At 42.0% G+C, this 254,604-nt stretch overlaps 2 protein-coding genes across 4 annotated transcripts; one reads left to right on the top strand and one right to left on the bottom strand.

The window, feature by feature from the left end:
* Window positions 1-56,221: 56,221 nt before the first annotated feature.
* On the bottom strand, window positions 56,222-155,468 carry RNF41 (ring finger protein 41). 2 transcript variants are annotated; one of them, XM_089679917.1, is made up of 6 exons: window positions 155,381-155,468; window positions 114,488-114,599; window positions 72,407-72,678; window positions 68,463-68,598; window positions 59,241-59,344; window positions 56,222-58,058 (listed from the first exon to the last, which is right to left on the bottom strand). In XM_089679917.1, the coding sequence occupies exons 2-6, from the start codon at window positions 114,575-114,577 to the stop codon at window positions 57,707-57,709; spliced, it is 954 nt and encodes a 317-aa protein (XP_089536043.1). In that variant the 5' UTR covers window positions 114,578-114,599; window positions 155,381-155,468; the 3' UTR covers window positions 56,222-57,706. The 2 variants fall into 2 exon arrangements, with proteins under 2 accessions (XP_089536043.1, XP_089536041.1); XM_089679915.1 differs by lacking the exon at window positions 155,381-155,468 and adding an exon at window positions 154,964-155,119.
* A 30-nt stretch (window positions 155,469-155,498) lies between these two features.
* NABP2 (nucleic acid binding protein 2) lies at window positions 155,499-197,837 on the top strand. Of its 2 annotated transcripts, XM_089679900.1 has the most exons (8): window positions 155,499-155,570; window positions 161,953-162,058; window positions 168,545-168,656; window positions 169,366-169,504; window positions 186,567-186,638; window positions 189,101-189,182; window positions 192,093-192,156; window positions 192,733-197,837. In XM_089679900.1, exons 3-8 carry the CDS (start codon window positions 168,578-168,580, stop codon window positions 192,909-192,911), a joined length of 615 nt encoding a protein of 204 aa, XP_089536026.1. In that variant the 5' UTR covers window positions 155,499-155,570; window positions 161,953-162,058; window positions 168,545-168,577; the 3' UTR covers window positions 192,912-197,837. The 2 variants fall into 2 exon arrangements, with proteins under 2 accessions (XP_089536026.1, XP_089536033.1); XM_089679907.1 differs by lacking the exon at window positions 161,953-162,058 and having other exon boundaries at window positions 155,512-155,570.
* The last annotated feature ends 56,767 nt before the right edge of the window (window positions 197,838-254,604 follow it).

Genomic DNA, 254,604 nt, shown 5'->3' with positions numbered 1-254,604 from the left:
CAGAACTAGTGTCCCTATTGGAAGATTTCCTCTCTATGTATTTTCTGGGGACAGCCCAAAATTTAGGATTTTCTTATACTTTCAATGATAATGGTAAACAGCACATACAGAGATTATGAATCTCTACACCGGGGACACAGACAGCAATAAAAATTGACAAGCATTCTAATCCCCCTCCATTCTACAAAAAAAACTAAAAAAAAAAAAAAAGTTTTGATGTTAGTTATACTTCAAAATAACAAACATGTTATACTTACCTGCTTTGTTTAATGGTTTTACACAGAGCAGCCTCAATCCTCCTCTTCTTAGGTCCCCCACCAACACTCCTGGCTCCTCCCCCCTTCTGAGTGCCCCAAGAGTAAACTGCTTGCAGGGGCACTCGTGCGTGCTCGCTCCCGAGCCACCTCTGTGTGTCTTTAAGACATACAAAGCGTAGCTCAGAACCCCCCCCCCCAACTCCCGCTTTACTGCTGTGATTGTCAAGATGAAGGGCCTATTCTCCTCGGTCCAGGCAGTAATGGCTTTCCAGTGGTCTGCTTCTGGGATGTGGACAGCTGAGATTGCTGGACAGTGTTCCTCTGTCTATGAGATGATCTGGCTTGCTTCCTTCAAGGCTACCCCTTGGTGACTGATGTAGGTCACAGCTGTGGCAATATCTGGTTACACTGATTGGGTGTTCCTGAAGGAAGAAGGGGAGATGGGAGGTAAAGTGGTGCAGAGCTATTTTGATCCATCTGAGCTCCAAGATGTTGATAGAGAGCTTGGCTTCCTCTGGTGACCATGTTCCCTGAACTGTGAGAGATTAGAACATTCTTCCGCAGACTCAGAGACTGGCATCTCTTGTTTTACTTTCCACTGGTATGGTAGAAAAGAATTACCCATTGCCAAGGGGGAACACCTTGAGAACCAGAATGCTCACAGAGAATCTCACACAGGGATGTTTCTTTGATCTTAAGGCCCGAGCATGAGATCTGTGAGAGACAAGGTTTTTTTCTTTAAGACTTTTGCTGCACCCTTTTGGCCGCAGCCCTCAATCCTGCACTCCATACAAAGCACACCCGTCAACCCTGCAATCCATACGTAGTGCACCCTTTAACTATGCACTCTATAGGTAGCTCAACCCTGCACTCTGTACGTAGCACATTTTTCAGCACTGCATGTAGCGCACTCCTCAGCCCTGTGCTCTGTATGTAGTGCACCCCTGAACTCTACGCCCTGTATATAGTGCACTCTTCAACCCTGTACTCTGTATGTAGTGCTCTCCTGAACACTGCAGCCTGTATACAGTGCATTCTTGAACTCCTGGTATGTAACAATGCTTCATTGTTAGTGCAGTTTGGCACACTCACAATTTGATGTAGAGGACCATCCCCATCCAACCCCCTTCCCCTCAGAGTGGGGGCATATGCAGCTTCCATCCTGGGAGTCTACAGCATCCTTCTCAATCAGCAGCATCCCAATGGTAGATGGACAGAACAAAGGGCCAATGAGAGCGGTGGCCTGGCTCAGATAGAAGGGTAGCCGCAGCCAGTGTTGGCTGGGTTCCGGAGTGCTGCTGTACCTGGCCGGGGCTGCGCTGACTTGTGTGGGTTTAGCTGCCAGTGTGGAAGGAAGGTGATAGCGAAGAAGTGAGAGTTGCTGGCTGCCTCTGGACACCCGACAACGAGCTGCACCAGAAGGACAAACTTCTACAGCAGGGGGCATGACTAGTCATTTATTCCTGGCAGCCCATCCTCGGGGATGCAGCTCACATTGAGCTCTGTTCCTACCTGCACTCAATTAACCTTCATAGCTGTGTGTGCTCTGCTTATTGCTAATAACAAGTTCTAGGAGTTTTCTGTCTATTGGTGGGTCCCCTCGCATTACCAGTCCATGGTGTGCAGGCGCTGAGGAGATTATGTGCTGTAACCTTCAGCAACCAATCAGTAAGCTGTAATGATGTGCTGTAACCTCTAGCAACCAATATGTAAGTGGTAATGATGCACAGTAACTTATAGCAACCAATCAGTGACTGATAAGGATGTGCAGTAACCTCTAGCAAGAAAATCAGTGAGTGGTAAGGATGTATAGTAACCTCTATCAAACAATCTGTTAGCAGCAATGATGTGCAGTAACCTCTAGCAACCAATCAGCGAGCAGTAATGATGTGCAGTAACCTCTAGCAACTAATCAGCAAGCAGAAATTATATGCTATAACCTCTAGCAACTGATCGGTGAGCAGTAATGATATGCTGTAACTGCTAGCAATCAGTCAGTAAGCAGTAATGATATGCTGTAGCTTCTGGCAACCAGTTGCAATTGCTGCCTGATCTACTACAGTAAACTGATTTTGAGTTTGGCTGCTATTTATTGTATGTTTTAGGGCAGGGTGAGGGGCCCAAGAAAACTTTTGTCCAGGGTCCAATCAATAATAAAGATGGCCCTGAGGACAGGCCAGAAGTTCATGTGACAAACTGGATGCGTTTGCCTCCTACTGCAAAGTGGAGAAAGCACTGATGGGGTGGGTATATAGGAATATGCAGATAGGCACATTGGATGTTTACGGATGCCATGTATTCTGTATGTCTCAGCAATAACTGACCCTGGGGATTCCATATGAAACTTTGGAGCTAAGAGGTACTTGTTCATGGATTTTTGGTCCAGGATAGGATGAATACCCTTGATGGGTTTTGGGATCCATGAACAGGTTTCAGTAGAATCCTTTGAACCTGTATTCTAGAGGTACTGGAATGATTAATGCCTGGGACAAGTGATAATTCTGGGACAGCGTTCTGCAAAGCTGATTGTCCTTGAGCAGATTTTGTTTGGTTTGAAAGAAGAAAGCAGTGAAGCATTTGGAACGCTATATTGTACCCCTTTGAAACCACTGATTGAACCCACAGGTCTTGGATGTTTGTGACACAGAAAGAGCCAAACTGTAACAAATGTCCTCCACTCTTGGGAGTGAAGGTACCTCTTTTATTAGGAAGAGGGCTTTGGGGTAGACTTGGTAGATTGTATGCTTGCTCCAAAAAGAAGGGCTGAATTTTGGATTAGCAGTTGAAGCCTGGGTAAGATGTTGAGGTGCTCTGCTTTAGAGGCGATAGAAGACTGTGAAGAAAAGGATTTTGGAACCTTTGTTGTGGAAGAAGGACCTTTTTGTTCTGTGACATCTTTAATGAATTTGTGGAGTGCCTCACAAAAGAGATGTCCTCCTTCACAGAACATACGTGTGAGGTGTCTTTTACTGAAACCTTCAGCTAACATGGCTTTGAGCCACTAGATTATGTGCATGTGAACAGAAAGCAGTTCTAGAGATTTGTGTCAAGGAAGAAGGTAATTACTGTAATTGCTCAATCACGGAACTGTCCTGAAATACAGGTTTGTGTCAGTTGTTCATTGTCCTAGTCCAATTAGCTGCGGTTTGAGGCTCCATGCACACTGGGCTTAAAAAAACACCAGTTCCCTTGGCAGAAAAAAATGCTCATATAGAGCGTTTTTATACAATGTTTAGGAGTGTTCAGTGTTTTTTCTGCCAGAAAACCCCAATCAAAAACGCAAACCAGAAGGGTTTTTTTTTCTGCTTCTAAACGCTGAGCTTAAAATATGTCTCTAAACGTCCTAATGTGCATGGATACATAAGATAACATTGAGCTGCTTCTACAAGCAAAACACAAAACTCCTGTAAAAGCCGAGGTTTTTATGGCCGTGTGCATGGAGCCTTACAAATAAAAATTGCAGAAAAAGCTGGTGGCAGAACTGTGCCAACGAGAATAAAGAGAGCCTTTAGGAGCATCTCAAACTTTCCGATAGTAGTTTTGGTTTTTTTGAATGAAGGAACATCTTCTATAGGTACAGTAAGATGTTTGTTTAAGACTGAAATGGCAGAGTCTCCTACAGAAAAAGACCAATTTTTTGTGAACTGTTTTTCTACTGGATAGAGCTCAGCAATAATTCATGGAGGGGTTAATATTTTTCTTGGATTGACCCAATCCTCAAGGATTGATCATTCTATTTTTTTCTTGAATGGTGAATGTCTTTTTAGACTTAGCAGGTCTCTTAGTACCCAAAGGGGCATGGTAAAATGTAGGAGAATCAAGTGCAGCAATGCGGAGGTATTTGTGCACAGCAGGCGTGAGATTATCTACATTGTCAGGAATCTTGAAGCCATAACATCAGGTGTGTGAGGGGCTGGGGTGAGAAATCTTTTCTGGCCTCCTCTTGCAGTGGGACTACAGTAACAGTCAGAGATGCAGGGTGTCTTACCCGCCCACATCGTTGGTCTCTATACAGTGTCCGGGCTTCACTCTTCAGAGTAAGCATACCGCTGAAGGGGTCTTTAAAGTCTGGGTTCCATAGGGATGAAAAAAATAAACATCCATATGTCCAAGAAATAAATGTAATCCAAAAAGTTTTGCACTGAGCAGCTTCTGACAAAGTTGATTGAACAAAACATGGGTGGAGCTGGGACCTTTTGCTGTCATCGGCCACGAGGGGCAGCTCATGCACATCTATACTAGGAAGCAGTGCAGATCTCTGAATCCAACAAGATGTATTATCCTGGTGCTGATGAAGCACCAGGATTTGAGTGTGTTTTTAGCCAATTTTAAATGAAGGTTTTGGCAATGAATATCTCTATATTTTTTCCCTGTCATGACACTTGGGATTGAGTATTATTTAGGAGATGTTTAGAGTTCAAGGATCTATTCATGGAGGAGGATTTATGTACTTAAAGCGGAGTTCCACCCAAAAGGGGAAGTTCCGCTTTAAAGTCTGGTCCCCCGCTCCCCATTAAGGATTGGCACCTTTGGGGAGCGGGTACCCAAAATTGACAGGTACCCGCTCCCACTTCCACTGCGATCGCCTAGGCGATTGGAAGCAGAAGTTTTCCTCCTACCCTTACGCTTCAGTGTGAGTAGCACTGTGTGCTGCTATGTGCAGAATTTTGAGAAGTGTTAGAAACCATTCCCAAACGCCTGTCTGATGCCTGCTGACAAAGCTAGTGTGAACGTAGCCTTACAATGATAGGTGCTTGCACAGTAAAAACTTGCATTTTACTGTGTGGGACAGTGTGGACAGGCCCTAAAGGGAAGGGGGGGATGATGTGGAGGTCATAGCACAAACATGAGATTCGGACCTGCTGGAAGAAAATTTTACTGACTGGACCCCCATGAATTTTAATCCCTGCTATATTACATGTAATCAATGCTTCTGTGGTAAACTTTCACTTTATGGGTTTAATGTTATATCTATTTATTGACACTGTGAGCACTTTATATTTACAATTTTATATATATATATATATATATATATACAGTTGCAAGAAAAAGTATGTGAACCCCTTGGGATTACGTGGAGTTTTGCATGAATTGGGCATAAAATGTGCTCTGAACGTCATCTAAGTCACAACAATAGAAGAACACTGTCTGCTGAACATAACACTACACAAACATTAGATGTTGCCATGGTTTAATTGCACATAACATGTAAACATTCTCAGTGCAGGGAGGAAAAAGTATGTGAAGCCCTAGCTTAATGACTTCTCCCAGAGCTAATTGGAGCCAGGAGTGAGCCAACCTTGACTCCAATCAGTGTGATGATATTGGATGTGTTGCTGACAGCTGTCCTGCCCTTAAAAAACACACACCTGTTTTGGGTTTACTGGTTTCAAGAAGCACTGTCTGATGTGAACCATGCCTCGCAGAAAAGAGCTCTCAGAAGACCTACAATCAAGAATTGTTGACTTGCATGAAGCTGGAAAGGGTTACAAAAGTATCTCCAAAAGCCTTGATGTTCATCTGTCCATGGTAAGACAGACTGTCTACAAATGGAGAAAGTTTAGCACTGTTGCTACTCTCCCTAGGCGTGGTCGCCCTGTAAAAATGACTGCAAGAGCACAGCACAGAATGCTGCATGAGGTAAAGAAGAATCCCAGAGTGTCAGCTAAAGACCTACAGAAATCTCTGGCACATGCTAACATTTTTGTTGACACATCTACAATAAGAAAAACATTAAACAAGAATGGAGTACATGGGAGGACACCACGGAAGAAGCCATTGCTGTCCAAAAAGCATATTGCAGCACGTATGAAGTTTGCAAAAGAGCACCTGGATGTTCCACAGCACTACTGGCAAAATATACTGTGGACAGATGAAACCAAGATTGAGTTGTTTGGGAAGAACACACAACACTATGTGTGGAGAAAAAAAGGCACAGCACACCAACATCAAAACCTCATCCCCACTGTAAAACATGGCGGAGGGAGCATCATGGTTTGGGGCTGCTTTGCTGCCTCAGGGCCTGGACGGATTGTTGTCATTGATGGGAAAATGAATTCCAGAGTTTATTAAGACATTTTGCAGGAAAACGTACAACCATCTGTCCGCCAACTGAAGCTCCGCAGAGGATGGGTGATGCAACAGGACAATGACCCAAAGCATACAAGTAATTCAACAAAACAATGGCCGCAACAGCACAGAATATGCCTTCTGGAGTGGCCCAGTCAGAGTCCTGACCTCAACCCGATTGAAATGCTGTGGCATGACCTTAAGAGAGTGATTCACACCAGACATCCCAAGAATATTGCTACACTGAAACAGTTTTGTGAAGAGGAGGGGTCCAAAATCACTCCAGATTGTTGTGCAGGTCTGATCTGCAACTACAGGAAACGTTTGGTTGAGGTTATTGCTGCCAAAGGAGGGGCAATCAGTTATTAAGCCCAAAGGTTCACATACTTTTTCCTCCCTGCACTGTGAATGTTTACATGTTATGTGCAATTAAACCATGGCAACATCTAATGTTTGTGTAGTATTATGTTCAGCAGACTGTGTTCTTCTATTGTTGTGACTTAGATGACGTTCAGAACACATTTTATGCCCAATTCATGCAAAACTCCACGTAATCCCAAGGGGTTCACATACTTTTTCTTGCAACTGTATATATTATTTTGGTGTATTTACATTCCAACAGGTATTATGTAATTATTACAGATTTTGATATTACTATAATCACTATTTGATATGAGATGTTTAGGTTACAGTTGGGCTCAAAAGTTTGCATATCCTGGTAGAAATAATGAAAGTTTGGCATTGATAATGGAAATATGACTGATCATGCCAAAAAAATGTATTTAGGGATAGTGATCATATGAAGCCATTTATCATCACATACTTGTATGGCCCCTTTTATAAATCATAATGATAACATAAATCACCTAAATGGCCATGAACAAAAGTTTACATACCCTGGAATGTTTGGCACTGGTACAGACACACATGCACAGGTTAAAATGGCAATTAAAGGTTAATTTCCCACATCTGTGGCTTTTTATATTGCAATTAGTGTTAACTTTTATGTGAATGCACTGATACTGAGCCATGGGGAGCAGAAAAGAACTGTCAAAAGACCTGCATAACAAGGTAATGGAACTTTATAAAGATGGAAAAGGACATATAGTAAAAAGATATCCAAAATCTTGAATATGCCAGCAGTACTGTTCAATTCCTTAAGTGAAAAATTAGGGGATCTCTTGATACCAAGCCAAGGTCTGGTACACCACGAAAGATTCCAGCCACAACTGCCAGAAGTACTGTTCAGAATACAAAGAAAAACCCACAGGTAACCACAGAATTATAGTGGATATAAAAAGTCTACACACCCCTGTTAAAATGTCAGGTTTCTGTGATGTAAAAAATGAGACAAAGATAAATAATTTCAGAACTTTTTCCACCTTTAATGTAGCCTATAATCTGTACAACTCATTTGAACAACAAACTGAAATCGTTTAGGTGGAGGGAAGTAAAAATAAAAAACTAAAATAATATGGTTGCATAAGTGTGCACACCCTTAAATTATTTTATCTGATTTTATTACAGCACTCAGTCTATCAGCATGGCACATCTTGACTTGGCAATATTTGCCCACTCTTCCTTGCAAAAACACTCCAAATCTGTCAGATTGCGAGGGCATCTCCTGTGCACAGCCCTCTTCAGATCACCTCCACAGATTTTTGAACGAATTCAGACCTGGGCTCTGGCTGGGCCATTCCAAAACTTTAATCTTCTGGTGAAGCCATACCTTTGATGATGTGGATGTATGCTTTGGGTCGTTGTCATGCTGAAAGATGAAGTTCCTCTTCAAGTTCAGCTTTCTAGCAGAAGCTTGAAGGTTTTGTTCCAATATTGACTGGTATTTGGAGCTGTTCATAATTCCCTCTACCTTGACTAAGGCCCCAGTTCCAGTTGAAGAAAAACTGCCCCAAAGCATGATGCTGCCACCACCATGCTTCACTATGGGTATGGTGTTCTTTTGGTGATGTACAGTGTTGTTTTTGTGCCAAACATATCTTTTGGAATTATGGCCAAAGAGTTCAACCTTGGTTTCATTAGACCATAACACATTTTCCCTGCTTGCTTTTGGGAGACTTCAGATGTGTTTTTGCAAAATTTAGCCGGGCTTGGAAGTTTTTCTTCATAAGAAAAGTGTTCCTTCTTGCCACTCTACCCCATAGCCCAGACATATGAAGAATACGGGAGATTGTTGTCACATGTACCACACAGTCAGTACTTGCCAGATATTCCTGCAGCTCCTCTAATGTTGCTGTAGGCATCTTGGCAGCCTCCCAGACCAGTTTTCTTCTCGTCTTTTCATCAATTTTAGAGGGACATCCAGTTTTTGGTAATGTCACTGTTGCTCCTTAATTTCTCCACTTGATGATGACTGTCTTCACTGTGTTCCATGATATATCTAATGCCTTGGAAACTCTTTTGTACCCTTCTCCTGACTGATACCTTTTAACAATGAGATCCCTCTGATGCTTTGGATGCTCTCTGCAGAGCATGGCTTTTGCTGTAGGATGCGACTAAGAAAAAGTCAGGAAAGACCTACTAGAACAGCTGAACTTTATTTGGGGTTCTGGTCTACCGTTACACAGGCTATCCCCCCCCTTCAGTCTATTATGAATGCTGCTGCTAGACTCATACATCTTACCAACCGATCAGCGACTGCTGCCCCTCTCTGCCAATCCATTCACTGGCTTCCACTAACCCAACGTATAAAATTCAAAATACTAACCACAGCTTACAAAGCCATCCTCAACACTGCCCCTAGCTGCATCACCGACCTCATCCACAGATATCGGCCAAATCGCCCACTCCGCTCCTCCCAAGATATCTTCCTCTCTAGCTCCCTCATCACCTCCTCCCACGCTCGCCTCCAGGATTTCTCCAGAGCCTCTCCCATCCTCTGGAACTCCCTACCACAGCATGTCCGGTCAGTCCCCACCCTATCTGCCGTTACGCGATCTTTGAAAACTCACTTCTTCAGGGAAGCGTGCCCCACCTCCACCTAAGAACTGTACTTGAATCACCTCCACCAGATCATCCCCCGCAGTTATCACCTTTTGTATCACCTCCCCCTTCCTTTAGATTGTAAGCTCCACAAGCAGGGCCCTCACATTCCTTCTGTACTGAAATGTATTGTAATTGTACTGTCTCCCTTATATTGTAAAGCACTGCGCAAACTGTTGGAGCTATATAAATACTGTATAATAATTTGGGGTCAGTCAGCGGCACATTAAATGATGACAGGTGTGTACTGACTCCTATTTAACATGATCTTGAATGTGATTGCTTAATTCTGAACACGGCTACATCCCCAGTTATAAGAAAGCGTGCACACTTATGCATTATTTTTTTTTTTTATGTTTACTCCCCCCCCCCCTAAAAGATTTCAGTTTGTTTTTCAATTGAGTTGTACAGTTTATAGATCACATTAAAAGTGGAAAAAGTTCTGAAATTATTTACGTTTGTCTCATTTTTTTTACGTCACAGAAACCTGACATTTTAACAGGGGTGTGTAGATTTTATATCCACTCTACAAGCCACTCTGGAAAAAGATGGTGTGGGTGTTTCAAGGAGCATCATACAACGTTTACATAGTTTGTAAGGTTGAATAAAGACAACAGTCCATCCAGTTCAACCCATGTGGGTGTGTGTGCACTTATGTAAAAAAAATCATATCCCTGTATATTGTGTTTGCTAAGATATGATAAGACAATACTTAAACAAAAATTAGTTGCATGGTCGAGTTGCCAGAAAGAAGCCTTTACTGTGCCAATGCCACAAAAAAGTGACAATATGCCCAACAACACCTTGACACGCCTCACAGCTTTTTGCACACCGTAATCTGGAGTGCTGAGACCAAAATAGAGCTTTGTGGTTACAGCCCTAAGCGCTATGTTTGAAAAGGGGTAAACAAGGTCTACAGCTACAAGAATACCTGTGAAGCATGGTGGTGGCTCACTAATGTTTAGGAGGTGTGTGGGCTCTAAAGGCACAGGGAATCTTGTGAAAATTGATGGCAAGATGAATGCAGCATGTTATCAGAAAATACTGGCAGACTATTTGCATTCTTCTGCACAACAGCTGCACATGGGACGCTTTTGGACTTTTGATCTCAACAATGATCTTAAACACAAGGCTAAGTTGACCCTCTAGTGCAGCGGTTCTCAACCTGGGGGTCGCACGACCATTTCCCAGGGGTCGCCTAAGACCATCGGAAAACACATATTTCCGATGGTCTTAGGAACCGAGACACCGCTCCTCTGACTCAGTCGATGTGTGGGCGGGATGACACGCTGCCCTGTCACCTGGCCACACCTCCGGGATCACTCAACAGCTCCGCCTCCTCGCCGCTGATTGGCCACCGGAACTGTAGCTTAGGAGAGGCACACAGGCGGCCCAGGCTGGAGCAGGGGTCAGCAAGGTAAGTATCATTGGTGTCAGTGGGAGGAATAGTGCCCCATCATTTGTGTGACTAATACCAACAATGGGGCACTATTTCTCCCACTGACACCAATGATGGGGCACTATTTCCTCCCCCCCCCGCACTGACACCAACGATGGGGCACTATTCCTCCCCCCCACAGACACCAACGATGGGGCACTATTCCTCCCCCCACTGACACCAAGAATGGGGCACTATTCCTCCCCCCACCGACACCAACGATGGGGCACTATTCCCCCCTCCACCACACTGACATCAATGATGGGGCACTATTCCTCCCACTGACACCAATGATGGGGCACTATTCCTCCCACTGACACCAATGATGGGGCACTATTCCCCCCACTGACACCAATGATGGGGCACTATTCCCCCCACTGACACCAATGATGGGGCACTATTCCCCCCACTGACACCAATGATGGGGCACTATTCCCCCCACTGACACCAATGATGGGGCACTATTCCCCCCACTGACACCAATGATGGGGCACTATTCCCCCCACTGACACCAATGATGGGGCTCTATTCCCCCCACTGACACCAATGATGGGGCACTATTCCCCCCACTGACACCAATGATGGGGCACTATTCCCCCCACTGACACCAATGATGGAGCACTATTCCTCCCACTGACACCAATGATGGGGCACTATTCCCCCCACTGACACCAATGATGGGGCACTATTCCCCCCACTGACACCAATGATGGGGCACTATTCCCCCCACTGACACCAATGATGGGGCACTATTCCCCTCACTGACACCAATGATGGGGCACTATTCCCCCCACTGACACCAATGATGGGGCACTATTCCCCCCACTGACACCAATGATGGGGCACTATTCCTCCCACTGACACCAATGATGGGGCACTATTCCTCCCACTGACACCAATGATGGGGCACTATTCCTCCCACTGACACTAATGATGGGGCACTATTCCTCCCACTGACACCAATGATGGGGCACTATTCCTCCCACTGACACCAATGATGGGGCACTATTCCTCCCACTGACACCAACGATGGGGCACTATTCCCCCACTGACACCAACGATGGGGCACTATTCCCTTACTGACACCAACGATGGGGCACTATTCCCCCCACTGACACCAACGTTGGGGCACTATTCCCCCCACTGACACCAACGATGGGGCACTATTCCCCCCACTGACACCAACGATGGGGCACTATTCCCCCCACTGACACCAACGATGGGGCACTATTCCCCCCACTGACACCAACGATGGGGCACTATTCCCCCCAATGACACCAACGATGGGGCACTATTCCCCCCAATGACACCAACGATGGGGCACTATTCCCCCCAATGACACCAACGATGGGGCACTATTCCTCCCAATGACACCAACGATGGGGCACTATTCCCCCCACTGACACCAACGATGGGGCACTATTCCCCCCACTGACACCAACGATGGGGCACTATTCCCCCCACTGACACCAACGATGGGGCACTATTCCCCCCACTGACACCAACGATGGGGCACTATTCCCCCCACTGACACCAACGATGGGGCACTATTCCCCCCACTGACACCAACGATGGGGCACTATTCCCCCCACTGACACCAACGATGGGGCACTATTCCCCCCACTGACACCAACGATGGGGCACTATTCCCCCCACTGACACCAACGATGGGGCACTATTCCTCCCACTGACACCAACGATGGGGCACTATTCCTCCCACTGACACCAACGATGGGGCACTATTCATCCCACTGACATCAGTGATGGGGCACTACTCCTTCCACTGACACCAATGATGTGGCACTAGTCCTCCCACTGCAAAATTACAGTTATGAAGTAGCAACGAAAATAATTTTATGGTTGGGGGTCACCACAACATGAGGAACTGTATTAAGGGGTCGCGGCATTAGAAAGGTTGAGAACCACTGCACTAGTGGTTACTGCAGAAAAAAGTGAAGGTTCTGGAATGGCCATAACACTCTCTTGACCTAAATATCATCAAGCCACTCTGGGAAGATCTCAACCATGTGGTTCATTCAAGATGTCCAGACTTTGGACAACCTGGAGGAGTTTTGCCAAAACAAATGGGCAGCTATACCACCTGCAAGAATTCGGGGCCTTATAGACATCTATTACAAAAGATTGCACGCTGTCATTGATGCTAAAGAGGGAAATACGCAGTACTAAGTACTAAGAGTATGCAGACTTTTGAACAGGGGTCATTTCATCTGTTTACTTATTGCCATGTTTTGTTTTATGTATATTTTAATATTGGACTGCGCTAATGGACATAGATATCGCTATTTTAAATTCCAAACAAAAAAGAAAAAAAGAATAAAAACAAAGGGGAGCAGCTCTCTAATTTCTTGGAAGCCAAGAAAGGTGGGGCTTTAGATGTGACGTCATTACGTACGAGTAAGCCTCCGGTGTTCGTGGAGCCCAGAACTGATCCGTCTTGTATATACACGCTGTTACTGCTAGTGTCGGCCATGACACTTTGGAAGTGCAGTTTATGCTCTCTTTATGGAATAAAAATTATTTTATGGTTTTACGCTATGAAGCTTCCTCTTCTCTTCCTTTCATATGGTATATATGCATGAGGATTTATCCATAGAGGTGAACAGAGTTCACTTGCCTATGGGAGCAGATCAGGGAACATTCATTATTTCAGGCTAAAAATAAACTCATGAGGGCTTGTAGAGTTTTTTTTTATGAATTTGGTGACAAATGCAGCAGGTTTCTGGCAAACGCCATATGCACCCAGCGCAACTTGTCGTACATTCCAGCTTTGTCCACTCACTCAGACACTACAATTAATTCATCCCTAGAGATAGCTAAGGCCTTTCGTGACTTCTATGCACCACCTTATAACTCACATCCCTCTTCCTCCGCTGCCAATTCTTCTGATAAAGTTATGGCAATCAATTCCTACCTTAGAGCTGCGAGACTGCCCTTCCTTAATGAAGAGGAAATTGAAAAGCTCTCTCGGCCTATCTATTCAAATAAATTTGCATGTGCAGTGGATGGATCTCCATCAGGGAAATTGCCTGGTCCCGATGACTATACAGTCTCCTGTTCTAAAACCTTCCATGAACATTTGATGACCCATTTCACTAATGCCTTTAACACAATATTAGCCATATATTAACCATGCCCCTGGACCTTCTGTATGCAAGTATCCCAGTAATCTCTAAGCCTCAGAAAGATCCACTCCTCTGTGCCAGTTATAGGCTTATCTCTTTAACTGCAACCTTATATAGTTTACAAAAAATTCTGGGGAGACTAGGCTTGGTCTTGAAGTGAATCATCCCCCTCGACCAGGTAGGGTTTATTCAAAACAGATGCCCAAGATAACACAATTAGGACTATTAACGTCAAAGCAAGAGCCAAGCATGTTAATATCCCACTCATCCTTTTGTTGACTGATGCTGAAAAAGCATTCGGCAGGGTGAACTGGACTTTTCTTCTGGCTACCTTGCGACACATTGGGATGCCGGCTCCTATACTATCTTAGATTTCTGCTGTCATTCAACTCCTACCGCTACAGTCAGGGTAAATAGAGTCACCTTTGAATCATTTGCTATTGGCAACAGAACCAGACAGGGCTGCTTCTTTTCATACTTTATCTAGAACTGTTATTGCAACACATTAGGCTCAGTCCTGACATCGGAGGTCTTGAAACTAGTACATATGACCATAAAATTGTTGCTTATGCTAATGATCTTCTGTTTTATGTATCAGATATGCTTATCTCTTTACCAGTCTTATTGTCCAAAATACATACATATGGTGACTTGTCGGACTTTAAAGTTAATCTGCAAAAATCGGAGGAGGCCCTCAATGTTTCTCTTGTGACTATCTCCCTTGCTCACATCAGCAGTAACTTCCCTTTTCACTCATTTTTCCATACAACTTCCAACCTTTAGTAAGCAACTTCTCTGTGGACTTGGAGAAATGTAAAATTCTGGTTATCTCTTGGTCTGGTAGATGCAACGTCCAGGGCCGGTTCTAGACTATTTTGTCCCCTAGGCAAGACCAGCTACTTGGAATTCCCCAGGCAATGGGGGGAGATAAAATGCTGTGACAGCAGGCAGCTGAACTAAGCAATCCCACACAGTGACAGATCCAACACAACACACCACAACCAACACTGACACTGATAAGCAGGCACTAGAAGTGCAGGCTGTGGGATTGTGATGCTGTCATCGCTCACTGACACATTGCACATGTGATGGATGTCCGGCCAGCTGGGTCACACTCACAGACGAGACATTAGAGTCAGACATTACCTTCCTCCACAGGGGCAGCTCTACCTCCGTTGATGAATGGGAAGAGAAGGGCTGGAACTCCACAGTCATCAGCAGGCACCAGCCGGCTTGCAGTTACATCCCAGCATGATCCTCCATATTTATGCAAATGGTAAGAGACCTTAAAACTGTTCTCGGAGAACCAAAAGAACCGGATACTCCTCTTTGCTCACAATTCTTCCCTTTGCAGTAAATACCAAAAGATCACATTAAAAATCTTGACGTGCTGGTATCAGACCCCAGCACTACTAGAGTCACTATTCCTCGGACACAGCCCTGTGTGCTGGCGATGTGGTTTCCTAACTGGCACCATATCTTCTGGGACTGTCTCAAGCTCCCTCCCTTTCTGGCAACAGGTCCTGCAAATCGTTCATAAACATACTAGCATTTATCATTTTGACAACCCAGCTGCAGTGCTCCTTAAATCCTATGTCCAGTAAGAGATATCGTAAGTCATTGATAAAACATCTTCTCATTGCTGGCAGGGCATGCATCCCCAGCATGTGGAGACAACAATCCCCACCTAAGGTGTTGCAGTGATTTGCCAGAGTGAGCGATATTCAACAGATGAAACACCTGACCACTGCCCTTAGGGACAAGATGGGACAACACAACACAAGATGGCTATATTGGGATTAGTTCTGTTTCTACGATTAATATTTTACCGACTCTTAAATTCAGATTACTCCTTTTTGGGAATCAGACTTCTTGGGCGGTCGACACTCCCCACTTTCCCTTCCATTTTTTTCTTCTCCCCCCTCTTCCTAGACACCCAGTGTGTCAACTTTTCTCTCTAAAAATCATGGAAAAGCTATGACTGCTTAGTGTGACTGCTTTGAGGCCTGTACATGGTTGTTAGTAGTAGTTATGTACCTACAAGTTTGTGCCATCTTCTCAGTGTGTACTTTTCCATCATGTTCATCTATATGACTTCAACCACATTGTAGGATATATTTACCATGGATGCCACAGCCATAAATCTTCAGGCATTGTGTGTTATTGTGGAGGAACTTGGTCTATTATTTTAATACTGTCTTTTAACCCCTCGTTTGTACGTTTAAAATATTACGGTTGATGGTTATCATTGAGAACAGACTGTCATGTAATACTGCATGATCTTGTTGGATACCTTAAATAAAGAATTAAAAAAAATATCAAGCTTGTGTCCTGAACTGAATGATTAGGATAGAAAATGTATCCAAATAAATTAGACTGACCGCTGGGAGAAGAAAACCCATCAAGCCTTAAACAACCAAAACAGTTTGCCTAAAAAGCATGGGCAAATTGACAGTTGAGACACATAGAAATCTTGCGGACAGGTGCAGTTCTCACACCTTCCATCAAGTGGTGTTTTGCTGCTGTACAGATAGATGGGAGAGGAATACTGGCCCTCTGCAGCCTTCGTAGGCATCAAAGGGAGAGCAGCTGTCCAAATGGACGCTGCAATCCCTAGTGACCTGCCGTGGTCATCTTGAATGGGACAGCCCTTATAAATAAGGGGCCCTGCTGCTTGCTAGGGAAAGAGATATAGCCTTGGGGAAATGTTCCTGTACAAGGAGGGAAAGTGTAGGGACACTGCTGGACACTCTCTCAAGCCACTGGTCTCCAGAGTTGCTGTCACTACTTCCTCAAAGCTCTCAGAAGCACTATTCAAACCTGGTCATTCCACCAGTCAGCCACCCCTCTAGCAGATCCCACTAAAGTAGGCCTCATCTGTACTGTGTCTTACCGGATCACGTATCTAGTACATGATCCGGCACTTCTGGGTAGGGCGCTCCGGCTCTGCTGTTATTAGTCACAGCAGAAGCTGATCAGCGGTCAATGAATGACCACTAGCACCTGCTGATCGGCGAGGAGGAAGACAGGGCACAGCTCTGTCCTGTCAGTGTGGATGTGCCTTTTTTTGTTTCCATGCAAAGCAGGGAATAAAAACCAGTACATCCCTTTGTAAAAGCACCTCAGAGTACACACATTTAACCCTTTTATCCCCCAAGATCAATGGTCTCCAAACTGCAGCCTGGGGGCCAGATGTGGCTCTTTGCTTGCCTTTATCCAGCCCTTGGGGCACCATTCCTTCTACTGACACCAATAAAGTGGCATAATTCCTGCCACTGATACCAACAACAGGACACAATTCCTCCCACTGACACCAGCAATGGGGCACTATTCCTCCCACTTATACCAATGATGGGGTATTGTTTACTCCCAGTGATGCTGGGGCATTTTCTACTCTCACTGGCCACAGTCTGGCCCCCCTCACAGTTTGAAGGACAGTAAACTGGTCTTTTGTTTAGAAAGTTTGGAGATCCATGTCTTAGATGTTTAACCCCTTCCCAGCCAGTGTCATTAGTACAGTGACAGTGTATATTTTTAGCACTGATCACTGTATTAGTGTCACTGGTTCCCACAACGTGTCATATTGCCCGCCATACTATCACAGTCCAGATATAAGTCGCTTTTTAACCTATCATCTATAATACATATCGTTGAATACTACACTATGAGAATCCATCTTCTTTGCTCCATGCCGAGCAATTAAATCCATCCAGTACCCCAGGTGCACCACCAGGATTAGAGGAGGGAACCACTGACCAGACCCTACCCATTCCAGGGTGTCTAGGAGGGACATCTCCATTACCCATATTTGCAGAGGAGAGGATCCTGCTCCAGGCTGTACCATCAAGGGAACCCCTGCTTCTGTTTATCTGATTCTTGCGCAATAAGATTGTGCTTCTGGTGAGTGGGCAATCTTTCTATATCCACTGTGATCGCACTTCACCGGATTTCCAGATTTATGCACACGGAGAGTTATTTAAGATCAGTCCATCGTTTACCAGTGGATTAACCACCACCATTTGATTGGCTATATTCTGGACACTATATAGTATATGGAAATTTGTAATTTACAGTCACTTATGTATTATATTGGCAATTATTTGTTTAGCACTGCACTACATTTATGAGTTCATTTGAGAAAGTTTGTGGTTACTTTTTTTTTGTGCAACAGCTGCTGCAGTAAGCGCTTGCTTCACAATTTTGGTTCAGATATAAGTCGCTGATCAAAATTACTAGTATAAAAAATAAATAGGGGGTGTGGTCTCGGCGGCATCCAAGATGGACGCTCTGTAGTGAGGCTCTGCAACAGAGAGTCTAGCCCAGGGGTGGGCAAACTTTTTGACTTGAGGGCCGCAATGGGTTCATATATTGGACCCGGGGGCCGGACCAAGAGTAGATGAATGATGTGTATGTGTCATCCATAGTAAGTATAGTAATATTCCCCCATAGTAAGCATAGTAATTAATCCTCCATATAGTAATTCATCCCCCATAGTAATTAATCCCCCATATAGTAATTCATCCCCCATAGTAATTCATCCCCCATATAGTAATTCATCCCCCATAGTAATTCATCCCCCCTATAGTAATTCATCCCCCATAGTAATTTATCCCCCATATAGTAATTAATCCCCCTATAGTAATTCATCCCCCATAGTAATTCATCCCCCCTATAGTAATTCATCCCCCATAGTAATTCATCCCCCATATAGTAATTCATCCCCCATATAGTAATTCATCCCCCATAGTAATTCATCCCCCCTATAGTAATTCATCCCCCATAGTAATTCATCCCCCATATAGTAATTCATCCCCCCTATAGTAATTCATCCCCCATAGTAATTCATCCCCCATAGTAATTCATCCCCCCTATAGTAATTCATCCCCCACATAGTAATTCATCCCCCACATAGTAATTCATCCCCCATATTAATTCATCCCCCATATAGTAATTCATCCCCCATAGTAATTCATCCCCCATATAATAATTCATCCCCCATAGTAATTCATCCCCCCTATAGTAATTCATCCCCCATAGTAATTCATCCCCCATATAGTAATTCATCCCCCCATAGTAATTCATCCCCCATAGTAATTCATCCCCCCTATAGTAATTCATCCCCCACATAGTAATTCATCCCCCACATAGTAATTCATCCCCCATATAGTAATTCATCCCCCCTATAGTAATTCATCCCCCCTATAGTAATTCATTCCCCATATTAAGTCCCCCCTGTGTCAATTCACTTACCTTTGCTCCTCGCGTTCCTCTAGCCGTGTTCCCGCGCCGTTCAGGTGTAGCATGAACATCTGTCTCCTATGAGGATCTGTCCCCCTCGACGTATCTGCGCATGTGCCAGTTTCAGGCATTAGCAGCCGATTGGCGATCTCCGGCACATGCGCAGATACGTCGAGGGGGACAGATCCTCATAGGAGACAGATTTTCATGCTACACGGCGGACTGTAAGAGGAGCCTAGCGGGAGCCTAGCTCCGCGGGCTAGATTAAAAGGTCCGCCGGGCCGTAGTTTGCCCATTGATGGTCTAGCCACTCTGCCAAGCTTATTGAGCACAGTCGACCATGGGAAAGATTGGGAGAGCTCCGTCACCATCCTGGTCCCCGCGCTCGCAACTCGGCCGGCAGCTACCACCTATGTTCCGGTCCCAGCACGGAGATACCCACACACGGAGCTCTCCGCTGCCTCTGGCTGCAAGGGCACAGGCCTCCGCACAGGCCGCGGCCACGAGTGCTAGAACAGGGGACTCACTGACATCCATCTCAGAAATCCTGCAACAGTTGCCGTGGATGAGTAACCTACAGAATTACGCGGCTGACATCAAAACAACTTTAACATCAGCCATCACTGAACTGAGGATCTCAAGTCAGTCACGGCCAGACTCATGGATACTGAACACACGGTAACACACCATGACATGGAAATCGCTGACTTACAATCCACAGTGGCACATCACAACCTTCAGCTAACAGAAATGCAATGCCACATGAAGGATTTGGATAATCGGGGCTGGAGAAGGAATTTGAGAGTAAGAGGCATACCAGAATCAGTAGCAGTTGACAGATACCCCAGGCCCTACACACTTTATTCAATGACCTGCTAGAATGACCTTCAGATTCACCGGTCACATTTGAAAGAGCTCACAGAGCCTTAAGGCCTAGGGGAAGAGACACTGACCCACCTTGAGACATTGTGTGCTGCTTTACTGACTTTCACCTTAAGGAAGAAGTGATCCGTGCAGCACGTGATCAAGAGAAATTTACATTCAACTGGTCTGAAGTCCAGGTCTTCCAGAACTTATCCCAAATTACCGTCTGTAATCGCAGAGCACTTGGACCCCTCCTAGAGGCACTTAGAGAAAGCAAGATACCATACAGATGGCGGTTCCCGTTTTGTATGACAGCCTCGCACGCAGACCACACGGCAAGCCTTAGATATTCAGCAGATCTCCAACAATCTTGCGATACCCTGCATATCCCACTCACAGAAGTGCCGGATTGGTACCATGAGTTCTGTTCTCCTATCGCAGGGCAGAGTAGTGATCCGAATGCTCCCAGCACATCATCCCGAAACCGCCACAGATCTCACTCTTCTCGTTGGGGCTCTTGAGGGCGGACGGTGGAGAACCCAGAGGATCCCTCGGAAACCTCCACAGCCTTAGAGGGACATTAAGCTGCATTATTGTTACATATTTGTATTGAAATATCTGTAAGAATGCCTTTGATTTAGGGGACAATGAACCAAGGAAGCTGTAAGAATTTGATTTTCTAATTTCTTATTTGTATGTATAATATTGTATAACCTTGGCTCTGAATATCTTTATTTGAGGGGGATGAGGACGGGTGGCCAGGGACCCTGTGACTTCCTCTTATTATAGCTGGAGGAACATTTATATTTGGTTTTCGGCCGCATTGTGGCCTATGGGGCTGTCTGCCTCCTTTCCCTCACATTTTTTACCTGCGTTGTTATATGGCTTATGCTTACCTACACCCATTACTAACTCCTATGCTGACTACTATAATTAGCTCACTTTAAAATGGGTATCGGGGGCAATTTTTTGTTTGCCTAAAATGGAATCCTATTATTGAATGGTGACTAGGAATGGGGATGGTTAGCTCCATACACTATGCAATGTCAGGGATAGGCATGCCCTAATCTGGTGGCACTTTTGATCTGGGATACTTTCCTACGACATGGGATTCTTTGAGATAGGCCGTCCCCCATGGCTTAGCTTATATATTATATCCTTGTAATGCGATACTGTCACAATCCGCCTGGCGGCGTCTCTATCGGTCCACAGTACGGAGTTCCTCAGGGCGCGAGGTCTAAGTCCCAATCTGCTTATTCACCAGGGCCCCTGATGGTGGGGATGGACTTGGAGCAGACTGAGACCAGGTCGCGACCCCTGAGTATGTCCGACAATGGTAGAGAGCACCGTCAGAGGAGTGCGGGGTAAGGAGTCTGATGTGAAGAGGCTGGCAGACCTGGTAACCAGGAACGATCCCTGCGGGATGGATGGATGGATCGTCTGGGTGGCTGGAAGCGTAGTCAGGCAGGCCAGGTCAGCAACGTGCGGGCAGCGAGGTACCGGAGGAGAAGGCAGAGAATGGCCGGGGTCACAAGCCGGGTTCAGTAACTAGCGGACAGCGCGGTACAGAGGGTCAGGCAGAAGGATGGTCAGGTAAGCCAAGGGTTAAGCAGGATACAATCAGCAGGGTCAGGTACAATGCAGAGGTCAGCAATGGAGTAACACAGGATCAGGTATCAGGAACAGAGCACAAAGACCAAACGGCAATTTGACATACCTCTAGTCCTGTTTAAATAGCCCGCCCTGCACTGTCATTGGTGCCAGGCACGTGTCCGTGATCACGAGTGCCCATGAGCAGCCATCATGATCGCCCAGGTCCCGCTGCTCGCTGGTTAGGATGCATCGGTGTACTGCGCATGCGCCGCCCGGCGCATCGCGGCAGGGACACCGATCCCTGACAGATACTACCTACTTGGGCTGACTAATAATAAAACTACTGTATCTTGCAGCAGTTACCCCATTATGCCAAACATACTGTAGTTAAAATGTTCCTAATGTTATGGTTGATGTTCTAGCTGTGTGGCAGGGCCACTTACATGCTCTATCTCTCTCTGTATATTTTGTGCTTCTGCGACTGTGCAATTTGAACTTGCTGCTCTGTATTTCGGTTCTTCTCTTGTGGTTGCCTCCGATTTTCACCACCCCCCCACAACATGGTGAGATCCTCTTCGAGCAATTCTTCCCCTCAGGGGTCTTGCCAACGTTGACTGTCTCTGGAAATAACTTTTCTCCTTTTTAAGACCACTGGGAGATTTTTATTTTTCCCTAGGGTCTTGCTGGAGTAACAACCCCTACCCCCCGCCTTTTTTATTTCTTTCTCCCTTTCCTTTCTCTTTCTTATTTTTGTCACATGAACGGGGTTGGATTTTGGGAGCAAGGATGGCCCACGGTAGCTCCAGGGTGTTTGACTTGGAATATAAATTCTTCTCCTTCAACGTCAAGGGCCTTAACACACCTGCAAAGAGAACCATGGTCTTACAGGATTTACACAAGAGATGTCAGATAGCCTTTTTGCAGGAACCCACTTCCGTTCTGATAATAATTCCCGGCTTTCTGATCATCGCTTTCCTATGGTCTACCACGCCACAAACCCCCTCGCTAAATCAAAGGGTGTTGCCACTTTGTTCTCCCAGCACACATTATTCTAATTAGAGGACTTTTGAAAGGTATGTTGTCCGGTAAGCCAATTACCTTAGCTAATATATATTGCCCAAACTCTAATCAGGTCACTTTCTTTAGACATGTCTGTACTCTCCTTAACTTTAGGAAAGGCATTTTACTTTTAGGGGGGGACTTTAATGTCTCTTTAACCCCGATGTTGGATACTTCCAATGGCGCTTCAGTGTTACCTTACAGAGCTTTACAGACCATTAAGAATTCCCTGATCGAGCTAAATCTTCATGACACATGGAGAACGCTATATCCTACAGCGAAAGAATTTACATTCTCCCCCCCCCCCCACACACACACAACAAATACTCTAGGATAAACTCTAGGATAGACTATTGGTTCTTGTCACAATCTGAAGGACGTGTCTGTAGATCCCACAGTCATTTCTGACCACAACTTTGACACTGACTTTTCCATCCAAGGAATGGCGTACAGAAATCTGGCGCTTAGATGCCTCTCTTCTGAAAGACCCAATCGACTTTAGTGAGCTTCAAAAATCTTTGCAGGAGTACTTCCAACTTAACAACTTTGATGAAGTCCCTCTCATGACTCAATGGGAAGCACATAAATGTGTCATTAGGGGAAAATTTCTGACCTTAGCAGCGAGACGTAAGAGGGTGTCACAACTTCATATGGAGGATCTCTCGAACCACATTCGCATATTGGAACAGGCAAACAAGCACTCACAACTTCAAACTACACTTGCGGAGCTCACGTAACTTAGTGAAGAACTGCGAGAAGCTTTGGATATTAAAGCCCGACACAGTATTATCCTAGGCCAGAAATCCTTTTATGAACATAGTAACAAAAGTGGCCGTCTTTTGGCACTTATGCTGGTGCCTAAACGGTCCACAATAGCTGTAGACAGAATCCGTAATGCTTCGGGATCAGTATTTGAGGCTACTAAGGAGATAACGAACCAATTTCAAACATACTATGAACATCTTTACCACACTAAGGCTGACGCCACCACATGCCCCTCATCCGAGCAAAGAATGCAGAAAATACATGCTTTTCTTAAACAATATTCACCCTCGACCCTATCCACCGTAGATGCTCAGACATTGAAAGCACCCCTATCCGAAACGGAATTTCAGGCAGCATTGAAACAAATGAAATTGGGTAAAAGTACGAATGGTCTTTCCACTCAATATTATAAACATTTTCTAGGGATCCTAGCCCCGCATTTTGCGAAAGCCTTTAACTCGCTTAAAGACCACTCCCCTCCTAAGAGTCTCCTGGCCACGCACATTACAGTTTTGCCAAAACCAGGAAAAGATTCAAGTATAGTTTTGAACTATAGGTCGATTTCACTTTTAAATGTAGATACCAAACTTTATTCCAAAATCCTGGTCAACCGCCTTCTGCCCTTTGTAATGACCTGGATATCCAGAGCACAGGTGGGCTTCGTACCTGGTCGAGAGGCTAGGGATAACACCTTGAAAGCGATTAGTATTCAGGCTTGGATCAGACAGATGCAACACAGGGGCCTTCTCTTGTTCATGGACGTAGATAAGGCTTTTGACTGCATTGCGTGGGACTATATGGCAGAAGTACTAAAGGCGATCGGCTTGCACTCTATTATGTATAGCAGGATCATGGCTCTATATTCTAATCCCTTGGCCAGAGTTAAGGTCAATGGCTTTCTTTCTGACTCTTTTGACATACATAATGGGAAGCGGCAGGGATGCCCACTGTCGCCTCTAATCTTTATCCTGTCCTTAGGAGTTTACAAGCTGACAATAACATTAAGGGCTTTCAAATAGCAAATAAGGAATACAAACATGGGGCTTACGCAGATGATATTCTTTTATTTCTTCGAGAACCGTGTACGACCTTACCAAATCTCCTCGATGCGTTTAATCAGTTTTCTTTCCTATCCAACTTTAAAATTAACTACTTGAAGTCCCATGCATTGGGCATTAACTTATCAGCTGAGGAAAGCTCCTTTTCCAAAGAGAAATTTCCTTTTGTGTGGAACATGGAGGGAATCACATACTTGGGAATAATACTTCCAGAGGAGCTTAGTGATTTATATGAGAAAAATTACGCCCAATTGATCAAAAATATTGCTAACAACCTTTTACGGTGGCAATCCCAACCCCTCTCCTGGTTTGGACAGGCAGTGGTGATTAAAATGAACGTTTTAGCCCACTTACTGTATGTAATGCAGACCATTCCGATTTCTTTACCCAAACTATTTTTTACACAGCTCCACATAAAATTTAGTAGATTTATTTGGAACAAAAAAGCTCCTCGTATAGCATTGGATTACTTATCTTTGCCAAAATCCAGGGGAGGGATCGATTTACCTAACATTCAAAAATAGTTTTGGGCCATCCAGCTGGCCAGTTGATTGGTCAGTCCAATCAACTATTGGAACAAACTTTCTCCAATACGCCTCTTGCTTCTCTCCTTTGGACACCAATGCGCCATTGGAAAATTATCATACAGGATCATCCTTTTGTTTTGTCTACATTGAAATGTTTGTCCGCAGCAGTTTCCACCTGCCAAATTTCTTCAAACGCAGGCACCCTCACCCCTATTCAGTGGAATCCAGACCTTCCCCCAGGTGAATCTAACGCATTCCCTCATCCTAATTGGCCTATGTCTTTGTTAACAGCACACAGCTTTTTTCATAAAGGTGCGTTTGTGGACAGAACATATCTGTTGACACAGCATAAAGACTCTCCAATACCTTTTTGGGCATATTTCCAAATTTGACACTTCCTAAAGACCTCAAATCATTCTGGAGAGTTTGGGTGGCCGCTTCTCCCCTTTGAATCTATCTGCGCACACAACTCTCCCTAGCGTCATATGATTTCAACTATTTACGCTCTTTTTCATGATCACATTTTGCCAGACACGGGCCTTGCTTGCAAGGCATGGGAGAGAGACCTGAACTGTTCTTTTAGTGAGGAAGAATGGGGACACATTCATTTGTTGGCTTATAAAAACTCCCTCAATGTCTCACTACAAGAAAACGGTTATAAACTGAGATATAGATGGTATAGTACGGTACCCCAAATTATACATACATTTTCCCAGTCAACAACGGATAGGTGTTGGAGGTGTCAATCTATGGTGGGTTAATTTCTGCACATCTGGTGGTCCTGCCCCCTCCTTTCCAATTACTGGCACAAGGTACATGATATTATTGCACAAGTGACAGGAGACGTAATAACATTCTCTCCCGCTCAATACCTCCTTCATGTGACTAGCCAGCCATTTGAGAGCTACAAGAGATCGCTAACATCACACATGATCAATGCTGCTTGAATGTGCATCCCTATATTTTGGAAAACCAAGAGCGTTCCAAGCCTGAGGGATTGGCTCGGTAGACTGAATAGGATAGTCGAAATGGAGGAATTGATTTATATTTCTCAAAACCAAATAGCTTCTTTTTATTCCACCTGGGCTTGTTGGATCCACTTTCTGACCACAGATACATACAAATTATAACCTGAATGTCTTAATGAGGACCTCCTGTGCTACCTTACAATACCCAAAAATAAGATGAAGAAAAGCTGCTGGCACCTGACCATGTACCAAAAATGGATAATAAGCTAAAATGAAAATGAAATGGTGCTGCGCTAATCCAATTTCACAATATCACATAGTCAAAATGTGGTAAATACTAATAATACCCACCCGCAATGACTGAAACAAATAGTTAAACCAACTAGTAAAAAAATAAAAAAAAAAGGTAAAATATATATATAGAATAGACAAGAAAACCATAAACCAGTGAAATGTGGTCTTGTGAAAAGGTGATCTATCCCCACAAAACAAAGAGGGCATTCATTCAGTGACAATAGTGAATACGTAATCACATATAGCAAATCTATAGAATAGAATAGACAAGAAAACACACAAAGACAGTCAAAGCGTAGTCTTGTGGATAGTGACTTTCTAGGTACACATAAAAGAGGCGTCACTAATGTAGGCTCCAGTGAGAATTAATAGTGAAAACAAAATATGACCATACATGGTCTATAATAGTGAAAATAAAGTGACCTAATCCACTAATTGGGATCAAAACACATAAGTGACATCACGACTAAGCCCAAAAACCATCATAAAGAAACAAATAAAAGTAAATACATAAGTGAAACCCAGAAAAAATTTCCAATTTGAAATGCACTAAAGTGACACTTGTGAAAGTGAATGAATCCAATATGTAAATCCCAGAATTTGGGATATTGTAAATCAGATCCAATATTGTGTTACGTGCAATAAAAAAGGTTATTTATGAAAAAACTATAGTGTCATAATACAATAATGACATATAAAAATGTCCAAAAACTGTGGAGTCCAAAGAATATCCGTTGGATTCAAAAAGTGCAAGTGATAGTGTTGAGATTGTATACAAAAACAGGGAAACAAATCAGTAATCGGCTGAAATAGCTGCTCACCTCCTTGGAGTGACCCCAAGGGGCCAAAACGCCTTATTTGTAAAATGAAATAGGTATCCACAGCCCTAGACCTCCATCATAGGTAATATGGTTCAGCACCGTTGATATCCCCCTCATGGGTGGGTAGAGACACAGATGGGTCCCCCTCAGGGCGGGCGGTTGGCAAGTAGTTAAAAAAAAAAAGAAAAAGAAAAAAAAAAGAACCTATAAGGCGGTGTTCTCTTTGCTGAGTATAGAGCAGGTTCCGGTTAATCGTGAATGAATGCTCTCTTTGTTTTGTGGGGATAGATCACCATTTCACAAGACCATATTTCGTTGGTTTATGGTTTTCTTGTCTATTCTATATATATTTTAAATTTTTTACTAGTTGGTTTAACTATTTGTTTCAATCATTGGGGGTTGGTATTATTAGTATTTACCACATTTTGACTATGTGATATTGTGAAATTGGATTAGCACAGCACCATTTCATTTTCATTATGACCTGAATGTGTTGACCGGGTTCTCTTTCCTTTGTTTGTTACTTGCTGGCTACCATGAGGGGATCCTACTGTTGGACTTTGCATTGAAGAGAGTATTGACATTGCGGAAAAATACCACGCTTAAGATATTCAGGAGACCTCAAGCAACCGGAGCAAAATTTTATTTCCTTTACTACTCGGCTGTCTCCAATCCGTTTTTGGATAGCTGATATTTACACGGTTACCTGGAGCTCGAGTTTATGGGGAGCTGCCTATCCTGAGCTGACAGGATCTCCTCCCCCCCGTGCAACTGGGAAATCTTTCTTCCTCGACCCCGCTTTCTCCTTTTCCCCTATATCTCCTCTCCCACTTTTTCCCCTTCTCCTTTTTTCCATCCCCTTAGTGGGGAGGAGTGTGTTTTTGTTTTTTTGTTCCTTTTCCTTTTCTCCCCTTCCCTCCCATTTTTTTTCCTTTTTGTCTGGTTTATTGTTTACTGTTTCATTGAGCATATTTTGTATTGCTGTGTGACTTTATTGTACGCTGCTACACTGCTGTTATATTGTTATTGACTGTAAAACATAACAAAAATCTTATGGGCAAAAAAAAATAAATAAAAAATAAAAATTCCAGTATATATATACACCATAGTTTGTAGACGCTACAACATTCCCGCAAACCAATTAATATATGCTTATTGTGATGTTATTTTTTTTTTTTTTTTTTTATTCAAATATTTATTAAATTTTCACATTTATAATTACATATAAAAAGAGAAAGGAAAAAAGAAAAAAAAGAAAAAAAAACAGGGGAACATGAAAGAAGAGCATAATGCATTTCATCTACATTCTCATATAATATTTTTACTCTTATTTTCTTTCTGTTACCTCCTTTTTCTTCCTTTCCCTTCCCTCTACCCTTATGCCCTACCCCATCCCTCCTCCCTCCCACTCTGCATTTTTCTCTTACTTCCATCTATATAAAATTAAGAATCTTCTCCTGGCATTTCTTCATATATATTCCTATGGTGTACAAAATCTTCCCATTTTTCCCATCTCCTGTTATATATCTCCATCTTATCTTCCTGGGTATAGTATAGTTTCTCCATCCTACTAATCTGATTTACTCTTTCTACCCAATCCTTCTCTTTCGGAACTTCCAAGCTATGCCAGAATTTGGGTATCAACCCCTTCGCTGCGTTCACAAAGTACCATATACCCGAGTTTTTATATTTATTCACTGGTAAATCTGTTTTATGTAGTAAACACACTTGTGGGTCTAATCCTATCTTTATTCCTGAGATTTTCTCAATTAAGTTGACTGTTATCTTCCAAAAATTTTGTATCCTTGGGCACTCCCACCAGATGTGAAACCATGTACCAATCTTTCCACAACCACGCCAACACTCTTGTGTTTTCTCTATATCTATTTTGTGCTCTAGAATTGGTGTAATGTGCCATCTTACTAAACTTTTATAGTTTACCTCCACCTCTCTCATACTAGTGTTCTCGTGCGTGAGTCTATATATCTTCCTCTGTTTATCCTCATCTATCTCCACTCCTAAATCCCTTTCCCATTTTTCTATATAGCTTGGTTTTAATTCCGTAGCTAACTCGGTAAGAATTTTATAAATTTTTGCCGTGCCCCGTTTTCCGTCTCCCCGTGATTCCAGTAACCTCTCAAACATGTTCCACTCCTTTCTCCCTCTTATGGGTTTCGGAAGACTCTCAACAAAGTGATTTAATTGGTGATATTTCCACTCATCAATCTTAATAAAAAGTTCCCTTCCACTCTTTTTTAAGTCTTTCAATGTTTTCAACTTCTTTCCGTCCATAATATCTCTTAGTTGAATGTCTTCCTTTTTAATCCATTTTCCCATACTCCCTTCAATACCTGGTGGGAAGTATTCTATATTCCTTAGTGACATTAATTGTGAATTAAAATCCCAGTGCATATACTTGTGTAGATTATCCCAAACCCTTAAAACGTTCAATGTAAACACGCTCGTGGTTTCTTTTAAACCTCTATATTGTGTTGGTGCCCATATGTTTCTACTCAGGTCAACTCCGCTCAAGTCATTCTCTATCTTTACCCATCTTTTCCCCCTTTTATTGTGTGTCCAATCATAAATTCTTGCTAAAACTACAGCATTATAGTATCTCCCAAAGTCTGGCACTCCCAGTCCCCCTCTCTCTTTTCGTCTACTTATCAAATCATACGATATTCTAGGTTTTTTATTTTTCCATATAAATTTTGTTATCATCCTTTTAATTTCTTTAAAAAATGCTTCTGGGAGTTTTATTGGGATCATTTGATATTTATACAAAACTTTGGGTACAATTATCATTTTTATCAGATTTATTCGTCCTAACCAGGAGGGGATTCCTCCTCCCAATTTCTTCAATTCCTCCTTAATCTCGTTTAAAAGGGAAATATAATTTAATTTATACAATTTTGAATATGAAGCAGAAAGTTTGACTCCTAAATATTTTATCTCTCTATCTCTCCATGTAAAAGGGAATTCTTTTTTTATCTTTTCTTTCTCACCATTCGGGAGATTTATATTCAAGATCTCAGTTTTTGTCAGGTTGATTTTTAGGTTTGATATTTCTCCATATTCCTTTAAGCTTTTCATTAAATTCGGGAGTGTTATCCTAGGATTACCCACATAGAACAAGAGATCGTCTGCAAAAGCTGCCACCTTATGTTCCGTTTCCCCTATTTGTATTCCCTTTATATCTGCATTCCTCCTAATTGTTTCTAGTAAGGGTTCCAATGTTAACACATACAACAAAGGGGACAGTGGACATCCCTGTCTAGTGCCATTTGACATCCTTATAGGTGCCGATTTTTCACCATTGACCAAAATAACCGCGGATGGCATTTTATACAATTTTCCTATCCATTCCCTCATTCTACTACCTACCCCCATGATCTCTAGAGTGTCCATCATAAAGCTCCAGTTTACTCTATCAAAAGCTTTTTCAGCGTCGATCGAGAGAATCACTGCCGGGGTTTTCCCTTTCTTAGCTTTCTGGATCAACAACAGAGTTCTAATTCCGTTATCTCTACCCTCCCTCCCTGACACAAAGCCAACCTGATCTCCCTGGATCCATTCTGGCATTAAGTCTTTGATCCTATTTGCTAAGACCTTCGCATATAACTTTGTATCTACATTTAGGAGTGCAATTGGCCTATAACTTGAACATTGAGTAGGATCCTTCCCTTCCTTGTGTATAAGTGTTACATGAGCTTGTAGGGATTCCTGTCTAATCTCCATTTCTCCCCCCAGGGCATTCATATATTCCTTCAACTTTGGTATCAATAGTTCACTATATTTTTTATAGTACCTCACGGTGTATCCGTCCGGGCCAGGACTTTTCCCCACCTTAGTGTCTTTTAGTGCTATTTTTATTTCCTCCTGTGTGATTTCTAATTCCAGGGATTTCAATAGATCTTTATCTATCCTTGGTAGTTCTGCATTTTTTAGATATGCCTTTCTTTTTTCTCTATTCTCATTTTCACTATTATTTACTAAGTTTTGAGACTTAATATTATACAACTTATTGTAATACTCCTCAAACACCTTCCCAATCTCTTTAGTAGAGTGAGCCATTTCTCCCTTGGGGTTTCTTATTTTTTCTATGTAATTTCTAGTTTTCTTTTTTCTCAGGGCCTTCGTTATATATTTTCCTGGACGATCTCCCCATCTGTACCTCTCCACTGCAACTTTATTAAGTACTCTCCTCATCTCTTCTTCCATTAATATCTCCAATTCTTTCTTCTTTCCTATTATCTTCTGTCTTATCTCACATGTTATTCTGTTTTTATGGATCTGTTCCAGGTCATTTATATCTTTTAAGAGCCCTGTCATTTTCTTACTCCTTTCTCTTTTCTTTTTTGCTCCTAACGCAATCAATATACCCCTAATATATACCTTATGGGACTCCCAGACAGTGGCCATTGAGACATCTCCTGTTTCATTCTCCTGAAAATATCTTTCCATTTCTCGTCTGATCTGCTGATCGATCTCTTGATCTAATAGAAGGGCCTCGTTTAATCTCCATCCCACCCCCCTTGTCAGTTGTCTCCCCCATCTCACCTTCATTATAACTGGGGCATGGTCTGAGAGAGTCATTGTCTCTATTTCTACTTTGGCCACCCTCTCGATAAGTTGATGTTCTACCATTATATAGTCCAGTCTTGAATAAATCTCGTGTGCATTAGAGAAGAAAGTATAGTCTTTTTCCTTTCCATGCATTATCCTCCATATATCCACTAGTTGCCCTTCATATATCTCCTTCTTCAAAGTCTTCATAGACCTACCTCCCTCTCGTTGCACACGAGATGTTGTATCCATCTGTGGATCTAGACATAAATTCAAGTCTCCCGCCATTATCAGTCTTCCCTTTTTAAAGTCCCTCAATTTTCTTAATATCCCTTTCAGGTATACCTCCGGTCTCTTATTTGGGCAATAAATATTCGCCACTGTACACTCTATTTCCTGTAATCTGCCCCTCAGAAACAAGAATCTCCCCTCAGGATCTGTCTCTCTCTCTTCCACCTCCCACCTTACGTTTTTAGCGAACCCAATTGCCACCCCTTTGGCTCTCTTAATTGGGGAGTCTGCATAAAACCATGTTGGATAGTTTCTAGTATTTAATTTGATATTTGACTTAATCTCAAAATGCGTCTCCTGTAAAAAAACTACCGAGGCTTCTCTGTGTTGTAACTCCTTAAATAGCTTAAATCTCTTCCCAGGACTATTCAACCCTTTTACATTATATGTTATAAATTTTATATCTTCCATAATTCTTGAGTACATCTCGTCCCTATGCAGAGTATTTTTAAAACCTTCCCCCTATACCATCTTTTACCTCCTCCCCCCCCCTTACCCTCCCTCTTCACCTCCCCCCTCCCCTGGCCCTCCCTCCTCCCTCCCCCCTCGAACCCCCCCCTCCCATCAGGCCTATTTTTTACCATCTAATCCTTTGTGAGCTTACTGTCACATTTGGATCTTGGCCCTGAGGTTGAACTCTAACCTTGTACGGTTCACCGTCCCTCCATTTCCCTCAATGTTCCCCTTTCTATCCCTTCTTTATTCTTTCTTCTAATTTGCTGCCATTGCTCTTTTCCCTCGACGTTTTCCCCTCCCTCAACCTCCCAGCCTGGAACCTCTACTTTTTGAATGTTAAGTTTGTCAAAAAAGTCTCTCAAATCCTCAGGAAATCTCAGGTATGCAGTAACTCCATTCTTCCATCCGATTAGACACATTGAGCCGCTCCATCTATACTGTATGTTTTGTTTTTTCATCTGTTCTATTAAGGGTCTCAGTGATCTCTTTCTCCATAATGTCTCAGGTGTCAAGTCTGCAAAGATGTTATTTTATTTTTAACAAACATATGTATCGGAATGCATATTGGCCTAAATGTATGTGAAGAAATGTGATTTTTAAAATGTTTTTATTAGATATGCTTTAAAGCCAAAAGAAAATTTTATATATATATATATATATATATATATATATATATATATATATACAGTTGTGTTCAAAATAATAGCAGTGTGTTGAAAAAGAGTGAATAAAGCTCAAAATCCTTCTAATAGCTTTTATTTCCATACACACAAATGCATTGGGAACACTACACATTCTATTCCAAATCAAAACATGAAGAAAAATGTATCAAATTTGTGTTGTTCCTCTAAAAAAATTGAAGAAAAGTTAATATATGACTGTTCAAAAAAATAGCAGTGTTTGTATTCTTCTTTACAATCTCAAACATTCACTATATAAACTGAAAAATGTTTGAAGATTTTGCTTTCCTTTGAATCACTTAATGAATATTTAGTTGTATAAGCACTGTTTCTGAGAACTGCTGTACATCTGTGTTGCATGGAGTCAACCAACGTCTGGCACCTGTGAACAGGTATTCCAGCCCAGGATGATTGGACTACATTCCACAGTTCTTCTCTATTTCTTATATAGATAAATATCGTGCTGCGCCTCTATTATTATAATCAAAGACACATTGATTACGTGTAAAAAATAAACTAAAATAAAATCTAATATAAATAAAGTGTGAAAAAAACAAAACGTGAAAAAAACGAATGTCCACTGTGCTTATACAATCCCTTTATACTATGGAAATAAATGTATCATTGTATATCCAGAGACTCATACATAAGAGTCCTCTTTCTTTTTGAGAAATCTGTGCTAATTAGATGAATACACTCCAGGTTCCAAAAACTTTTGCAGCATAAATACAGCTCTATCATGCGCTCACCTCCGTCTCCAGCCTCAACAGGCTAAATCACGCAATTTATCCTATAAAAGGATGAAGTATGCTTGGCTGCTTATCACCTTCAAACAATCTCTCCAAACCGCAGTTTTCCTTGTTAACCTGGTGTCACTCCTCTCCTCATTATCTTGTATGGATCTATGGGTGTGTGGATGGTTGGATGAATCTTCCCTCCTTCTCCCCTCCAGGGGAACAATCCTCCAGAATTACTCCAGCAAACTCCACATATATAATTGCAAAGAAAAACAGAAGATAGTGCTTTATCCTTATAAAACTCCTTTTATTGCCAAACTCTGTCTGTCACACTCACATTTTCATTAAAATAAACAAGCCTTTAAGAAGAAAAGGTAGCAGTGTGTTAACACACACTGTGTCTGTACTCACCAGAAAAGCCGACTGCACGCGGTGACGTCAGAGCCCCTCCCCTACGCGTTATGCCACCGGTCACGTGGCTTTATCAGGGGGAAATGTATTTATGCTGCAAAAGTTTTTGGAACCTGGAGTGTATTCATCTAATTAGCACAGATTTCTCAAAAAGAAAGAGGACTCTTATGTATCAGTCTCTGGATATACAATGATACATTTATTTCCATAGTATAAAGGGATTGTATAAGCACAGTGGACATTTGTTTTTTTCACGTTTTGTTTTGTTTTTTTCACACTTTATTTATATTAGATTTTATTTTAGTTTATTTTTTACACGTAATCAATGTGTCTTTAATGATAATAATAGAGGAGCGCAGCACGATATTTATCTATATATTGGTTGACACTATTGTATGAGTTGGTGTGATGTGTTTGCGAACCTAAAAATTTTTTTTTTGATTTAATATATGTTTATTGAATATTTTTGGGTTGTGTTTGCAGAGAATTCACTGTATCGGCTCACAGGTGGACAGTTGGTTTTGGATTCTTCTCTATTTCTTGGTTTTGCCTCAGGAACTGCATTTTTGATGTCACCCAAGTTTTCTATTGGATTAAGATCCGGGGATTGGGCTGGCCACTGCATAACGTCAATCTTGTTGGTCTGGAACCAAGATGTTGCATGTTTACTGGTGTGTTTGGGGTCGTTGTCTTGTTGGAACACCCATTTCAAGGGCATTTCCTCTTCAGCATAAGGCAGCATGACCTCTTCAAGTATTCTGATGTATTCAAACTGATCCATGATCCCTGGTATGCGATAAATAGGCCCAACACCGTAGTATGAGAAACATCCCCATATCATGATGCTTGTGCAACCATGCTTCACTGTCTTCACAGTGTACTGTGGCTTGAATTCAGTGTTTGGGGGTCGTCTGACAAACTGTCTCCGGCCAAAAGACCCAAAAAGAACAATCTTACTTTCATCAGTCCACAAAATGTTGCGCCATTTCTCTTTAGGCCAGTCAATGTGCTCTTTGGCAAATTGTAACCTCTTCAGCACATGTCTTTTTTTCAACAGTGGGACTTTGTGGGGGCTTCTTGCAGATAGCTTGGCTTCACATAGGTGTCTTCTAATTGTAACAGTACTCACAGGTAACTTTAGACCGTGTTTGATCTTCCTGGAGCTGATTGTTGGCTGAGTCCTTGCCATTTTGGCTATTCTTCTATCCATTTTAATGGTAGTTTTTCACTTTCTTCCACGTCTTTCAGGTTTTGTTTGCCATTTGAAAGCATATGCGATCATTTTAGCTGTGCAGCCTATCATTTTCTGCACTTCCGCACTTCTTTATATGTTTTCCCCTCTCCAATCAACTTTTTAATCAGGGTACGCTGTTCTTTTGAACAAGTGGGAGGCACATATGCAAACTATTGTAATTCCTACACCGTTCACCTGATTTGGATGTAAATGCCCTCAAATTAAAGCTGACAGTCTGCAGTTAAAGCACATCTTGTTCTTTTCATTTCAAATCCATTGTGGTGGTGTATAGAGCCAAAAATGTTAGAATTGTGTCAATGTCCCAATATTTATGGACCTGACTGTATAGAGCAGCAATGGGCAAACTACGGCCCGGCAGACCTTTTAATCTGGCCCGTGGAGCGTGATACTGTCAGGATGGCTGTCAGGATGTGTGTAGGCAGGGCAGCGTGACGAACGTGAGGGGAGCTAGGCTCCTCTCACAGTCCGCCCTGAAGACCGGAACGGCGCAGGAACACGGCGAGAGGAACGTGCGGAGCAAAGGTAAGTGAATGAATTACTATGGGGGATGAATTACTATATGGGGGATGAATTACTATGGGGGATGAATTACTATATGGGGGATTAATTACTATGCTTACTATGGGGGAATATTACTATACTTACTATGGATGACACATACACATCATTCATCTACTCTTGGTCCGGCCCCCGGGTCCAATATATGAACCCATTGCGGCCCTCAAGTCAAAAAGTTTGCCCACCCCTGGTATAGAGTGTGTGTGTGTGTGTGTGTGTGTATATATATATATATATATATATATATATATATATATATATATATATATATTATGTTTGAATTTTCAGTCTTTTTTTCAGTTATAGCTCAAAAAAATAAAAAAACTCTGTGGTGATCAAATACCATAAAGCAAGCTCTGTTTGTGTGGAAAATTATATAAATTTAATTTGTGTACAGGATTGCATGACCGAGCAATAGTCAAGGTAATGCAGTGCCAAGAAGCAAGAAGCAAAAAAATTCCCTGGTTATGAAGGGGAGTAAATCTTCCGGAGGTCAAGTGGTGAGATGTCTTATTTAGAGCTACAGAAAGTACATAATTACACTTCTCAAAAGGGTTTACTATGAAAAAATAGGCTAAGGATGCCAATAATTATGTCTGTTATATTTTAATTTGTTTTATGATTTAACAACTTGACAACCGGGCTATAGCAAAATGCCGGCTACAGCACGGTTGTCCAGTTCTGGGAGAGCGTCATATGACGTCCTCCCAGAACGCATTCTCCCGCGTGCCCTATGGACACAGCTGATCACGCGATGTGGTAAAAGGCCAATCACAGCAGCCTTTTACCCCGTGTCCAATGACACAGCAGATCACCGGTAAACACAGTTGCCGGTTATTGGCTGCACTTACCTCACACTGTCACAGGGTGAGGACAGTACTGCCGATAACCGGCAATTGTCAGAGGACAGATCGCACTGATTATCAGGGCACTGATGATCAGTGCCCAGCAGTACCACCCACCAGTGCCGCCCACCTGTGCCCATCAGTGCCCCCTATGAGTGCCCATCATTGTTGCATATCAGTGCTGCCTAATCAACGCACATCAGTGAAGGAGAAAAATTACCCGTTTGCTAAATTTTATAATAGAGACAAAGAAAAACTTTTTTTTAAAAAATTTTTTGCTCACAGTGCAAAAAATAAAGCACCCAGTGGTGAGTAAATACCACCAAAAGAAAGCTCTATTTGTGTGAAAAAAATGATAAAAATGTCATATGGGTATAGTGTTGCATGACCACACAATTGTCATTCAAAGTACGACAACGCTGAAAGCTGAAAATTGTCCTGAGCAGGAAGGGGGTATAAGTGCCCGGTAGGCAAGTGGTTAAATAATGTTATGTCATAAAACAAGAGCGTCTTCTCTATGACTTATGCAATAAAGAATGGTGGATGTGATTTACTTATGTCAGTTTCAACATGATTAATAGAAAATTGGAATTCTTTGGTAACAAGTGGAGGGTAGCTAGACCTTGGCTGCAACTGCTCTCCCAGATTCTAAATCAGTAAGGACAAATGTAAACCACTAATTGACTATGTATTTGATATGCAATGTAGCCTCAGGAGAGGGTAGACAGCAGTGTTATCAGGTCAGACAAAACAACTGTCAGAACCTACAGGATGTCTCAGCTTTAAAGCCTTGTACACACAGGCTGAAAATCGCTGGCAATTGGTCAGTTAAGTAGGAACTGATGGACTTTCGGCCCGTGTGTACAGCTGTCTGTTCTACAGAAGCTGGTCTCATGACTGGCTTCTGTCGAACAAGCACGCTAGAAAACCAATATCTGACCCACAGCAAATTGCTGCCAGCACTCATCAGTGTGTTCTTGTAGAGAATTGCAGAGTCCCCCTCTCAGAATATAGTAAAACAGCCATGTAGATTGATGCACTAACATCGCCTGTGTTAGTATGGCGATCTCAGGTTTTTTTTTTCTTCTTTTATTCAGTCCGTCAAATTGAATGAAAAAAAACTTCTAGAGTGTACCCAGCTTAACTCTTGAATCCTCAGTCTTCATTAAATGCAAATGGACAAATATCAAATTTAATAAGTCAGCCCACACAATAACAATTTAAGTTTGAGGGGTTTTCTTTACTATTGCATGGTGTCAAAACATTCTAAATGCAATTTTCATCAACTGCTGTTTAGACATAAAAAGCTCACAGTTGTCAATACATAACCACACTTGTGTTCATTGTTTTTATATTATGACAATACCAAAGAGCTGTCCATTGTCAATACAATTTAATTTTTCCCTGACACACACACACCTCAGCTAATCAGCCAGTAGGCTTTTGAGTTGTGGAAAGACACCAAATATTCCAAAGAAAACCCACAATAAAATAAGAGACTTTAAAGCTGAACTCCACCAAAAATGTTTTTTTAGCCTTTTGCACTGTAAAAATAAATGAACACTAATGACATGTATAGGGATCTTCTGCCCTCTACTCTCTTAATTTGTAAATGCCTGTAAATACGTATGCACTTTCTGCCCATGAATTGTTGGCTTTGAAACCCTGAAAAGAGGAAGTGGAGGGAGAGAGAAATTCCCAGCCACAGGTCCCATCTAATAGTTTAAAGGATAAGTTCCCCTTTTTACCAAAAATAATAAATGCACATTTTTTGGCAGGTAAAAAATGTGCATTTATTATTTTTGGTTGCAGAAGCCTGGAAGCCTTTGCACCAGCGATCAGCAGATTGCTGGTGCCATACAGGTCTCCTGCAGATCTGTCACTATATTTGCTTTCCCGTACGGGATGTACAAGTAAGTAGACATACTTGCAGGAAGAATCAATGAACTACAACAACGCTCCACAGTGCCGTGGTAGTTCATTGAAAACCATAAGCCAGCAGCTGCTAAGGAGGATTGTGAGTGACGTGGCCGGGCAGCCACATTTTTTAAAAATCTGACAGCTAGAGTAGGATCTTCTCTCCCCTCACTAGCTGTCAAAGCGGGGCCGGTGTATTCATAACATTGCCTCCTGAATATGAATGTAACATGTTATGAAAGGTCAACTTCTTTCTTCTACTTTAACTGCAGCTGCTGCATGTTTATCTAAATCCTTGTGCCAGAGTATCTCTGCCCTGTCTTTGTTATTATTTCACATGCACAGTGCCAGATAGCTAGGTCTGTGCTACTGTATGTATGTAGTGGTCACCTTACTGTAGGTTAGTAAGGGAACCTGTTTATTGCAATAGACTTTATATCCTGCACTTGTTATTTTAGGCATTACTAAGGAGGGACTAACGCACAGGTTGATTAGTAGGTTGCGTACCAGTACCATTACAAGACAATCTTTTTCCAACCACCAAGTCCCCTTTATCCCTGCACCCAGGACTCCTTCCAAGCTAAATACCCAGGCATCGTCATGGGAAACATCCACATTTTGAAGGAAAGGGCTTCCCTGACTCTAGTTTTGGAAAGCCACCATGTCAGGGAGAGTCTCGCCTAGTAGATCAGAAGCATGGGACCCAAGGTCCAAGTCTGTTTGCTTCCCACTGCCAGAATATTGTGTTGCAACAGTCTGGCATAAAATTGTGCTTATGGTACAGCCTTAAAAAGGAGGCAACAATTAGGCCCAAAACACTTATGCAGGCATGAAGGGTTTGCCCCTAGGCCCTCAGTTCTGGGCACAAGATCAGAGAAACGTACATTTGTCCTGGAGAAGAAAGATCTTGGACTGGGCTATGTAACATCAGGCCCAGGTGCTCTGCAGTCTGCACATTTGCTGACAGGGATAGGGGGTGACTGACCCTTCAGCAGGAGATTGTTCCGGTTCCCTACCGCCTAAATTGCTTGAGAAAAGAGCACGGCAAGCACCTTTTTGAAAACCTGGGGGGCCATGGGAAGGGAAAAGGAAGGGTGGTGACAAATTTCTAATGCTAATCTCCTACTGCAAAATTAAGATAGCTTTGGATGGGGAGGAAATATGAGTATGTGCAAGACATCCCAAATATCTACTGAACCCAGAAAGTCTTCCAAAAGGTGTGAGGCAATGACAGACCTGGAAATTTACATAAAAAACTTGTGAAGCTGCAGGCAAAGTGGAGAGTTTTTGCAACCAGAATGGGCCATACTTCTCTACTTAGTTTGGGAATTATAAAGAGGTTTAAGTAGAAGTCTTGAAAGTGTTCCTCTTTTGGTACAGGCGTAATGACCCCCTGAGGCAGAACTTGCTGAATGGTATAAAGAAGATCAACCCATCTTAGCAGGGAGAGACAAGTTTGAAAGCATGAAATAGGGAGGAGGTAGAATTAGAAGCACCAATCTGTAGCCCCTGGAAATGACACTCTGGACCCAGCTATCTGAGATTCCTGGGACCAGAAGATTGACAGACATCTCCCCACTCTGATAAGTGGAGGTTCCCTATCGTTGGGAAGAGGGCTACAAAAAAAAGTTCCTGGCTTAGATTTGGAACTGTAGGTCTAAGAAGGATTAAAGGAACCAACCTCAGGAGCAGAATGATACTTCCTTTTCTGGGGGATGCGAGTGCTCTTGCCACCAGTGATATCCTTATTTATTTCAGGTACTTATATAGCGCCATCAATTTACACAGCGCTTTACATACAGATGTGTTCAAAGTAATAGCAGTCAGACATCACTAACCTGATCAATCACTGTTTCTGGTAGAAATGATATTTCTACATGGCAAATCATTTACTAGCAGGTGTAGTAGAGTAATAGAAATCCAACAGACACAACAGTCATGACATGCATGCTGCTGATTCTGTGTAATTGAATTACTAATTGAAAGGGGCATGTTCAAAATAATAGCAGTGTGGAGTTCTATTAGTGAGGTCATTCATTCTTTGAAAAACAGGTGGCAATTATTGCCCTTATTTAAGGAAGGAAGGCAGCAAATGTTGTACATGCTGGTTACAGTGCATTTCTCTCTGAAAGCCTGAGGAAAATGGGTCGTTCCAGACATTGTTCAGAAGAACAGCGTACCCTGATTAAAAAGTTGATTGGAGAGGGGAAAACATATAAAGAAGTGCAGAAAATGATAGGCTGCTCAGCTAAAATGATCGCAAATGCTTTAAAATGGCAACCAAAACCTGAAAGACGTGGAAGAAAGTGAAAAACTACCATTCGAATGGATAGGAGAATAACCAAAATGGCAAGTACTCAGCCAACAATCCGCTCCAGGAAGATCAAAGAAGGTCTAAAGTTACCTGTGAGTACTGTTACAATTAGAAGACGCCTATGTGAAGCCAAGCTATCTGCAAGAAGCCCCCGCAAAGTCCTACTGTTGAAAAAAAGACACGCTGAAGAGGTTACAATTTGCCAAAGAGCACATTGACTGGCCTAAAGGAAATGGCGCAACATTTTGTGGACTGATGAAAGTAAGATTGTTCTTTTTGGGTCTAGTGGCCGGAGACAGTTTGTCACACGACCCCCAAACACTGAATTCAAGCCACAGTACACGGTGAAGACAGTGAAGCATGGTTGTGCAAGCATCATGATATGGGGATGTTTCTCATACTACGGTGTTGGGCCTATTTATCGCATACCAGGGATCATGGATCAGTTTGAATACATCAGAATACTTGAAGAGGTCATGCTGCCTTATGCTGAAGAGGAAATGCCCTTAAAATGGGTGTTGTTCCAAAAAGACAACGACCCCAAACACACTAGTAAATGTGCAACATCTTGGTTTCAGACCAACAAGATTGACGTTATGCAGTGGCCAGCCCAATTCCCTGGATCTTAATCCAATAGAAAACTTGTGGGGTGACATCAAAAATGCAGTTTCTGAGGCAAAAGCAAGAAATAGAGAAGAACTGTAGAATGTAGTCCAATCATCCTGGGCTGGAATACCTGTTCACAGGTGCCAGAAGTTGGTTGACTCCATGCAACACAGATGTACAGCAGTTCTCAGAAACAGTGCTTATACAACTAAATATTAAGTGATTCAAAGGAAAGCAAAATCTTCAAACATTTTTCAGTTTATATAGTGAATGTTTGAGTTTGTAAAGAACAATACAAACACTGCTATTTTTTTTGAACAGTCTAATATTCACTTTTCTTCAATTTTTTTTTAGAGGTACAACACAAATTTGATATATTTTTCTTCATGTTTTGATTTGGAATAGAATGTGTAGTGTTCCCAATGCATTTGTGTGTATGGAAATAAAAGCTATTAGAAGGATTTTGAGCTTTATTCACTTTTTTCAACACACTGCTATTATTTTGAACACAACTGTATATATTGTACATTCACATCAGTCCCTAACCCTCAAGGGGTGTACAATCTAAGGTCCCTGAATTACATTCATACATACTAGGGCTGATTTAACCTATTAATCCAGTTAACCTACCAGCATGTCTTTGGAGTGTGGGAAGAAAGCGGAGTACCCAGAGAAAACCCACACAGGCACAGGGAGAACATGCAAACTCCAGGCAGGTCGTGCCCTGGTTGGGATTTGAACCAACAACCCTAATACTGCCCAGCATTTCAGCCAAAGAATCCTGTGCAAGAGACTGGAAAGAAAACCCATCCTGTAGATGTGACCCCTGATGCAAATGGTGTCTATTAGGCCTGAAATTCCACCTGTGAAATCAGACATTGTGGCATAAAATTCCTTTCTAGATAAAAAGGAGGAAGGTTGTGTGGCCAAAGGGTCAGCAGAGTGCCCAGAGGAAGGTAGGGAGTCAGACTAGGGATAACGGTCAGAACAGAGGGTACTAGGGACTGATTAACTGCCACCCCCCTTGGAGCCCTGGGCAGAATTTGAGCTAGGCAAGGCCATCTGACTAGTTTCTCTCGCAATCTGCCAAGTGCTGTGCAAAGGGTGTCCCCCCCAAAGGGACACTTATGACCTCCGCTGGTGTGGAGAGGGGGGGGGGGGGGGGCCTCTTGTGCCAAGGACTAGATCACTGATTACCCAGGTAGATAGGTTGCTTTGTTGTACCAAAGGATCATGGACTAAGAAGGTATTCCCTAGCTAGAGGTGCACTCAGAAAGTAAGAGTCAGCGTGCAAAGCCTTAGTAGGCTGTGCAGGTGCCATACAAGCACTTTTGAGAGCCCACACAAATGCAGTAGCGTCAATAGACCCACACCTCGAGAAGGAAAATTGGCACCAATTTCAAATTTTTTTTTTTTACTGGAGCTCCTGGCCATAAACACCATGTATTTGCAGCAAGCACCACCCACACCATCATCACAGAGCACTGGCACCCTGGGATAAAAATATTTGGCTCTGCTGCTGGCCCTGCTTTCCACCATGAGACCTCAGGTGGCCAGACCATTTTTGCAATTTTACTCTTTTAGAGTGTTTAAATGTCTCTCCCAATCATTAATTTTGTAAAAACACAGGACAGGTAGAATAAAAAGATGGTGCTACTACTTTTGTAGGTGCAGTGATAGTTATGCAAAATGTTTATCAAAACAATATTTTCTATAAAAATTAAATTTACAAAACTCCTAAATCTAAAATATAAAACTATCAAGTTAATCAAATAACAAATATTTGTAAAGTTTATATTGTGCCTCTTTCCAAAAGAAATCAAAGCTATGCAAACCTGTAAATAGCAACTTATGCTAAAAGTCTAGAGTTTGTCTTCACCCCTATGCCTTCGGGTAACACCCAATTCTCCAGTGCCTTGTGTACGCTGCGTTGTTGTACTTTGCAATAAAATCATCCAAACACACATTTTATTGCAACACTACTGAACACAGAGTCTAATGAATGTAATTTTAAAGAACTGAAATGCATTGCAACATGGCACACCAGTGCATAACGTATGTGCACTGTGACGTGCAACTGCTGGTGTGAACCGGTCACTGTACAGCCCACCCCTGTGAAGGGAAAAAAAAAAAAATAGCCAGATCATGGATTGATCCAGGTCAGGCTCTGGGTTAGAGTTAGGGTCAAAAGCCATGATCAGAGTCAGGGTCAGTGTAAAAAAAAAAAAAAAATGTGCATGAGGACTTTTTTTTTTTTTTAATATTACTTACATTACTGTGAGGGGAGGAAGGCCTTGTGGAAATATCAGATCTGAACCCCTAATATTCTACTTTCAAAAGAGAAAGATTGAATACACAGCTGCAATTTCCAGGAGTGCTTCTTATTCATTCCCCAAAGCAAGACATAGCAACCATGAATGGCCTGTTTACTACCTTTTCCTTTATGGATGAACCAGCGTTCTCAGCACTGATGCTCTCTAGGGTTTATTCAGGTGAGGAAGGTTCACTAAATTTAAACATTTATTGATCATATGCTCCCCTCTCGTGTCCTCTCCACAACCCCTCTCTCTGCTGTTATAGGTAGGGGGAAATCAGAAGGTATAGTAGAGGCAGCAGGCTTTGCAGTGGACAGGAGCAGCATGACACAGAGCAGGGAGGATAGTGACAGGCCTGGCTCAGTGGGAGCAGTGGTGCAGGCACTATTTTTCCTGAATTGCTACATTAGTGAGAAGGGTTGCTTCTGTTATAAGTTCATGGTTGCTGAAGCAGCCAAGAGTTTACAGCAGAAAGAAATGCCAAAAACTGAAGGTATACTGTGCCAGCCACCTGCAAGCAGTTTAAATAGAACATTAGTCTTTATGTCCTTGGCAGTGAATAGATGAAAGGGCTTCCACCCTGCACTTACTGCTGGCAAATGTTTTCTTGTAGGCATGAATAAAAGGGAATCAAACCACATTCTGGGATTTCCCCTCCAACAGTTTGCATAGCCACAAAACAGTCTTCCAAGGACAGGGCTCTCCTGCTGGCAGACCACAGATCTGGATGTGTATAGTATTCTACAGCTAAGCCAGCAACATGCAATATGGGTCAAGATGAGCACCCAATCAGATCTTATGCTCCCAAGAAGCCAAATGATCTGGAAGCTATAGTAGGAGACACAGTGGCGATGGTTCAGCCAAGAATCTTGACAAGAGAATCAGCTTAGTAAAGGAATCAGAGGGAAAATTTTATAGGAAGAAGGCAAGCTTATTTCAGTAGAGAGAAGAGGTCGATCACTAGCAAAAGGACACTACCAAAAAAAAAAAAAGTGGGAGGGTTTATTGTAGGGAATATCCCAGCAGCTTTCTTTTTTTTGCCAGTCTAAACTCCTACATATAATCCATGGTAAAGACTTAACAATCCCACATGCATTACCATACAACCAAGACAAAAACTTAAATTTGGATCGGCACAATGATCAGAAAAGGAAAACACTGACAACTCAGAAACCCTTTAGGATAGCAACAGCCCACAGCCCAAATAGATTTGAAAAATGGAATTTTTGGTTTACCTGTTAAATTCTGTTCTTGGGAATCATCACAGGTTATCTTCGTATCTCCATTATGATAGGGTTATGCTGCCACCTTCAGGTGACTGGACACTGGCAGAAGACAGAAAATTCCAGTCCAGGCAAAACCCCCTCCCCAGCTACGCATAGCTTCATTTTTGTATGAAGCCATGAAACAGGTGAAACAGTATGCATGACACCTTGTACAAAGGCACACCGTGCGTGGAATGTGAAGCGGTTGGTCTCTGAAAGAGGACTGCCAAGGCTGAAATCTGACCCTTGATTGTACTCCGGACCAGTCCCTGATCGACTTCAGATTAGAGCAGCACCAAGGTGCGGCCCATGACATACTAAATGATGAAGGCTCCGAGCCTCACATCAGGCACAATACACTATATTGCCTCCAAATCATTGTATTCAGGTGTTCCAATCACCTCCAGGGCCACAGGTATATAAAATTAAGCACCCAGGCATGCAGACTGCATCTACAAACATTTGTGAAAGAATGGGTCACTCTCAGGTTCTCAGTGAATTCAAGTGTGGTACCGTGATAGGTTGCCACCTGCGCAATAAGTCCATCCGTGAAACTGCCTTGCTACTAAATATTTCATGATCAACTGTTAGTGGTATAACAACAGTGCTCTGAAGAAGGGAGTACGTCTCCCAAAATGCATTAGCCTACCTCACCAAGAGTCTAACGTCACTTTGGACCGTCATTACAGACTCTTCTTCTGTTTTTATCCCCCCTTTGGTTTGTAAGTGTGCAATTTTATGCTTTTAAATAAATTTGTGTTTCACCACGGTAATGCACAAAGAAGGAGGTCAAGGAATCCTGGGCTGTAACGCTAGGGGACTTCTGAAAAAAAATCATGAATCTGACGATAACGCCAAAAATCCATAGGGAACGAAACAAAAGACTTGCGCAGACCATCTAGGAGTGGAAGAAACCCGGAGGGGGCCAAAGTCTGACAACGAACAATCCTTGCACCACCCCATACGCCAAAAAAGGATGCGTCTTCTCCGGGCAAAAACCAAGGAAACCCACCCAATGGTGCGAGGGGTGAGGTCGGAGGGGAGAGACTGCCCATTCGATTGACCTGATCCCAGACTCTCAATGTATTAAGCGTAGTCAGACTAGTCCAACTGAATAACCCTCTATGCGCATGCGGGACCCGAGGGGCCCCGGCTAAATTTCTACTGGCTATACTCTTTTCTAGAGGGACCCATAACTTATCTGCTGCATGGTGTGTCCAATTTAATATATGAACCAGGGCAATAGCTTTGTAGTAAAGGGAAACATCTGGTACTCCCAATCCCCCATCTGCTTTACATCTGCAGAGAAGCGAAAAATGCCAAGCTAGGCCGCTTTCCTTGCCAAATAAATGTTGTAAATAGCTGACAAAGACAACTAAAAAATATTGATGGAAGATGGATTGGGATTGTCTAAAAGCATATATAAGATTTTTGGCAGGATCGTCATTTTAAGAGTATTAATACAGCCCAACCAGGTAAGAGCTGTGTCATGCCAAGTACCCAAATCCCTCATAACCTCCCGTAAGAGCACCCCAAAATTTTCTGAGTATAACAATTTAGGATCCGGAGAGATCTGGCTACCCAAGTAACTTAACATACAGGGTCGCCATACAAATTGGAAGTTGCATTTTAAGGAGTGGGCAAGGTCTGGGTGAATCGTGACAGGTAGAATTTCTGACTTCCCATAGTTAATACTGAAATTAGAAAGAGAGCCATACCTATGAAATTCGGACAGTAGCACCAGAAGAGTTGTGAGGGGATTAGTGACAAAACAATATGTCATCGGTGTAGGCCAAACGTTTATGTACCCCAGAGCCAATAGGTACTCCAGTAATATCATCATTGCCCCGTAATTTAGTAGTGGCTCTAGTACTAAACCGAACAAGAGGGGGGAGAGGACAGCCTTGTCTGGTACCGTTAAAAATATGTAGCGGTTCAGACAATGTCCCATTGACCTTAACTCTAGCTGCAGGTTCAGCACATAAAGCCATGATCCAGCCCATCATCCCCCCCCAACGCCAGTAAAGTTTCCTCCATGAATTGCCAATCCACCCCATCAAACGCTTTCTCGCCGTCCGTAGACAGAGCCAGAGAAGGAGAACAATGTGGCCCGAAACATGTCCAATGAAGAACAATCAAGGCCCAAATCGTATTGTCACAGGCTTCATGGCCCAAAATAAACCCTGTTTGATCAGGATGGATGACACCTGCAAGGAGTTCCCTCAGTCTGGTTGCTATAAGCTTAGACAAAATCTTAACGTCAGAGTTCAGTAGAGAAATGGGGAGATAATTCTGACAGTACAAAGGGTCCTTTCCTGGTTTAGCAATAACAATATGCGCTAACAAGGCGTCTCTAGATAAAGGGGAGGATGCTGTGAGGGCGTTGACCCATGTGTTTGTAGTAAGCATTGGAGAAGCCATCAGGTCCTGGGCTCTTTCCCTTAGGGAAGTCTGAGATGACCAAGGCTATCTCAAAAGGGAGTAACTGGTCATTCCAAATCTTCAATTACGGCCGCCGATAGGCAGGGAAACGTCACCTCACTAAGGTTTTGGCAAATGAAGGACCTATGAGGAGCAGTCTGGGGCTGGTCAGGAGTCCGCTTAATATTATACAAGGAGCTATAATATTCCCTAAAAGCATTTGCAATACATGAGGAATCAACCACTGGTTTGTCACGAATCATTAGCTTATGTACGTGGGATAAAGCCTGCCAGTTTTTCAAAAAACGGGCCAAATGGCATCCAAACTTATTCCCATGCTCATAACATTTGTGTGCATAATACCTCATTTTATTTTTAGCCTGTCTCTCAAGACAGTCTGAGAGCTAATTCCTAAGATCTGTCAATGTAGACAAGTCTGAAGGGTTGAGTCTACTTTTCGGAGTCTGTGCAAGTGAGCAAATGTTTTGGACTAAGGTCTCAAATTTCCAGATTCCTGGCTTTTTTAATTCTAGAACTGTGAGCAATCAACTCCCCTCTAATTACCGCTTTGTGGCCTTCCCACCATGCCCCAATTGAACCCTCATCAGCAGAGTTGAGTGGAAAATAAGTAGTAATTGAGGATTCAATGGCGGAGCGGACAGCGACGTCATCTAGCAGGGATTCGTTTAGTCGCCAAGTCCAAGCAGGTCTGCGGGGGGAGTGTAGAGTCAGAGTCAGGGAGACCAGGGTGCGGTCATAAATAGTAACAGAACCAATTTCTGTGGCACAAATGTGACCTAAATTCTATTGAACAATATAAAATGAGGTCAATTCTTGAATAGGAGTTATGTACAGGGGGAAAAAAAAAAAAAAAAACTGTAGTCCTCGTCAGCAAGGATGCCATCAACAAGATGAAGATCTTGTAAACACGAAAATGTTTAAGGGCTTTAAAAGAGAAGGTTGATTTCCCAGAAGAGGAATCCAAATGAGTGTCTGGGGAAAGATTAAAATCCCCACCCAGTACCAGGAGGCCCTCTCTAAAGGGCATCAGCCTCTTCAATGTTTTAGAAAGGAAGTCGACAGTCCGTGTATTAGGCGCATATAAATTAGCAAACGTGTAAACCTCCCCATTTATGGTACCTTTAAGGAACAGAAATCTACCCTCCGGGTCCAGCAACTGATCGGAAAGGACAAAAGGACAAAAGGACAAGACCTATGTATTGCAATGAGCACTCCCCATGATTTAGGGAGAGGGAATGGGCAAAAAAAATCATTGGTTAAATATGGATTGATGGGTGTGGAAGTCGCTGTGAAGTGGGTCTCCTGGAGTAAAAGCAGTCGAGCCTATGCGGCGGAATTCTTGCCAAAGCTTCCCACACTTAGAGGGGGAGCAGAGACCCCGGACATTGTAGGATATCACCATCAATGAAGACGCCATTCAAGCAGTTTCAAGGGGGGGACCCAGTCCAGGGAACAGCGGAGAGACCAATCGACTCCTCCCCTAGCTCCGACCTCAAAGAAAAAAAAAAAAAAAAAAGACAACAACAGAGAATAGGAAGAAAGTAAAGACCGTGAACCACAGAGAGGCCTATCTGCCCCAGGTTAAAGGACAAGTTAAAAGTCATGACCGGGCAAGGCAAAGTAGGACAACTACCTGATTCCCCTAATAAAGGAACTGCAATTCACAGTAATGTCCCCAGGGTTGGAGACAATCCTACTGGGGGAAGTGACTAACCACGGAGGAGAACGGACACCAACCCAGGGCCGAGCTGAACAGCAAAAACAAAAGAGAGGGACTTTAAGGGAGAAGCCCGTAAAGTGTTATCAAAAACCTGTCTGTATATGCGCTCCCAGACTGTTAAGCAATAAGAAGGGGCGTGAACAGTCAAGGCAGCACAGATAAAGAGCACCTTAGTGCGACACATAGGAAGGTATTTAAACTGAACAAAATATTTAGTTGTAAATTAACAAACTGCTAATAAACCAGAGAACTGGAGAGCCTCAATGTGAGCGTCCATGGGAGTTTGAGGGAGCTGGTTGCCAACTGTCAAGACCCACAGGAATTTGCACATCACTGGAGTATCTCCAATCTTGAAAGTCCACCTGGGCTAAATCCAGAATTTCCAGGAATGTGGAAAGATCTGTGGTGCGCGGTCTTACCATTCCTACGGGCAGTCAGACGGAAGGGAAAACCCCAGCAATATTGCACCCCTTCCTGTCGTAGCAAGGTCAGAACCGGGCCAGAGCTCTCCTCATAAGGGTACATCTGGATAGGTCAAGGAAGAGCAGCCGGTGGGCCCCATCGAAATCCACGTGTTGTTTGCCCCACATAACAGATATAATTGCCTCCTTAACACCATATTTATGTAGGTGACAAAACATCTCTGGGCTTATTAATATCCTGTGGTGGCAGGAGGAGAGCATGATGTGCTCGATCAATTTCAACCAAGAAGGTAGCAGAATCTCCTAAAATAGACTGAAGATCCCCTGGAGTGTAAACAACAAATCGTGTGCGCGAGTCGCTTCCGGTAAACCACAGATCCGTATATTTTGACACCTCTCCCGGTTCTCATAGTCATCCAGCTGTATTAATAAAGAATCAAGCATATCTTCATGCGTGTTGGAGGCCTCCCCAAGTTTTGTAACCAATTGAGCTAATGTTTCAGGAGTAGATTCTACAGCCTCTACCCTGTGGCCTATAGCTGGGATATGGGACCTCACCGTGTCTATGGCCTCTTTAAACAAAGATTAAACTACGGCAATCAACTGAATCATGTCAGCTTTAGTAGGCAAGGCCCTAATGTGCTTTCTTAAATCCCAGTCTCCCGCTATGTCGTCTAGGACCGAATCCACAGTCGAGGGTAGTGTAGAGGCGTGGGAAGTGGTGGGTCTGTCACTGCAGACCTGTCCTGAGTCGAGTGCCCCAGAGCGGGTCGGGGGGGAGGGGGGTCAAGCAGGGGAAGGACATACCCGCTGCCTCCCTGGCATCTCAGTGTGCTGTGCGGTCTCCGTCTGAGCCCTATGAAGTGGTATTATGCCCCGAGCAAGCAGGAGCTCTCAGGCTAAACGTTCTCTCTCCTCCATAGCAAGGCCATGACCCCCCCACTTTGCTTTCTTCATTGGCAATGGGGTACTTTTGCCTGCAATCATTTTTTGGATATAATCATCCAAAGCATGGCCAAATGAACACTCAACCTGCCTTTTACAAGGCAGTTCTGCTGATCAACACTTTTGCCATGGAATTCTGTGTATATCCATAGACAAGACACCCAAATGAGAAATTTGTTGAAATGTTTTTTTTTTTTTAAATATCACAGAAATGAAGGGCATAAAGAAAATCCTCCAGATATGCACCTGACTGTCATAGTCAGGATCCTTATCACTCAGTAGTTTGTGAGCCCAAACCTTAAGGCTCTGGCACACCTCTAAAGTCACAATCAGAGCCGCCAATAAAGGGGTAAAGCCAGGCCTCCTGCATGGGGCCAATCAATTCAGCAGGGTTGCCCAGGTAGCAGGGGGTGATTGGTGCAGTGGGGTGGGCAATTATATTATACAGCCTTATATATAGCACCAACAGTTTACACAGCGCTTACAATAGAAAAGGAGACCGTACAGTTACAATAAAATAAGAGGGCCCTGCTCATAAGAGCTTACAATCTAAGATTACTAGAAACGATTCCCCTGTGTGGCTCTCCCTGAAGCAGCTGAAAGCCAGCTTTTCATATACTCCCTTTTGCAGGCTTTCAGCTGCTGCAAGGAAAGCCACACAGGGGAATCAGTTTTAGTAATTGCACTCCAGCAGCACCAATCACTCCCTGCTGCCCAGGCCCCTCGTGTGCCTCTTTCCCCTGCGCTTACCTGCACTCCCTACCGCTGACTTTCGGATGGTGCAGGGGGAACTACAGGTGATTGGTTCCTGTATTTGTTCCCCCACTGATCACCCCCTCTTGTCCACATTCTCTTCCCTCAGCTGCCCAGACTGTTCTGTGTGCACCTTTCCCCCAAATATGTGATTATTACTGGCTTCCTTCCTTTCTGAATGAACACACTCACCGTGGTCATTCATAACTGAAAAAAAGTACACAGTGTTTAGTATGCTTCAGTTTATGAATGAACATGAGTCTCCGTAGCTGAATGAACAGGAAGCATTCTGTACAGAGAAGAGATTGTGGATCTAGGTCTTCAAATTTCCTTCTCAATCTCAAACATGAGACATCAAGGATCTGCCTAGGCCCCTGGATATTTCACCAAAGCCGCCCCCCCCCATCAATGGAGGGGGAAGAAAATGTAATACATTAAAAAAAAATTTAAAAAGGAAAGGCTCATTCATATGGGTTCTCTGGCCCATACAGTGTGAATGAGCAGTTAGAGCAGCAGGCAGTTCCAGCTGCATGAACAATGGGGATGCAGCTGTACGAACAGCCGCAGGTCTTAATGACAGGTGTGCCAGTGTGGATGATTGGCCCAAATGTACACTGTCTGTGTTAGGGTCTGAACACAGGCTGTATGGGGGACTCATAATTTCTAACAACAGTCCTGGCTGCAATCTGTGATTTTTAAGGCCACTACCACCATAGTGAAGGTGACTTTGGAAAAGAGGCTGGAAGCCTAATTTTAAAGAAGATTTAATAACAGCATTTCTTGTTGCAATTGAACCATGAGGGTTCTATTGAGGAAAGAAACTGGTGGAACCAACACAGGCATACTCCATTTCTTACCATAGAATATTGTTGTGCAAATAATTTTGGTGGATCGAACATCTTTTCAGAGAGAGCCCAGTCCACATATAAATGGGGATGTACAAGGAACAATTGAGGGATGCTATGGTGGCTGCCAGGATCCAAACTGTAACATTAGGGACAGATGATTCTGGAAGAAGTAATGGACCACTTTTGCAAAAAAAAAAAAAAAAATCCACAAAAAAGGTCTTTAGTCTGAAACAGGACTAGACTCTGGGATCCCTCAGGAGGCGATCCCTCAAAAAGGGGAATGATCCTTGTTCCCATCTTCTGAAAATTTTCTTTCCCCTTCCACCTTCTCTTCTGGCTGCTCCTCCTTCGTCAACAAGGAAAGAGAAAGAGGAACATTGCCGTTTGGACCCTCTGGGTCACAAACCGAAAAGGACTCAGGAGAGCTGTTGCTGTAATCCAGCCAACTGGAGACACATGCCCCAGACACAGTGGAAAGACCAGATAAAAACAGAGGGGACAACAATTACCAGCACTAACCTCCAGTGGAAATATTTCAAGGGAAACTACAACCAGATTACTCTCCGTCTAATAAGTTATCTGGGACCATATTTATTTTTGTGCCAAAATGACCCGATTTGCCCCTAAACATGGCTTCAGCCTAGTCGTGCTCAGGGTGATCAGGACACAAGTACAAGGAGAATCTACTACCAGAGCACTCACCAGTCCATGCAGCAGTATCCCCAGGAGTTTCAAACTTCACATCTCGGAAGGCACACCTTTATGACCTTAAGGGAAACAGCTCCCTAGTCTGGGGATCTCCACCCTTGACCCTGTAAAGTACCCTACCAGTCCACCAGACAATAGAAAATAGAGTCCCACAACACAGGGTCTGGTGTCAATCATATTACAGGCCATACCTGTGTGTACAAAGCAGGGTGTGGGTACCATTCCCCTTGGTAATTTTAGCCATAGGCAACAAATAAAATGTATGTATACGAATCTGCACATGCATGACCATCACCTAAGATGCTAACAAAAAAAACTGAAGCTATGCCTAATTGGGAGGAGGTTATGCCTGGGATTTCCTCTTGAGTCATGCAGGCCATAGATGGGTCGAAAATCGGCCGATTTTTCGGCCGAAAATAAAATCGGCCGATTTTCGGATCGTTAGTGGGCTATTTGTTCGGCCGTTTTTCGGTATTTTGGCCGTTTTTTTTAATCGGGAAAGTTGGAAAAAAATCGGCCGATTTTGCCGATCGGCCGATTTTCGCGGCAATAATGGGTTAATCGTCCGGTTTTTTACCGATAAAAAATCTGCGCATGAGCAGTGACCTGCAAGAGGAAGACAAAAAGAAGAAAAAGAAGAAGAGGATGAAGAAGAGGATGAAGAAGAGGAAGAAGAAGAGGATGAAGAAGAGGATGAAGAAGAGGATGAAGAGGATGAAGAAGAAGAGGATGATGATGATGAAGAGGATGATGATGATGATGATGAAGAAGAAGTAGGAGAAGATGATGATGATGAAGAAGAAGTAGGAGAAGATGATGATGAAGAAGAAGTAGGAGAAGATGATGATGAAGAAGAAGTAGGAGAAGATGATGATGAAGAAGAAGTAGGAGAAGATGATGATGAAGAAGAAGTAGGAGAAGATGATGATGAAGAAGAAGTAGGAGAAGATGATGATGAAGAAGAAGTAGGAGAAGATGATGATGAAGAAGAAGTAGGAGAAGATGATGATGAAGAAGAAGTAGGAGAAGATGATGATGAAGAAGTAGGAGAAGATGATGAAGAAGAAGGAGGAGAAGATGATGAAGAAGAAGTAGGAGAAGATGATGAAGAAGAAGTAGGAGAAGATGATGAAGAAGAAGTAGGAGAAGATGATGAAGAAGAAGTAGGAGAAGATGAAGTAGGAGAAGATGATGAAGAAGTAGGAGAAGATGAAGAAGAAGTAGGAGAAGATGATGTAGGAGAAGATGATGAAGAAGTAGGAGAAGATGAAGATGATGAAGAAGATGAAGGAGAAGAAGAAGTAGGAGAAGAAGAAGAAGAAGTAGCAGAAGAAGTAGGAGAAGAAGTAGGAGAAGGAGAAGGAGAAGGAGAAGATGAAGAAGAGGAAGAAGAAGAAGAAGAAGAGGATGATGAAGATGAAGAAGAGGATGATGATGAAGAAGAGGAAGAAGATGAAGAAGAGGAAGAAGATGAAGAAGAAGATGAAGAAGAGGAAGATGAAGAAGATGAAGAAGATGAAGAAGATGAAGAAGAAGAGGAAGAAGAGGAAGAAGAGGAAGAAGAAGAAGAAGAAGAAGAAGAAGAAGAAGAAGAAGAAGAGGAAGAAGAAGAAGAAGAAGAAGATGATGAAGAAGAGGATGATGAAGAAGAGGATGATGATGAAGAAGGAGAAGAAGGATGAAAATAAGAGGAATTCCAGTCCGGCAAAAAGTGTCTCTGCAGAGAGCTCCGCTATTTCTTTGACAGTTCTTTGACAGTTCCTTGACATTTACAGCGGTTGCAACATTGTATCTATTTGTTTCCGAATAAAAACATCTGTATCCTAAATGGATACAAATAGATACATTGTTGCAACCTCTGTAAATGTCAAGGAACTGTCAAAGAAATAGCAGAGCTCTCTGCAGGGACACTTTTTGCCGGCTGTAGACGGGATGAAAATCGGCCGATTTTGTTTTACCATTGGTGGTAACGTCGGCCACTTGAACGACCGATTTTTTGTTTTTTTAAAAGAAAAATCGGCCGATTTTCGACCCATCTATGGCCTGCATTAGTGTCTCTTAGCTAACTGAATCCTTTGGTCACATTAAAATGTTTCATTCTGAAAACAGACAGCATAGATATAACATTGACCTTTAGTCATAATTTTCCTTCAAACATGACAGATGTTACAATGTGTTGAAAAATTAAAGAACTCCAAGAAAAAGGCTATTTCTGTTAGCTCCATATGTATATTTATTGAAGAAATATTTAGTTTTTTGTTCAATGTGCTATTGGGAATTTTCTGCACCCGTCTATATTAAATCCTCTATCACATGCATGCCAGCTGAGATTAATTATACTGACACCTGGGATAGCAAATACTGGGTGAAGAGGTCAAGAGACACAAATCATACCTCCTGTCACTTTGATGCCATATTACATGCACTGGTGGTAGTGACCATTTTAGCTGCTAGCATTTTTTGGGGGTTTCTTTGGTTGCTGTGTTCAAGGTTTTCACCTGCTGTTTATAATGGCTTTCACACATTATAGCAACCCATTACAATAGTGCAGTAGGTGCTGTGACATTAACTATTGCTTTATATATGTATACATTTTAATATCAGTAAATAAAATAAAATAAAAAAAAAAAAAAGCAGAGTACCCCTCGCATTATACAAAAAGCAGCATAATACACATACCTGCACAGAAACAAGAATTTGTACATATAACTGCTCTTAACTGGTCTTAAAATACATAAAAGAACCCCAAGAAGTGAAAAATTATTAATTTTCAATGTTTATCCGACTTCAAAAGGACACTGCCTAAGAGGATTAAGAGTACAGATTCTCCACAAGGTCTTTGAAGTCTGTCTACCAAGAAACAGCACATATCAGCATGTAGTAAAGCTGCAGTGTATGCTCTGGGCATTTTGTATAAACCATTTCAACACAATATACACATAGTAGGGAGGTCTGTTGAAGGGCATTTTCAGCACACATCACAGGTGAAGCATTTTTTAACCATTTTAATTGTGCACTAACAATTGCTTTAGGTTGATAGTAAAATATAAGGTGACTTAAGGTAACACACAAAAACCGTGTACTTTATGTTTTATGTATATTAAAATAGACAAAAGGAACCATACATACAAAAATCAAAAAAACAAATACAAAAATACTGAAGCACAAATATTGAACATAACTGGGAAACAAAAATACATATAAAGCTATTGCAGGATCAACAAGAAAATAAACAAAGACAGGTGGTACTGGAACACAGAACAAGCAGTGCTCTGCATGACCTTCAAGTTTTTTTTTTTTCTTTACACACAAGAAAAGGCACCGCTGAGGTGTAAATCTCTGGAACAATTTGTTAAAAAAATGACATGCTAAACCTCAAATGTGGTTAGAATGCAGATATGAATTATACTGAAAGTATAACTAAAATACTGAAATCTCTCTTCCACTGTCAAATCGACATTGAAGCCTTTTCATGAATATGAAAAGAATATGACAAATTTAACATGCATGCTTGACAGAAAAGAAAAAAACAAAAAGTGTGAAATGAAAGTTCTGAGAAAAAAAAAAAAAAAAAGGTTACACAAGATAAAAGCTTTGTAGCCAAGAAGAATACTGCACCAAAGTTCAATGCATGAAGAATTCTTGATTGGTGCAAAGATAAAACAAAACAAATTACATTTCTGTACAAGCACCTCAAATAAGTGCATGATCCCTTGCGTAGGAAAAAAAAAAAAAATCAGGTTTATAAAACTCACAACATACTCTAATACATGTCCACAGCTATTTTGTTTGCCATTCATCCAATGAAGACTGAATATAGAGGGTTGGAGTGTTGCACCGGATCACAATGAAGCATGAAAACAGCTTGAACACAACAAAGGTTTGGAGTGGAGTATGACTGCTGCATGGTCTGCTGATTTTTCATATTTTATTGTGACAGTGGCCACACCAGAACAAAAATGAACATCTAACATTAGTGCCAAGTAACTGAGGGATTAATAAAAAAATATGTAATTTTTCTTCTAGCCTGCTTGCACATAAAAATCCCTGCCAGATCAGGTTCTAGTGGGTCTGCACAAGTCCAAATTCAAGTTGTAGATGCCAGTGATTTAAGGAGGGTGCCTCGGCAACCCTAACTTACAAATGCCCATAAATCTTGCACAATGCCCCTTCTTTGTAGTGTCTTCGTTTAGTCTTTTCTCTCTAGTTTTTGCCAAGTTGTTGAAGTCTGCCCCCTCCTCCTGAGGAACTAGTAAAAGCACATCCAGCGAACATGAAGCAGAAGGAAATTAACATGACTTTGGACTGGGTTTGCTTGTGCTGGAAGCTTGGCCATAGTGCACTATGGAGGAAACTAAAAGCCAATAAAGCTTAGAATGAGTCTTTATTTAACAAAGAAAAAAGCACAACAATGGCAAGTCGTCACACAGTACTCAACCAGTAGGCACCAGTGGCAAGAGCAGGATCTGGAGACTTAGCATTTCAGATGTTATCTCAGGTAACATGATGGAGCACACGGAGAAGCAAAACAAGTGTGTATACAGTTGCCGGAGTGCATTTATATTTCCTCCACACCATGAGCAAAGATCATAACCAGGCCAGGCTCCAGCACCATGTCCTCTCCCATATGTTGGTTCTCACAGGCCATCACCACAACAGCCTGCTTTCCTGGAATCCGTTTTGCCACATAGTTCTCGTAATACCTCCGGTTCATCTGTCGTGTCTCAAGTGTGGCCAGGCCCTGTGGCCAGTTGCGCTCATGGGCATTCTCTATGAGCTCATTCACTATAGATGCTGGGCAGCCACTTTCTACTAGTGAGCGTTTGATAACAGCTTGCAACACAGCGTCTGGCGTCGAGATCATTCCACCCCATCGGGTCACACGTGCAGGCTGTAAAGAGTTTACCCACCTGTATGGTAAAATCAAAGGGTAAATGTAATCTTAGATAAGCCAGACAATCATTTCAAATACTTGAATGTGTCGACGACGCATCTATTAGAACATTTAAGTGCTTCTTGCAATGAAACAAATGGAGTTTACTAGAGACAACTATCAAGTACTTCAAAAGAACCACATATACAACATGTTTGGTATGTGGCAGTTTAGAAAAGGATTGGAAGATTCTGAACAGTTGGTTCTGGTTTATAAACTTGCCTATATATGGTCACCATTATGAGCTGTAGTCTGAGGATTCGACCACATTAAAAATAAATCTGCGTTCAAAAATCAGCCCCCGGGGGGGACCCTTTGCGATCTGGTCTGCCTGTCCGTTTTTCAGGTGGACCTGATTGGAAGCTTTATATGGTTCTATGGGCAGGCTGATATAAAAACGGACTTGTGTCCCCTGCGTCCTTTTCAGTTTTTTCTGACCTAAATGTTATGGATTGGAGGAAGCATGATGTAAAAGAACACAAGTCCGTTTCCATCTGGCTGCCATACAGCCATCACGGGTCCACCCGTCTGCTGTGTAAATGCAGACACAAATCAGCACAGATGAAAAAAAAAAACAAAAACAAAAAAAAAAAAAACACGAGACACCTGTCCCATTCAGCTCTGATTCACAGGGGGATCTGCTCATGGATCCCCTGCTGAATGGAGCAGAGGTACACCATGTGAAAGAGCCTTAAAAGATTTGAGATCACAGGAGCCCTATCATACAGCCATTAAACTGATGCACCCTATGTCAAAAAAATAAAATATTCAGCATTATCATCCTAAGTGAAGATAAAGGGTCAAGGCAATTGAACCGAGAATGACTGACTTTAAGACAATGTTGCTAGGAAAGGACCAACTTCTTTTAGATGGCTTGGTGTAGAAAATATTCATTACCTGTATCCTATATCTCTCTCATAGACCCCCCATGTCATTCAAATGTGTTTTATACCTTTAGTAAATGTAACTTACTTTTTAACAGGTCATTATGATTCCTCATTAGGACATCCCTTTACCAATAAATATAGTCATGTTAATGAGCTGGACCCAAAATTGACCAGTCAGTTAACTTCCAATCTATTTTTCAGTGGCAACAGATGCACCCACGATCAAACTTCTCAAGTGAGAATGCGAAATTTCTATGGATACCACTACTTACTCAAGAATTTCATTATACTCTATTGTTTCCTCCAAGTTCTGAAGATTAGGGTTGGCACTGCGGATTGCTCTCATATATGCCTTTAGCAACTGGATGTCACGTTTCTGTTAAAATGTTAAAAAAAAAAAGAAAAAAAAGAAAAAGATAAATACCCTGAATTTAAAGTAAAGTAAGATGTTGTTTACATTCCTATTTACTATGTTGCTTTGCTATTTGGAAAAATGACAAAGTGCAGCACAATATAGCTTATCATCAATTACATTTATACAAACACACTAAGTCTTTGTGAAAACATGAAAATATTCTATGAAATGTAAATAAAAAAAGTTACTAAATATGCGTTTATCCACGTTGATTATCAATACTATGGAGGACATGGCATGCAGAGATGTTTTTTCCACTTGCCTTCCATCTCTTAAATGCTAACCCCAGGCACTATAATATCCATAACATTAGAAGGCTTAGAATGCATTTACTGCTGATGTGTTATAATGTAATGTCAGCAATCTTCAAACAGCTCAACAGTTTTTACCAGATAATACAGATCCCTTTGTATTTGTGGTCCCTGCTGACTTCAGTTCATTTTGTTAATGACCAAGGATAGTTGAGGGAGTAGACATGACACAGTCACCAGTGCCTGTGAGACATGGGGTGCCAATATCGCAGGAAGCAGTACTATCTGGCTAAAGTAAAAACCAAATCAAAACAAAATAAAAACTAGAAAAGCTACAATTTCTGGGGAAATTGTGTGAAGTGTTCTTGCCTCCACCAGTAGTCTACAACTGGAGTGGATGGAGTAACTGGGTGGAGTGGCTTGAGTAACTGTTGTGTGGTTGGAGTGGCTGGAGTAACAAACTGCTCCAACTTGCTCACTTCACTGGCGGTTGCCATCTTCAAATGGTTGTAGTTTAAAAATGATAATTCCTACACTGAAGAGCTTTATATTGTGAGAATCACAAGACCCAGACCTACATTTTGATGCATAGTATTGCTCTGAAATATTAAAAATAAAGGCACAGTCGCAGTTTAGAAATTGCCCTTCAAATTTGAGGTGGCTAGAGTGGAGTTTCAATGAATGTCAATGGGCGGCGTGAGTTGCAAACAAATGGGCATATTGTGAAAACTATCAGGACTATGGCTTAGCCGTGGACATTTTTAGTGGCAGCGGGGATAGCTGAACGTTTTGATACAAGATTTGTGTAGGTGGGCTTGAAAATGAGGGAGTGATGGCAGTTTAGAAATCATGTCCTGATTTTTCAGCTCACACTGAAGCTTTTGTCAGCTCCCACCCTAGTTTTGAACATTCCGCCATTCATTCCTATGGGACCAATTTCACCACAAAAACATCGATATTTCATGAACCATTCGGCGAAATGTTCCACAAAGTAATAGCACACCAATCGGGAACAATCCGCACGTTTCGGTATATTACTTGTCTATGTAGTGTAAAAACTGTGGGAGGAGTTAGGGTTGAAAAATTTGGCTATAATAATAAGAATATATATGTGAGATAACAGTAAGTGGTCTTGCAATGCAAGAACACTTAATAAATAAAATGTTTATAACTGCTTGCCACCACTTGGCAGCCCTTTAACAGGGTCTTAATGTCAGGAGGTAGAGGTAGCGTCCTGATTAAGTGATTGGCTATCACAATACACACACGATTGGTAGCTCCCTATCAAAAACAATGACCAGGGGTGGTCCTTAACCGCCTCCCGCCCGCCATATAAGGTAATGACTGGCACAAGGCGGTTCTCTCGTTCTGGGAGAACGTCATATGACGTCCTCCCATTCTAACCACGCATGCGCGGCTCCGGGAGCGTGCAGCGCGGCGATCGGTGGTGCGCTGTGTCCCTCGGACACAGCGGATCACCGATCAACGGAAAGAGCCAAAGATGTCGGCTCGGCCATTTGATCAGCGGTGTCCAATCACAGCTGATCACATGTAAATAGGGAAATGCCAGTTATCAGCATTTCTCTCCTCACGAGAGGTGAGCCGGTAATCGGCATCCCTCAGAGGGGACATGTGCACTAATCATCAGGGCACTGATGATCAGTGTAGCCCCAGCAGTGCCACCTGTCAGTGTCCAGCAGTGCCAGCGCCCATCAGTGCTACATATCAGTGCCTACCAGTGCACATCAATGCCACATATCAGTGCCCATCTGAGCTGCCTTTTAGTGTCACCTATCAGTGCCGCCCATCAATGTATCCTATCAGTGCCAGTCAGTGCAGCCTATCCGTGCCACCTATCAGTGCCATATATGAGTGCTGCCTTTCAGTGCTCATCAGTGATGCCTGTCAATGCCCATCAGTGCCACCTATCAGTGCCACATTTCAGTGCCCATCACTGCAGCCTAATTAGCGCACATCAGTGAAGGAGAAAAAGCACTTATTTACAAAATTTTATAACAAACTAAAAAAAAACTTTTTTTTTTTTTTTAAATAATATTTTCAGTGTTTTTTAGTTTGTTTAGCAAAAAAAAAAAAAAAAACAAAAAAACCCAGGAGGTGATTAAAATACAAAAACGCTGGATCATTATGGGGCTCAGGTAAGTATTGAGGGGGCTGGGAGCACTGCTGCACACAAGGTTTTTTTTTTTACCTTCATGCATAGAATGCATGAAGGTCAAAAACCTTGAGCCTTTACAACCACTTTAATAAATCACCAGATGTGGGGCAAATGTAGGGACATTTATTGTCAAAACACACATACAATATACACACACAAACTTATTGCCAGAAGTATTGGCACACCTTCCAAATCATTGGATTCAGGTGTTCCAATCACGTCCATGACCACAGGTGTATAAAATCAAGCACCTAGGCATGCAGACTGCTTCTACAATCATTTGTGAAAGAATTAGTCGCTCTCAGGAGCTCAGTGAATTCAAGTGTGGTACCATTAGAGGTTGCCACTTGTGCATTAAGTCCATCTGTGAAATTTCCTTCCTAATAAATATTCCACGGTCAATAGCAAAAAGACCTCCAAACTTCACGTGGCCTTCAGATTAGCACAACTACAGTTAGCACAACATACACTATATTGCCAAAAGTATTGGGACGCCTGGCTTTACATGCACATGAACTTTAATGACATCCAAGTCTTAGTCGGTAGGGTTCAATATTGAGTTGGCCCACTCTTTGCAGCTATAACACCTTCAACTCTGCTGGGAAGGCTGTCCACAAGGTTTAGGAGTGTGTCTATGGAAATGTTTTTCCAAAAGCGCATTTGTGAGTTCAGCCTCTAATGTTGGACGAGAAGACCCGGCACGGAGTCTCCGCTCTAATTCCTCCCAAAGGTGTTCTATTGGGTTGAGGTCAGGACTCTGTGCAGGCCAGTCAAGTTCCCCCACCCCAAACTTGCTCATCCATGTCTTTATGGACCTTGCTTTGTGCACTGGTGCGCAGTCATGTTGAAAGGGACCATCCCAAAACTGTTCCCACAAAGTTTGGAGCACACAATTGTCCAAAAAAAAAAAAACTTGATATGCAGACACCTTAAGAGTTCCCTTCACTGGAACTAAGCAGTTAAGCCCAACCCCTGAAAAACAACCCCACACTATAGTCCCCTATCCGCCAAACTTTACACTTGGCACAATGCAGTCAGGCAAGTACCGTTCTCCTGGCAACCACCAAAACCAGACACGACCATCAGATTGCCAGACAGAGAAGTGGGATTCATCACTCCAGAGAATTTGTTTCCACTGCTGTAGAGTAAAGTGGCGGCATACTTTACACCACTGCATCTGACGCTTTGCATTGCACATGGTGATTTAAGGCTTGGATGCAGCTGCTCAGCCATGGAAACCCATTCCATGCAGCTCTCCAAGCACTGTTGTGCTAATCTGCAAAATCAGTAGTTAAAGACCTCCAAACTTCATGTGGCCTTCAGAGAGTTGGCCATTTCTGAACACTGCGCTTCAGCATGTGCTGACCCCGCTCTGTCATTTTAGATGGCTTACCACTTCGTGGCTGAGTTGTTGCTGTTCCCAGTTGCTTCCACTTTGTTATAATACCACTAACAGTTGACTGTGGAATATTTTGTAGCAAGGAAATTTCACAGATGGAGTTATTGCACTCATATACATACACAGATACAGTATCTCACAGGAGTGAATACACCCTTCACATTTTTGTAAATATTTTATTATATCTTTTCATGTGACAACACTGAAGAAATGACACTTTGCTACAATGTAAAGTAGTGAGTGTACAGCTTGTATAACTGTAAATTTGCTGTCCCCTCAAAATAACTCAACACACAGCCATTAATGTCTAAACCGCTGGCAACAAAAGTGAGTACACCCCTAAGTGAAAATGTCCAAATTGGGCCCAATTAACCATTATCCCTCCTTTGTCATGCGACTCGTTAGTGTTACAAGGTCTCAGATGTGAATGGGGAGCAGGTGTGTTAAATTAGGTGTTATCGCTCTCACTCTCTCATATTGGTCACTGGAAGTTCAACATGGCACCTCATGGCAAAGTACTCTGAGGATCTGAAAAAAAGAATTGTTGCTCTACATAAATATGGCCTAGGCTATAAGAAGATTGCCAAGACCTTGAAACTAAGCTGCAGTACGGTGGCCAAGATCATACAGTGGTTTAACAGGACAGGTTCCACTCAGAACAGGCCTCGCCATGGTCGACCAAAGAAGTTGAGTGCACGTGCTCAGCATCATATCCAGAGGTTGTCTTTGGGAAATAGACGTATGAGTGCTGCCAGCATTGCTGCAGAGGTTGAAGGGGTGGGGGGTCAGCCTGTCAGTGCTCAGACAGTACGCTGCACACTGCATCAAATTGGTCTGCATGGCTGTCATCCCAAAAGGAAGCCTCTTCTAAAGAGGATGCACAAGAAAGCCCGCAAACAGTTTACTGAAGACAAGCAGACCAAGGACATGGATTACTGGAGCCATGTTCTGTGGTCTGATGAGACCAAGATAAACTTGTTTGGTTCAGATGGTGTCAAGTGTGTTTGGTGGCAACCAGGTAAGGAGTACAAAGACAAGTGTGTCTTGCCTACAGTCAAGCATGGTGGTGGGAGTGTTATTGTCTGGGGCTGCATGAATGCTGCCAGCACTGGGGAGCTACATTTCATTGAGGGAACCATGAATGCCAACATGTACTGTGATATACTGAAGCAGAGCATGATTCCCTCCCTTCAGAGACTGGGCTGCAGGGCAGTATTCCAACATAACGACCCCAAACACACCTCCAAGACTACCACTGCCTTTCGAAAGAAGCTGAGGGTAAAGGTGATGGACTGGCCAAGCATGTCTCCAGACCTGAACCCTATTGAGCATCTGTGGGGCATCCTCAAATGGAAGGTGGAGGAGTGCAAGGTCTCTGACATCCGCCAGCTCCGTGATGTCGTCATGGAGGAGTGGAAGAGGACTCCAGTAGCAACCTGTTAACCCTCTTGGGCATGGAGTTCACCAGAGCTTAAGGCAGTGCTGGAAAATAATGGTGGCCACACAAAATATTGACACTTTGAACCCAATTTAGACAATTTCACTTAGGGGTGTACTCACTTTTGTTGCCAGCGATTTAAACATTAATGCCTGTGTGTTGAGTTATTTTGAGGGGACAGAAAATTTACACTTATACAAGCTGTACACTCACTACTTTACATTGTAGCAAAGTATCATTTCTTCAGTGTCACATGAAAAGATAGAATAAAATATTTACAAAAATGTGAGGGGTGTACTCACTTCTGTGAGATACTGTACAGGGGGCAGACAAAAAAAAAAAAAAAAAATGGAAACACACGATTTGCAGGTTTGAAAGTGACGACATGTTTCGTGTTGATAGCGTAAGTGATGTCACATTCTTTTGCTTCCGCTGCATGATGAGACACCTGGCTAACAGGTGAGAAACCTCACCTTCGTCATTCACTGCTAGTAATACAGAGTTGTTTCAGTGATTACTGAGCTTCAAAGAGGGCAAATTGTTAGTGCCTGCGTAGCTGGTGACTCCGACTAAAGTTTCTAATTCATTTGCCACATTGAGAGATACAGTATTAAAAGGAGAATACATATACATATACAAACACACACACACACACTTTCTGGGATACTGATCAGCATGATCAACTGACCAAAATAGACAAAAAAGGAAATTGCGCAGGGTTGTGACCTGGAATAAGAAAATTCTTGCAAAAGTGACTCCCCCCCTTTCTCTTCTGTTATTTTCCCCTCTCTTATTTTCATATGTAAATAACAATTGTACAAAATCCCATATCTTCCCGATCAAAAGAAAAGAAAAAAATAAATTCACCACTTCCCCTTCATACACATGTAAAATCCCCCCCCCCCCCATAGATCATCAGTTTAGAGATATGGAGGTCGTCTGGTGCCGAATTATTGCTCACTCCAGCGTGTACAGCCTGTGGGCTGAATATAAAAAAAGAACAGATTCACATCGATCAATGTGGATGAAGAAATCTCTGCCACAAAAAAAAAAAAAAAAAAAAATGAATAAGCTGAAGCATAGGAGCAAAACCCATTGATGTCAGAATAATCAGATCGGAGCATCGGTGGAGTGTTTTGTTTGCAGAGATGCCAATAGTTAGCAATAAAACAGTAAATCAATAAAACGACTACTATTTTTGATTTTTTACTTTTTTTTCTTTTAAACTGTAAACTCCAGATGTTGGGGTCTCTCAAAATGCAATTTCCTAATATCTTTCGAGACCCTGTGTAAATATGTACCCTAGACTGTGCTGTGCTCTATACGAATACTCCACTAGTGTGTGGTAGCAACAGAAGCAGTCCTTTAGGCAGAAACCAGGTTGGCCAGGGCAGGAGGGACAAAAAAAAAATGCGGGTGTCATGCCTAATTCCGTGTCTGCTACAGACAGATCTTTGGGGTGATTTTTTGTTTGGGGTACCAGGAATGGCATCAGGAAAATGCATCTCATGCAGCCAGGTCACTGCATCAGGCTTGGGAGTTTGGGCCATAGCACCTTCTGGATACAAAAGGGCTGTGTTGATCTCTTCTTGGAAGTTTAGGAAGGATCCACTTTGTCCAGTTGCTTTGTAAAGCACAAAAGCGTTGTACAGAGCCAATTTAGATAAATATACAGACCCTTTTTTGTACTAGCATCTGGCTTTTATTGGAAATAAAGTACAGCTTCATCATCTGGTCATTGAAGATCACCCCTCCCCAATGTTAATGTTATCGTCGTGGACACATAGGGGCTTAACACCAGCTACCGTGGAAATTTGGATAGTCGTGTCTGCTTGAATAGAGGACAGGAAGAAAACATTCCAATTGTCCTTCCACTTCACTGTGGGCAATTCATTTTTCAAGCAGGCTTTCTCCCCTTTTCTAAGACTGGTATTTACAAGCAATTAGGGGAAGCCCTGGCGATTAGGTCGCATGGTGCCACATGCGCCAATTCAAAGATTGTACAAATGTCTAAAGAGTGGCACGCTTGCATAAAAATTGTCCAAGTATAAGTGGTACCCTATATAGAAAGGGTGACACCAAGTCCCAAACAAGCTCCCCATGTAGTCTGGGCATCCGGGGGTCTCCACATGACTATCTTTTCCCTCGTAAAACCCAAATATTACATGTTTAGATTGTAAGCTCCACGAGCAGGGCCCTCCTATTCCTTCTGTACTGAAGTGTATTGTAATTGTACTGTCTCCCTTATATTGTAAAGTGCTGTGCAAACTGTTGGCTCTATATAAATCCTGTATAATAATAATGTATATATTGTATGTTCCCTCTCACAGGTTTTTTACATTTTGACCCCATATCTGGCACACTTGCTGGGGAGAAATTGTTTGAATGCAAAGCGGCCAGAAAAACTAACAAGGGATTCAACACAGATGTTTTGCTGGGAACTATACACATCTACAAATTTTTGGTTAAGGTGATTTACGAGGGGGCCGAATTCTGTAGAGCCTATCATACTCAGGGTCACCCCGAGGATGACAGAGTGTATTGTCATTGAAATGCATAATTCGTATTATATTCTCATATCTATACCTGGCCATGGCAGCAGAGAACACAGGTATATGATGAATCGGGTCTGTGGACCAACACAACCGCACCTCATTCTTTTTAGTAATGACCATGTTGCGGGTTAGGCCCCCAAAAAACTTTAAATTCTAAAGTCTTAATACGTTCCCATGCAAATGGTTGGTAAGATTTGAATCTTGGTTGGCAACGATAAATTGTGGATATAAATTTTTTTGATCCACAAACAATCCATACAGAACTTCAGTGAAAAACTACTCCAAAAAAAAAAAAAAATCAAAAAAAAAAAAAATCAAGGGGAGTAGTTACATTTACGGTTTCCACCTGAATTCCAGGTTGGGCAGTGAATGGGGGGTCTGGGAATACGGGTGCGTAGGGGCTAAACACAGGCTGATCCTGCTAACACTGCGCTTTTGGGGACACTATACTATTGTGAACGTTGGTATGGTTCTGCTCAAAGATATTGATCTGTTCAGACACTATACTAGCAATAGAGTTTTATTGTGTATGTGAGCGTGTTCCTGGCAATCTGACACGATATAGAAAGGACAATAAACGCTATCTGAAGTCGCCCGTGACACTAATACAGTGATCAGATAAAAAATAAAAATCTGTACACTGTACTAAGGACACTGGTGACGGGGTTAACTGGGGGGTGATCAGGGGGTTAAATATGACCTAACTGTGCCTTTACTGTGAACGTGTGCTTTTACTCACGTGGAGCTACTTTCTTCTCTCTCTGCAATGGAATGTGAGAGAAGATTACATAGGCACCGGAAATTATGCAATGTAACCACAGGCACATGAAGAGCTTTGATTCGGTACAGCCAATCAGCAGGTCCAGGCCAGAATCTGGTGAGTGATTGGTGCTGTACAGAATCACAGCACCGCTGGGCACACACACCCCCTGCCCGTGAACATGGCGGGATCACACATACATATACACACACACACACGTGTGTGTAACGATTTTCCATAGAGAGAGTCTGCCCTGTAGCAGTACAACTGCTATTGGATGGAAGGGAACTGGTTGAGAGATCTGGAGGGCATAAGCAATAGGTGGCTGCGCAGCCACTAGAATGCTTCCATCTGACATCCAGAAGTCGGCTTGTTAGATATACACACACTCCCGATGGCTGCATCTATTGACATAAGGACCTGGCAGAGAAAGTGTTAAAGAAATTTCATAGGTGGTTTCATATACAATTCTTGCAAGATATAAGGAATTAAAACAATACCTGTTCAGCCAGCTGATGCTTGTTTTCAGCTGCTGCCTTTTCTAGTTCCCCTATACGCGTTTGTTGCTGCTGAACCACAGAACGGAGGTGTTTTATGCAGTTGTGGTTTGGTAGTTCATCTTTGGGCATTTCTAGGCTGGTGGACAATAAGATACATAATACAAGCTAAAAAAGACTTGTACGAACGATCTAAAAAACTGTACAAAAACATGAACATAATCATGCTAAATAAACACATTACTAATACGCATCTAAAAGTTATCACATTACTGTAGCTTATAAAATTAAAACAGACTGAAAATGGCGCATCCAGCTAACATGCTTATCAAGCCAAATATCTCCCTTTAGCTATGTATTCTGTTTTCCACGACTGTCTGAGATCTCATGGGACAAGGAGTTTGAGTAGCTTAGCTAAAATTTTTATAGCAGATGCCTAGTTCTAGCAATCTGTTAACAGATTATTCAGGGATTATATGATGATTGCAGCATAGTAATAATCTTTTTTTTTTTTTTTTTAAACTGCCAGGAGCCATAAAACAAAAACCACACACCAAAAACACATGTGGTGTGTGTAGTGCTTAATAGCTAAACTGAATAGGCCGCTGTAAAAATGTACCTGCAACGCAAACCCCATTTTCCTGCCTGGGTTAAATGCAGCAAGAATAAGCAGCAGAGAGAGAGAGCGCGAAAGAGAGAGAGAGAGAGAGAGAGCGCGCGCGCGAGAGAGAGAGAGAGCGCGCGCGAAAGAGAGAGAGAGAGCGCGCGCGCGCGAAAGAGAGAGAGAGAGCGCGCGCGCGCGAAAGAGAGAGAGAGAGCGCGCGCGCGAAAGAGAGAGAGAGAGAGAGAGCGCGCGCGCGAAAGAGAGAGAGAGAGAGAGCGCGCGCGCGCGAAAGAGAGAGAGAGAGAGCGCGCGCGAAAGAGAGAGAGAGAGAGAGAGCGCGAAAGAGAGAGAGAGAGCGCGAAAGAGAGAGAGAGAGCGCGAAAGAGAGAGAGAGAGAGCGCGAAAGAGAGAGAGAGAGAGCGCGAAAGAGAGAGAGAGAGAGCGCGAAAGAGAGAGAGAGAGCGCGAAAGAGAGAGAGAGAGCGCGAAAGAGAGAGAGAGAGCGCGAAAGAGAGAGAGAGAGCGCGAAAGAGAGAGAGAGAGAGAGCGCGAAAGAGAGAGAGAGAGAGAGCGCGAAAGAGAGAGAGAGAGAGAGCGCGAAAGAGAGAGAGAGAGAGAGCGCGAAAGAGAGAGAGAGAGAGAGCGCGAAAGAGAGAGAGAGAGAGAGAGAGCGAAAGAGAGAGAGAGAGAGCGCGAAAGAGAGAGAGAGAGAGAGAGCGAAAAAGAGAGAGAGAGAGAGCGAAAAAGAGAGAGAGAGAGAGCGCGAAAGAGAGAGAGAGCGCGAAAGAGAGAGAGAGAGAGAGCGAAAAAGAGAGAGAGAGAGCGAAAGAGAGAGAGAGAGAGAGAGAGAGAGAGAGAGAGCGCGAAAGAGAGAGAGAGAGAGCGCGAAAAAGAGAGAGAGAGAGAGAGAGAGAGAGCGAGCGCGCGAAAGAGAGAGAGAGAGAGCGCGCGCGCGCGAAAGAGAGAGAGCGCGCGCGAAAGAGAGAGAGCGCGCGCGCGAAAGAGAGAGAGAGCGCGCGCGAAAGAGAGAGAGAGAGAGAGCGAGCGAGCGAGAGAGAGAGCGCGAGCGAGAGAGAGAGAGAGAGCGCGCGCGCGAAAGAGAGAGAGAGCGCGCGCGCGCGAAAGAGAGAGAGAGAGAGAGAGAGAGAGAGAGCGCGCGAAAGAGAGAGAGAGCGAGAGAGAGAGAGCGAGCGAAAGAGAGAGAGAGAGAGAGAGCGCGAAAGAGAGAGAGAGAGCGAAAGAGAGAGAGAGAGAGCGAGCGAGCGAAAGAGAGAGCGAGCGAGCGAAAGAGCGAGCGAGCGAAAGAGAGAGCGAGCGAGCGAGCGAGCGAGCGAAAGAGAGAGCGAGCGAGCGAGCGAGCGAGCGAAAGAGAGAGCGAGCGAGCGAGCGAGCGAGCGAAAGAGAGAGAGCGAGCGAGCGAAAGAGAGAGAGCGAGCGCGCGAAAGAGAGAGAGCGAGCGCGCGAAAGAGAGAGAGCGAGCGCGAAAGAGAGAGAGAGCGAGCGCGAAAGAGAGAGAGAGAGCGAGCGCGAAAGAGAGAGAGAGAGCGAGCGCGAAAGAGAGAGAGAGAGCGAGCGCGAAAGAGAGAGAGAGAGCGAGCGCGAAAGAGAGAGAGAGAGCGAGCGCGAAAGAGAGAGAGAGAGCGCGCGAAAGAGAGAGAGAGAGCGCGCGAAAGAGAGAGAGAGAGCGCGCGAAAGAGAGAGAGAGAGCGCGCGAAAGAGAGAGAGAGAGCGCGCGAAAGAGAGAGAGAGAGCGCGCGAAAGAGAGAGAGAGAGCGCGCGAAAGAGAGAGAGCGCGCGAAAGAGAGAGCGCGCGAAAGAGAGAGAGCGCGCGAAAGAGAGAGAGCGCGCGAAAGAGAGAGAGAGCGCGAAAGAGAGAGAGAGAGCGCGAAAGAGAGAGAGAGCGCGAAAGAGAGAGAGAGCGCGAAAGAGAGAGAGAGCGCGAAAGAGCGCGAAAGAGAGAGAGAGCGCGAAAGAGAGAGAGAGCGCGAAAGAGCGCGAAAGAGAGAAAGAGCGCAAAAGAGAGAAAGAGCGCAAAAGAGAGAAAGAGCGCAAAAGAGAGAAAGAGCGCAAAAGAGAGAAAGAGCGCAAAAGAGAGAAAGAGCGCAAAAGAGAGAAAGAGCGCAAAAGAGAGAAAGAGCGCAAAAGAGAGAAAGAGCGCAAAAGAGAGAAAGAGCGCAAAAGAGAGAAAGAGCGCAAAAGAGAGAAAGAGCGCAAAAGAGAGAAAGAGCGCGAAACAGCGAGAGAGAGAGTGAGAGTCTGCAGCACTGAAACTGTCATATTTGAGAAAGAAAATTGTTTGACATGCCTTCAAGGCAGGCATGAGGAGGGAGAAAGGAATTCCCACAAAAGGAAATAGAAAAGCACCAGGAAAACAAGGAATTGCTTCCAGGATATTGTGTTCCAATGCAGCATAAGAAAAATAAATAAATAAGGAAAACCAAGGCAGAACAACACCTGTCAGGGCAATGGAGAGAAGGCAGCTCCATTATTACAAATCAACCTTTTAAAGGGAGTAACCTCTGAGAAAACAAGTGGAGGGCTCTTCGTGGGCATAAGCACTTGAAGGCCCTAGAGGGACACAGAAGGTCGCAACATGTGATGGAGAGTAACTACTCGTAAAAGAATGCACAAGGAATGCGATGGCCAAGGTGTTAGGAAGAAGAAATACAGGGCAAAACCAATATTTGCATGGTAATAGGGGCTAGGTGTTTGGCAAGTTCAAATAGACGTTGCAGGATAAGGAACAGGAAAAAGCTTTAGGATAAAGATCCCCATCATAAAACCGAGAACTACTTCATGTGACAGACTGTGGCTGTATAGGAGAAGTGATCTGTATGCCCCAAGACAGGGGTGCTCAACCTGTGGCCCTCGAAACCCTCTGATGTAGCCCTCCACCTCAAACTGAATGGAGGTGTTTTGGTGAACGTTGAGAAAGCACAGCTAACCGGCAGGTGCAATTTGCTGCACCCTCAGTGCAGCTAAAACCGCAGTGCATCAGTTTAAAAGCAGCCTTATAGGGGGTCTCAGGACAGTAAATTTTCAGCAATGCCAGGACTAAATGGATTGAATGGTGTGAATAATTAGGTGGTATAACGCCAATACAGTGCACCTGCTAATAAAGCTAGGGGGGGAAAAAAAAAACCACAACAGTGGAAGGTCCACAGAATATCATAACGCTCAGACACTGCAGAAATTAGGAGATGTTTATGGTGATGATGAGACTTGTAAGGAGGTGTAGGGAAATGGTCTGCTTTTTTTGTCTGGAGTAGAAGCAAGCATAGTTCGTGTTACAAGCCTTAGTTGTATGTTTTTTACTTCTAACAAGGACATAAACCGCTACTTACCCACATCCCTGCTCACATGTTACTGGTCGCTTTGGATTGTGTTCACAGTCGTTAAGATGAGACATGAGGTTATCAAGTCGCACAATTGTGGTACAGCCAAAAACCGCGTTGTCACAAGTAATCTGTAATTTGGAGAGCATATTCCGCATGATGCGGGGGACTGGACGGAGATGAGCTACCGTTACAACACTGCGATCCACAGGACAGGTCTGCTGCTGGGAGAACCACTGTGTGATGCAGGCATTGCAAAAGGCGTGTTCACAATGAGGAGCCTATTGATTTAAAGTAGAAAAAAAACAAAAAAAATAAAAAAACACAAATATATAGATTGTAACGGATAATAAAAACATTAGCAATTACTAAAATTTTTAACATATTTTAGCCTTTTTTAAATGTAACACATTATAAAATTAAAAGAAATAGGAGGGTAAGCATTTGCCTCTGTAGGTATACAGTATGTCTAACAAAAATATTTTAGAAGATAAAAAGTTGGAAGCAATTTATTAGATTTCAGAGATTGCAAAATTTAAAATAGCCAAACAAATGCAAACCATTGTCTCTCCCAGGCAAGCTTAATTTTGAAAGATGAACTATACATTTTCAATAGTATGCATTCTCCACTTTTGCATTAAAAATAATACAGATTAAGAATACATGGTAATACTGGATAATTTTCTTGAGGTCCTCAGACCATAAGACCTCAAAGGCAAACCAGCAAAAAAATTATAAGCTGGGGTTATGTCACAACACCTTAAAAAGTGATATTAAAGGCAATTTAAAATAAATAAACATGTTATACTTACCTGCTCCATACAGTGGTTTTGCACAGAGCAGCACCCGTCTCAGCTAATGAGCAGAGAGAGTCCCGGGAGAGCCGTGGCTTTTGTGCACATCACTGGATCGCGATGCACACAGAAGGTTTTCTAGTTCGAATGCATGAAGGTTTAAAAAAAAAAAAAAAATTGAGCCTTTCCAATCACTTTAACAGCTTCCCAAATGCCTTATAGCAGATTATGTGTTTTATAGCAAAAAGTCAAAAATATATTTTAAAAAAAATTGTTTTTTTTTTTTTTTTAAGTTTATAGCGTAAAAAATAAAAACCACAGAGGCAATCAAATACTACCAAAAGAAAGCTCCATTTGTGGGGAAAAAAAAAGGACACAAATTTAATTTGGGTGCAGGGTTACATGACCGCGCAATTGTCAAAGTAACATAGCACCTTACAACAAAAATGGCCTGTTTAGGAAGGGGGTAAATCCTCTGGAGGGCAAGTGGTTAAACAGGTTTGATAGCCTCTCTTCTGTCCAGCCCACATACATTTTTGTTATAACCTCTTTCCCCACACCCAATTCCTCCCTCTTCTTTCCTATCCTCCTCTTTATCTTGTCTCCTGATAAACTGCCCTTCTATCATGCTTATTATTATAAACACCACAAGGTACAAGGCTTGCTTGCATTACTGCCTCCCAACACACACACACACACACACACACACACACACACACTATGTGCTCTGTAAACAGCTACTTGTCCTTTATTGCACCTGTTCTCAATCATACTGCTATTGTCTCAATTTTCCTGACAGATTTTGTATAGCATTCTGAAAAATGTCTTTTTATTCCTGGTGCAGAAACCCACAGTATTCAGCCAGCTTTAATATTTCAAAACAACCTCCAAAACTGCCAGCTATTTCCTGCCAGCAAGGAATGGAAAAGTAAACACTTCAAGTGTTACAATTTTCCCTGCAAAATATTTCTAAACATAGCCACATTCTCTAAAAATAGACCAAGTTACAGAAGCCTTGATTTGCTTAGGGTCTACTGCCACTGAAAACTGATGTAAGAAAATATATTTACTTTGAGCAGCATAACATACCCAATCTAATAAAACATTAACCACTTTCCCTCCTGAGGATTTACCCCCCTTAATGACCAGGCCTCTTTTTGCTACTCGGCGCTGCACTAATTCAACTGATAATTGCGCGGTCATGCAATGCTGCACCCAAACAAAATTCTACGTCCTTTTTTTTTTCACACAAATAGAGCTTTCTTTCGGTGGTATTTGATCACCTGTGCGCTTTTTATTTTTCACGCTATAAACAAAAAAGACCAAAAATTTTAAAGAAAAACAATATTTTTTACTTTCAGCTATAAAAAATATATAGTAAACTCAAAGTTAGTTATAAATTTAGGCCAAAATGTATTCTACTACGTTTTTGGTAAAAAAATCCCAATAAGTGTATATTGATTGCTTTGTGTGAAAGTTATAGCGTCTAAAAACTATGGTATAGATCAGCAATGGGCAAACTACGGCCCGCGGAGCTAGGCTCCCGCTAGGCTCCTCTCACAGTCCGCCCTGAAGACCGATGTAGCATGAAAATCTGTCTCCTATGAGGATCTGTCCCCCTCGATCTGTCCCTCCAGATAGGAGACAGATTTTCATGCTACACCGGAACGGCGCGGGAACACGGCGAGAGGAAGGCGCAGAGCAAAGGTAAGTGAATTGACACAGGGGGGACTTGGGGACTTAATATGGGGGATGAATTAATATGAGGAATGAATTACTATATGGGGGATGAATTAATATGAGGGATGAATTACTATAGGGGGGATGAATTACTATAGGGGGGATGAATTACTATATGGGGGATGAATTACTATGCTTACTATGGGGGAATATTACTATACTTACTATGGATGACACATACACATTCATCTACTCTTGGTCCGGCCCCCGGGTCCAATATATGAACCCATTGCGGCCCTCAAGTCAAAAAGTTTGCCCACCCCTGGTATAGATACTGCAATTTACGCCATTTTTTTGCTATACAGCTCTGCACTAGTTTAACGGACAATTGCGCAGTCATGCAATACGGTACGTAAATGAAATTTACATCCTTTTTTCCCCATAAATTGAGCTTTCTTTCGGAGGTATTTGATCGCCTGTGTGTTTATTTTTTGCGCTATAGAAAAAAAAAAAAAAAAAAAAAGGCTGACAATTTAGAGGAAAAAAAAAACAAAAAAAAAAAACAAAAACAATATTTTGGACTTTTTGCTATAAAACATGTCCAGTAAAAAAAAAAAAAATGTAAATATCAAATTTAGGTCATAAATTTCGGCCAAAATGCATTCTGCGACAAAAAAAACGTGTAAATTAATTGGTTTAGATGAAAGTTATAGAGTTTACAAATGGCGGGAAATATACTGGGATTTTTAAAAAAAAATATTATACTAATAAATGGCGGCGATCAGCGACTTATGGCAGGACTGCGGTGGACATTCTGACACTGGGGGGGAACTGACTTGGGGTCACTGACATCCCCAGTGACACCAATACAGTGATCAGTGCAAAAAAAAACAAAACAAAAAAAAAAAAAAAAAACACTGCCACTGTACTAATGGCACTGGGAAGGAAGGGGTTAACTTTATTATTCAGTGAAAGTGTTAACAGTGTGAGGGGAGTGTTTTACTAGGGGGCGGGAGTGTGAACTGCAGGAAACACTGCTGATCGGGAGAGATAAACTCTTCTCTCCCGATTAGCCCGTCAGGAGCTGTCAGGGAACTGACAGAGAGCAGAGCTACTGCAACGCTGCTCTCTGTCAGTGATTGCCGCTAATCGCCGGGACACAGCCGGTAATGATCGGCTGTGACCTGACTGACATCCGCGGCCCCTACCTGTTTTGAAAACACACGTTTTAAACCGTGGTTTTGCCAAGCCATGCTGCCCTGCCAACGTATTTCTACAGTGGCTGGGCGGCATGTGGTTAATATAACCTGGCATTTTAAAAACACTTGATTTTTCTTTTCCATTTAAGTTTCAGAATGAAAAAAATAATTCTTTAAGACTGAAACAGCCACTTTGGTAGGCAGAAAAATGAGACATATGTAGGCAGCCGCTAATGTTTTGAAATTGTTATTTTCCTGACCATACCCAACTTCAATATACTTTGAGTCCCTTACCACAAACATAAATGCAGCAAGTGAAGTCTAAATTAAGTCAAAACCTAAACGGAATATTCCATGGCCAATGAGCGAGGCATCAGTGAGGCTGCTAATTAGGCAACTAATTTGTTTCCAGGAGAGAGAAAAAAAAAAAATCTAAAAAAATTGGGAACGACAGCGAACACAATTATTCTAGCACGTGTCAGCACATGTATTTTAAAATGTAACCTATGAGGATAGGAACATGGGACCTACTGTACTGTTTTCCAGGTTACAGCTTCATGATCCTTGACGAGTCACTGCTTTAGAACAACCAGATGTATATATCATGTGCTGGGATACCTGGTATGTACACATACCAGGAAAACGGTTTAAAATACTGTGGAAGAGCAATTTGAACAGAGTATAAAATGAAAATTCATAAGTAGAATAAAATCCCTAGTCTAATGAGGCTACACACTAAGAAAATTGGATGGAAAATTCCATATTCGAAACAATCATTCAATTTTCTTATAGTGTGAACACAACTTTCAAGAGCTAATTCAGACATGGGAGTAGCAATAGGTGTTGCAGGGGTCACAGTGGCGACCCCACTCATGCTCCAAGGGAGCCCGGGCAACAAAAGGAACAGGGACAGGATGGGCTGATCGAGTCTAGTAAATGCCACTGCCGATAGTCCCTCTTGTTGCCCAGGCATGAGCCCCCCTGTGTTCTCCCCATCTCAGTGGCGTGCAGTGCCACTGCATAGACTTTTCACAGGCACTGTGCCCTTTCACTTTTCCATCTGGCCGCCAACTTCAGGTGTCACGCCTAATACAAGCTGCTAACACCAGCAGACAGCTGCACCGCTCCAACCAGATGATTCCTTCCGAGAGGCTGGCTGCTGCTGGAACGGATGAGATGCTGTAACTCTTCTACATAACATGTGAGTGCAATGGTTGTTACTTTTCTTCTGTAATAAAGATTTTACTGAACTATGGATTGCGCTTCTTTTTGTTCTTTTCCAGTGTTCTCCCCTAAGAGGTTTGGAAAACTGCAGTCCTTGTTCAATTGTGTCTTGATTGGATTAGTCCTATACACTGACAGATGATTGTCTGAATTATCTACCTTAGGTTTCTGCCACTCCATCCCAGAATAATCATGCATATAGTTGGTTTTGTGATTTACCCAGGGTAGATTGGTCCTGCACAATTTCTATATCAAAAGTCCGTTCTGACACTGTCCACTGCCCTACTGACTGATATCAACCACTGCTCTACCAACACTGTCCTCTGCCTTACTGACTGAGATCAACCACTGCTCTACCAACACTGTCCTCTGCCATACTGACACTGTCCACTGCCCTACTGATTGACACTGTATGCCTTTAGGGTGAGCTAATTTCATTATTTTTTTTTACATTTGTTTTATTATATTTTTCAAGGTTTTCTTTACTATTTAGTTAGGCCTTGCTATTTAATTTCTTTAACCGCTTCCCAACTGTCCACAATGTACTGTGACAGGGCGGCAGCTACAGGCATAGCGACGTACCCGTATATCGCTCTGGCTGTACTAACACAGGGGGGTGCGCAGCGCTCCCCCCTCGCGACTTCTGTGTCCAGCCGGAATATGAAGGTCCCAGTGATCATGTGATCGCTATGCAATCACATGATCACAATGCAAGCAAAACGGTTATGAATCAATCTCATTCATAACAGCTCTGCTCCACTTCCCAGTGAGCTGTGATTGGCCCACAGCTGTAACATGACATACATGGGGTCCATCGCAGCACCCTGTAGCATGTGACCAGCTTCAGCCAATCACAGATCACTATCCTGAGCTGTCAAAACTTAACCCATTCATGACAGTTCATGAATGAGTTAGGTTCATGACAGCAAGCTTTGCATTGCAGAAACAAACGATCTTTATTTCTCCTGCAAAGTGTAACCCTCCCAACAAAAACCCCCCAATTACTCCCTCCCCACAGTAGTACAATATTACTATGGTAACATTGTACTATTCTGATAAAAGTATTAAAAAAAATTAAGTAAAATAAAAAACCCATATTGAGATAAAAAAAAAATGTATTTTTTTTTTTTTTTAAACTACTTGCTAACCGCTTACCCGCATTTTGTGGGCGAGCAGCAGCTCTTGGCAAAGCAATGGAATCTTGCGTCGCTTCCTTTTTGGGGGTGTGAACACACCTGCAACCCCCCCCGCCGGTCCAAGGAGAGAAGAGAGAACAAGGCACAGAGTAAAAGCACAAAATTTTACACACACACACGATAGATTAGCACATTGATCACGAACAGAACTATACTAGTGCCTCCTTTGTATAGCGTCCACAAAAAACGCAGTGTTAGCAGGATCAGCCCCGTTCACTGTCAGCCCTTCCGCTGTTTTTCACGGAAGATTTGTATCAATTGATTGTGGGCCAAATGCAATTTATACGCACAATACATCGCCGCCTACCCAAATCCAGCTCTTGCCAGACAATCTGCATGGAAATCTATCGCGGTTTCTGAATTTAAAAAACTCTTTTGGGCCTAACCCTCAATATGGGTATTACAAAAAAGAATGAATTGTGGTCATGTTGGTCCACAGACCAGATTCATCGTATGCTCGTGTTCTCTGCTCCTGCATACATGTCCAACATGGACCAGCAATTTACTGGCACCTCACTGGACTTTGAGTGGTTATACCGGGATGATGCCTACACCTACAGACATCATGTTGGTATCGTTTTTTTCAGCTGGTGGTTGACTTTCATGCAAAAGCAATCCTAGTAGCCAATTAGCTGCTGAATTGTTTTTATGATCAGTGGGAACTGACATTTCCCCCCCCCCCCTCCTCCTCCTCCTGTCTTCCACAGTTTTCTTGGGCTCTCCTGTCCCACAGGGGAATCAGAGAACGTAGCCAGCAGTTCCACTGGCTGACCATAGAGCTGGTCAGAGACCAGAATGGCTCCAATCATCTCTATAGTCCAGTGTTTCTCAACTGCAGTCCTCATGGACCCCCAACAGGTCATGTTTTCAGGATTTCCCTCAGATGAAACAGCTGTGGTAATTACTAAGGCAGTGAAACTGATCAAATCACCTGTGCAAAATAATGGAAATCCTGAAAACATGACCTGTTGGGGGTCCATGAGGACTGGAGTTGAGAAACACTGCTATAGTCTAAGAAATTGGAAGCTACGAGCATTTCATCACTTCAGTTTCACAGGATATGAAAAGCGCCATTTGTAAATTGGGAAAGCATCCGATCACACCGATCTTGGTAATATTAGATAATGTAAGGGCAGAGGAGATATCTAGAGTCTGATAGACCCCAGATTTCTCAAAAAAGATTATATGACAATGCCCATTGAAGTTATAGGGAATATTCACATTCCCTGTGATAGCATTAAAAGTGATAAAAAAAACATGAAAAAAGGGACATTTTAAAAATAATAAAAAAAAATCAAACTAAAAAGCACCCTTGCCCTCCTGCGTGCGCAAGTGTTGACCCTGTGTCGGTATGTAAACAGCGGCTGCACCATGCATGCGCGGTATCGCCGCGAACGTCAAAACGACGTGTAAAGGCTTTTAAAGCATCGCCGATCGATAATAAAAATGTATGTACTTTGTTGCCATTGCATGGGCATGCGCAATTTTAGAAAACGTCATGTTTGGTATATATTAACTCAGCGCAACATCATCTTTTATACTTTATCAAACAATTGGGCAATATGTGTTTTTGGACATTAAAATTCTAAAATTTTTCCCAAAAGATTTGCATTTTAAAAATCGCTGCGCAAATACAGTTTGATGTAAAAAAAGTTAACATCCACCGTTTTATTCTCTAGGGCCTCTGCTTTAAAAAAAATATAATGTTTGTGGGTTCAAAGTAATTTTCTAGCAAAAAAAAAGTTTTTTTTCATGTGAACAAAAAGTGTCAGAAAAGGCTTGGTCTTCAAGAGTGGGTGATGTGTGGCATATGCTTCTAATGTTGGCCCTGAAATGCCAGGAAAGTAGAAGCAACCCCTCCACATGACCCTTTTTTGGAAATTAGACAATCCAAGGTATTTGCTAAGAGGCATGGTGAGTGTTTTGCAGATCTCCTATGTTGCCACATGTTTATGGAGAACAAAAAATTAATTTTTTCTCTTTTTCAAAACCCCTTGACAATTATCATGTCTCTTATCGAATTCCTTGGGGTGTCCACTTTCCAAAAAGGGGTCATTTGGGAGGGGGGGGGGGGGAAGTGTTGTACTATCCTGGCATCTTAGAGCCTCCGAAACTGTGATAGGTAGTGGGGAAGTGATATGAGGAAATATGCCCTTTGAAAGCCTGGAGGTGGTCATTGGATTTTGGGGGACTTGTATGTAGCTAGGCTGCCAAAAAGTCTCTCACACGTGGTATCCCCATACTCGGGAGAAGTAGAAGAATGTGTTTTGGGGTGTTATTCCACATATATCCATGGCATGCATGAGCAATATATCATTAAATATCATAGCAGAGATTTGCATATACTATACGTTTAGCGGCTTTTACCTCTTGGTCTACCGATTGTTGGAAGCCTGTGTGAGAGCGAAAACCAAATTTGAACAGACTAACTGGTCAGACAGACATGGATCGAAATTTGGCTTGTTCAGAAGGAACTGGCAGAAGTTTGATCCGTGTATGACCGTTCCTGTTCATGAAAAGTTGATCTGAGAAAAGCCTGATCTGAGAAAATCCTTGCAGCCACCAACAGAGAACATTCATGTAGATACCAAGTGACTGCAAAAAAGCTGAAGGAAATCAGCAACACCAAGATGCGACAAAAGATTTTTTTAGGGAAAAAAAAAACCCTAAATTTGAATGTGCTGCTGTGCCTGAGTTTCCTACCGAAAAAAGGTTCATACACAATATTGGAAACATATTGGGTGGGAAAAAAATCGCATGGTGCTTTTGTCCCATGTGTTTTCCCTGTGGTTCCTGCATCCACAAATGTGCAGTGGTTAGAGAAGCGTGGGGGTGCCATTAAGAATTTTTGGCAGCCCCACGCATCTCTAAAGAGCAGCACACTTTGGCTGCGTGTGGGAAAAACTGCTACGATTCCCATATCCGCAACCACCCTGCATAGTGTGAACCTGAAAGAACATGAGCCACTAGCATTGAAAGTTGTAAACTGGAAGTGACTGAGGTAAGAATTTTAACAAATAGTTTATTTGGGAATTTTATTGTGCTCAATGTGTTAAGATAAAAAATACTAAGGGTTTAATACTTTAAAGCGATTCTAAAAGGTTCAATGTTTTTTTTTTTGTAAAATAACAAACAGGTCTATAACTACCTACTGTGTGTAGTGGTTTTTCAGAGCAGCCTGGGATCCTCCTCTTCTCGGGTCCCCCGCAGGCTCTCCTGGCTCCTCCTGTCAGGTGACCACATAGCAAGCAGCTTGTTATGGGGGCACCTGCTGCTCTAGAGTCCATTCACACACAGAGCTACGGCTTGGCCCTGCCCCCTCTCTCTCACTGGCTGACTGGCTATGACTGACAGCAGGGGGAGCCAATGGCTCCTGCTTGCTGTCTCAGGCAATGATGAGGCAGAGACCAGAGACAGCCGAAGCCGTTGTGCACATCTCTGGATCGCGATGGGGCTCAGGTAAGTATTGAGGGGGCTGGGGGCACTGCTGCACACATGGTTATTTTATCTTCATGCATATAATGCATAAAAGGTAAAAAACCTTGAGCATTAACGACTGCTTTAAGGTTTACTATACATTAAGATTTTAGCCCCAGTATATTATTTTCCCCTTGATATTAGGAAGGCCTAGAGCGTTATCTGTGGATATACACATGCATTCTTGAAAGATACCATCTTGCAAGTGTACAAGTATATATGGGGAAAGCTTATGTAAGCTTAGGAACATAGCAAGGTCAGTAAATAACCCAGTAGTGACCTAATCAAATAGCACGCCAAATCTCCTTAGACTAGCAAACAGAGGCATTTGTACCTTACATTCCACACTGCAGATACACTAAGCCTCATGGTTGTGCAAGCTCACCTTTAGTAACTGACAAAAGTTCCCCTTCGGAATCTCACATACAGTACATACCAACAGTACTCATTTTAAGATGCTGCTCCTGCTTACATTTACATGTACAGCCTCCCCATTAAAACTTCTGGCTCAGTGAAGAAAAGTGGGAGCAGCATTTTAAAATGAGGACTGTTGGTATGTACTATTTATGGGATCTGGAATTGTGGAGGGGGATTTTTTTTAAAAGGTGAACTCACACTTTAACCACTTAAAGTGTTGCTAAACCCAGGACCCTGCATACCTGGTCTCCCACAGTACACAGAACATGGAAATGCAATTATTTTAGTAAATATAAACTTCTAAATAACTTTTCCGATCAGCAGTATGTAGCAGTCTTGTGACTTCTATCTATATCCAACTGATAGTTAAAGCTTGTAGGAGGAGTTTTCATTAACCTCTGACTGTTCTATGAGGCTGCATAACCCCCTGACCCTCTGTCTGGACAGTACTGATTGGCCCTGTGCTGATCACAGGCACCCTTCCAATGAAAAAAGGAAAAACACACTACCAATACACACTAAACTGAGCATATGCAGAGTGACTCCTAGAGCTCTATACTATCAGCAGATTAATTGGAGACAATAGAAGGGGAGGATCAGAGAAAGGATCAAACAGCCTTTTTACACAGTGTAGAGGATTAACCCCTTAGGTTCCACATTGAGTATAAAGCATGTTTTAAGGCATGTACAGACTGATTTTACTGTTGTGGGTTTAGTAACACTTTAAGCTCCAGAAGATTTTACCCCCTTCATGACCAGGCCATTTCTTTCTATTTGGCACTGCAGTGTAACTGGCAGTTGGTGGGATTTGATCACCACTGTATTTTTTTTTTTATTATAGAAAACATAAAAAAAAAAAAAAACAAAAAAAAAAAAAAAAACAAACAAAAAAAAAAAAACAAAAAACTTCATAAATTAAGTCCAAAATGTATTCTGCTACGTGTCTGGAAAACAAATCCCAAGAAGTGTATATTATTAAGTCTGCAGGAAAGTTAGTGTCCACATAACTATGGAATATATATTTGAAAATTGATCAGCTTTGATGTACTGTTGGATGATCTCATTTCTTGAGGCCCTTTAAATGCCAGGACAGTAACAACCCCTTTTTGGAAAGTAGACAGTCTGAGGTATTTAGTGAGAGCCATGGCGAGTTTTTTTGAAGGTGTAATTTTTTTCAAAAAGGATAACTTGATAAATAAATAGAATTATTACATACTGTCATCAGTGCAGTACAGTGTCATGATATCACTGGTGTGGTGGTGATCAGGGACACTGGTGACAGCATTTTTTTAAATCAATATTGTAAATGTTTTTTTTTTTTTTTTTTAAATACTTTTATCAGTAGCTCAGCAGCTCTATATTACTCTGGAGGGGGGGGGGGGGATTACCATGGATTTTTTTTCTGATTGCAGTTACAATGGACGCTATTGTAACAGCATAAATGGGTTACATTCATGACAACTGATTACTACAGATCTAGCTACAGCTAATCACATGGTTCAGGGTGCTGTGATTGGCCCAGGTACCTTTTGATAGCTGTGGGCTAATCACAGCTTACAGGCAAAAGGAAGCAAAGCTGTTATGAATTACATTCAATATATCTTTGTCGACATTGCGATCATGTGATCGCAAGTCCGAGCTCCAGAAGGTGGCCATAGCATGCTGGCACACAAAAACCAGTCCGACAACATTCAATGAGTGAGCGAACCACCTTATCCTCGTGAAAGACCAAAGAGGGAGACTAACAGGAGAAGACCGGCAGTTCAGACACCCACCGAGCATAATTGATGGCAATCAAAAAGGCAACTCTGAGAAAAAATAAGCATGAAAATACACTGAATATTTCCAATGGAGGCTTTTGGAGGCCCGAAAGAACCAAGTTTGGGTCCCATGGTGGCAACGAGGAACACACAGGAGGCACCAAATGGCGAACCCCTTGAATGAGAGTGCGGATTAAGAAATGCATGGCCAGGGGATGCTGAAAAAGAATGATAGGACAGAAACTTGGCTTAAATGGTACTAATGGGCAAGGTGTGTTGGAGAAAGGCCAAAACCTAAGCCACTGAAAAGGAACATGGATGGACACCCAGAGTATCGCACCAAGGAATATGCTTTTCAGGAGTGACAATATCTTCCAAGAGGTAGACTTGCGTGCCTTCAACATTGCAGGACTCGCCACCACTCAACTGAGAGGGGAGTGCTGTGGGTGCCAACATGTCACCTGTGGATATAGTCCCCTTGGAGAGGGAAGAGAGGGGGCATCTACTTACTGATTTAGCGGTGTGTGCAGCTTAGGCACCCATAAGATTCTCCTCTCCACCGAAGTGGGGAGGGGGCTATTGGCCAAGGCAAAACTAACACAGACCCTGGTGCCTGGTCAAATGTGTCCCCACGAGACATTTACATTTGCTGGCCACCCTGGTCCAGGATGGAGCGGTCGCAGCTAACCCAGAGCATAGATAAAAAGGTCTGTGCACCAGTTGGCCAGACTGGGGTGACCACTGGGTATAGATTATCCAGCCCATCACCCAACCCAGTTGTTGATTGAAGGTCTCCACAGGGAAAAAAAAAAAAAAAAAAAAAAGAGAAAAAGAAAAGGAACCACATATCCCAACAGGGAACTAGGTCCTTGCTCCTGAAATACTAGGCAAAAAAACAAAACAAACAAAAACCTGGCTTGCTCTATAGCGGGGGGGGGGGGGGGGGGGGGGTTTATAACAGCTAAGATTGTCTATAAGCAATGCGGTGTTCTTTTAGGTGGTGCTATAAACTCTATACCTGTTATTTCCAGAAGTGCATTTAAGCAACTGTTGTAAGCGGACGATGTACTTCATACAAAAATCTACCACCATATATGGTCAGCAATTATTTTATTGAACAGTTGTACAAAAAAAATCCATAATAAATCCATAAAAAAACACTCAAATGCTACGTGTGTATGGCCAGTTTTAGTACTTCTGTTGTAGAAAGCTGAGAGTGGAAGAGTCTGAGTAGTTTAGGAAAAAAACACTGGGTGGGATAATACCACTCAGTCCATAAAAATGTGTTTCAGCCTACATGTGTCCTCATGCACACTGGATGTTTTTATAGTGGCTGTTTTTGGCTTTTGACGGTTTTTTCTACAGCCAGTAAACTCCCCAGCATATTATCCTGTGTGTCAATGCACACAGACTGTAATCAACATTTTTTGGCAGGGACGTTTTTTAGCTGGAAAAAAAAATCCAGGACTAGTGGGTTTCTAGGAGGAGTTTTTTAGCTGTAAAAAAGCTCTAACGCTGTAAATAGCGGCAAACCAGTGTTTTTGGACTTTTTTACTATAAAGGAAGAAAAAAAAAAAACAAAAAAAAAAAAAACAAAAAACCACAAAAAACCCCCACTAAAACGCGAATACAAAACCGCTAAAAAAAACCCTCACGTTTTGAACACGACTTTACACAGCCAAACGTTACCAGCGTTAAAATGCCCAGTATGCATGGAGCCTAAGAGGGACAAAAGTCTAGCTTTTGAAAATTGCGAGCAGACAGGCTCTTAACCACTTCCTGTCAGGCCCAAGTATATAAAATGGCCGGACGGGATTAGTGCAGGGGCAGGTGGCCGTTTAAAAAAACGGCCTCCCCGCCCCCTGCTTGTGCGTGCTCCCTGGGAGCGTGCAGCACAACGATCCGGTGCCCGCTGTGTCCTCCGGACACAGTGGAACACCGATTGTTGTACGGCACCTCTGTGCGAGGTCCCGATCATGTGATCACTGATTGGCCAATCAGTAATCACATGCAGAGTAGTAAGCAAGATGTCACTTCTGACATCATTGCTTACTATGTGTGAAATCTGTGAATGATCACAGAGGTCACATGGTACAAGGCTGTTGTGCATAGCCTTGTACCATGTGACAAGCTGTGACCAATCACAGCTCACACAGTATTTCTCAATGGCTGCAAGAATGCAGCCAGAGAGAAGGAGAAATGATTGCTTTCACAGCCTTTATAACCACCCACAAATAGTACAGTGTCACTATGGTGACACTGTACGGCTAGGGTGACAGTATGTAAAAAACAATATAAAAAAATATATAATTATAATTTTTTTTTAAATTATAATTTTTGGTTATGAACCAATTTCGGTTTTCTTTTTTTTGCTAAAAAGATAACTGAATAAATTTTGGCCAAGATTTATGAAGAAAGATTTATTTGCAAAATTTTATAAGAAAAACATTTTTTTCAAAATGTTTGGACTTTCATTTATATAGCAAAAGGCAAAAATCCCAGTGGTAAATAAATTCCACCAAAATAAAGTTTTATCTGTCTCAAAAAAATGCTAAAAAATTCAAATGGGTACAGTGTTGCATGACCGCGCAATTTTCATTCAAAGGCCTGGACAGGAAGGGGGTAAAAGTGTCCGGACTTGCATGGTTTCTTCTGCAAAAAAAAAATGCTGGCGAAGGATGTCGGACCGTTGAACGGAAGTATCGTAAGTTTAGCTCCACTTTAAGAGCTGAGAGCATGGCAAATCTACATGTTTATATGTACTTGCAGGATCTTTAAAAATGCACAACATGGGGAAATGTACATATATTGCAAAGATACGTTGTAATTTTTTTTTTGCCTTGAATACACTTTAACCACTTCAGCTTCCATGACGTACCCGTACATCACAGTTTAGCATTTTGTCACTTAAGTTTTGCCAGGATGTCAACAAGCCATTACTGGTTTGTGAAAGCATCAGATCAAACAGAACCCAGATCTCTCCATAAAGCGGACATGTCACTACTAAAAGAATAAAAATAAAAGTAAAGTGTTCCCGTTCCCCTGTGCTTGCATACATAGGTTGCGCATGCATACGTAAACTGTGTTCACACCAAACATGTGAGGCATCACTGTGAATATTATAGCAAGAGCAATTATTATAGCACCAGACCTCCTGTGTAACTCTTTAACTGGTAACCTGTAAAAGGCGTCTAAAGCATTGCCTATAGATAATTTATTGTACTAGAATGTTGCTGTTCCACGAGCTTGCGCAATTTTAAAGCTTGGTATGTTCGCTATTTACTCGGCGTAACATCTGTTATATCGTAATCAAAAAAAGGGTATTATGTGGTGTTTTTGTGCATTAACAGTCATTAAACTGTATTTTTCCCCAAAAAATTGAATTGCTCTTGAAAACCACTGCGCAAATCCCATGCAGCATAAAATATTGCAACACTCAACATTTCATTCTCCAGGGCCTCTGCTTAAAAATATATAAAATGTTTGGGGGTTCTAAGTAATTTCCTAGCAAAAAATGCAGATTTTTACATGTACGAGAGGAGTGTCACAATTGGCTGGGGACTAAAGTGGTTAAGAAGGGGTGGAGGTGCATGCTCTATAATGTCCTGTCACTGCATGATGCACCGAAGAAAATATGCAATCCTAATGATACCATGCACAGAGATGTGCCACATGCAGCATATAAAGCACATTTAAAACAAAGCAAAAGCTGCTTATCTCAAACAATGAAATTCTACCCATCACATTCAATCACAGAGAGATAAGAGTAAAGGCCTGTACCAATTTTCCTTATAACTCATCTTAACTAAAATATGTATCTATGTTCCAGCACCAACAAAAGCCTTTACATGTACCAAGTGCATTATGCGGATATTACTCAGGGTCAGACAGTCTACCTTTTACGCATTCTGTTCTGTCCATGACAGGTTGTCAAGTTTCTCCGCAGCAGGAACAATATTAACAGCCTTCAGCTCTGCAGGACTGTCATGCACTGCAGGTCAGCTGAATACTATGTATACACTAATAGCATACACTGCAGAACATCAATTGGAGAAATGATCTTGTATAGCTTTTGCTTTATTACCATGGAAAGCAGCAGCAGAGGATGCAAGTGGACTGCGTCACTTGGGACACTGCAACAGACTGCAGCTTCCAGACTGTAAGTTGACTCATGTGACATGTACTTAGGGCTCCCATGGGAAACGTTAATGTGTACTCTAGGCATAAATGCTTTTCACTGGCACAGAGTCTAAATTTATACCAATCTGTTTGAAAGTGAGGTCCTGAAATGTAGAGCTTTCAAAACATCACAAGGAAAAATTGACAAAACAGCTTATATCACAGATTCTAGTCTTGCATAATAGGCATGGTGCTATGCAAGATGACAATGACAGAATACAAGGATTCCAAAGTGTAAACATCAGCCAAAGGGCAACCGATCACACAATTCACTAAATTAAAAATAGTGATTTTTAAAAATTACAATAGAAAAGAAAAAAAAAACAAAAACAAAAAACAAAAAAAAAAAAAAAAAAAAAAACACACAACAACAGGGATTGCACGGCATGAAAATTCTTACCTGTAGATACAGTAAATACCTCGTAAACGTCCAAGATTTAGGAGAGATTTACTTTAGTAACAGAAGGTGATGGACACTGCACTCTCAATGAATGATGCCGTCCATTCACAGCTCTGTGCTATGGCTTTTTTGCGGTTCACGGTCGCTTTAAATAGTTGACATATGAAATGTGACAAATTCTATTTACTAATTTTAACATCTCCCAACATACCTTTTCTTATCTTCATCGAAATGAAAATTATGGTGCCGAAACTGAAAAAATGCAGGATGCACTTGGTCGAAAACCGAAAACGGGAAGTTTTTAAAAATATAAATATATACACATATATACATACACACATATATATATATATATATATATATATATATATATATACACACACACACACACACACACACACACATACATATATATATTTTTTTTTTTTGGAAAAAAAAATACACTTGGATAAAAAAAATAAAATAAAATATATATATCCCAATTTTTTTGTAAAATATGAAAGATGATGTTACGGCACGTAAATAGATACCCAACATGTCACGCTTTAAAATTGCGCACGCTCTTGGAATGGTGTCATACTACGGTACTTAATCTCCATGGGTGATGCTTTAAAATTTCTACAGGTTAGCCATGTTACAGAGGAGGTCTAGTGCTAGAATTATTGCTCAGACATTCGTGGTGATACCTCATGTGTGGTTTAAACACCGTTTACATATGCGAGTGTGGCCTACATATGGGTTCACCACTATGTGCAAGCACAGGGGGACAGGGGCACTTTACATTTTTTAAAGGAACAGGTGTAAAAAAAAAAAAAGAAAAAAAAAAGTTTAATCACTCTTATTCCCATCACAAGAAATGCGTGCATCCCTTGTGATAGAAATAATTAGTGACAGCTCCTGTTTATGGAGAGATATGGGGTCAATAAGACCCCACATCTCTCCTCTACAATGTAAAGCATTAGATCAAAAAAAGGAGGCAATCTTTCCTTCACTCATCTCTATGCCCAGCGCTGGGATCTTTAGGTGGTTTCTCAGGTAAGGCTAAGAACTACCAAGCGGTGGTGGGTGGCGGTAGCGGAGAGGTTTTTTTCAGCACATATATCGGTGCTTTTTTTTCATATCGGCCGATAGAGGTGTTTCCGGCCACCGAAATATTGGTGCACCCCTAATAGAAAGTTATACACTTTGGGGAGGAACAGAGTTTAAGACAGTGGTTTCATATGTATCAGTTTCTCTGCAATTGCAAACGTTAGTTTTGTTTTCAGTGTTTCCACCAGAAAAAACAAAGTTTTGGCAACATTTTTATCATAAGTACAGTTTAAAATGATAGATTAAGAAAATCTGCCAAAAATCCAGAAAAAGCATGATACAAATGTTGTAAATGGAAGTGCAGTTCAGTGAGCAAAATAATTATTTGATCCCCTACCAACCAACAATAATTCTGGCTCCCAGAGGCTATGTGCTCACGTGGTACACAGATTAGTCCCGTCAAGTTAAAAAGGTGCTCCTAATGACAACTTGTGTGTATACAAGACACCTGTTTACAGAATCTCTCTTCCTTTCAAACCTCGCCATCCTGTCAAAGGATGTCATGGACAGGATTGTAGACCTGCACAAGGCTGGAATGGGCTACCAGATCATCAGCAAGTTTGGTGAAAAAGGAGACAACTCTTGGAGCAATTATTCGCAAATGGAAGAAATACAAAAGAACCAAAAAGAATACAAATCACCCTCGGTCTGGAGCTCCATGCAGGTTTGTGCCTTAATGGGGTAAAGATTATCATGAGAAAAGTGCAACCAAAGGAAGGCAAAAAAAAACAAAAAAAAAAAAAACAGCAATGGATAATCCAATTTGCTCATGCAGTGGAAAAAAATTATTTCCTGATCCACCGAGAGGCACATCGGATATTCCCTGGATCAACTTTACCTATAAATGTTGGATACACAGAATATAACTGGTCACTAAGAAAGAATCCAGGCCTTTATTAAAGCAATCCACTGAGCCTGCCAGAACCAACTCTTGAGGGAGTCTATTCCACATTTTCACAGCTCTTACTGTGGAGAAACCTTTCTGTGTTTGGAGATTAAATTTCTTTTCCTCCAGACGTAAAGAGTGCCCCCCTTTGTCTTCTGTGATGACCTCAGGGTGAATAGCTCTACACCGAGTTCACTATATGAACCACTGATGTATTTATACATGTTGATCATATCCTCCCTTAATCTCCTCTTCTCAAGAGAGAATAAATTCAGTTCCTCTAATATCTTTCCTCATAGCTGAGCTCATCAATGCCTTTTTATCAGTTTGGTTGTCCTTCTCTGTACTTTCTCCAGTTCTCCAGTGTTCTTTGTGAATTGGTGTCCAAAATTGTACTGCATATTCCAGATGAGGTCTTACTAATGATTTGTACAGGGGTAATATGATATCTCTCTCTCTGGAGTCTATACCTCTTAATACAAGAGAGGATTTTGCTCGCTTTAGAAACCGCAGCTTGGCATTGCATTTATTAAGCTTATGATCTACCAGAACCCCCAGATCCTTCTCCACCATTGATTCCCCCAGTTGTACCCCCCCCAGTATGTATGATGCATGCATATTCTTACCCCCAAGTGCTTAACCTTACATTTATCAACATTAAACCTAATTTGCCACATAGTTGCCCAATTAAACAGTGCATTGAGGTCAGCTTGTAAGTTGAAGACATCCTATAAGGACGTTGTTCCACATCACTGCTTGGTGTCACCTGCAAATGCTGAAATGGGAATTTTAATCCCAGACCATTTATCGTATATAAATATATTAAAAAGTAAGGGTCCCAACACAACCTTGGGATACACCAGTGACAACCCTAGACCATTCAAAGTATGAATCATTAACCACTACTCTTTGAATACAATCTTTCAGACAGTTTTCTATCCATTTACATACACATTTTTTCCAAGCCTGTAGGCTTTACCTTACACATTAGCCGTGTGTGGGGAACTGTGTCAAACTCTTTTGCAAAATACAAGTATACCACGTCCACCCCTCTTGTCCAAAGGTTTTGCTCACCTCCTCATAAAAAGAAATCAGATTTGTTTGACAACTTCTGTCTTTCATGAATCCATGTTGTCTGTTGCTTAAAATATTTTTTTCCCAGCAAGAACTCATCTATGTGGTCTTTTATTAAACTCTCCAGGATCTTCCCAACTATAGAAGTTAAACTAACAGGTCTATAATTACTTGGTAAAGATTTTGAACCCTTTTTAAATATTGGCACCACATCGGCCTTACGCCAATCCAGTGGTACTATGCCAGTCATTAAAGAGTCCCTAAAAATTAGAAACAATGACCTTGAAATGACAGAGCTCAATTCTTTAAGGACCCGTGGGTGTATGCTGTACGGTCCAGGTGCTTTATTAACCTTTATTCTGTCTAAATAGTTATGAATCATATCAATTGTGAGCCAAGGTGGATCATCTGGAGCTGTGTCAATACCATGCCCATTATGGACAAGAGCTCCCCCATGGTCCTTTGTATACACAGAGCTGAAGAAGGTATTTATTAAACATCTTTGTCCCCAGTCACCCACTCTAGATTATTTTGTAAAGGGCCTACATGCTCGGACTGGACCTTTTTACTATTAATATATTTGTAGGATTTTTGGGGGTTGGTCCTGCTATCTTTTGCAATCTGTTAGTTTTAAATTTTTGCAGCCTTGATTTAGTTTTTGCACACATTCTGTTATATTGCTTGTAATGTTTAAACGATAATAGTGTTCCTTCATTTTTATATATACGAAAATCTCTTCTTATTATCTATAGCTTTTTTAACTTTGACCATAAGGTTTGATTTTTAGACTTTTAAACTTGTTACCCATGGGAATATATTTTGGAGTGTGTTCACATACAGTCTTTGAAGAAGTCCCATTTCTGTGTTGTGTTCATTGATGCCAATATTCCCTCCCAGTCTTCGAGCAGCTCTCAGCCTTGGAAAATTAGCTCACTTAAAATTGAGCATTTTTAATTTTTCCTACATGTGCTTGCTGTTTACAGCCAACAATAAATTAGATCAGGTTATGGTCACTGCTACCCAGATGTTCTTTTATATGGACATTCGTAATAAGCTCTACATGGTTTGAGATTACCAGGACCAGCAGAGCATCATTCCTAGTTGGGGCCTCTATGAACTGTACCATAAAATTGGCCTGTAATAGGTTTAAAAATGTTTGCCCTTTACCTGTCCCTGCAGTACCATTACTCCAGACAATTTCCGGGTAGTTAAAATCCCCCATTATTATCACTGTCCCAGCCCTTTTGATCTGTGCAAGGAGCGGAGTCTCCATCTCCTCATTAACACTGGGAGGCCTATACCAAACTCCAACGATTGCCTTTGTAGTACGCACCCCCATGTGCAGTTCCACTCATAATGCTTCAGCTTCATCACACTCTCCATCAACTAGGTCCTCTTTCACACTCGCTCTGAGACCACTTCTCACATAGCGACAGACACCACCTTTCCTATTTACCCTGTCTCCGAAGAGAACATAGCCAGGAATATTAATGGCCCAGTCATGTGAAGAATGAAGCAAAGATTGAGCAATACCAATTATATCATAGTTCTGTTCATGCACCAAAGCTTACAACTCACCTATTTTGCTTGGCAGACTACTGGCATTGGTGAAGAAACACTTTAATGTATCGACACCTTGTGCACACGTATTTTGCATATTTTTTATTTTCATACAAATGGTACCAATTCCACTTGTTAACATGGGAACCTTCTTATCTGCCATAGCCCTGCCCCATCTTTGCCCATTCCACCCACCAATAAGTACTGACCCCTGTCTGATCTGTCTACCCCATTATAATCGAATTCTCCCTTCCCCCTCGATCCTAGTTTAAATACTCATCCAGCCTTTCCAAAAACCTCTCCCCCAGCACAGCAGACCCCCTTCCATTTAGGTGCAAACCATCTCTAGCATATAGGTTGCACCCCAATGAAAAGTCAGCCCAGTGCTATAGAAACCCAAATCATTCCCTCTTACACCAGTTCTTTAGCCATGCATTGAGTTTGCTAATCTCCCTGTCTTTCCTGAGTTGCGCATGGCACAGGTAATATTTCAGAGAATATCACCTTGGAGGTCCTTCCCTTCAACTTGAAGCCCAAGTTATTTAAATTGATTCTTAAAGAGCCTCCACCTTCCATGTATTCGGTCATTGGTTCCAACATGGACCAAGACAGCTGGGTCATGCCGAGCCCCTCCCAGTAATTTATCAACCCAGTCCACCACATGCCGAACCCTGGCACCAGGGAGACAAAAAACCATTTGGTTGAGGCGATCCTTGTGACAAATTATTCTATCAGTCCCTCTGGTTATAGAATCACCCCCCTACTACCACCACCATCTGTCTGGGCCTTCCTGCACTACCCTCACCACCCCTCCCAGATGGTCTGCCCTCCTGGCTGTTAGGGATAGCAGTGACATCCAGCGTCCCCCCCCCCCCCCCGAGCTTGCCACCCCCACATCTTCACCCAACTTGGCAAATCTGTTTGGGTGCACAAACCCAGGGCCAGCCTTCCTTTTCTGTGAGCCCCTACCACTCCCTCTCGTTAAAATAACCCATCTTGCTGCCTAATAATCCTGATTAGCCCTTCCACATCAATCCCATTAGCTACCTAACTCAGGGAGCAGAAGACCCCTTTCAAGGTTGTTGGTTCTGCCCAGTGCTCCATCTTGCTCCTCCAGATCTCTAACATGAGTTTCCAGAAGGGCAACCCGCTCACAATTGTTGCAACGGTATCCATCCTGGAGCTGTTGCTCCATTGTTGCATACATGTGGCACACTGTGCACTGCACAAAACGTTCCACCCTGCTAGCACTCATTATCCCAGTTACAATATTAATAGGAAATAGCAGTTGTCACTTACAGGTTAGTAGACTCCTATTATAATCTCGTTTTCCATTCCAGTTTTTTTTTTTTTTTTTTTAAACTCCACTTATCAAATGTCCACTTAGTCAGAGGTCCAGCAAGTAAAATACAGGCACGCTCAAGATAGAGCAAGCTCAGAGTGAGATCTACAGCAAGTTATACAGTACCTGTAACACCTGTGACCAATTAACCCCTCCCCTTAATTAGCAGATGGAAAGAAGGCAATCTCAAGGCAGTTGGGACCACAGTCACCAAACAAACCATTGGTAACACAATATGCTGCCATGGATTGAAATCCTGCAGAGTCCACAAGCTTCCCCCTCAAGAAGGCACCTGTACAGGCCCATCTGAAGTTTGCCAATGAACATCTATATGATTCAGAGAAGGATTGGGAGAATGTGCTGTGGTCACATGAGACCAAAATTGAGCTCTTTGGCATTACCTCGACTTGCTGTGTTTGGAGGAAGAAAATTGCTGACTATGACCCTAAGAACACCATCCCTACAGTCAAGCAAGGGGGTGGAAACAATATGCTTTGGGGCAGTTTCTCTGCTAAAAAGTTACAGGCTGACTTTGCCGCATTGTGGGGCAAATTAACAGGGCCACGTATTGTGACATATTGGATGAGAACCTTCTTCCCTCAGCCAGAAAACTGAAGATGGGCCGTGGATGGATCCTTCCAGGATGACAATGACCTAAAACTAAGGCACAGGTGTCAAACTGGCGGCCCTCCAACTGTTGCCAAACTACAAGTCCCATGAAGCATTGCAAGATTGACAGTTACAAGCATGACTCACAAAGATAAACCCATGATGGGACTTTTAGTTTCCGAACAGCTGGAGGGTCACCAGTTTGACACCCCTGCACTAAGGCAACAAAGGAGTGGTTTAAGAATAAACACATTAAAAGGTCAAGAAGTGGCCTAGCCACTCTCCAGACCTTAATCCTATAGAAAAGAGTAGACCAAAATCCCTCCTGAGATGTGTGCAAACCTGGTAACCAACTACAAAAACGGACTCCATATGTGAAAACACCTCCAGATCAATTGCTTGTGAAAACTCTTCCAGAACATCCACAGCACTCCACCACCGTAAAAACATCAAAAGGAAAACTACAATCCCATACCGAGCAAACCGCATCGGGACACTTCCAAGAGCACGGGTCTACGGCACCGCCTGTAGCAATTGTGCACACAGAGATGGACGCAGTCCTCCATCTTAATAAGAATCTTCCATGTTGTACCATCTCTCACTCCCAAAGCAGGCTTCCTCCTCCAATCATCCCCCTTCCTTCTGTTGAGTGACATGTGGTCGGTGTGTGTTTGTAGAGATCACAGGCAACAAACTCAGTGGGAGGGCGTCCTGGCTATAAAACTTCACTAGCTAGGTGCCCCCCCCCCGTCTAAAACGCTTGCCTGGAAAGGGATTGTAAAAGCTTAAACCGAGACATCTGTGGGGCCCCTATATGCAAGTAGGGTGTTATATCCTTATATTCAAAGACATTCCAGAGAAGCCATAAACAAGACACATTCAACATCCATTTTCCCCTATGATTTCATATCTTGGAATATGAGAGACTTACATAAAAACCAGGCATATATTCAATTTTAATACAAGTTTCCAGATATTTTACACCCCCTAGCTGGCGTATATAGGAGAGCAGAAAATTACATCTCCTGAACCATTCAAGTGTAAATGACATGTTTCATCTGTAACCGTTCCTCAGATGCGGCTCAGTATTAATCTACTAGTGGCCAGGCTGCCACATGCCCAGAGAATAAGTTATGAATCATAATAGAAGCTATGAGAGTTTCTGGTCATAACTTAGGGCTCCACCTACACCTCCCTCCCCAAAGGAAACGATTGGTTTACTGCTCCAGGGAGACACCCTGTGGAGATACTAGAAAAGCTAAGCTAAAGAGAAGATTCTTCTGTTTTAACATCGAAACTGACAGTGGGAGATAAATCCTTTGCTCTGAAACCTGATCTGCTTAACCAAGGCTGACTGGCAAGTACTTTAACCCTCTAACTTCTGTTATCTCTTTGCTGTGCTATTGTTCTCTGTATAATATATAGATAGATATATATACACTACATCTTTTTCTGTAAATATTTTTATTGCACCCTTTTGACCTTTTAGTAATAAATCTTACTTTCTGAAAGTGTTGAACTGTTCTAACACTCTTTAATGCAAACTACGAATTCCTGCAGCTGAAGAGTGCTACTGTGTGGGTTTAACCCTCTGTATAACCTGTCTGCGGTGACAGTGGTATACAGACGATTATCCAATCATCAGTGTATTGCTGATATTGCAGAGTTTCCTCTTTCTCTGTACCAAAAGGAGGTGGTAGCAGTGTGAAGGGTTAATTGTGTAATCAACCTGACCCAGCAACAATCGCTCCCAGGCTGCCGCTACATTGATTGTGGTCCAGTGACCTGGAAAATCTTTGTGCAGGGTGCAGCTGGGTGTGGCATTGTTACGCACATGACAACACGGTTTTAGATTGGCTAGTCCTTCGGTCACGAGTTTGGTGAGAAGGGCTGGGGTCTGACGCCGCGATCGTCGCACCGCCCACCTGAGGGAGTGACAGCATCACTCACTAATCTGTTGCTCGATGTGGAATTGTAGTTTTCCTTTGAGGTTTTTATGGTGGTGGAGCAGTACTGTGGATGTTCTGGAGGAGTTTTCACATACAGCGAGGAAAAGAAGTATTTGAACACCCTGCAATTTTGCAAGCTCTCCCACTTAGAAATCATGGAGGGGTCTGAAATTCACATTGTAGGTGCATTCCCACTCAGCGACAGAATTTAAAAAAAAAAAAAAAAAAAATTTCAAATAATCACATTGTATGATTTTTAAAGAATTTGTCTTGCACTGCTGAACATCAGTATTTGAACACCTGAGAAAATCAGTGTTAATATTTGGTACAGAAGCCTTTGTTTGCAATTACAGAGGTCAAACGTTTCCTGTAGTTCTTGACCAGGTTTGCACACACTGCAACAGGGATTTTGGCCCACTCCTCCACACAGAGCTCCTCTAGATCTGTCAGTTTTCAGGGCTGTCGCTGAGCAAAACGGAGTTTCAGCTCCCTCCAAAGATGTTCTATTGGATTTAGGTCTGGACACTGTCTAGGCCACTCCAGAACCTTGATATGCTTCTTACGGAGCCACTCCTTGGTTACCCTGGCTGTGTGCTTCAGGTCGTTGTCATGTTGGAAGACCCAGCAACGACCCATCTTCAATGCTCTGACTGAGGGAAGGAGGTTGTTGCTCAAAATCGCACAATAAATGGCCCCATTCATCCTCTCCTTAATACAGTGCAGTCGTCCTGTCCCCTTCACAGAAAAGCACCCCCAAAGCATGATGTTACCACCCCCATGCTTCACAGTAGGGATGGTGTTCTTGGGATGCAACTCATCCTTTTTCCTCCAAACACGACGAGTGAAGTTTAGACCAAAAAGGTCTACTTTGGTCTCATCTGACCACATGACTTTCTCCCATGCCTCCTCTGGATCATCCAGATGGTCATTGGAAAACTTCAGACGGGCCTGGACATGTGATGACTTGAGCAGGGGAACCTTCCGTACAATGCATGATTTCAAACCATGACGGCGTAGTGTTCTACCGACAGTGACCTTTGAAACTGTGGTCCCAGCTCTCTTCATGTCATTGACCAGCTCTTCTCCCTTGTAGTTCTGGGCTGATTCCTCACCTTTCTTATCAGTGATACCCCACGAGGTGAGATCTTGCATGTAACCTCAGTCCGAGGGAGACCGACAATCGTCTTTAGCCTCTTCCATTTTCTAACAATTGCTCCAACAGTTGATCTATTTTCACCAAGCTGCTTGGCAATTGCCCTGTAGCCCTTTCCAGCCTTGTGGAGGTTCTGTCTTTAAAGAGCTCAGACAGGCGCTACTAAGTTAGATTAATGAGTGGAGTAGAGGTGGACTTTTTAAAAAGGCACAGTAACAGGTCTTTCAAAGCCAGAATTCTTACCGTTTAGGTGTTCAAATACTTATGTTCAGCAGTGCAAGACAAATTCTTTAAAAATCATACAATGTGATTACCTGAATTTTTTTTTTTTTAATTCTGTCTCTCAGAGTGGGAATGCACCTACAATGTGAATTTAAGACCCCTCCATGATTCCTAAGTGGGAGAGCTTGCAAAATCACAGGGTGTTCAAATACTTCTGTTCCTTACTGTATGGAGTCCGTTTTTGTAGTTCGTTACCAGGTTTGCACACATCTCAGGAGGGATTTTGGTCCACTCTTTTCTATAGGATTAATCTGGAGGTGTTTTCACATATGGAGTCTGTTACCAGTGGATAGAGGTATCAAGATTATACAGATGGCAAACTTGCTGCAGGAGAGTACTGCAACATCCAATGAGCTATTTGACCTACCATTTAAGGTGGTCAGTTATTTGTGGTGAGTGGGGCTCTGGAGGGGGAGCACTAAATACAGAGGATTTTCATGGATAAGAAGATTAACCATTGTATCACTTAGTATTCACATTGGATGCAAATTTTTTCACATTGGAACTTTTATATGTTTGCACACTGATTGGGACACACACACACACACACACACACACACACACACACACACACACACATATATAGATATCTCATGCAATACCATCAGACTATATGTACAGTGCACTTGTATGCGCAAAAAAAAATATTACACACTGTACATATAGTCTGATGGTATATTGTTACATTTGCATTTATTGATTTCTTAGCACATTTGTTGTTTGAGCACGCAGAGCATATACAGGTGAAACTCGAAAAACTAGAATATTGTGCAAAAGTTCATTTATTTCAGTAATGCAACTTAAAAGGTGAAACGAATATATGAGATAGACTCATTACATGCAAAACAAGATAGTCCAAGCCGTGATTTGTCATGATTGTGATGATTATGGCTTACAGCTCATGAAAGCCCCAAATCCACAAGCTCATAAAATTAGAATATTGTGAAAAGGTGCAATATTCTAGGCTCAAAGTGTCCCACTCTAATCAGATAATTAAGCCATAACACCTGCAAAGGTTTCCTGAGCCTTTAAATGGTCTCTCAGTTTGGTTCAGTAGGAATCACCATCATGGGAAAGACTGCTGACCTGACAGTTGTGCAGAAAACAATCACTGACACCCTCCATAAGGAGGGAAAGCCTCAAAAGGGAATTGCAAAAGAATTTGGATGTTCCCAAAGTGCTGTATCAAAGCACATTAATAGAAAGTTATGTGGAAGGGAAAAGTGTGGAAGAAAAAGGTGCACAAGCAGCAGGGATGACCGCAGCCTGGAGAGGATTGTCAGGAAAATGCCATTCAAAAGTGTTGGTGACTTTCACAAGGAGTGGACTGAGGCTGGAGTCAGTGCATCAAGAGCCATCACACACAGACGGATCCTGGACATGGGCTTCAAATGTCGTAATCCTCTTGTCAAGCCGCTCCTGAACAACAGACAACATCAGAAGCATCTTACCTGGGCTAAAGAAAAACAGACCTGGTCTGTTGCTCAGTGATCCAAAGTCCTCTTTTCTGATGAGAGCAACTTTTGCATCTCATTTGGAAACCAAGGACCCAGAGTATGGAGGAAGAATGGAGAGGCACACACTGCAAGATGCTTGAAGTCCAGTGTGAAGTTTCCACAGTCTGTGTTGATTTGGGGAGCCATGTCATCTGCTGGTGTTGGTCCACTGTGCTTCATTAAGTCCAGGGTCAACGCAGCCGTCTACCAGGAGATTTTGGAGCACTTCATGCTTCCTTCCGCAGACGAGCTTTATGGGGATGCAGACTTCATTTTCCAGCAGGACTTGGCACCTGCCCACACAAAAGCCAAAAGCACCAAAACCTGGTTCAATGACCGTGGGATTACTGTGCTTGATTGGCCACCAAACTCGCCTGACCTGAACCCCATAGAGAATCAAAGGGGTATTACCAAGAGAAAGATGAGAGACATGAGACCAAACAATGCAGAAGAGCTGAAGGCCGCTATTGAAGCATCCTGGTCTTCCATAACACCTCAGCAGTGCCACAGGCTGATAGCTTCCATGCCACGCCGCATTGAGGCAGTCATTGCTGCAAAAGGGGCCCAAACCAAGTACGGAGAACATGTGCATGCTTATACTTTTCAGAGGTCTGATATTGTTCTATGTACAATCCTTGTTTTATTGATTGCATGTAATATTCTAATTTCCTGAGATTGTGGATTTGGGGTTTTCATGAGCTGTAAGCCATAATCATCACAATTATGACAAATCATGGCTTGCACTATCTTGCTTTGTATGTAATGAGTCTCTCTCATATATTCGTTTCACCTTTTAAGTTGCATTACTGAAATAAATGAACTTTTGCACGATATTCTAATTTTTTGAGTTTCACCTGTATATGGTGGTGTCCCTATTTATGATTAAGTCACTGGGCAGGAGGGAAACATTTTGTTAGCCCATAGGGCATTGAAGTACACAGACATCTGTGGGGCCCCTATATGCAAGTAGGGTGTTGTATCCTTATAGTAGCAACAGAGCAGCAACGTTTATGTTAGAAAACAAAATTAACCTACTAATCTCTTAGGAGCTGACATTCTGGACCAAAATTTAGCAAATACACATTACACCCCTACAGCAGTACAAATTGTCAGTTTGCCAGGAGAAGTTTCAAATTCTAACTGTGGAGTATTTTTAATTCAAGACTCCACTCTGCCTTTTCCACCAGAATTGAAGTGATTCCCACAGATTTATGGGCCTCCAGTAAATATGATGCAGGCCTACTGGATTGTATACCAGTGATTATAAAAACTAAACTAGGAGCCCATCTCTCACAGATTAGACAGTATCCACAGAGCATTGCTCAGACTGAAGGCAGGGGTGTAGAAATCTTTTAAAAAACTACTTGCCCCGATAATTTTTTTTTCCTCTTCTCATTGAGGCCGGCGCCTCATTTACTTACTCAGCAGACACTGAAGATTAAAAAAATGTATCTCCTACTCTCCTCCATGCCGGTCTCCAACACCGCACCTGGCATCTAGCATTAAGAGATCCCGACACTCCCCTTCCTGACAAGCACCCAATTGGTGCTAGTCACACTGCAGGGTCTCTCCCTTCTCTGCTAGTAACTGGGTGCAGTTTTGGAGATGGGCAGGGAGGTAAGTAGGAGACAAACTTTTATCTTTCAATATTTTTTTTACTGAAAAATTGGTATACACAGCAATAGAAACATTGCCCATCTAATTGGTGAGATGGGGTGAATAAACATTCATAAAATATATAGGCATGTGAAAAAAACAGTCGATTATGTTGTAAACAGGAAACACCATCCCCACAGGGTATCAAATGTTCCATCAGTCAGTAAACATAGGCAGTTCCATATAGATATTTACCAACAATAAGAAAATCAAAAAAGAAGAAAAAGGATTAAAAATAGAAAAAAAAAAAAAAAAAAAAAAAATAGAAAGAAAAGATCTAGGATAAGTCAGAAAAGAAGGGGGGAGAAGGGGAGGGGGAAAAAAAAAAAAAAAGGAGAGCGAGGGGTCAGCTGTAGTACTATTAAGTAATAGAGATATCTGATCCATGGTTCCCACATCACCTCAAATTTAGAAGTATCATTACTGACAATGTTTGTATGTTTAAAGTTTATCATTATCCAATTAAGTTTGTTTAACCACGTCTATCGGAATTAATGATGGTCTCCAACATCTAGCTATGGTAATACATGCCGCCAGTAAGAGGTAAAGAATTAATTTAGTTGATTTTTTGGGAATGTCAGCGGGCAGCAAATGAAATAAAGCCACTTCCGGTGATCTACGAATATTAATTCCTGTTACCGAATAAATGAAGTTAAATATTCGGATCCAAAATCTATTCACTAACAGACATTTCCAACAGATATGGAGCACAGTGCCCTCTTGTCTGCAGTGTCCAAAGCAATTAGGTGATACTGATGGATACATTTTAGCAAGGCGTGTAGGAACTAGATACCAACAAAGTAGTGTTTTGTAATTGGATTCGATAAGAGCAGTATTAATCGAAATCTTTGATAGAGTATGGGCCGCATTCCACCAAGTGTCCAGGTCCAGTGAGCTATTCAAATCCCTTTCCCATTGAGTCAGAAGATAATTTAGTGAGTGGATCAACAAGGGAAGCATAGATAATGGACAAACGACCCTTCATCATCCCAGTTGCCCCACAGGAGACCTCTAAAGGAGTGAGTGTGCAAGGTTCTACGAGTAATTGAGTTTACTAGTGACAAAAGATAAAAGTTGATGGTAGCGAAACAATTCACTGGAAGGCATCTGATACTTTGTCAAAAAGCACTGGAGAGAACGAGGACAAAGTCCGTCCAGGAAATCTCCAATACGCAGTAAACCCTTATTCAGCCACCATTGGAATACAGATGGTGATAAGCCAGGAATAAAAACTAGGGATTACAAAAAAACTGGAGCTAATGGGGTATGTGGGGAGCAGAAAGGTTTGTGAGCCCGCCATCTATCCCATACCGTTAACGAATAAGACAATGTAGGACATAGGATAGGAGCACACAATGGACTGGGGAGCCACATGAGAGCACCAATAGCGTAAGGGTGGCAAGATAAGTCCTCGATGCCAACCCACTGGGGACATAACCCCTGGCGGTAGTGCAAGATAACTGTGCTACTTGAGCCTCCTGAAAATAGATCAAGAGATTAGGAAGTCCCAATCCGCCATGTTTTTTTTTTTTTTTTTTTAGCGAAAATAGAGTTGACTTGTTAACCCTAGGACGTTTTCCTTTCCAGATAAATCTAGAGACTGCTGCTTGTAATAGTAACAATTTCCGTTTGGGAACCATGATCGGTAACATCCTAAAGTAGTACAATAGTCTTGGTAAAAAGGTCATCTTAATAGAGCTAATTCTACCAAACCAGGATAGTGGAAGATCCTCCCAGTCTAGGAAGTCAGATTTGACAGGAAGAGAACGAGAAGCCCACTGGAAATCAAAATTGTCCTGGAGGTAATAAACCTCCAAGTCAGGTAGAGAGATATTTAAAGCAAGGGTTTTAGAGGAATTAAGCGTAAGACTAGAGGCCTCAGAAAAACGAGGAAACAGGTGGAGGAGACCAGGTAAAGATGTTCGAGGATTAGATATATACATAAGGACATCAGTAAATAAGTCACACTTATGGTCTCGTTGACCGCAGCGGATGCCCGAGATGGTGGGATCAGAGCAGATGGCAATCGCAAGTGGTTCCATTGCCAAAGCAAATAGTAGTGGAGAAAGAGGGCATCCCTGTCTAGTACCTCGCTCTATCGAAAGGAAGGCTAACTTGTATCTGCGAATGGAGACTTGAGCTGAAGGGTTAGAATATAGGGCCCGCATTAATGTCGTGAAACAAGGGTCAAACCCTAACCTACCCAACATGTCAAATAAGTAGTCCCAAGATAAACTGTCGAATGCTTTATGAATCTCTAGTGATAACAATAAGACTTCCCTCTGTGAGGATTTGTCCCAATTGGATTGTAGAGCTGACAGCAGGGCCGAAGTCCGACGAATTTGGTCTGATGTTTGTCGACCGCTGATGAATCCTGACTGATCATCATGAATATAAAAAGGGCCAAAAATTTGTGGAGTCGTAAAGCCAGGATTTTAGTAAGAATCTTTAGATCACAATTAAGGAGATAGGTCAATAATTAGAGACTATAGTAGCATCCTTGTGGGGTTTGGGAATAACACTTATGAATGCCTTGTTTTCATCAGGAGGCACAAGTCCCCCATCCCATAAATAATTAAAATAATGGGCCATATGTGGAATCAGGATATCGGGGAAAACTTTATAATAGTTATAAGAAAGACCATCTGGTCCTGGGGATTTATGAGGGGCAAGAGTTTTCAAGGCACTCCTTAACTCCTCACACGAGATAGCCCTTTCCATCGACTCCCTATGGGCCTCAAGAAGGGAGGGAAGAGCAACAGAGCTCAAGAAGGTGTCGGGAGATGAAGAAACATCCCCCTCAGGCGAGCAATATAGGTCAGTGTAAAAAGAATGACATTTTTTGGAGAATCTTACTTGGATCTTGAGATAAAAGTGCCGTTATTCAGTCTGCGTTTAGGGAGAGCTGTTTGAGAGTGTGTAGGGGTCAACTTGCGTGCCAATAAAGTGCCTGGTCTATCCCTCCAAGTGAAGAATTTATGGTTAGACCATCGTAGCCCTTTGTCAGCAGTGGTATTAAGACAGATTAAGTTCCAATCGGGCATGATCGAGTTTAATCAGCGGATCCAGACTGGGATTTCGCATATGCTGGGCCACCAGGTCAGTACATATTTGAGTTTTAGTGGAGAGTAGGTCATTTCGGGCTTTTTCTTTTTAAGTCGTGAGGAGAGTTGAATAATAAACCCCCTAACCGAGGCCTTATGGGCTTGCCCAATTAATAGCCAGGTTCCTATCATCTGCTTTGAGTTCAAAGTACGTTTGTAGATGTGAGATGTCCTGACAATATGAGGCGTTACCCAAAATAGATTTGTTAAGGCACCAGTAATAAGCAGTCTTGCCAAGAGTCCAGAATGACAGACAATGTTATAGAAAAATCGAGTTGTGGTCAGACCAAGGCATGGAAAGGATTTTAGCAGTGAGCAGTCTGGGGAGTTGAGTGTGTAACATGGTCGATGCAGGAACAACAATTATGAGCCCTAGAATAATGGGAATAATCCTGAGAAGTTGGGTTAGCTTCTCTCCAAGCATCGAAAAAAGGAGAGGAGTTAAAAAAAAAAAAAAAAAAAAAAAACATTCAGAATATAAAAATCCTCGTGTCGAGTAATGGTAATCTACATAATAACATAATATAAGCAATTCAAACTATATACCGGTAGTATCAGGGCTATAGCCCTGCAAAGGAATGGATCTACCCAGAGATAACTCAGTGAAGAGTCTTCCAATCGAGGAGGGCCCATAGACACTCCCCGGCACCAAAAAGAATAACCCATTATTAACATATCAAATAGCAGTAAAGGAAAAATAACCAAGCCCTCTGATATTGTAATCAGCTGATGGATCTGATGTAACCTTATGGTCCCCCCCCCCTCACCCGAGCAGTTGTGGCCAATATTCCCGAGGAACCACCACGTCAAGAAATCACATAAGAAAACCCACAAAATGACATGTTAACCTCAAGAAGTCTTTCTGGGTGATTTTGGTGAGGTCAAGAAGCCGATCTTGCTGGGGAACGGGATGTAGGACTATGGGAGATAATGTCCAGTTGAAGTAACAGTTCTTCACCATCCTGGAATTTAGAGAATCCGTAAGGTTTTCCACTGAAATTGAATTGCAGGCGAAAAAGGAAAGCGCACCGATACCGGATATTCTTCTGTACTAAGTGGGAAAGTAGTGGCTTAAGAGATCGCCATTTCTGGATAGTGGTCGGAGAGACTTCAGCAAAAATTTGTATCTTAGGTCCCGCAAACTCCAAATCCGGAGTCTCCCTACTATACTTCATAACAGCTTCCTTGACCTGAAAAAAAGTGTGGCTTTACGATGATATCCCTAGGAGGCCCACCTTGTCGGGGGGGGGGGGAGATCAATGCTCTATGTATGCGATCAATTTCTGTATGAAGATCATCGATATGGGGTAATGCAGACCGCATGAGGGTTTGTCCGCAGCTAGTGAGCTCTTTAACTGACTCAGGGAGCCCAGGCTAGGCGGAAATTATAGCGCCTAGCCCGATTTTCCAAATCATCAATTTTCGAATAAGCTTCCTCCAAGCGATCTTGCAAGTCGGTAATCATTAGAATTTTGGGATACACTATGGACTGTCGCATCAACTTTAGACTCGATACTGTCCAGGCGCTGGCCCAATTCCTGAAAATCCTGTTTAAGGTAAGCCGCAAATTTTGTTGTAGCTCTATCTAGTTCACGTTGCAGTAAATCAGCGAACCAAGCTATTAGGGTTGCATCACCTGAGTATTGTGGTGGACTTGGAAGGATTGCTGGTGAATGAGCAGGGCTGTCAGTTTCAGGTTTCGGGACACTATTCTGGCTAAAAAAGATGTCCGCCATCTCACTATCCAATGGGGAAGAGGCATGGGAATCGCAGCCCAGTGAACAGGCCGAAAGCCTGGGACTCAGGCAGTGCAGGGCTGGAAGGTGACTGGAGGGGCCGTGGAGAGTCACTCACCCAAGATGGTGAAGCTGCTGCTGTCCGGTCTTGGCCAGTAATGGGGGTAGGGCCTGATTTCGCCCTCTGAGGGAGAGGTGCTGACTTATTGGAAGCAGAGGAGGTGGCAGGTGCCGTGGACGCCAAGCGCCATCTTGGATCCCCTGCTCCCCACAGGGATCGAGAGCTGCTGCGGCTCCTCCCCGCCATCCGCCCTGGCATGATTCCGGGGCCCGGTTTAGGTTCGAGGAGAGTCCCGGGAGCAGTGGAGGCTCGGTGCCCGTGAATGGGCCGCTGTTGCCGCCGGGGGTGTGCGGAGCTAGTGCCGGGACATGTAAACCGGCCGCCCGCGCATGAGCACTCCGGAGAAACTTTTAATGTTAACATTGTGCCATTTAAGTCACCATAAAGCCCCTTTAGTGTTTAAAAACCCCCAGACATTCCTAAAAGCACCTCAGATTTAAATATGGTTTTGGTTATTTTTTTTCTTTGTTAAACCGTATTTATGGTGACTTAAACTTTTAATATTTTTAACATTGTGCCGTTTTTTTTATCTCCTACTTACTTCCCTGCCAGTCTCCAACACCACACCCAGTTTCTAGCAGGGAGGAGAGAGACCTTGCAGTGTGACTAGCACCAATTGGGTGCTCGTCAGGAAATGGGGCCACCTACCCCCCCATGGCCAAAGGAAAGCCGAAAGACGCGGCGCTGCCGCTACAAGGGGCAGAACTTAGACCTACCTTCGCTCGGCAATATGGAGGCTGCAGCCTAGGGTGCTCTCTCATCTCCAGCCGTGTCTGCCTCATCAGGCCAGTCTCCTGAGCTCGATTCATACCTGGGTGAGTGCAGCCCCACTCCTGAACCCCTCCGACACCTTTCACAGGAGAATATCAGGGAGATGAATCTCCGTTCTGAGGGCTCAGCGATGGACAGGGCAATGGGGGAAGATTCTGATCAGCCAGGGACTCCCATGATACACTGGGCCCCTCCTGCCAAATATTCTGGTAACCCCATCACCCTGGCCCGCTTCCCTGCCTTATTAGAGTAAGGGCTAGAAAAAGCCAGCAATAAGATTACAGTGGAACTGGAGCAAGAATTTAGAGATCTGTGAGATTGCATTAATACGATTGAGTCAAAATTGAACGCAACTGTCCACAGAATGAACCAGAACACAGATTACATTAGTGACCTTCAGATACAACTTGAAAATAGATACTCTAGAGAACAGATTGTGCCGCTACAATTTCTACATAACGGGGCTCCTCGAGTTCCTCCTACCGGACTGGCCCACCCATAAGCTTGAATTTGACAGGGCTCACAGAGCTCTCACCGCCTGGAGTCCTGATAGTCCACCTAGGAACATCATTGGTAAACCTCATTATTACCAAGTAAAGGAGCAAGTTATGAAGAAGGCCCAAGAGCTCGCCTTGATTCAACTACTAGGCCACGACATTCATATTTTTGTGGACATTTCCCCAGCAACAGTGCAGAAGCGCAACTCCATTATATCTCTTCTGCTCCCACTTCAAAATAAGGCGATCAAATACCGCTGGTCATTTCCATTTCAGCCAACGTTCTCATACCAAAGGAAATCTTATTCCTTCTCCATCTTTAATGACGGCAAGGCTCTGCTCAAACGTCTGAGACTCATCTCAACCTCTCCTTTAGCCTCCCAAAGCTCCCAATCGTCCGCATCCTCCAACAACAGGGAACGACCGGAGTCAAACTGTCCTGTGTTTCCGCTCTGGTAACCAGCAAGAAACACAAGGAGCCGGTCTCGCCAACAATCTAGACCTCCATAAATGCTGCCACTGAACTTTCCAGGCCCTCACCATTGTGACGCAAGTCACCCCCTTCTTTCCTATTTTACTGGGTCCCTTGAACAGTTTATCTGTATTGGTTGTATAGCAGTGTTTTTGATTTTGTTATTTTTTGGCTTACCCAGCTGATACCCTGGGTTTATTTTCCTCTCACACGTGAGAGGCGGAGTTCCACTCAATTTTTTTTTTTTATGGGGAACAACAGCATATATCATACCAGCATAGCAACATCGGCAATATCGATCTATTAGTGGATGTTAGTACGTCAAGGAATATATTAGGTACACGGTTTTCTTGTTAGTTTTTTAAGGTTGCATATTGTTTCAAAATAGCCAACTCAGGCCGTTTTGATGAATCTTGCACCCTATCCTGGCTCCACTTCTGCCTTATTTAACCACGGCGGATATGGAGAATAAACAGGTAGCGGACACACCTAGTGCATTATCCAAGGTTTATTGAAAGGTATGAAAAGGTAAAAACCATACTCACAGATGAAGCATGTATCTAAAAAGGATTTGCATAATGATGGCCACAACGGCAAGCAAGGTGTTCCAACTCAGTGCCGTCAAAAGGCTGATGCGTTTCGGGGACAAATCCTTCTCCTCAGGGCTACTGACCAGCCTCTGGTGCAGATGTGTAGTGGATGGATGATGGGAGCCTTGCTGGTGATGCCTGAGAGCTGGCAGTTTGAACACCTTGCTTGCCGTTGTGGCCATCATTATGCAAATGCTTTTTAGATACATGCTTCGTCTGTATGTTTTTACCTTTCATACCTTTCAATAAACCTTGGATAATGCATTAGGTGTGTGCGCCACCTGTTTATTCTCTAGCTAGTGGCTGATCTCCCTGTCTGAGGAGGGCTGCACCCCTGAAGCATTTCCTTTGGTTGTCGCTGTCCTGGTTCCCTTGGCTTCCCTTTTGGCTGTTGCTGTCCTGGTTCCCTTGGCTTCCCTTTTGGCTGTGCATTTCCTGAGGCGCTGGAGAGTACATACGAAACCCATGGTGGATACGGACTCAGATGACTTCGACCCTGTCATGGGTCCATGTTTTTCCTTAAGGCAGCTTACCCGCCCTTATGTGCTAGGTTTATTATCATATTTAACCTATTGTATAATTATATGTATTTTTTTCCTCTATTACAGGATCTATCCCTCTCTGGGCCATCATTTCTATGCATTCCCATTCCTTGTTTTTTTTCTTCTTTCCTTTACTACCCACCTGGGATCTCCTGGCCATCTGCCTGCAGAGTACAGGACACCAGGGTAAGGGACCTCTCTTCCATGATCATGGCTAGTCCAAGTATCATGAGGCCTGTCTCAATCCTAAAACACACTTCGTCTTAATTCTCCAGTTAAGAGATGTAAGGCCTTTAACTACTTTCACTCAATTGGAGTGCAGATAGTATTTATACAAGAAACCCATTTTCCTACCTCATATTATTATAATTATACAGTATTTATAAAGCGCCAATAGTTCGCTAAGCACTGTACATTACAAAGGGGGACAGAACATGTGACAGAACAATAACAATACAACGCAAAACATGAGGGGATTGAGAGCCCTGCTCTTTCGAGCTTACAATCTAGGAGGGAGGGGATAGTGGTACAGGAGGAGATAGCTGTGGGGGATGGAGTGGTAGGAAGAGTGGAGGAGGTCGGCAAGTAAGCAGGGGGTGGGGTAAGCTTCCCTGAAGAGATGGGTTTTCAGAGTGTGCCTAAAGGAGAGGAGAGTAGGTGATAATCTGATGGGTTGGGGCAGGGAGTTCCAGAGGATGGGTGACACCCTGGAGAAGTCCTGGAGGTGGGCATGGGAGGAGGAGACCAGGGAACTAGAGAGAAGGAGGTCTTGTGAGGAGCGGAGTGTGCGTGCTGGGCGGTACTTGGATATTAGGTCAGTGATGTAGTTCGGGGCAGTATGGTGGACGGCTTTGTACGTCAGTGTTATGATTTTGAATTTGATCCGTTGTGCAATCGGAAGCCAGTGGAGGGATTGGCAGAGGGGGGGGGGGGGGTTGCGGAAATGGAGTGGTTGGAAAGGTGAATGAGTCTGGCAGTCGTATTCAGGATCGACTGAAGCGGGGATAGCCAGCGGCGAGGCAGGCCAGTGAGGAGGGAGTTGCAGTAGTCGAGTCGTGATATGATGAGGGAGTGGATGAGCTGTTTAGTGGTTTCTGGGGTTAGGAACGTGCGTATTTTGGCGATGTTGCGGAGGTGGAGTCTGCACGAGTTTGTTAAAGATTGGACTTGGGGCTGGAAGGATAGGTTGGAATCCAGAATGACACCAAGTACTCTGGCCTGTGGGGCAGGTTTGATGGTGGCGTTGTTGGATGTGATAGAGAAGTCAAATGGGGGGTGGTGTCCGGGCTGGGGGGGGGGGGGGGGGGGGGGGGAGACTTAAGGCTCATAAACAGGATCCCCAGGTTGACTTACATAGCCAGATAGACACTGCCTGGTTTGAACTAAATATATATGTCTCACAACCAGAGCTGAAAAGAATCTGCTATGGTCTAAAGCCAGATTCTACTCTCAAGCTGACAAGGCCAACAAATTATGGTAGACTAAATTGTCCCCCCGACGCCCTGCTCTCCATTTCCCGAAGATTAGGAAGGACGATTATAGTTACAGAGATCTTGTCGGCTATCAAACAGGCCCTGGTGAGCAAAGCTCCTGGGCCTGACTGCTTCAATGCATTATACTATAAAAAAAAAAAAAAAAAAAAAAAATCTAATCACTATTGGCCACTCCTTTAATGAACTATTTTAATTCCATTCAAGAGGGGGGGGCCTGTGGATTTTGATGCTAACATAGCAATCATAACGTTTATCCCGAAACCCCATGAAGATCCCAGCGATGTAGCTAATTATAGGCCTTTTTTTTTTTAAATCAACGACTTGAAACTGTTCACCAAAATCTACATTAGTCGATTGTTGACCTTTCTGGACCAATGTATACACTCTGATCAAGTCGATTTCCTACCCCACAGACAGGTGGCGGATCAAGTGTGTCGTGCGGTTGATCTCATCTCTCTTTTGCACAATTCTTGGGATGGGGAGGGTGAATGACATGGATATACGCAAGGCATTCGATTACCTCTCGTGGACCTACCTCTTGACTACTAGAACGATGGAATTTCTGTCCCAAATTCTTGGCCTCTATCCATTCACTATATAGCAATCTGATAGCGCAGGTCTCTTTGTGAGGCCATAAATTGGCACCATTTGCTATCTCCTCAGGAACTTGATAGGGATGTGTGCTTTTGCCCTTATTTTTCATCATAGCGATAGAGACCCTCGCTATTGCGATCCATCAGGACCCGAATATATTAGGAATCACAAGTGGGGATCGACATCACAAATGTGTTCTTTTCGCAGACAATCTGCTAGTATTTGTCACCTCCCCTCATACTAGTCTTCCGCACTTACTCTCCCTATTGGACCGCTTTGGTCAAATCTCGGGTCTCCTGGTCAATCAGACAAAATCCGAAGACATGAATGTCAACTTATCGGAAACAGTCTACAGAAGCCTTCAAGCTCAGTTTCCATTTATGTGGCAAACGGCTTCCCTTTCTTAACTTGGAGTTAAGTAAACCCAATTGTTGGAGTTCATGAGGACCTGGTCAGATGCAGCCTTGTCTTGGATGGGCAGAATCGCATAAGTAAAAATGATGATTCTGCAGAGGATACTGTATTATTTCAGGACCCTACCTATTTAAAGTATCAGTGGAGGCCTGAAACCAGTTCCAAAAAAATTTTCCATTTCATTTGTACGCTCCTAGGGATATTGGAGGACTAGGTGTATCAGATATTCTGAAATACTATATTGCACCTCAACTCATTAAGCTCAGCCAATTTCACCATACCCACGCCAGTTCATAGAGTATCTATAGAAGCCCAAGCTTATTTCCCTGTGCCAATAGACATGGTCCTGTGGCTCCCTTCGAAACATCGAAGGGCCATTATGTGTCCTACGCTTTCCCATTCCATAGCTTTATGGGACTTGACATGTAGACATTAGTCCTCCGTTTCCTCCACACACACACACACACGTGGCGCCTCTCTTTAACAACCTACTGTTTCCACCAGGTATGAAACCAGCTCAGTTCCGCTGGTGGACAAATAAGGGCCTCTATCGAATAGGACAATTTACAGACCACAAGGGGATACGTTTTTCCTCATACTACATACGGGAAATGCAGATGCCCCCCTGGAGAGTTTTCGCTTAAGACAAATACGCCATTTTCTGCAACAGAAGAGCCCGGATCTCTCAGTTTGTACACAGTTTGAAAACAGATGTATACAGTGGACTCTCACGAAGGGCTGCATCTCCATGCTGTATAAAACCTGTGTCTCCTAGTCATCGAAACTTCCCCATCAAATTGCATGTGAGTGGGATTTGTGCATCTCTCTTTATGTGGGATGGTGAACATGGTCCATGCAGGTACATAAGGGCATAATGAATTTGGCTCTTGTAGAAGCAGGATACAAGGTGCTCGTCAGATGGTACTTGGTACCCAAGCGTGTTTCTAAAATGTACCTGGGAAAGTCTCCCTCCTGCTTCAGGGGATGTGGCCAAATAGGCTCAGCTTTACACGTATGGTTGTCTTGCCACAAGGTCAGGCGATTTCGGATACGGGTTAATTCATTAATCTACTCATTAAATATGGTCACTATTCCCAAAGATGCTCGGACCGCATTACTGAATGAACCTGTGGACCTGTCCCGAGATCCATGCAGACCTTGAAACATTTCATGTTCCTAGCCGCCTAGATAGCTATTGCTACTGCTTGAAAAAGCCCTGTGATTGATTTGCCCTTAATGAAATGGAAACTAACCTGGATCATGTTACATGAGAAACTAGTCAGTGTTCTACAGGATAAACAACCTCTATATGGAAAAAATATGGCATCCCTGGCTATCCTACTTGCAGGTACCAGATCGTCATCCGAGTCGATGGTGGGGTGGACTTCTCGGACGGGTGTATACCACTTTTACTATTCTTTTTTTTTTTTTTCTTTCCTTCCTTCACCCGACTTTCTTCTGTGTATTTTTTAAATTTTGTAATACTTACATTGGTACAATACTGGACTGTATTATGGCCCTCTACGCAGGGTTTAAAGAATGCAGTCTAGATTACAAGGGGTGCTCCACCCCCCAGAAGGAAGAGAGGATATTATACTTGGATTGTAGTGTTATTACCTCCTCTCCCCGTTGTCCCTTGTATCCCTCATTTTGAAGCAATTTCATTATGGTGACCTATGTATAAGACTTGTTTCTGTAAATGTCTAATTTTGATCAAATGCGTCGGTGGTTTTGTACTGCTTTGTTATTTCAAACTCAATAAAAAGAACAGAAAATAGGAGTTTACACTGTACTATTGTTTCTGTTTCTCATACTTGTTCGCAATTGTATCTAGGCACAGTCTGATAAAAAGGTACACTATAGCAACAAATGGACCCCCTTCCCCGATGAATCCAATCATTCAGAGAATGCTAAACCAGACACGGTCAATCTGCGCCAATGTAGCAGGAGCTACTAGCAGTCGACAGAATGTAACATGGAAAAGAATGGTGATAAAACATAAAGGTGGGAAATGACAGTTTCACTATATTGTTCATTTAAGCACAAAAGACTCCATTTTGCTTGCAATGTACTTCAAATCCACAAACTGAATTTTCCTAGAATGTTCTCTTTTAATAACATCTCACAGCACCAATTTTCTTATCTTCTGTATAAAATATAACACAATACATTTTGGGAGGGAACAGATTTCAACACAATGTTTGTGTCTTGTGTATCAGTTTCCCTGCAATTGCACTTAGTTTTGTCGTCAACAAGAAAAATCCAAAACGCATATTATGGACCAAAGCGGACCGTTAAAAACAAAGCTACAAATGAAGTAAAACCACCACTTACTTGAACTGGCTCCTCCAAAACCCCACTGCATATGGGGCAGATAAGATCTTCGTCCACATCACCCTGGAAGCGTGTTACATCATACCCCATCGCTCATCACCGACACTGAACACTGCAAAAACAAAAAAACAATAACATTTTACAGAAAATAAAGGATTATGCAGCCCACAGCATCCAGATCCTTAATTTCCCTTTCATACATGCACTGATAATGACTGTTTAATTCTAGTAGTTATCGGTGATACGAACATTACCTCTTTTTGTTCCCAAACTCTTCTTAAACTTTCAACCCTACTTTTAGATGGGTGTGCCTGGTGTATTCCCCATCTGGTACGGACGGCTCCCACCTCCACCTATCACCTCCTGCTTTTGGATTTACTCTGCAACCCTCTTTCGCAATTCCATCTTAAAATTCTTCATTGGTTACCCTTACTTTTTTTTTCATGCATAACCTATTTGCGAATGACCACACCATAAGTTACTACCATCCTTTGTTACCACATGGTTCTATAACATACTGTTTTTTTCCTACAACTACCACTGAATTACTTTCCCAGGCACTATGGGATGGGAGAGACAATGGTTTTATCGGTTTGTCCTTTTTACTCCTTAAGGCCATATCTATGTCTCTTGCTGGCTCCTGTTTCATGTAAGTTTGAAGTAATGCATATCTGCACATTTACAATACATGCTTTGAAACTTTTTCCCTAAAGAATGTATAAAAGGAAAAAAAAAAAAAAAAAAAAACCCGAGAAGTGGCTGTGTCCGTGAAGCCACAGTGTTTTCATATGCTTACATGGGCTGTCTGCATGCAGCACTTGCCAGCTCAAGCCACAAAGAAATGGCCTATTCACGGTGTACAAGACCTAATGCTTATTTATGAAACACACATAGTATTCATATACACAAACCTCTGAATTTGGATTAAAATTTTACAATTTAAGTTTTACATCAATCAACCTTAAAGTGATTGTAAAGGCTCAAGGTTTTTTTTACCTTCATGTATTCTATGCATGAAAGTAAAAACCTTCTGTGTGCAGCAGTGCCCCCAGACCCCTCATTACTTAACTGAGCTCCATCAAGATTCAGCGATGTGCACAACAACCTTGGCTGCCCTGGGTCTCTGTCTCATTGGCCAAGACAGCAAGCAGGAGCCATTGGCTGACCGTCACAGCCAGCCAATGAAGGGAGAGAAGGGGCAGGGCCAAGCCACAGCTGTGTGAGTGAATTCAAGTGTACAATCCAAACGCACACGTTCCTGCGGTAAAAATGGCTGTGTGTATAAGTGGGTGCTGCAGCGACTGTCGGCTGGAACCAATCAGCAAGGGAAAAATGTCACCTGATTAAGGGGTCCTGCGAGACTCCAAAACGTTGCTTTGCTGTAACGATGTGATCGTTCATTAAAACTTTTGGACCTATGTTAGTGATCCTCAGTGTGCTGGTGACATTGTCCCTTGTGTGTGTGAATGGACACACGGACCAGCAGGTGCCCCCATAGCAGGCTGCTTGCTATGGGGGCACCCGATAAAAAGGAGGAGCTAGGAAGGCCTGCGGGGGACCCAAGAAGAGTAGGATCCGGGCTGCTCTGTGCAAAACCCCTGTAGAGAGCAGGTAAGTATAACATGTTTGCTATTTGACAAAAAAAAAAAAAAAAAAGAGCCTTTGGTATTGCTTTAACCATTATATTTCCCCTTACAGTAAAATGACATTTGTGATTTTAGCTTGGTTGCAGTGTTTGCTAGACAACATTAGTAACATTTAACAAGGTGCCTACAACTGCTCCTTAGGAACATCGAACTACTGAAAAAGATTTGACTATGGGTCTTAGAATGTGATTTTCTTCTATTTTGCTTATCATGGATTCTGTAAAGAAATCAGTTATTATAGGATTGTATAGTTTTCACACGGCCTAGTTGACTAGCCCACAGAATTTTTCAACACAGTTCTCAGTCAGTCATACTCCAACTTCTTGACCTTGGAAGGGCTGATATTTTGTATTGCTGGAACAAGGAATTTAACCCAGACTGTTACTGCACAGTTCAGAAAATAATTGTGGTTTAAAAAGGAGGCCACATGTAAGGGCTGCAACGCAGAAAATTATAGATCAAATGAAAATGAGAATTGGCTTCAAGATATACCAAAGTAGCAGGACACCTTATTACTGCTATCACTACAGAGTAAGGTGCATGGTCTTGTCTGTAATTTAGCAATACGAAGGCCAATTCTTTGACCTCAGTCACATTAGCAGCACTTTGTGTCAATGTGTCTGTAAGTAAGAGGTTTCACAGCCACCAGTACATTTAGGAATTCTGAATGCAACTGGTGGTTTATTAAAGTTTGACAGACTTCAGGAAGCTAAACCTATCATATGGTGGGAGCTGTGCAATATCTGGCAATAGTGATCTGCATAAAACTCAAACTAAGGTCAACAGAATCTATTTTTTTTAACTTTAGCTTTTTGGAAAGAGTTCTTGGGAAGAACTGGTGCTGGTCACAAGGCTTTCCAGTAACAGGTTCATGTCATAGCAGTTCATACAATGATAGGCTGCTTTTGGTACATAGGAAAGAAATTTCAGTTGATAATTGTTATAATGGTATATGGAACAAAGTCATAGCATCTCAGTTTTTTCTGGGTCAGAGACACAAGCAGTACCCTTAAAATATCACATGCCTAATAGTTATGTCTACCCAAGTCAAAAAAAAAAAAAAAAAATTTGCAGAGTTGCAGTGACACAGGATGCCCTCAGCCAATGTAAGGCAGGTAAGAAATACCAGTGAATACATAAACAATAGCCAGTTATACAATAAATCCATGGATTTATGCTAGCGTTTTTCATTTGAAAGAGCCAGGTCACATTAGAACACTGTGCGGGAAACCAGAGTTCTGTGCACGTTTCCTGCACCACATTTAGAACGCACTGCGCTTGTGATCTGCAACGGGTTTCAGTGCAATGCCAATGACATTGCAAATGCAGTGCGTTTTCCTGTACCGGCTCACATGGTACAGAAGAACCATGTGATCCGGTTGCTCTGTGTTTAGTGCATGCACTACTTTTGCTGCAGTCCAGCACACTTTCAGCCCATTCAAATGAATAGGCTGAAATCACACTGCACCCGAATCACATGTGAATCACACAGAATGCACAGCGTGTTTCTGTGCAAATTCATGGTGTGAAACACCCCTGAATAAAGTCTTGGGCTTCATGGACACTAGAAAAGCGAAAAACTGCTTTTACAAAAAAAAAAAAAAAAAAAAAAAAAAGCGTTTTTTTGGCTGATATTTAGCAGTGTTTAGCCAAGTACGTTTAGTAGCTTCAGTGTAAGGAGCATGGCCACTGGTGTCAACCACCAGTGAATAGCTGGATAAGGAGTGGGCCAGGAAACCAGCTACCACGTCAACAACAGAGTCATTAGCTGTCAGCAGGGTTCCCCGATGACAGCAGAATGTAAAATAAATAAAAATTGCTGGCAATAATAGCAGTATGAGTCTTGTCTTATGATAGACAGATTATACATGTGAAAGCAAACACCTGGAAGACAGCATGTGTAGCGGACTTCGTGTATTCAGGGTTGGAAGTGCCCAGTTGTTGATTCACTTACTGTTAGCTGTACGGTTTACATCGTTTAGGATAATGTGATCAAGCTCTTACCAACGCAGTGTGTAATATTTATCCCAATGTGTAATATTTGTTTTTATTGTTCATTTGCAGACTGCCCCATTTCTGAAGTGTATAAAAAAAAAACCTATTTCTATTGAATAAAGTGTTCTAGTTTTGCACCTAAGCTAGAGTCGCCTAGTCTTAGGTGCGACGCCCAGCTATAACACCTTGTTCCTGTGTCCCAGTTGCAAGGAAGCAGTTCTCTGGCAGAATTACCCAATCAAGGTGACAGGCAGTCTTTCACAGTGGTGTGATAAAATCTTAGCTTTCCTTCATGAGCTATGGCCACCACTACTATCCAGCACGTCCAATGGTGTAGGATAGCACATCCTATACTGGGATTCCTCCCATCAATCCAGACATCAATACAGCACACATGACTGATGTAGGGATGGCGGGGGACAGGATAACAGACACAGAAATGTGGGAACACTGGTGGTCGTAGCCCACTCATCAGAAAAGGCTATTATGCTGTATTCCTTGGCTTTATAAAGTTATTCAGGTAGAATTTCTGCTACATGAGAAGAATCGCCTAAGAAGGACACAGATACAAGTCAAAATTAGACTGCTTATGTTGGTTCTATGTGAAATTTGCATTTACATTTTTTTAATGAGCAAGTAATGGGGACAAAAATAGTTTTTTTTTTTTGGTTTTCTTTTACCGGCTTGGAGTTTTAGTACTTATGTGCCATCACACAGCAGCTACTCAATGCCAGACAAATTACCTCGAATAAAACACTTTTTGGAAAAGGGCAGGGGGGTGGAAAACCAAAATAAGGACGTTACTTTGCCAGTGCAGAAGAACATATATATAGCAAAATCAGCTGCCTGTAGCATGTTTTACTTACTTTTCGTGACCCGACCGTAAAACCAGAAAATCAAGTTTTTCTGCCAGTTTTGGGATTATAGTTTTCCATTGCTACGAATACATCTGGAAGTAGCTGCTAGACATGGAGGCACCAACTGCTCAGATTCATCTTATATACAGGAAATAACCAGCACACATTGCCAATACCCAGATATACACAGCAGTATGTAAACCATCTCCATATTACAGAATAGACAGAAAAATAAAGTACATTTTAAGAGATTAAGGATGGCAGGAGGTTGTAGGGTAGGTGGTTTGCTGCTTCACTAATTAAACATAACATATCAATATTTTATACTGCATTCTTAATGGAAATGGGACAAAATTTCCTATGGTGTAGAACAAAGCAGGGATGTAGTCACTGGCATACATTGTGCTGCCAGAGGATTCTGTAGCATAGAACAAAAAAAGGGGGAGGAGGGTTAACAGAACTGACTTATTTTTGTATTTTTTTTTAACCCTCAATTCATGCAGCTTTTCCCTCTATCTTGGCAAAGTGCATTTTTTTTCCAGCACACATACGTGCATTTTGGGAATATCACATAAAAGCCATTGTTCATTTGTTCATCAACCAACCTGCATTTTTGAGCTGATAAATTAAATTTAGGAATTTGATTTAAATTACCCATCATTTATACAATCTGTCTATGTCAGAATAGATATGTAATCTATTAATCCAGATAGAAACATTTTGCTGCCAAAAACAATCTGCCTACCAATCAGTTTGGGTAATAAAAAGAGGGGTGACCTTCATTTAAATATCCATTTTAAGCAATGGGCAGGGTTTGCTCAGTTACCTTCCTAAATAAAGCATCTTTAAAAGTAGGGAAAATCTCTGCACAAGTTACACATTTCATAACATTTATACAAATATGACAGAAAGCAGAATTCATAGTTTACAGTAGATCTGGGTTAATAGCATGCAAATGAGATGCACGCAAGTCTGGATTTTGCCCCTGCAGCAGCCTCTGCCTTATAAAGAGGTTACGCTCAGACATGTTAAATTAAACCATACACAAAAAACATAAGAATTTCAACAAAATACATAAGAAATGTATAGAAGAAATGTGATGGTATAGTGGGCACAAAAAAGGACAGAATAATAAAGAATATGTAAACCCTCTCCTTGTAAGACAACCCATTCAGTTTACAATAAAAATGAAAGGCAAAACATTGTACAGTTGTGCTCAAACGTCTGCATACCCTTGAAGAATTGGTAATAGTACATATTTTTAAATAAAACACGAGTGAGCAGGCAAAAGACATTTCTTTTATTTCTTATCCACTTGCCAATCAGCCACAGTAATACAGTGGGCATAGAAAAGAATCACCCCCCTTTAAAAAAAAAACATTTTGTTGCTTTGCAGCCTGAAATGAAGACAGTTTTTGTTTTGTCCAGTTGTATTTACTCCGTGCAACATTCAGGCTCCATGCACACGGGGCATTTTAATAATGTTAATAACGTTAGCTGTGTAAAGTCACGTTAAAAATTTTAGTTTTTCAGCGTTTTTGCATTAGCGTTTAGCTGTGTTTGCAGTTTTTTGCTCAAGAAAACCATCCAAAAACGCCAGTTGGTGCGTTTTATGGCAGAGCGTTTTTACAGCTAAAACACTCCTGTAGAAACCCACTAGTTTTTTTTTTCCAGTCAAAAAAACACTGATTACAGTCTGTGTGTGCATGGACACATAGGATAACATGCAGTGGCGTTTACTGGCTGTAGAAAACAAAACAAAAAAACGTCAAAAGCCAAAAACAGCAGCTGTAAAAACGTCCAGTGTGCATGAGGACTGTCAAAGATAGAACACTAACATGTCAGGGGAGGAAAAAAAAAAAAATAATAATCAAACAATCACTGGAGTTGGAAAAAGGATCACCCCCTTGTGTCAGTATTTTGTTGAACCACCTTTTGCTTTAGTTACAGCCCTTAGTCTGTTGAGATATGCCTGTACTAACTTTGCACATCTAGACTTTGCAATATTTGCCCATTCTAATTTGTAAAACTGCTCAAGTTCAGTTAAGTTTGAAAGTGACCGTTTACAGATTGCAGTCTTCCAGTGTTTCCATAGACTTTCAATGGGGTTTAACTCTGGGCTCTGACTAGGCCATGCAAAGACATTCACTTTTTTCTCCTTCAACCACTGTGTAGTCATTTTTGCTGTTTGAAAAAAAGGTTTGCCTTCCAACATGACAATGCAATTTCTTAATTTTCAAAAAATTGTGACAGAAAGTTTGCTATGCCTCTTACTAAATGCCTCAGACTGTCTAGTTTCCAAAAAGGAGTCATTTGTAATGCCGTTTTAGGGCCTCAAGAAATGAGACAGGCCATCAGTACAACAGAATCTTACACACGCATATACATACATACATTTTATCCGGAGTGGATAGATAGATCACGTCACCATTTTTCTAGGCAATTATATTTCTAAAGGTGCTATTGACATGAAGTGTTCACCACATGTCTAACAACCCATGCAATCCACACATACCAAGAAACAAAAAATAAGTCCAGAAATTAAGTTAGGTGTAATAAAATGGAATGACACAGGGAAAAAAGTATTGAACACATGAAGAAAGAGGTGCAAAAAAAAAGGCATGGAAGTCGAAGACACCAGCTGAAATCTATTAGTAATTAGACAGCAATCCTACCTTGTCAGTGCAAATTAATATCAACTGGTTCAGTCTCAACTGATGGCCTATAAAAAGGGTGTCTCATTACCAAGGTGTCACACAGGAAACATGATGAGTAAAAACAAAGAACTCTCTCAAGACCGTCGCAACTTTATTGTTGCAAAACATACTGATGGCATTGGTTACAGAAGGATTTCTAAACTTCTAAATGTTCCAGTGAGCACTGTTGGGGCCATAACCTGGAAAGAACATAATTTTACCATAAATCAGCCACGACCAGGTGCTCCTCGCAAAATTTCTGACAGAGGAGTGAAAACAATTATCAGAAGAGTTGTCCAAGAGCCAAAGACCATTTGTGGAGAGCTTCAGAAAGACCTGGAATTAGCAGGTATAATTATTTCAAAGAAAACAATAAGTAATGCACTCAACTACCATAGCCTGTATGCACGGTCACCACGCAAGACTCCTTTGAAGAAAAAGCATGCTGATGCTCATTTAAGGTTTGCTGTACACATTTAGACAAGCCTGTGAAATACTGGGAGAATATAGTCTGGTCAGAGGAGACCAAAACTAAAAACGCTTTGGATGCCATAATACACACCATGTTTGGAGGTCAAATGGAACTGCACATCACCCTAAAAACACCATACCAACAGTGAAGTTTGGAAGTGGAAACATCATGGTGTGGGGCTGTTTTTCAGCATATGGTACTGGTAAACTTCATGTCATTGAAGGAAGGATGAATGGAAAAAAAAAATATACCAAGACATTCTTGATAAAAATCTGCTGCCATCTACCAGGATGAAGATTAAACGAGGGTGGACATTTCAGCAAGACAATGATCCCAAAACACAAAGCCAAGGAAACTCTCAATTGGTTTCACAAAAAGAAAATAAAGCTGCTAGAATGGCCCAGCCAATCACCTGACTTGAATCCAATAGAAAATCTATGCAAAGAACAGAGTTCATAGAACCTTTAAGATCTGAAGACTGTGTGGAAGAATGGGCCAAAAAAAAAAAGCCCTGGTCATGAAGGGGTTAAAAACTTCAGGAGCAAGTGGTTATAGGATTCATATTCAACTGCAGGTCATACCAGAATGGAACATTCATAAAACAAATAAGTACATAACAAGTAAACAAATGAAATGACCCCGGTTCAAAAGTCTGCATACCCTTCGTTTTTAAAACTGTATATTATCCCCTTTAGCATCAATAACAGTGTGCAGTCTTTTGTAATAGTTGTTTATCGGGTGGTATAGCTTCCCATTAGTCTTGTAAAAAATGTCTCCAGGTCATTAAAAGTCTTTGGTCATCTTGCATGAATTGAACGTTTGAGATCTCCCCAGGGAGGCTCGATGATATTAAGGTCAGGAGACTGATGGTCATTCCAGAACCTTAACCTTTTTTCTGCTGTAACCACTGGAGAGTCAACTTGGCCTTGTGCTTATGGTCACTGTCATGCTGGAAAGTCCGAGAGCAACCCATGCGCAGCTTTCGTGCAGAGGATTGCAAAAGGATTGCCAGTATTTTTTGATAACATGCTGCATTCATCTGGCCATCAATTTTCACAAGATTCCTTGTGCTTTTAGAGCCTACACCCCCCCCCCCAAACATCATTGAGCCACCACCATGCTTCACATTGGGATGGTATTCTTGTTGCTATAGGCCTTGTTGACTCCTCTCCAAACATAGTGCTTATGGTTGTGACCATAAAGCTCTATTTTGGTCTCATCACTCCAGATTAGTGTGCCAGAAGCTGTGAGACGTGTCAATGTGTTGTTGGCCATATTGTATCTGGGCTTTGCAGTCCATTTTTGTTCAAGAACTATAGAAGTCTGCTCCTTGAAACAATCACCATCTTTTTCCAGAGCAGCCTGCATTTCTCTTGAGGTTACCTGTGGGTTTTAATTTATATCCCAAACAATTCTTCTGGCAGTTGTAGCTTCAATCTTTCTTGGTCTAACTGACCTTGGCTTGGTATCAAGAGATCCCTAAACGTTCCACTGCCTATTAAGTGATTAAACAGTACTGACTGGCATATTTAAGGCTTTGGATAATATATATATATATATATATATATATATATATATATATATATATATATATATATACACACATATATATATACATACACACACACACACACACACAGTGGGGCAAAAAAGTATTTAGTCAGCCACCAATTGTGCAAGTTCTCCCACTTAAAAAGATGAGAGAGGCCTGTAATTGGCATCATAGGTAGACCTCAACTATGAGACAAAATGAGAAAAAAAAAATCCAGACAATCACATTGGCTGATATGGAAAGAATTTATTTGCAAATTATGGTGGAAAATAAGTATTTGGTCAATATGAAAAGTTCATGTCAATACTTTGTTATATATCCTTTGTTGGCAATGACAGAGGTCAAACGTTTCCTGTAAGTCTTCACAAGGTTGGCACACACTGTTGCTGGTGTGTGTGTGTGTGTGTGTGTGTGCGTGTGTGCGTCCTTTTGACAGTTTTCTGCTCCCCATAGTTCAGTATCTTTCTTTCTCAGTGCATCCATGTGAGAGCGGACAAACTCATTGACTATTTATGCACAGACATTAATTGCAATTTAGAAAGCCACAAATGTGAGGAGTTACCCTTTAATCAAAATTTTTACCCGTGTGTGTGCGCCAAGGCCAAACATTACAGGGTATGTAAAGTTTTGATCAGGGCCATTTCAGTTATTAGGATTTAAAAAGGAAGCAAAAACAAGAAAAAAAAAAATTAGATAAGAAATGGCTTCATACGAACACTACCCCTAACCCCTTCACACCTAAAACAAATCAACGCCTAAGCACAATTTTGCAACTTTGACATGTTAGTAAAACCCTACGTATCACCACAACTACTTTGTACATCCAGGTAAATATACCTTGTTTTTTTTCAGGACAAATTGGCATTTCATTTGGTGGTAAACGGTAATTGATATCCCCGATTCATTTATTTTATCATCAAAGGAAAACTGGCCCAAAATAGTAAAAAAAAATAAATTCTATATATATTTTTAAATTTAGCTGCGTGTTTCTTGTTATTACCATAATCTACCACCAAAAAAAAATCCCCAAAATAAATTTTCCAGCTCCTGACAATCGCAGCAATACCATATATGTGTATATGTTATTTGTGCCTGTACTACAGCCCAGAGACAATTTTGGCATTTTTTTTTTTACCTAAAACACATGGATTCTGAGACAAATTTTTTTTTTTTTTTTTTATATAAAATAAGTCCTGACCCAAACACTAACCCTTGCACTGAACTAGATCAAACCTTCATCTAGGTATTTTTTCCTTTATTTTTTAATATTTATGTTCTCTACGCAAGGAGAGAGATACAAATGTATCTCTCTCCTCCATTCAAAGAGGAAGAAAAAAAAACCAAGGGGGCAGGCTGTACAGTGACAGATCAATGTGATAGCCAATCAGAGGCTATCAAAGCGATCGTGTGACCCGGAATAGGGAATCCCGATCGCTAGAACGGGACCCAGGGCTCTCCGTGACACCCTGGTCTTTGTGCTGGGAGCGCGCTGTGCGGTGCACTCCCAGCACAAAGACAGGTATGCAAATATGCAGCCCCACGGAAAAAAGCCCAGTTCTGTGAGGCCACATATTTGTGCTACGTCTGCATCAAGGGTTAAAGCAGATTTCCACCCAAAAGTGGAAGCTCCGCTTGTTTGCCTCCTCCCCACCCGGCACTGCCATATTAGGGGGGGGGAGCGGATACCTGATAGCCGCTGCCACTTCTGGCTCAGTTCGCTGCAGAACTCCAGCCCCCCTCCTTCCTCCCGCAATCTTCTGGGACACTTCACAAGTTCCACAAGACTGCTGGACCAATTAGGACGCACAGCGCAACTCACACATGAGCAGTGGGCACCCAGCTGTGAAGCCGCAAGCTGTCACAGCCTGGTGCCCACAGTTGAGATGCCAACACCAGGGAGAAAAGAGGGAGAGAAGGCATGGTGCGGATGAGCACATTGCTGGACACCTGGATTGTATGTTTATTAAAAGTCTGCAGCTACAGTTTTTATTAAATCACAAAAATGACTGGAACTCCACTTTTAATAAAAGACAGTTTTTTGGCATAATCAGTCATTTTCAATATCAATGCCAAAATTTAATTTCTGCCAGGGTATGTTGTTCGTTATTTGCTGCATAAAGAGCTTAGAGAGATGGGGGAGGAGGAACAGCAGTACACAGATCTTCCCAGTGATTGGCTGTGAGGGGTGTCAGCACAAGCCTGATCACTGGATTAGCTCCTGGCTCTCCCAGCAGAGCCAGAACACAGACTATGTTGTACCTACCTAGTGGGGTCAGTATTTGACAGGAAGGCATGGGGGCTGGCTGGAACAGCAAGGATTTCACACAAAGGAAGCAATACAAAGAGAACAAGATACTTTTTCATATAACTACATGGTACAGCAGGCACATATCAGGAATACGAAATGTTGGGTTTTACATATTCTTTAAAACAATTTTTTTTTGTTTTTTTGCAAAGCAATAAAAATATATGAATTAGAAGCTATATGAAAAAAATAAATAAAAATTATATTATTCCAAGTTCCAGCATGATTGCTTCAGAGTGGTCCCCCACAGCTTCCACTCTAAGACAGCCCATACATGAGTCATTTTTTTCCCGTTCACCCACTCTAATGTTTGTCACTCGATCAGTGCTGCAGGTTATAGCGTGAATATATGCTGTACATATTCACACATTATGTCAAAAGTTCTGTAGAACTGCAGTAAATTCAACATCCTATCCAGTTTTGCAACAGCTACTATTACTCCAGTTGCTCCATCACCACCAATGCCAACTGTCGCCCAGTTTGAGATCTATGGCCATGATGGGCCAGCCGGGGACAATGTGCTCACAATTTATTCAGGCACCATCACGTGTGGCTCAATGCACATTTAGAAGAAATATTGCCAGCAAGCAGGTAAGTTTTTTTATGCAATAAAAACCTGACTGGAACTGACAGCTTCCTTTTAAAACATTATTGGCACATTAAAAGTAAATATAAGCCCACTACTAAAACATAATAAACGGTTTAACATGTAAATGTAATTTGTTGTTGGAGTTGAGACTACAAGTGAATGTGCAGAAACACACTGTGGAGGCGTGATCCCCCTTTGTCGAGGGCAATGATGTGCAGCTGACGCTGGAGCGTAGGCAGATACATCTGAAGGATGCTGCAAGAGATCAGCACTGCCGAGTTAGAAGAAAAAGATGAAAAACTGCAGACAGTGTTTTATAGAAGAAAAACTGGGAATTATTGATGATGATGCTTTAACAAATGGTCATCCAGTTAGCGATTATACCTACTTCAGGGGCACACTCAATTATGCAGTACATTAAAATACCTAAATGCATTTATTACAGTAAATGTAGTTTTTGAAAGGAATAGAAGTGACATTTCTATTAGGGAACCCCATAAAGGAAGTTTTCCCTCATTTTTGTCCTTGTGACACGAGTACAAGAAATGGGAGGTACAGGTGTCACCATAATAGGAAAGTGCAGAAAGTAAAAAACAGTGCCAGATCTTGTAATCCTCTGTCGCTGTAATTTTCCTTTAACTGTACTACAGGAGAGAAATTTCCCATTATTTCCTGTCTTGGCAGCAGCTGAGGCAAAAAAAAATCTGACCAATAGGGGCACAAATGACTAAAACTAGACAGAGGCTCCGATCCTTCCCTGCTCTATCCAACAGAAAAAAAAAAAAAGTTTGGCTGGAGTTGGGCTTCTTGCTGCTTGTAATTACACATTCCAACCTAAAAGGTAGCGTCTGGGTAAATTATATGCCTGTCACTAATGAAAGGTGTGAAAGAATAGTCACTTGTCAATATTATGCAACATACAGCCTATTATTCCACTAAATTCACATACGGAACAAACTCAGCTACTTCAATTCTCACCACTTCACAGTTCTCTGCTATGCCATCACTTTTCTAAAAATACCTAGAACAAGAAGAGGTGCTAGCTTGAACAACACAGCAGCAATACAGTAGACAACGATGAACCTTAGAAACACAACCCTAGGCATAGCTAGAAAGCGCTCTGTGTAACTACATGAGACCAATTGCTAAGGCCCGGATGTGTGTAAGTGTTTAATACAAAGCCATCTGATGTGGTTTGTCATTATCAATGCAAGCAACAGATTGTCTAATGATCATTCTACACGGTATTGTTAAAGCCAGCCATACATGGATCCAAATTTGGCTGGTTAACCACAGACCAGCCAAATTTCAATCCATGTACGGGCAGGCAGGTTGTAAAGAAAACTGATCTACTGCTCGACTTCTGTACAACCAGTCTATTAGAAAAATTCTGCCCGATTAGCGCCGCCAGCTATAGCCCGTAGCACTTACCAGTGTATCCTGAAAGCGGTAACACTTCAAAAGCTCAGTGGAAAAGATTTCCCAATCCACCTTTAAAACGCGTGGATGGGGGAACTTGGTCTTTTTTTTTTTCAACCCACTGGGTACAACCAATGTATAGGCTTGCTGAGTAACGATTAAAAAAACACACACACACACACACACACACACACACACACACACACACACACACACACGTGTATTCACAGCCTTTGCCATGACACTCAAAATTGAGCTCTGGGTGCATCCTGTTCCCACTGATCATCCTGAACAACTTGATTGGAGTCCACCTATGGGAAATTCAGTTGATTAGACATGATTAGGAAAGGCATAAACCTGTCTATATAAGGTCCCACAGTTAACAGTGCATGTCAGAGCACAAACCAAGCCATGAAGTCCAAGGAATTGTCTGTAGACCTCCGAGACAGGATTGTATCAAAGCACAGATTTGGGCAAGGGTACAGAAACATTTCTGCAGCATTGAAGGTCCCAATGGGCACAGTGGCCTCCATGATACATATCAGGGTGGATAAAAATCAATGATTTAAAAAAAAACAAAAAAAAAAAAAAACACCACACGGATTTTTTTTATTTAAAAATCGGATTTTTTTTTAATAAAATGCTTTGAGGAAAATATATTACCGTCCAAAGGTTATTCCATTATGAAATAAAGATTAGTTTTTTAATTATGTAGAATAAGGCTGTATATCTTTAATTTTTTGGTAAATAAATTCCATTAATCCATTCACAATGTCATGCTCTTCCAGAGGTTTTTGTAAGATTATTGGGCAGTTTCTCTGCCTACAAGATATCATCACAGATGCTTGGTTTACTTTTGCAGTTCTCAAAACTGAATTTGACTCAGCGGAGATCACATGCCTCTTCTTCACAGCAAAAATGTTATAACATGAACAGAGTTAAGAAAAAGACCTTAATCCTAACTTCTACAAACCTATGATTACAGAATCAACCCCTTCAGTGCTAAGTTTCAAGAAGTTCAGTGAATAGAATAGAAACAATATTTTTCTGATTGTTTGGAGTGGAATAGATCTGCACAAGAAGAAAGTGAAACGAAGTGTGAGGAGGAAGGGGCTGACAGTCTAAGTTTCTTAGAATATATATATTTTGTTTAGCCAACTTAGTTAACAAACATGGATGTTAAGGAAATAACATATGCTGGAATGTTATTGTTTCAGTTGAATAAATCTATTTAAATTGTTATTAAGGTAATGATTATTTTTCTCCTTCCTAAGTAGAACAGAAAAGTTGTCCAAATATGAATGATTAACCTATTAAACTGGGGATAAAAAAACGAATATGAAAAGTTGTTATTCTAAAAATCTTCAACTACTTGTATATTAAAGTTATACCAGCAAGAATTAGTCTTTATGTAGAAAACTAGGATTTAAATCAAGCCTTACTGACTAGTGATTTAAATTGTGATTTAAATCAGTTTGATTTAAATCAAATCCACCCTGATACATATATGGAAGAAGTTTGGAACCACCAGGAATCTTCTTAGAGCGGGCCACCCAGCCAAAATGAGTGATCGAGGGAGAAGGGCCTTAGCCAGGGAGGTAACCAAGCACCCGATGGTCACTCTGAAAGAGCCCCAGCATTTCTCTGTGGAGAGAGGAGAACTTTCCAGAAGAACAACCATCTCTGCAGCACTCCACCAATCAGGCCTGTATGGTTGAGTGGCCAGACGGAAGCCACTCCTTAATAAAAAGGCAAAAATGGTAGCCTGCTTGGAGTTTGCCAAAAGGCACCTGAGGGACTCTCAGACCATGGAGAAACAAAACTCTCTGGTCAGATGAAACAGATTGAACTCTTTGGCCTGAATGCCAAGCGTCATGTCTGGAGGAAACCAGGCACCGCTCACCACCTGGCCAATACCATCCCTACAGTGAAGCATTGTGGTGGTGCTGTGGGGATGTTTTTCAGCAGCAGAAACTGGCAAACTAGTCAGGGCCAACTCTGTGAAAGTCCTGGAGTGGCCCAGCCAGAACCCATACTTGAACCCAATTGAACATCTCTGGAGAGATCTGAAAATGGCTGTACACCGACGCTCCCCATCCATGCTTGAGAGGTACTGCAAAGAAGAATTGGAGAAATGGACCAAAAAAAAAAAAAAAGGTGTACCAAGCTTGTAGGATCATACTCAAAATGACTTAAGGCTGTAATTGGTGCTAAAGGTGCTTCAACAAAGTATTGAGCAAAGGCTGTGAATACTTATGTACATGTGTTTTTTTTCAGTTTATTTTTAATAAATTGCGCAGATTTCAAAACGAACAGTTTTCGTTTTCATTATGGGGTATTGTTTGTAGAAAAGAAAAAAATGAATCGACTGCATTTTGAAATAAGGCTGTAACAAAATGTGGCAAAAGGTTAAGCGCAGTGAATACCTTTCAGGATGCAGTGTGTGTATGTATATGTATATATATATATATATATATATATATATATATATATATATATATATATATATATATATTTTTTTTTTTTAAATCACATACAGATTACATCAGGCATCCACTTAACATACCCCACATCCTACATCAAATACAGAGATGACAGTCTCATCAACTCTCTTATAAAAACAAAAACACACACCACAATATTAAAAGACGCTTCACCATTACACTTATTAACATAGCTACTCACTGTTGATCATGAAATCAATAAAGCACTACAGATTACTGTGGATGTGTCAAATACTTCTCACCCAGAAGCCAAGTGCAACTCCCACTGTACTACTCCTACTGCATGAATGTCCAAAGCAAAATCTTTACTTATACTGTATGCTGTTAAAAAGCATCACACAGTTATAGAGATGACTAGAAGTATATGAGTACTGAACTAATTTAAGCCTGTACACGTGTGTGGCTAATTCCTCTGGCCAAGTCAAGGAAAGGGCTTGTATAGAGATGGCCTTCAGAAACAGAATTAAAGTGGAACTCCAGTCAAAACCAAATCTAACGCTAAACCTACTGCCAGTCCATTCTAAACCTAATCTAACCCAGTAAAGAAAAGATCGCTATACTTGCCCAATCTGCAGGTTGTCCAGTCCCAGGCTGAGCTGTCAGCGGCGGCTTCTTTGTAGAGCAGAGTCAGCCAACAACGGATGTCCCATAGCAAGTCTATGGGTGACGTCATCTCCTATTAATTTCTTGGCTGTTTCTCTCTCTCTCTCTCTCTGTCTACAGAAGCCACTGCTGGAAATCAGACCTGAGTGGCCTCAGAATAGCCAAGTATAGCAATCTTTTCTTTACAGGGTTGGAAAGATTAGGCTTAGAATAGGCTGGGAATAGGTTTAGCATTAGATTGAAATTCCACTTTAATGCTGTATCTGAAGGCAATCTCCATACAAGCCCTTTCCTTGACTTGGCCAGAGGAATTAGGTTTTAGCTGGAATTCCACTTTAAGTCAAATGCAGTATGCTGTCAGGTGCTTCTGAGATTTGAGCTTTGATTTGCCTTTCAGCTTCTCAACGAGTCGCTTTAAATGTTGCAATGAGAGCAAACAAAAGCCAGTGTACGTTTGTGCAAAATACCTCTCTAGGCTTCAGCAGCTGAGTTATTTGTTCATGAACGATCGAGATGTCTCACTACTCATTTTTTTCATCGAGGCAGCCACCAAGCCAAGTCCAAACTTTCCTGAGCATTGAAAGGCCTCTAATATGTATTTGCAGATGCCTCAAAAGCCAGACTGGTCATTTGTTAATGTATCGCACCACCCAATCATATTCAAGATCTGACACCTCACCTACTCCAAGGCAAAATACACAAGATCCACAGCGGTGCATGCACCTGGCAGCAGCCTAGTTTGTCACAGTGGTGGAGATTTACTAAAACTGATGCACACAGAGGCGGATTGGTTACTAAACACAGCTGCACCAAATTCTAACTTCAGCTTGTTCAATTAAGCTTTGACAACAGAACCTAGAAGATGATTGGTTCTGTGTGCACCAGTTTTATTAAGGCTACATCCACACCAGTGATTATGAATGTAGCCATAATTGTGGAGCTAAGATGCATAACAGCAGTTATGCATCTTAGCTCCACAAATTTACCAGGCCTTTAGGAAGAGTTGTGTAGGCAGTACCTAATAAAACAGCCTTAGAGGTCAGCAAATGGACACTCTGTATGGTAATATGAGGGAGGGATGGGGGATATCACGTATTTATTTCTTAGTGCTCCCTTTCTTAGGCTATTACTACATAAAGAAACAGAATGCAAGATACCTTTACAAATTTTTCAGAGGTTAGTATGTAAACAAAAATGCATCTCTAGGCAAAGCAGTGTTTAGTTTTGATAGAGTAAGGAAGAGTTACATCCTCAAGTTTTTATTGCAATTTGTGCCCCCACTAGGAAGAGATGTTCAATTCATATTGCTCGACGCTCAGGACATGTAGTTCCAGGTGCCGGGCAGGTATTTTTTTTTTTTTACCTTTAGCTCTGCCGCGGGCAAGCAGCAGGGCTCACATACCTGTCAGGTGGAGGCATTCGGGTGGCAGTGCCGCAGCTCGATTGCATCCACACAGCCCGCTATGTTGCCAGCCTCCACCCCCCGCTTGCCCATCTTGTCCTGACCCAGATTGTGAGACCCTTAAATGTCTCAAAACAACAGAACCAGTCACCAAAAATCATCACAAAAGGAGACTTTTTGTTCTCTATGTAATGGAAAAGTTTTTTTTTACTTAACTTTATTTTAAAAAAATTAAAGTTACATCCAATCATATAAACCCCCCCAAAAAAATTTCAAGTCCCTTCATGCACTGGGGCACCTACATATGAATACAACGATTGCGATACACATGTGACATATTGCTGCGCACGCCACAATAAGAGCAATAATTCTAGCACCAGAACTCCTCCGTAACACTAAACTGATGAGCTATAAGGGGCTTTAAAAGCGTCACCTATAGAAAATATAGGGTACTAAATTTGTTGCCATGCAAATTTAAGCTCTGGCAGCGAAAGTGATAAAGTTTAAGCCTGGCACTCCCCCGTTCCTGACGAGCAGCCCCCCCTCCCAAAATCCATACCAGACCATTATCCGAGCATGCAGCCCGGCAGCTCAGGAAAAGGGGGGGGGGGGGAATGAGTGAGCACCCCCCCCTCCTGAACCATATTAGGCCACATGCCCTCAACATGGGGGCACCTTTTTTCGGGTCAGCGGCAGACATTGTGATTGATGCTGGATCTACTGTGGGGGCATTCTTTTATTTTTTTCTTTTAATAAAAGGACTTGTCAAAGATCGTGTTCTGTCTTTTTTCACACTACACTTTTTGTGAATGAGTAGCGGGACCATGTACCCCATACTCATTCACATGGGGGGGGATCTGGGGGCCCAGATTCCAATAAGCCCCCTGCCCGCAGACCCCCACAACCACCAGCCAGGGTTGTGGGGAAGAGGCCCTTGTCCCCTTCAACATGGGGACACGGTGCACCCCCCCACCATGTTGAGGGCATGTGGCCTGGTATGGTTCAGGAGGGGGCGCTTGCTCGTTTCCCCCCGACCTGTCAGGCTGCACGCTTGGATAAGGGTCTGGCATGGATTTTGGAGGGGACCCACCACACCATTTTTTTTTTTTTTTTTTTTTACATTTTGGCACGGGAGTTTTCCTCAAAATCCATACCAGACCCGAAGGGCTTGATATAGACGGGAGGGGGGACCCCATGCCAATTTGTTTATTATGGTGCCGGTCTTTAAATGTAATTACCGCTTTTTTTTTTCCTTCACTATAGCTCAGAGATTCAGCTGTCAGTTTCCCCCCAGCTAAAAGAAAGAAAGATTCCTTTTAGTTTATTTCCCCAAGTTAAAAGAAACAATGTTTCCTTTTAGTTTCTTAAAAGAAACAAAAAAGTTTACTTTAACTCCGGGGAAAGTGACAGCTAATTATGTGAGCTATAGTGAAGAAAAAAAAAAAAAAAGCCAGCAATTGCATTTAAAAATCAGCACAGACATACACTTTGTATTGCGAAAACAAATTCCTAAACAAAATTCATAAACCGAGGCATTATTTTCAATGGATTTTCATTCGTAAACCGAAAATTACATTAACCGAAGCTTTTGTAAACTGAGGTACACCTGTAGTAACAATCCCATGAACTCAAGAAGCAGCAGAGTAGACAGAAAACTGAAACACAATAAGGAGACCCAAAAAGTGCCTGCGTGCTACAGTCTTTACAACCTCATTAACATGACTTTGGCAATTATAGTTTACCAATAAAAAAAGCAGTGACACAATTAGAGGTTTTAAAAAGGGACAATGTCAACTGCCCAGTCAGGGCAACTATGTCATCAGAGCTTACTCAGGGTTGACTCCTGCAGCAGGGAGTTTCTCTAATGATTGGATCACCAGGCTTCAACTTCACTCAATTGGGTTTAAGCTTTTTCTTGCCAATTATCCAGTTTCTTCTTTTTGTAAATGCCAAGTTAAGTATGACTAATTTACAATAGGTGGTGGTTTTGCCAACAAACTGTACAGAGCATAAGAATATCTTGGAAAAAAACAAAAATTAAACTTTAAAATGTCCAATAGCTTCTAAACAACTGATCACAAAGATATGCATGTGGATACATAGTATGCTCAGATTGTAACAGGTTTGGTATGCTTACTCCTGGTAGCAAATCTAGGGGGTTTCCCTGTTCAGGCTGCGCTATCAGTACGTGCTACACTTGCATCCCATTTGTTCTGTATTTGTGGTCATGCTCTCACAGGCAACTGGGATTAACCCATGTGAGTAGTCTGTACAGACCCTGTACAAGCTCTATTCCTCTGCTTACATCGGAGATCCACTCAGAAGCCAAAAAGGGAAGTTCCGCTTTAAGCCTTTGCCCCCTGCTCCCCATTAAGGATTGGCACCTTTGGGGAGTGTGGGGGAGGGGGAGTGGGACTACGGGTCTATTCACAAAGCACTGCGCTTCTCACGCATGCACAGTGGGCACCCGGCTGTGAAGCAGCAAGCTGTCACAGCCGGGTGCCCACACTGAAGATGCTGGAGCCAGGGAGAGAAGACAGCCGGGTGAAGCCAGCGGTAATGAGAACACCGCTGGACCGAGGGACTGGTAAGTGTCTGTATTTTAAAAGCAGCTACAGTTTTTATTTTTCCAGGTGGAACTGCGCTTTAAGCTAGACACTTCTATCTTGCATATCCTCATCGCTCCTGTATTGGATGTGGCCTCTCATCCCATTGGTTTATAGAAGTTTCAGCATCTGATCAAGTCTGTATCAGCTAGTGTTTTGTTGCCCCTGGTTATTATTATTATACAGGATTTATATAGCACCAACAGTTTGCTCAGCGCTTTTATAGCAGGGGGACAATACAGCAACAATACAGTTCAATACAAGAGGGATAGGAGGGCCCTGCTCCTTGGAGCTTACAATCTAGGAGGTTATGACTCTGTTCCAGTCTATCTGGTGTACACTTGCATGGTCCCCATCTATGGTTGTCCAGCTAAGCAAACATGTGGGTTGCATAATCTAATAAAATGCAGGAGCGCCTGATGACAAACATTTACAACCTACTAGCAACATGGTATTTAGCAGTTTGCCTGTATGCACCCAGTGCTTGCTCTCCTTTGTGTCTGATTCTGAACGGTGCTCAGGATTTCTGTTCCTGCTCTGCCCTGATTAATACAGTGCTCCCATCAAATGTTTGTTTGTCCAGGGACATCCAAAACCTTAGAGCCCTGCTACCAATGACACAGATCTGTGTCAGTACTGAGAGAGCTACATCATTTGCATGTCCAACTTTTCACTGTGTCTCGTGGACACCATATTTGTTACTTCTGACCCAATCTTTAATCCTAGTTTTTTTGAACAAAGAAATTATGTAGATTGCCACTTTAAATTTTTCTGAAATCCTTCCTACAAAAAGGCTTTAAAGCTCAATTCCAGTTAAAAAAATTTTTGAGCAAATGGCGAGTTCCAATCCAATAAATTCAGTACAGTCAAAATTGATTTCACTTTTTTTTTCTTTAAAAAGGAGTCTAGTGAATAAGTCACCGACATCTTATTGTGTTAAGGCTCTAAACAAATAGTATCATATCTTTTGTTGGCAATAGGATGAACACCAATAAGTATCATGGATTTAATGGACAAGCAACAGTCATTACTGTTTTACTCACAGTTTGATTTGAGATATCCATATAAGAAAAAAAAAAACCCAGTTCATGTCAGTTGGTGGATTAATACACAAATCCATAACCCAGATTAGAATTAGAATCAAGAGTAATTAAACACCTCACTGCGTTCATTGCTGTAGATTTCCCCAATGACATAAAAGCAGACAAGGAATGCACACTAAAGCTGCCCAATGATGGATCGAAATTCAGCCAGTTCAGCAGAAATCAGCTGAATACCAATCCATGTGAGCGCACCGTGGTTGTACATAAATCAGTCAGTCAATCTACTGATTGCCCTCTGTAGAATCTCCCTGATAAAAAAAAATGTCCTCACGATCAGGAGATGCAGGCTATAGCCTGCAGTGCTAATCAGTGTATTCTGATTTTGGGGAAGTTTCCCTGTCAGGATACAATGACACACAGCAGAGGATTCCCCCTATCCACCTCAAATGTGTGAATCGGGGAATGCGGTCATTTTTTTTCATTCAACCTGCTGGTTGATTGAAAACACTGACTAATGTATGGGCACCTTTTGTGCAGCTGGCCTCCAAGATTCCACTCTTTCCTGGTTCTCCTCCTATCAACAGCGCTCCTTTAGATTTACTTATAACTCTGTCTCCTGCTCTCTACATCCTTTCTGTAGCGGTCCCTCAAGGCTCTGTTCTTGGGCCCTCTCTCTTCTTCATTTAAACCTCCTTTGTCACTTTCCATGGCTTCCAATACCATCTCTACACTGATGACACCCAAATCTCTTACTTCTCACCTCACCCCTTCAGTCTCCTCTCGCATTACTAACTGATATACTGTATCAACATGGATGTCACACTACCTCCGTAAACTAAATCTCTCTAAACTGAGCTGATATTCCCCGCCCGCCTCAACTTTTCCATCAAGATGAATAATACAACTATCAATCACTCTCCTCATGCCTCAGTACGAAGTGTAATCCTAGACTACAACCTGTCCTTTCGGGCTCGCATCCAACACTGTCAGAAGACTGTAGACTTCAATTCAGTAGCATCTCCAAAATTCGCCCTTTTTAACTAGTGAAACCATCAAGCCACTCTTCACTCCCTTGTTATCTCTCGTCTTGACTACTGCAGCTCCATTCAATTATGCCTACATTTCCATAGACTAGCCCCTCTTCAGTCTATCATGAATGCTGCTGGCAGACTCCTCTACATTACAAAGTTCTCAGTGTATGCCACTTCTCTCTGCCAATATCTCATACTCTGAATGGTCTAGGGCTGTCAGTGTGCCCCAAGGTTCAGTGTTGGGACCCTTACTTTTTAATACACGTGTAAACAATATATGGTCTACGTTTATAAATACAATTTCAGTCTTTGCAGATGACACCAAGCTGTGCAGTGGAATAACGTCCTTACAGGATGTCTTCAATTTACAAGCCGACCTCAAGGCACTGTTTAATTGGGCAACTATGTGGCAAATGAGGTTTAATGTTGATAAATGTAATATGTTATGTACTTGGGGGCTAAGAATATGCATGCATCATACATACTAGGGGGGATGCAACTGGGGGAATCAATGGTGGAGAAGGATCTGGGAGTTCTGGTAGATCACAAGCTTAATAATGGCATGCAATGCCAAGCTGCGGTTTCTAAAGAGAGCAAAATCCTCTCTTGTATTAAAAGAGGTATAGACTCCAGAGAGAGATATCATTTTACCCAGGGTGGATAAAAATCGATAAAGAAAAAAAAAAAAAAAATATTGGTTTTTATTTAAATTGGATTTTTTTTTTATTTAAAATCGGATTTTTTTACATAAAATGCTTTTTGGAGGAAAATATATTACCATCCAAAGGTTATTCCATTATGAAATAAAGATTCGTTTTTTAATTATGTAGAATAAGGCTGTATATCTTTAATTTTTTTGGTAAATAAATTCCATGAATCCATTCACAATGTCATGCTCTTCCAGAGGTTTTTGTAAGATTATTGGGCAGTTTCTCTGCCTACAAGATATTATCACAGATGCTTGGTTTACTTTTGCAGTTCTCAAAACTGAATTTGACTCAGCGGAGATCACATGCCTCTTCTTCACAGCAAAATGTTATAACATGAACAGAGTTAAGAAAAAGACCTTAATCCTAACTTCTACAAACCTATGAATACAGAATCAAACCCTTCAGTGCTAAATTCAGTGAATAGAATAGAAACAATATTTTTCTGATTGTTTGGAGTGGAATAGATCTGCACAAGAAGAAAGTGAAACTAAGTGTGAGGAGGAAGGGGCTGACAGTCTAAGTTTCTTAGAATATATATATTTTGTTTAGCCAAATTAGTTAACAAACATGGATGTTTAAGCAAATAACATATGCTGGAATGTTATTGTTTCAGTTGAATAAATCTATTTAAATTGTTATTATTAAGGGAATGATTATTTTTCTCCTTCCTAAGTACAACAGAAAAGTTGTCCAAATATGAATGATTAACCTATTAAACTGGGGAGAAAAAAACTAATATGGAAAGTTGTTATTCTAAAAATCTTCATCTACTTGCATATTAAAGTTATACCAGCAAGAATTAGTCTTTATGTAGAAAACTAGGATTTAAATCAAGCCTTACTGACTAGTGATTTAAATTGTGATTTAAATCAGTTTGATTTAAATCAAATCCACCCCGATTTTACCCCTGTACAAATCATTAGTAAGAGCTCATCTAGAATATGCAGTTCACTTTTGGGCAACAATTCACAAAAAGAACACATTGCGGAACTGGAGAACGTACAGAAAAAAGCAACCAAACTGATAAGAGGCATGGAGGAGCTCAACTATGAGGGAAGATTAGAGGAACTGAATTTATTCTCTTGAGAAGAGATTAAAGGGAAGATATGATAAACAGGTGTCATGGTCTCCCCACGCACTTCCCCCCTCCCTTCCCCCATTACATGTCCCTGCCCCTGCACATAGCCCACACAAAGTGGTGTGCTGGGCGCCAGGGATCTGCCCCCTGCAGTGAGGTTTGCACCTCTCCTGGGCCGGGTGCCAAGGAATCTGCCACCCCGCTGCGCCTGCATGTGGATCCGATGTACTCTCGGGGATCAGGCAGGAATTTTTTTCCCTGCGGGAGCAAATTAAAATCATGCTTTGCTGGGTTTTTTTTGCCTTCCTCTGTATCAACTGTGGGTATAGGATAATTTTTTTTTTTTAATGGTTGAACTAGATGGACTTTTGTGTTTTTTCCAGCCAGACTATGTAATCTCCACTAGCTTCCAACTGTCCAGTGAAATAAATTCAAAATATTAACATTATACAAAGCCATTCACAACTCTGCACCAAGCTACATCACCAATCCTGTCTCTAAATATCACTCAAACCGTCCTTTGCTCCTCCCAAGACCTTCTGCTTTCCAAGTTCTCGTCTCCTCCTTCCATGCTCATCTCCAGAGCTTTCCTATCCTCTGGAACTTTCTGCCTGTCCAGCTATCTCCTACTCTGACCGCTTTTAGGTGATCCCTGAAAACTCATCTCTTCAAGGTAGCCTATCACGCATCCAACCAAACGTTTACCTCTTCCATCAGCTCATCCTCTCCAGTTCTAACCTTTTGGTTTTGCACAGAGAAGCCCCGATCATCCTCTTCTCGGGTCTCCTGTCAGTACCCCTGGCTTTTCCACCCCATAGAGTGCCCCTATAGGAAGCCACTTCTTGTGGCATTCATGCGTGCTTGATCCTGAACTAGGCTGTTTGCATCTATTCAAAGAGTATTAGATAATGTCAGAATTGGCCCAGTTCTGAAGTGGTTAATGTATATGTTTCTGAAACCATTGTATTACAATATGGCATTCATCTTTAATTCCTCATTAAGTCCCTTTGGTGCTAGAGCACCAAAAAAATCTCTCCATTACATAATCTATCAAACCTATCAAAAAATGATCGCCCTTCTTGGTACTGTATCGATAACTGTAAAACATAATAAATCCACAGAAAGTCACAAAGTGTGGGTGCTCCCCTTTTCTATTAACCTGCGGTTGTTGCCAAACCTCCCTAGTGTCCTCATCAAGCAACCTCTATATAAGAAGCCACAGGGACAGGCGAGACATTAGATCATAAATTCAGAGAAGCAATCATAAAACTCTTAAGATAAAGTTTTTGCTTTGTTGTCATATTCTTTGTCTATGTTGAACAAAAGGGATACACCTTACACTGGTAAATCCCTGTGATGCTGAAAAAAAGATTTTAACACTCCACCTGTCAACTTATTCAGGTTATTGTATACCAATTTTACTTAGAGCAATTCCATTTCTGATGCTTGGAGCCCTTCTCTATTCATGCAGTCATGGCCAAAAATATTGGCACCCCTACATTTCTGTCAGATAATGCACCACTTTGCTCAGAAAATTGTTGTAATTACAAATGTTTAAGCTTTCTTAGGTTTCTTTTGTTTGTATTGGTAGGACAGGAAAAGCCACATCCCATGCAAAACCGCAAAAAATGGACTGGACAAACTTATTGGCACCTTCTCAAAATTGTAAAAAATAACTGCATTCCAAGTTTGTGATGCTCCTATAATTTGTAATTGAACTCAACCGTATTAATTAACATGTGCTGACAATATGGAAATCACACCAGCAACCAGTTAAAATGGTGAAAAACTGGTTCAGCCTTTCTGCTGTGTGTGCCACATTCAGCACAGAGAAGAGAAAAGGGCAGTAAAGAATTGTCTGAGGATTTGAGAATAAAAATTGTGGAAAAGCATGGACAATCTCTAGGTTACAAGTCCATCTCCAGAGATCTTAAGGTTCCTGTGTGCACTGTGCGCAACATTGTCACGAAGTTTTGCAGCCCATGGCACTGTAGCTAATCTCCCTGGACGTGGACAAAAGAGAAAAATTGATCAAAGATTGCAACAAAGAATTGTTCGAATGGTAAATAAAAGAACCTCTATCAACTTCCAAGCAAATTCAAGCTGACCTTCAGGCACAGGGTACAACGGTGTCAGCTCTCACTATACATCGCCATCTGAATGAAAACGGAGGCTATGTTAGGAGACCCAGGAGGACCCACTGCTGACAGAAACAAAAAAGCCAGATTGGAGTTTGCCAAAACTTACCTGAGGAAGCTAAAATCCTTTTGGGAGAAAGTGCTGTGGACAGATGAAACAAAAATTACTGCTTTTTGGTAAAGCCCATCATTCTATTTTCAGAAAAGAAATGAGGCCTTTAAAAGCAAAGAATACAGTCCCTACAGTCAAACATGGCAGAAGTTCACTGATGTTTTGGGGTTGCTTTGCTGCTTCAGGCACTGGATGTCTTGACTGTGTGCATGGTATTATGAAATCTGAAGGATTACCAAAGAATTCTAGGGTGCAATGTAGGGCTCAGTCTCAAAGTTGGGTCTCAGTCAGAGATCATGAGTCTTACAGCAGGACAATGATCCAAAGCACACGTCAAAAGGCACCCAGAAATGGTTTCAGACAAAGTGCTGGAGAGTACTGAACTGGCCAGCAATGATTTCAGATCTCAATCCCATAGAGCACCTGTGGAGAGATCTCAAAACAGCAGTTGGGAAAAGGAACCCTTCCAATCGGAGAAACCTGGAGCAGTTGGCAAAAGAAGAGTTGTACAAAATTCCAGTAGAGAGGTGTAAGAAACTCATTGATGGTTACAGGAAGCGACTAATTTCATTTTTTTTTCCCAAGGGGTGTGCTACCAAATATTGAACTGAGGGTGCCAAATTTTTTGTCCAGTCCATTTTTGGAGATTTGCTTATGTGTCAGATTTGGCTTTTTGTCTCTCCACTTTGTGTCTTACCAATATAAACAAAAAGGCATAAATATGAGAAAGTTTTCTGGGCTAAGTGGTGCGTGATCTTACAGAAATGCAGGGGTGCCAATATTTTTGGCCATGACTAACTTGAGCTCAGGTATTACTGGACTCAATATGGGCTCCTGTTTTAGATTATTCCAGTGTTTGATTATATTGTCCATATTACAAAATACCTTTCCTGGAATGTGGTGGGTGATAAATATAACATCAGGATGATTAGCTACCAATACTGGCAGGGGGGGGGGGTGTGTGGGCAAACATTCTTGGAAGGTTTCTTCCAAGTTCATACCCCTTGTCTACAAATGTATAAATCTGTGTCCACATAATCCTCATCTTTGTTAGAATTCTTCCTCAGCCATTGGAATTGGCTTTCCAGTATATTCCCCATTCAGATGTGGCAACTTTTGGCATGGAGGTAAGAATTAGCAGATGAAAATTATATCAAAAACTTGCACACTACCAAAAAATTTGTGAAACCAATTTAAAAAAAAAAAAAAAATATATGAATTGGCTGCAGTTGTCGTCATGTGTTTCCACAAGAAATATATACAAATTAAACTCTGCGCAATCAAATCATATATAACCCTAAAAAACAAAAATCATGCCACTAGATAAAAAAAACAAAAAAAAAAACAAAAAAAACAAAAAACACAAAAACACACCACATCATACAAACGCAATTCATCTGTATAAAAATAAATGACAAAAAAAAAAAAACTCATCTATAAAGTATATCATTAAACATACAGTGCCAAATCCAAAACATCCACTATTGCGCAAAAAATAAGCAGCCATATACATTTTTTACTAGGGGGCCGTGTCAATGTGCTTCACTGTAAGCATGCTGCTTTGGATGGCTGGGCTATGCACAGCCACCCAAAGCACTGTGCCCGAGTTGACAGGGAGAAGAACTGTTCATAAACAAAACAGTCTTCCCGTCGGAGATCCTCGGTAATCTTGGGCACCGGCGAGTAATCACTGGCCGGGCGAATGGCGGCGTGGGTAGGGAGCACACCCCCTACACGGAAAAGCAACATCACGTATATATACACATACATGTGATTTTGCACACCCGTGCCGCCCTGTGGCAGTATTTCTGCAATAGGGCAATCGGGAAGCTATTAAAATACAGCCCTGGCCAAAAGTTTTGAAAATGACACAAATGTTAATTTTCACAAAGGTCTGCTGCTTCAGCATTTTAGGTCTTTTTGTCAGATGTTACTACGGTATACTGAAGTATAACTGCATGCATTTCATAAGTGTCAAAGGCTTTTATTGACAATTACATTAAGTTTATGCAAAGAATCAATATTTGCAGTGTTGACCCTTATTTTTTCAAGACCTCTGCAATTCGCCCTGGCATGCTGCCAATCAACTTCTGGTCTACATCCTGACTGAGTACCCAAGAATGGGCTGCTATCGATGCTTGGAGTTTGTCAGAATTTTTGTGTGGGGGGGGGGGGTGAGGTTTGTTCATTCACCTCTTGAGGATTGACCAGAAGTTCTCAATGGGATTAAGGTCTGGGGAGTTTCCTGGCCATGGACCAAAAATTCCAAGGTTTTGTTCCCAAGCCACTTAGTTATCACTTATGGTAAGGTGCTCCATCATGCTGGAAAAGGCATTGTTTATCACCAAAAATTGTTCTTGGATGGTTGGGAGAGGTTGCTCTCAGAGGATGTTTTTGTACCATTCTTTATACATGGCTGTTCTTAGCCAAGGGAGTAGGGCTCACTCACAATTTTGCCTGATAAGCAACCCCACACATGAATGATCTCAGGATGCTTTATTGTTGGCATGACACAGGACTGGTGGTAGCACTTGCCTTTTCTTCTCCGGACAAGGTTTTTTCCAGATGCCCCAAACAATCAGAAAGGGGATTCATAAGAGAAAATTACTTTACCCCAGTCTGCAGCAGTCCAATCCCTGTCCCTTTTGAAGAATATCAGTCTGTCCCTGATGTTTTTCCTGGAGAGAAGTGGCTTCTTTGCTACCATTCTTGACACCAGGACATCCTCCAAAAGTCTTTGTTTCACTACACTCACACCTGCCTACTGCCATTCCTGAGCAAGCTCCACCCTGGTGGTGCCCAGAACCCGCAGCTGAATAAACTTTAGGAGACGGTCCTGACGCTTGCTGGACTTTGAGCACCCTGAAGCCTTCTTCACATCTGAACCTCTTTCCTTGAAAATCCAATAAATGGTTGATTTAGACGCAATCTTAGTAGCAGCAATATCCTTGCCTGTGAATCCCATTTTGTGCAAAGCAATGATGACAGCACGTGTTTCCTTGCAGGTAACCATGGTTAACAGAGGAAGAACAATGATTTCAAGCACCACCCTCCTTTTAAAGCTTCCAGTCTGTCATTCTAACTCAATCAGCAAGAGAGCGTGATCTCCAACCTTATCCTCATCAACACTGACACTTGTGTTAACGAGAGACTCACTGACCTGACGTCAGCTGGTCCTTTTGTGGCAGGGTTGAAATGCAGTGGAAATTTTTTGGGGGGATTAAGTACATTTTTATGGCAAAAGGGACTTTGCAATTACTTGCAATTCATCCGATCACTCTTCACAACATTCTGCAATATATGCAAACTGCCATTACAAAAACTGAGGTAGCAGACTTTGTTAAAACTAATATTTGTATCAGTCTCAGGACTTTTGGTTAGGGGAGTAATTCCTTGAAATAATTAGGGTATCCAGGTGACTTAAAGCAATACTAAAGCATTTTTTTTTTTTTTTTGCAAAAGCAAGAACATGAATCACGTGCATATTTAACTGACAGACCCATCTGACTGCTGTTGCAGTGAATGACAAAAGACTAAATTTTGAACTTTCTCATATAACGATTATTTTGTCTATATAGCGTCCAAAGTAGGGATGCACCGACACCAATATCGATGCTGATACCGAGTATTTTCACGAGTATTCTTGAAAATGCTCCCGATTCCTGAAATCGATATTTTGTGGTGCGATTTGCATCAATACAAAATGCATAGACGCAAACTGCACCATAAAGAATAGCATGCGATTTGAACAGGAAAGCAATTCCTTTCCTAGTCACATGCAGTTTCTCCACTGCTCCTGTGTGAACCCAGGCTTGTCATAGCCTGAATTCACACAGGAGCGATATGGGAAACCTCCCTGCACCAGACCCAATGCTGTCACAGAAAAAAAAAAAAAGTCAGAAACCGCCTACCCTGTACGGTCATCCCTGCAAGGAGAAGAGAGAAATCTTTGGGGATTTCAAATCCCCAGACCTGTGAAATGGCTCTCTTTTCAAATCCCCAGCTTTTCCATCTGTGACAGCATGGGTCTGGTGCAGGGAGGTTTCCCCGCACAGTTCCTGTGTGAACTCAGGCTAGGCTATCCTTTCTCTGGTGACTATATCACGAGGAACTGAGTGCTTCCAGGATGGTACCCACGATTGCTCTGTCCGTTGAAACATTCATGCTGCTGGGTTCCCTCCATTGCCCCACAGATCCAGTCTCGCAGTCTTACACTGCATAAGCCACTATACTAGATCTGAGACTAGATTTGGTCCTCTCCTGCCATCCCTAACCTAAAGCCCCCCTTTACCTTCCGTCCCTCTTCCCCCAGTCAAACCAGAGTTTGGTAATGCTTTCCATCTGAATATTTCTTTCAACCTCAAAATTCAGTGTCCCGAAGGAGGACTTGTCAATCCAGAGAATACTGAAATCCAGTCTTCTCTTCATCAACCAGACTAATTCAGAACCCTCCCCCCCCAACCAAGTAGTCAACGACTTCAAACTGTATCCCTTAAAAAAAAAAAAAAAGGGACCACAAGCCAAATAGCGGGGAAATATACACTATATTGCCAAAAGTATTGGGACGCCCGCCTTTGCACGCACAGTAACTTTAATTGCATACCAGTCTTAGTCTGTAGGGTTCAATTTGGCCCACCTTTTGCAGCTATAACAGCTTCAACTCTTCTGGGAAGGCTGTCCACAATGTTCAGGAGTGTGTCTATGGGAATGCTTGATTATTCTTCAAGAAGAGCATTTGTGAGGTCAGGCACTGATGTCGGATGAGAAGTCTCTGCCTCATCCCAAAGGTGTTCTGTTTCGTTGAGGTGAGGTCAAGCTCCTCCACCCCAAATTCGCTCATCCATGTCTTTATGGACCTTGCTTTGTGCACTGTGCGCAGTCATGTTGGAACAGGAAGGGGCCATCCCCAAACTGTTCCCACAAAGTAGGGAGAATGAAATTGTCCAAAATGTCTTAATATGCTGACGCCTTAGGAGTTCCCTTCACTGGAACTAAAGGGCCAAAAACTCAACCCCTGAAAAACAACCCCACACCATAATCCCCCCTCCACCAAACTTTACACTTGCACAATGCAGTCAGCCAAGTAATGTTCTCCTGGCAACCACCAAATCCATCAGATTGCCAGCCAGAGAAGCGCGATTCATCACTCCAGAGAACACGTCTCCACTGCTCTAGAGTCCAGTGGTGGCGTGCTTTACACCACTGCATCCGACGCTTTGCAGTGCACTTGGTGATGTAAGGCTTGGCTGCAGCTGTTCGGCCATGGAAACCCATTCCATGAAGCCCTTTACACACTGCTGTGCTAACCTGAAGGCCACACGAGGTTTGGAGGCCTTTAGCTATTGACTCTGCAGACAGTTGGCAACTTCTGCGCACTGTGTGTTTCAGCATTCGCTGTCCCTGCTCTGTCAATTTACGAGTAGCTGTTGTTCCCAGTTGCTTCCACTTTGTTATAATCCCACTAACAATTGACCGTATAATATTTAGTAGCAAGGAAATTTCACGGATGGACTTATTGCACAGGTGGCCACCTTTCATGGTACCACGCTTGAATTCACTGAGCTCCTGAGAGCGACCCATTCTTTCACAAATGTTTGTAGAAGTAGTCTGTATGCCTAGGTGCTTGATTTTATACACCTGTGGCTATGGAGGTAATTGGAACACCTAAATTCAATGATTTGGAGGGGTGTAAATACTTTTGGCAATATATTGTATGGGCCATCCAAGACTCATCCCTGGTATCCTATACAACCCATATTCAGGATGTAACATGTTGCTGAGCCCCCTTTTACCCCCATTCTTCCCTGCTGCAGCTGTCACTTTTGCACGGCTGGGTGGGGCTTCGCATGCACTGCCACACCATTCATTCATAGAAAGCTGTGGAGAAGTTGCATTCTCCAACCGAAAGCCCTAGAGAGACAGGTAAGAAGCTAGAGGAAAAAAAACAAAACAAAAAAAACAGGCTAAGTGAACTTAGCACTTAAGACACAGTGGTATTAATAAGCCATGTGCTGTCGTGTATCTTACACACATTCTTCATTCAGCACAAGAAGTTGATTTCAGCATGAATGAAATGGAGGTATGCTGCCACACACATCTAGGATTGCCTTGCATATCACATCTGAACAAAATGTATTTGCACGTTTTTATAATAATCTGAGCCATCTTCATACCTTTTTCAACAAAACCAAGAAATGTGGAATACAAAAACAGATCTGATTGTTTCCACCACTTTAAAACTTCTTCGAGCAACTCATACATCACATCAGCCTCTTGACTGAATCTGGGTCACAGGGGAAGTATGGCCAAAGGAGCACTGGCCATACTTCTCTTTTAAAGCCTTGAAAATTCTCCTTCGAAAAGGCCGTCCCTGGCTTGAACAGTTTGAGTGACAACTGAGAACAAAAAAAAGTCTTGCTACAGAAAATCTGTCACTACCCATTTGAAGAAAGGCACAGATTCTCTTGTCAGAACAACTCCAGACCCACTAAAACTCACCTTCACCATGCTTCCTGCCAGTCTGATAAAACCCACAATAAATACCTTGTCCTATGTTTGAACAATCATATAACCTTGTGCCGGGATGCAGAAATCAAACATGTGCAGCCAACTGCCAATCCCAAACACTGTAACAGGAGGACGAAGAAGAAATTAACCCTACATAAAGTATGACACTAGCTCACATGGAGCTTACACAGTGATTGGACTTGTGGTTACGGAGGAGCTAAGAAAGATGATATAGGAGTTGCTCTTAAAAAAGAATGCCTTTTTGCTCTGAGTAGGCAGACAGAGCCTCTTTACCATTGAAGGCCAAGATCACCTTTCTGAACATGTTACACCCGTATTTAGGGTGTAACATGTTCAGCATACACCCCCTCGTGACAGCAGGAAGGGGATCTTCTAGCACAAGTGAGGAGAAGTACCAGCAGTCCTGCATTGTATGTGAGGACATTTCTGGGCTGGGGCAGGAGCTGTGAAGAGTGTCAGAGGTAACAAGGTAAGTATTCTGGCATTATATCACCAAGACTACAAGCCTTAGACCTTTACTATATGTGATGGGATAGGTTTTTAATGTAATATGTGATGCGGTTTTAATGCAATTACTGATTATTAACATGGAGATAACCGAGTGCCTTGCATAAACTGCTATGAGACTTGGGGACCATTTACACTATGAGCAGTGACCTGAACTTTTCAGCAGTGGAACAATGTAGGTATACAGGTGAAACTAATATATGAGATAGACTCATTACATGAAAAGCAAGATAGTTCAAGCCTTGATTTGTCATAATTGTGATGATTATGGCTTACAGCTCATGAAAACCCCAAATCCACAATCTCAGAAAATTAGAATATTGTGAAAAGGTGCAATATTCTCGGCTCAAAGTGTCCCACTCTAATCAGCTAATTAAGCCATAACACCTGCAAAGGGTTCCTGAGCCTTTAAATGGTCTCTGGCTGGTTCAGTAGGAATCACAATCATGGAAAAGACTGCTGACTTGACAGTTGTGCAGAAAACCATCACTGACACCCTCCATAAGGAGGGAAAGCCTCAAAAGGTAATTGCAAAAGAAGTTGGATGGTCCCAAAGTTCTGTATCCAAGCACAGTAATAGAAAGTTATGTGGAAGGGAAAAGTGTGGAAGAAAAAAAGGTGCACAAGCAGCAGGGATGACCGCAGCCTGGAGAGGATTGTCAGGAAAAGGCCATTCATAAGTGTTGGGGACTTTTACAAGGAGTGGACTGAGGCTAGAGTCAGTGCATCAAGAGCCACCACACACAAATGGATCCTGGACATGGGCTTCAAATCTAGTATTCCTCTTGTCAAGTCGCTCCTGAAAAACAAACGTCAGAAGCGTCTTACCTGCGCTAAAGAAAAACAGACCTAGTCTGTTGCTCAGTGATCCAAAGTCCTCTTTTCTGATGAGAGCAACTTTTGCATCTCATTTGGAAACCAAGGACCCAGAGTATGGAGGAAGAATGGAGAGGCACACACTGCAAGATGCTTGAAGCCCAGTGTGAAGTTTCCACAGTCTGTGTTGATTTGGAGAGCCATGTCCTCTGCTGGTGTTGGTCCACTGTGCTTCATTAAGTCCAGGGTCAACGCAGCCGTCTACCAGGAGATTTTGGAGCACTTCATGCTTCCTTCCGCAGACTAGCTTTATGGGGATGCTGACTTCATTTTCTAGCAGGACTTGGCACCTGCCCACACTGCCAAAAGCACCAAAACCTGGTTCAATGACCATGGGATTACTGTGCTTGATTGGCCAGCAAACTTGCCAGACTTGAACCCCATAGAGAATCTATGGGGTATTGCCAAGAGAAAGATGAGAGACATGAGACCGAACAATGCAGAAGAGCTGAAGGCCGCCATTGAAGCATCCTGGTCTTCTATAACACCTCAGCAGTGCCACAGGCTGATAGCTTCCATGCCACGCTGCATTGAGGCAGTAATTGCTGCAAAAGGAGCCCAAATTAAGTACTGAGTACATATGCATGCGTATACTTTTCAGAGGTCCGATATTGTTCTATGTACAATCCTTGTTTTATTGATTGCATGTAATATTCTAATTTTCTGAGATTGTGGATTTGGGGTTTTCATGAGTTGTAAGCCATAATCATCACAATTATGACAAATCACGGCTTGAACCATCTTGCTTTGCATGTAATGAATCTCATATATTAGTTTCACCTTTTAAGTTACATTACTGAAATAAATGAACTTTTGCACGATATTCAAATTTTTCAAGTTTCATCTGTAGATTCTTTTCTATATGCCCTGGTCACACCATAACACTGGTGTGATGTGCAGTATGTAGTGCTGCATGCCTGCATTTTTCTACATCACATCACTGCACTGCAGTGAAATGAATAAAGTGTCACTATGTGGCATTTCATATAAATTTGGGGAACATTTTTTTTTTTTTTTTTTAGATATTTGTGATATGCTGAAGTGCACATTGCACAGCTCCCTACCAGAGACATCACCAGCAGGCACTATAAAACTGTGCTGGCTAGTGTGAACCTAGGCTACCAGTTACCACCAGTACTGGGGATGCTCACTGGAAAAGAGAAATCTGAACCAATAGACAGCAACAGCTATGCCAACCATGTCAGTAATAACATCCAATCACTTCCAAGATGGTAGATTACAGGTTCAGTCTGTCAGGTAAACAATCTAGGAAAACCACAGACCTTGGAAGAGTATTAATAGGATATTAAACACTATTACTTTAACATAGTCACAAAAACAAATCAGGACAGCACAGCATTGCTACATGATCAAATAATAATATCCCTGCTGCATCCAATAAATATATATAGCAATAAATGGCTTTCTACAGAAAACACACTTTGAATCCCATGGCTTCATGCGCACTGGACGTTTTTACAGCGGCTTCTAGGGCGTCTGGAATTTTTTCTTACAGCCCCTAAAGTCCCCTTCATGTTAGCCTATGTGTCTGTGCACACACTAAGAGGAGTTTTTTTTTTGGGGGGGGGGGGGGGGGGGGGGGACGACACTGCCAGTGAGTCCAGGAGTAGGAAAGTTCTGGCAGAAAAAACAATTGATGCTTCTAAATGTGCATTAACACTAGGCCCATTTAGGGCTTGAGTGTTATTTCAATGGCCAGAATAAATTATTTATTGTGGCCAATGAATTACCGCCCAAGTACTTGAAGAGGCTAAATGCATCTAAATGCGTTACACACTTTTACAAGTGTTGGGCATGTTTTACTGGCAAAAAGCTGCTGCCAGGAGGAAAGGCTTCAAGGAGAGTTAGGAAAATGTCCTGTGTGCATGAGGCGTAATTTTTTTTTGTTAAACTAGAGCAGAGAGGGAGAAAAGGACAACACATGATTTTCAGGGCTTGTGAGCATGCTTTTCCAGGACAGACATGCATCAAATGTGTGTGGTCACTGGGGATGACTTTTTATGGGCAAGGGTGAAGTTACTCAGTAGAACTCACTCATAAGGGCCAAAGAGGGCTAAAAGAAGCATTATCTACATGTCCAGAAGTCACAGGTGTTTAATCTGTATGGGCTGTTGGCCACGGCTGTACTCAATGACAGAGGCTAAGCCCTGGTTCACATATATGTAGCCGTGCGGGCTGCACTTTGTGTGGGCACAAGAGCCCATTCATTTGAATGGACTCCCGTGACCCGTAGGGAAGACATCCCTACACTTCTTCTGAAAACACAGCCCACATGGGAACCTCGGTTCCCAGTATGGTTGCATTTCCCAGTGCAGGCGGCGTGCCATTAGAACTAATGGCACCTGCCCGCTGGTCCACATTCCTCTGTGCGGGTGATGCAGCTGCACAGATTTTCATGCAGATCTGCAGTGGCACCACCTGCACATATGTGAACCAAGCCTTGATCTGTACGCATTTACCTGCACATCTGAGCAGTTACTGGAGTTTGCAATTTGCATCCAGGACAACTCATCTGTCCCTGTACAAATGTAACCTCTGATGTGCATACAGTGAACTCTGTCAGCCTCTCATTGATTTGTACAGGATGTGCATGAACACCTGTAACTCCTGGGCACAGGGATAATGCCCCTTCATATGGTCTTCTGCAGACGTTGAGTGAGGCCTTTAATTTCTAACTAGACATAGGCACATCACATGGTCACTTTCTTTGAAGATTGAACATCCCTGTGCATGACTTTATAACAAATTAAAGACAATGAAAGCAGAATTAAAGGAGCAAATACTTACCTTAGTACCAAAGATCTGATGGCATCTTCTCCCCAGATTCTTAAGGGTGACCTTCTCCAACAGTTTTTATTGACCGACATGAGAAGACATCACTACCACACATGCATAGAAGTGCACTCTGTGCAGGAATGTAAAATGCGCTGCACATGTCCAGAATACATTGTGCAGGGGATAGAAGGTAGGCAGGTAAGTATTTTATTGCAGAAGAGAACTTGCATGACTCCTCTGCAATACATAGGCCTAGCAATTTGCAATTTTTTGCTCTCAGATCCACTTTGAGACTTGAAATATTTCAGCACGTTATTGCATTCTGTTGCTAAGGAATAGATTTACATGCAAAAAACTGACAAAACTGCATAACTACTAAACTTAGAAATAAAGTCTAACTCCAGGTTTACTACGACTTTAAATAGTTTGGGCCATGTTGGCCCAAACCATTTCCTTTACTGAACGAAATAAAACAATTTTCTCTAATCACACAAACATACCAACTCCTTGCAAACAGGGGCAGTCCCACACAGATCAAAATTCATCCAGTCCCTGATAAACCAGCTGAATTTCGGTCTATGGCCAGCTTAACAGATGTGCCCCATGAGAGAGTTGTAAAAACTGTATGTAGCATTCGCTACATACAGTATACAGCACTGTGCTCCAGCAGCAGGATGAGCACTTTCTACCCCATTCCCATAACAAAAGTAAGTAGGGCTGAGCACTGCTCAGCCATTCATAGGTAGCCTTGTATTCTTATGAATGACATTGTCTGCCTGCCTCTCCACCTCAGCCAATCAGTGGATGCCTTGAATTCATGACTATGAATAGTTGAGTAGCTTGCAACCAGTCTCAATTTTGTTCTGGGAATGGAAAATCCATCTTGCTGCCGGAACACCTTGCTGTATACTGTATGTAGGTAATGCTACAATTTATACTGACCTCCCAACGAGTGTATCGGTTAGGTTACATTCACACAGATGATTTGGTCTTGTGAGACGGACAGCAGCGATTACAGATTCCTGCAGCTGTTTTGCCTCATGTAAGCCTGTACACATTAATGACAGAAATTACCTGTGGTGATCACTGCTTGATGTGCGTCCAGCAGCAATCACAGCAGGTAATCACTAGCTGTGCAAACAGTCACAGATAGCAGCAGCTGCCGCTGACCTGTCATTAAAGTGGATGTAAACCTTTACATACACCCAGTGAAGTGACTGGCATCAGGTGATACACACAGACTAAAATTTTCCTACATAAGTTGTATATGTTAATCTGTGGTCTTCTCTACAACTGTTCAAAGTCCAGAATTTATTAAGCTTGTCTGGGGGTTCAGAGAAAAAAAAAAAAAAAAAAAGGGGGGGGGGCAGAGAGCTGAAGTTACACACTGCAGAGCTTAGTGAGGAGAGCTCAGAGAGAGCTGATTGGAGGAAAGGGACACAACCCCCTTCACATAACTCACAGGATCGGAGGTGAGACTCTCACTCTGCTGGAGGTCCCTCACCATTTTATTGAGAGAGAGAGAGAGCACTTAGGGCTAGTTTACACCAGCTTCAAAACATAGCAATAGACATGCTTTTTTTAAAGCATTCTAAATGCCAATCAAAGCAACGGTCACTAACTTAAATGGATAGCTTACAGCCCTGTTTACACATTGCGTTTGCTTTGCTTCAAAAATTATACCCCATGTCGCTTTAGTGATGCTTCAACCCCTCCACAGGAGTCTATGACAAAGCTCGTTTACAGCACCTGCAGCTTTTGAGAGGCTTTTATTCAGCTTTGTTTTGGAGGTATTGCAGGTATGAGATATCAACACACACACAGCACCTTCATTAAAGCATTATCAAAGCACCACTGTAACATCAAAAAAGCATGTTGAAGCAGTAGGCGCTTGTTGAAGTCGAAGCAAGTGTAAATGAGCCATTGGCTCTATTAATTCCGACAAGCACACACTACAGAGGGATATGCTTTGCTCATATTTCATATCTGAGCTCAGTGGCCTCAGCTACCCTCTTTCAGGTGGCAAAAACAGCTGCAGGAATCATCAAATTCCTGTCACCGTCATTTACCTTGGACCAAATTGCCTGTACAAATGTTGCCTTAGTAAAGGAAATAGTTTGTTTGGGCCAGCTTGGTCCAAACAGGATCTCAGGATCAGAAGCACTTACTAGGCCAAACTTCCAGTCCGGGAGTGCACACTAACAGCAGAGAATTCCCTCCCTCAATTCCCTTTGAATCCAAGCACCACCAGGCATGCCTGCCCGGTCTCGGTCCTCGCTTGTTGCCGGTGATTGCAGTCTCTCTCCCAGATATGAGCATTCAAGGGTGACCCCATAGGGTCTCTGTGGGGCAAAGGAGCACCCCAGCCATAAGCAGAAACCTGCCTCAGGGATCTTTGGACTTGCTTACTGAAGAGAAAAGGTAAACTACAAGAATTGCTCATAAAATGTTAAGCTTTAATATCATTTCAGGATTTCATTACAAACAGTACAGAAATACAGGAAATTGCCTGCACTAGAAAGGACTCCATTCCACTACAGGACTGTCCGGGTCAGAGATGATTTGTCGTTAGTTGTCGGGTCAGAGATGATTTGTCGTTAGTTGTCGGGTCAGAGATGATTTGTCGTTAGTTGTCGGGTCAGAGATGATTTGTCGTTAGTTGTCAACTGCACACAGGTGACATTCCAAGCCAAAGTTCCATACAGAATGATTCTGATGCTAATGGCTCCCTCCAGCCTGAACATTCATCCTATTCGTTCTGTGTCCAGTCGGTTTGATTACACGGAAGCACGAACGGCTCTTTAAACCCGAACAACTCTCAGTGAAACATCCAAGTAACTGCTGTTACCGCCTTCCTCCCCCAGTACAGGCCTGAGGTGCCCACACCGACTGCCCTTCCATACAATACCTCACAACAGAGTTCCCCACACCTGCCTCCAGCGGCCTCCTCTTCACTCACACGTTTCTCTACAGCGCACCGGGGAGGAGCAAAGACACCGAAAAGTACTTACCGCGCCCAACCCCGACCCCAGTGGAGCGGACGCCGCCTCTCCCGGGGCAGGGAGCCTACGGACCCCGGACACTCCGTCTCTCTGCTCCCCCTGACAGGCGCTGACGCCACCACCGGTCTCACAGCTCTGCTGCTACGCAACCCACCGCCAAGCCACGCCCCACATTCCCTAAACGACTGCCCGTCTCAACCAATCGTCGAGATGAGTTACCCAAAGAGCGCGTGGCTACTGCGCTCAACGGCCAATGATAGAAGAGTGGGCGGGGCTTGAGAAGGGGCGGGAGATTAAGGCTGGATGTTTCCTGGGGATAGGGAAAACCTTTAAAGTACAAGTTCACCAAAGCCAGCCCCCTCCCCCTTGCTCCACAGCCCCTTACCAAATGTAAGCTGGCGCACCCACCCCCACGTGCTCACCCACCTCTCCGTGACGGCGGGGGCCTCCTCCGGTGTTTACATCCTCGGTGCAGAACCTCCGGCGCTGGCTGCCCCCTCCTTGGAGTACAGCCCCATTCAATTCTATGGGGAGTTACTGCGCAGGCGCGGCTTGTGCCGGAGATTTCTGTACCGAGGATGTTAACAACGGAGGAGGCCGCTGCAGTGACGGAGAGGTAGATACACTCCGTAATGGGGGGGTCACTGCTCCAGAATAAGTGACAGGATTAGGGAGGAGGGCTGGGGGAGTTTTGTGGCAACAGTGAGGTTGTCCTTTAACTCATTCTCGAGTTGTTGACGCAACACGGCTGTCCGTCCAATCAGGAGGGAGTTGCCAGTCAATGTTTCCTGACGTCACGGGCCTCGATACAGCCAGTAATTACGGCATTCAGTACATGTAGCCGCCATTTTGGCGATTTGTAGGTATGAGGGGGCTTTTAGGACTTCCCAGGAGGTGATGCTTTCACTTCAGAAGTCAGTACTTCCCATAATGACAGGCATAGCCAGGTTCCTTCATGCTTTGGTATGAGGTGGAAATAATCCAGGCAGAAGGAAGTTCTTTTTTTCCCATTCATAAACTATGGAAATGCACGGTGATAGTCCTGTGGGTGAGGGTCACCAGGGGGGTCTGCAAACTCTGTACATACTGCCCCCAAACCGTCATGGGCTACCATGCCTAAGCATTGCGTTTTACCTTGAAAGCCAGTGGGCTTGTATTGACTCACCAGTGCAGGTAAAAATGTGCCAAAAAAGCTCATGTACCAAAATTTTGGCACCGAGCCAAGGTTGTTTAGCAAAGTGTTTTCGTGAATGTCAGACACACTGAAATCGATCTACAAGTGCGTTTTTCCATGTTTCTGAAAATGCAGGCCAAAACGCCTGATTCTACCCTCCTTTTTAAACCAACCAGCTGTGAGCGCAGCCTTATGCAGGGTTGTGGACATTTTTGAAATAACTACTTGACCAGGGACTAAATCGGTGCTGCAATCTACTTGCCCTGATAAAAGTGACAGCCCCGCTAACATCGGGTGCGAAGTGACATGCGATTTGCAAATAGTATGCCAAGTTGCACCCTATTGTCCGCAGTTAGAGCAGTCAAATTAGTGCGGTTCCGACTTGGTCGGAGTTGCACCAATTTCTGAAGTAGTACATGTACTACTTTTGGTGCGATTTGCATAGACATCTGTGTCAGATGTCTTGCAAATCGCACCAGAAATCGGTATCTCACCCGACTTTGAAATCGTGTGACTTACAGTGAAGTCGCATGATTTCAAAGTTGGGTGAGATGCCGATTTCAGGTGCGAATTTCAAGACATCTGACACAGATGTCTATGCAAATCGCACCAAAAATAGTGAATGCAGTACGTTAGAAATGAATTATATATATACGTGATTTTGCGCAGATCTGCTGCCCTGTAGCAGAATATCTGCTATAGGGCGGTAGCCAAGTGGTTAATATTTTTAACATTGCACTGTATATCTTCTCCTCTGCTCCCTTCTTGTCCCCAGAAAGGGGAGTGTTGGGGTTATCCTTTATCTCTTTCGCTGCCAGGGCTGTTTTGTGTTTTTTGCACCCGTTTAAAAAAATCAGTTAAGGCCTGAAGATTACACAAAACTCCAAAACATGATATATTTTCTGAAAGCAGACCCTAGAGAAAAAAATGGTGGTAGTTCCAATTTTTTTTGTTGCCCGATATTATCACACTTAAGTTAATTTTAGAGCACAAAAATCAATAAACTATCCAATTTTTTGTATAATATAAAAAATGAGGTTGCATCGAGTAAATAGATATCCAACATGTCAAACCTTAAATTTGCGTGCACTTGTGAAATGGCGACGAACTTCAGTACCCTATATTTTCTATAGGTGACGCTTTTAAAGCCCCTTATAGGTCATTAGTTTAGTTTATGGAGGAGGTCTGGTTTCTAGAATTATTGCTCTCATTCTGGCGTGTGCAGCAATATGTAAAGTGTATTGCAATCGTTGTGTTCATGCGTAGGCACCCCAGCGCTGGGGTTTATATGTTTTGATGTAACAAAAAGTCCCCTATGTGATGATTTTTGGTGACAGGTTCTCTTTTTTGAGACATCCAGGGTCTAAAAGACCCTGGATGTCTCCCCTGTCCTACACTGAATGTAATGCAGTGCACATCGCACTGCGTTACATTGTTTCCTGGCCTCGATGGCCAGGAATCTGTCAACAGTGACCCGGAAGTGATGTCACATAACTTCCAGGTCATGATGGGGAGGGGAGTGGATGTGTCCGCTCTTCTCCCACCCCTATACCCGTCGGCAGCCACTGACTGGTCCCGGACCCGCAGATGGGCAAGCAGAGCCCGGGAGAGATAGCGGGCGGGGCCAGCGGAGGCTGGCACTATAGTGCGCTGTGTGGACGCAATCAGGTGGCAGTGCTGCTGCCTGACAGGTGAGCCCCGCTGCTTGCTCACAGCAGGGCTAAAGGTAAAAAAATAACTAACTGCCCAGTGCCTGGAACTACACATCCCAGGCGTCGGGCAATATGAATTGAACCTCCTTGTTGTGCCTGGTACACACGATGAGAAAATTGGATCACATTTGTCCAATAATCTGATTGTTAGTACACAGGTTTCGAGAGGTCATGTGGAAATATCCAAAGGGACAAACACGAAAATTTTTCTCATAAGATTGGTATAGTATTTGTACAAACAAATCAAGTGGCCAAGACCGCGCATGCCCAAATTGCTGGCCAAGCAATTCCTTGTTCCTAAACAGCTCAACACACTATATCGCTTTCTAGAAGATCTTTATAAACAAGCATTGGCCATCCCTGTCTCAGTTGTTCCATCTTTTAAGGACCTTACTGACAAAACATTGGAAGCACTTTCTCAATCCATTTGGTGCTTAGTGGGATGGGTGGCTGCTGGTGTTGATGATCCCCACTTTAATGATTGTGTTGATCAGATGACTGTTGCCTCACATTTTTCATGTGATGCAGTGCTAGATTCTTGTCCAGTTTTGTCTTGGGTATACCTCTTGTTTGCATCAGATTTGCAGAGCAAAGTGCTGTTCAGTAGCGCCACAGTGTAAGAAGGAATTGGTACAACTGGCCTTTGTGGGAGAACATGTTTTTTCGGCTTTTTGCTGGATGAAATTATTAAAAAGGCGATAGAGGTAAAAGTACTTTCTTACCACAACTGTGCAAAAAAGGAGCATCACTGCAGGTTGACATCTTTCTATACTGCTTAAAACGTTCCTCTTGCTCCTCCAGATCAACCTATAGTTCCAGGACTAGTACATCTTCCACCTCTTTGGTTTCTGCATACTAAGAGCTCAAAAAGTGCAGATAAATCCCCTTCAGCATGAAGGTCCACCTCTATGAGCTCCAGTTGGGGAATGTCTGATAGTCTTCACAGAGATCTGGGAAGGTCATATCGCAGATGCTTATTCTCCAAAGAGGTAGTCTTCACAGGTTGCAAGATAGGGTTTCCCGTATCTCAGTAAAGTTGGATGGACTGTGTCTTAGCCATTCACTGATTGTTGGATCGGGAAAATGTTTTTCATTCCTTTAATCAAAAAGTTGCAGGGGTTTCACGGAAACTTGTTTACACTTCCAAAACCCAAAAGAAACCTTCGTCCCATCCTAGATTTGAAAGCCCTCAATACACTCCAAAGTGTAGAATGGAATCTGTTCAGGTATTGCCTCCATTCATCTTCCAGGCCACTGACTTTTCTTCGATTTGCCATGGTTGATAACCACTTTCAGTTTGTGACTCTTTCCTTCATCTTTGCCTTGGCCCCAAGAGTATTAACAAAAGTCCTTGTCCTGTTTCTGGGTCTTATTAATCTTGAAGGTATCCTGATTATTGGGAACTTTGATTACGAACAGATCCCTCAGACCTTGGACCAGTGTGTCAGTCACGCTGCAGACCTTGGGGAACTTTGAGTGGATCCTAAATATCAGAAATTCAGCTCTGATTCCAGTAGCTTGGAATACTTTGGCCTTCTCCCGGTTACCATTTAAGGTAAGGTCTTCCTTCTTCAAGAAAGCTGACAAAGCTTCGGGGTCAGGTTCAACAACTTAGATGGTGTTGCTTATCTTCCTTGCAGAGCTGCGTGCGGGTGTTGGAATTGATGGTATCCACACTCAATATTTTTCTCAAAGCATGGGACAAGCCCTTCCCTAGACATGATGGTCAGGTTACATGGTCAAACCAAGATATCTATGTCATGGTGGTTTCCGTCCCCTGCATTGTCAATGGGCAGGTTTTTATTTCTTCACTTACATGGCATGATGAATTCCAACCTTCTGAGTTGAGGATTTCTGGACCATCTGTCTGTTCGGGTTTGTTGGTCTCTAGAGGAATCCAAAGTTCACAAAAAAAAAATCACAGAATACTTACCAACTAACAGATTGATGCTCTATAACAATTCACGCTAAAAATAGAGGATTTAGTTGTATAGTGCCGTCCCAACTTATAATTTTGAGTCTCCAAGTTGGAGCATATATAGCAGTGGATAAATAAAGGGCAGGTATGCCTGGAGGAAGCCAATCCCCCCCCTCCCCATCCCTCTTCATAAAGGTGCGGGAAACATTAGAAGCCCAGCTAGAGCACATTGGCAGCTGTAGGCATCCATTATGTCTCTAAGTCAAAGGTACAGTTAACATCCTGGAGTTGCTACCGATTCGTCCGCTGTAATCAGACCTCCCTTTTGACCAGTCATCCAGTTCTGATTCACTCAAGCAATGTCACAGGTGTGGCCTATTTCAATCTTCAGTGTGTACAAGCATTGAGGCATTAACTTTGAATGTAGAGTCTATCCTGTCCTGGGTGTAAGCAGTCTCAGAGGGGGAGAATTGGCAGGTGGAATTTCTCAACAGAAAACGTCTGAATCCAGGGGAATGGTCTCTCCATAGGAATGTTTTTTTTTGAGACATGTTTCTGCGCTGGGGACACAGAATGTGGATCCTCTAGCACCTCAATGGCAGATGAAGTGAACGCCTTGGGAGCATTGTGTTGGATCATTATGCCCTGATCTATAATTTTTCTTCCTTGGGACACAGAGTATGAGTCCCCTTGCTACGATTTTCTTTTTGGAATACTTCTTGTGTGGGATATACTTACCTTAGGACACCTATCATCTTGAGACTTGTAAGATAAATTCTGCATAGATTCAGTTTTGATGACGCTATATCCTTGGTATTTACATCCCCTGGTCTCTTGTCGGTATGCCCTGGCAGTCCTGGAGACACTTGGCAGTATAATCTTTGTGCACTATCTTCCTTTATATCATTGCCTCATTCACACTCCTGAAGAATTGGAACTTGATTTTGAGAAACGCGTTGAGCTGAGAGCTATTTTCACACCCAGTTGTATACCAGTTAAATTGAATGTTTTTTACCTGAGTATTTTCTGTAATACTATACTTGGATATTATGCATATAAAATAGTATTGGGGATGAGATTATTCTCATGAATGAGGTTATCGTCTTATCCATTCTGCGGTAATGTGAAAAAATCTATTGTTTTAAATTTACATAAAGCACATATATTTTTAAACCAAGATGTAAAAACAATTATGAAATTTTATGTTGTTGGGTACTTTAAAAGTCCCCGTTTTTTTTCCTTTTTTTTACATAGACTATGCTTAGGATGTGGTACCTAATAAAACATTAGCCCTGAATTTTACAATCCTAATGAAGATATTGTATTGCCTTCTCTATGTGTAGTTTTGGTTCATTACAGTGAGATTTCCCTTCACCCATGAGGACCCTCGGGGTTTACCTCCAACCACTCCGCTAAAGTAGTGAGTAGTGAGGCTTTTCATATTCGGGCCCCTTAAGCTCAGATCTCTAATGCTGCAGCATGGTCTTCTGTTAGCTGTTAGCCTGTTTAGTAAGTTTTACAGTGCTGACATATCTGCTTCCACAGGTGCTAGTTCTAGCCGAAAAGTTCTGCAAGTGCAAAGGTTTTGGGGGGGAGGGGGGCTGGTTTGTCTTTGTTGTTTTTGTGTCTTGTTTCTCTGTTTGGACTACTTTTGGAGTTCCCTACATTGCTTAAACCCATGAAGCTGTATCCTTCAATAGACGATGGAGAAAATACAATTTTTGTACTCTCCATAAAATAATTTTCTCCCTCCGTTTTGTGGGTTCTTAAAATCTGTAGTCCACTCATCACAAGGCCAAGAGCTCACTCGTGTGCAGTAACAAAAATATACAGCAGTTTGCTGCTTGGCAAGAGGCTTTAACCTTTGTCTGTCCATGGGTAGGGCAGCATAGAATTTCACAACCACTTACATTTTTTTGGTAAATTCTTATTTATTTAGGGCTTTTATGTAGCAGAAACAAACTCTACCTTTTGTATATTACATTCCTACCTGTTAGATTGATTTATCTCGTACCAATGTCAATGAAGTTTTGTAGATTACGTATCACAATAAGATACTGGAATGAATAGCAGTAGTATTGCAGAGCTAAGTACAGACATAGAAAATTGTTTTCATACTTACCTATTATTTTCCTTTCTATGCTTTCTTCATGTTGACATACCTTTGGGTCATTGTTCCTTCTTAACCCACCAGGACAACCCCTAAGAGTAGCGTACATTTGGCTCTAACTCCTACTCCCCAGTGACACCAGTGAAGGAATTATGCCAAAACGAGGAGAGCCAGGAAAGAAAAATTACAGGTTGGTATGAAAACAATTTTCCATATTCCTGGCTCACCCTATGTCGGCATACCTGTGGGGTTTAAAATAGCAATACTATGGGAAGAAAGAAAACACAGCAGACTTGAAGCTGCTACAAAAATGTAATCAAGGCATAGTATCATATTAACGCGTTAAAAAAACTGGCGCATTACATACCACGTTTTTCAGGACCTTAGCGTAACAAGCCCAAGAACACTCATTGTCAAGTGAGCACTTGAGGCAGGGGGAGGCAAGAAGATGTGTAAGCCATCTGAATGGCCTTGACAATCCAACCACATAGGAGCCTGGAGGAAACTGGCACCCCTTTTTTTGGAACTTTGGAAGAATAAAGAACTTGTCAGACTTCCTGAAAACCTTAGTTCTTTATAGATACTATGAAATTAGAAGCACAAAACCCAGCCATTCAAGAGAAAAAGGAGTCAGACAAAGGAGACTGTGGTGGGAAAGATGGCAGGACTGTCTTCCAGTTGAAGTAAAATTCTGAAATCACCTGGTGGAGGTAGATGCACAGGGCCTAAAGATGACCTTATCTGAAAACTAGTGGTGCACTGAAATGATAATTCTGGTACCAAAACTGAAAATTCAGAATGCACTTGGCCAAAAACCGAAACGGACATTTAAAAAAAAATGTTTTAGAATTCAATTACTGTGGCTGGCGTTTTTGCATTGAAGTCACTAGGGGGCATTTTTTGTGTTGAAGTCTATGGAACGCGATTTTGCATTGAAGTCACTAGGGGGCATTTTTTGTGTTGAAGTCTATGGAACGCGATTGAAGTCTATTGGATGTGATTTTACATTGAAGTCTATAAGACGTGACTTGGCATTAACGTCTATGGGATGCGATTTTGCATTGAAGTCACTAAGGGGCGTTTTTTCTTTTGAAGTCTATGGGGCACAGCAAAATGCCAATAACCCTATTTTCAACCGATAATTTTCGTTGGCCAATATATCAGTGCATCCCTACTGAAAACAGTTGACAGTTTGGCTCTTCACATAAAAAACGTTTATAATTCTAACTCTGCAGGCAAAAGCAATAGCCGTAAGAAAAATTGTGCTAAACTTAGATGCCACAGGAAGTAGGAGAGAAATATGGAAAGAAGGGAGGAGGACCTCTAAGACCAAGGGCACTTCCTCCAGTAATTCTTTGATTTCAAAGATCATTGGAAAGGTGGGTAACTCATTTTTAATAGAAGGATAATACCTCCTCTACTTTAAAGGGGGCTAATAGCCTCCTTGATGGCCATTACAAATGAAAGAATAGGGGGGTTTTCACATGGGAGGCTGGGGGTAAGTGGTGATAAAAAAAGATGGCTGAAATGTGCTTTTACTACTGCCTGGCCACCCACTGGAAATCTAACATTAGTCTGACAGGGCAGTACACATCTTGGGCATGATGAGTTCAAAGCCAAATGAGATTGATGGGGACGACACAACCACTGAAGTTGCAGCATGGTCCCACAATGTAAAATTGGTTTAAGGCAATTAAAAAAAAAAAACAGGCATCAGGAGGCAGCAGTGGCACCTCTGGAACATCTGCCAGCTGCTGCTATACCACCCTCTAAAAATCGATCCACCGTGGATCACTTTTTAGACAGTGGTCTGCATTAGTGCCATTGTGAATGAGCCATAATTGCAAAATCAAAACTGAAAGACTCCAGTTACCCCTCTTCCACGCTTTGATCATGGTCTGAAAAATAGTGACCTTGAAGAAACATCTTCCTGTATGCATTCTTCTTCCTCTTCAGGGACTCCTTGTCCTTGCCCCATACTCTCCTCAGTTGCCTGTTTAAAGTGGTTGTAAACCTTAGTCATGACATATGAACAAAGCATATGCCTCTACACTGTATATTTGTCTCAATTCTGAGCACTCTCATTTTGTGTCTGCTGCTTTGTTCCTCTGCTGTCAACATGAATAATTTCTGACAAGTTTTCCTGATACCAAGGGAAAAGTGGTGACATTGGAGGGACCTCCAGCAGATTGACAGCCTCAGTTCTGTTCCTGTGTGCTGTGTAAAGGGGGTTTGTATCTTCCCTCGAATCATCTCTCAGAGCTCTCCTCATTGATGTACCTTTAGCTCTCCACCCCATGCTTTTCAGAGCTGAGAGATCCTGTGGTAAATTCTGCACTCTGAATGTGTATAGGGGAAAGACTGCTATAGATACACAGGAACAACATATGTAGGAGGATTTGTTTAATCTCTGTGTATCACCTTTGGCCAGTCACTTCACTGAGTATATCTGAGGGTTTACAAGCACTTATGACTCCTGCCAAAAGAGGAATGGTGGTGGCTGGAGTGAGGAGAAGAGGAATGCTTTGAGTGCTGGGACCTGGGCATGGAGTCCATATGCTTGGGTTCTGAGTTCTACCCCTGGAAGAAAAAATTCCATGAGGCCTTCTCTTTTGTATCTGATGCTGAAGCCAGCAACACATCCTACATTCCAGATGGTCTTCATGCTCCCCTCTTAGGGCTGGAAGGATTAATGGTAATCATGCAAGAAAGCAGGGTGTGAGACAATCAGCCAGCAATCGAGAACAAGAGGAGATGTACCAAGCAGATCAGCAGAAAGAAGATGCAGCCAGAGGAGTAAGTCCCCATTCACACTTGAGTGTTTTTCTGCTCATTTCCCTACACCTGAATACGCAGAATCTATACTTGCAATTTGTGCTTGTTCATGCTTGTACGCTCAGTAGTCCTATGCTCTACGCCCTACACTCAGAAAAAAAATCTTTTTTCTAGCATATTTAGATGTTTTTGATCCCTTACACATGTATGCACGCAATATGTGTGTTTTTGTGCTTGTTTTTATGCCTGTAGAATTCCTCTCCTCCTATAGAACTGTTCTCCTCCCCTTGCCAGCCCAGAAAAAAAAACTCATGAAGCTTGATACATGTACAAAAACCACTTCTAACACTGTAAAACACCTGAAAAAAGATTAAAAAACACTTGGAATATGCTCTGTCCAGGAGTGAATGCAGGCTTAGGCAGGTCATAGATGGTGCAAATTTCTTTCGCACCATTCTCCATCAACACAACCAGTGGTGAAAGGGGAATCCCTCCTGCCAAGCTATTGTCTTCTGCTGGTTAGGGAGCGTATAGCAGCCACTAGCAATAATTGCAAATAAATCCTGCAGGCTGGTTGTATCCAAGTTGATCAATCGATCAACTTGGTACATTCAGCCTGCCCGTACACGGTTCAAATCTTGGCCGGTCCCTGCTCAACCGGATGAGATTTGAACCTTCTATGGCCAGCCCTAGGGACCTATCCTAGGAAAAAAGCCAGAGCTAAATATACAATAGTAGCAGGAAGCATGGGAGGAAAACAGCAAAACACTCACACAAATACCCTCTGGAGAATGAGACTGGAGAAGCTATGGCACCACCCTTACCACTGAAATCAGAACTGAAAATGCCAACCCGAAAGCCCAACAAACCATGTCTCCCCTCCGCATCTGACCTGGAAGAAAAAACTCCCTGGAGACCAAGAAGCCCCAGGAGGCCCAAAATGCCATTTGCCTCTTACAGCCAATCTGTGCACCCTCTGTGCTCCAGAGTGGAGCTCATGCCATTAACAGGGCACTTGGGTAGCAAACACAGGGTTAATGGTGATGGGAAACAAAAAACGAGAGAGACAAGGTAAGACACACCTGGCAGATGCTGTAATCACAACAAAGAGGGAATAGATAGAATTAAGAAACTATAGATGAGTCCTCTGCCATACCAACCTCCAGTTATTTAGACCAGTCAATGCTAACCCCAGCACTAAGCACATTCCCATCAAAGGATTTACCTCCAACAAGGAATCTTCTGCCCAAGAGACCATGAATCTAGGCAGGTGCACAGCGGAATAAAACAACAAAAAAAGATGCTGTATTTAACCTAATACAGCATACCTGTATAAATAGTATTCTTAGTGCTGTTTGGGCGGTTGTCCTGGCGGGTCAGGGTGTCACGTTAACTCAGAGGCATGCCGACATGGGGTGAACTCAGAAAGTTTATTTATATTATAAAAAGTGATTGATTTTTCTACAAAGCCCTTGTATGTGAACAATTTGATTGCATTTGGGAGTTGCTTGAGCAAAGCCCTCTCTGAGTATTTGTTCCCGTTTCCATGACTTCTGTTCAAGTGCTTATTCCTGTTAAAGTGTTACTAAAGTGATTCTAATCCCTGATACTATTAAAGGTCACACCAACTGTCAATCATTACATGTAAACTGCTTTATGAATAAGGGAAATATTTACTTTTTTACATCTTTATTCAATTTGGGTCATATGCCTTTTTCCTTTCTTCCTTGTAGCATGGGCCAGGCTAGGGGTACACACTTACTTTTATTAAAGAAACAGAGCATGTGCAGTGTGGGTTCAGAGTTTTTATGTACCTGCAGGTCGTTGCCACCACCAACAAGGAACTATAGGTGACTGCCTAATATTGTCAAGTAGTTTATATATGAATACAGATTTCAGACCTAAACAAAGACCACAGAAAGACTAATTATTAGGAAGGGTTTCCTTTTTTTTTTATTTTAGTGACACTTTAAACCCTTGTGCACATACTGTAGTTTATACAGTATGTAGTGTATGGTATCAATAAAATCAAGGTCAATATATTGGTATATTAGAAGGCTTATAAATTAGTCCTCTCCATTTCTACAGTAAAGCCAACCATAGATGGATCCATCTATGGGCAAGTTGGTTGTACTGAAATAGATTCATTGATAAACTTCTGTACAACAAGCCTGTCAGATTTTTTTGCTTGTGATAACTGCAGGCGGCTATAGCCACTAGCAGTGATCATTGTGTTATGCCAGCAGATTTCAATAGCAGTATGGGAAAGATTCCCCCATCAACACTGACTGTGTTGATGGGGGAATCAATTGATTTTCTTTCCTGCAACCCTTGGTAGAAGGAAAGAAAATTATGTAATCTATAGCTTGCCTAAGTCAATGTGCAATATGTGAGTGGAACTCTAGTGGTCTCTTGATGGAAAAAAAAAACTTTAAAAAAACTATAAATGTAAATAGCATTATGTCATTTCAAACACATGAAATCAATGCATTCATTTATGGACCTGGATGCTCTTTACCGAAAAAACGCCCCATTTTATTAGTCTTCTCTGCTGCCCCACATGACACTCCTGCATGTCAAGTGGGTGATTCAAGGATCGTGATTGCTTTGCATTGCTCCACTGTTCCATTCAGTCTAGGTGGATATTTGGGTGGAGCTGTGGCGGTCACGTGATTACTTAAAAAAAAATCTAAAGTAAAAAACATTATGTGAAACAAGCCCATGGAAGCAAAGCTTGTTTTCCAGTGTTTGGCTTCACGTTTTTTTTCTTACATTTAGATTCTATCATGATCCTTGATCAGTGTATGGGCAGTTTTAGTCTGTGCTAAGAAAATGCTGAAAACTGAACAGACCACATTTGAAAAAACATTTTGTTGCTGTATAAAGCTGAACCATGTTCAAATAAAAGTGGTCTGAATCCTTTGGGAACTCTGTGTTTTGAAGGTGATCCTAACACTTTGTGTACCATATATTCAGACACATAACAAATCTATAACACCTAGCATCTTTGTAGCCTAATTAAAGTGGAACTTCACTCTCAATCAACATTGACTATTTTTAATCCTTATGCTACTAGCATTGGTAAACAAATAGTAAAGTATATCATATTTACTTGTTTTAAACTTTTTTTTTCACATTTCTTCAGTTACTTCCTGGTTTTCATGCCTAGGCAGATTATGTCATTCATCCCTTCATTCATCTTCAGGCGAGGAGTAGGGGATTTCTCAGTTTAGCACCTCCTCCTGCCTGCATTCATGAGCTAAGGGCAGATGGATTCCAGGATGTAAATGCTACATGAATCATCTGCCCTTACTCAAGATCGCCATGGCCAGAAATGCTAGGGGGTGTTATTCAAAGTAATTTCTCAGCAAATTAAAGCATGGAGACATGGTTGGAAGGGTGAGTTTGCTTTAAATATTAAAAATGAATTACATAGCGTTTTTGGTTTGTGGTGCTTAGATGCAGTGTAGTTCTGCTTTAAACAGGGGAGTGTGGAAAATTGGAGTACAAAAGACAGTCTGTCAGAAATACATAGCAATATTTGTGTTTAAGTACCAGTGCTAATAACTTGTTTTATGGTAATGAGGCTGGGGTGCTGAACCATTGATCTTGTTAACACTATAATAAACAAAAAAATGACCACACAAACCTCTATAACCTGCATCAGTATTGTTAGATTCTACACTCTGCTAAATAATGGGGATGATGAACATATATAAAGTTATTACATTACGTCATTCATGATAGTGATGTTAACAATCATAAAGTCACGCAGGTACATTATTATGGAATATGACATTGTGGACACTCCTATAGTGCTGGTTGGCTTATAGTTCTAGGTAGTTAAGTCAGAAGAACTACATCACTGTATGAATAACTGTTGAATTATTTTTTTTTACAGTGATTAAAGCGTCAGCTTTACAGGAGAGCAATTATGACTACTGAAACCTTTGTAAAAGATGTGAAGCCTGGTCTCAAAAATTTAAGTGTGATTTTTATTGTTCTTGAAACAGGTATGTAACATTTTAAGGTACTGTAGTTTTTATTTTTATGCTCTTGAAAGGAAATTTAGAGTATGATAGGTCAATTCACAAAGCCAATATACAAGGATAAAGATCATTATTTTTAAAAAGAGACAGTTTTTTTCAGCTGATTATAGAGAGATTTAAAAATTACAGTCACATGGCTGAAAATAAAAATCCTTATCCTTATGCAAATCTTCATGAATTCAACTGAATGCCTTTAATTTCTTAGTTGGGTGTAATATTTTGCTTTAGTAAACTCACAAGATTGTTAGCTATGTTGGGGGATCTAAAGTCAATATTTGTCATTGTTCACTGCTCACAATAGTTATATTCTCAATCAAGGCTTTAATTTAAAATTTAAATGAACAGGAGTGACTACAGCATTATTATTATTATTATTATACAGGATTTATATAGCGCCAACAGTTTGCGCAACGCTTTACAAAATGAAGGTAGACATAACAGTTACAATATAATTTGGTACAAGAGGAAACAGAGAGCCCTGTTCATTAGAGCTTACAATCTAAGAATCTGAGCTTCATTTATTATATTGTATTAAAGGGAAGCATATTTTTATACCGTACAGTATTTTTTTTTATACAAGTATCAGTTTTCAGTTTCACTAATAATGCATAATAATGTTAAATTGTGGGTAAAACATTTTCTATTAACCACCTTTCACAACTTTAACTGTCAGGCAGAGTCACCAAGACAAAGGATGGACATGAAGTGAGAACTTGTAAAGTGGCTGACAAGACGGGAAGCATCAACATCTCTGTTTGGGATGATGTGGGAAGCTTGATCCAGCCTGGGGATATCATCAGACTTACAAAAGGGTAAATGATTGGTCGAGATGATGATTATACAACACAGATAAACTGAAGACAGTTTTAGATTTGAACATCATCTTGACTATATATTAAGTGTCTCATTATAGCTGTTGTTTTGATCTAAATACTATAGGTATTCATTAACATTTATGGCCCATTCACAGTATGCTGTTTTGATGTTTTGCATCAACCCACATTATGAGGGGAATCTACTAAAACTAGAGTAGATTAAACTTGCCAGATCAACCTTTTAATATTGTATGAGGATGTGAGCTGTAATTTAGATAGAGGAAGGCCTCTGGACATAGTGTACTGTATATGGATCTCGGGAATGCATTTGATACAGTACTCCACAAATTCTTAATTTACAGATTAAGGCCTTTTGGCAATGATGAGCTCATATGTACTTGGGTAGAAATCTGGTACAGAGGGTAGTGATTAATGGCATATTTTTTGAATGGTCTAGAGTTGTGAGTGGAGTGCCCCAGGGCTCTGTCATGGGACCAGTTCTGTTTAACTTTTTCATAAATTATGTAAACATTAGAATAAATAGTTCTATTACACTGTTTGCTGATGATACAAAGATAAGCAGTGCAATAACTTCACAACAGGATATAGAAACTTCATAAGAATACCTCAATAAAATGAGGGGTTGGCAGCTAATTGGCAGATGAGGATCAATGTAGAAAACTGTAAAGTAATGCATTTGGGAGGTAAAAATATGAATGCAAGTTACACACTAAGTGAAGAACCTCTGGGGAAACCATGCTTGCAAAAGGATCTGGAGGTATTTGCTGTTCACAGTCTTAGCAATAGCATGCAATGCCAAGCTGTAGCAAGAAAGACCAGCAGACTATTAGCATGCATTAAAAAGAGCTGTCAGGGACCACCGCGACGCATGAGTCTGCACATGCGTAGGTGTTCGACAAGACATGCAGGCAGGCGGGGACTAGGACCCAGGCACGCCTGTCACCTATGACAGCGCTAGGCAGGCACTAGGATCCAGGCGCGCCTGTCAGCGTCGGGCGGGCTACTTAAACCAGCCCTGCACAGACACAAGTTGCCTGATGGTCTTCTCCCTGTTCCTGTGTTCCTGCTCTTCCTGTATGCTGATTGCCTTGCTGCTGACCCTGCCTGGACCTGATACCGCTGTCTTCTCCTGCCCTGACCTTTGGCTCGCCCTGACCATCCTCTGCCTGCTCCTTTTGTCTGACCTGCTGTTACCGAACCCGGCTTGTGACCCGATTACTCTTTGTCTACCGATCTGTACCGTCTGCCTCGCTGTTACCTACCCGGCTTGCCTGACCATGTCACACCTCTTCACATCTGACTCCTACCCGCTACACGCCATTGGCGGTTGCCTTTACCACAGTTGGTGTCACTCAGGAGTCGCGACCTGGTCCTGGTCTGCTTCAAGTCCATCCCCACCATCAGGGCTCTGGTGAACCAGCAGACCTGGGCTTAGACTCCGTGCCCTGGGGGACTCCGGCCAGTGGGCCACTAGAGGTCTCCATCAGTGTTCGTGACAGAACCATCAGGCCATGACTGAGTCAGGAAGAGGTCCTTCCCCGCTGGACGAAATATGCCAGCATCTGGCGGCACTCACCCAGGCGGTGAAAACCCTGCAAAAGGGATACACGCAGCTGGAGGGGCGGATCCAGACGCTCACCGAACCAACAGCCACGTCCACAACCACGGCAGGTCCATCTGCGACCCAGGAATCCGCGGAAATCCCCGCCAGAGCAATACTCACCATTCCTCCACCTGAACCACAGGTACCTATGCCAGAGCGTTTTAATGGGGATCGGAAGAAGTTCCATGCCTTCCAGAACTCCTGCTTGCTGTACTTAGACCTCCAACCCCGAACCTTTTTCTCAGAATCCGTAAGAGTGGGGTTCATCATCTCGTTATTACAGGAAGAACCCCAAGGCTGGGCCCATCGGTTACTAGAGGATCATCATCCCAGTTTAAATTCTGTGTCATCCTTTTTCAAGGCTATGGAACTCCTCTACGATGATCCACAGCGAGCCGCCTCTGCTGAGGTGACCCTGCATTCCCTGCAACAAGGCCGCTGGGCAGCGGAGGATTATGCAGCTGAATTCAGGCACTGGAGTGGGGACACGCAGTGGACTGATGCAGCACTGCGCCACCAATTCCATCTGGGCCTGTCCGAACCACTCAAAGATGAGCTGGCCAGAGTTGGCATTCCAGACACCCTGGAGGAATTGATCCACACAGCCATCCAAATCGATCGCAGGCTTCGGGAATGCCAACAAGAAAGGGCCAATCAAGTGGCTAGGCCCACATGGGTGTTACCCGGAGTTCCGCTTCACTCTACTTCCCCAATGAGAAATCCAGGTCAGAAAGGGGCTGAAGCTCCAGAACCAATGCAGATCGGTCTAATGCGGCCCTCTCTGTCTTTTGAGGAAAGTCAGAGGCGCCAACTGAACAGGTTATGTCTGTACTGTGGAGCAGCTGGTCATATAGTCCGTACATGCCCTGAAAAGATGAGTAAATGTCCATCTGTTGCATCTGCTGTATCTCCTGCCTGTCTAAACAACTTAACTCATCTAGCTGTGTCTGTCTTGTTCCAACTTCCCGGATGAGTCGTATCAGCGACAGCCATAATTGATTCGGGGGCCTGTAGCTGCTTTGTCGATCTTGGTTTTGCAGCGCAGCAACGGATTCCATTGCAGACCAAGGAGCAAGGCCTGAATATCTTTTTGGCAGATGGGTCTCGGATAAAGTCCGGGTTGGTAAACCAAGAGACCCCTCCAATCCACACTACAATAGCTGGGCACCACCAGGAGTTCATTTGTTTGGACGCCATCGCGTCACCCCTATTTCCAGTAATCTTAGGACTTCCCTGGCTACGAGCCCACGACCCTCACATTGATTGGGAGACTGGTGCAATTCAGTTTAGGTCTTCCTACTGCCAAAAATACTGTTGCCTCAAGACGCCCGGAGTCACCCAGTCCCTAGGCTGTGTGACCATGGACAAAGAATTGATCCAAACAATCCCACCGGATAACCAGTCCTATCTTGATGTGTTCAGTCCTCGAGGAGCAGACATCCTTCCCCCACATCGAGCATATGACTGCCCAATAGACCTCCTCCCAGGATCAGAGATTCCTTTTGGCTGTATTTTCCCTCTGTCGGAACGAGAGTTGGGGGCTCTAAAGGATTACATTGAGGAGAGTTTCAAGAAGGAGTTTATCCGCCCGTCCACGTCACCGGCAGGAGCCGGGATCTTCTTTTGTAGAGAAGAAAGATCACTCACTGAGGCCCTGTGTAGACTACCGGGAATTAAACAAGGTTACTGTGAAGAATCGTTATCCTCTTCCTCTGGTTCCCGAGTTGTTTCAAAGGTTAAAGGCGGCTTCTATTTTTACTAAGTTGGATCTTCGAGGTGCCTACAATTTGGTCTGTATTTGTGAGGGAGATGAGTGGAAGACGGCCTTTCGTACCCGATTTGGGCATTTCGAGTACCTGGTGATGCCTTTCGGATTGTGCAATGCCCCAGCAACTTTCCAACACTTTGTAAATTACATCTTCAAGTACTATTTGGATATCTTCATGATCGTCTACCTTGACGATATCTTAATCTTCTCCCCGTTCTTGGAGACTCATCGAGACCATGTCAAAAATGTGCTGGAGCGGCTTCGGCAGCACGGCCTGTATGCCAAGGCAGAGAAATGCTGCTTCGAGCAAGATAGCATCCAGTTCTTGGGATTGATCATCTCCACCTCAGGGGTTGCCATGCATCCCCAGAAGGTCTCCGCAATCCTGGAGTGGCCAGTTCCCACAGACAAGAAGGGAGTTCAACGGTTCGTGGGATTCGCAAACTTTTACAGAAAATTAATTAAGAATTTCTCGGGCTTGGTCTCCCCCATCACTCAGCTTACTAAATCGGGGTTATGCTTCCATTGGACGCCAGAAGCAGAGATGGCCTTCGAGACCTTGAAAAAATTATTCCCGACAGCCCCCATCTTGAGTCACCCGGACGCATCTCTACCTTACATTCTGGAGGTAGACGCATCAGAATAGACGCATCAGAATGTGCAGTAGGGGCTATCCTGTCACAGAGAAGTGGCATCAAAGACCTCATGCATCCAATAGCCTTCTTCTCCAGGAAACTCTTCCCCGCAGAAAAGAATTATGATATTGGGGATCGAGAACTTCTAGCAATCAAAACCGCAGAAGAATGGAGGTATCTGCTGGAGGGAGCCCGGCATCCAGTTTTGATTTACACTGATCACAAGAACTTGGAGTACCTAAGAACGACCAAGCGCCTCAGACCACAGCAAGCCCGATGGGCGCTGTTTTTCTCAAGGTTCTCCTTACACATAACTTATCGGCCAGGCTCCAAAAACACGAAACCCGATGCGCTGTCACGAATGTTTGAAGACCCAAAAGAAATTCCGAAGCCTGATACTATTTTGCCTGCAGGAAACTTCCTGCTACTACAGTCTGAGCTTCTGTCCAAGCTACAAACCGCATCTATGGGGGCCCCCAACCCATCTGGAATCCCAGTACAAAATTGAGAAGGGTTGTTATGGAAAGGGTAACAGATTGTGATCCCTGAGGGAGCTCAAACTCTGGTCTTGGGCTACTGCCATGGCCATCCACTGGCGGGGCATTTCGGAATCAGCAAGACTTTGGAACTGACCCAGCACATGTTTTGGTGGCCAAGTATGGTCAAAGACTGTGAAACATACGTCAAGACCTGCACCATTTGCAACAGGAGCAAACCTACACGGAGTAAAGCCTGGGGGCTACTCCGACCTTTACCGGTACCTGACAGACCATGGAGGATGGTGTCCATGGACTTCATTGTAGAGCTGCCACCTTAGCAAGGCCACACAGCAATATTTGTGGTGGTTGACCCCTTATCTAAAATGGCCCACTTTCTGCCACTCAGAAATATACCATCAGCTTCTGAGACTGCACAGCTTTTCATCAAAGAAGTGGTAAGATTGCACGGGGTACCTAGAAATATAGTATCTGATTGTGGAGTTCAGTTCATGTCAAAATTCTGGAGAGCCTTGTGTGAAATGCTGGAAATCAAGTTATCATTTTCCTCGGCATATCATCCACAGACGAATGGGCAGACAGCGGACCAATCAGACGTTGGAGCAATACCTCAGGTGTTATACATCCTTCCTCCAAGATGACTGGTTGGCACTCCTACCTCTAGCTGAGTTTGCCTACAATAATGCAAAGTACTCCGCCACGAAACAATCACCATTTTATGCCAGTTATGGGTTGCATCCCACTTTCCTTCCGGATTTAATTCCGGAAAACCCAGTACCAGCAGCGCAAGATATTGTAAAATTCTTTTCCTCTAACAGCAAATTACTACAGGAAGCAGTAACTAAGGTCCAGGAGGATAACAAAAGAGCATTTGATAGGAGGAGAAAGGGAGAATTGGCTATACGCCCGGGAAACCAAGTCTGGTTAGCTACTACCAACTTGAAGATGGCTTGCCCTTCAAAAAAGCTGGCACCTAAATTTATAGGCCCTTTTTCGGTAAAACGGCAAATCAATGAGGTGGCTTTTTAATTAGCTTTGCCTGAGTCCTTTAGAATACATCCAGTATTCTATGTATCCTTGTTGAAACCAGCAATTCCAGATCCCTTCCCAGAACGTAAGTCAAGACCTCCGGTAGCCTTGGACATTAATGGAAAGGAGGAATTTGAAGTGGAGGCAATTTTGGATTGCAGAAGGAGGGGAGGCCAGGTACAATACTTAATTAAATGAAAGGGCTATGGCTTGGAGGAAAATTCGTGGGAACCTGCCCAAAACATCCACGCTGCCAGATTAATCCAGCAGTATCACCGTAACCACCCACAAAGGAGAGGTCAGTTGGGCATCCAGAGGCTGCCCGTAGGGGGGGGCAATGTCAGGGACCACCGCGACGCATGAGTCTGCACATGCGTAGGTGTCTGACAAGACATGCAGGCAGGCGGGGACTAGGACCCAGGCGTGCCTGTCACCTATGACGGCGCTGGGCAGGCACTAGGACCCAGGCGCGCCTGTCAGCGCCGGGCGGGCTACTTAAACCAGCCCTGCACAGGCACAAGTTGCCTGATGGTCTTCTCCCTGTTCCTGTGTTCCTGCTCTTCCTGTATGCTGATTGTCTTGTTGCTGACCCTGCCTGGACCTGATACCGCTGTCTTCTCCTGCCCTGACCTTTGGCTCGCCCTGACCATCCTCTGCCTGCTCCATTTGTCTGACCTGCTGTTACCGAACCCGACTTGTGACCCGATTACTCTTTGTCTACCGATCTGTACCGTCTGCCTCGCTGTTACCTACCCGGCTTGCCTGACCACGTCACACCTCTTTACATCTGGCTCCTACCCGCTACACGCCATTGGCGGTTGCCTTTACCACGGTTGGGTTCACTACGGGGTCGCGACCTGGTCCTGGTCTGCTTCAAGTCCATCCCCACCATCAGGGGCTCTGGTGAACCAGCAGACCTGGGCTTAGACTCCGCGCCCTGGGGGGCTCCGGCCAGTGGGCCACTAGAGGTCGCCATCAGTGTTCGTGACAAGAGCATTTAGTACATAGATAAAACTATAATTCTACCACTATACAAAACTCCGATTTGGCCACATCTTGAGTGTGCCATCCAGTTCTTGTCCTCAGGAAGGATTTGCTGGAACTGGAGAGAGTCCAGAAAAAGGAAACAGTCCTAATAAGGGGGCTGGAGGAACTCAATTATGGGGAACAACTGCAAACATGAAACTTATTCTCCCTGGAAAAGAGACACTTAAGAGTGGATATGATCTCAACATTTTTAAATGGTAGCATTGGGAGGAAACAATTTATTCTTAGGTCACTGGAGAAGACACATGGCCACAAAATGAAGTTGAAAGAGAATCGGTTCAATCTTAAACTGCGTAAGGGGTTCTTTACTGTTAGAGCGGTGACGATGTGGAACAGTTGGTGGTTCCAGTTGTTCTACATCCCATCAATATGCCTTGCATTAGCATGTTTTGAGGGGGCGTGGCCAGCATCGCATGCAGTAGGACGTGTGCCTAGCTAGCTCCACCAAATATCCTGACTTTTCTCCTGTTTGGCACCTCGTTCTCCGTTCGGAGTAGTCTCCTTGGTCCCCGGGGTAAGCTATGTCCTACCTGCTTTCATTTGCTGCCTCTCCTCTCCTGCTATGGGATGGCTAATCGGGGAAAAGGGACTTGGGCCTTACCTGAGTTGGCTGGACAATGTGCAACCAAAGAGAAACAGAGGGAGGCGGCACAAAAGTTTTTTGCCAGGCTGCTCACCAGAAAAACCTCACAAAAACAGCTCCTGGACTTCACCATTGATCCGGACTTAGACTTTGCTGGTAGTGCTCGGACCCCCTCGGCTCTGGCAGACCGGGAGATCCCATCCAGCAGCCCTGGAGTGAGTATCCTATCCTCCATGTCTAATTTGGCACAGGCCGCTGCTCCTGTTGATGATAATCCTGAACACACCCTTAGAGAGATTCTCTTAGCGGTCACTACTTGCACCTCATCTTTTGCGGATCTTACTGGGGAGGTGACGGGGATGAAGGTGGAACTGTCCCTGGTGCATCAAGATATGCAAAAGTTGCAGGACCGCACTACAGTTTTGGAGGGGAGAGTGAGCACTGTGGAGGATGACTGGCAACCATTACACAGGGATGTGTGGTATGTGCAGTCGGTCTCTTTTACCAATGCCTCTAGATTGGAGGATTTAGAAAATTGTTTACGCCACAACAGTGTGAGAGCAGGTGGAATACCGGAGTGTGTAGAGGGTAATAATCCTGTAGCCTTTATTGAAACCTGGCTAACCTCCACCTTTTGGAAGTGATTCTCTTTCCCCCATGTTTGCTGTGGAGCTTGCACATAGAGTCCCGGCACGTCCACCACCGGTTGGTGCTCCTCTTCAGCCCTTTTTGTTTCGACTACTCAACTACCAAGACAGAGATACCATTCTTTCCAAGGCCAGGAGCAAAGGTAACCTGTCGGTTGATAATGTCCAAATATTCTTATTCCCAGATTTCTCAGTGGAAGTTCAAAAGCAACGCTCAAAATTTCTGGATGTTAAAAAACGGCTCCGTGCTTTGGGCCTTTAATATGCCATGTTATATCCTGCTAAGCGTAAGGTGATTTAGGACACATCTCACTTTTTTGATAGTCCTAATACATCGACTGGCGAATTCTCCTGTGACTTGATCTTGAGGACCCTGATGATCCTTGGTGCCCTGAACTCAGCTCAGAAGTACATTGGGGTATTGCTTTCAAATTTTCCCCTTGTTTTTTATCTTTTTTCCCTTAAATTGGTGTTCTTCCCACCTTACGATATCCCTGCACCTAACTGCTGCATGCATGTCCACGGGACATTGTGTGTACCCCAACCTGTTTTTGGTCCCGAGTGGACCTTTTGGCCTCCTGCCTATGTTTCAAGCTTCCAAAATCATGGCACTGTTGGCATATCCACTGGAGGCATTGCTAGTTTTCTCCTTTGATTTGTTAGTGGTTCACCTGGGTTGCCTATATATCATGGAATGTGTGTTAAAATGTCTGTCATTCCTACTTTTTTCAAGCTGTCCACCTGGCCACCTTAGCCCACATGGTCCTGGCTACTGTTTGCTCTTGCTTTTTATTCTGTTTCCAATCCTCCCTAATGCCTCTCTGCTTTCTTTTCTTTTTGCGGGGATGTACTGTATATATGTTTATGCCTGGGATATTCCTCATACCCCTTCAATATTTATTATATCTGTCTCTTTTAAGGAATTGCTATTATTCTCCTGGAATGTAAGAGGCCTAGGGGACAAAACCAAAAATGGGGCTATCTTCCATTTGCTTAAACATTTGAAACCGTCTGTAGTGTGTTTGCAGGAAACCCATTTGAAACCTGACACGGTATGCTCACTCCGCTCTCGCTTATTCCCCATACAATATCATTCTTTCTATTCTACGTTCTCTAGAGGAATGAGTATCCTCACCTCTAATTCTGTTCAATTTGCTCATATGCAGGAGTGGATTGATGGGAAGGGCAGATATGTCTTCTTGCTGTGCACTTTGAATGGGTTTCGTTGCATTTTGGCCGCGTTATACATTCCCCCACCCTACTCTCCTACTCTTATTAAACGCTTAGCGCAATTTATGGCAGTATATCCCGACGTTCCTTTATTGGCATTGGGGGATTATAACAATTGTTTATTGCCTGCTCTGGATAAATTGCCACTGGACAATAGGGATAGACAGCTGTTCTCCTTACCTACCCCATTTGCTAATCTCTTGCTGGAATTGGGCCTCCGGGATGTGTGGCGGGCAAAATATCCGACTGCAGAATGTTATTCCTGTTATTCTGCTACTCATGATGGGATTTCACGTATAGCTATGGGACTTGGTAAGTCTGTTATCATGCCATATGTATTAGATGCCGCCTGCAAGCCCAGAGCTCTGTCTGATCATGCCCCTTTTTGGGTTAAATTGCAGGTGTGATATGCCCACTATCGTCCGCTGTGGAAAATTAACCCATTTTGGCTGACACTGTTCCCAGAGTCTGATTTGATATTGGGGGCGTTGTCAGATTTTCTGCAGCGGAATGAGGGTCTGGCCTCATCCGGTCTGGTTTGGGATGCGTTGAAGGCCTTCCCGAGGGGTTTGATTATACGCGAGATCTCGGCGGTTAAGCGTAGAACAGGGAGTGGGAAGACAAGGTATGCTTAGATGCTCAACAGAGAGAAGTTCAGATGTTCCTAGATCCAAGGCCGCGCAATCGTAATTCTTTGAAGGAAACCCAGGCTCTTTGTGAATCGGCGATTGCCCAAACAGCTGGCAAAAAGAGGTATTTTTAAAAAAAAAATACTTTGAGGAAGGTGAGAGTACAGGACACCTCCTTGCTCTTGTGGCGAAATCACAACAGGAGGTGTCCACTATAGATAGGATAGAGGATGTCCCTGTAGAGGTCTGCACGGGTCATGTGTATATACTAAGAGTTTTCCGACATTTTTACGAAGACCTATATGCTTCTAAAGTTTTCACCAACTGCTCTAAGCTTACGCAGTTTTTGGACTCCTGCCCTTTCCCTACTCTTTCTGAGGCTGACCAGAGGGATCTAGAATCGCCAATTACAAGGAACTCTCAGAAGCTTTGATGGGCACTCCTAATAATAAATCCCCAGGTTCTGACAGTTTGCCGTTTGAGATATATAACAAGTATGGTGAGACGCTCCTCCCTGCCTTGCTAACTGTGCTGAATGCTGCAATGAAAGGGGGCGGTCTACCCCCCTCAATGAATGAAGCCATTATTATAGTGTTAGTGAAGCCAGGAAAAGATTAGCTAAAACCAGACTCTTACCGACTTATTTCCCTCCTGAATACAGGTGCTAAATTGCTGGCCTGGGTTCTGGCCTCTAGATTAGCGAAGGTCATTGGTAAAATTGTGCATAAATATCAGCTGGGGTTTATTCCTTCTAGAGCGATGACCAATAATATTCACAGACTTTTTTTTTAATCTACAAATTCCAGTGGATAACCCGGGGGCGATAGCTATCCTGTTTTTAGATGCTGTCAAGGCTTTTGACAGTGTGGAATGAACGTATTTATGGGAAGTGTTGTCTAGATTTGGCATCGGACCCAAATTTATTCAGTGAGTACACATCCTATATGCGGCCCCTAGTGCCTGCATTCGCATTAATGGGGATCTATCGGACTCCTTTCGGCTTCAGAGGGGGACGAGGCAGGGGTGTCCTCTCTCGCCCCTTCTGCTCGCCTTGGCACTGGAGCCCCTGGCAATCTTAGTGCGGCAATCTCTGGATATTGTAGGTTTCAATAGGGGCATTCTCACTGAAAAGATATCCCTTTATGCAGATGACACATTATTGTATTTGGGTGATACCTCTACATCCTTAGACTCTGTTAAGTCTCTTATAGGTCATTTTTGGCGGTTTTTCAGGATTTAAAATTAATTGGCATAAATCGGTATTAATGTCCTTGGACCGCAGCAAATACAAGTAGTGCCTACATTTAGGTATCTGGGAGTGGTGGTCTCTCCTGATCCAATGCAGGATGTACCTCTCAATCTTTTACCTCTGCTCCAAAAGCATAAATTGAAGTGTAACAGCTGGTGTAAACTTCCTCTCTCTGTCGTGGGCAGGGTTAATTTAATCAAAATGATTTGGGCTCCGCAACGTCTCTATGTATTCCACAATTCTCCTGTATGGATTACTAAAAAATGGTTTTATCGTATAGAAACCCAGTTTAAGTGCCTCATGTGGAAAAAACAGATGGCTCGGATAAACTTATCCACGTTACAATATGGTAAAGATTAAGAGGGGTTGGTGGTTCCTGAGCCCAGACTATATATCCTGGCAGCTCAGGTGCAGCACCTAGCTGGCTGGGATTTACTTGATACTTAATTTCCCTTCCTGATCTCTCGACTCTCTCTCATCTTGAGATGGCTTTGCTGGTCCTTCCATCTCTGGCTCCTACCACGGTTCTTCTAAGGTGAGTGTGGAGTGCGGTGAAAGTATCTTTTCATGTCACTGAGTGTCTTCCTAGTACCCCATTATGGTGTAACAAGAGTTATGCAGAATTAGTAAAGTTGGAGGGTTTTCAGAGTTGGAAGGAGCGGGGCTTGAGATTTATAGCTCAGTTGTATTCTGGGGAGGTCTTAAAGTCCTTTTCACAATTGCAAACTGAATTTGCACTTACCCATAAGCAATTTTACCAGTACCTTCAGAAACGTCACACTGTGTAGGCCCAGTCTCTATTCTCCAATCTCACATTGACAGACTCCACTCTACTTAAAGACGTTTCTCAGGCGGCACATAAGAAGGGCATGATTTCTCAGATCTACTCTCAGTTGTTGGCCACTGTACAGGATCACGCTAGTCTCCGTAGTAGGGCGCAGTGGACCCAGGACATTGGGGAGATTGCCGAAGATGCCTGGGATGCTGTCCTGGAGTCTGTACCAGTGGTCTCTCTTTCTCCCTCTCATAAATTGTCACAATTGTTTATTCTCCATTGGGCAGATAGGACCCCTGTGCAACTATACCGGTGGGATAGGCGAGACTCCCCTGATTGCCCGAGATGAGGGGTGCAGCAGGGCGACTTTATCCACATGCTTTGGCGATGCCCAAAGATGTATAGATATTGGAAGTAGGTCCTTTAGATCTTTTTCTTAGTATGACAGTATACTGTTTCCCAGGATCCCTTACCTTGTCTGCTGGGAGCTTTGGATCAGGAGATGTTACAACCCGGAGTGTATATTATGATATCTAGGCTTCTATATCTGGCTAGAAAATTAATTGCAAGGCAATGCCTGTCTTCGGTCCCACCAACTAAAAAGCAATGGATAGACTATGTCAACTCGCTACTCCTAAGGGAAAAATTCACATATCAACATCGTAATGTTTACTGCAAATTTCAGCTTGTGTGGCAGGGCTGTCTAGATGTACCCGGACTTGCCCCTTCTCAGTTGTTAGTAGATAGGCTCTTGCAAGTGTGACATTTTATTATACAGCAGATAATGCCATATCTCCCTCGGGGTGTTCACGCATACCTTTAGTCCTCTTTATGGTGTCTCAGGTGAACTAATTACTTGGTTTTGGCCTTCGTTTTTTATGTTATATATTGTCAAGGTGGTCATGGATCCTTATATTTCATGTTCTGTTTGGTCAATGCTTCTGGTCTTTAATATGTCACAGGATCTGTGCATCCACGTAGTAGCACGACATATAATTTTGTTTGTATTTTCATGTTTTCAAAGATTCTGCAAGCACTGTTTCTACTTTTCAGTTTCCTTGACAATAAAATTTGTTTGGATTGGAAAAAAAAACATGCATTTACTAAATAAGAAGCAGACAGAATCTGGATCAACTGTGCATGGCAACCAATTATGCTTCAGTATTCCGTTTGTACAGTTAAGCTTTGAAAATGAAAGCTAGAAGCTGATTAGTTGCCATGCACAGTTGCTCCATATTCTGTCTGCTCCAGTTTTTGCTAATTCCTCATTCATGGCCTGCCAATGCACCAGAATCAACAGAAAAATGGGCAGGTAGCATTTTGTCCTATGAAGGTCACCACCAGGCACAGAAGTGCTTTGGGGTATTAAAAAAAAAAGGAATAGCTCTGCAATGTACTACATGGGACAAGTACAGTGGGGATCAAAAGTTTGGGCACCCCAGCTAAAAATTTGTATTAATGTGCATAAAGAAGCCAAGGAAAGATGGAAAAATCTCCAAAAGGCATCAAATTACAGATTAGACATTCTTTTAATATGTCAACAAAAGTTAGATTTTATTTCCATCATTTACAGATTCAAAATAACAGAAAACAAAAAAATGGCGTCTGCAAAAGTTTGGGCACCCTGCAGAGTTAATATCTTGTACTGCCCCCTTTGGCAAGTATCACAGCTTGTAAACGCTTTTTGTAGCCAGCCAAGAGTCTTTCAATTCTTGTTTGAGGTATCTTTGCCCATTCTTCCTTACAAAAGTCTTCCAGTTCTCTGAGATTTCTGGGCTGTCTGTCACGCACTGCTCTTTTAAGGTCAATCCATAGATTTTCAATTATGTTGAGGTCAGGAGATTGTGAAGTACATGGCAAAACCTTCAGTTTACGCCTCTTGATGTAATCCCCTGTGGATTTCGAGGTGTGTTTAGGATCATTATCCATTTGTAGAAGCCATCCTCTCTTTAACTTCAGCTTTTTCACAGATGGCATCAAGTTACCATCCAAAATTTGCTGAAATTTTCTTGAATCCATTTTTCCTTCTACTCGTGAGATGTTCCCTGTGCCACTGGCTGCAACACAACCCCAAAGCATGATTGATCCAACCCCATGCTTAACAGTTGGACAGAGGTTCTTTTCATTAAATTCTGTGCCCCTTCTTCTCCAAACGTACCTTTGCTCATTCCGGCCAAAAAGTTCAATTTTAACCTCATCGGTCCACAGAACTTGTTTCCAAAATGCATCAGGCTTGTCTATATGTTCATTTGTAAAGTTCAAACGATGATTTTTGTGGTGAGGACGTAGAAGAGGTTTTCTTCTGATGACTCTTCCATGAAGACCATATTTGTACAAGTATCTCTTTATAGTGGAATAGTGTACCACAACTCCAGTGTCTGCCAGATCTTTCTGGAGGGTCGTGCAGTCAAACGTGGGTTTTGAATTGTTTTTCTCACAATCCTGCGAGCTGTTCTGTCTGATATTTTTCTTGGTCTTCCAGATCTTGCTTTAACTTCCACTGTTCCTGATGACTGCCATTTCTTAATTACATTCCGAACAGAGGATATTGACATCTGAAAACGCTTTGCTATCTTCTTATAGCCTTCTCCAGTTTTGTGAGCGTCAACTATTTTCAGTTTCAGTTTTCTAGACAACTGCTTAGAAGAACCCATGGTGCTGATTGTTGGGGCAAGGTCAGATGAGTCTGGGCATTTAAAACCTTTGAGATTGAGATCACCTTGTCTTCCCAGACGATGATTGAGAACAATCCATGACACTGGCAGGTCTCTGCTTTGCAAAGGGGGCAGTGCATGCTATAAATTCTTCAGGGTGCCCAAACTTTTGCAGACGCCATTTTTTTGTTTTCTGTTATTTTGAAAGTGTAAATGATGGAAATAAAATCTAACTTTTGTTGACATATTATAAGAATGTCTAATCTGTAATTTGATGCCTTTTGGAGATTTTTCCATCTTTCCTTGGCTTCTTTATGCACATTAATACAAATTTTTAGCTGGGGTGCCCAAACTTTCGATCCCCACTGTATATATATATATATATATATATATATATATATACAGTATATACCGTGTTTAGCAGGATTTCTAAGCATTTGCGCTATATAAGCCATACCCCGAATATAAGACATAGTGATGGACGGGCAGCCCTTCTCATCTCCCCCATTGTGATAGCTGCTATCTTGGAGGTGAATGGAGAGGTTACGGGCAGCCCCATCAACAAGACTGGCTCCCGGTCATTCTGTCATTCTGTGCATGCTGCAAGCTGATTCATAGAGGGAGACAGTGAAGAGGTAGAAAGTGAAAGTAAAAGTCTCCTCAGTGAAGTGAGGAGCAGGACGCTCTGCTTTAGGTACCGTATTGTGTGTCCTCAGGGGTAGGAAGTAAAGCTATGCCTGCTGTTTTACTCAGCACTGTGGGTCTCTCTCCCCCAGCACCAACCAGCAACAGTTTGTGGGTCTCTCTCACCCCCCACAAACACCAATAAAGCTGCTGTTCCCCATACTTAATAAAATAAGACATCCCCTGAAAATAAGCCATAGTATGTCTTCTTGAGGAAAAATAAATATAAGACAGTGTCCTATTTTTGTGGAAACACTGTGTGTGTATATATATATATTTTATATATATATATGTGTGTGTGTCTATGTACATGTGTCTGGGTGTATGTGCATGTGTATGTACATGTGTGGTACATGTGTCTGTGTGTATGTATTTGTGTCTGTATGTATGTACATGTGTGTGCACATGTGTCTGTGTGTACATGTGTCTCTGAGTGTGTACATGTCTCTGTGTGTGTGTTTGTATGTGCATGTGTCTGTGTGTACATGTGTCTGATGTAAACATACATGTATGGGTGGTTTGGACAGGTTCAGGATTATGTGGTTATTATGGGTGGTAGAGTATGGGGCATTTGAGGTATTGCTGGGTTGGATAGTAGGTAGGATATGCTTGGTAGAGTTATGATTTGGTGAGTAAAAGATTATGGGGAGTTATAGTTGTATGCAGTGTTTGGTCTAAGTAGAATTGAGTGTTTAGTGGGACATTGCAGGCCTCGATGTAATATGGGGTGACTCTGGAGACCCTGATGTAATGTGGGTAACATTTAACAGTGTAATTTCATAAAATAAATTACAATGGCTTGTTGCGGGGCAGGGCAGGGTAGGGGTTGGGTGGGGAAACTGGTGGCGAGTAACACTTAAGGCCTGGCTAGTAGCTCAGGACTTTAAATTTTGAGCCCTATGTGTGTGTGTGTGTGTGTGTGTATATATATATATATATATATATATATATATATATATATATATATATATATATATATATATATTTATATTTATTACAGAGGTTGAATTTGGTACATATCAACAGGCTCAGGGACAGGACTGTATTATTATATTGTGATTGACTCCCTTTGTCATAAACAGATAGCTTGATACAAGCTACCTGCACCTTTTGTCATTTAGGTAGCAGCAGCATGCTTGTTGTATCAACTAGCATGATGGGGTTAAAAAACAAAAATTAGCCCTTTGTAGTACAGAACCAAATAAAGCTCAGCTGCAGATAATCACTACTATAAGGGGTTAATATATACTGTGAGACAGTAAAAGTTTTATATATATATATATATATATATAAAAAACATTATGTATAACCTATATAATATATATAATAATAAATATACCCAGACGTTTTTACTGGGGAAAACAATATCCAGAAGTAGGATATACAGGGTGTTTTAATTGGGAGTCAGACATGAAGGGTGGAGGGGTATAAATCTTTTAAATTAAAGTATAACTAAAGGCTAAGGCTTTTTTGGATGGATATAATCATTTTAAAATATAATGTGCACTACTGGTAAACGTTTACAGGTACTTTAAATTTCAGTAATTAAAATTTAATTTCTTTAATGGCCTAATTTACCTCCTGTCTATCAGCCTCCAGGTTCTCTGGGTTCAGTTGCCGCTCTTCCCTGGACAGAGCACTTACATCACTTCCTTTTCTTGCCTAGGACTACATGTCCCATGAGGCATTGCTCCTCTCCCATTCACAAGTTCAGGCACTTACTGACCTGTATTGACGGTGTGCTGAGCTGTATTTGTGCTCCACTGTGTATACTGATATCTAAAGAAATAATGCATTCTGTATACAGGCCAACTAATGACCAACCAATTGATAATGAAAATTGTTGACAAGCATTTTTATTATTGATTATAATCAATTATGTTGATTAATTGTTTTGGTTCTAGTTCGAAGCTCTACTTTATTTTATCTAGAATTAAAAATGTTTTGTGTTGATTTGGTCTCTGATCATTTTGTTTGCTCTCTCTGATCTTTCTCTGTCTATTTGCAGCTATGCTTCTGTCTTCAAAGGTTGCCTGACTCTTTACACAGGACGGGGAGGTGACTTGCAGAAAATCGGAGAGTAAGGCTTTAATATAAATCCTGTATAATAATAATAATAATAATAATAATAACTTTCAGTTCACAGAGCTTTCATTGGTACTTCACCACTGCCAACCTATCTACCTGTCAGGGCTTTAATAAGTATGCATAGTAGGAATCAAGGCATATGCACAAACATTTTGCCTACATTGTTATTTATGCTGTTACAAATCCATTGCCTGCTGTGGATGCTCTTTGTTATTATCTATATAATATACAGCATATAATTTGACCTCCCTGAATCTCCTTTCACAGTCATATGATTAGCAGTTCATATTCTTGTATACAGTTTACAGGTTGTATCAGTATTGAATCTGAATCCATTCTGTTGGCACTTTAACTCTTTACCACTCTTGGCCACTTTATTAGGTACACTTTGCTAGTGCGAAGAAAATATCCCCCACACCATCATACCACCACCACCACCAGCCTGAACCATTGATACAAGGCTAGATGGATCCATGCTTTCATGTTGTTTATGCCAAATTTTGTCCCTACCATCTGAATGTTACAGCAATCAGTCTGCCCATTCTCCTCTGACATCAACAAGGCATTTTTGTCCACACAACTGCTGCTCGCTGGATATTTTCTCTTTTTCGGATCATTATCTGTAAACCCTAGAGATGGTTGTGTGTGAAAAACCCAGTAGATCAGAAGTTTTTGAAATACTCAGACAAGCCCTTTTGGCATCAGCAACCATGCCACGTTCAAAGTCACTTACATCCCCTTTCTTCCCCATTCTGATGCTCGGTTTGAACTTCAAGTCGTCTTCACCATGTCTAGATGCTTAAAGCATTGAGTTGCTGCCATGTGATAGGCTGATTTCGCAATTTGTGTTACCAAGCAATTGAACGAGTGTATCTAATAAAGTGGCCAGTGAATGTATACTAGTCACCCTGTAGAAGAAAGATGTATGTACTCCATTTTCAAGCTGCTTTTCTCCACTCATGTGATTGGCTTCCCTCTGTCAGCTAGCAACAGTTTATTTGGGAGAGGATTGACCACTGACATTGGATGGCCAATAGTCAGACTATGGGTGTTTTCACTGCTCAAGCATTCCAGCTTTTGTCGGAGTGCTCTCTTCTCTTCCATTAAGCCGCTGGCTGACGCAGAGGACACAGAGGACCAGAGCAGCCTGAGAATAGGTAAGTATATGCATTTTTCTTCCTCATAATAGTTAGTATAGGTCAGGGGTGGCGAACAAGTTAGACACAAAGAGCCAAAATTTTAAACTGAAAGTCAGAGAGCCACACCACGCAGTGACCTGCCAAAACAGACAAACACTCACACAAAAACACATAATTAAAACCATATTATTCACCATAACACTTTCTTCCTCTTACAAAACAACAATGTGTTCATTTCAAGGTAAGTGTCCACCCTCAACACACACATCAAATGCAACTTAGCCACAGTTAACACATCAACTACCCTGGAGGTTGCTGTGGCACCTGTCTCTCTCTCACTCTAACACACAAGTATACAAAAAAAATTCTGAACTAATGGACTGCAGACACAGTACAGGAGATGACCAGAGACTGCGGACAGCACAGGGATGACCAGAGACTGCGGACAGCACAAGGATGACCAGAGACTGCGGACAGCACAGGGATGACCAGAGACTGCAGACAGCACAGGGATGACCAGAGACTGCGGACAGCACAGGGATGACCAGAGACTGCGGACAGCACAGGGATGACCAGAGACTGCGGACAGTACAGATGACTGCTGACCTTTGGGGAGGTGGGGAGCGGGTACCTGAATTTGACAGGTACCCGCACTTACTTCCGCAGAGCTTTTGTTTGATCTTACCTGTTCCTCGATCCAGCCGCGCGCTGTCTTCCCGGCTTCTGTAATGGCGCTCGGCATGACAGCCGGGTGCCCAGTGCGCATGAGCGAGAAGCACTTGCGCTTTGTGATTGGTCCGGCGGCTTCTGGGATCTGTCATGTGTCCCAGGTACCGCCTTACCATTCACAAAAAGCACCGCTTCTTGCGCATGCGCACTTGGCACCCGGCTGTCATGCTCAGTGCCCACACTACAGAAGCCGGAAGACAGCGCGCCGCTGGATAGAGGAACAGGTGAAAATAAGAGAAACATGAAACTTGGCAAAGAGCCACAGTATACAAAATATGATAAGAGGCAAAGAGCCGCATTCATTTTGGCCGAAGAGCCGCGTGTTCGCCACCCCTGGTATAGGTGTTAGAAGGGTGTGGGAGCAGTTTTAAGATTAGTTAGATCGGTCCTGGATTCTACAGTAAGCTTGCAGTGATGGATTCTCAGCCATACCTAGAACCATACCAAAGCATTGGTGTATGTGAGTCCTTCACAGTATTTTCTTTGTTCTGTATATCACTTGTTAAAAATCAGCATCTGCTGTCAAATGTTTGATCATTTTCTGATTTTATTGATCCATTTTTGTGTTGTCAATTTTCTTTTTCAGATTTTGCATGGTATATTCTGAAGTGCCTAATTTTAGTGAACCAAACCCTGAGTTACTGACACAGCAATCTCAAAACAAACAGGTAAATGTCTCTTCTGTTAGCAGTAGTAGAAAACTTGTGTATGATCATTTCTAGTGGTGAGGCACCATCTTTTCTCACTTATTAAATCCTATGTAATTAGGGTCAGTTCAGTAAGTGATAAATACTGCTTTATTTTTCAAGTAAAATAACTCATGCTGTATTTATTTAAAAAGTACTCAATGCACTGGTTATTTACCAAATGTGGTAAATATTTTGCGATATTTGGCGCTTAAATGTTGCAGTATCTTAGGCGTTTAACGTTTTTTTTTTGTTTGTTTTTTTTTGCAGTCTAACACTGCACTAGAAGGCACACAGCAATATTGTGAAACTATGAAAACATTCTAGTGTGCTTTCATTCACAAAAGCAGTCTCTCTCTAATGAGATGTTACAATTTGTATCCATTTCTGAGATCAGAGGTAAACATTTTCACACTAATACATTGTATATTTTCATTTCCTGGCCAGTACAGAGTTCCTGTAAGTGCTGGTTCACATATATGCAGATTGGATGTGGTTTGAACATGTGAAATAACATTGATTCCTATGGTGCCTGTTCACATATGTCCGGTGCACCGGCAGTGCAGATTGAGTTCAGTTTGAAAAAGAGAGTCTTGTCCGATTTCTGAGCAGTCGGGTCCAGTTCAGGTGTAGATTACAGGCTATTGACTTATATGGGAACTGTTTCTAAACCGCATATGTGTGAACAGGATAATCTGGAGAGCTAATCCTGTCCTGAACCTGATGTAAACCTGACATGAACCAGTGAACAACTACTGTATCAATTAGCTATGAAACCTGAGCTTCAATCCGCACTGCATAAGTGTGGGTCAGCTCTAATTGTTAATTTGTACATGTCTAAAATACCGGCAGCAAACATCAGGTGACAAATAACGTAAAAGTACATTTTTATAGTATTTACCTCACAATCGATATATTACTTTGATGAATTGACTCTTAATATCTCATGCAATATTTCTGAAAAACGAATCACGTGACCTTTATACTGCATGCGGTAACCTTTAGTGAATTGACCCCATAATGTCTTGTGGCGATAGGCCAAAGATCAGACCACAAAGGGATACCTTCTGGAGAGAGAAGGCAAATGCTTCTAACAGAAGGCTTTGCTATTGGGAACAATTTCAAAGCTAGAAAAATCTCTGTTCAGATAGGAACCAACTGCTCCCTTACCTCTGGAGCAAGGGGAATCTGTCTCTAACTACATCTGTGCTGCATTAACCTGTCAGGTGAAGACGAAAATAGGAGTTTTGCTTGTCCTGATGACATGGTGATCAAAGATGGCACCGTCTTACTACATATTCCCTGGAATTCAGTAAGAGTGTCATCGACAGTCTTTAGAATTCTGTTGTGATTGTCAGAAAGAAGTACATGAATTTGTTGCATGGTGGGGGGTGGCATTATGCACCATACACCTTTCCCTGCATGCCTGTCAAACTTAGATGTACAGCTGTGTCTATACAGCCTCTGCATATCCATTCACTTACGTAAGCCGCTTGTATGCAGCTCTAAGCGGCTCCAGACATGTAAACAAATGACTCATTCATGCCATACAGGCTTTTGTACAAGGAAACAACATGAAACTCTAAGCACAGAAAAAGGACTCTTGTACAAGGACATTCATTAGGGCATACAGGCTTAAAATTAAATATGGCTGTTGTGGTACCTGGGAGCCACATCTGCAGTGTAATTGAATGGTTGAACTGGATGGACTTTTGTCTTTTTTCAGCCAGACTATGTAATTTTGCCCATTGACATGCATTACAGAATACATTGTGCATGGCTATACATGCATTACTGCCTGCACTCACCCATACATGTGCAAGTTGAAATGTGATTGCTGTAATTTTGACATAGAACCCTTCTGAATCCTAATTAAGAGAAGATAGCTCCTGTTGAGATTAATTTCAGTTATATATAACATTTTTGGAGGTGGCAGATCTATCAATCATCCACCCGTCCTCCATTTATAGATCCCGTTTCATTCATAAAAGCTGTAGCACAGCTTCTTTTAATGGAGCAGCTAGACAGAAAGGGCAGGCATAGTTGGGCACTGTAAATGAGAGCCTGTGACACCCCCCACAGTTATATTAACCTCCTCTGCATTAGAAGACTGCGGGTCGGGAGGGGTTTGCATGGGCAAAGGAGGATTTCACCCAAGGCACAAGGGACACATCCTACTGACTGTTAAGTTATGTCCCTTGTGTTGATGTTTGTGTTTTTTATTTTGGCTGCATTTAGGATTTAAAGTGATTGTAAAGGCTTACATTTAATTTTTAAAAATAACAAACATGTTAAACTTACCTGCTCTGTGCACTGGTTTTGCACAGTGTAGCCCTTATCCTCCTCCTTTGGGGTCCCCTGCTGGCACTCTTGGCTCCTCCCCTCTGCCAAATGCCCCGTAGTAAACCGCGTGCTATAGGGGCATTCATTGCTCTGTGTGCCCATCGACACACAAAGTGAGGCTCTGCCCCGCCTCATGCTCCCTCCTCACTGGCTGTGATTGACGGCAGCAGGAGCCAGTGGTTTTTGCTGCTGTCTCTAAGCCAATGAAGAGACAGAGAACCGAGAGAGCTTCTGCTGTCATGCACATCGCTGGATTGAGATCAGGCTCAGGTAAGTATAGGTGGGGCTGAAGGGGACAGTGTGCAGAAAGATTTTTATCTTAATGCATAGATTCTATTAAGGAGAAAAATCTTTCTGCCTTTAGAACCACTTTAATTAGGACTCACAAGGTTTCAATGTCAAAATGATAACAGATCCTAAAACAATTCTTAACTCCCTCTTTTACACTTTTACAAGTTATTAAAGCCTCCAAGGGTTGCAAGGTTTCTCGTGTTTAGCCATGATTGCTTTCTGTGGGCTTATAACTTACATTTGACTCTGTCATCTCAGGCACAAGCAGACAGCCTGCCAGGAACAGCCAATCACAGCTCCTCCAGCAGTGCGGCTCCAGCAGGTAATAATGAAAATAACTCTTTAATTACATGCTCCTTTATTAAATATTCATTTATATATAACTCAGCTGAATAACTACGTTTACTTAATGTAAGAAGAAATGCAAACATTTGTATAGCTTAAAATAAACATATGCTTTGCCCTTAAAGGGAATGCAACAGGTTCACTTTAATGGCAATGCCCTGCAGCTGCTTATACTTCCATTCTGTTTGCTTCTCTGCCATTTTATTTGCCCAGCTAAGAAATGTTATACACTCAGTACTTTCAGATATGGAGGATCATATTACTCACTTTTCTTCCTCCCACATGAGACTGCTGGTGCTTGGTGATTGGCTGCTAAGACACCAAGCCCTGTGGGGGAACAAGTCCTCAGCCCTGCAAAATGTCTAAGTCATGACTTACAGCTCATACTGGGCTCCTTCCATGGGTCAGCACAGTGGTTGGAAACAAAGGGAAGGTAAACATAAGCATTAAATTGAACAATTGTTTTATCTGCATGGGCGAAGCACAGATTAATTTTGTTATAAAGAAAGAGAAGATGCCTGAAAACTTAGAATGTCTCTTCACTCATTTTCAGCTTCTGATTTGCCAAATGGTAATGGAACCAACAACCAAAGCAGTACTGTACATCCACCCCCAGCAACTGCTCATCCATCAAGTGGACGAATTACACGTAGCCAGCCTAACCACTCACTCCCTGGAGCACCAAATTCCATTAGTAATGGCAAAGAGACACGGCGGACTGGGAAGAGATAGCATTTCTGATCTCATTGGCCAATCCTGTATTAAACCCTCCATCTCGTGCACATCCATCTAATTGCTATCCAGAGAAGAGCACATTTTTTTTTTAATCATCTCTGGTCCAGTAAGGCTATCCTCAGACATTAGATAGCAGTTTGAAGAAACAGGTTATTTATATACAAATGTTGCCAAAAAAATTGATGTGTAGAAGTGGCATTTTATGGCAGTTTACCGTAGGATGAACATGTTTTTGCACCTTTAAAGTGTATGTAAACCCTAGCAATGAACTTCTATCTTCTCCCCCTAGGTCTGTTAAGTTTTTCATTGAAAGTATTTTTTATGTCTTTGGAAAAAATACCTATTGATTCTATCAGAAATCCCATGGGTTCCTAACATCCTGTAGTGAGCTAAGAATTAAATTTCAGGCTATATTATCAGCCCTACTGAACTGAATTACAGAACACCTTCCCCAGCTTTCTAGAAATGAAGGGATGGGGAAGTATTCTATAGTCCTAACACACTTCCTGATCTAGCATGACAGTCCTGCTCTTTAAGAGATACAGTGCAGTGAGTGAGCGTTATGACCCTCTAGGGCAAGAAGTATGTTACTAGCAGGACCACAGGTAAAAATAATACAAAAAGTCTTAAACGAAGAATGAATGCAGCTACCACAGCTAAGGACTGGTAATCTGCATTATATTGCATTTTTGTTCTTGGGCTTACATACACTTTAAGTAAACCAGTTCTGAGAAAATTATGGAGGTTGTCAACGACTCCAAGATAATTGAACAAATAAACACAATATGTATTCCTGTGCTACCAAAATACCTTTATATCACCAGAAATACATGCCTGTATTTCAGATGATTGGTTTTTTTAGCAGGTAAGATCCTTGCAGCTTTAGGAAAGGGCTCTGTCTTTTGTGTGTGGGTGGCTTAAGGGAACACCTTGGCCTATGTGTTTAAGCTGTGGAAAAACTAAGGCAGGCCAATCATAATAATAATTCTATAAATACACCCATGCCCATTAAACAGCGTGGATAGATGAATCTCCTGTTTTCGGCTATATTATTCTGACAACTTGTGATTGTCCGAATACACAAACAGTGACTTCAGCTACTTGGCTGCAGTCACTCTAAGGCTGGCCATACCTTACACAATTTTCTTACAATTTTTTTGCACAATTTCTGTACAATTTCCTTCAGATTTACCTTCAGTTATGTAGTGCAAGGACCTGCCTAATTGGATAAAAATGAAAATGTTGTTTAGGTTTGACCTCATATTATATGGTTTTTGGTAAATCGAAGGAAAATTGTACAAGAAAATTGTATAATGTATGGCCAGCTTTAAACCAACGTTTTTCCGCCCGACTCCTTTGATTTTATTACACTGGGTGGTGTCGGCAGGGCCACCTATGGTTCTAATTTCAACCAGTTCACAGGAATTTGGCCAGATTTACCCCTGCAAGAGGCTGCTGAAATAAGATGGCCATAAACACTTATTGCTGCGGAATCAGGGCAGCCTAGAGCCACCCAGATTCCAATGCTGTTTATCCAGTTACTGGACGTAAAGGTTAGGCACACACTCACTCCCATTCCACGATGCAGCCCCTATACCAGGCTAACCTATCAGGAGGCCTGAGCATTGTCATGAGAGATTGTGTGTGTGTTTTGAAAAAAAATGCTCTTTGCATAGCTGCTTTGTGTGACTGTTCTTCACTGCTGCTGAACAACAGGTATCTGCTGACAGATTGTGGTGCCTGATTCTACAAGCTGTTTTTTTTCTTATCTATCCAAACGTCTGCCTGGAATATTAAGAGATGTGTGTTAGAAAATGACCTCTGAAAGATGTAAAAATCTATTTATCATTTTTTTCACCCAGGATTAATGCAAGTGAATTGGCTTCACGTGTTTATCTATGCTTTACTTGTATATGCTAAATGGGTCAATTCATTAAGTGATAAATACGGCTTGAATTTTTAAGTTAAAATAACTCATGCAGTATTTACCTCAAAAGTAGTCAATTCAACAAAACATGCGTTATTTAACAAACGCATTACAAATTTATGTTTTGCAATATTTAGCACTTTAATTTAGCCTTATGTTTGATGTTTTATTATTTGCAATTTTTTTAAATGCTAACACTTTACCAGAGGAAGATAGTTGTTCTGTAAATTCATTCACACATAAATATTGTGAAACTGTGAAAACATTCTAGTGTGCTTTCCTTCACAGAATCATTTCCCTCTGGTGAAATGTTACAATTTCTTCTCATTGCTGAGCTCAGGGTAGAACATTTTCACACTGAATCTTTGGGGGAGATTTACTAAAACCGGAGCACTCAGAGTTTGGTGCAGCTGTGCATGGTAGCCAGTCATCTTCTAACTTCAAACTATTGTAAGGGCTTGCCTTTTATTTTAAAAAAATAACTGACATGTTATACTTACCTGTTCTGTGCAATGGTTTTGCACAGAGCAATCCTGATCCTCTGCTTATCGTGTCCTCAGCTAGCGCTCCTTGCCCCTCCTCCTTGCTGAGAGCCCCATTGCAAACCGATTGATTTGGGGACACTTGTTCATGCTTACTCCTGAGCCGGCTTTCAGTGTCTATAAGACACAGAGCGTGACTCGGCCCCACACCCTGCTCCTTCCTCACTGGCTGTGGTTGACAGCAGTGGGAGCCAATGGCTCATGCTGCTGTGTCAGCCAATGAGGAGAGGGAGACCTGGGAGAGTCTCTGCTCCCATGCACATCACAGGATCAAGATGGGGCTCAGGTAAGTATTCAGGAGGGCTGTGGGGGGAGCTGCTAGCAGAATGTTTTTTTGCCTAAATGCAGAGAATGCATTAAGGTAAAAAACCTAGAGCCTTTACAACCACTTTCAGCTTATTCAATTAAGCTTTGATAATAAAACCTAGAAACTAAATTGGTTTCTATGCAGAGCTGCACCAGATTTTGTATGCTCCAATTTCATTAAATCTTCCCAATTGTATTCTTTTAACTTACCGGCCAGTGCAGAGTTCCCTCATTGTTATTTTGTGCATTACTAACATACTGGCTGCCTACACTAGTTGATAAATAACAAATGTCTGTTTTTTAGTGAATTGATTTATCTCAATTTTTGCAGTATTTATCTCACATTTTTAACAAATGTGCGATATTTATCTCATATTTGATATTTTTCTTTGATGAATTGACTTTATCTCATGCGATATTTACTAAAAATGAGTCACGTGACCTTCATATGGCATGCGGAATCCTTTAGTAAATTGACCTCAAAGTGTCCTTTAAATCAATTAATTGGTTTTAGAGGCTCAGTCCACTCAAAATTGGTATGTCAGTTTCAGGGAACTATGCCAAACCTTTTTCCTGGCTATACTTACAGGGAGTTGAGATCCAGCTGGGTGCTTAATTGACAGCTTGCTACCCCTTTTAACTTGCAGGTAAGAGTCAGAGCCAGCTGCACCCACTCTCTCCCTAGTCTGTGGCTCCAGTGAGAGATGAAGGAAGAGAGTGGGATGAAGGGACTGTTCTCCACTAAAAACAGACTAGAGCTGACAGGTCAGCGGTCCTGTGATCTGTCATCTCTATTGAACAGCTGCACTGTCACATGGATGCTGCAGCATGGAAGTGAGTACATATGTTAGTTATATATATTAACCCCATAATTCTTCTTTAAATTGCCCAGTGATTTCATATTTCTCTCAGGGACTCTTGATGGTAAGATTTTTGTGCATGAGTACTTACCGTATGTCTGCTGTCTTTTGAGGGCATTTTTGAGAGGGTCCCCTGTCCCCATTAAATGTTTATTTAATATTATGAAGAGTTGAGCAGGAGGAACAGAAGCACCTTTGTTGTGGGATGGGAGTGAGATGACCAATTGGGCCACAGCTGAGCTGGGATCTTCAAGGGATAGAAGAAAGCGGCAGATGACTTAGCCCACCAGACTCCACATCACAACTAAATTATCATTCATGAGTGGTATGACCCAGTATTACTGTCGAACTATGCTATTTGAAATGAAAGTGTTACTAAACCCACAACAGTAAAAATCAGTCTGTATATGCAGTAAAGCTTGCTTGTTATACTTACTGTGGAACCAAAGGGGTTAATCATCTGCATTCTGTTAAAATGCTGTTTGATCTTGTCTTCCCTGATCCTCCCCTTCTTCCAGTGTCCCCCTCTTACATCCTGATAAGACATATCATGTAGAGTCACTCTGCATGTGCTCAGTTTGGTGTGTATTGCTAGAGAGGTTTTTTTTTTGCATGTGATCAGTCAAACAGCGCTGTCCAAACAGAGGGTCAAGGGTCCTGTAGCCACACAGGACAGTCATAGCAAAATGAAAACTCTTCCTACAAGCTTTAACTGGTGCTTGGCTGAACAGAAGTCACAAAACTGCTGTGACTGCTGATGAAAAAAAGGTATTTAGCAGTTTATATTTACTAAATTAATTGCATTTTCATGTTGTGTGTACTGTGGGAGACCAGATATAGTGAACGCAGGGTCCTGGGTTTAGTAACACTTTAAAAGCAGAGTGATTTGTTTTTGACCATATGCAGTACACCCCTTAGGGCCTATTCAGATTTATACACTGCATTATGGTCTGTTAACCTGCGTTTCATTGAAATAGGCACAACACACCACAATGCAGCAAAATCTGGACATGCACCATTTTTTCCAGATGCAGGGCATGACAGCACACAATAGTGCATAACCATACGTTGTGGCGTTGTACAATTTGTGATCTACTGAACAGGTTCATCAGATTCAAAAACTGACCTTTTGGGTAGTGCGTGGCTCAGTTAACAGTGCTCTGAGTCCTAGTTGTGTGTCACATGAATATAAAGGCTTAAGTGCATACTTGAAAAGCATTGTCCTCTTCAGATTTCACATTTAAAAATATTTTTTTAATCCCTTTTTAATAAATATTTGACCTGTTGAGTTTCTTTTGTAATTTGTAATTTCCAAGATTCAGTCCATGAAGAAACATTTAATCGTGAATTGGCTGCTTAAAATGATGCTAAAGCTTCGGGGTTTTTTTGTTTTATTTTTTTGCCCTCCAGAGTATTTACCCCCCCCTTCCTAACCAGGCCATTTTTTGCGATATGGCGCTGCGTTACTTTACCTGACAATTGCATGGTCATGCAACGCTGCACCCAAATTAAATTTTTGTTCTTTTTTCCCACAAATAGAGCTTTCTTTTGGTCGTATTTGATTGTCTCTGCGGTTTTTATTTTTTGCGCTATAAACAAAAAAAGACCGACAATTTTGAAAAAACATTTTTTGTCTTTTTGCTATAAAACATATCCAGTAAAAAAATTTTAAAAATCAAATTTCGTCATAAATTTAGGCCAAAATGTATTCTGCTACGTGTGTTTGCTGAAAAAAGTCCCAATACGTGTAAATTAATTGGTTATTGGCGGTATATATACTGGAATTTTTTTTTTTATAATAGTAATGGCGGCGATCAGCGACTTATAGCGGGACTGCGGTGGGCATTCTGACACTGGGGGGAATTGACTAACTGCCACTGACATCCTCAATGACATTAATACAGTGATCAGTGTTAATAAAAAGCACTGACACTGCAGTAATAACACTGGGCAGGAAGGGGTTAACGTGGGCGATCAAAGGGTTAACTGTGTGCTGTTTTACTAACTGTGCTGTGTGTGTTTTACTGTGTAAGCATTCTGCTTTGTATTGTTCTGTATTATGCATGCATGCATGCATACAGAGCAATACAAAGTAGCGTGCTGATGCTGACAGGGGAGAGATCTGTATTGTTTACATACAGGCCTCTCCCCTGTCAGTGTTCCTCAGCGATCGCCGGGTGCTGGCGGGGAATTTCTGTCCAGGACCCGATGATCGACCCGGGAATGCAAACAAAATAACAAACATGTCATACTTAACTGTTCTGTTCATTAGTTTTGCACGCAGCTGCCCCAATCCTATTCTTTTTGGGTCCTCCGCTGGCGCTCTGGCTCCTCCCCCTGGAGCAGTGCTACATGCTCGCTCCTGAGTCGATGCTCTATGTGTCCAAGTGTCTCTGGATTGGAGGGGGCTCAGGTAAGGATTGGGGGGGTGCAGGGGTGCCACTGCACACAGAAGGTTTTTTAACCTTCATGCATAGAATTAATGAAGATAAAAAACCTTGAGCCTTTAGAACCACTTAAAGGGATAACTAAAATATATCATTATTTTAGTGGCTATTGTTTATATTCACTTTCAGCTCATAGTGTTTAAATAGTAATTGTTCATTGAGCTGTTTATATTGTTAATTCTCATAATAAATTAAGGATAAATAGATATTCTAGGTTTGAGATCCTTGTAGTGAATGAAGCAGTTTGTTTGGTTTATGCCAAAAAGAGGTGACAGCGTTAGACATAAATTATTTTTTGCCATTTCATTCATTAATGTTTAAGAAACCTGTTTTCCTTTATGCAGCCCAGTGATCATTCATACAGACTTATAAGTAGGTTCATCTTTTTCTACTTCTGTACTGAAATACACAAATGAAAGTCTGATTCAGCACTATTTCAGTTAAAGAGGTGTGCATATATCAACCTATTAGAGTTCCAGGGATAAAGATGAAAGTAATTTGTTTTAAAGAGTTATAATGTATTAGTAAAGAATTGCACTTAATAAATAGCCATATGCGGGTGCACTTTAACTGAGGGATTGTTAACCCATCTGTAATGGACCATTAATTTTAACATGAATCTTATATGCCAAGCATGATTGGGGTATATCAGGGAGGTAATACAAGCACCCCCTTGCATGGCTCATATGAATGTTGCCTTTAGCAAGATACAGTGTGATATTAGTGGCAGCTTAATGGTAATATGTTTCACACTCCAGAGAAAACTTGATAAGGGACTCATTACTGTGATCCTGGGCCCACTGACATCTTAATACTACCTGGGATGGTGTGTACACTACTGCTATTGATTTTGTATTCTATTTATTGGCCAAATGAAATTGTTGTTGAATATTATTTTACACATCATGAAAAAACATTGTCTGTTAATGTCCCTTTAGTAAACCACTATCTTTTTAATACTAGCATTTCCTTCCATAGAATACATTCTGTATATATACTTTACAGGACAATCCCCCTTTCTGAATTACTCCTGAAAGTCTACATTTATATGGTAAGCCCCAATTTACATCCAGGTACAGGAGCTGTAGAAAAATGAGTGCTGAATATGCTTGTTGGAGTTCTACAAATTGGCAGGACTACTGGTTCACATTGTGTGTGTGTGTGTATACACACTCACTGGCCACCTTATTAAGGTACACCTGTTCAATTGCTTGGTAACACTAATTACTAATCAACCAATCACATGGCAGCAACTCAGTGCATTTTGGCATCTAGACGTGGTGAAGACAACTTGCTAAAGTCAAAACGAGCATCAGAATGGGGAAGAGAGGGGATTTAAGTGACTTTGAACGTGGCATGGTTCTTGGTGCCAGACTGGCTCATCTGAGTATGAGAAAAATGAGAAAATATCCAGTGAATGGCAGTTGTGTCGATGAAAATGCCAGATTGGTGTCAGAGGTCAGAAGACAATGGGCAGACTGTTTTGAGATGATAGAAAGGCATGCTATCATGTCAATATGGACCAAAATCTCTGAGGAATGTTTCCAACACCTTGTTGAATCTATGCCATGAAGAATTAAGGCATTTCTGAAGACAAAAGGGGGTCCAATCCAGTACTAGCAAGGTGTACCTAATAAAGTGGCCGGTGAGTATATATATATATATATATATATATATATATATAGAGGTTTGAAAAAGTATTCATACCCTTTAAAATTGTACACATTTTGTTATATTACAACCAAAAACGTAAATGTATCCTATTGGGACTTTATGTGATAAACCAACACAAAGTGGCACATAATTGTGAAGCTGAAGGAAAATAATAGTTTTCAAAATTTTTTGCAAATATCTGAAAAGTGTGGTGTGCATTTGTATTTAGCCCCCCTGAGTCAATACTTTGTAGAACCACTTTTCACTGCAATTACAGCTGCAAGTCTTTTTGGGTATGTTTCTACAAGCTTTGCACATCTAGAGAGTGAAATTTTTGCCCATTCTGTTGCAAAATAGCTCAAGCTCTGTCAGATTGGATGCAGAACATCTGTGAACAGCAATTTTCAAGTCTTGCCACAGATTCGCAATGGTATTCAGGTCTGGACTTTGGGCCATTTTAACACATGAATATGCTTTGATCTAAACCATTCCATTGTAGCTCTGGCTGTATGTTTAGGGTCGTTGTCCTGCTGGAAGGTGATCCTCCACCCCAGTCTCAAGTCTTTTGCAGACTCTAACAGGTTTTCTTCTAAGATTGCCCTGCATTTGTCTCCATCCAACTTCCCATCATCTCTGACTAGCTTTCCTGTCCCTGCTGAAGAAAAGCATCCCCACAACATGATGCTGCCTCCGACCATGTTTCACAGTGGGGATAGTGTGTGCAGGGTGATGTGCAGTGTTAGTTTTCCGCCACACTTAGCGTTTTGCGTTTAGGCCAAAAAGTTTGATTTTAGTCTCACCTGACCAGAGCACATTCTTGGCTTCTTGAAAACTGCAAATGGGACTTCCTATGGCTTTCTATCAACAATGTCTTTCTTCTTGCCACTCTTCTAAAGGCCAGTTTTGTGGAGTGCATGACTAACAGTTGTCCTGTGGACAGATTCTCCCACCTGAGCTGTGGATCTCTGCAGCTCCTCCAGAGTTACCATGGATCTCTTGGCTGCTTCTCTGCTTAATGCTCTCCTTGCCCAGCCTGTCAGTTTAGGTGGACAGCCATGTCTTGGTACGTTTGCAGTTGTGCCATACTCTTTCCATTTTTGGATGATAGATTGAACAGTGCTCCGTGAGATATTCAAAGCTTGGGATATTTTTTAAGAACCTAACCCTGCTTTAAACTTCTCAACAACTTTATCCCTAACCTGTCTGGTGTGTTCCTTGGCTTTCATGATGCTGTTTGTTCACTAATGTTCTCTAACAGACCTCTGAGGGCTTCACAGAACAGTTGTATTTATACCGAGATTAATTTACACACAGGTGTACTCTATTTACTAATTAGGTGACTTTCTGAAGGCAAATGGTTCCAATAGATTTTAGTTAGGGGTATCAGAATAAAGGGGGCTGAATACAAATGCACACCACACTTTTCAAATATTTATTTGTAAAACATTTTGAAAACCATTCATCATTTTCCTTCCACTTCACAATTATGTGCCACTTTTTGTTGGTCTATCACATAAAATACATTTATGTTTTTGGTTGTAACATGACAAAATGTGGAAAATTTAAAGGGGTATTAAATTTTTTTCCAAGGTACTGTATGTGTGTGTGTGTGTATATACAGTGAGGAACAGAAGTATTTGAACACTCTGCGATTTTGCAAGTTCTCCCACTTAGAAGTCATGGAGGGGTCTGAAATTCACATTGTAGGTGCATTCCCACTCTGAGAGGCAGAATAAAAAAAAAATTCAGGAAATCACATTGTATGATTTTTAAAGAATTTATTTGTCTTGCACTGCTGAACATAAGTATTTGAACACCTAAGAAACAGCAAGAATTCTGGCTCTCAAAGACCTGTTACTGTGCCTTTAAAAAGTCCACCTCTACTCCACTCATTAATCTAACTTAGTAGCACCTGTCTGAGCTCTTTAAAGACACCTGTCCACCCCACAGTCAGTCAGACACCAACTACTACCATGGGCAAGACCAAAGAGCTGTCAAAAGACACCAGAGACAAAATTGTGGACCTCCACAAGGCTGGAAAGGGCTACGGGGCAATTGCCAAGCAGCTTGGTGAAAATAGATCAACTGTTGGAGCAATTGTTAGAAAACAGAAGAGACTAAAGACGACTGTCAGTCTGCCTCGGACTGGGGCTCCATGCAAGATCTCACCTCGTGGGGTATCACTGATGTAAAGAAAGGTGAGGAATCAGCCCAGAACTACAAAGGAGGAGCTGGTCAATGACATGAAGAGAGCTGGGACCACATTTTCAAAGGTCACTGTCGGTAGAACACTACCCCATCATGGTTTCAAATCATGCATTGCACGGAAGGTTCCCCTGCTCAAGTCATCACATGTCCAGGCCCGTCTGAAGTTTGCCAATGACCATCTGGATGATCCAGAGGAGGCATGGGAGAAAGTCATGCGGTCAGATGAGACCAAAGTAGAAATTTTTGGTCTAAACTTGTCGTGTTTGGAGGAAAAAGGATGAGTTGCATCCCAAGAACACCATCCCTACTGTGAAGCATGGGGGTGATAACATCATGCTTTGGGGGTGCTTTTCTGCGAAGGGGACAGGACGACTACACTGTATTAAGGAGAGGATGAATGGGGCCATTTATTGTGAGATTTTGCGCAACAACCTCCTTCCCTCAGTCAGAGCATTGAAGATGGGTCGTGGCTGGGTCTTCCAACATGAAAACGACCCGAAGCACACAGCCAGGATAACCAAGGAGTGGCTCCGTAAGAAGCATATCAAGGATCTGGAGTGGCCTAGCCAGTCTCCAGACCTAAATCCAATAGAACATCTTTGGCGGGAGCTGAAACTCCGTGTTGCTCAGCGACAGCCCCGGAACCTGACAGATCTAGAGGAGATCTGTGTGGAGGAGTGGGCCAAAATCCCTGTTGCAGTGTGTGCAAACCTGGTCAAGAACTACAGGAAACGTTTGACCTCTGTAATTGCAAACAAAGGCTTCTGTACCAAATATTAACACTGATTTTCTCAGGTGTTCAAATACTTATGTTCAGCAGTGCAAGACAAATAAATTCTTTAAAAATCATACAATGTGATTTCCTGAATTTGTTTTTTAAATTCTGTCTCTCAGAGTGGGAATGCACCTACAATGTGAATTTCAGACCCCTCCATGATTTCTAAGTGGGAGAACTTGCAAAATCACAGGGTGTTCAAATACTTCTGTTCCTCGCTGTGTGTATATGTATATATATATATATATATATATATATATATATATATATATATATATAAAATGAGGAAGTACTTTTCCTGAACTTCAGTCGAGCCAGTGAAATACATTTTAGAGATTTTTTTTGTCTGCTCTCAGGCATGAGTAAAGTAAAAAAAAAATAACACGATCCACTTGTAGGGGATTTTCAGCATTCCATTGCCATAACACAAATATCTCCAAGCTCCTGGCACCTGGAATGTGTAGTCCCTTAGCCTGTTTACGCACAGACTCTCTGCTTAATGTCAGTCACTTACCCAGACTTGTGGGTAACAAACTCCCTGTACAGGCTACTGTTTCTCAAAATTCTATCTATGTACATATTACACATATCATTGGGCTTGATTGTATCAGGAAAACAGTATCTATTTTGTTCAACATTTGAAAAATTAATTGGATTGTCCATTAAGCATGAAGCCACTATTGCCTAAGATGTATGTTTTTGTTTCTGATTGGATTATAATCTCATGTCTGTGGGGACAGATAGACAATCACCAGCTGACAGGGAACATCGATCAGGTATCTTAGAAAACCTGTTTCAATATCTATTGTTCCTGGTGGTATACATGGCATCTTTTGTGCTACTTACTACCTCCCCTTTCTGCCTACATGAACATAAGCATACTGGGTCACCTGAGCCAACCTTTTAAGTTTGTGGAATGCTCTGCAGTACCTGGGAGATTAGCGGTCATAAGGGTTGTTAGAGTATGCCCGTACATTTTCATGCCCTGTAAACTCTGGGTGCAGCCTGAGACTTGGTCACACTGAGGTTCCGTAGATATCAAGCAGCAGCTCCCAGGAATTTCATCAGCCAGCAAGGAAACCAATTGCCTTCCCATATTACAAAGTGGGGCTAACTAACTGTTTTACATATTGAAACAAAACAAATGAGAACACAACTGTAATTCTGCTGCAAGTTAGAATTAAATGTGAGCTGGATGATGAGTGGGTGCTGTTGGTGATGAAGATTTATTTAAAGCCTAGGTTTAGCTAAAATTAAGAACAGAAACATCAGCACAAGGGATATAACTTTCAGTTAGTATGATGTATTCCTTGTCTGATTCTTCTGCTTTCTGTAGAAATCTTCATTGCTCCCCCACACACACTCCTTTACCAGTGAATGGAGACGGAGGATTTTTCAATTATCCAACCATCCCACATCCTCCATCCAGAGATCCGTATCATTCATAGAAGCTATGTATGGCTTCTATAAATGGTGCAGGAAAGATGACATAGTAGACTTCTCTTGAAGAGAGCTCCTGACAGCAATTCGCTGTATTAACCCCCACTGCACCGTAAGATTACGGGGCAAAGGGCTTGGGGATGGGTTTGGGCTAGGACAAATGAAAATTTCTACTGAAAGAATAAGAATCAGGACAAGGGACACATCATACTGTTATGTCTTTTAGTTTTAGCTAAATGTATGCTTTAAGCTGGCCAAACACTGTTAGATTTTCAAACAACTGTTCGTAAACAATTGTTTGACAGAGCGTTCGATGTGCCCATCAAAATAAATTTTCATTTGACTGCAGTTTTTTTTATTTAATTATTATAGCAATGTATAGAATTTCAATGTTTACTTTGTCCCAATTAACTGTCACAAAATAGAACAATTATTTTTAAAACTAAAATTTTTCAAGTACATTTTATAGCCAGTTTTGTTTTCTTTAGTTTTCTGAATCAGCAGCACTGTGTTTGAATGTGGTATAAGGTGGCAATATTGTTACAGTTATTACACTAAAGATACTACATGCTGTACTTTATCAGATTATGTGGATGCTAAGGTCAGTGGATTTTACTTGTGCACTGTGCTTGAACTGTTTCTTTGCTTTCAAAACAGGTTATATTGATATACAGATGCTTTGCAATTATTTTCTGCATGAATGATTTGCAGCTTATGAAGAGGTGATTGTTGTACAGATTAATAAAATGACTTTGATATATTGTGCTGTTCTGCTGAGTGATTTTAAATAATAGTGGGGTTGATTTTCTAACAGTGTGCAAAATCTGGTTGAGCTGTGCATAGTAGCCAATTGGCTTCTAACGTCAGCTTGTTCAATTAAGCTTTGACAAAAAACCCTGGAAGCTGATTGGCTTCTCTGCACAGATGCACCAGATTTTGCACTCTTCAGTTTTAGTAAATCAAACCCCAATGTTTACAGTATAATACATATGTTCAAAGAATGTCCCAATCTAACTTTAATTTTTTTTTTTTTACCTTTAAGTAAACTTGTACTGAGGCTGTTATGTTTTTCTTTCTAAACATAGGTGTCAGGTTGTCATACTAGTTCATTGGTTTTGGTGCTTTCTGATGCTTGTTTTTTTCTCAAGTTTGACACCTGCATTTTCTCAGGTCAGTGACTCAAAAGTATTAAGACCAATGACAGCTTGGCAACTAGCATTTTCAGGAAAAGGTCAGCAATGGTACCCTTTATAGTTCGCTTGATGTGGATTTTCTTTTTAAGGACAGGTTCATCTTTATTTAACCCCTTGAGGCCGAAGTCACACAAATATGCGGCCTCACAGAACTGGGCTTTTTTCCGTGGGGCTGCATATTTGCATACCTGTCTTTGTGCTGGGAGCACGCCGCACTGCGCACTCCCAGCACAAAGACCGCTGCGTCACTGAGAGCCCTGGGTCCCGTCCTAACGATCGGGACCCGGGACTCCCGATTCCGGATCACATGATCGCTGTAATAGCCTCTGATTGGCTGTCACAGTGATTAGTCACTGTGCAGCCCGGCCCCCTTGTTTTTTTCTCTCTCTATGAATGGAGAAGAGAAATACATTGCATCTCTCTAACTCCTGGCATAGAGAGAAAAAAAAATGTTTGTAAAAAAAGAAAAAAAAAGAGAAATAAATATTAACAAATAAAATAAAAAATAAAGAAAAATTACCTAGATGAAGGCTTGATCTAGTTCAGTGCCAGGGCTATTGTTTGGGTCAAGGTCAGGATCAAAGGTCAAGAGGTCAGAATTTAAAAAAAAAAAAATGGTATCAGTGTCAGTTAGTGTTAATGTCAGTGTGTTTTAGGAAAAAAAAAAGATAAAAACAAAATGCACACTTTTGTTTCTGGGTTGTACTACAGGTACAAACAACAAATAATATACACATATATGGTATCGCTCTGATCGTCAAGAGCTGGAGAATTTATTTTGGGTTGTTCTTTGGTGGTAGGTTATGGTAATCACAAGAAACACACCACTAAATAAAAAAAAATATTTTTTTTTACTATTTTTAACCAGTTTTCCTTTGATAATAAAAAAAAAAATCAGGAGATATCCATTATCATTTACCACCAAATGAAAGCCCAATTTGTCCTGAAAAAAATGCGGTATAATTCACCTGAATGTACAAAGTAGTTGTGATGATGTACGGTTTTACTAACACATGTCAACGTTGCAAAATTGTGCTTAGGCAATTGGATTTGTTTTACCCTTAGGCGTGAAGGGGTTAAACTACCTCTACCCCACCCCACCTAGTTCTCCTAAAGCGGGGGTCAGCAACCAGTACATTATGATCTACCAGTAGATCTCGGCCAGGTGACTGGTAGATCTTGGTCAGGGCTTGCTGACCTGCCAGAGCATCTAACAGAGTGGAATACAGAGGACTACTTGTAAATTTGAAACTGTAGTAGGGAGCAAGGGCTGCATAAGCCGATGTCTGCTCTGTAGTGCTGGCTCCTAAGCCCTGTCATGGTTGGTGGGTGTAGAACCTGCTAAGCATGACCCATTCAGGTGAATGAGGCTGTTCTGCAAATACCCTGCAGCTTTGTGCAGTACAGCAAACAAGGGGTTAAACAGGCAGCGGTGTGCTGCTTTCTCACCACGTATTTTAACCCTTTAAACCCCACAGAAGCAGTTACAGGGCACTTGCAGAGTGGCCCCATTTACTTGAATGGGTTTCTGTTGACAGGCGGTAGCACCCACCAAAAGCAACTCCTGCTGCAGCATGTGTATAGCTTTGGCTGTTGCCTCAGCAGCTAAATGGGGTAGGGATTGTGGGTGGTTAAACCACCCCCCCCCCAAATTTACATATGAACAAGCCCTAAGAGTGTCACTGCTGGATGCAACTAGGGGCTCACAAGTGCAGCAGGCACTGCTGCTCCTCTACATAGCGATCCGAGTATGTCTGACAGGTGGTGAGGAGGCGATGGGTTACCTCCTCACTACCCGATTTAAACCCATCAGTGCTGTGCAATGCATGCTATTGTGACACGGTAGTAAAACAATTAGGGGTTTAAATCAGCTGTGAGGAGTTGACACTGGGCCCAGTGATCTTTGATGTCTCCCATGTCGTTCAGATAGATCTCCACCTCTTTAAGGTTGCCTACTCCTGTCCTAAAGGAATCTGCACAAATCTTCCCACTCCAAGACTGCATCACACTGAAGAGTGAAAGAGGAAAGATTGTGAACACTGGCTGAGGTTGCTGCTGTGAAGTAAGTCAGGGCCTGGGTCAAAAGGTTTTTGTTCACCTGTATCCTCATACAAATATTCAAGTCTTTGGTTATACAAAAGCTCATCAGCACTGGTCTTAGGCAGGCTATAGATGATGTGATTTTCTTTCATTCAACACAGTGATTATTGCTAGCAACTATAGCCGTTGGCAATAATCGCATGTACATATCCAACATGCTGGTTGTACCCAAGTTGTACAACAAACATCAAATTGGGTACAATCAGCCTGCTCGTAGATGGTTCATATCTTCGCTGGTTCCTGCTGAGCCAGCAAAGATTCTAATCATCTATGGCCGGCTTTAGGCTGTTGTTGGGGGTGGGGGATTAGTGTTAGTTTTAATAAAGGTGAACATGTATCAAAATGTACAAAATATAATATTCACAAAAAGATCATCCAGTGTTCTGAAAAATTAAACCACAGATATTACCAATAACTTTGTATATATCAAACCACCAAAATCACTAATTACTATATATGCATATTACGCCAGCACATGTATAAGTGAAGAAGTCCAATATATAGACTATGAAAGAATCTTCTTTCTTATTTTACATATCTTTTATAGCAGATCCAGTCTCCAGATGGGTGACTCACATGTGTGTCCTTTGCCATTCACACTATATTCTCACCTTTTCTCCTGACTTTTGGATCAGATAGGTCAAAATGTGCCTTCCTTTTTATGGGGTAAATAAGCTTCAAGGTATCGCTTCACCACTTCCCAGTAGAAAACGTCTCTACTTTCTACCTGGTTCCACCTGTCACCTTCAGAAAAGTGAATCCTATGTGGCACCTTTTATTCCTCCATTCATCTGCTCAAAAACAGAAAAATAGTGCTTTCCATTAAAATCATCATATAGTTATTAAAAAAATAACTAAAATCCACTCACAAAGTATTGTGCACAATGCTGGTGCACCACAGAGCATTCATATGAACTTCCCCTTTTGGGTTAACATTTGGTTGTGGCAACCTGAACAAGCTCCCCTTACTTCCTTCTCTGGCTCTGCCCTGCATCTTGTGTCACTGTCACGTGACAGCTTCATCAGGGGGTTATGATTATGAATCATAACCCCCTGATGAAGCCATGTGTCCTATGGCGTAACGCGTAGCGGTGGGGCTACGAAGTCACTCGGTTTCAGAGAGAACAAGCGGCAAGTACATATGCCAACGGCTGATACAGGCATTTATCACTGAAAGCGTTTTTTTGATCTTAACAATGTGAGTGCATTGATTAAGATTTGTGGAATAAAATAAAGTCTGTTTTAAGGATAAAGCACTATGTACCTATTGTCTCCTTTCACACTGAGGAACGTATAAGTAGGATTGTGCTAGTGATTCAAAGCAGCTGAAGGAGGGAGAAATCCTTGCAGAGATATACAGCGTTTAAAGGGGAAAGGTGTTTGCAAGAAGTACCCAACATCCATCATATACTGCAGCAATCCTAGTAGGTTCCAGGATATGTGAACCAAAAGCTTATTAAGCCTGTATAATAGGCTTAGAAGGAGGTGAGCACACATCTATTTTCACTGAAGGATTCATGGAAAGTCACTGTATTATGTTTTAAATCACATTATCACAAATTTGGACTTTTTTGGATAATGGATTTATTTTTTTGTTTTTTATTATGATCACTTTATTGATATATTGAACATTTTTTGTCAGTTTGTATATATAATAGTATATTTCACACACTTTAGATAGTTGGATAATAGGAGCGCAACATTTATAGATATATGGTTTAAATTGCACAGTTGGAGTATGTGTCAATTGTTAGTGATCGCTAAGGTTTTTTTGTTTGGCTTGCAAGTTACACACACCTGCATTTTGTAATTGCTCCCAAACTCACCAACTTCCTGAAGGAGGGAGAAATCCCTGCAGGGATATACAGAGTTTAAAGGGGAAAGGTGTTTGCAAGAAGTTCCCAACATCCATCATATACTGCAGCAATTCTAGTAGGTTCCAGGATATGTGAACCAAAAGTTTATTAAGCCTGTATAATAGGCTTAGAAGGAGGTGAGCACACATTTAATTTCACTGAAGGTTTCACAGAAAGTCACTGTATTATGGTTTAATCACTTTATCACAAATTTGGACTTTTTTTGGATAAACGGATTTATTTTTGTTTTTTATTATGATCACTTTATTGATATATTGAACATTTTTTGTCAGTTTGCATATATAATAGTATATTTCACACACTTTATATAGTTGGATAATAGGAGCGCAACATTTATAGATATATGATTTTATTTATTGTTAGCTGTAAACAGCGAGCACATATAGAAAAAATAAAAATGCTCAATTTCAAGAGAGCTAATTTTCCAAGCTGCTCTCCAAGACTTAGAATGAGAGGGAATATTGGCATCGATGAACACAACACAGAAATGGGAGTTCTTCAAAAAGACTGTATGTGAACACACTGCAAAATATATTCCCATGGGCAACAAGTTTAAAAGGCTAAAAATCAAACCTATGTGGCTTACGGCCAAAGTTAAAAAAGCTATAGATAATAAGAAAAGAGCTTTTATTAAATATAAAAACGAAGGAACGCTATCATCGTTTAAACATTACAAAGAATATAACAGAATATGCAAAAAAGGAAATAAAGGCCACAAAAATTGAAAATGAACGACAGATTGCAAAAGATAGCAGGACAAACCCCCAAAAATTCTTCAAATATATTAATAGTAAAAAGGTCCAGTCCGAGCATGTAGGCCCTTTACAAAATAATCTAGAGTGGGTGACTGGGGACAAAGAGAAGGTAAATTTCTTAAATACCTTCTTCAGCTCTGTGTATACAAAGGACCATGGGGGAGATCTTGTCCAAAATGGGCATCGTATTGACACAGCTCTAGGTGATCCACAATGGCTTACAATTGATATGATCCAAAAATATTTAGACAGTATAAAGGTGAATAAAGCACCTGGACCGGATGGCATACACCCACGGGTCCTTAAAGAATTGAGCTCTGTCATTTCAAAGCCATTGTTTCTAATTTTTAGGGACTCTTTAATGACTGGCATAGTACCACTGAATTGGCGTAAGGCCAATGTGGTGCCAATATTTAAAAAGGGGTCAAAATCTTTACCAAGTAAATATAGACCTGTTAGTTCAACTTCTATAGTTGGGAAGATACTGGAGAGTTTAATAAAAGACCACATACAGTTGCAAGAAAAAGTATGTGAACCCCTTGGGATTACGTGGAGTTTTGCATGAATTGGTCATAAAATGTGCTCTGAACGTCATCTAAATCACAACAATAGAAGAACACAGTCTGCTGAACATAATACTACACAAACATTAGATGTTGCCATGGTTTAATTGCACATAACATGTAAATATTCACAGTGCAGGGAGGAAAAAGTATGTGAACCTTTGGACTTAACTGGTTGACACTCCTTTGGCAGCAATAACCTCAACCAAACGTTTCCTGTAGTTGCAGATCAGACCTGCACAACGATCTGGAGTAAGTTTGGACCACTCCTCTTCACAAAACTGTTTCAGTGTAGCAATATTTTTGGGATGTCTGGTGTGAATCGCTCTCTTAAGGTCATGCCACAGCATTTCAATCGGGTTGAGGTCAGGACTCTGACTGGGCCACTCCAGAAGGCGTATTCTGTGTTGTTGCAGCCATTGTTTTGTTGAATTACTTGTATGCTTTGGGTCATTGTCCTGTTGCATCACCCATCCTCTGCGGAGCTTCAGTTGGCGGACAGATGGTCATACGTTTTCCTGCAAAATGTCTTGATAAACTCTGGAATTCATTTTCCCATCAATGACAATAATCCGTCCAGGCCCTGAGGCAGCAAAGCAGCCCCAAACCATGATGTTCCCTCCGCCATGTTTTACAGTGGGGATGAGGTTTTGATGTTGGTGTGCTGTGCCTTTTTTTCTCCACACATAGTGTTGTGTGTTCTTCCCAAACAACTCAATCTTGGTTTCATCTGTCCACAGTATATTTTGCCAGTAGTGCTGTGGAACATCCAAGTGCTCTTTTGCAAACTTCAAACGTGCTGCAATATTCTTGTTGGACAGCAATGGCTTCCTCCGTGGTGTCCTCCCATGTACTCCATTCTTGTTTAATGTTTTCCTTATTGTAGATGTGTCAACAAAAATGTTAGCATGTGCCAGAGATTTCTGTAGGTCTTTAGCTGACACTCTGGGATTCTTCTTTACCTCATGCAGCATTCTGCGCTGTGCTCTTGCAGTCATTTTTACAGGACGACCACGCCTAGGGAGAGTAGCAACAGTGCTAAACTTTCTCCATTTGTAGACAGTCTGTCTTACCGTGGACACATGAACATCAAGGCTTTTGGAGATACTTTTGTAACCCTTTCCAGCTTCATGCAAGTCAACAATTCTTGATCGTAGGTCTTCTGAGAGCTCTTTTCTGCGAGGCATGGTTCACATCAGACAGTGCTTCTTGAAACCAGTAAACCCAAAACAGGTGTGTGTTTTTTAAGGGCAGGACAGCTGTCAGCAACACATCCAATATCATCACACTGATTGGAGTCAAGGTTGGCTCACTCCTGGCTCCAATTAGCTCTGGGAGAAGTCATTAAGCTAGGGTCTCACATGCTTTTTCCTCCCTCCACTGTGAATGTTTACATGTTATGTGCAATTAAACCATGGCAACATCTAATGTTTGTGTAGTATTATGTTCAGCAGACTGTGTTCTTCTATTGTTGTGACTTAGATGACGTTCAGAGCACATTTTATGCCCAATTCATGCAAAACTCCACGTAATCCCAAGGGGTTCACATACTTTTTCTTGCAACTGTAGATGAGTTCTTGCTGGAAAAAACATATTTTAAGCAACAGACAGCATGGATTCATGAAATACAGAAGTTGGCAAACAAATCTGATTTCTTTTTATGAGGGGTGAGCAAAACCTTGGACAGAGGGGTGGTGGTGGACGTGGTATACTTGGATTTTGCAAAAGTGTTTGACACAGTTCCCCACACACGGCTAATGTGTAAGGTAAAGTCTACAGGCTTGGAAAAATCCGTATGCAAATGGGTAGAAAACTGGCTAAAAGATCGTATTAAAAGAGCAGTGGTTAATGATTCATACTCTGAATGGTCTAGGGTTTGTCAGTGGTGTACCCCAAGATTCAGTGTTGGGACCCTTACTTTTTAATATATGTATAAACGATATAGGGTCTGGGATTAAAAATCCCATTTCAGTCTTTGCAGATGACACCAAGCTGTGCAGTGGAATAACGTCCTTACAGGATGTCTTCAATTTACAAGCCGACCTCAATGCACTGTTTAATTGGGCAACTATGTGGCAAATGAGGTTTAATGTTGCTAAATGTAGGGTTATGCACTTGGGGGTTAAGAATATGCATGCATCATACATACTAGGGGGAGTACAACTGGGGGAATCAATGGTGGAGAAGGATCTGGGAGTTCTGATAAATCACAAGCTTAATAATGGCATGCAATGCTAAGCTGCAGTTTCTAACACGAGCAAACTCCTCTCTTGTATAGAAAGAGGTATAGACTCCAGAGAGAGAGATATCATATTATTCCTGTACAAATGATTAGTAAGACCTCATTTGGAATATGCAGTTCAGTTTTGGGCACCAATTCACAAAAAGAACATTGGGGAACTGGAGAAAGTACAGAGAAGGGCAAGCAAACTGATAAGAGGCATGGAGGAGCTCAGCTATGAGGAAAGATAAGAGGAACTGAATTTATTCTCTCTTGAGAAGAGGAGATTAAGGGGGATATGATCAACATGTATAAATACATTGGTGGTTCCTATAGTGAACTCGGTGTAGAGGACACTTGGGCACTCTAAGTCTGGAGGAAAAGAAACGTAATCTCCAAACACGGAAAGGGGATCTCGGGGGATCAGGAAGAAATTTTTTTCCCCAGCAGGAGCAAATTGGATCATGCTTTGCTGGGGTTTTTTTGCCTTCCTCTGGATCAACTGTGGGTGTAGGATTATAATTTTTTTATTATTTTTTTAGCAGTTGAGCTGGATGGAGTTTTGTCTTTTCTCAGCAAGACTAACTATGTAACTATGTTAATCGTAGTTTGCAATTATGTATGACAATAGTAACTTGAAAAGCAGCCAATGTGTCATAGAGCCAATGAGGAAACTTGCATGAAAATGATGCTTGCCCAAGCTCCTGAATGCATGGAATGCAAAGATAGACCTTTTGATAGGAGGTATCACTGCACTCAAACCACTAAAACCCTGGATCTTTCTGAGCTGTGTAAAGGAAGCGCAAATGTGTCTCTCTGATGCTGTTTTGTTCATCCCCTAGCTGCTAATGTATTACATACAGTGATCACAACTAATGGCAGATAAAGTTCACAAGTTTGGACAGGTCCTCCAAAGCAGATGATTCTCAGGTATCACTGTCCATGTTCCCATCTTCTAGATTTTCTATTATCAGAACTGGAAGTGAAGAAACTCCCCGTAATGGGTAGGCAGACAACAGTAAAAGCCTGACAAACGTTCTAACCATTTCCCATTTAATAAAAAAATAGCTGGAGTTCCATTTTAAAGTGGAATTTACCTTGTCAGATTAGAGGGGAGGACATTCCATAGAAAGCATGGAGTTTTCCATTATAGAAGGCACACTTCCTAGTCTGCCACTCTTTAGCACTGACAGATGCAAACATGCTTTCTCCAACATCCTATCCAATACTTTCTTTGAACCACTGTCTTCTTAGTTCAGCCATTGGATGGCCACTGATGATGTAACTCCTGCACGCATGCATTGGAGTTACATTGTCTCAGCATCCTACAGATTCTGGGAATGGACCAAGTATGTACACTGGACTGATCTTGTGTCACAGGCAATGTACACAATAAAAATAAATGCTAGAAAGAGCAGGCTAGACCAGTGGTTCTTAACCTGGGTTCGATCGAACCCCAGGGGTTCGGTGAGTCAGTCTCGCGGGTTCGGCGGAGGTGAAGACCCACACCCGACTCATATGATTCGTGCAGTAAATATTCATTATTATGTTTTTGTGTGAAAATCATGTTTTAATGGTTTTGTTCTTTGTTCTTAACGGTTTTGTTCATTTTGTGCACCTATGTATAAATATATACCTAAATATATACCTATGTTTTGAATTTTAAAAATCATATTTTATTTTTCCAATTAAGAAGGGTTCGGTGAATGCGCATATGAAACTGGTGGGGTTCAGTACCTCCAACAAGGTTAAGAACCACTGGGCTAGACAAACACAGGCCAGTTTATGATCGTCCTACCACCCTCCTCACCATTATGAAACTGGCTGCTATTTTATATACCACTTCTCTCCTTGTTAACAAGGAAAATTATTTGATAACCTGATAGGGCTTTTTTGCTTTCGTGCCTTCATCATATTCATTTTGAAATATTAATGGCACTGCTGAAATTTTGTGGATGAATAAAAATATGATAAAGATTGCTTCACTCTGTTTTTACTATTAAAAGGCAAAGTATGTTAGATAAATATTATAAATAGTGCATATTGGTAGTACACATATAAAATTCATTAAAATTCATTAAAGTGCTGAGATAATAAATAGTGCATATCGGTAGTACACATATAAAATTCATTAAAAGTTCATTAAAGTGCTGAGTTGATAGAGGTAATAAATCATCTCAATATGGCATGATTATGTGGCTTCCGTGATAAAAATAAAGGAAGGAGACAAACATTGCACTAACCAGATAGCGCAGAGAAATGAGCATGGAGCAATTAAGACTTGCTCCTGGTACTCTGTATATAATACTGGAACAGGATGAGGTCATCTATGAAGTAGCCACTAGATGTCATCCATCTGAGAAGGAGGTATCCAGGATCCAGGAATGTCAGTCACAGCCACTAGGGGTTTTCCAACACTCAGCTCCCAGTCACAGTACAGAATACCTTCAAGACACAGGCTCCCGTGAAAATAAAGAGCCCGCAGAGAAGGCCTCCAATAGTGTAATAACGTTTTTTTATTCAAAAGTATAAACGATTAAAAGTAAATACAACTTACATTAGTGGTTTAGCCATCAAGAGACAGCTGGCCTGGTAGTACATGTACAGCAAGCAGTGTAAAGGCACTTCCCTGACGCGTATCGTGTCTATACACATCATCAGAGAGCCCCTTTGAAATAGCGGACCCTACGGGTCTGTACTTACTGCTACAAGGGTTGGTTATGGCTGTTGACGTGACTATAGTTAACTACTATGCACCTATCGCTTATCAATCTCATTTCTTTTCCCACTTGTTGAGGGTAATGTCACACAAGAAAGGCACCCTGCTCACGATGGGCAACAGCAATTTAGTGTTGGACAGACAACTAGATCTTTTTTCCCTCTCATTGACCCTCACTGAGATTCAACTGAGGCGGCCTCACAAAGAAATTTGCAGAACTTTTATCTGAACACGCCATGGTGGATGTTTGGAGAGAGTTCAATCCTAGAATATGGGATTTCACATACTACTCAGCACCTCATAACTGTCACACTCGCATAGACCCTTTTCTCTTCCCTCAAGCTGTCCTTCCCGATGTTCTTAATGTCAGGATACTGTCCATGTCGTGGTCTGACCACTCACCTCTTTTACTAACTTGTAGGTCACTAGCTTCCTCTCCCCAACACTACTCTTGGCGTCTTAATGACTCCATTCTCTCTTTTGATACGGAGTTAGGATCCATACGTGAATCTATATCCAACTACTTTACAGACAATACTGTATCCGCCTCAACTCCCACTATTTTATGGGAAGCCTACAAAGCCACACTTAGAGGGAAAGTTATACAAATTGCCTCTCGCCAGAAGAGAGACAGAGACTCTAAAGTAACTCTCTTATCTTCCTGTTGCACACAACTAGAAACCCAATTTAAACAATCCAACTCCCCCTCCTTGCGTAAACAGTTAGAGGCCACCATTTTGGAACTAAACCTCCTTCTGGACGACAAAACTGAAAAACAACTCAGATGGTCAAGACACAAATATTATACTTGTACCAACAAACCAGGCCTGATGTTCGCCAACATTCTTAAAGCCCACATCCGTAACACCAATCCAATTAGACTACGCCTCTCAAATAACCACCACAGCCAACCCCTCCAACATCGTGGACACCTTCGCTACAGTCTTGTCCACACTATATCAATCCCCACCTGCTCTCCGCAAGGAGCTGGCAGGCGACTTCTTCCGGAACATTCATCTCCCCAAATTATCTACCCCCATGTTAGACAAACTAAACGCTGATGTAACTGTCCCAGAGGTAGTCGCTGCAATAAAATCACTCCGGACGCACAAAACCCCAGGGCCTGATGGTTTCTCGGCACTATACTATAAAAAATTTGCCGACTCACTGGCTCCCCCTCTGACCAACTTTTTCAATCACTTACGCTCCCATTCAGATCTTCACCCATCATCTACGGCAGCCCAAATAGTGATGATTCCGAAACCAGGAAAAGATCCCCTAGACCCCCCATAACTTTAGACCTATTTCACTATTAAATGTCGATATAAAAATCCTAGTGAAAATTCTCGCCACTCGAATAAACTTGTTTTTACATCATCTTATTCACAAAGATCAAAGGGTCTTTGTACCCCTCCAACAGGCTTCAGATAATACCTGAAAAATTATCCATCTGATACAACAGCACAAATCTCCTGATATGATTTTGAGTCTAGACATACATAAAGCATTCGACTCTCTTTCCTGGGAATAAATGTACTACGTCCTAGAAAAATGTGGGTTTCCAACCACTTTTACATCTTGAGTGAAAGCTCTCTATCACGGTCCCTCTGCGACGGTTCGTTACCTTTCCAGACAATCCTCTACCTTCCATATTCACAGAGGAGCGCACCAGGGATGCCCTTTCTCCCCAATACATTTTGTTCTAGCCCTGGAACTCTAACTACAGCTTATAAGAAATACTCCAGACATCAAAAAGTCACGTTTGCTCATCAGACCTTCAAAGTTAGCGTGTTTGCCGATGATCTTCTTTTGACTCTGACCCAACTACACCTCTTTACCTACCCTTTTTTCCATTCTATCCAAATTCTCCAACATTTCAGGTCTCATAGTTAATGAAGACAAATCCTCAGCCCTTAATGTTCCCCTTCCGATGGCGGAAGTTAATTTAGTAAAACTAAATTATAACTTCACTTGGCCCCACGCACACTTAGAATACCTTGTTATTAACCTTACGAACTCGTACTAAACCCTCTGTGAGGCAAATTATATCCCAACTTTCCAGTCCTCAAAACCCTACTTATAACCTGGTCATGCCAACCTCTCTCGTGGATGGGCAGAATAAATGCTGTTAAAATTACCATCCTCCCCAAGCTCCTGTACCTATTCCGTACTCTCCCTGTCCCAATCCCCTCCTATGCCCTGAAATCTTTCCAAAATCACATGTTACGTATTATTTGGGCCAATAAAAGATCTCAGATCACTAAATTTACTATGCTCACACACAGGAAACAGGGAGGCTTGGGAGTCCCTAATTTTCCCAAATACTATGTGGTGGCTCAAATCGCACCCTTAATTTCAATATATGCAGCACAACAAGCCCCCATTTGGGTAACCATAAAAGCACTCTCTTGCCACCTGATTTCCCTTTCCTCACTTCTATGGCTTCCCCCGAAATCCAGACCCACATCCATCAGCCCTCTAATGACCCACTCACTGCGCATATGGGAAAATGCACTAGTGGCTTGCTCTCCTCACATTTACTGCTCTTTACCGATCTTGGGTAAACCTTTGTTCCCACCTGGCCTCAAATCCCCCACTGCATTTAATTGGTGGACTTCTCGCAATTTCAAATATATTCATTCCTTTCTCACGTGCTGCTCAGTCTACACGTGGGCAGAATTAAGGGAAAAACATCAAGTCCCCTCTACAGAACTTTTCCGATATCTCCAGATTAAACAATGGATCAACTCGGCCCTCATCGACAAAGACCCGACCACACAATTGTCCTTGTTTGAACACATATACCACCGGACGCCTCTTTCCCCTAAACCTATTTCTATTCTATATTCACAATTGACTAATTTACAGAATCCTAATAATCACACTTACGTTTCCAGTTGGGAGAGGGACCTTAAAGGCACTAAAGACCATGCATGTTGGACACAGATATTGTCAACGTTCACCACACGCTCCATTAATATCCTCACTATGGAATCAGCCTTCAAAACGATGACAAGATGGTAAAATGTTCCTTCCTGTTTAGCCTTTCCTCATCCGTTCGCACCTAATACTTGTTTCCAAGGCTGTAATGCACCAGGCGATGTTCTCCACATATGGTGGACATGCCCCATGCTCTCTGAATTTTGGTCTAAGGATCTTAAATAACTCCAATCACTACTCACCTGCCCCTTTCCGAGAGACCCCTGGTATACTTTTTTAATTTTAAAACCCCCAGGCATATCTAAACACCAATTTAAATTGGCCACCCATGTACTACTGGTGGCCAAACAAACCATAGCAAAAGCCTGAAAACAGCAGTTTGTGCCCTTTACAGAAGTCCATCGTTGGCTAGATTTTTTTCTTACTAAATGAGAAACCAGTATCCTCTCAGACCCCCTCGAGTGATTACTGAAAATCTGGACTTCCTGGATCCAGCATGCCCATCCTGAGATTTCAACGAATAGCTTTACCTCCCTTTAACCTCCCTGGCAGTATTCCCGAGTGTAGCTTGGGGTAAAGTTTCAGTACCACAAGCGGTAACCCCGAGCTACACTCGGACTTACCATGCGGCGCTGCTCCGCAATCCCTCGATCACTTACCTTGTCCTGCGCTCCCGCGATGTCACTCCTGCAGTGTCCCCGACAATGTAATCCGGCGGATTCCGGCATCTGTCATCTGGGTTCCGTCCCCTGCGACATCAGGACGTACGAGGGACGGAACGGCGGGAAATTTGAAAATGACAAAAAGTGACATTCGCTAAAATCACATAGTAAAACATTACTGTATCAAAGCATTTCACGTACATTTTGTCCCTAGTGCTTTGTCCTGTGCTCTGCCTGCATTTTTACTGTTCTTTCTGCCTGGAAACTGAGAAACGTCAATGGCGTCCAAAAAGCGTCCCTTTAGGTCGAAAGCGGTTTTAGACCAGCTAGAGAACAGCGATAGTAAATTAGAACTACTTACAGAATTGAGTGATAATGATTCGTGGGGAAATTCGTCATCAGACACTGAAAACGATTTTGCGACTTTGCTCAGTGATGTGCGAACTTGGTGCTATATTTCAAATTTCAGTGTTTTTGGTTTGATTATATTATTGAATTAAATGTATTATTATTTTTCAGGATTATTTATTAAATTATGATTTCGTGTTTCAAGTTTTATCATACCTGGGATGTTTACCAGACTCTTCTTCGGACAGATTTCAGTGAGTTATTCCTAAAAATTACAGGCCTACAATAAAAAAAATACATATTTCCATGCAAAAAAAGTACCGCTTTGAGCACAGAAATATGGACATAATCAGACCGCTAGGGAGGTTAATTTGTTCAACCCATTCGGGAGAATTCAGACATTCTAGATGTCCATTCCCTTTTGTTTGCCTTTACTTTTTTATTTTATTTTTTTTTTTCTCTCTCTTTCCTCTCTTGATTCCTGTTTCTTGGCTCTCCCACAGGGTTGACCTGCTACCTGCTACCCGTCCTGTACGTCCCTTAGTTCGGAAGATATTAGTATTTCTAAAATGTTTTGTTCTTTGACTTGTTTCGGTGGTTGTGTTGCTGCTAGACTTCCTTCTCTGTGTATTGGCCAACCATCCGGCACAACAAGGCACGCTTTATTTTTACTATCTGATAAATTGATTTGAATATTATTTACACTATGTGCCGTTTGCACATGATAGTTATTGACTGTTGCTTGTAGTTACGATCCTATTTATGCATTTTTATGCAGTTGAAACTGTATTTTGTAATTAAACATTTAAAAATAACAAAAATCTAAAAAAACTTGAAAGGAAATTCGAATTTCAGAAGAAGGCTATATTCTTTCTGTTTTATTCTATTCTATTCAAAAGTAAAATTTTGGAAGACGGCTATATTCTTTCTATTTTATTCTAATCTAATATATAAAATTTTTTGTATTCTATTTTATTCTATTCTTTTTCTATTCTATTTTATTTTTATTCTTTTCTATTCTATTCCTTTATGTTCTTTTCAGTTTTATTCTATTCTATTATTTTTGAATTTTGGAAGGCAGCTATATTTTTTCTATTTTATTCTATGCTATTTGAAATTCAAATTTCAAAATTTGAATTTCGGAAGATGGCTATATTTTTTTCTATTATATTTTACACTATTTTTTCTTTCCTATTCTATTTTATTATTTTCAATTCTATTCTTTTCTATTCTAGTCTAGTCTAATCTTTTATTTTATTTTCTATTCAGTTTTAAGCTATTCTTTTCTATTTTATTTTATTTATGGAAAACAAATAAACTCCAAGCAGGTGGTGCCGTGGTTGGGATTTGAACCAACAACCCTTATACTGCCAGGCGGAAGCGCTAATCATTTAGCCACTGTGCTGCCTGTTTATTCTGTTCTTTTTGAATTTCAGGAGACGGCTATATTTTTTATAGTCTGTTCTATTCTATTGGATTTTCCAAAGACGGCTATTATTTTCTTCTATTCTATTCAAAAATGGAATTTTGAAATTGGAAATTTGGAAAACAGCTATATTCTTTCTAGTTTATTATATTTTATTCTTTTTTTTCTATTCTATTCTATATTTTTTCAATTTTATTCCTTTATTTTCTATTCTATTTTATTCAATTCTATTCTTTTTGAAAATCAAATTTTGGAAAACAGCTATGTTCTAAAATTAGTATACATAATCTTTGAAGGAAATCAGCAATAGTCAGTTATATGTTTACATTTCAAATTTGTTTTTGATATTCGATTTTGTTTTCAAAGTTGTTTTTTAATTTAGATAATTTGTTATTTTGGGAAAAATTTAGTTTCGTTATTTCAGATTCATTTAAATTTGTTACTATTGTAATTCAAAAATTTGGATACATCGAAATCTTTGAATAACAAAATTTCATCCAAATTTCAATTCGAAACAAAACACACTGCTCATGTCTACTCGACTCCAAGAACAACCTCAGCCCCACTTACACAACTGGCTAAATGAAAATGACTGCAAGCACTGTATAGATACCTTTACCTCGACTGTGATTCAGCTTCAGGAAATAGACACAAGATCGTTTAGTGGTAAATAAACTTGTTATAGTACAGTGTTCATGTAGTTTGTGCAACAGCTACGTCAGTGCTCAGTAGAGATATATTTCTAAACCAGTAGATAGCAGTGTTTATAGCTTTGTAGTTGCATCTGTGGTACTGGAAACTCTGTCTTTTCTCTAAAATAAAGTTTCCTGTTTCCTTGTTGTAATGAAGCAGAAAAGCACATGTGGACTGTGCACTGTCTGTTCTGTAGGAAAATATACAGAATTTCTAACAAAACTCAATGCATTGGTGCGGGTTAGAATAAATGGTGGTTGGAGCATAAATGAACACACAGAAGGTAGATTCATACACAGTCTGTTAGACAGTGTAATCACTATGCCAAGACAACTTTGAATAGAGTTCTGTACCACTAGACTAAGATTAACTCATGAATCAGCAATAAATAATGCATGTAAGCATTAACTGCAATGTTAATAATGCTATAACTAGTCTAGAGTGCACTCTAGAGGAATGGCTAGGATATAGTGCAATGTTCCCTGAGAGGTGCCTCCTAGCATAATCAATAGGTGGCATAATCAATAGGTAGCAGCTGTAAAGGGACAGTCTTTAGGCTGCTTTTACACTGATCTGTTTTTCTTCTGCTTTTGCATTTAAAAAAGCAAAAGAAAAACGTGTGACCTTGTATTCCTATGGAACACTTCACACTGATCCGTGGTGGGTCAGGTGCATTATTTAAAATCCTGCTGGCTGCATTTTTGTTAAAAAACTGCACCAAAAACGCACCTCCCCATTGAAATCAATGGAAAATGCAGCAAAAACACAAAATGCACCCAAGGTACGTTTTTTGAGTCACATGCCCTGTAAACAAACACAGTAAAAATGCTTATGTGTTTTTGTTTGGATCACTATGAAAGAAGCCTTAGTCCTAACTCTTCAGCCGGCTAGCTTTGGGGCCCAGTCAAGCCTGTAGGCAGCAATAATGCTACTAGATGGCTGTATGGTCAGTTTCTAAAGGGCTCAGTCTCTCTAGCAGCAGAAAATAAATCCCCACAGAAGCAGCTCACCAGTCCCAGTGATATTGCAGCTCACCATCCATTCACACACAGCGATTTGTCCCAGGTGACTCTGGCTATCGGCACCTCTGAACTCTGCATTTCTGGATCCTGCTCTGGCCGCCGATATGCAGCAGTGATGGTGCACCACTGGACAGAGATGTGCACTCTCTGGTCTCCCTCAAAGCAAGAAGAAACCGTATCCTGTGCAGCCTGAGAAAATGCAGCTCTTTCCTCTCCTCCTGACAATCTATCTCTGGGAAATGCAGTTGGAAAGCTCTTGATTACAGTAGAGTATCTCTCCTCTGGACTACAGTTCCCAAAGTGCAATGCTGCTTGACTTAGACTATTGAACTCTTCTTGCTCAGCAGCTCCCTCTTCTTTCTGATATAGCCTGGTTAACCAGCTCATCACCATAAGGCAGCAGCTCTAGAGAGCAACTGCAAGCAGTGTTTCTCTCACTTTCAATTCTAAGGCAAGCCATAGTTGATTCAGTTTTCTTTCCTGTAACCACGTGTTGCAGGAAAGAAAATCACTCAATTCCCCTATCAATGCCCCCATAAATGCAGTCAGTGTTCTCCTATGGAGTTATTGTTTTCTCCCAACAGGCAGGCTTCCCTGTAGGCTTCTGCCTACAGGGAAGCCTGTATTGATTACAATGATTACAGCATGAGGCTATAGCCGCTGGCAGTAATCGCATGCAAAAAAATCGATGGATCGACTTAAGTACAACCAGCTTGCCCATAGATGGATCGAATCTCGGCCGGTCCCTGGTGAACCAGCTGAGATTCGATCCATCTATGGCCGGCTTTAGCCAAGCACCTGGCTACACAACATTTCCCTAAAATAAATACTCAAACAAGTCAATGATTAGAGGTCTTTGGAAAAAGTTTATTTGGTAAGGCTATCAGTGACCTTGGAATCACCTGCTAAGAATTACACTGTTATAATTCAATTCACAGAGCACCTGCTATGTCACATAAATGTATTTCTGTCAAACTGCTCTGTGTTAAATATTCATGCACTTGTTTTTAGTTACAGAACACAGTGGTAATGCAGCATATTTACCTATAATGCATCTCCATCATTCTGGACTGATGCTGTTGGAATCATATGAACTTTTGAGTAATTATGGTCTCAATAAGCAGACTGTTTTAAAATTAAGGACCACTGAGTTTATCGCCTTAAGCCAACTACACTTACCTATGTGCACTAAAACAGCAGATAAAAAGCTATACAGTGCTAACACTCTCATAAACTATGTGAATGTTTATCTTTTATACCATTCTGACTAAGAATGGTATACTATCATGGGAGATGCATTTTTTTTTCTTGTGCACACTAACCCAACTTTACCGTACCGAACACACAACACCTGTTATTCCCTAGTAATCACACTAGATATAAATGAAAGAGGCAATGGTTTACCCACTTCAAGTCTGGACACTTTCATCCCCTTCCAGTCCAGGTAAATTTTCAGCTTTCATGGCTGTCAAACTTTGAATGATAATTACTCAGTCATGCAACACTGTACCCATATGAAATTCTTATTTTTTTAGACAGATAGAGCTTTCTTTTGATGGTATTTTATCACCACTGGGTTGTTTATTTTTTGCTATAAAAATGAAAAAATACCAAAAAGTTTGAAAACAAAAACATTTTTTGTTATAAAATTTTCCAGATAAATTATCTTTCTTCATAAATTTAGGCCAACATGTATTCTGCAAAATTTTTGGGGGTAAAAATAACCAAAACAATTTATATTATTTAGTCTGTGTGAAAGTTATAGAGTCTATAAACTATGGTGTGTGTATATATATATATATATATATATATATATATATATATATATATATACAGTGGGGATCGAAAGTTTGGGCACCCCAGCTAAAAATTTGTATTAATGTGCATAAAGAAGCCAAGGAAAGATGGAAAAATCTCCAAAAGGCATCAAATTACAGATTAGACATTCTTATAATATGTCAACAAAAGTTAGAATTTATTTCCATCATTTACACTTTCAAAATAACAGAAAACAAAAAAATGGCGTCTGCAAAAGTTTGGGCACCCTGCAGAATTTATAGCATGCACTGCCCTCTTTGCCAAGCTGAGACCTGCCAGTGTCATGGATTGTTCTCAATCATCGTCTGGGAAGACCAGGTGATGTCAATCTCAAAGGTTTTAAATGCCCAGACTCATCTGACCTTGCCCCAACAATCAGCACCATGGGTTCTTCTAAGCAGTTGTCTAGAAAACTGAAACTGAAAATAGTTGACGCTCACAAAGCTGGAGAAGGCTATAAGAAGATAGCAAAGTGTTTTCAGATGTCAATATCCTCTGTTTGGAATGTAATTAAGAAATGGCAGTCATCAGGAACAGTGGAAGTTAAAGCAAGATCTGGAAGACCAAGAAAAATATCAGACAGAACAGCTCGCAGGATTGTGAGAAAAACAATTCAAAACCCACGTTTGACTGCACGATCCCTCCAGAAAGATCTGGCAGACACTGGAGTTGTGGTACACTATTCCACTATAAAGAGATACTTGTACAAATATGGTCTTCATGGAAGAGTCATCAGAAGAAAACCTCTTCTACGTCCTCACCACAAAAATCATCGTTTGAACTTTGCAAATGAACATATAGACAAGCCTGATGCATTTTGGAAACAAGTTCTGTGGACCGATGAGGTTAAAAAATAACTTTTTGGCCGGAATGAGCAAAGGTACGTTTGGAGAAGAAGGGGCACAGAATTTAATGAAAAGAACCTCTGTCCAACTGTTAAGCATGGGGTTGGGTCAATCATGCTTTGGGGTTGTGTTGCAGCCAGTGGCACAGGGAACATCTCACGAGTAGAAGGAAAAATAAATTCAATAAAATGTCAGCAAATTTTGGATGGTAACTTGATGCCATCTGTGAAAAAGCTGAAGTTGAAGAGAGGATGGCTTCTACAAATGGATAATGATCCTAAACACACCTCAAAATCCATGGGGGATTACATCAAGAGGCGTAAACTGAAGGTTTTGCCATGTACTTCACAATCTCCTGACCTCAACATAATTGAAAATCTATGGATAGACCTTAAAAGAGCAGTGCGTGACAGACAGCCCAGAAATCTCAAAGAACTGGAAGACTTTTGTAAGGAAGAATGGGCAAAGATACCTCAAACAAGAATTGAAAGAGTCTTGGCTGGCTACAAAAAGCGTTTACAAGCTGTGATACTTGCCAAAGGGGGCAGTACAAGATATTAACTCTGCAGGGTGCCCAAACTTTTGCAGACGCCATTTTTTTGTTTTCTGTTATTTTGAAAGTGTAAATGATGGAAATAAAATCTAACTTTTGTTGACATATTATAAGAATGTCTAATCTGTAATTTGATGCCTTTTTGGAGATTTTTCCATCTTTCCTTGGCTTCTTTATGCACATTAATACAAATTTTTAGCTGGGGTGCCCAAACTTTCGATCCCCACTGTATATATATATATATATATAAAAAGCGATAATTTGAGACCATACAATGCTGGACGCTGGTATGAGGTGGCAGTGATAAGGATGCTGGTATGGAGTATGGCGTTGATCAGGCCACTGATGCTTGCTTTCATTCTGTATTGTTTACTATGTGATTGCTGTGATTGGAAACAGCAATCACATGGTAAAATACCATGTAGACTATAGAGCATCTTGAGGAGGAGCTTCTCTGCTGATGTGTGTCCTAGAGAGCTGGGTATAAGCTGCTGTCGGTGGACATTGCAGGAAGTCAAAGCTGCTCATTACAAGGTACTTTTGCTGCCTGGTGGTTAAAGTCTGAATGGTATAGATTGATGGTTTTAGTCTAAAGGTCCTTGTCTCTGCATTGACTATGATTAGAAATCTGGAGTTGCATTTTTGTCGCTTTTGGGTTTCCTGCACCCTAACCTTCCCGCCTTTGATTTATTGTGTCTTAATAAACTAAAGTAACTAATGCCTAATTTCTTCCTCCCCACAGAGTCAGGCATTTCACTCTGAGGTTTTATATGCTAGGTTCCAGATTTTTTAAATTCACAGCTTGGAATTCGGAACTCGGAATTTAGCAATCAGATATCGGAATAGGAAGTTCAGAACTCAGAATTTGGAATTCAGCACTCGGAATTCAGATTCAGAACTTGAAATTTGGAACTCAGAATTGGAATTGGAACTTGGAAATTGGAATTCAGAACTTGGAGTTTGGAATTTCAGAACTTGGAATTTGGAACATGGAATTCCAGAACTTGAAACTGGAATTTGGAAGTCAGAACGTAGAATTTAGAACTCGGAATTTGGAATTTGAAATTCACTATTTGGAATTCAGAAATTGGAATGTGAGTCTTGGAATATGGAAACTGGAATTCGGATCTCAGAGCTCGGAAAGTGGAATTCAGAACTCTGAATTTCAAACTCTGAAATTGGAATTGGAAACTTGAATTCAGAACCCAGAATGTGGAATTTATAATTCAAAACTCAGAATTTTGAATTAGGAACTCAAAACTTGGAATTTGGAACTTAGAATTCAGAACCTGTAATGTGGAAATCGGAATACGGAATCCAAAATTAGGAACCTGGAATTCAAGACTCAGAACTCCAAACTTGGAATTCATAACTAGGAATTTGGATTTCAGAACATGGAATCTGGAACTCGAAATTTGAAATCTTGAATTGGAATTTGGGACTCAGAATTTGAAACTTGGAATTCAAATCTCGAAACTCTGAATTCAAAATTCAGAACTTGGAATTTTGAACTTGGTACTTGGAATTCAGACCTCACAATTTGGAATTCGGAACACGGAATTTGAAAATCAGAACTTGCAATGTGAAACTCAGAACTTAGAGTTTGAAATAAGAATTTGTAGCTCGGAATTTGGACTTTATAATTTGAAATTGGAAACTCATTACTCAGATTTTAAAAATCAGCATTTGTCGTTTTAAACTCGGAATTCATAACTCAGAACTTGGAATTCAGAACTCAGATTTTGGAATTTGGAACTCAGAACTTGGAATGTCGAAGATCATTTGGAAACTGTTTCTGGAGCGGCTGTGGGCAGATAGGAGTCAAAGAAAGAAGATTGAGGGGACAGAGAGGTCCATTCCACTGCTTTCCCAGTGTTTGTTCCTGAGGCCAAAGAGATGCTGTCAGTGTTACTGCTAAAAAATTTCTTCTGTGAACTGTTCCTGCTGCAAATGAAGAATACTGCTGTAGGTTGTTCTGCAATGTTTGGGGCTACTCTGCTTTGTAGAATCTAGGCTTTTCTGAAAATGGCTACAGATTTATCAGGTAGAAAAGGTCCTAGGGCCTTGTCATTTCTTAAAATATATACATTTTTACTCAATAGGCCATTACCCAATTGATGTTGATTAAAGGAAGTGTTGGTGAAAGACAATTCAAATTTATTATCCCGGCTAGTCCTTGGTTTAATGTAATAAATTGTTCCTGACAGTTTGTGCAGCTTCTTGAATGTAAGCTTCTAATTCGCAGGTATCATAGCCCTTTGTCACAAATTTTAGTTTCAATACACTTGCTTACCTCTTAAAATTTTCCTCTTCTGAGAAATTCCTCCTGATCTATAAAAAATGACCCTTAAGTATTGTTCTCACCCACTTAGGGTGGTGACTTCTCTGGACAGGAATGCATCCATTCCTGTTAGTTTTCTTAAGAAATGTCCTCGTGTACAGGTGATTTACCTTCGTGTAAATAGTAAGGTCCTAAAAGATTACCTCAACATTCCTAGCCTCACATGACCACTTGATACCCCACTCATTGTTGTTCAAATTGGTCATAAACATTTGCAAAGATTGTAGATCTCCAATTTTATAATATACAGTATGTTTATTTGTTCCTCTGCTAATCTATCATGTCAGAATAAATGAACATTACACAAACATCAAAAAAGGTTTTCATGGACATAGTTTGTCCAGATATTATAGAACACATCATGTATAAATTGATAGACTTCGTCAAACCTTTACCCCATTGGCTGGGTTCCAGCTTAAAGAGGGTAATATCACATCTTGAATTGAAATGGATACATGAAATATTGTCCTATAACACATTTGGACTGAACATGGAATGGGACATCAATTGTTTCAACATTAGCAAAGCTCAGCATCACTACCGGGTAATAATGAATATACAGTATCTTTTACATTTTTATATGTAAAAAAACTTGTGAGCTGCTATACTGAATGCAAATTCCAAATAAAATATATAATCAATGCAATTGTGAATCACTAACACAATACACATACCCATACAAATGTGTTAAATATAATAAAATTAGATTATGATCTGGTGCTGCGCTCCACTAACAATAGAAAACAACTTAAACCATCTGCAAATAAGTGCCCATTCATCAACATACTCCGTAGTTGTATGTATCCACTGATGTAGGGAGACCGAATTCTTCTTAATACACCTCATGCAATTTATTACTTCAAGGCAATGTGTGTACGCCTCCACCGATTGTGCTCTCATCTGGTGTATATGACCAAACCACTAAGTGAGGTCATATATAGCATGTGTCCCTTTAATGGACTATGGTAGGATAGTTATAATGTCTATTGGGTCTGAGTCTCCTTCACTGTCCTACTTATCCTCCTCCATCAGATCAATGCCAAAAGAGATTACCAAAAGATTTATCCTTACAAAACATTTATTTATAAAATACACAGTATTCCACTTACATGTAAGAAGTGTGTTAGAGCTTTGTACAAAGTAACTGCCAAAGAGTGCCGTTATCGATGTGTGTCTATCATTTGCTCATCCGCAGCCAGCTGAAACCTCTCTCTACTATCTTCCGAGGGTCGTGACGTCAAAGCTCCTCCCCTACACGTTACGCCACAGGGTCACATGGCTTCATCAGGGGGACCATGTTGCAGAAATGAATACACCCCAATGAAATTTTTAGAAGCAAAGCTAAATTTTGGACAACAAAATCCTAATTAACCGCATTCCCACTGCCCTATAGCAGATCTACTGCTACAGGGCGGCAGGGGTGTGCAAAATCACGTATATATACGTGATTTCGCATTTCCAGGTAGGGGGCATGAGCAAGCCGCGCACGCACCCTACCCGTGCCGCCATTTGTGGCCTCGGCTGTCAATCACTGGCATCTCTGATGGTGTGGAGAGAACTGTTTGTAAACAAAACAATTCTCCCTGTCAGCTTGTGCACACTGCTTTGAATGGCTGTGCATAGACAGCCATGCAAAGCAGTGTGCTTAGAGTGAAGCACAAACACACAGCCCCTAGTAAAACAGCACACAGTTAACCCTTTGTTTGCCCCACATGTTAACCCCTTCCTGCCCAGTGTCATTAGTACAGTGTCAGTGCTTTTTATTAGTACTGATCAATGTATTGGTGTCACTGGGGATGTCAGTGACACAAAGTCAGTTCCCCTCAGTGTCATAATGCTGGCCACAGTCCTGCTATAGGTCGCTGATTGCCACCATTACAAGTAAAAATAAAAAATAAAAAAAAAATCCCAGTATATATACCGCCATTTGTAAACTCTATAACTTTCACATAAACCAACTCATTTATACGTATTGGGATTTTTTTAGCAAAGACATGTCGCAGAATACATTTTGGCCTAAAGTTATGTCGAAATTTGATATTTTTAATTTTTTTACTGAACATGTTTAATAGCAAAAAATCAAAAATATAGTTTTTTTCTCAAAATTCTCAGTCTTTTTTTTCTTATAGCGCAATAAATAAAAACTGCACAGGCAATCAAATACTACCAAAAGAAAGCCATATTCATGGGGAAAAAAGAATGTAAATTTAATTTGGGTGTTGTTAGGTAAAATAATGCAGCGCTGTAACGCAAAAAATGGCCTAGTCAGGAAGGGGGGTAAATCCTCAGGAGGGCAAGTGGTTAATAAGAATTCAACTTCATTAAATAGGTGTCCAGCAGACAGTTGATTGCAAAAGGGCTTTACTTAACAAAGAAAACCCCTTTCCATTTCATGCTGGCAGCAATGGCACCACATGGAAGGGAAATGTCACAAGGTCTGAGAAAGAAAATAGTTTCTTTATACAAGAAAGTGAAGACTACAAGAGGATCAGCAAAGCTTTACTTATCAGTCAGAATACTGTAGCAAAAGTAATACAAAAATTTAACAAAGATAGAACTGCAACCATCTCATAGAGACGTCCAGGCCATCCACGGAACTGAACACCTAGACAGGAGTGTCTTCTGATGAGAAAGGTTGAAGAAAATCACCATGCAACTTCACTGTAGTTAGCTAAAGAAGTAGAAAGCCAAGCTGGGGCGATTGTTTCTCGTGACACAATACGGCATACACTGCAGAGGAATGGCATGCATGAGTGTCGTCCACGAAGGAAGCCCCTCCTAAAGCCTATGCCCAAAAAATGCCACCTAGAATTTGCCAGGGCCCAGGCTGAAAAAGAAAAAGACTACTGGGACTCTTTACTCTGGAGGGATGATACCAAGATAAATGTTTTTGAAACTGATGGCTTCATAACTGTATGACGTGGCAAAGGTGAGAAGCACAAAGAAAAATGCATGGTGTCTACAGTGAAACATGGTGGTGGGAGTGTCCTTCTCTGGGGCTGCACGAGTACTGCTGGTGTTGGGGAGTTGCATTTCATTGTTGGTATCATGAATTCACAGATGTACTGCTCTATAATTAAAGAGAAGATGCTACCATCACTCCGTGCCCTTGGTCATTGTGCACTTTTCCAACATGACAATGATCCAAAACACACATCTAAGGCCACTGTTGCATTTCTGAAGAACAGGGTGAAAGTGATTCAGTGGCCAAGTATGTCTCCTGATCTGAACCCAATCTAACACCTATGAGGAATTCTGAAGAGACAAGTTGAGCAATCACTCTCCATCCAGCATCCAGGCTCTAAAAGAGGTAGTTCTTGAAGAATGGAAAAAGTTAGATATTGCAATGTCGCTAACTTGTTCATTCCATGCCTAGAAGACTTGATGCTGTCCTTACAAATCATGGAGGTCATACAAAATACTAGATGGAGTCGTTTTTGTTGTGGGTGTATTCATTTTTGCATCAACTCATTTGAGTAAAACTGAAGATTTTGTAATCTAAGTTATATTATTAACCTTACTTTTCATGTAATGAGCTAAACAAATGTTCTATAAAGCTAATTTTTGTCAAAATTTTGGAAATTGTTCTTGTGTTCATTGAGATATTGATGAAAATCTTCAAAAGGGGTGTACTCATTTATGCTGAGCACTGTATATGCCTCAAAATCAGTAAGTGCTGCTATCCTAATTATATTTTATAATCAGTGATCTTTTGTATATACATCATTAGGCTGGTGACACTCTATCTATGTTCCCCTATTCATGGTGTGCCAAGTGTGGGTCACATGAGAGGTCTAGCGTAGGGTGGGTTCTTCTGGGCTACGCTAGGCACCTGGAATGGGTCACTGCCTTACACATGGTGTACCTTTACTTGCATAGTGAATTGAACTCTAATAAACTCTCCCAATGTTAACATACACCACTACTTCACTTGTTGCATTTAGGAGGGACACGCTAAGCCTACGAGCTCTCCACCTGTCCAGCGTATCTCCACTACTTCACTGCCAGTAGCGGAATGGAAACCCTCATGCACCTAGTGCTGACTCCATGCGTGCACTCACTTAACTCTTCCTCTGCCATACCTAGTACATAGGCTGGGAACCTCTGTGCACTGATCTGCTTCCTTTGCTATGGGAAACAGACCGCCAGGGGAAATATGCCACCAACACTCCCTTGCTACAAGAGGATGTCCCACATGTGGCAGGTACACACTTAGCGACAGCCTGCTTAACTGACCAAGTGCTTCCATTATCCCTGGTAACCACCTCAATATGTCTTAACTGACCCAAGTTGTACACTAAGTGCAGAATATGTTGGTTACTTGCAATACACCTCTTTTATAACTTCATACCAAGCAGATGGCAAGGTTTAATGGGTTTACTGAGAAATTCTGAACATAACAGAGTTCAAGTACTGTACAATTTTTTAGCCATATTCCTATCTCAGGCTTGTGTGCTGCCCCAGCATACCTGCATAGGTAGAGTCCATTTGTAGCATATCCATCAACGATACCATCTCCTCTTCCCTCCCCCTCTCTGTTGGGGTCCCTCAGGGCTCTGTCCTTGGACCCCTTCTCTTCTCCATCTACACCTCCTCCCTTGGCAAACTCATACACTCCCACGGCTTCAATTACCACCTCTACGCTGATGATACTCAAATCTACCTATCCACCCCTCACCTCACCCCCACATTCTCCGCCCGCATCACTCACCTCCTAAACGACATCTCTGACTGGATGTCGCTCCATTTCCTCAAGCTCAACCTCTCCAAAACCGAGCTTCTCGTCTTCCCCCCAGCCCGCGCCCCCCCCCATCCTTTCCATCACTACCAACAACACCACCATCAATCCCGCCCAGCAAGCCAAGGTCCTTGGCGTCATTCTGGACTCAAACCTTTCCTTTCAACCTCATATCAAATCACTTGCAAACACATGCAGGCTCCACCTCCGGAACATCGCCAAGATACGCTCCTTCCCTACCCCAGACACCACTAAACTACTCGTACACTCCCTGATTATCTTGACTACTGCAACTCCCTCCTCACCGGCCTACCCCAGTGCAGGCTCTCCCTGCTTCAGACCATCCTGAACTCAGCGGCCAGACTCATCCACCTCACCAGCCGCTCCACCTCTGCCACCCCCCTCTGCCTCTCCCTTCACTGGCTCCCCATTGCCCAACGCATTAAATTCAAATTGCTCACCCTGACCTATAAGGCCATTCACAACACTGCTCCTAACTACCTCACCGACCTGATTCCCAGGTACCACCCTACCCGTACCCTTCGCTCTTCACAGGACCTCCTATCTTGCTCCCTGGTCTCCTCCTCCCACGCACGACTGCAAGACTTCTCCAGGTCCTCCCCCATCCTCTGGAACTTGCTACCCCAATCCATCAGACTGTCACCTTCCCTCCTCACTTTCAGGCGCTCCCTGAAAACCCACCTCTTCAGGGAAGCCTACCCCACCCTCACCTAACAGCCGCTGCCCTTCCCTCCTCCTACCACTCCATCCCCCACAGCCGTTTCCTCCTGTGCCTCTACCCCCTCCCTCCTAGATTGTAAGCTCGAAAGAGTAGGGCCCTCTTACCCCTTGTGTACTGTTTGATGTTACTGTTCTGTTTCATGTATTGTCCCCCCCTCTATAGTACAGCGCTGAGCAAACCCTTTGGCGCTATATAAACTCGATAAATAAATAAATAAATATCCATGTTTCGCAGAGTGCAGTGGATGGTGTCTTCAAGGTTGAATAACAGTCCCCCTACCAGGGGCGGACTGACCATTTGGAAACTTGGGCACTGCCCGAGGGCCCGGGGCCAGTAGGAGGCCCCATGAGAGGCCCCTGGTACCTTTTTCATAGGCTTTTTTGAGTTTGGGCAAGGACACAGGGGCCCCATGATCCCCTATTGCCCGGGGGCCCCATGAGTTGTCAGTCCGCCGCTGCCCCCCACATGATGGAAGGCTACAATAAGTCAGCGACCTAGAATCCCGGCCTCGGTAGTGAGATCCAGCTCACGGGCTGGGAACTCCCGAATTTGAACATGGATACCCCAAAGCTACTGCTGCTCCTCCCGGGCTCTTGGTCACCAGGACCACTCTCCCTATTTAGTGGTACAGGATCAGTGGGTTGGACCAAAGAAAATCTGTCAAAGAAAGCCTGGGACATAACATTGACCCTCACCCTCCCATCTAGGGCAGCACCTATCTAGACATTTTGTCACAATCACAATATTTGCTTGTTGATAACATTGTTATATCACATACATTGTGTTATGGGGCAACACAGTGGCTAAGTGGTTAGCACTTCCACCTAGCAGCACTAGGGTCGTTGGTTCGAATCCCAACCACGGCACTACCTGCATGGAGTTTGCATGTCCTCCCTGTGCCTGTGTGTGGGTTTCCACCAGGTACACCGGTTTCCTCCCATACTTCAAAGACATGCTGGTAGGTTACTTGGCCCCTGTCTAAATTGGCCCTAGTATGTGTATGTATGAATGTAATTTAGGGACCTTAGATTGTATGCTCCTCAAGGGTTAGGGACTGATGTCAATGTACAATATAAATGTAAAGCATTGCGCAAATTTGCGTCTCTATAGGTACCTGTAATAAATTAATAATCAATAAATAACACATAATTGAGTGCAGATATTTTTGTCACTCAAATATTTAACACAGCCTCTGCTGGGAGAGGAGGCTCTATTGGAGGTCTCTCCGTCCCAGGCCTTCTGCCTGGGGAGGGTGAAGCTGAAAGTGGGCCTGTATATTAGGGGCAAAAAATGTTCTATGCTGCCTTGCTGGAAGGGAGGTGGAGAATAGGGGAGACATTTCAAGAAGCCAGAGCTACTCATTCTAATTGTACTTGCACTGCCTGGTGGTATTTTACAGTCTGAAGAGTACAGATTGACAGTTTTGACTTAAAGGCCTTTATCATTGTATCCAGTGCCGGATTTATAAGGGGGCAAAAGGGGGAATTGCCCCGGGGGCTCCAGGTTTCCTTTTATAACAAAAATTATTATTATTATTAATAATTATTATTATTAATAATAATTAATTATATTAAATAATAATTTATTTTCCCTCAAGATTTCAGTAGTGTATTATTTGAGGAAATTGTCCAGTTTTCAGCCTTTGCCAAACTCTGGTCATGTCTTTATCTTAACAGACAGTTTTATTACATGATGAGGAACTTGCTGATACCTTTTCAGGTGTTAATGTAGCTCTTAGAATATTTTTGAGCATGATTATCACTTGTTGTTTAGGAGAAGGGTCATTCAGCAAATTGGTGCTGATAAAGAATTGTCTGAGAACCAGAGATGACCCATGAAAGACTATGTGCTCTGTGCCAGATGGCTGTGAGGACAGTGTCCTCAAGAAGATACAGTTCAATGAGTTAGGCAGTTTATATATTATGCAATTTTGTTTCCTTCCATCACAGGTAGAAGGAAAGAAGATCACTCGATTCCCCCCAGCAACACAGTCAGTGTTGATCAGGGCATGCCTCCCGCAGCGCTATTGTGTTCTGCTGGTGGGTGGGGGGCACGGGGAGCCTTCCCAACAGACAGAACGCAATGATTACTGCTAGTGGCTATCAACACTGGTAGTAATTTCATGTAAAAAAATCTGACATGCTGGTTATACACAAGTCAAGCGATGGACCAGCCTGACTATAGATGGCCTGCTGAACCAGCTGAGATTTGGTCCATCTACAGCCAGCTTAAGTTAAAGATTTTGCAGATGCTAAGTGAAGGAAGAAATATATTTTTTTTAAATATTGTAGTGTGATGCATACCTGTGATGTATGGCTTGCCAGTTCCAATTACCTGTGTAATGTACAGTTGTGTTCAAAATAATAGCAGTCAGACATCACTAACTTGATCAATCACTGTTTTTGGAAGAAATTATATTTCTACATGGCAAATAATTTACTAGCAGGTGTAGTAGAGTAATAGAAATCCAACAGACCCAACAGTCATGACATGCAAGCTGCTGATTCTGTGTAATTGAATCACTAATTGAAAGGGGCATGTTCAAATTAATAGCAGTGTGGAATTCTATTAGTGAGGTCATTCATTCTTTGAAAAACAGGTGGCAATTATTGCCCTTATTTAAGGAAGGAAGGAAGGCAGCAAATGTTGTACATGCTGGTTACAGTGCATTTCTCTCTGAAATTCTGAGGAAAATGGGTCGTTCTAGACATTGTTCAGAAGAACAGCGTACCTTGATTAAAAAGCTGATTGGAGAGGGGAAAACATAAAGAAGTGCAGAAAACGATAGGCTGCTCAGCTAAAATGATCGCAAATGCTTTAAAATGGCAACCAAAACCTGAAAGACGTGGAAGAAAGTGAAAAACTACCATTCGAATGGATAAAAGAATAGCCAAAATGGCAAGGACTCAGCCAACGATCAGCTTCAGGAAGATCAAAGAAGGCCTAAAGTTCCCTGTGAGTACTGTTACAATTAGAAGACTGATGAAAGTAAGATTGTTCTTTTGGGTCTAGTGGCCGGAGACAGTCTGTCTGATGATCCCCAAACAATGAATTCAAGCCACAGTACACTGTAAAGACAGTGAAGCATGGTTGCGCAAGCCCATGATATGGGGATGTTTGTCATACTACGGTGTTGGGCCTATTTATCTCATACCAGGGATCATGGATCAGTTTGAATACATCAGAATACTTGAAGAGGTCATGCTGAAGAGGAAACGCCCTTGAAATGGGTGTTCCAACAAGACAATGACCCCAAACACATCAGTAAACGTGCAACATCTTGGTTCCAGACCAACAAGATTGACGTTATGGAGTGGCCAGCCCAATCCCCGGATCTTAATCCAATAGAAAAAACTTGTGGGGTGACATCAAAAATGCAGTTTCTGAGGCAAAACCAAGAAATAGAGAAGAACTGTGGAATGTAGTCCAATCATCCTGGGCTGGAATACCTGTTCACAGGTGCCAGAAGTTGGTTGACTCCATGCAACACAGATGTACAGCAGTTCTCAGAAACAGTGCTTATACAACTAAATATTCATTAAGTGATTCAAAGGAAAGCAAAATATTCAAACATTTTTCAGTTTATATAGTGAATGTTTGAGTTTGTAAAGAAGAATACAAACACTGCTATTTTTTTGAACAGTCTAATATTCACTTTTCTTCAATTTGTTTAGAGGAACAACACAAATTTGATATATTTTTCTTCATGTTTTGATTTGGAATAGAATGTGTAGTGTTCCCAATACATTTGTGTGTATGGAAATAAAAGCTATTAGAAGGATTTTGAGCTTTATTCACTTTTTTCAACACACTGCTATTATTTTGAACACAACTGTATATTACAGTCAATAAAATTGAGAAAAAAATCAGATAAATGTCTTAAGTGTCTTCTTCAGAACCTAACTTATTTTTTTAGAACAAATTTGGTTTATGATTAACTTTAGTTACCTTTTTTTGTCATATAATTTAATTACTATGTTGAGGGGCCCCCTGAACTTGAAATGTTGAAGTGCCCCCTCCCCCAAGGTCTAAATCCAGCACTGATTGTATCGACTATGATTAGAAATGTGGAATCCCATTTTCATCACTTTTGGGTTTCCTGTGTCTTAACCCTCTCTCCTTGAGATTATTGTGGTTTAATAAACCCTCTTTAATGTTCTAAAGTATTTGGTGCCAAATTTCTTCCACCCCACAAAGAGTCAAGGATTTTGCCCAATTTGAAATGCTAGCCCATGGAGTTACCTAGGGGTCCCACTCAGGGGTAAGTGGGTGCTACACTGGATCTTCTTTTGTTTGTTGTTAAGTATTTATAGACTGCTTAAACAAGCCACAAAGTAATTTACATATGTGGATGCCTTCAAAATTATTCTACAATGTGACTCAAAGCTTCTTCTATTCAGGAGGGACATCCTCCAAACGTTTTTAGATAGAGATATAGTTTGATTTTTTTAATGTTATGAAATATTTGAGTGGATTACATTAGGTTTTTATTTGAAGTATCCAACTTAACAGGTCACGCAAAGACTGTGCAGGAGCTACTATGAGGTTGAATTACTTAAACTGGAGAGTGCAAAATCTGGTACAGCTGTGCATGGTACCCAATCAGCTTCTAACTTCAGCTTGTTCAGTTAACCTTTGACAAACAAAAAACTGGTTGGTTTCTAGAGCTGCAACAGATTTTGAACTCTCCAGTTTTAGTAAATCAACTCTGCAGGTCATTGGGTTTCTATGTTTGGTAATTATGAGAAAATATCATAGTGAGACACAGAAAACCTAAAAATCCAAAAACCCTTTAGTCAAATTTGTTTAATAGTTGCAGAACACTAAGCAACTTCAATGATGATATTGACAAGAAAATGTATTTATTATTTAACTTACATCAAGATAGCAGTCTGGATAACCGTCCTGTCAAGACACTGTCCAACTCCATCATCCTGGCAGTGGTAGAGTTGTACACATCAAGAGGAACATGAAAGTGATGTTGCAATGTGCTCTGCTACTGCTAATCTTCTTTCTTCCTAAGAATCACCAACAAGAAAATAAAAAACTTAAGGAGGTAATGATTTAATGGTTAATAATTTAAAGCAGAGCTACAAAAACTGTAGCTGCTGACTTTTAAAAACCAGACACTCACCTGCCCCTCGGTCCAGTGGTGTCCTCACCACAACTGATTTCACCGGCTGTCCTGTGTCCCCAGTGCCGGCATCTTCAGTGTGGGGACCCGGCGGTGACAGCTTGTGGCTTCACTGCCGGGTGCCCACTGCACATGTGCAAGTAGTGCTGAAATTTGTGAATGGTCCCTTATGACAGGTCCCAGAAGACTACGGGGAGGGAGTGGGGAGAACAACTTCCACTTCTGATTGCCTAGAGGATCGCAGAGGAAGTGGGAGCGGGTATCTGTCAGTCCTTAATGGGGAGCAGGGGGCGAGGCTTTAAAGTGGAACTTCCCCTTTTGGTGGGAGCTCGCCTAGAAGGAATACAAAAAGGGGCCAAAACCAATGCCATAACTATGTGTGATGGTCACCTTAGAAAAATCACACGGGGCACTGTTTCTCTAATCTCAAAGGCAACTGCCATAGAGTAATATTGCTAAAAACACCAACTTATTTCATGAAAATATACTCACAAGCATCTCAGGGTAACAAAAGCTCAAAAACACCACACTGTGGTAGACCAGTGGGTGTCATAAACTGCTAGCCTACACGTTTTGTCTATGCAAGTTTCCTCAGGGGACATAAAGAAGTTCCCTGAGGATGTCCCTTGCATAAACAAACCATGTAGGGAGGGGCTAGCAGCTTATGATGCCATCACACCTGCTGGTTCACCACAGCGTGGTGTGTTTGAGCTTTTGTCAACCTGAAATGCTTTTGAGTATATTTTCATGAAATAAATTGGTGTTTTTAGCAATATTACACTATGGTCCCTTGTATTTTCCCGAGAATCCTACTGAGGAGAATTGCGCTTTCCGGACAACCGGTCGAGGACCTAGTGGATGTGGAGGTTGTTAGTATACCCTGGTGTGATTCTTATTTGGTGCATCCTGTACTAGTAAGTAGTGTTGGGCTAGATGTTCGAGTCGAACACCAGCCGTTCGTTTGTTTGGCGAACGCACGAATGCTAAGGGCGTTTGGCGGGCTATTCACCCGCAGCGACCCACAATACACTGCACCTTTACAGTGCATTGTGATTGGCCAAAGCAATGCACCTGACCACAGGGCAGATGCAATGCTTTGGCCAATCAAATTGCATAATGATGTCACAAGGGGGCAGAGGTGGCCCTGCCCCTTGTGACATCATCACAGTACTTAAGAACTGTCACCCTGTACAGCTGTCAGACGGCGGGAGCGGAGTGTTTTTTTTCTTTTCTCGGGTCAGTGGTGGCGGTGGGCATCGTGATTGATGTTAGATCTACTTCGGGGCACATTATTTAAATTTTTGTTTTTAATAAAGGACTTGCCAAAAACTGTCAACTGTCATTTATTTATACTACACTTTTTTTTGTGAATGAGTAGCGGTACCATGTACTCCATACTCATTCACATGGGGGGAGGGCAGGATCTGGGGGCCCCCTTGTTAAAGTCACGGTTGTAATCATTGGAGTTTGTTATATGCCTCCCAGTGTTAATGAGGAGGTGAAAATTCATCTCCTTGCACAGATCGAAAGGGCTGCAAGGGCTGAAACAGTGATAATAATGGGGGATTTTAACTACCCAGAAATTCACTGGAGTAATGGTACTGCAGGAACAGTTAAAGGGCAAACATTTTTTAACCTACTACAGGAGAATTTTATGGTACAGTTCATAGAAGCCCCTACTAGGAATGATGCTCTGCTGGACCTGGTAATCTCAAACCATGCAGAGCTTATTACGAATGTCCATATAAAAGAACATCTGTGTAGCAGTGACCATAACATGATTTAATTTATTGTAAGCTGTAAACAGCGAGCACATACGGAAAAAATAAACATGCTCAATTTCAAGAGAGCTAATTTTTCAAGGCTGAGAGCTGCTCTCCAAGACTTAGAATGGGAGGGAATATTGGCATCGATGAACACAACACAGAAATGGAAGTTCTTCAAAAAGACTGTATGTGAACACACTGCAAAATATATTACCATGGGCAACAAGTTTAAAAGGCTAAAAATTAAACATATGTGGCTTACGGCCAAAGTTAAAAAAGCTATAGATAATAAGAAAAGAGCTTTTATTAACTATAAAAAGGAAGGAACGCTATCATCGTTTAAACATTACAAAGAATATAACAGAATATGCAAAAAGGAAATAAAGGCCGCAAAAATTGAAAATGAACGACAGATTGCAAAAGATAGCAGGACCTGTAGCAATTGTGCACACAGAGATGGATGTGAACCTACATTTTTGCAAAGGCCTCCATCTTGTATAATTTTCTACTCCCAAATCAGATTCCTCCGATATCTCCCCTCCCTCTCTGTTGAGTGACATGTGGTCTGGATAAGGCAGAGGTCACAGGCAAGTCAAGGCTCAGCGGGAGAGCTCCAGGGCTATAAAATTCCAACCGAGCTGGTGCCTAGATGTCTGTTAACTTCTCAATCTGGTATATCGTAAAGCCATAAACCAAGTCCTTCACTGAGCTCAAAGACATTCCAGATACACAGTAGACCAGACACCACATTCAACATCCATTTTCCCCTATGAATACATATCTTGGATTATGAAAGACTTACATAAAAACCAGTCATATATTCACACCGCTCACTTTAATACAAGTCGTCTGATATATTACTCCCCCCCATCTGACATATACAGGAAAGCAGAAAATGATATCTTCTTAACCATCACAACAGGTACAGTTGCAAGAAAAAGTATGTGAACCCCTTGGGATTACGTGGAGTTTTGCATGAATTGGGCATAAAATGTGCTCTGAACGTCATCTAAGTCACAACAATAGAAGAACACAGTCTGCTGAACATAATGCTACACAAACATTAGATGTTGCCATGGTTTAATTGCACATAACATGTAAACATTCACAGTGCAGGGAGGAAAAAGTATGTGAACCTTTGGACTTAATAACTGGTTGACCCTCCTTTGGCAGCAATAACCTCAACCAAACGTTTCCTGTAGTTGCAGATCAGACCTGCACAACGATCTGGAGTAATTTTGGACCACTCCTCTTCACAAAACTGTTTCAGTGTAGCAATATTCTTGGGATGTCTGGTGTGAATCGCTCTCTTAAGGTCATGCCAAGCATTTCAATCGGGTTGAGGTCAGGATTCTGACTGGGCCACTCCAGAAGGTGTATTCTGTGCTGTTGCCGCCATTGTTTTGCTGAATTACTTGTATGCTTTGGGTCATTGTCCTGTTGCATCACCCATCCTCTGCGGAGCTTCAGTTGGCGGACAGATGGTTGTACGTTTTCCTGCAAAATGTCTTGATAAACTCTGGAATTCATTTTTCCATCAATGACAACAATCTGTCCAGGCCCTGAGGCAGCAAAGCAGCCCCAAACCATGATGCTCCCTCCGCCATGTTTTACAGTGGGGATGAGGTTTTAATGTTGGTGTGCTGTGCCTTTTTTTCTCCACACATAGTGTTGTGTGTTCTTCCCAAACAACTCAATCTTGGTTTCATCTGTCCACAGTATATTTTGCCAGTAGTGCTGTGGAACATCCAGGTGCTCTTTTGCAAACTTCAAACGTGCTGCAATATTCTTTTTGGACAGCAATAGCTTCCTCCGTGGTGTCCTCCCATGTACTCCATTCTTGTTTAATGTTTTCTTTATTGTAGATGTGTCAACAAAAATGTTAGCATGTGCCAGAGATTTCTGTAGGTCTTTAGCTGACACTCTGGGATTCTTCTTTACCTCATGCAGCATTCTGCGCTGTGCTCTTGCAGTCATTTTTACAGGATGACCACGCCTAGGGAGAGTAGCAACAGTGCTAAACTTTCTCCATTTGTAGACAGTCTGTCTTACCGTGGACACATGAACATCAAGGCTTTTGGAGATACTTTTGTAACCCTTTCCAGCTTCATGCAAGTCAACAATTCTTGATCGTAGGTCTTCTGAGAGCTCTATTCTGCGAGGCATGGTTCACATCAGACAGTGCTTCTTTAAACCAGTCAACCCAAAACAGGTGTGTGTTTTTTTAAGGGCAGGACAGCTGTCAGCAACACATTTAATATCATCACACTGACTGGGTCAAGGTTGGCTCACTCCTGGCTCCAATTAGCTCTGGGAGAAGTCATTAAGCTAGGGCCTCACATACTTTTTCCTCCCTGCATTGTGAATGTTTACATGTTATGTGCAATTAAACCATGGCAACATCTAATGTTTGTGTAGTATTATGTTCAGCAGACTGTGTTCTTCTATTGTTGTGACTTAGATGACATTCAGAGCACATTTTATGCCCAATTCATGCAAAACTCCACGTAATCCCAAGGGGTTCACATACTTTTTCTTGCAACTGTATGTCATATTTCATACCTAGACGTTCAGCAAATGCGTCTGCATATTAATCTACTAGTGGCAAGGCTGCTAAACGCACCGAGGGTAAGTTATGGGCCATAAAATAAGCTATGAGGGATTTTTTGTTCTAGCTGGGGTCTCCACCTACACCTCCCTCCCCCAAATGATTGGTTCTCTGCTTCAAGGAGACACCCTGCTGAGTTGCAAGAAAAGCTGTTATGCTTGGAGCAGAAAGCTAAGCTAAGCTGAGTTGAGCTAAGTTGAAGATTCTCCCTTTTAACACCGGAACTAACTTTGGGAGATAAGGCATCCTTTTGGCTCTGAAACCTGATCTGCTTAAACCAAGGCTGACGGCAAGTACCTTATCCCTCTAAACTTCTTTCTGTTATCTCTTTGCTGTGCTATTGCTCTTTGTATATTTATATATATATATACAGTGGGGATCGAAAGTTTGGGCACCCCGGCTAAAAATTTGTATTAATGTGCATAAAGAAGCCAAGGAAAGATGGAAAAATCTCCAAAAGGCATCAAATTACAGATTAGACATTCTTATAATATGTCAACAAAAGTTAGATTTTATTTCCATCATTTACACTTTCAAAATAACAGAAAACAAAAAAATGGCGTCTGCAAAAGTTTGGGCACCCTGCAGAGTTAATATCTTGTACTGCCCCCTTTGGCAAGTATCACAGCTTGTAAACGCTTTTTGTAGCCAGCCAAGAGTCTTTCATTTCTTGTTTGAGGTATCTTTGCCCATTCTTCCTTACAAAAGTCTTCCAGTTCTTTGAGATTTCTGGGCTGTCTGTCACGCACTGCTCTTTTAAGGTCTATCCATAGATTTTCAATTATGTTGAGGTCAGGAGATTGTGAAGGCCATGGCAAAACCTTCAGTTTACGCCTCTTGATGTAATCCCCCGTGGATTTTGAGGTGTGTTTAGGATCATTATCCATTTGTAGAAGCTATCCTCTCTTTAACTTCAGCTTTTTCACAGATGGCATCAAGTTACCATCCAAAATTTGCTGAAATTTTATTGAATCCATTTTTCCTTCTACTCTTGAGATATTCCCTGTGCCACTGGCTGCAACACAACCCCAAAGCATGATTGATCCAACCCCATGCTTAACAGTTGGACAGAGGTTCCTTTCATTAAATTCTGTGCCCCTTCTTCTCCAAACGTACCTTTGCTCATTCCGGCCAAAAAGTTCAATTTTAACCTCATCGGTCCACAGAACTTGTTTCCAAAATGTATCAGGCTTGTCTATATGTTCATTTGCAAAGTTCAAACGATGATTTTTGTGGTGAGGACGTAGAAGAGGTTTTCTTCTGATGACTCTTCCATGAAGACCATATTTGTACAAGTATCTCTTTATAGTGGAATAGTGTACCACAACTCCAGTGTCTGCCAGATCTTTGTGGAGGGATCGTGCAGTCAAACGTGGGTTTTGAATTATTTTTCTCACAATCCTGCAAGCTTTTCTGTCTGATATTTTTCTTGGTCTTCCAGATCTTGCTTTAACTTCCACTGTTCCTGATGACTGCCATTTCTTAATTACATTCCGAACAGAGGATATTGACATCTGAAAACGCTTTGCTATCTTCTTATAGCCTTCTCCAGCTTTGTGAGCGTCAACTATTTTTAGTTTCAGTTTTCTAGACAACTGCTTAGAAGAACCCATGGTGCTGATTGTTGGGGCAAGGTCAGATGAGTCTGGGTATTTAAAACCTTTGAGATTGACATAACCTGGTCTTCCCAGATGATGATTGAGAACAATCCATGACACTGGCAGGTCTCAGCTTTGCAAAGGGGGCAGTGCATGCTAGAAATTCTGCAGGGTGCCCAAACTTTTGCAGACACCATTTTTTTGTTTTCTGTTGTTTTGAAAGTGTAAATGATGGAAATAAAATCTAACTTTTGTTGACATATTATAAGAATTTCTAATCTGTAATTTGATGCCTTTTGGAGATTTTTCACATCTTTCCTTGGCTTCTTTATGCACATTAATACAAATTTTTAGCTGGGGTGCCCAAACTTTCGATCCCCACTGTATATATATATATATATATATATATATATATATATATATTGGCTACATCTTTTTCTGTAAATATTTTTATTGCACCCTTTTGACCTTTTAGTAATAAATCTTACTTTCTGAAAGTGTTGAACTGTTTCTAAAGCTCTGTAATGCAAATTAAGAATCCCTGCCTCTGAAGAGCGCTACTGTGTGTTTTAAACTTCGGTATATCTCTGCCTGCGGTGACAGTGGTATACCGACGCTTATGCAAACATCATAGTGTTATTGCTGATTTTGCCGAGAGATGGCAAATTTATTAAATACCTTCTTCAGCTCTGTGTATACAAAGGACCATGGGGGAGCTCTTGTCCATAATGGGCATGGTATTGACACAGCTCCAGATGATCCACATTGGTTCACAATTGACATGATCCAAACATATTTAGACAGTATATAGGTGAATAAAGCACCTGGACCGTACAGCATACACCCCCGGGTCCTTAAAGAATTGAGCTCTGTCATTTCAAAGCCATTGTTTATAATTTTTGGGGACTCTTTAATGACTGGCATAGTACTACTGGATTGGTGTAAGGCCAATGTGGTGCAAATATTTAAAAAGGGGTCAAAATCTTCACCAAGTAATTATAGACCTGTTAGTTTACCTTCTATAATTGGGAAGATACTGGAGAGTGTAATAAAAGACCACATAGATGAGTTCTTTCAGGAAAAAAATATTTTAAACAACAGACAGCATGGATTCATGAAAGACAGAAGTTGTCAAACAAATCTGATTTCTTTTTATGAGGGGGTGAGCAAAACCTTGGACAGAGGGGTGGCGGTGGACGTGGTATACTTGGATTTTGCAAAAGTGTTTGACACAGTTCCGCACACATGGCTAATGTGTAAGGTAAAGTCTACAGGCTTGGAAAAATCTGTATGTAAATGAATAGAAAGCTGGCTAAAAGATCGTATTCAGAGAGTAGTGGTTAATGATTCATACTCTGAATGGTCTATGGTTGTCAGTGGTGTACCCCAAGGTTCAGTGTTGGGACCCTTACTTTTTAATATATTTATAAACGATATAGGGTCTGAGATTAAAAATACCATTTCAGTCTTTGCAGATGACACCAAACTGTGCAGTGGAATAACGTCCTTACAGGATGTCTCCAATTTACAAGCCGACCTCAATGCACTGTTTAATTGGGCAACTATGTGGCAAATGAGGTTTAATGTTGATAAATGTAAGGTTATGCACTTGGGGGTTAAGAATATGCATGCATCATACATACTAGGGGGGGTACAACTGGGGGAATCAATGGTGGAGAAGGATCTGGGAGTTCTGGTAGATCACAAGCTTAATAATGGCATGCATCGCCAAGCTGCGGTTTCTAAAGAGAGCAAAATCCTCTCTTGTATTAAGAGGTATAGACTCCAGAGAGAGAGATATCATATTACCCCTGTACAAATCATTAATAAGACCTCATCTGGAATATACAGTTCAGTTTTGGGCACCAATTCACAAAAAGAACATTGGGGAACTGGAGAAAGTACATAGAAGGGCAACCAACCTGATAAGAGGCATGGAGGAGATCAGCTATGAGGAAAGATTAGAGGAACTGAATTTATTCTCTCTTGAGAAGAGGAGATTAAGGGGAGATATGATCAACATGTATAAATACATCAGTGGTTCATATAGTGAACTCGGTGTAGAGTTATTCAGAGGTCATCACAGAGGACAAGGGAGCACTCTTTATGTCTGGAGGAAAAGAAATTTAATCTCCAAACACAGAAAGGTTTCTTCACAGTAAGAGCTGTGAAAATGTGGAATAGACCCCCTCAAGAGTTGATTCTGACCAGCTCAGTGGATTGTTTCAAAAAAGGCCTGTATTCTTTTTTTTAGATACACCTAATATAATTGGATACTAACATTTATAGGTAAAGCTGATTCAGGGAATATTCGATTGCCTCTCGGGGGATGAGGAAGGAATTTTTTTTCCCAGCAGGGGCAAATTGGATCATGCTTTGCTGGGGTTCTTTTTGCCTTCCTCTGGATCAACTGTGGGTATAGGATTATAACTTTTTTTTTTTATGGTTGCACTGGATGGACTTTTGTCTTTTTTCAGCCAGACTATGTAACTATGTCCCCATCAACATGGGGACAAGGTGCTTTGGGGGGGAGCCCCTCTGCCCCAAAGCACCACTCCATGTTGAGGGCATGTGGCCTGGTATGATTCTGGGGGGCATTTGCTTGTTCCCCCCCTTTCCTGACCTGCTGGGCTGCATGCTTGGATAAGGATCTGGTATGGATTTTGGAGGGGACCCCCATGCCATTTTTTTTTAAAATGTTGGTGTGGGAATTCTCCTCAAAATAAATACCAGACCCGAACAGGGGGGATCCCACATGTTTTTTTTTTAACTTTTTAATTGCCGGACAATGCCGGCAGTTTTTTTTACATTCAGCTGTCAGCAGGGAACACCGCTGACAGCTGAAACATTCAAGAATGTTTTTAGTGGCTGAGCGGTATCTTACCGCTTAGTGAATTGTCCCCTCTGTTGAAAGTTCACAGTCGAACTTTCGTTAGGTTCGAATGCGACCCGAACATGGGGGTTGTTCAGCCCATCACTACTAGTGAGCTTTTATACAGTAATGTGGCTATTCGGTAAGGGAATTCATATATCTATATCCGAGGTGGTTGGGACTCAAACACATGGAACTGTGGCGTTTCATTTTCACACAAAATTCTACACTGGCCCCCTAGTGGAGCCCTGAAATTTTCTTTTGGGTGTGGAGTTTCATTTTTACACAAGATTGTTTATATTGCCCCCCAAGTGGAGCCCTGTATATCCCTTTTGGGATTGGACTGTCATTTCTATTATATCATTGTTTGATTGGTGGTTTTATTTATTAATGCTGATATTATTTGTATCACTATTGTTTATTTTTATTGTGATTTTTTAGGTCAGAGGTCTTGTAGACTTTTTTTGTTTATTATTTTGATTTTCTTGTATCTGGAACATAGTGTGCAGCATTACCCTCTAGCAGGGTATTAGCAGGGTTATTAGCAGTATGGAAAGGTTTTCTATCATGCTTATCTGAATGAAGCCCTAAAAGTAAGGCTAGTAATGAATTTACCTGGGGATATAATGCTAAAGGATAAGTTCATCTTTGGGAGCGTGTTACATGTTCCACCCGTTTTTAGGGTGGAACATGTAACATGTTCCTATAGCTGCAGTCGCCACCCCCCCCCCCCCACTTACTCTGACAGATAGTACGAGAAGAGGTCTCCCTGTACTATCTGTCAAGTCTATCGGCCACATCATTTATTCATGGACTTCTGTGAATGAATGAACTGCAAGTCCCAACAGCCTTAGCAGCTGTTGACTTGTAGTTTTCAATGAACTACCACGGTGCTCCACAGTGGTCCACATATTGAAGCTTCCTGTCAGAATATCTTCTTGCTCGTACATCTTGTATGGCAAGCAGATATTCTGACAGGTCTGCAGGAGACCTGCATGGCTTCAGCTATCTACTGATTACTGGTGCAATGCTTTCCAGGCTCCTATAGACAAAAATAATAAATGCACATTTTTTTACCTGCAAAAAAATGTGCATTTATTATTTTTGTCTAAAAGGTGAACTTATCCTTTAAGATATGTTAGGGAAAATGGTAGTAAAAAAAGCATTGAAACACATGAAGCTGGGCTTGTATACAAGCAGTTTAGTAGAGTTGTACAGCACATGGACCTTTTTATTTTGTGATCAAGTTGCAATGTATGTGTTCATATGCATGTACCTTGACCACGTGCTCCCAAAACTCCCAAATTTCTGCTCGTAGTGCAGTGGTAGACGCCCCTCTAGGATATGTCATCCCTACACTTAAAGCCGAATTCCAAGGATGCTTATTTTGCATAGTTATCATTGTCCAGCTTGAACCAATGTAAGTATGTATATTCCATACCTGTCTTATCTAGGGTTGCCACCTCACTCCTTTAAAACTGAACACGTATTAATTACACAGGTTCTGTGGCTGATTAAAGTGGTCATTAAACTCACCTAGTGCCTTATCTGCATTAAATTAACCTCAGAACCTGTGTCATTAATATGTGTTTGGTTATAAAGGGATGAGGTGGCAACCCTAGTCTTATCATTGTAAAAGTAGAGAATCACTGTAATACTACTGATCCTCTCTATCTTCCCGGCCCCATGCCTATCGGCTACCCTGCTACTTAGTGATCACAGGGGGTCACTTGCTTAGCAGAGAACACCTTGTATATTCTCAATGAATAAACGATTTCTTTTGATTAGACGAGGTGGAGCTTGTGATGACGCCGCCCCTCCTCAAATTATGAGTGAAATTATGGCTTGAGACAGGTTATAAAGTAAAAGGCTCCCATCTTTTGCAATTCTTAGCTGGCTGCATTCTAGGTCCCACTTGCAGGTGGCTAGTCTGTCTCGTGCCCTGATGCTACTCATGATTTGAGCTGATATTGGATGTTGGACATTCAGGAGGAACACTTCATCTGTATGTTTAAGCCCTCATGTGGACACTACCTTCTGCCTGGCCCATTGGATATAAGTACCAAGTTGTTAGCACATGTACTTCTTGAAGTAAGACCAGACATCTTGTGACTGTACATAAAACTCTGTTTGCACATAGGATTCTGCTGGTATCCATTTAGCTACAGCTTCACTGCATATCACCAATCATAAGCAGCTGAGACATTCCCTGCCAGGCCGTTACACAAGGAGCAGGAAAATGCCTTGGTCGCTTATGACTAGCGAAGTGCAGTGATCTCTTCATGGTAGAGTGGCTCAGGTGGGTTCAGACTGGGATCCAAGAGAACCTGGACTCATCCCTGTTTATTATACTGTACGTCATGGTTGTTTAACGCATATATCATTTTGCTATGTATAATGTACAATAAAATATTAAAGGATAATATCATCTTTGTGAACCTGTTACATGTTACCCCCATAGTTAGGGTGTAACATGTTCAGCATCTGCCCCTCCATGACAGCATATCAGGGATCTTCTCCCCATACCTGCTGTTCAGAATTTAAAAAGAGTGCTCCGTTCACACGGCTGTATCATTTCTTCACAGAGTTCTGTGAATTAATGAACTACAAGTACCATCAGCCATTGTGGCTGACAGCTTTTAGTTCTCAATGAACTACCAGAGTGCTGATCGCGTATACAATGCTTTACAGCAGTGGTCACTAAATCGCAGACTGTGGTCCGGAACCGGTCCAAAGGGACAGTCCTGTCCAGACCACAACCATGCCACTGCTACGGCTGGATGTCCTCTTCTGGGCCTCTCACTCAGCCACCAATGTCATCCTCATAGTGGGCAGGGTGTAAGAAGCTGCAGATCGGGACTGAGAGGTGGGAGCTGGTGATTACCCAGCTTGTTAATATGTAAAGACCTCCGCTCTATGCAGCTCGAGACAGAAAGCGGGAGTCTTTTCATATTAGCAAGCCAGGCAATCGCCCACTTGTTAACATAATAACTTGGGCAGCTCCCGTCCCTCAGTCCCAATCTGCAGCTCTTACCACCCCCACCTGCTATGAGGATGACATTGGTGGCGGGCTGGAGGCCCAGGAGAGGACACCCAGAAGGATTAGTGCCTCTGCTCTGCCTAAGGTACCATAGGACTGTGCAGGGGAAGGAATTAAAAGGGGCACTGTGTTGTGTTAGGAGGTGCTGTGTTATGTTAAGGGGCGCTGTGTTGTTTGAAGGAGCACTGCAATGTAAAGCGGGGAATTGATGTGAACGGAAACTGAAGACACTGTTGGAGTTCTTTAACCACTTCCCATCCGCCCTATAGCAGATATTCTGCTATAGGGCGGCACGGGTGCTACTTGCGCCATCATTTGCGGCCGTCATTCACTGGGTCCCGGTGATTGCCAAGGATCTCTGACGGGGGAGAGAACTGTTAGTAAACAAAACAGTTCTCCTCCCTGTCAGCTCCTGCACACTGTTTTGCATGGCTGTGCACAGCACAGCCATGAAAAGCATTGTGCTTACAGTGAAGCACACAGACACAGCCCCATAGTAAAACACACCCAGCACACAGTTAACCCTTTGATTGCCCCAGATGTTAACCCCTACCTGCCCAGTTTTTAGCACTGATCACTGTATTGGTGTCACTGGGGTGTAATTGACACCTTGTCAGTTCCCCCCAGTGTCATGTTTTTAAAAATCCAGTATTTGTAAACACTATAACTTTCATGTAAACCAATTAATTTACACGTAGTGGGATTTTTTATTTTAGCAAAGACATGTAGCAGAATACCATTTGGTCGAAATTTATGACGAAGTTTGATTTTTTTAAATTTTTTTACTGGACATGTTTAATAGCAAAAAGTCATAAATGTTGTTTTTTTTTCTCAAAATTTTTCTCAAAATTTGTTTTCTCAAAAAGTCTTTTTTTTTATAGCACCAAAAATAAAAAAAAGCACAGGCAATCATATACCACCGAAAGAAAGTTCAATTAATGGGAAAAAAAGGACGTAAATTTAATTTGGGTGCAGCATTGCATGACCGCACAATTGTCAGTTAAAGTAACACAGCTCCGTAACGCAAAAAATGGCCTGGTCAGGAAGGGGGGTAAATTCTCTGGAGGGCAAGTGGTTAAAGAGGAGACTGTGATCTAGAGGGGACTACAGTGTGAAAGGTACGCTAAAGGTGACAATGTACGGGGGGACTGTGATGTGTTGTATCGCTAACAAGATTCAGACCTCTGCTGGAAGAAAATTTTGCTGACCAGACCTCCGTAAATTTTAATTCAAGACCCCTGCTTTACAGGTTGCTAAAAAAAAATAGTAAACGCACTTTTTTTTACCTGCAAAAAAATTTACATTTATTACTGTTTTTAAAGGTGAAACTGTCCATTAATTGTATTGAAAAGGATGGTTACTGGATGTTGGAATTGATTAGTTTATAGGGCACAGGATTAATAGACTGCTATTCGGGTATTTGTTAGTTGTATTTAACCATGTGACATCAGGCCAACACCTTCCTTTTCCTAACCAGGTGTGTGTGTGATCTTTGCAACCTGATATTGCTTTCTAACCAGGTAGGTGTAATATCAAAGGCCTCATACTGATTCCTAACCATGTATGTCTATAATCTCTAAGGGCTCATTCACAAATAGTACGGTGAATGGTGTTTTCCTTCATTGAATCATGCTAGTAACCACTAAAAACAATTGTTTTCTGACAGCTGCCTGCAGGCTAAAACAGAGCGTTTAGTGTGCAAGTATTGTGAACGGACCCTTAAGCCTTAACTATAGAGGTGGCCAGGGGCTGTAAAAACAAGCAGTTGAGCTCCTGTAAGATAACATGCAACTGTTCAGGGTCTTACACATGCCCCGTCCACAATGCTTTGTGGCAAAAATTATAGTGCATTTCACAATTGGCAACAGTACTGTGCTGAAAAGAAGTACACATAGTCCTACCCTTTTCAGTGCACACAACTACAATGCAGTAGTGTGAATTGAACTAATAGAACCCCCCCACGGACATTGACCAACAACACCCCAGCCCCCCCACCCGAAAGAGCCTTCCACTGCCACTGGGCAACCCCCACCCCGTCCCAGCAAGAGATAAGACACTCACCTTCACAGCTCCGGACATCTCCTGGAACAAGAGTTGGGCTCTGCATACACCATCAAGCAGCCTCTCAGATCCCACCTGGTTCCCGTGCTGCGTGTGTCCCTTCTTCCATTCCTTCTTTCATGGGACAGCGCTTCCCCCTTGAAAAATGCCACCCTAGGCAAATGCCTTGTTTGCCTTGTGGTAAATACACCCCTGAGTCCAACGCATATGGTTTGGTCTTAAGGCTGACCATACACTATACAACCTGGTTGTACAAGCTGAGATCTACCATCAACTATTTAATACAATGGACTACCTGGTTTGATACTAGTTGAATGCATAGCTCCCAACTGTCCCCGATTTCGAGGGACTGTCCCTGATTTCGAACAAAGTCCCTCTGTCCCTCCTTCCGCCTCATGTGTCCCTCATTTTGGTCTGATCTATATAGTTGTATATAAAATGCACTATTTATCAAAAAATATATTACAGCATTAAAGCTTTCATTACATTTCTGAATTGCAATTTTCAAAATCCACTATATATAAAGGAATAATAATGGTAAAAGAAGCACTTGTGGGTTTAACCAATCATTTATTTGTATAATTCTCCTTTAAGGAGGCGTGGCAGGGTGTGTGTCCTATGCCTACTTACTTTGGCTAATAGGTGTCCCTCGTTCCCATCTTAGAGAGTTGGAAGGTATGCGTAAGGCTCTCATATAGGCGTTTTGAATCGCAGGTGGAATCACTGCGATTGTGCCCACTAAATATGCTGCTGAAATGTCAAATTGCTCATCAGCATGTTCAGGTGCCATTAATTTCAATGGCACCTGAAATTGCGGGGGTGATTCTGCCGTGAGGAGTATTAATCAAAAGAAGTTCTGTAACTTCTTTAGGGCGTTACTCAGTTTTGTTTATGTGA

The sequence above is a fragment of the Staurois parvus genome, unplaced genomic scaffold, assembly GCF_062004578.1.
Source record: "Staurois parvus isolate SC_StPar_1 unplaced genomic scaffold, SC_StPar_1.0 ptg000017l, whole genome shotgun sequence".
Lineage (NCBI taxonomy): Eukaryota > Metazoa > Chordata > Amphibia > Anura > Ranidae > Staurois > Staurois parvus.
The sequence above is the reverse complement of the archived record's forward strand: the minus strand, read 5'-3'. Positions and strand labels throughout refer to the sequence as shown.

What these genes read in the sequence shown, in the direction of transcription:
- RNF41 (XM_089679917.1), bottom strand. Translation starts at nt 114,577, where the DNA reads ATGGGGTATGATGTAACACGCTTCCAGGGTGATGTGGACGAAGATCTT. An exon ending in AGCATCAGCTGGCTGAACAG is followed by an intron (nt 59,345 to 68,462) that starts GTATTGTTTTAA and finishes ACATTTTAACAG; the next exon opens with AAACGTGACATCCAGTTGCT. An exon ending in GAGTATAATGAAATTCTTGA is followed by an intron (nt 58,059 to 59,240) that starts GTAAGTAGTGGT and finishes TTTACCATACAG; the next exon opens with GTGGGTAAACTCTTTACAGC.
- NABP2 (XM_089679900.1), top strand. Translation starts at nt 168,578, where the DNA reads ATGACTACTGAAACCTTTGTAAAAGATGTGAAGCCTGGTCTCAAAAAT. An exon ending in GACTTGCAGAAAATCGGAGA is followed by an intron (nt 186,639 to 189,100) that starts GTAAGGCTTTAA and finishes TTTCTTTTTCAG; the next exon opens with ATTTTGCATGGTATATTCTG. An exon ending in CAGCAGTGCGGCTCCAGCAG is followed by an intron (nt 192,157 to 192,732) that starts GTAATAATGAAA and finishes ACTCATTTTCAG; the next exon opens with CTTCTGATTTGCCAAATGGT.